This window comes from Girardinichthys multiradiatus, chromosome 12, assembly GCF_021462225.1.
Source record: "Girardinichthys multiradiatus isolate DD_20200921_A chromosome 12, DD_fGirMul_XY1, whole genome shotgun sequence".
In the NCBI taxonomy this organism is placed as follows: domain Eukaryota; kingdom Metazoa; phylum Chordata; class Actinopteri; order Cyprinodontiformes; family Goodeidae; genus Girardinichthys; species Girardinichthys multiradiatus.
This window is the reverse complement of record NC_061805.1, coordinates 5,619,735-5,898,287: the sequence shown is the minus strand read 5'-3', so window position 1 is coordinate 5,898,287 and position 278,553 is coordinate 5,619,735. Positions and strand designations below refer to the sequence as shown.

The 278,553-nt window shown below is 40.1% G+C and overlaps 3 protein-coding genes and 2 long non-coding RNA genes across 7 annotated transcripts in view; 4 read left to right on the top strand and 1 right to left on the bottom strand.

The window, feature by feature from the left end:
* The first annotated feature begins 73,543 nt into the window (after positions 1–73,543).
* Positions 73,544–74,251, top strand: LOC124878431. The gene is made up of 2 exons (XR_007040766.1): positions 73,544–74,086; positions 74,169–74,251. It is a non-coding gene; the product is annotated as an uncharacterized LOC124878431 (long non-coding RNA).
* A 6,431-nt stretch (positions 74,252–80,682) lies between these two features.
* LOC124878647 (leucine-rich repeat transmembrane neuronal protein 4) lies at positions 80,683–172,484 on the bottom strand. 2 transcript variants are annotated; one of them, XM_047382741.1, is made up of 3 exons: positions 171,873–172,484; positions 168,291–169,831; positions 80,683–82,023 (listed from the first exon to the last, which is right to left on the bottom strand). In XM_047382741.1, the coding sequence occupies exons 1-3, from the start codon at positions 171,901–171,903 to the stop codon at positions 81,805–81,807; spliced, it is 1,791 nt and encodes a 596-aa protein (XP_047238697.1). In that variant the 5' UTR covers positions 171,904–172,484; the 3' UTR covers positions 80,683–81,804. The 2 variants fall into 2 exon arrangements, with proteins under 2 accessions (XP_047238697.1, XP_047238698.1); XM_047382742.1 differs by having other exon boundaries at positions 81,804–82,023; positions 168,242–169,831.
* Positions 172,485–173,598: 1,114 nt separating this feature from the next.
* Positions 173,599–181,241, top strand: LOC124877360. Its single transcript, XR_007040498.1, has 4 exons — positions 173,599–173,734; positions 180,131–180,221; positions 180,653–180,810; positions 180,895–181,241. It is a non-coding gene; the product is annotated as an uncharacterized LOC124877360 (long non-coding RNA).
* A 45,236-nt stretch (positions 181,242–226,477) lies between these two features.
* On the top strand, positions 226,478–229,719 carry lrrtm4l2 (leucine rich repeat transmembrane neuronal 4 like 2). 2 transcript variants are annotated; one of them, XM_047381978.1, is made up of 2 exons: positions 226,478–226,742; positions 227,147–229,719. In XM_047381978.1, the coding sequence occupies exons 1-2, from the start codon at positions 226,739–226,741 to the stop codon at positions 228,766–228,768; spliced, it is 1,626 nt and encodes a 541-aa protein (XP_047237934.1). In that variant the 5' UTR covers positions 226,478–226,738; the 3' UTR covers positions 228,769–229,719. The 2 variants fall into 2 exon arrangements, with proteins under 2 accessions (XP_047237934.1, XP_047237935.1); XM_047381979.1 differs by having other exon boundaries at positions 227,098–229,719.
* Positions 229,720–274,811: 45,092 nt separating this feature from the next.
* vsig8b (V-set and immunoglobulin domain containing 8b) overlaps positions 274,812–278,553 on the top strand; it is a 5,402-nt gene continuing 1,660 nt past the window's right edge. The window contains exons 1-4 of the mRNA XM_047380572.1: positions 274,812–275,148; positions 275,422–275,501; positions 277,029–277,189; positions 277,294–277,492. Coding sequence (XP_047236528.1) covers positions 275,429–275,501; positions 277,029–277,189; positions 277,294–277,492 — 433 coding nt within the window. The 5' untranslated portion in view covers positions 274,812–275,148; positions 275,422–275,428. The remainder of the gene's footprint in view (positions 275,149–275,421; positions 275,502–277,028; positions 277,190–277,293; positions 277,493–278,553) is intronic.

Genomic DNA, 278,553 nt, shown 5'->3' with positions numbered 1-278,553 from the left:
AGCACAGTGATACCATGGTCAGTAAACCATTTACCAGTGGTTTTGGCACTGTGAGCAGGTGCCAGGTCGTGCTGAAAAATGAAATCTTCATCTCCATAAAGCTTTTCAGCAGATGGAAGCATGAAGTGCTCCAAAATCTCCTGATAGCTAGCTGCATTGACCCTGCCCTTGATAAAACACAGTGGACCAACACCAGCAGCTGACACGGCACCCCAGACCATCACTGACTGTGGGTACTTGACACTGGACTTGCATTTTGGCATTTCCTTCTCCCCAGTCTTCCTCCAGACTCTGACACCTTGATTTCTGAATGACATGCAGAATTTGCTTTCATCCAAAAAAAGTACTTTGACCACTGAGCAACAGTCCAGTGCTGCTTCTCTGTAGCCCAGGTCAGGCGCTTCTGCCGCTGTTTCTGGTTCAAAAGTGGCTTGACCTGGGGAATGTAGCCCATTTCCTGCACACGCCTGTGCACGGTAGCTATGGATGTTTCTACTTCAGACTCAGTCCACTGCTTCCGCAGGTCCCCCAAGGTCTGGAATCGGCCCTTCTCCACAATCTTCCTCAGGGTCCGGTCACCTCTTCTTGTTGTGCAGCGTTTTCTGCCACACTTTTTCCTTCCCACAGACTTCCCACTGAGGTGCCTTGATACAGCACTCTGGGAACAGCCTATTCGTTCAGAAATTTCTTTCTGTGTCTTACCCTCTTGCTTGAGGGTGTCAATAGTGGCCTTCTGGACAGCAGTCAGGTCGGCAGTCTTACCCATGATTGGGGTTTTGAGTGATGAACCAGGCTGGGAGTTTTAAAGGCCTCAGGAATCTTTTGCAGGTGTTTAGAGTTAACTCGTTGATTCAGATGATTAGGTTCATAGCTCGTTTAGAGACCCTTTTAATGATATGCTAATTTTGTGAGATAGGAATTTTGGGTTTTCATGAGCTGTGTGCCAAAATCATCTGTATTAAGACAATAAAAGACCTGAAATATTTCAGTTAGTGTGCAATGAATCTAAAATATATGAATGTTAAATTTTAATCATGACATTATGGAAAATAATGAACTTTATCACAATATGCTAATATTTTGAGAAGGACCTGTATAGTCAAGGGGAAAAAATATGGACATTTTACTGTCCTAATTTCTTTCACAGTCTACAAGGTCAGAAATGGAAATCTAAACACTCTTATTAAATAATAACAATAAACTTCTTCAATATGGATGAGCATATGAAGTTTGGCTTGGAACAAGGAATTTGTGTGTTTGAAGATGTTTTGTAGCCTTGGCATGAAAGCAGTTCATTTGACAGAGCAGAAGAACAATGCAGGTAGACACAGTTGGCCTATTTCAGTTTTTAAGTAAGTTAAGCTAAGGTATCAAGTAGGTTTTTTGCTCATTAAATGAGTGAAAATATATATTTTTTTTATTCATGTATGTCCAAAATTATAATTATAGTGGTTTTGTCACGATTTAGTTGATATCGGACCCCAGAACGCAGACGAGCAGGCAGCGTGATGGTAAGTGAAGAAAAGGTTTAATTACAAAAACTCACACTCAGCAGGAGGCAGGAACAAAACAATGGACAGGCAGGCGAGACAGGCATGGCATGATCCGAAAATAAGACTTGAGTATCAAAACTTGACATGAGCATGAGAGTGAAAGATGTTTCCGCGAAGACTAAACAGGACAGGTGTGAATATATGGCGTGAAAACCAGGTGGAGCAAGGAGACAGATTAACTTGAAGCAGATGAACTGAATAAACTTAACAGAACAAAACGTGACTGGAGCAAAACAGACTCTTGAACACAAACTAGAAAAACATGAAACAAAAGCATAACCAGATCCGAAAACCAAACTTGACAAAACATGAACAAGATGACAAAACAAAAAGCATGAGTCAAACCCTTAACTGTGAAAAACATAAGAAGAAACCCGAAACCAAACACCAAACAACCCTACATCATGACAGAACGCCCCTCTTAAGGGCGGATACCAGACGCCCACAACAGTCCAAACAAAAAGAAAACAACCCGACCAGGGTGGGCGGTGGGGGCCTTGGTAGGAGGGCCAAAAACAAAAAGAGTTCAGGCGGGCGACCAGGAGGTCGTCCCGAGCAGGCACAGAGTTCAGGCGGGCGACCAGGCCTGCACCAAAGACATGGAGGCCGACTGAGCAGAGTAGAGGACTTCCCAGACACTCTGTGGAACTCCAGAGGCGTGGAGCCTGGCGAACCCTCAGAAGCTGAAGCAGAGCCTGGCGAACCCTTAGAGGCTGAAGCAGAGCCTGGCGAACCCTCAGAGGCTGAAGCAGAGCCTGGCAAACCCTCAGAGGCTGAAGCAGAGCCTGGCAAACCCTCAGAGGCTGAAGCAGAGCCTGGCAAACCCTCAGAGGCTGAAGCAGAGCCTGGCAAACCCTCAGTGGCTGAAGCAGAGCCTGGCAAACCCTCAGAGGCTGAAGCAGAGCCTGGCAAACCCTCAGAGGCTGAAGCAGAGCCTGGCGAACCCTCAGAGGCTGAAGCAGAGCCTGGCGAACCCTCAGAGGCTGAAGCAGAGCCTGGCGAACCCTCAGAGGCTGAAGCAGAGCCTGGCAAACCCTCAGAGGCTGAAGTAGAGCCTGGCGAACCCTCAGAGGCTGAAGCAGAGCCTGGCGAACCCTCAGAGGCTGAAGCAGAGCCTGGCAAACCCTCAGAGGCTGAAGTAGAGCCTGGCGAACCCTCAGCTCTGGGTTCAAAAGCCAGAACGAGGACAAAACGTTCCTTAAACTCCTGCTGACTAGGAACAAGAGCTGAGACGTCGACGGGACCCTCCGTGACGTGAGCAGGAGCTGAGCCGTCGGCCGGACCCTCCGTGACGTGTGCAGGAGCTGAGGCGTCGGTCGGACCCTCCGTGACGTGAGCAGGAGCTGAGGCGTCGGACGGACCCTCCGTGACGTGAGCAAGAGCTGAGGCATCGGCCGGACCCTCCGTGACGTGAGCAGGAGCTGAGCCGTCGGCCGGACCCTCCGTGACGTGAGCAGGAGCTGAGCCGTCGGCCGGACCCTCCGTGACGTGAGCAGGAGCTGAGCCGTCGGCCGGACCCTCCGTGACGTGAGCAGGAGCTGAGCCATCGGCCGGACCCTCAGTGGCGTGAGCAGAGGCTGAGGCATCGCAGGGCCCCCGATGACTTGAGCCGGGGCGTCCCTCTTACGACGTCTTCTGCGCCGTGTGGAGGGGGTTGAGGCTGGCCTGGAGTCAGGCTGAGGCTGTGGTGTGTCTGGCCTGGAGTCAGGCTGAGGCTGCTGTGGTGTGTCTGGCCTGGAGTCAGGCTGAGGCTGCTGTGGTGTGTCTGGCCTGGAGTCAGGCTGAGGCTGCTGTGGTGTGTCTGGCCTGGAGTCAGGCTGAGGCTGCTGTGGTGTGTCTGGCCTGGAGTCAGGCTGAGGCTGTGGTGTGTCTGGCCTGGAGTCAGGCTGAGGCTGTGGTGTGTCTGGCCTGGAGTCAGGCTGAGGCTGTGGCGTGTCAGGCTGTGGACCTGATGTGGGCTGCTCTGCAGCAGCTTCCTCGAGACTTGACGTGGGCTGCTCTGCAGCAGCTTCCTGGAGGCTTGACGTGGATGATGGAGGATGGCAGTAAAACAGCCTTACTGCCGCTTCATACTCCATCTCGATCTGCTTTATCTTCTCCATCAGCTCAGTAGAGGAATACAGGAGACCTGTCGTCCTGAGGATCTTGATTTGGCTTGCAGTGAACCTCAAGCGCTGCTCCAGCTCGGCAGGTGTTGCCCCAGAACACCGGGCTGGAGCGAGCGCAGACGGCATGGGCGGAGGTGCAGCGAGCCTGGCAGACAGTGCTGTGGCAGACGAAGATGCGGGCTCACTTGCTGCAGCCCTCACGTCAGCTGGCAGGGAAACCACCTCCTCGCCAGGCGACCAGCTGGGAATCCCTGCATGACGGTGATTCTTGCGGCGGGAGGAAGATGACGGCTTTGTTGCCGGTACGGAAGCAGGTGAGGAACATCGGAGCTGAGGCGGAGGGACAGAACAGCCCTCCCGAACTCTCTGGCACTGGGCCGCCTCACGCTCCATCTGTTCCAGCAGCAGAGGAGAGGGCAGAACCTCCAAATCCGTCGGCAGAAGTCTCATCGCCTCCTTCATTTGCTGCTCAACCCAGCGATCCCTGGCGCTCTCCTGCCTACTGTCCGCGAGGTCCATGTTTGGCGGAAACATACTGTCACGGTTCTGTCTTGATATTGGACCCCACAATGCAGACGAGCAGGCAGCATGATGGTAAGTGAAAAAGATTTAATAACGAAAACTCACTCACTACAGGAGGCAGGAACAAAACAAACGAGCAGGCAAGACAGGCACGGCATGATCAAAAAATAAGACTTGAGCATCAAACTTGACATGAGCATGAGAGTGAAAGATGTTTCCGCGAAGACTAAACAGAACAGGTGTGAATATATGGCGTGAAAACCAGGTGGAGCAAGGAGACAGATTAACTTGAAGCAGGTGAACTGAATAAACTTAATTAACAGAACAAAACGTGACTGGAGCAAAACAGAGACTCTTGAACACAAACTAGAAAAACATGAAGCAAAAGCATAACCAGATCCGAAAACCAAACTTGTCAAAACATGAACAAGATGACAAAACAAGAAGCATGAGTCAAACCTTTAACTGTGAAAAACATAGGAAGAAACCCGAAACCAAACACCAAACAACCCTACATCATGACAGGTTTTAAAAAGTTTTTACCTTACAGATTCTTGCAGAAACCGTGTGTAGAACATTGAATTCTACACCCATCATCCCAACACACATGCACTATACAAAACATGGGTACCTCAAAAGCAATGCAAAAACTTCAAAGACCTTATAGGAATTGTTGATCCATAAAATGTGCATCATTTCTTTCATTCAATAGACCCTTCTATTACACCTTTTTTTTAAACACCATCATATATAGCATGATGAGAAGCAGTATGCCAGAAGCTCTAGTTTGACAAAAGCAAACTCAAAACATTCTCCTCATCAAAGGTTTATGGTTAATTACTATGTGTATGTGTGTGTGTTTCTTCCTATAATTCCTGCTTTTTCTACAGTTTGTATCAAATGGGTTCATGTGATGATGATGTTTGGGTGTTTTAATTGCTATAGTGTATGTCTGATGAACAAGGAGAGTACGCTTATTAAGACTGGTTAGGGACTTGCCTTGTAATTTATAGTTATATCATTCTTTATGTCAATTTATTTAAAAATTCATTTTTCAGTGTACAGAACATTAAGTTTATGTGTAATGATATGTGCAAACAAGCTGTCATTTTCTGTTGGTTAATTTGCACTTTTTACTTTAAAACAAATGCTTGCTGTTCCTGGACTAATGGGGCTGATAAGACTAATAATGATCATAGTGACAGTCACAGTGAGCAGAAAAACAAAACCAGCTAGCCAATTTATATGATTTAACCTCAATTTAGAAAACACTGGAAAAATATGTCTGGGTTTATTCCGTCCCATTGTTCTTACTAATCTGTCTTTGGTTTTAAAACATGGTATGGGCATCACTTTGAATGCAGAAAAGTTTCCACATATTTCCTACGTTCAACCGGTCAGGACTGCTAACACAATGCAATATTCACACCCTCCTCTTCCTCAGCCCTGCTTTTGTAATGTACTAAAGGTAGCTTTGCATTGTCTTTTTAAACCAGGCATGTACTGTACGTCTCTGAATAAAAAATAGCCTTGAAGGCAGTACATGTCGAGCCAGGAACTTGAGGTACCTCTAAGTATTAATGCTGCATTCGCAGAGGTGTAATGATATTTCACACCACAGCACAACTAAGCCTGGATTTAGGACTTGTTGCTGCTAACAGACAGACTGGCTGCTATTAAATGTGGTTTGCAGCACAACGTTTTTTAGTTTAGCTCAATTATTGAGCACTATCGAATACACAAAAAAAAGGCATTCATGGAAATCAGTAGGAAAAGTGCTTCTCAAACCACTTAATATTTTTTAAAACACTCACCGGCCACTTTATTAGGTACACATTGCTAGTACCGGGTTGGACCCCCTTTTGCCTTCAGAACTGCCTTAATCCTTCATGGGATAGATTCAACAAGGTACTAGAAACATTCCTCAGAGAGTTTGGTCCATATTGTCATGATAGCATCACACAGATGCTGCAGATTTGTCGGCTGCGTCCATGATGCAAATCTCCCATTCCACCACATCCCAAAGGTGCTCTATTGGATTGAGATCTGGTTACTGTGGAGACCATTTGAGTACAGTGAACTCATTGTCATGTTCAAGAAACCAGTCTGAGATGATTCGTGCTTTATGACATGGTGCGTTATCCTGCTGGATGTAACCATCAGAAGATGGGTACACTGTGGTCATAAAGGGATGTACATGGTCAGCAACAATACTCAGGTAGGCTGTGGCGTTGACACGATGCTCAACTGGTACCAAGGGGCCCGAAGTGTGCCAAGAAAATATCCAGATCCCCTACACCATTACACCACCACCACCAGCCTGAACCATTGATACAAGGTAGGATGGATCCATGCTTTCATGCTGTTGACGCCAAATTCTGATCCTACCATCCGAATGTCGCAGCAGAAATTGAGACTCATCAGACCAGGCAACGTTTTTCCAATCTTCTATTGTCCAATTTTGGTGAGCCTGTGTGAATTGTAGCCTCAGTTTCCTGTTCTTAGCTGACAGGAGTGGCATCCGGTGTGGTCTTCTGCTGCTGTAGCCCATCCGTCTCAAGATTCGACATGTTGTGCATTCAGAGATGCTCTTCTGCATGCCTTGGTTGTTACGAGTGGTTATTTGAGTTACTGTTGCATTTCTATCAGCTCGAACCAGTCTGGCCATTCTCCTCTGACCTCTGGCATCAACAAGGCATTTGTGCCCACAGAACTGCCGCTCACTGAATATTTTCTCTTTTTTGGACCATTTTCTGTAAACCCTAGAGATGGTAGTGCGTGAAAATCCCAGTAGATCAGCAGTTTCTGAAATACTCAGTCCAGCCAGTCTGGCACCAACAACCATGCCACATTCAAAGTAACTTAAATCATCTTTCTTCCCCATTCTGATGCTCGGTTTGAACTGCAGCAGATCATCTTGACCACATCTACAAGTCTAAATGCATTGAGTTGCTGCCATGTGATTGGCTGATTAGAAATTTGCTACAAAGAGCAGTTGGACAGGTGTACCTAATAAAGTGGCCGGTGAGTGTATATGATATATACTAAAATATTTTTTCTAAAGAAAATAACATTTAATTTTTTTGAAATTCATTGATACCTTGTTCAGTTTAAACCATATAGTATAAGCTGTTAACTCAACAATGACACCCTTAATCAGTGAATTAACATTTTAATTAACTAAGTGGAGAGATGTATCATCTGCAAACATAATTGGTGTTGCAATAGGTGTTGTTAACATAACATCACATTTATTTAGCTTGTAGTTAGCCTTAAAGTCAGGGTTGTCCAAAATGTGGCTCTTGAGATAATTTTGTGTGGTTCAACAATAATCTATTTGGCCCTCCAGCAAATGGAGCTGAAGCAGAAGGCCACTTTTTGTGACCAATGTTAGCGATTTTGGGCCGCGGTACAAAATGTTTGGACACCAATGGTGTAGGTGGTTGATACCAAAATTAAGAACATTACTCGAGCCAATACAAGTAGCCCCTGCATGACTTTGACCAGAGTTTAAGAACCTTGGCTTTAGATATTAATTTGGTTGTATAAGGCAGGCTTTAAAGAAGTAGTTTCCTTACCAGTGATTCAAATATGTCATATTACTGTGAGTTCCCATTTCAGATAAATTTGGAAATCTGATTCTTCATCTAAATAAAAATGTTTTAATCGAATGCACCAAATGCAGCAATTCAGCTGTGTAAACTTTCACAAGAAACCATGTATAAGTTTGTCACTATTTCCCCCTACAAATAACCTCTGTGTTCTTATGCTGATGTTACACGTCATCCGTTGCAATACGTCAGTCTATTGACAAGAGTGAATAAACACCACTGGTGTAGTCGGTTATTACCCACTAAGAGCAAAAAAATAACTATATTGTCAATAGATGTCTGTGCAAAAGCTTGTATATATTCTATCAAAAACCAAAACATTTTCAAATGTCTTAGCTGAGTTGTTTGATTATAAGTGTAAACGTAAATATGTTTTAGTGAAGATCAACTAGAATAAAACGATAAACAAGGACATGATAAGATCAAACTTATGACCTCTCGACATCGAGCACACTGTTGTAAGTAGTTGAGCTAAACAACAAAACACACATCAATAAATGATATCCAGGATGCATTAATTTCAGTCCTCATTTAACAGCCTGTAAAGCTCAAATATTCACAAATACTTTAACTAGATAATTAAAACTAAGACAAATACGGAGACCTTTTCCCCATATTGATATTAATATTGCTGCAATATTGCAACAAGATGAAATGAGTAACATTTTGATTTGTTCCTTCTGGCATTCCTGCAGGATAAAATTGTTTGTAGTCCTTATTTATTAATTTATAGTTGATTGTGTAGGGTATGTAAATGAATCAAATGGAACAGTTAACACTCAGTACTGTTTTTAGTTGAAAATACATCTAAACAATTTCTAAATGGTTTACAGACATCTAGGCTAAACTCAAACTTGGGGCATCTCAATTACCAACACACAGCCTTCACTAGATGAACTAAATATCAACACATTTAATAATATGCAAATAATATTTGAGTCCAGGATTCTCACTTTGTATTTTATTATTGTTGTTCTAATATTAATGTTTTTCATTATGCAAATAAGCTGTTATCCTCATCTGCCTCGGATGTATTAGATAAAAATTCATGCTTTTTACTTCCAGCACAGTTCAGGTAGGAAAATATTTTGTTATATTTACCTCTATTCTTGTATTTTAGCTATAAAATGAACCAAAACATTGGTTCATTGTCCACTTCAGGACATTGAATACATCACTACATTAATAATCAGTGCTGCGTATAGATGTAACATTGACTCATGTATAAATAAGGTCTGATAGGTTTATTGCTAACATTACAGATAAGGGAAATGTTCCTGATAACTTCACAGAAACACTCTTCAAAAAACCCAAACTATTCATTTAATGGGACACATTTGGTTATTTCATTTATTACTCATTACACTTCCAAAATCATCTTGACTAAGGGTGTTATTTAATGTTGTATGACTGGCTATTTCAATAGTAAATGTGTCCTATTTCAAAACTTGCCTTCTGATTTTTGTCAGTAAATTTTGCATAGTCATTTTGATCAGTTTGAACTGATCAAAATGTCTCCAGACCATGTTACATTCCTTGAGCAGAAGTAAAAGTTTAGGAGTGTCTGAAGGGATCTGGCATGTACCTTTATATTACAAATTAAGCACTGATGTCATCTTACACAGACAAGGCTCCATGGAGTGGTGCATAAGTGAGCTCACCGAGAACTGAAGGAGACAGGGATCTGCATTTTATTCCCCAGGCTACTTGTTCTGAAACAGAAGCTCGGATGCTCAAACAGGGTGAAACCTAAGGTGCGACAAGGGTAAGGATGTCTTGCAGGCGGAAGATATGACATGACAGATGCACCACAAACAGGAATGAGGTGAAAATAGAGGTAAAACGCTTGTAAGGTGTCATTCTAAGTGGATTGAGAAGCTTGTTTTCTATTTTTTGTTTTGTTGCCACACAAACAGGCACAACAGCAAAAAAGTGTGTTCTGTTTTATCCCAGCCAACACAAATCCTGGATGGCGTGATGAATCCCGCTGTCAGTGATTAGCACAAGTGATGCAGAGAAACGGCACATTGTCCCTTTGACTTTAGACCTGACCACCTCCACAAGAGCTCAGGAAAGGCTTGGCGTTTCTAAGTGCCTAATGAGAGCTCCCTAAGCACTACTTCATCTGGAAGGATGTCAAATATAATGTTGACAGTTAATGTGGTCATTTGGTGCATGGCTGAAAGTGATGGCTTTTCAATTAATACAACCCAAATGGCAAATACGCTCAATTAGCTTTAATGTATTCCACTTTCTGACAAATGCTGCGTCAGTGGATGAGGGCAAAATAATTTATAAACTGCATTGTGCATAATGACTTTACTTAAAGTTGCATGGTTCAGCAATGCGAAAAGACCAAGATTTGTCTTCTTTTTACCATTTTGTGTCAACCTAAGCATGATGTGCACTGTTGTCTGGGAGACTTAATGCTTCCCCTGTGGGCAGTGGAATGGACATCACTAAGCAAGACATAAAGACATGTTGGCAACAGCAGTTAGAAGAAAAGTGAATTTTGTGCTGCTGCATGATATCATCTAATAGCAGCACAAAGAAGTAATGGGGGCACTGTGCCGGTCCGTTGTGGTGAAGAGAGAGCTGAGCCGAAAAGCAAAGCTCTCAATTTACTGGTCGGTCTACGTTCCTACTTTCACCTATGGCCATGAACTTTGGGTCATGACCGAAAGAACGAGATCACGGATACAAGCGGCTGAAATGAGCTTCCTCCGTAGGGTGGCCGGGCCGGGAGGGGCTCAGAGTAGAGCCTCTGCTCCTCCACATCGAGAGGAGCCAGTTGAGGTGGCTCGGGCATCGGATGCCTCCTGGACGCCTTCCTCGGGAGGTGTTCCAGGCACGTCCCACCGGGAGGAGGCCCAGGGGACGGCCCAGGACACGCTGGAGGGACTATGTCTCTCGGCTGGCCTGGGAATGCCTTGGGCTCCCCCTGGAGGAGCTGGAGGAGGTGTCTGGAGAGAGGGACGTCTGGGCGTCTCTGCTGAGTCTGCTGCCCCCGCGACCCAGTCCCGGATAAGCGGAAGACGACGAGACGAGAGAGAAGAAGTGGAACAGATGTAAACATAGGGGTAAGTATGAAACACAGGCTACCTCCAGGAGCCCTGTTAGACTGCAGCCCCCAGAGTTTAACAATAGGATGGTACATGCTGGTAGTGCTGCACTGAGTTCATTGAGTGGCTGTTATTCTTCACCCTGTCATCAATGCTGCTTTTAGTGTGTGTGTGTTTGTGTGTGTGTGTGTGTGTGTGTGTGTGTGTGTGTGTGTGTGTGTGTGAAGACAATTGTTTGAGAATGCCTCTGACCTCAGCTGTTTTGCTTTCATGTGCAGACTGGCATGTTTTTCCTTCTCTCAGTGGGAAATTCTCAGTCAAACAGCAATGGGTGAGACTGGTGCCTATAAACTGGGTAATCCTCAGACTGCCTCTGAGACGAGTCTGTCAATCTGAGTCGGATTAGACAGTGCTAAAAGGATTGCCTTGGAAACATAATATTAATTTCAGCCCTTGCAAACAGGACAGCTACACCTCATGAGCCGCTGCACTGGGGGTTTGGGGAAGTGATGGTGGGGTGGGAGGCGGGGGGTTGTTTTGGGTGCTTCCGTTTCACTCTTTCTTAGGTATTCGCCCTGAAAAGAGTTCTTCTCAAAAAGGTGGCTAATTCAATAAAATCTGGAGAAAAAAAAAAACTCTCCTAGAGCATTAGTTCCAGATGTTTTGGCTCAGATGCTGGGATTTACATTGACAGTTTGTGTGTGTGTGTAAGAGAGTGTCTGCACACCCAGATTTGTGTGCTGGTCCGTGAGATTTATCTGCTACTGCAGTTGAGCGAAAGCACAGCAGGTGGGAGATTATAGTTTATTCTTATTTTAAGGTGAGTAGATGTGATGCCGTTTAAGCTTTTCCCGATACAAAGCTGCTTTTTTGGGTCCTTATTATCATCCTTTGATAGGACTTCATCATAAAACCAGCCAGCTGTTCTAAAGGCTTTTCGGATGGACCATAAATTGGAACCACTCAGAGGAATACTGGTATTTAAGGGTATTCTTTTAAAGTGTGTGAAAGTTGTTTAGAGAGGGTAATAACATCTGTATTTTTTTTAGCTCAAGGGCATTCACAGGGTGAAATTTTAGTACAAGTTTTAATTTGAAATGTTTGTATTTCCTTTGCTTTACTTCACTGTGTGTAATGCAACTCACAGATGAAATGCACATGAGGGGCTTGGGACAGCCAATAACGTGGCAGCAGATTTACAGAAAGACCAATTAGTGGATGGTGGGATTTATTAGTAAGCAAAGGAAGTGGAGCAAATGAGAAAACCCTCTGGGGGAGGGTACTGGGAAGACTGACAAGTGAACATTATGATTAATTTATGCCTCTGTTTTTGGCCTTGCAAGCATATCCAAGCATGTCCAAGTATATCCACAGAAGAATGTACCTACAGGCAGAATATTTATTGCAATATGTTAAGTTGCATGTATGAATTTTATTTTAAGTAGATCCTTTCTTTTGCTACCAATTGTTGAATCCATGTTTATGTAGCGACTCCTACTGTTTAAAATCAGAACTGCAGTGAATGTATAAAAGTGGTGTGTGAAGCGGCAGTGTAAAAAGCAACAACATTCATCCTGATGCCTGAAATGAGTTGTGAAAGGACCTACACAAAAGTATATCCAAACTTTAATTCCACTTTCATGGTATTGCATATCTGCCTTATGTTGAAATACCTCTCCAGCATTGCATTCTGCTGCATGAGCATAAAAACTCTGAGATGACATACGTATATACTGCTCACATGTATCACTGCTATGCAATCAATGCAAGTATTGCAACAGTGATCCAATAATATTACCTAATTTCACGCTCCACTATGCAGACACTCTTTCTACATGGGTGAAGAATTATTCATGTTGGTATGATGAATGGTTGGAGCAGCTTTCAGTTACATCAGCCTGACCTAATTTCTGATTATTTCAGGTGAAAGCTATTTCCCAAAAGGTCAATTGATCTTTCAAGACAGTGAAAAAAAAAACCTAAAACAAGATGTTTTACCTTAATAGCAAAACATTTGAGAATCTTTAGCAGGATTCACACTCACTAAACAAAATGGGCTTCAAAGCATCACACATACACCAAGCTAAAAATGCTTGTTATCAGGGATAAGAATCCTAGATAAGTACTTTCTAACCTACTAGGAGATACAGGAGCCACAGTCTGAAGCAGGAGAGCAAAAATGTGACTTTTGGGTTGAGGGCAGAGTCTAGCAATCTCCTACAAAGAAATCCTGTTGCAGGTAGATGTCTGAGACATCATGGGAAGTAAGAAGACCCTGAGGGCCTTGCTGATTGCCTCTGACCTGGTCTTGATTTTAGTTTTAACTTTCCAAAGGAAAGACTTGGTTTTTAATGACGTGTTTAAGATCTTATGGCTTTTAGCCTTGACTTTAGATCTTAACAAAGGTAGGTAGAGTAGTTAAAAACTGTACTCAAGTAAAAGCACCACATTTAACCACATTTTTAGTCAAGTAGAAGTAAAAAATAGCCATAAAAGAAATTACTCAAGTTAGATAAAAAAAACATATAAAGTTGTGTGCAAATTGGTATTAAAAAGACAACAATTTTAAATGAATACAGATTAATAGCATAATGACAAAATGACAAATTAAGAGATTTCCAAATATGTGTTTCTGAGTACATAAAACATCAGAAGCCAATACTTACAGTAGATCATTTATCGATATTAGAGCAGTGCAAAGTGCTTCATTTGACAATATATATTCTGTACTATATATTGACTTGACCTCAAAATGGCATAGCAGGCTCAGCAGATAGAAAGCAACATCAAAACAATGAAGAGTCTTACTTCAACATAAACTGTAGGTGTGTCTCTTTCTGGTGCATTTTTGGTAAACACCTATTTGTTCATCATTCAGTGAAGTAGCTAGAGGTGTGTAAAGTAGCCAGAAAAGTAAGAGTAGTGATACTTTAAAATAATATTACACAAGTAGAAGTAAAAAGTACACTACAGTAAAACTACTCCTAGAAGTAGATTTTATTAAAGTCACTCAAGTAAATGTAACTGTTATGAATTGAGTTGAAAGTAGGACCAAAGTGCAGAGAAGGGCGCCAGGAGCCAGACGAATAAAAGTAAGTCAAGTTTTAATTCCTCTCACTCATAGTACTCGGACAGGGAGACCAGGAGTATGACATGCTCCAACCAGACGAGAATACAGAACACCAGACATCAGTCTGGGATTCAGGTCATGGTACCAGACAGGACTGAACGTCAAGGAAGACAGGACTAACACAACAAGGAACCAGCCGGGAACAATGGAAACTAAAGAGCTTAAATACAAACAGGGAAAGCAGGGTGAACCAATGAATAGAGGGACCAGGTAATCAGGGAAACTAGCAACAGGTATGGGTCAGACTGCAGGGAGACAGAGGGAGTGAAACCAATTAACAAGTCAAAAACACAGAACTAGGGGTAAACTAAGGACCAGACCAGGAGAAATAAACAAAAACACAAACTTAAAACAGAGACACTGGCTGGATATAACAGTAACTAAATAAAAGTAACTAGTCACTACCCACCCCTGGTTTTTAATATTTGTTTTTACAGTAATACATTTTTAACCAATTTTATAACACTTATTTTCCCTTAGTCGCATAATGATTTGTTTACTTGCGCTGAAAAGAAAATGAAAATTTGACAATGATGCTGGTTTATCTAAGAAGCAGGTCAAATCTTTAACCCCCTCCATCACAAATCCTGTTTTTAACCATGTCCATAAAATTGTATTTGTGTAACAAGCAAAGACTTGTCACATCAAAGAATTTGTCACATCAAAACAATATGTGCCTTCATACAATGGCTAGTGATTTTCCTTAAGTCTGCAGACCTGCAGCTGCACCGTGCGGCACAAGTTACAGGTCGCAGCTAGTTGCTAGCTGGCTGTACATCCATGGGGTATTGTACAAGGCATACATGTTTAGCTCATTGAACATTCTAATGAGCCCCTAGCTGTGAGTGCATGTGTCCATGGTTATTTATGTTGTGTGCCTGTTGAACCTGTGATGAATTGGCGATCTGTCCAGGGAGTACCTCCCATTTCCTCATTGACTACTGGTAAAGGCTTCAGCTCACATTACCCTGAACAGAATTAAACGGGTAGGAAAAATGGATATTTTTACCCCCAGCTTCAGGGAGGCAAAGTCAGAAATACATTCCACCTAAACTGTTGATTGATCTTTACTTGAAGTCTGGAGCCAAACAGCTAATTTGCATGCCCTGTGGGGAACCAATGCAATGAGAGCTAGCAAGCCAGAGGAGATATTGATGCAGGCTAAGCAGAGTACAAAGTAGAAACATTGTTCTCTGCCATAAAGGGTCATAAACTACACTCACCAGCCACTTTATTAGGTACACCTTCCTAGTACTGGGTTGGACCCCCTTTTGCTTTCAGAACTGCCTTAATCCTTCGTGGCATAGATTCAACAAGGTACTGGAAACATTCCTCAGAGAGTTTGGTCCATATTGACATGATAGCATCACACAGACACTGCAGATTTGTCAGCTGCAAATCCATGATGCGAATCTCCCGTTCCACCACATCCCAAAGGTGCTCTATTGGATTGAGACCTGGTGACTGTGGAGGCCATTTGAGTACAGTGAACTCATTGTCATGTTCAAGAAACCAGTCTGAGATGATTCGTGCTTTATGACATGGCGTGTTATCCTGCTGGAAGTAACCATCAGAAGATGGATACACTGTGGTCATAAAGGGATGGACATGGTGTTGGACCACTTGTTTGCTGAGTATTGGACTATCTGCACGTTGTTGGACGTCACTGTGCCCCTCCAATGGCATCGGCCATTTTGTACCCAGGACAGCCCGCTCCTACATATCCCATTGAGCATTACGACTGATATGACTGGGCGTCCCAAGTCTGACATCACAGGACGCTATATAGGAAGGCGCTCATGTTTGAAAACTTGCCTTCTGCTAGAAACCAGACTAGCGACTGAAGTGCGCCAATTCAAGAGAAGAGCTCTTTGCAGAGTTTCATTCATTCTCTCTCGTTGGACAACGAACAATTCATAACTGAGGTTTTTGGACTAAGAAGGCCAGAGATTTCACTACCGTTACCGCTACCGTGTTTCATTTCCATGTCGACTTTGAGGGTCAGATCATATTTTTCCTTTTTGTCAAGAAGACCAAAGGACGAAGACTGACCGCTTTCCCTGAAGTTGATTGTGGACGCACAATTAACTTACCCCCTCTTTTCCTCGCTCGAATTCCCTCGCTCAGGAAGAAGACGACACCAAGTAAAACCCATTTGTTTTAATTTAATCTTTTATTTCTTTATTAGAAGGCTTGGGCAGGGTCAGAGGTTGTAGAAGCGATCAGAATCGCTGGTTAGGATCTCATGTGTTCTGAATAATATGTGCATGTAACCTTGCTTATTGAAACTTTGATGTGTTATGTTGATGTCGGGATCCGCCGCGTTCCCAGAGCTGTTTGTGTTTTACTATCTGAAAGTCAACGCGGGTGCGTTGCAAGACTGGACTGTTAAAACGACCTCATGGTAAAATTCTCAATTTTTCCCCCTTTGTCTTCAATCTCACTGTGCTAGCTTGCCGCCAAAAGTTAGAATCCTTTGTGCTCAGGAGTTAGGGGGACGTTTTATGATCAGAAGATCATAAAGGACAATCGGAGTTGCGCTCCAACCCCCACCACTCGCCACCACACGACCACTCAGATTCTCATTTTTCCTTCGTCTGTAGTGCCATAAACTGCTGGTTGTTTCAATACATACCCACTACCGTTTGTTGATTTTTGCTTATTTAGATGTGTTACCCCTGTGTTTGTAGAATTTTGCATGTTGAGTAGGTGAAAATTAATAAATATTTACGTAGATAAAGAGAGAGCGTTTTGTGTTTCACTGTGGGCAAAAAGTGATGTGTCAGTCAAAATAAGGTTCAAGTTCCACACGTTTCGGCAGAAACGGTCGATTAAACAGTGACATCTCCGGCAATAGTTATTAATTATTACGGAGTATTCAATGGTTGTAATTGTCAGAGGCGTTGAGCCACAATTACAACACCAGAAACATCTCTGGTCTCGATTCATAAATGAGGATTTTTGGTTAAGAAATTGATTTTGTCAGATTATTATTTGTAATTATAATTATTGATCAAGATTAATCAATCAATAATCATAAACCTAACAATGGTCAGCAACAATACTCAGGTAGGCTGGGCTGTTGACACGGTGCTCAACTGCTACTAAGGGGCCCAAAGTGTGCCAAGAAAATATCCAGATCCCCCACACCATTACACCACCACCACCAGCCTGAACCGTTGATACAAGCCAAGATGGATCTATGCGTTCATGTTGTTGACGCCAAATTCTGACCCTACCATCCGAATGTAGGGATGGTAGGGATGCTCTTCTGCATGCCTTGGTTGTTACGAGTGGTTATTTGAGTTACTGTTGCCCTTCTATCAGCTCGAACCAGTCTGGGAATTCCTCCCTGACCTCTGGCATCAACAAGGCATTTACGCCCACAGAACTGCCGCTTACTGGATATTTTCTCTTTTTTGGACCATTCCCTGTAAACAATAGAGATGGTAGTGCATGAAAATCCCAGCAGATCAGCAGTTTCTGAAATACTCAGAGCAGCCCGTCTGGCACCAACAACCATACCACGTTCAAAGTCACTTAAATCATCTTTCTTCCACATTCTGATGCCCAGTTTGAAATGCAGCAGATCGTCTTGATCATGCCTACATGCCATGTGATTGGCTGATTAGAAATTTGCGTTAAAGAGCAGTTGGACAGGTATACCTAATAAAGTGGCTGGTGAGTGTAGATACTCCTTGATGAGCAAGAGATAACCAAGCTAATTCTAAATGGAGTCAGAAACTAACAACCATGAGATCAGGTGAACTCTGGCAGACAAAACTCACCTGCCTCATTTTTGAAGATCAAGTGGTTTTAATTCTAATTTGCAAGTTTTAGATTTTGTCATATTTTAAAAGCAGCAGACAGGTGGCAGCTACTTGCGATTTGGACCGGATCAAGTATTTGAACTATCTACAGTATATAAACAAACATACTGATTAATATTCACAAAACTATTTTAAAATAATTATGAATTTATGTTAAGAAAAACTCAAGATGTAAAGTTGTCAAAATTTGTACTTTGGGGAGGAACTTTAGTATGTTATGATAAATCAATTTCAATAAGAATGAATCACAATGCTGTTTTCAGGCTTTATTTTTGTTAAACACGCAGAAATCAACCAGAAACAATGGAAATCAACACTATTTAGTACTTAATAGAGCTATTATTTACAGTGCAAATCTCACTTTTTTAAAGTGGAACTTTGAATCATTTTTACCTATAGGGGTAAAACTTTTTACTTCCTTTTATTTTAAACACTGGTCATTTATTTTCAGTCAAAAGCTGCAACAGAGTGCCTCACAGGCACTCTGTTGCAGATAGATATTATCTGCGCCTTCAAAGCACTGAGCAGCTTGCAGGGGTCTGGGCTCCATGTTCTGGTCATTAGTTCAAGATCATTGACTTGATAATCTCACCTGGGAAAGACAGGTAATAGTTCCTATCGGTGCAATTATGGTTACTCTCGCAAAAGGCAATCCGTACTTGTCAGCTACCTACCTGCTCAATTTCTCTGAACCAGGGAGCTAAGTGATGGGGCCTGGCACGAGGCACAGACTGGCGGCCAGAGTCAAAAACTTAGATTTGTTCAGATTACAAGCAAACTGACTTCTTCAAAATATTCATCCAATTTAATTAAATATAAATTAAAGCCTAATGGTGCTATAAGGCAACATTAATTATTTTGACTTCTTGTAACCTTTGTATTTTACTAAAGTGTAACTGTTTGAACACAAAATAAATAAAAGGTAAAGACATGTCAAATCAAATTAACTTTATTTATAATAAAAAACACCAAGGTGCTGTCCCTCCTCCGAAATAGACAAATGAACAAAAAACAAAAAAAAATTTAAATTAAATTAAATGTTTTAAGTTGTACTAAAAGCATCAATATTTAGAATAAACCCCATATATGTAATGCTCGCACAGCTTATTATTATCAGCTAGTTACTACTATTGTTATTAATATTATTATACTATTTGGTAGTGTGTAAAAATTTATTTGCTCTTTGAAAAGTTTGCTTTATTTGTTCTATGTAAAAACAAACTGAGAATTCTTTGTTGCAATGAAGACATTGGATTGATACCGGAGTGATTTGGTCTCTATTTGAGATTGGCTAACGTGGCACTGGTCTATTTGATTGGAGCAATTGTTAATGTCTTCATGTGCTTATTAGTGAGAACATTAATTTTTGAAATGCTTCTAAGTTGTAAAAAACAACTTGATCTGTTTATTCATCTTAAACGGCCATGAAAAATAATGGCTAAGATCCTGGATTGGTTCCAAACTTATTGGCTATGCTTTATTTAGCCTCTACAGTGCAGCTCAGAATAGATTTCACTGGTGCGAGGTTTTCATGATTAAAGGGGATGCATGTCATCTGCATAGCAGCAAATTTAAATGCTCTTATGAAAAGATTTAAAAATTAGGCCTTTAGCTAAATTTCACAGATAAATGTATATATATATATATATATATATATATATATATATATATATATATATATATATAGTAAATATATGTTGTAAATAAGCGCCGTTTAACTAAATAATCTGAACTGAAACTATCTGTGTAGTTATGCTGCTATAGGCTTAGGCTGCTGGAGGACATAACGACCACTTTCACCCTCTTCGCTACATTCTCACACTACTCTCCAATTTTGCATTATTTGCTGTTATTTCAGCTTTTAACCTTGTTCTCTCTTTGCTCTTCCTAGAAGCTACACCTGGACTGGCTCTGTGTCTGCCTGTGACACCTTTCTGGAGAGGGGAATCGTCCGAGCTTCTGCTGGCAACAACTTAATGCTCACCCTCTACCGATGATCCACATAGCCCTGTCTTTTAGTGTTTAACCCTTTCTCTCTCCTAGACATGGAAATTGACTGAGCTTTTACTGTAACTAATTATATGTGCTCTCTTTCAGAATCTAACCTTGAAAACTGGCTCAGAGTTTATCTATTCTTTCTTTCTAGGTGAAACGACTAAAGGAGCTACTTCCATTAACATTTACTTTTCCTTCCCATAGAAAGTACTTCTGGATCAGTGCTTCTGTGTTCTTTTTGTGTCTCTGCTCTGTTCTCTCAAACCCCCAGTCGGTCGTGGCAGATGGCCGCTCATACTGAGCCTGATTCTGCTGGAGGTTTCTTCCTGTTAAAAGGGAGTTTTTCCTCTCCGCTGTCGCTACATGCATGCTCAGTATGAGGGATTGCTGCAAAGTCAACGCCAGTGACTGTCCACTGTCTCTACATGCTCAGCTGGGAGGAGTGAATGCTGCAAGTCACTGACTGGATGCAATCTGCTGGGTTTCCTTAGATAGAAAAACATTTTATCCAATTTGAATAAAAAGCTAACTCCGACTGCACTGTTCAATTGTTAGGATTAATAGGAATGCATGTACCTGACTGTTGTGAAGTGCCTTGAGACAACATGTGTTGTGAATTGGCGCTATATAAATAAAACTGAATTTAATTGAATTGAATATATATATATGTCGAGATATATATATATATATACATATATATTTATCTCGACATTGTTGGGGTCATCCATTTTGGTCGAACAGACCGACTAGGTTGCACAGTTGCTCAACAGATGTCGCAGCTCTGACGTCACCCGGAATTATAAAACCCACGGAAAATAAACTTTCGTTGCCACTCAACAAAGGCATATATCTGGAGAGACAAAAGCTCACAGGCAAACGTTTCCTCCACACGGCCATTTCTGGAAGAGCTACAGAGGTTTTATTTCCACGGAGATGAGTTTTCCCTTGTGATTCAGTCGACTAAACAGTTCTTCATATTTTTTCCCCTTTTTGGAGGGATGAGGGATGTATTTCTTCAGATCTGACCCATCCTCAACCGGTGGAGAGAAGAAATCAACATCAAAGTAATTTTGTTGTTTTTCATATTAAATCGGCTAGGTGCATTTAGAGGTCTAGGCAGGGTGAGGCATAGTTAAGGGGATTTAAAATCACCAGTAGTTAATCCAAGGTATCAACTTGTTGCATGCAATACTGATTGAAGTGTTTTATGCTGAGCTATTTTGATTTGCTGTGCAAGTGTGGCGGAATCGCGCGTGCATGTTAGAGAATTTAAGTACACCCTTTCATCAAACTTTTTGACAGGTGGGTGGGACTTCCGGTGAGGGCGGGATTTCCGGTGGGGGCCATATGGGCGCCATGTGGTTGCCACGTGGGCAGGAGGTCACGTGGTCAAGCAGGTGGTGTGTCCAAGGGGGGCGTAACAGTGGATGCTGATTGGTTGTCGTCATTAGGGGCAATACCTTAAATGAGTCAATTAAAACACAGGGGTGTGTTTGTTATAAATAGAACAAGACAAATATGGTATTATCGGAAACTGTTTGGCATCAGCACCAATTAAAAATAGAGGGGGTGTGTTTGTAAGCATTGTTAAACCTTGAATAACCCAATGAAAACAATAGTGTTTACTTTAAATACAGAGATAAAACTCTACACTTTACATGCAGCATTCGTTGGAAAAAAAAAGAACACCCGTTCAACAATGGCTAGAGTTAAGAGAGTTTATCGTCAAGCGGAGGAGAAACGCAACGCGTGCCAAGATGATGATGATGAACAAGCAACTGCATCATATACTTCCTCAACGGAGATACCTATCGGAATTCCCGTCGTGACATACTCTACCGATGATGAGGATCCAAAATCAACTTCAACAACCATGGTTGAAAATCAGACCTCGGTTCGGCCAAGAGGTATGTCAGTTCTGTGCGAAACCCCAGTGACCGTCTACCAGTATTCATCCCGTGAATTGAATGCTCCTAAGAAATCAACATACTACATCTGCAGGGTACAAAGACCCCCGTTCAAGACTCTGCAGGAAGAATGGTCTTTGGAGCCATATGGCCTGGTTGGCAGCTGGGGTTATATTTTCATGTATGAAATAGGAGAGCTTTGCCTGTATCAATTGGATCAAGACGAGGTATTTAATGGATCACTGGCTCTGTGTACACTCACCCACAGCGACTGGGCTGTGTTAAAGCTTGCAATCCCGCACCTTAATGATAGCCCTGAAACAGTCTCAAGGCAGGAGAGGGAGGAAGAAGAAGAAGAAGAAAATGAACTGTCTCCTCGACCTGTAAAACGGGCGAGAATGTTTCATATACCATCCGATGTTGAAATAGCTGAGAGAGAACCTCTCTTTAGCGCAGTGTGGGGGTCAAAAACCACAGCAAATGGCCGCTGGTCTTTTCGGGCAAGCAGACGCAGGAACAACCGGACGAGTCCCTCAGATCTGTTTGTGTTGGAGGCTTTCAATCAGGACTGCGGCGTATTCAAGACAATGCTGGCTCTGCCGTTTGAAGCTTGGGCAGAGAAGATGAGTGAAATTGGACATCGTCTTTCCGACCTTTTCCAAAAGTCACGAAGTTGGATCGATGTCATGTCAGTGAAAAAAACGCTGACGTTTCCTGTTTTACGTTTAGAACGAACCCTCTTCTGAGGACACGCCCCTTCCTATGATATATATACGGGGGGATAACTGCAAGCTCACAGACACTGAGAATTGTATCATGAGAATGAGTGGACCGACACCATACAGGGATCTCTACAACCACCGAGCAGAGATCCACTTCTCTCCTGAGCACGATGAAAGCTTCAACATTGGACCATATCATCCGCCTTCCCCTGACCTCTTCTCACCATCCACCTCAACATCCTCATTCTCAGAGAACCACTACAGTCCTGCATCACCTACAGGATACAACATGAAATATCTACCGCCTTCTCCAGACCTCTGCTCACCATCACCGCTATTCATGGCTGAGTCTGTAGACGCGAATGTCCTGCCTGAAGACATGAAGGTGGTCGTGGAGGAGGAGGTAGCCACCGGCTACTCACCCTCTACCGAAGCCCCTACACAAACCCTGGAACCGATGGAGGACCCTCAGCCTTCAGCAGAGGATGAAAGTAACCAGGAGGACGAAATTGACGGTTGGTTCTCAACCACCCTCATCAATACGGTGAAAACAGCGATACTTCATTTATTCAACATAACCTCTTTGAACTATCTCAGAGAAACCTGCTATGGATGTATAACGAACCACCCAAGCCAGCGTCAACACCATTGCCTGGAGGTACTGGGGGAGGATTATTACCAAGTCAACTTTCAACGCATCGTACGACGACTCGTAACCCCCAAACTCATTCCTGCTATTCAGAATCTTCTGGTACTTCGAAGCATACAAGCGGATGACTTCAGAGTGAAGACGATTGCCAAGACGGTTTTATATGAACTGAAATCGGTACAAGGCATCCACAGTGCAATAGCGCACGTTTATGATCGCATGGTCGATGAGAAACATCTCAAACAACTTAACTCTGTTTCAGAGTGCTATGGACTGACAAACTGATCTCACATGTTTGATGACTTGTTGTTGTGTCATTTTTTTTTTTAGTATTCCAGTACTTTAGTTAATCTGCATTATATGATTTTTCTTCTTTTTTCTTTTTTACTATTAAATACAATTAAAGTAGGAACCTTTCCCAAAAAGTGTTGTTTAAAAAGCTAGTAGTATTTGAATTCATCTGCATTTTATCTGATTTTGTTTTCTGGTTGTTTTTTGTTTATATTAAATACAAAAAAAAAAATAAAAAAAATAAGGATAAATCTACCCTCCTGTGTGTTTTTTCTCATTATTTAACAAGTAATCGGCAGAGTGAGCATAAGGCAGAGATGGCAGGAAGACGGCTGATGAAGAAAGTATATTATAGCCCTTCAAATCCGGGAAGTTTTGGGGGTGTAGATAGGCTGAGGAGGGTTATGCAAGATGAAACGGGAAAGAAGGTTGCGGTTGAAAAAGTTAAAGATTTTTTATCAAGAGAAGATACCTATACTCTACATAAACCTGCAAGAATAAAGTTCCCGAGAAACAGAGTTTTTGTCACCAGACCATTGAGGCAGTTCCAGGCTGATCTCTGTGACATGCAAGCTCTGGCCATGGAAAATGATGGTTATAATTATTTATTAGCAGTCATTGACATCTTTTCAAAAAGGGCGTATGTACGAGTTTTGAAGAGGAAAACAGCCGCTGAGGTGGTAAAGGCATTTGAATCAGTTTTTACAGAAAGTCAGATCCCCAAAAAACTTCAGACTGATGCCGGTAAAGAATTTTTTAACAAGAAATTTAAAGTTTTAATGGAGAAACACGGTATTGAACATTTTGCCACAGCGAGTGAAGCAAAAGCTTCAGTGGTCGAGAGATTTAACCGCACATTAAAAACAAGGATGTGGAGATATTTTACAGCTAACAATACCCGGCGGTACGTCGATGTACTGCAAAACCTAGCTAGAAGCTACAACCATTCCTACCACTCCAGCATTAAAATGAGCCCTATGGAAGTGACCCCAGAAAATGCCTTTCAAGTGTTTCAGAATCTGTATGATGTCAAGTCCAACAGATATTGCAAGGACTCAGTGACAACGTTTAAACAAGGGGATCTTGTCAGAATATCCAAGGTCCGTGGAGTGTTTGACAAAAAATACGAACAGAGTTTTACGGATGAAGTGTTTACAGTCTATGACCGGATACCCCGTTCTCCTCCTGTATACAAACTCAAAGATTTGGATGGAGAACCTATCGAGGGTTCCTTTTACGCTGAGGAACTTCAAAAAGTAAAAATATTTAACGACAAGATGTATCAAGTGGAAAAAAATATTAAAACGACGTACGGTCAAGGGAGTCAAACAGGTTTTTGTAAGCTGGAAAAACTGGCCTGAGAAATTCAACAGTTGGATCAAGTTTGATGAACTTCGAAACGTATAAAAAAGGTTTGCACTAAACCTCACAGTTGACACAGCATCATGAACCGTCAGGTAGAGGATGATGGCTTTTACGTTACTCTTCCATCTAATGCTAGCATGGAAGTGTTTAAAAATAATACCAGTTCAAGTTTCCGTGTAAATTTAGCTCAACATATTGATTTAGAAGGCCAATGGATGGTTGCATTAGCCGAGATTTCATACCCTCATACATGGCATAATTTACCGGATTATGATGCCTACTTTGAATGGAGGAAGGTTGGTGATGTGGAGATCAATACGCAAAGGATCAGAAGTGGCTACTATAACAGCGTTGTTCAACTCGAGACAGAGATGGAAATGTTTTTCAAAAAATTGAAATCGGGTTTACGCATTAAATTCAGCAAAGTTCAAAAGAGATTTGCATTTCAAGCAAATAGTCCGTATGAAATACGCTTCTTCAGCACTCTAGCTTATATGATGGGTGTGAAACCAGGGGAATGGATTCATGTTTCTGAACCAAAACTGGCTCCTTTTCCGGCGGATATAAAGGCTGGTTTCTATCACCTATACTGTTACAGCGACGTGGTCAGCCCACAAATAGTAGGCGACACTTTTGCACCTTTACTGCGGACCGTCAAAGTACAAGGCACATTCAGTGATATGATTACTCAGACGTTTAACCCCGCCCACTACCTTCCAGTCTCCAGAAGACATATTGAAAATATCAATATAGAAATTAAATCGGACCAAAACATTCCTGTAAATTTCGTCTATGGAAAGACCGTCATAAGACTACACTTCAGACCCGTGATATCACAACGTAGCCTGAGATAAATTTTATTTGTATAAACTATTCCAGAGATATGTATATAACCTCTAAGATTGATTGGTTATCATTCATATTACGCTGGTCATTCAACACTGCATCAAGCAGGCAAGAGAGAACTTGGCACATCTAAGTCTGAGACGTGATCCAAATCGCTTTGTAAATTACTATGTAAGTCAATCAGGCGGTAATCTGCCAGGGTTTTATGGGGCCCCGGTCATGTACGGACGCGGAATTGGATCATTATTTTCAAAATTATTCCGCTTCGTATCCCCTCTGGTTAAAAAAGGATTTGCAATTGCAAAACCCCATCTTAAAACGGCTGCATCAAATATCGCTTCGGATGTCATCGGTAGAGCCGTGAGTAAAATGAGTGGTTCTACACACATCGACGGTCAAGAAGGTTCAGGAATTATGGTTTTATCCAAAAGACCCAGAACAAGACCCCCTGGTGATCGTTTAAGGACGGTTAAAAAACAACGACAAACGCGAAAAAGGAGATCAGTCGCAGCTGACAAACGAAGAGGAAGGAAGTCATCCGCAAGTTTTGATATATTTAAATAATGGCTCTTTTACATAACAAATCATCAGAGTGCACGCTGGCAGAGTTGGACTTATTTTCTGCCCCGATGACGCAGCTATCGATCGAAGATAAAATTTACACCGAGATCCAGCCTTTATCAGCAATCACCGATGGAGGCCCGATCGAGTTTTTCATTCCGGGAGACGGAGAAAAGTATCTGGATCTCAACGATACGCTGTTGCATCTCAGAGTGAAAATTACTAACGAGAATGGAACAAACCTGCCAGATGATGCACCTGTAGGGCTCATCAATTACCCGTTAAACACCATCTTCAGTCAGTGTGACGTCACTCTCGGAGATCGAATGATTTCACAATCCAGCGCTACACATCCATATAGAGCCATGATTGAGACATTGTTAAACTTTTCTGAGGATTCTTTAAAAACCCAGTTTAGCTCTGGTCTTTTTTATAAAGACACTGCAGGTGCTCTGAACTCTATTGTTACAACTAACGGCCCTAACCAAGGTCTTAACAGCAGAGCAGGCTTTACGGCAAATTCCAGGGAGGTACATCTCCTAGGCCCCCTGCATGCCGACATATTTTTCTGCGAGAGACTTCTTTTAAACTCTGTTGACCTTAAAATTAAACTTACAAGAGCCAACGATGCCTTTTGTCTCATGGCCGCAAGAGACTCCACTTACAAACTCAGGATATTAGGAGCATCTCTTTTTATCAAAAAAGTTACTGTCTCTCCAGCTGTACGACTGGGGCACGCTTCAGCTTTAATGAAAGCAAATGCTCTGTATCCACTTTCACGTGTGAATGTAAAAACATATTCCATCCCTGAAAATTCAAGGGTATGCAACCAAGAGAATCTTTTCTTAGGCATCTTTCCCAAGTATGTGGTGATTGCGTTACTGGATCATGACGCTTTTACAGGAACACGCAATCTCAATCCGTTTGACTTTAATCATTTTGATATGGAATATTTAGCTTTGTGTAAGGATGGCAGACAAATTCCTGCTAAAGCCTTCCAGCCAAATTTTAACCAAGGTCATTCAGTGAGAGAGTATCACAACTTGTTTACGGCTACAGGACGACATCTAAAAGATCTTCCACTGAGTATATCACGTCAGGAATTTAATCAAGGATACTCTCTATTCACATTTAATCTTAACCCGGGTGAGGACACAGATGCTCTATCTCCAGTTTCCAGTGGGAATTTAAGATTGGAAATGCGCTTCAGAAACCCGTTGCCATATACCACCACGCTGATCATCTACGCTTGTTATGATTCTATTTTAGAGATTGATTCAAAGAGGCGTGTGCTGGTGGATTATTATTAATCTAATCAGGCATGAATAATCATGAAATTGAGAGCCTGATGCGTCATCTGCTGGGAGATTTGTTTTGCGGTGTGTGGCCGTTCGACCAGCTGCCGCTGCTAGCTGACAAATTCCCAGGGCCGGCCTACTTTATCGTGAATACACATCCTTCACACATGCCGGGGGAACACTGGCTAGCTCTGACATTGAATGAGAATGGTCAATCCAGCTTTTTTGACTCTTATGGATTCTCTCCGGATTTCGAGTTCTACCCGTCAAGCATCGTAACATTTTTAGAAGACAGATCCTCAAAAATATTGTATCATAATAATCAGCTTCAAAACACTCTGTCCACTGTGTGCGGTCACCATTGCATTTTTTATCTATGTCATAGAGCGTGCGGATTATCAATGCAGCAAGTGTTGTCGAAATACACCGGAGATGTGATTAAGAATGATTTAATGGTATCTAACTTTGTGAAAAAATATCAGAAATGTGTCATTAATCAAAGTTGTACATTTTATACTCACGGAACATGCTCTTTGGAGATGTTTCTGGATTGTTATGGAATTTAAAATGTCTTTTTTTATTTTTTTTTTCATTGTTTTTTTTTTTTTTCTTCTTATGATTTAATATTTGTGTAATGATATCATATGTTAGTGTGTGAAGTAGAGAACGAAGTTAGACTTGAAAAATATAATCAATAAATATTTTATTGAATAAAAGAAATAGACTACATGTTTCATTTTTCTTATAACGGTTTATGGTGAAAATGTAATCCATCGGGGTGGTAGTGTCGTCTTACGAAGAGACCTTTTTGATCTCCCATCAGCATTTTTTGGATCTTCCAGCTCAGATCTCGACCAGTAGGGAGAATGAGTTATCTGCCTTCTTCTTCTTTTTCTTCTCTGCTTAACGCTGGGGGGTGTACCCCCATTTTCAATCGATGTACCCTCTGTTTTGAAACGTCTATATTCTTCACGAGCATAAGGGTTAATGACTGAAGATATAGGTATGTTTACTTCTGACATGGAGTGTAGAAAATCAGACCATCCTCGGGTTTGTGATGCTCCAGATTTTTTAAACGGAAGCATGAGATTTTTCAACAAATCAATCATGTGGGACCTCTTTATAATATTTCCGTTAAATACAAATTCACCTCGCGAAGTCCAACTCTCACTTCTTTCGGATAATTTCTTCAAAATGTACTCGGCATTTTTACGATTGTGTTTAGGAAGGCTTTTCAGTACTTCCGTAAGAACCTGATCCTTAGGGGCCTCGTCCTGCCCTGGGCCTTGTTTTTCTTGGGACCGCTCATGTTCAGGAACCTCTGTGTCACGCTGCAGCGTTAAACTGACCCGCTGTTTTTCTTCTTTGACACCTTGCTTAAGTAAAGTCAGATACCTCTGGAGAAGAGCATCGTATCTCTTGATTTTTTCATAAGAAGTCAAACCCGGCTCGTTTAATATCGCTCTCATTTCAGCATCCAAATTCTCCTCCGCCGTCTGTCTGATGGACGTGTCTGACTGGGTCAGACGCTTGAATTGATGAGGGGAAATGAGAAACATCTTCTGCGATGTTCTGAGAGACATTATCTCCTGATGATTCCACCCACTAGATCACCGATCAAGGGTGCAAGAGCCGTTAAGATGGGCAGAATAAAACCACCTCGTTGCTTTTTGAGAGCCAACTGTTTAGTTTTTATCCCGGTTCTTTTATCACCCAACAATCTGATGATATTTCTTTGTTTCTTCAATTGTCGGTGTTGAGAGGGTGATAGTTTAATGTTACCTTTTAGGATATTCAGTGCAATCTCGCACAGAGCCTGAATAAAGTCGGGAGAGCAGTGTGCGAGAATATCTTTACGTTTCTGTGGACAGGCCTGGTACAAAGCTCTGAATAATGGTAAATTCCTTTTTATACGCGCTGACATGATGACTTACTTTGTTCTGGGTACGTACACAGCAGGCCACTGCTGAGGAAGTATCCCCGTTCTCAGTCTGAAATGTTCTGGGCAGGTAGGCGTAAAATCGATGATTAAATATCCATGAGCTTCTCTCGTTGCGTCTTCAAAACTCTCCAAGAAGAGACCCTTTTGAGATGGAAACATTTAGCGGGCCAGTATATTCAGCTGGAGTTTATCTCTCGGGTTTTTAAACAACACCATATAATTACAGTTCAAACTAATAGTGCGACTGAACTTTCCCTGATGAAATACATTCTGAGTCAGCATAATAACGCTCATATTACGATGGTGACGAAACTGGGTAAAGACCTTCATCACGTTTTCATCATCTGAGGCTTGAGCAATAACATCGTCTAGAATAATCAGATGATTCTGATCAGGAGGAAACAGGTTTTCATCTTCAAAAGAATGAGGCAATCCTTCCACAAAGGTAATATTTTTATTCATCTTCTGCAATTCAGCATACATGGGTTGAAAAGATGTGTAAATCCATACAATATTTTCTGGAACAATATCCATGACATGATTACAGTTTTGTAAAATACTTTTTACAAAGAAAGTTTTCCCGCAGCCGCTGGGTCCAACTATCATACATGAGAAAGGGGCTCTAAATCTAGGATCAAAATCAATCTCCTGTAAATCCATGTGACTTTTTATTTTATTTCTTCTTCAACTCTAATAACCGAAAGGCAGAGTTGTCCCGTCAGAAAAAAGACGTCTCTTATCATACACCAGTCGAAACCTTTTAAGAAATGTCGCGTTTGTCAAACGGAATCTCTTTTTATCCCTCCTGATCGTGTGCTGAGGGATTTCAATGACACCCTCACTTGACCCCTGTAAGTAGCCCTCGACCAGCCCTTTGATGCTGTCAAAATTGACCCTCTCGCTGCATTCATGCGTCTGAGTGATGCCTTTAGCACGTATCACTACTTTTTTACGGTTTTTAGTTTGGTATGCATAACTCTTGGGTCCTGTCGATGCAAACTCCGAAATGCTGTCACCATCTAACTCGTCAGTAAGATCACCCAGATAATTCCCCAATTCCAGAGGAGTTTCACCACTTTTTGTCACATAAATCAAACTGTCCGTGTCAATATAAATCAATCTGTCCTGTAACTTCTCCATGCTGCTGAGAAGTTTTAAACGTGCATAAGCGGTGGTGAATGCTGCTATAAACACATTATTTGTCTTACTTGGTGGATATATGACACGTTTGCTGTAGTTCCACTGCACTACACACATTTCAGGGTTGAAAAAATGAAAATAGTTAACCCTGTATTTACTCGAGAACATGAAGCTGAAAAAGTCTTCAGGATTAGTGATGACTGTGGTCTGAGACAGATCACTTCTTTGCGCAAATTTCCTCCAAAAACTGTTTAAACACAATTTTGCAACCTGCCTTTTGGCAGGATTCATCTCGATTTTCTCAGGGTCTAATTGGATGCCCTGATGCAGTTTGTAGTCGCTTATATACTTTGACTTACTCTCCTGATCCACTGCTTCAGACGGATAGCCTGAAGCCTCCTGCTTACCCTTTAAAAAGCAATGAATGTAACCTTTAAAGATTGTATCACTTCTCTTTTCAAAATGCCACACCTCTGTGATTTTAGCAAGACGATAACTACACTCCAAAGCTTTACAGAATTCTGCACTCGTCCAGACTCCCATCAAAGCTCTTTCTTGATCATTATGCATGCAGGGACCTGACTGGTTATTTAATTCAGCGCATGAGCGGCAGAGAGTGAACACAAGTTTACCTTGGGATGTTCTGTAAGGTAAAACAGGGAACAACAGGTTACGTGGTGGGTAGACCACAGCTTTGATTATACCGAAGTAGCTGCTGGGGTCATCAAAATCTTTGTAAATGATGGTGGAGTGTCCGAGGGGAAAAACGCAGTTGGCGTTTACATAAGGGTACAGAGATGTGTAATCCACATAGTGTACAGTTTCATCCGGTTCCGCTGTGTACCTCAACTTCATAGGACAGGTGCGTCCACCATACAGCGCATCCCGGGGGGATAGCGGTTCGGGTGCATTAACTTTCTCAAGAAAGCTGATCACCCCTGGGTCTGATTTTTTCATTTCAATCCACTCATGCTCCCATATGACTTCGAGACGAAGGCCGTACACAGTTTGTAACACCTTGCTTCTCTCAACAGTGGCTGCGTAAAACTGTTCAAATGCGACCCCTCTCAACGGACACTTGTCATGAGGCATGTAACACTTTTTACAGCCGTGGAAAAAACAGCCATAAAATTCAAACGCAACTTTGACACCGTTAATCTCTGCATACCCATCCACTGAATATGGCCCGATTTTCTTTTCACCCCTATTTAATGCATGCTCGATAAATATGGCTCTGCTGTCTGCAATCCAGCCGAGCCATTGAATGGACGCGCTGGAGAACGTTTTACTGCTACGTCTGTAGTCCAGAGGTGATGGAATGGCTAAGGTTTGAGGAGGAAGGAAATTGGTTACAAAAACCTTCATGCAGGCTGATGCTATTGTGATACTTTTAAACGGATCCACACTTGTCTCCTTAAAGAACTCGTCTCTGAATTTTAAGCATCCTTGAAAAAGAATTTCAACGTCATTTTTACAATAACGAATTGCTTCTTTCTTAAAGTCAAAGACCTCTTTGCTCGCTTCTCTGTACCAGCTGCTAAACACCTGTTGTTCTTGAAGACTCATGCGTTCTACAGCGTAGCAGGATGGAGGAGGAAAAGCCCCTACATACTGGAGATGTTGTTCAGAGGAAAATAGGTGGGGAAAAAAACCCTTGCTTTGATCGGTAAAGCCTAACGCTTTCGGCATGGCACTAAGCTTCATGCACATGAAGGACAGGCTATCAATGTATTTTAACCTGTAATCAGGGTCGGTTAAACAGAGAACTTTACTCCCTACCATGACGATATGTGGTTTAATGCCTAACTGCAGCATTGATGTGAGAATCAGGTAACCATCGTACCCCCGCGCATTGTGCGCTATTAAGGTGTAACCTTTGTACATTGGCCTCCTGAAATGCAGGAGAAATTTTTGGGTGCAATTCAGTCCATAAGCGTACCATTCATCACCTTTCAACGTTTTAGCACAGACCAGAAAGGGGGTATGCACGCCGCTCTCATTGACGAGGCATTCGAAATCATAAAAAATCAGTTTATCATCAAGCTGATTAATTGCACTGCAAGGCAGAATGTAACACTTATGATCATCGCATGTAATGTCTAGGCTGGGGGGTACATTTTCACCGCAAATACTGCATTTTACATTACACACGTGTGGTTTATTCGGTTTACTGATTGGAATAACGTATATCCGTTTGCATACTTTACACAGTTTTACCAACTCACAGTCACTCATAGGCCTTTCAGCACTATTTCTGATGCGCGGTTCCCTGTGTCTGCTGAAACATGAAGAATTACGACAGATTCTTTGACAGCCTGCACAGCTTACAGGATTGCTAATCTCTTGCATACATTTATATGTTCGACACACTGGACAATAACCTTCACAATGGTGTGTATTGGCATTCTGATAGCTGGCGTAACAGTAATTACAAATATATCTGCACCCCATAAAACCTTTGAGATTTTTTATCCCATAGTAATGACCTTGAAATAACAGCAAAAACAGAGGGTTTGAACGATCGGGGAAACTGGTCTCAAATTTACACAGAGCAGTAGAGCCCGTGGTTCTGTGAAACACTACAATTTTTCTCTTCAGAATGGTTTCAAATTTACCAATATCACTAAAAGTAACTGCTGTTTGCTCGTCAAGGCCTGCCTGATGCTGCCATCTCCTCCCCAGTTCTACAGCACGGTGATCCGTGAGCTCAGGATCAGAGACGTGTGCGAGGCTGATTGCAAAACATAACTGATTACCGGTATTGTTTATAATATACAAATGACGCATTTTCTTATTAAACAGTTCACAGTCTAACGTTCCTGCAGCTTTACGCTTAGAACCTCCTGCTGGGTCATTAACAACCTGAAGAACAAATTCCATGTTATTATCTACAGGTATATTTGCATTCGATTGTACTAAATCGTCGAGGAAGTTTTCGAAAGCAGGCAGGATCATATTTCCATCATCTGTAACAGTAAATGTGATGTGACGATTGAGATTTTCACCCACTAATTCCAGCTGCACAACGTCGTTACGTCTGGTTAACGATCTCGCAGCGTCGGCTAATTCAATTATAATACGCATGATGTCTGTATAGAATGCTGCTAAATCTGGAACGTTACTTGGACAGGGCGGCGGTATGGTAAAAGGTCTCCTTATTTCATGGTTATTAAAATGTTCACGTTCAACCACAGCTGGAGGATCTCGCTCTATTTGATCAGAACTAACCGCTACTCCCGTATTGAAATTACCCCCGTGATGATCTGCGGAGTGTGACGTAGAAAGATTCTGATGAGTGTCAGGTGAATCATTTTCCTCAATGCTGCTGTGTGGAGACGGTTCGCTGTTCAAATCGGAAAGAGCCTGATTGATTACGTTTAAAACGTCACCGTGCCGATCTGCGGCGTGTGACGTAGAAAGATTCTGATGAGTGTCAGGTGAATCATTTTCCTCAATGCTGCTGTGTGGAGACGGTTCGCTGTTCAAATCGGAAAGAGCCTGATTGATTACGTTTAAAACGTCACCGTGCTGATGTTCATTTATTAAATTTTCACTGTTAGCAGGAGATGCATTAACGGGGATTTCGTTAAGTTCATTAACTAAATTTCTTATTTCATCCAGGGCAAGTCTGATTACTTGATCAGAACTAACCGCTACTCCCGTATTGAAATGACCCCCGTGATGATCTGCGGAGTGTGTCGTAGAAGGATTATGATAATTTTGCTCAATGCTGTGTGGAGACGGTGTGCTATTTTCTTCTGCATTAACGGGAATTTCGTTAAGTTCATTAACTAAATTTCTTATTTCATCCAGGGCAAGTCTGATTCGGTTATCCATTTTCTATGAACATAAGAAACAAAATAAAAATAAAACTAACCTACAGAAAAAACAAAAAACAAAAAACAAAAACACAGTGATCAGTTCAGTTTAAAATCACCTTGATGTCACCAAAATGCTTCTTTAACAGAATCTGACATGCTGCCAGAAGCGTTAACGATGAGGCCTTATTACGAAGATTCCGTGAGGCTGTAGACTGTCTTCCTGCGTTGTCCGTTTCTGTATCCAATCTGTCCTACCATCAACGTTACCTCTGTAAGGAGAATGAACAAAAAATAAATAAATAAAAATATGTAATAATGAAATAATCACATTAAAGCTGAAAAAAAAAAAAAAAAAAAAAAAAAAAAGGGGAATTAAAATTAATTCAGTATGTATGTATGAATTAAAACGTACCGTTCATTAAACCACTCACTAGCGTTGCTCTGGTTTGTAGCGCAAAGAGTCGCTGTCTTTTGGCCGGGGTTAAATATTCTGTAAAAACAGAAGACAATAAAAGTTATCTTACGCTGCGCAGCACAGCGTTCATAAATAAAACGAAAATAGTTTTTAAAATACACAAGTTTTTTTTTTAATCTTACTCCGATTCTTTGCGGTAAAACCTCCAGATTTCACTTCTTGTTGGACTGAAACTGTGCCGTTCTGCTGAAAGCTGTCTTGATCTTTGAAAAGCGACCTTCTGGTGGGCGGATTCAATGTGGCATCTTTGGATGTATCTGTAAACAGGTTTATATGACATTTTTATTGAACTATGCTTAAAATACATATATATATATATTGTTTTTATTTAATTTTTATTTCCTTACCTTGCTCCTGCTCGACAACTATGTCTTCCACAGAGCTCTCAGTCGAATCTGTAAACAGTTTTATCTGAGGTTTAAAACAAAAGTCTCTAATAACACATAAATAAAATACATTCACTCTCAAAGAAAAAATAGATAGTTCTTAGGACTTACTTACTTTCTGGTGGTGCCGGTAACTTATCCGGTGTGTCTTCAGGGGAAATGATGATAATTGACGGGGGGGTATTCAAAGAATCTGTCGTAATTTCTGTGTTAAAAGAAAGTTCAGTTGTTGCGAGTTTTTCTTGTTTGGAAATAATTCGCCTTCTTAATTTGGACTGTGGATTCCAGCCGCTGAACCCTCCAACTTGATCATTCGGGTTTACCTCTCTCATCAAATCTATAAATTGAAACATTGTCAAGGGTTAACTATAATATATATATATATATATATATATATTTTATTGCATTTAACATTTACTTACCATAATCTGATTGTGTCAAGATGAAATCATCAAGGTCATCAGCGGTGGGTTCTATGACAAAGAAACAAATATATATATATATATATATATATATAAACAATATATATAAACAAAATTTGAGAACATTCACATGCATTTAATGATACTTACTTACTTACTTACGTTTTAAGATGTCATTGTGCTTTTGTGAATTATCAGAAGTAGAAGCCACAATTTCCGGGTTTCCTGAAATATTCACCGACATTTTTTCTTGTCAGTACTGGTATTTTTCAATGTAACAAGTGTTATGGTTCAAAGACATTCAGCATTTGAAGACCCTGACACTGAGGTTAACCAATGAAACAGAGCCCCAACATTTACACACAGTATTTATACCAGAACATGACAGTGTTATCTCAACTGCAAAGACTATGTTTTTAAGACCAAAACCCTTCTTGAGTTCAAAGGTGATATGTTATCTAAGAAACAGACGTAACTGCCCCTTCCTGAAATCGCCCCTAACAGTTGGATATGGTATAACTGTAACCCTGTAACTCTAAGATGAAAAAGTAAAATGTTTTAGAAAAGCTACAGGTAACTAAAATTATCATTCCTTTTTCCTAAAATGGAGTCTCTCATGATTAAAAAATAAACACATCATTGCTAGTCAATTTGTAACTTGGAAACAGTATACTGATGTTCTTTTTTTTTTTCTGTTAATCTGATATTCGTCTTACCTATTTCAGCTGCTTTTCCAGTATGTTGACGCAGAAGCTGAAGGTTTTTCTCGTTCCATCGATGTAGTGAAGCACAATTTTTTTTAATTTACTTTTTTAGGTCTTTTCTATTTTGAACGGATTTAGACTGGCTCATATATTCAACAAATAGGTCCTGCTGTAAAGCAAAATTAACTTACAATTCTGTCAGGTTACACAGTTCCTTTATTAGGATTTCATGTGATAGGTCAACATTAAGTTGATTATACCTTTAAAAATATAAAAGGATGCATGTCTTTTTTGTTGTTTTTGTTTTTTAGATGTATTAACGCCTGAAAAAACATACAGATTATTAATAACACCCTTAAACACACCCCTGTGTGTTTTAATTGGCTCATTTAAGGCCTTCCCCGTAACACCCTTAAACACACCCCTGTGTTTTAATTGACTCATTTAAGGTATCGCCCCTAATGACGACAACCAATCAACATCCACTGTTACGCCCCTTGGACACACCCCCTGCCCACATGGCAACCACATGGCGCCCACATGGCCCCCACCGGAAGTCCCGCCCTCACCGGAAGTCCCGCCCACCTGTCAAAATGTTTGATGAAAGGGTGCACTTAAATTCTCTCTCATGTTCATGTTTTTGTCCGGCTGATCCCAAATCAGCCAGGAGTTAGAAGTTGGGCCTCGTGGCCTGACCATTCCTTGGTCCAAGGTTTATTACTGGAGTTTTTTTTCCCCAGAGTTCCCGCCTCAGAGTTTTATGACTCCTTGTTTGAGATTTGGGGCAATCAGCTGCTAGTGGCTAAGGGCGCAGCCCACCGTCTATCAGCTGATTGCTGCAATCGAGACATCAGCACACCAGGAGGGCTTCTCTTCCAAGTTAACCCAAATTGCACATTTTGTCCATAAAACTGCTGGTTTGATCTTCATAGACACTCAATGCGCATATATTTTCTTTTATTATTATTGTTAGGTAGTAATTTTTATCCCCTTTGTGTAGAATAGTGCTTGTTAGTTAGGTGAAGGTTTTTGGACCCGAATGGTGGTACATCAGGGCTATATGGCTTCAATAAATCTTCCCATATATATTTAAGAGAAGCGTTTGTGTTGATTTCGTGCCAGAGTGATTTATCTGTCAAAATAAGTTACCCCGCCTTCGGTGAAGCGGTTGAATAAACAGTGACATTTAGTGGTATTGGTTAACAATTTTTCAATTATTAATGATCAATAACAAATTGTTATTATTAAGAGCTTTGAGCCCAAAATCACAACACCAGAGGACAGCTCTGATTTCTATTTGTAAGCAATGATTATTTTACTGAATTATGACTTTTAATTGATTATGATTAATTATATATATATATATGTATATATATATATACAATGAAAGAACTATATATATATATATATATATATATATATATATATATAAATATATATATATAGTTCTTTCATTGCTGTCCATTGTTCAATATGCTTTGAGCCCTGTGGGTGGGGCTTCACGGATTACATTTGCTTCCTGCAGATGTGAGCAGGTTACACCAGATCAGATTGGTATCAGTATCAACAGGTTGGTATCAATGTTTAGGATGTAGCTTGTGCCAAACATCCTGTTCTCATTATGCCCCAATTTTGCGCAAACCAGGAGTATTGTCCTATTGGCAATAAGTGGGTTGTCAGGGTAGAATAAGATAATATGTTTTTAACAGGATTTTTTTTTTTTACTTAAATGCACCTTAATTAATTTTCTCTGACCGATAATGGCACTGCAATACAACCTTTATTCATTTTCAGGCTTTTCCACTGGGTGCCAATAAGCGTAGCTGGCAGTGAACTTCAGAAATATATTATCGGTAAACCCAAAAAAGAGAAATGGTAAAAAAGTGGAATGAGAATTTCACCCAAGTAGCTGTTTTTGAGCTTACCTTATGTTATTATCGTTGGCTGTCCTTTGTGTGTTTTTATCCTCCCCAAATGTAATTATAAAGACATCTGGGATGGTGCTGTGACTTTTTACAGGTAAGCATTGGTGTTTTTCCCAAACCACCAAAAGGTCACGTCAAGCGATGACGGAATGCAATGTAAGGTATTATTCTTTGTTAAAACAAAGGAAAAAAACAAACAAAAAAGGAGCAAAGCATTGTGGCTTTATACTAAAAGATGAAGAAAGCAAAAGCACATTCTCCAAAACATAACTTTATGTTGTACATTTGTTTATGAGTGACTGATGATCGGTCTAACCTGCAACTTTTTTAACCGGCTCTTCTACTCTGTGAGAAAAGGTGACAAATAGCCCGACATCTGAAACATAGTGAACCCTCGGACCTCTGAAATTTACTCTTGCTCACTTCACTGCCCTACATTTCTCGCCTTTCAGATGGAATGTTTCAGATTTGATTGATCTAAAACTTGATCCATCTCTGCACCTGTGCTCAACCACCTCCATCAACTTGGCAGAAATGCAACCAGAGCTATTGATTTCCTTGCCCCCGAAATCACTTGGAAGGAGGATATACACTTTGCTTTTAGTGTTCCAAAATAATTTTAGCTTTCAAAAATGGTTTCCTATATTCTCAATTTCAAAAACCCATTTAATTCAAGGGTACATTAATGTAAAAGGGAGATTGAACAAGGGTTGCCAGCATCAAAGTCAATGAAATCTTAAGATATAGAGCCCACATTTATAGTATGTGAAGCTCCAGTGCAGTCCATTGACATCAGTGACATTTCTAAACTATTGCTGGTATTATGGGTTTCAGTGTTCATTTAACAAAGCTCTACAGATAAAATAAATTGGGTTTTAAACATGGAAATCTAATAATCTGTGTGATGGGAGCTACTTGATACTGGTCACAAAGTTCCAGGTTACAATGAAGGTTTGAAAACAGTAGTTAATCCACTGAATCAATTACAAACTTTAAGGTTTGTGTTTATGAACAACAATATCCCAATGACAGTGTTGCAAGTTATTAGAAAGTCCTGTTGTTAAGCTGCATTTGGAAAAGAAAAAGACTCGCCCTGACATGACAGCGTGTCATCTAAAGCTCGGCTCTTCATGTCAAGGTCACCTTTTGTGTCACAGCTTCATGGAAAGCTGCCCAACGATGAGCTGCCAGGTGTTAGGCATTTTAAATCTCACTTAATCTCCCCTGAGTTTCATCCAGGCATTCACTTTCAAGGAATTGAAACTTTACTGTTTCTTTCCATTCTTCTCTATTTGTGTCTTTAATTATGTATGGGTCACTTTGTGACACAACAACATCTACATGGACAAAAGACACATTCTTGTTTATTGAATGTTGGATCTTTTGCAACACTTTTGTTAAAATGGGTTTGAGTAAATTAGAATGAGAATAATCCCATCTTTAAGTAATGCCAATAGATGTTCTTTTGTTAACTGCTCTGTGCACATCTATTTACATTGACTTGTAAAATTAGTCATACCCCTTGGACCTTTTCCACATTTATTCACACTAGAGTATTTTATTAAGCCTAACCCTAACCCTAACCCTGCCATAAATACAGTTCAGCCCCCCTGAGTCAGTACTTTGAGGAACCAACTGTCACTGTCATGTTGGGTTTCTGGGGTGGACCTAAGTGTGGACAGGCAGGAGGCAGCAAAAGATGGTGAGTAATAATGTTTTAATAAAAATAAAAACTTACAGGCAGGAAGGTGTTAGGAGACGCAGGTATAAACATAACATCAACAGGTACTTGGCTTCACTTGACTCGACTTGACAAAAACACATGATCGTAAACAGGCTTGACATGAGCGGAGGAAAACGGAGCAAGGCAAAACAGAACAGACCAAATAATCCAGCCCGGAGTAAACTGAATAGAGGAGTATATAAAGGGCAAGACACAAGTGAAAACGCAAACTGATTGTCATGAACAGGTGAAGCAGATTTAGCTTATTGCTTTGGCAGAGACAGGGAGGCTGTTGGAACTAAACAAGGACACAATCAAAACTAAGACACATATAACAGAACATAAACTAAATGCACTATGAACAGAACACAAGAATCATAAGAAACTAAGCCTGAAAAAAGAAAGAAAGCACCACCTTGAAAACATTGAGAAGCAAGATCCAAAACACAACTTGGAGAACAGAATCAGAATAGGAGAAAAACCAAAAACCAAAAACTCAAACACCCTCAAATTATGACAGTCTGGGGTGTTTCTCTAAATGCTGTGTAGATACTGATGTTTTTAACAATCCTTTGCAAAAAGACAGACTCGTTCAGACTGGATGGAGATTGTCTGTGGACAGCATATTTTATTCCCTGCTGGTACAGTTTTGAGGTAATTCTCTTGTTGTTTGCTTCTGTTTCTGGCTTTTTCTTCAGATTTTGTCTTTCTCACCTGGGTGTGTGGGCAAGGCTGCTCCTGCAGACACTTCTCAAATGCTTATATGATCCTGAAAATGTTAACTCACTGATTCATGGTCAATGTTGAGAGGTAATATTTCTTATCCTGCATTTTACCCCTATACTCTTCCAAATGATTTCCTGTGTTCCAGAGATACTCGCTTGGGTTTTCCATTCATGTTTCCTTGATAGAAAACTCCAAAAACACAAGTTGTTCTTCTTGTAAAACCAGTTCTGCTAGACTGTATCTACCTTGATTCTCCTCCATGTACCTTCCTGACTCATCTGACTGCCTCTTCACCACATCTCCAAGTCCAAAGAATAAATCCCTTGTCACTTGGACTAATCCCCCACATCCATTAAAGAACTGGAACCACTGGTCTTAGAACCTTAGCACCCATCCCAGTTTATCCTACTGTGCCTAGTAGGAAATCTATTGGAATACTTACTGTATCATATACTGGGAGATTTTTAACACCTGTTCTTTCCTTCCTAGAATACCTCTTAAATTGCTGCTCAGACCACAGGGATCAGCAAGAATTTTGTTCTTTATACCTGGTTCAAACGGCAAGATTTTTATGCCAATTTGTGCCCCGATATTCCCCTTCCGACATGCCCCGATCATCAGGATGGCTCTTAAGATAATCTTATGAGATATTCCTACCATGTGTGGTGTGTTAAGAGTGATCTAGTCCTAGTGTGGAGTGTTCCCTGAGGACAAACGAGCACTCAGCCTGTTGAATGGGACGTATAGCAAATGTTCTTGAGAGATCTGTTTGTGTGTAGTGTGTTGTGCTATGAAACCAAACCGTGTATATCTATGATTTTTTATCGTCACGTGTGGGTTCTCAGGTTTTGAAAATCAGCCGATAATTTGAAAATCCTGTCATGTGAACCAGGCATTACTGTACAATATACCAGCCTTTGAATTTTTTCTCAGAGTAATTCTGGATCTGAGTCAAAACAAAACTCCTAATACCACGACACTTGTCACATATAATCATTTGCATTTAGGCCTAAATGTAGGCCAGAAAAACTTTGTATCCAATTTGAATAAATAACTGAATCTGACTGCAATGGTTAGGATTAATTGGAATGTACAGGTCCTTCTCAAAATATTAGCATATTGTGATAAAGTTCATTATTTTCCATAATGTCATGATGAAAATTTAACATTCATATATTTTAGATTCATTGCACACTAACTGAAATATTTCAGGTCTTTTATTGTCTTAATACGGATGATTTTGGCATACAGCTCATGAAAACCCAAAATTCCTATCTCACAAAATTAGCATATTTCATCCGACCATTAAAAGAAAAGTGTTTTTAATACAAAAACTTCAACCTTCAAATAATCATGTACAGTTATGCACTCAATACTTGGTCGGGAATCCTTTTGCAGAAATGACTGCTTCAATGCGGCGTGGCATGGAGGCAATCAGCCTGTGGCACTGCTGAGGTCTTATGGAGGCCCAGGATGCTTCGATAGCGGCCTTTAGCTCATCCAGAGTGTTGGGTCTTGAGTCTCTCAACGTTCTCTGCACAATATCCCACAGATTCTCTATGGGGTTCAGGTCAGGAGAGTTGGCAGGCCAATTGAGCACAGTGATACCATGGTCAGTAAACCATTTACCAGTGGTTTTGGCACTGTGAGCAGGTGCCAGGTCGTGCTGAAAAATGAAATCTTCATCTCCATAAAGCTTTTCAGCAGATGGAAGCATGAAGTGCTCCAAAATCTCCTGATAGCTAGCTGCATTGACCCTGCCCTTGATAAAACACAGTGGACCAACACCAGCAGCTGACACGGCACCCCAGACCATCACTGACTGTGGGTACTTGACACTGGACTTCTGGCATTTTGGCATTTCCTTCTCCCCAGTCTTCCTCCAGACTCTGGCACCTTGATTTCCGAATGACATGCAGAATTTGCTTTCATCCGAAAAAAGTACTTTGGACCACTGAGCAGCAGTCCAGTGCTGCTTCTCTGTAGCCCAGGTCAGGCGCTTCTGCCGCTGTTTCTGGTTCAAAAGTGGCTTGAGCTGGGGAATGCGGCACTTGTAGCCCATTTCCTGCACACGCCTGTGCACGGTGGCTCTGGATGTTTCTACTCCAGACTCAGTCCACTGCTTCCGCAGGTCCCCCAAGGTCTGGAATCGGCCCTTCTCCACAATCTTCCTCAGGGTCCGGTCACCTCTTCTTGTTGTGAAGCGTTTTCTGCCACACTTTTTCCTTCCCACAGACTTCCCACTGAGGTGCCTTGATACAGCACTCTGGGAACAGCCTATTAGTTCAGAAATTTCTTTCTGTGTCTTACCCTCTTGCTTGAGGGTGTCAATAGTGGCCTTCTGGACAGCAGTCAGGTCGGCAGTCTTACCCATGATTGGGGTTTTGAGTGATGAACCAGGCTGGGAGTTTTAAAGGCCTCAGGAATCTTTTGCAGGTGTTTAGAGTTAACTCGTTGATTCAGATGATTAGGTTCATAGCTCGTTTAGAGACCCTTTTAATGATATGCTAATTTTGTGAGATAGGAATTTTGGATTTTCATGAGCTGTATGCCAAAATCATCCTTATTAAGACAATAAAAGACCTGAAATATTTCAGTTAGTGTGCAATGAATCTAAAATATATGAATGTTAAATTTTCATCATGACATTATGGAAAATAATGAACTTTATCACAATATGCTAATATTTTGAGAAGGACCTGTATGTAACTGACTTTTGTGAAGTGCCTTGAGACGACATGTGCTGTAAATTGGCGCTATATAAATAAACTGAATTGAATTGAATTGTCTACTCTGTTGAAAACCTACTTGCAACCACCTCCTGACTTATTTTTAGTAAACTTTTCTTTTGAGCTGCTTGGAGTGTTCTTTGGTCTTCAGATTATATTTGCAGCAGCAACACTGAGATTGCAAATTTCAAACCCAGGTGCAAGGAGATAGACCTCTGTTGAGTTAGGTCAATCAATTTAAAAGCAGAGGATACTTATGCAATCTTTGCTTTACCTTATTTATTTGTAAATAATTGACATTAGCTTGGCTGCTGTTGGTAGCACTGTTGCCTTGCAGCAATAAGCTCATGGGTTTGACTCCTGGCCAGGGGTCTTTCTGCATGTTCTCCGTGTGCATGCATGGGTTCTCTCCGGGTACTTTGGCTTCCTCCCACAGTCCAAAGACATGCCTGTTAGGTCATTCACTCACTCTGTTAGGTCATTCATCAGTGCATGGTTGTTTGTGTGTTGCCTTGCGATGCACTGGCAACCTGTCCAGGGTGTACCCCGTCTCCCGCCCATAGACTGCTGAAGATAGGCACCAGCTTCCCTGTGACCCACTATGGGAGAAGCGGTATAGAAGATGATTGACTATCTGACATTAGCTTGTTACAACTGCATTTTGTCTTTTGCATTAAAGAATATATTTTAAAATTCTTGTCAAAAATGTCAAATTATACTCAGCATAATTTAATTTAGAAAAGCACTAAAAGGATGAAACTCAAAGGGTGTGAAAACTTTTCGTAGGTTGGAAACAAAAAACAAAATAATACTCAACCAGCAGCACAAATTTGAGAGGCCCTTAAAACAATTGGAGAAGGTGAAGCTTCCGTGAAGCTTGTAAATCAAATCATTTGTTTATTTTCAATTCAAAAGATATTACAAGAGGATATAATTAGCTAACTGGATTTCAAACCAATGAAAAGGAGGCTCACAGTGAGAACCAGGGCTGCTTTTCTGCATGGCAATGCTGAATAACATTTGACATTTTCTTTATCTGTGGTTTCTATGTTTCTTCCCTCTAACCTGTGTTACATACTCCCTCTATGAGCCCACACAAAACCTGCGTGGCACCAGTAGAGATTCATGCATACAGCCCATAGGTCATCTTCATTCCAGATGTAATTGAGAGAGGGGGATTCGATGCTCGCAGGAAAGCACAGCTCACAGCTGCTGTGCATACAAGTTAAAATTGTCATCGAAAAGGTTTATCCCACACATGGCATGCTGGAGTGGCGGAGATGGATTTCGTAACACACAACAGCCTGAAGCTATTCAATACTTTAAAGTCCAGATATTTTTTTTCTTTTGTTGGATCAGGTGGATAAAGAAACCACAGGATGTGCTAGCTGATCTCTCCAGATTTATACAGAATTAACTGAAGAACACCGCGTTTACAAGGATAACCAAAACAGATTTTTAACTTCCCTGCTTTTGTTTGTAAATTGGCACAAGGTTCCTCTGCTCTGAACTTCTGAATGCAATTTAAATTCCTGCTGCACACAATTATGATGGATTTGCACAGGGCTGAGAGGCAGTGGAGGCGATGCGTCCTCATGTGTTTGAGGTGTAGTAGCTGTCCATGGAGGCCAACAGTCGATGAGCTGCTTCTCAAGGCAGACAGACAAACATTGAGATTGTGTGGGCGATCTCCAAAGCTGACAGGTATGCAAGGTTTCTGTTCACGGCCGCTCCTAACAGATGACACAATGCACCGGCTCTCAGGAAGGGCTGACAATTTAGATTTTCTACATTTGACATTGAGGGGAAATGACTTCTGACCAGACATGCATTTATTGACTTAAAATGTTATGTTTTATGAGGCATGCTATCCTGCTGTATGAGTCATATGAACATGGATTTGCTTTCTTGATTTAACATGTTGTGATATTTCATTTGACACAGAAACCAGTCCCAGGAACCATTAATTCATGAAGCATTAAGTAGATTTATTTAAAAACAAAATGTAATAAAATTTGTTATAATTGTAACATTTTTTGACTCTAAGGTTTCCAACAACAACTGAACAGAATTTTAGAAATATTGGTTTGTGCAGAGCTTATGGATATTGATTAATGTGGAAAAAATTGACAGTGCCTTTCAGAAGTACTCATCCCCTTTGAACAATAAACTTTAATGTAAATTTTTAGAGTTTATGAGATGTATGTGCATTATTGTGAAACAGAAAAAACAATTATTTATGGTTTTCATCATGTTTTATAAATAAACATTTGAAACGTGTGGAGCAAATTTGTATTCAGCCCACTTGACTCAATATTTTGAAGAACTGTCCTCTGCTGCAATTACAGCTGCAAGTGCCTTGGTGTTAGCGTTGATCGGCGGAGGCTTCATTTTAATGGAGAGGCATGATGATAAAATGAGGTTCGAGGCTGCTTGGGATACATCTTCCTGTTTTGCACATCTGGAAACCACACTTTTTTATCCATGCTTTCCAAAAATACTCAAGTTTAGTTATATTGGAGAGCATCTCTGAACATCAGTTATGGAATCATACCACTGATTCAGAATAGGATTTAAGGTGTGTACTTTGGCTGGGCCATTTTAAAGTATTAATATGCTTTGATCAGAGGCTGCATTCCATTGCTGTTATTTAAGGTTCTTGTTCTGTTAGAAGGAGAGCTAGAGGTTTTCTGTTGAGATGGCCCCATTTAGGTTGATCTATCTTGGCTATCTATATATCCAGCATTACAATCAAGAAGCCATGGTTGTCCTGAAGTTTTTGGTTGTAAATCATAGTCTTTCATAAATAATCATCAAGGCTTTATAAATGCTTAAAGGTCTGTAGCGTCAAAATACAGTGTAAAACACCTTCCAGGTAGTCAGCGCTGTATACATTAGTATTAAGGTTGTGTCCTCACTGACTCACTTACCAATGAGAATCAGATTCTCTACTCCATTTTTTCAAAAAATAAATGAAATACACATAATTTTTCAACATAATGTCATCAAAAATTATTTGTTTTTAAAGATATGACTGCACATATACAGCTACAGTTTTCAGTAAACGATGGCTGACGATGTTTTCCTGCCGAGGTGTTGGCTGATGTGCAAGGCTAACATGATATTTTGGCTTGAAAAATGTATTTCAATGTGGTTTCAGTTATTTCTGCCTAGATAAAACTTTGCACTACAAACATTTTTAAACTTTAAACTTTAGTAAACTTTAATGACTACTATTATGACTCTGTTCTACAAAGGTGCAGAGCAGGTCACATAACAGAGTGGAAGCAGCAAAAGCTAATACAGTCTGTATTTCACTGTGAATGTCATTGTAAAAGGGCCAAAAAGACCAAATGGGAAAGGCCAAAATCAGCGAACTATTGCACAAAGCCTATAATACAGTTTTCTAAGGCATTCTCATGAAAAATAAGCAAAGATTTTAAAAAATGGGCTGTGCAAAAGTCTGGAGACTTCCTGTGGTGTGGCAGACCAAAACTAGCAGACGATGCACCAAACCAACAAGTATTTGAAGTTCAGTTTAGTCAGAGGGTTCAATACCAACAGTGGAAAAAGTCCAGAATGGGACACATTAAAAATAGTTGAAAAATTACAAAAAACATTAACAACCTTCACAATGATAGTTTCAGACATAATTGGTTTGATGGTAACATTCTTTACTTCACCTCCAGTTAGACACATTTTTAAGCTTACTGACACTCAGGTATTGCATCACATAGCCTCCAAACCCAGCCAGATCCTGTATGGTTACACTTTGTGGAGCTTTGTAAGCTGTAACTGCCTGACATACTGTATTTGATTAACTATGATGTGATGACATATGCACCTGTCTGACAGATAGAGCAGGGTACCAGTTTATCCATCTAAAAGCAACTGAAAATACATGACCTCTGACGTCTTTTCCTAAGATGCCAAATGACACTTTTTTATTCAATTGGCTAAAGATAAAGCAAAGAGAATGAAAGAAGTGGCTTTTAACCTCAAAGACCTAGAAATTGTGGCAATATATAAGTGTTTCAAATTCAAGGAAACATGCAGTATCAGAAAGGAAAAAATGAAATTGGGAAAAAAAATCATTTATTAAAAATAGATTCAAGGGCAACTAAAGATTCGCTTCTTATTACTTTGAAAAGTATGAATAGAGCATGAAAATGTGAATTCAGACAATTTTAAACTGCAATCATTTCCTTATGAAGTCTTATTTTCTTTTTTTTTTGTTCTTCAGCCTAAAAATGTCAGCTGATAAATGCTTGCTCGTGTACAAATGCTGTATCCCTTGTAATGACTGGTGTGAAACACGTCTTTCAAAAATGTACGTTTTTTTTGTTTTGCTTCAGACTAATAAGTTGAAAGCCACAGTCAACAGGAGTAAAAGAAACAGCACTGCTTTAATTTAAATGTGAATTCAGTCCCGCAAACAGCAGCAGGTAAACTGAAAGTGAGTTTCAAGCAATTTATCATTTTTAGTCATTAGAAGCGAAGGAAAGACAAGAAAATAGTAGGAATATAATATAAGTAAATATTATAAAATATAATAAAATTCAATTTTTAAATATTTAAAATATTTTCTTTTACAGTATCTATCAAATCAAATTTAAGAGTATTCTCATTCTCAATACGCAAACATTTTAGATCTATGGTTGGGTTAAAATTCAAGCATATATGGGAGGCCCTTGATGGTTCAGGGACCTTTAGCAACAGTTTAGTTTTTATTTGTCTTGGGTCGGTTCTATTACTTATGAAGAAACATGAATATAACCCACAATCATAAAATAGGGGAAGTTCTGAGGGGAACTGAGAACTTACTTTCAATATATCATTAGCTGAAAAAAGATGTAACTTTTTTAAAAGCGTATTAATGGTTTTCTTCCTGGAAAGTAATCCTAAGATTTTCTGCACCTAATTTGAATTTTCTGTTAATTTGTGAAGAATTAAACAGAGCAAAGCCTTTAATGTCCCACAGGTTCTGGTGCATGAAAGAAATTGACAAGAAACCAAACATGCCTTGTGTCACCTCTCAGTGAAACGTACTGGGTACCTTGACCTGCAGTTCTGAATGTCCTGCTCCTCAGCTCAGTGGACTTAACCATGCTGATCCTCGGCTCACCAGTCCAACATTGCGTTTCTCTGTATGCTTTCTCCTTCACACTTTGAACAGACTCAGCACCCATCAGTCTACAGATGTCACCCATTTTGGTGTCCTCTAACATGAAACAGAGGAGTGGTTTGCCAAATGTTTTTTGGAAGCCAAAAGGTGATCATTCTTCTGTTTGGTTACCTTCTCAGAGAGACAGAATTTCATAACAAGCCTTCATAAGAATATCACCATCTGGAGCTGAAGAAGTCTATACAAGGTCTAAGCTTGAAGCAGAGGAAAACCATTAACTTAAGGCCATCATAACTGTTTCATAGTTTGTCAATATTTAACTTCTGTTTGGGATTACTACATGACTTTTGAATTGAAGTAGTATGTTCAAGGACAGTTTTGTGCATTTCCTAACGCTACAATATCAAAACAAAATTCTGTTCTGTGGTCACTGTAAAAGTAGAACTAGTTTAAATGGGGTATAATTAACTTCAAAAGGCAGAAAAAAAATTGTAATTTCATATAAGGTTGCATTTATATTAAATTAAATGTTGTAGCTAATATACAGGTTTCTTCAAAGAGCCGTTGTAGATGCTGATGACTGTGGGCAGGAAGGATCTCCTGTAGTGGTCTGTCTTACAGCAGATCTGAAGAAGCCTCTGACTGAAGACACTCTGTTGTTGTACAACAGTTTGATGAAGAGGACGCTCAGGGTTCTCCAGTTTATGAAAAATCCTACTTTGTACAGTTATCTCCAGAGGAGTCCCCAGAACAGAAACAGCCGTCTTTTTTGTTGTTGAGCTTTTTAGGTTCCTGGCTCTGATGCCGCTACCCCAGATGATGGCAGAAGACACTCTCCACAACAGACTCATAGAAAATATTCAGCATTTTACTGCAAACACCGAAAGACCTAAACTTCCTCAAGAGGCAAAGTCTGCTTCGTCCCTTCTTGTAGACTGCTTCACTGATGTGTCTCCACTGCAGTCTTTTTGCTTGAGAGTTCTGACCCACATGCAGATGAAAACACTCAGAAGACAAAACAGGTTTATGAAGATTTATTTTCTTAAAGAAAAATGGGAAATGTGCAGGAACTGTTAAATCAGCAACTGTACTTAGAAGCAGGTAAAGCGAAATGCTATATAGTCATCATGGGATAAATAAAGCAGAACACTACACTTAACGTGACACAGGAATATGAGGAGAAGCTTACCATGTTGGAGTAATCTAACCGCCGGGCGCGGGGGTGGGGGGGTTGAAGGATTCGGAGTCTGAGTGTTCGGCACAGAAGTTTCTCTGGTAAGGTTTGAGAGATCTGTGAGGGATGATGAGGAGTTCAGAATGGAGGTACTTGCGTTGGAGGGTGAACAGGTTACGTTTATGCCAAGGTTCAGATGATGGTGAAACAGGAAGCTGCCAGCTGGTTGTTGTCCAGACAAAGTAAACAGGAAACTTGGATCTTAATCCACAAAAATAGGAGACCTTTCTCCAGAAGTCGAAACAGCAAAACAATGCTGAGAGCGAAGTCAGGCATCAACAAGAGTTATCCGAAGGTTCAGGTAAAACAACCTGCAAAGGAGTACAAATGAAGGTTACTAAGAGCATAGCACAAAGCAAAGACTAGTTGTGGCTTGCGCTTGTACCATTGAAGGCAAACACTCTGGCGCTGAAGTGCTGGCAGCCTCCTGCTTAAGTTCAGCTACAAGCAATCAGCAGATTAGTCGCACCTGTCACCCAGCGCACCTGAGAACTCCAGCACCATCTGAGAAGTGAACAAGGTAATCAAAAGAACACACACACACAAAAACTCCAGATCTTGACACTTTTGTCCAGGTGAACACTGAGGTATTTATCTTCACCACCTCGACTTCTTCTCCCATGATGATCTACTCCTAATTCTTCTGAAATCTACAATAATTTCCTTTTTTTAAATTCACATTCAAGATGAGATGATTGTTTCCACACCATGCCACATAGCATTCCACCAGCTCCCTGTACTCAGCTTCTTCTCCATCTCTAATCCCCCCTATGACTGCAAAGTCATCCGAGTATTTCTGCAGATGACAGGAGTCTGTCTTGTACTGGAACTCTGAGGTGTACAGAGTGAAAAGGACTGGTGAGAGTACCGTCCCCTGTGGTGCTCCTGTGCTGCTGACTACCTGTTTAGACAAACAACCCTTCAGTCTCACAAACTGTGGTCTGTTTGTCAGGTAGTCTTTGATCCATGAGATTGTTGAGGCCTCCACCTGAGTCTTCTGGAGTTTCTGACAAAGCAAATCAGGTTAAATTGTGTTAAATAAACTGGAGAAATCAAAGAACATGATCCTCACAGTGCTGCTGGCCTTGTCCAGATGACAGTGGGTTTGTTGAAGCAGGTGTATGACGGACATCTCCACGATGATGAGCAAACTGCATGATGTATCCAGCATCATGTTACCGGGGTGTTTCTTATATAGTGGTTTTAGGATTTTTTATGACATACTAGCAATCATGTATCAGTTTGAATTCAATAGAATATGTCAAAGAAGAAGTCTGTGTTTTAACATTGAGCCCAAACACACCAGTAAGTGGGTGGCATCTTAGTTCCAGACCAACAAGATTAACAATATGGAGTAACCAGCTCATCTAAACCTTAATCTAACAGAAAATCTGTGGGGTGACATCAAACATGTTGTTTCTAAAGGGGAATCCAAGAAATGCAGACGACCTGTTGAATGTAGTCCAAACGTCCTGGACTGAAATATTTGTTCACAGGTGGTAAAAGTTGGTCGACTTCATGCAACACAGATGTAAAAACAGTTATCAAAAGCATTAGTTATACCACTAAATATTAGTTCATTTATTCAAGGGAAATCTAAATCTTTAACACTAGAAATCTTTATTTCTCACAGTGAATGTTTGAGTTTGTAATGAAAAGCGAACACTATTATTTTTTAGAACAGCCTAATATTCCTTTTTCTTTACGTTCTAGAGTGACAACAAATTTGACAACAGAAAAATTTTAGCCACCTGATAAAAACTGCAGGAATCGATACGCTTTATTTAATTATGTTTAAATATCAGAAATCCCTTTCAGTCTCAGGAAACAGTTATTTTCTCAGACTCAAAATTATTACAAGACAGTCTAAAGGATCATTTCTTTGTCAGAAAACCATCTAGCTGCACACTTTACTAAATTAAATGAGATTTGTACATTATAAAATATATTTGTTCTCAGAATCACATTGACACTACAAATGAAAATGTAATGATTTTATTGGTTCTTTTCACTTAAAGAACCATTAGTCTTTTAGCAGTCAAACTATTATACCATAAAGAAACAAAAACATAACAAACAAAAACACAAACTAATTAAAGAAAAATGTCATTTAGCTGATAAAAGGTTAGAATTTCTTAAAAGTGTTATCACGCGCTATCTTTTCTCACTTTGAAATTCAACGCATAGTTTTTTTCACATAATCTGGAGATGGAAATACCTGAATTGTTTAAAGGGAATGTTTGGAGTGAAACACAGAAAGAAGGAACCACTAGGTTAGTCACTTTCCCAACAGAATGCCTACAATGATAGAACAAGAAGACTTGCACCTTTACCTTCTCAGACCCAAGTTGGGTTTCTACTCCAGGTTCCATCAGCTCTGTCGCTCCAACAGCTGTTCTGTCTACCTGGGGAGGATGGAAGGCTGTTGGTTCTGTGGTATATTCTGCATGTCTTGGTGGTTCCCCTGTCCAGGTTCAGAACCAAGTTGGTAACAGAACAAATAGTTATCTTGCTGGTTAAGCTGGCTGTGGTCTCTAGGGGAAAAACAAAGCAAAAGAGTTAAGGCAGACAGAAACATCACAACTGCACCTGCAGGTTGTTCAGGCCCAAAGTGGAATCTGGCTGTGGCAAATTTTCTTTGATGGTTCTGTGTTTCTCTGTCTTGTCAGTCCATCATCCTTTGACTCATTTCTGAGACGGCTTTAGAGCTCACTATTAAACAGTTGTAAAAAAAAAAAAAAAAGGCTGTAACACAGTCATATTTAATAAATTTAAATATTATTGAAAAGTTCATTTATTTCAGTAATTCAATTTACTATGTGAAACAAATTATACAGATTAATTACACAAGGACAGATGTTTTCAAGCCTTTATTTCTGTTAGCTACAATGATGTTTCACTTACAGGTAATGAAAGCACGACATTTAAGATTAGAATATGACATCAGACCAATAATAAAAAAAAAAAACATGTTAATACAGAAATGTGGGCTAAATAAAAAGTATGCTGTTTAACACCTGCTTAAAGGTTGTTATTCAAAAGGTACTTTTAATCTGACAAATGAGCTTCATTGGAACGCATATTGTAACTTTTTGAATATGACCAAATTTTTCTCAAATCCTGTTTGGTTTACATCTGTGTGGAAGAAGTGTCCTGTTTTTGAGGGTCTGCTAAAGCAGCAAGATCCGTACAGGATATATGATCCTCACATCCAGTGAAGTCTCCTGGTTCCTCAGTGTTTGTGTTGCCTAGTCTGACACACATATTTTCAACAGGGTGATCAATTCAATTCGGTTTATTTAGGTTGTGCCAATTCACAACACATGCTGCCTCAAGGCACTTTACAAAGTCAATTTAATCAAATCAAACAGATTCCAAGTCAAGTACATACATTCCAATTGAATATATTTATCGAACAACAAAAGTCAGTTTATTATTTAAATAGTTTTCTATCTAAGGAAATCCAGCAGATTGCATCAGTCAGTGATTTGCAGCATTCACTCCTCCTAGATGAGCATGTAGCAATAGTAGTGGACAGTCACTTGCATTGTGTCAGTGATTTTGCAGCAATTCCTCATACATGTAGCAACACTGGAGAGGAAAACTACCTTTTAACAGGAAGAAACCAGCAGAATCAGGCTCAGTAAGAGCGGCCATCTGCCACGACGACTGGGGTTTTGAGCAGAAACAAAAAAAGAACAAAAGTGCTGATCTAGGAGTACTTTCTATGAAAGAAAATTAAAAGTTATAGGCAGCAGTAGCTGCTTTAGTGGTTTCATCTAGGAGAGAAAAACAGCTAAGCAGATAAACTCTGAGCCAGATTTCAAGTTTAGAGTATAAAAGAGAGCACATACAGTTAGTCACAGTAAAACAAACACAAAGATAAACACAGAGCCATGGCAGTTGTAGTTTATAGGATCAAAAAACAATCCAATTATTACATAATATTACCATTATGCCTTGCTTTGTTCATTAGCTATAGAACCAACTCCATATACTCTGACATTTAACATATTAACCTCCAAGCCAAAGCATTGAAAACACAATAAACACCAAATCACAGATGAAAAATTATTCCTTTGTCTGATTTGTTTCTCCATTACTGTCAATCAGTCTTGTTTGTAGGGGTTGGGGGTGGGGGAAGCAAACTAAATCTCTAAAACAAGCTGTTCCCAAATCTCCAGTCCAGAGAAGGCCTAAACTCTAAAACTAGTCTTTGTCTGACTAACACATGCATGAAAAACCTACACACACAAAAAGATCCAGCCTGCAGGAAGGTAGTGCTGAAGTCGTTCTATAAAGAGCTTGTGTTTGTAAGATTCTGTATGTGGTGGCTTTTGAAACTTTTCTTTTGGCCTATTACTCATGTGAGTGCTGTGAAGATTTTTGGTAACTTTCAGTCTGCTTTCAGAACTTTAAATAGTCTAGAAAAAGCCTTTGTGACAAGTGACTTTCCTTTTCTGCAACAAAAGTGAGAGATATTGTCTTGTTCTTTCAGACCTGCTGCTAAAGTCAGTCATTCTGTTCTTACAGCTTGTCGAGTTAAAATTGTTTGCTTCGAAAAATCTACTGTGTAGAATTTTCCAACATTTAATGGTGTGAAATTTATTCCAATGAATTATCAATCTACCTAACTCCAAAATGTAATGGGCATTAAAAAGAAAATCCAGTGAATTCTTATTTGCATAGTTCTATACACAGCTGGGAATTCCAGCAGGAAAATGACCCCAAACACACATCAAAACTGGTTTTGGAATGAATGGAGCTCATGGAAAGGCTCCAATCTCAGCACCGATAAAAATCTATGAACTGTACTAAAAAGCTGCTTAAGGGACTGAAAAACAACCACTGCTATTAAAAAGAGTGATAGAAGATCCAACCATGATTGTGATGGAAGCTTTTTGATGGTTACAAAGACAGTGTGGTCAAGTTGCAGCTTGATAGCTGACATTTAACCAAATGGATGCATGTGTACAGGCATATTCAATAATTTATAATGTCTTCAGTTGAGGCTCGTTTTTCAGATTAAAAGCATACTTTGAAAATAACAACCATTAAGCAGGTATTACACATATTGTTCATTAAGCCCATGTTTCTGTATTAAAATTTTATTTTTTATTGGTCTGACGTAATATTCTAATCTTAAATGTAGTGTTTTTATTAGTTGCAAGCAGAAAATCATCATAACTGACAGAAATAAAGCCTGAAAACATTAGTCTCTGTGTAATTAATCTATATAATGTGTTTCACTTACAGAATGAACTTCTCAATAATATTCTAATTTATTGAATATGACTGTATAAGTGACATATTGGGGTGACCTGTTGTTTCCCCACCAAAAATCTGTTAAGTTGCATGTTGTGTTATTATTCCATGATGTAAAATGCACCACTCTAATAAATCATTAAAATATTATAATAGCATTCTTGCCCATGATGGGTGCATGTGAACCTCTGACCACAACTATTACTACAGGTGTACAGAACAAAGCAGCTCTTGTGCCAGATGTGCAAGGCCTCTCTTACTTGTCTGCTCTTGAAACCATTTATCATTGTGTGGCACTGATGTACCATCAGCAGTCTCCTGCCCCCGTGTAATACGGGGGAATATTTGTGGCTGCTGTGAGGCAAACAATTTAATAAATCAGTTTATTGCAGCATACACGATGCCCCCAGGCTTTACAAGCCACAAACATGCTACAGCATCTAAAGGCTCTAAAAAGACAAATCAGAAAACAACGATGACAGTCTCGTTGTTTTCTGATCTGTCTTTTTTCTTACCGTCTCAAACGGTAAGTTAACCTTTCTTAAAGCGACTGTCGTAGTAGTTATTTCAACACAGAAACCACTGCATTCCAGGAAGACTGCTGAAGATCTTATAGGCAATAGATGTAATGCAGGCTAGAAATTAGAAATATAGAATCTTTTCCCCAACATCAGCTGGTTTACAGTACCCTTTCTGGGTAATTCTGAAAATATTTAACAAAATAGAAATAAAAGATTAGTTCTAGATTATTTAATAAAGGGAAGGGAAAATTGTATACGTGATTAACAAGCTATTTATTTATGGTAAAATCATTAATGGTATATGGTATAATCATTAATAGCAAGTCAAGGATATAAATAACTGTTTAAAATAAAATTTTACAGAACTATATCTTCAGTCTCACCAGCCACTTTAATAGATTCAACCGTTTAACTGCATGTTAATACAAATAGCTGCTCAGCCAATCACAGAGCAGATGTGTTACTGAGATTCAAACCATGCATCAGAATGGGGGATAAAGTGTTAATGTCAGAGGTCAGAGAGCGACTGGTTTGAGATGATAGAAAGGGAAAAGCATCTCAAATAAAAACCTGTTTCTGATAATGTACATCTTCTGGTTGTGGCAGGATGCACCATGTCATAAAGGTGAAATTATCTCTGTCTGGTTTCCTGAACATAACAAGGAGTTCACTGCACTCTAAGGCCTCCACAGTCACCAGATCTCAATCCAGCAGAACACCTTTAGTATTAAGTGGGATGGGAGATGTGCATCATAGATGTACAGTCAACAAATTAGCAGCAACTGTGTGATGCGGCCATGTCAGTATAGACCAAAATCTGTGACAAATGTTTCTGGCACCTGGTTAAATTTAGGCCACAAATAATTAAGGCATTTCTAAAGGGAAAAAGGGGTTCAAACTGGTACTAGCAAGGTGTACAGGGGTTGGACAATGAAACTGAAACACCTGTCAGTTTAGTGTGGGAGGTTTCATGGCTAAATTGGACCAGCCTGGTAGCCAGTCTTCATTGATTGCACATTGCACCAGTAAGAGCAGAGTGTGAAGGTTCTATTAGCAGGGTAAGAGCACAGTTTTGCTCAAAATATTGAAATGCACACATTATTATGGGTGACATACCAGAGTTCAAAAGAGGACAAATTGTTGGTGCACGTCTTGCTGGCGCATCTGTGACCAAGACAGCAAGTCTTTGTGATGTATCAAGAGCCACGGTATCCAGGGTAATGTCAGCATACCACCAAGAAGGACGAACCACATCCAACAGGATTAACTGTGGACGCAAGAGGAAGCTGTCTGAAAGGGATGTTCAAGTGCTAACCCGGATTGTATCCAAAAAAACATAAAACTACGGGTGCCCAAATCACGGCAGAATTAAATGTGCACCTCAACTCTCCTGTTTCCACCAGAACTGTCCGTCAGGAGCTCCACAGGGTCAATATACAGGACCGGGCTGCTATAGCCAAACCTTTGGTCACTCATGCCAATGCCAAACGTCGGTTTCAATGGTGCAAGGAGCGCAAATCTTGGGCTGTGGACAATGTGAAACATGTATTGTTCTCTGATGAGTCCACCTTTACTGTTTTCCCCACATCCGGGAGAGTTACGGTGTGGAGAAGCCCCAAAGAAGCGTACCACCCAGACTGTTGGATGCCCAGAGTGAAGCATGGGGGTGGATCAGTGATGGTTTGGGCTGCCATATCATGGCATTCCCTTGGCCCAATACTTGTGCTAGATGGGCGCGTCACTGCCAAGGACTACCGAACCATTCTTGAGGACCATGTGCATCCAGTGGTTCAAACATTGTATCCTGAAGGCGGTGCTGTGTATCAGGATGACAATGCACACAGCAAGACTGGTGAAAGATTGGTTTGATGAACATGAAAGTGAAGTTGAACATCTCCCATGGCCTGCACAGTCACCAGATCTAAATATTATTGAGCCACTTTGTGGTGTTTTGGAGGAGTGAGTCAGGAAACGTTTTCCTCCACCAGGATCACGTAGTGACCTGGCCACTATACTGCAAGAAGAATGGCTTAAAATCCCTCTGACCACTGTGCAGGACTTGTATATGTCATTCCCAAGACAAATTGACGCTGTATTGGCCGCAAAAGGAGGCCCTACACCATACTAATAAATTATTGTGGTCTAAAACCAGGTGTTTCAGTTTCAATGTCCAACCCCTGTACTTAATAAGTGGGTCAGTGGGTGTGTGTGGCAGCTTCAATACCATTCAGTATTTTGAAAGGTATAGTAAATATAATACATTTTCCATATTTGACACTTTATTCATTTGTAGTAGAGCTAGGAAATGTACCATTGCCTCTTTGTAAATACACAATGAGCTTTAAAATGGATGGGGTTTCAAAGGATTACACCGACAGGCATAAAACGATGCCGCCCTCAGGGACCCTCTACTGAATTCTTCTCCTGCGAGGTGTTTGAGTCCACTCCAAAGTGGATTACCAAGGCTTCTAAAGTGAAGACCCCTGACCCCAAATACACAACAGCAGGCATTATATTTCCTGTGAAAGGTTGAACTTCTAATAAAGTGAAACTGATACTGATACCTCACTAATTAGATATGATCAAAATACATCTTTGCATCTATTTGATGTTGTTGTTTGGATCTGTTATGATAGATGCCCGGTCATGTGGAAAAATAAGAGGAAAACACTGAATTCCACAAGCCATGAATTGCCTCCTGCTGGTGAGATGTAAATCAGCGAGGCGCTCTAAAATTGATGGAGCGTACTCTGGTTTTCTTCCTGGCTCCTGAGATCACTCAGAATGCCTTAGCCTGTATGTACAGACACTATAAGATGGATTACAAGCTAAACAAGGGAGGTGCAAAACAAAGAATTTCAACATCAAAGTTATCAATCACATCGGGTCAATACTGCTTTTCTTGGGAAGCAAAATGTAATTATAGAGTATGCTGAGTATGAGACTTGTATCCGTTTTCTCCCAAATGACAGTGCTTATGTTAAGTTAATTGAGCTCATATCCCAGGATACATGGCAAGGAGGCTGTAACATTAGCCAGTTCCTGCATGCAGCTTATTGGGATGCAAGGCTGGTGCTGGCAGAATAAACTGCACCTTGGCAGAGATGCTGAGTAGTGGTGGTTGGTGCTGCTGCAGGGACATGACAGCTACAGTCTTCCCAGCCATATATCCCTGCACACTCCACAGGGCGTACAGCCACACCTGAGTATTAAGATGAAAGACATCTAAACCCAAGCTGCCCCTTGGAGCCATGTCACCGGTTGAACTTATCGGGCTGTAAGACTTTTCACTAACAATCCATTATTTATTCTTGGTGGGGATTTTTCTTTTCAGATGCTTATGAGACAAGAGAGGGGGGCTGGGAGTCACTCCGTCTCCACAGAGTGTGAACCTATTTATGCCACCTCTTTTACTTGTCCCACTCAGAATCAGAGCAGTTTGCTCAAAGCCACATCCAAAGCTTTTTCTGACTCTGTCTCTCATGGACATGAGCATGTAATATCCCGAATAGGGCCTGATAACCGTTAAGTCTTTCCTTCTCGTTTCAAAACAAAATTATCACCCACAGACTAATTTATGAAGTGCACTTAATTGTTCTTATTGCCAATGACTTCAAGCGTCTGCCTGCGGCATGTTGGGACAGGAGGGGAAGATCATCGTTCAGGGGCTCGCTCCTTTCATTCTTCGCCCAGGCTCAGTGTGATATGACTTTGATTGTCTACTTGTAATTTACCCGGCAACAGCCAGCTCTGTCTTTGCCACATCTCATACAGACCTTTCCTTAGATCTCGGTGGATTGCCTAGCAACCTTTTTCCACCATACAAATACCAATCTGTGTCCTGAGCGGCTGATGTTGACCGGCATAATTACCACGTATTGGAGAGCAGCCAGAAATGGAATGGATTTAGGTACAATATAGGTCTGAAAGTCAGACTAATGAAGCACTAGCTAAACTTTATTACAATGTGTGAGTCAGATTAAACACAACAGTGCAGTTGGCAGTGTCATACAGAATGAAAGCACAAAGAGGCAGCTCCTGACAGGAGTAACAATCCAGCTCACAGACTGTGACAACTTTTTGTGTTTTTTGGCAGCTGCACCCAAAAAAAGGAATCAGTTAATCAATAAATAAATAAATAATTGTGCCAGGCTTTATACTGCGTCTGGTTTAAACAGACATTTCAGATGCTTCCCTTTTGTGCTTTTCCAAAGGTATAAAGTCAGTTTTTTGATGTTGCTCCACACTCTGCAGAGCTATAAGTTGGATCAAACTGTTTGAGGTTCCAGGCTCATTTAGATACAAATATTGCATGCACTCTACTCTTTACTATTTTGCTTTTGTACTTCTTTTGGTTTTTTGTGTTTGAAAGCAATTAGGAAGCAGTAACTAATGGGATCTGATCCCTACCTCCCAATAAATGCATTTACACACACATACAGTGGCACATATTCCAGCTATACATCCACCTTAATCGATAAACATACACACGCACACGCACGGACACACACGTCTGCTCACCTATACAGAGTATGGTAATTATTCTTTATAAATTAATAGTGGAGTAGAAGGAAATGCACGGTTATGAAATGTTTTACAACACTTAAAAAAATGTATACATCTGAAAGATGTGGCATGTTTTTGAATTAAGGCCGCTTAATTCTGATACCCATCAATGAACCAATAAGCAATTGCTTTCAGCCTTTAAAAGGTACCACAAAAAAGTAAGGGACACAGAAAACATGTGGAAGAAGGGAATCTGGTCAGATGGCACCAAATGGTCAAAAGACTCTGTTTAGTAGAATTGTAACACTCCAAATAGCCCAAACACCCCCTGTGAAATGTGGTAATGGCAGCATCATGCTGTGGGGACGCTTTTCTTCAGTCAGGAATTGGAAGCTTGTCAGAGGTGATGTGAATATAGATGGAACCAAATGCAGCATGAAAATCTTTTTGAGCATTGGTGTCCTAATGTCTGATTCACATGATAGGATTGTAATGGCAATCTTCCCCTTCTAACACATGAATGTATTCATTCATTCATTCATTCATTCATTCATTCATCTTCTATACCGCTTATTCCTTATTGGGTCACAGGGGAGCTGGTGCCTATCTCCAGCAGTCTATGGGCGAGAGGCAGGATATACCCTGGACAGGTCGCCAATCCATCGCAGGGGAACACAGAGACATACAGGACAAACAACCATGCAGACACTCATTCACACCTAAGAGCAATTTAGGTGTTTCAGTTTCATTGTCCAACCCCTGTATATATAGAATATATATTATTTCATTGTGTACAAGTAGCTTTGAGAAGATAAAAAGTTGGGACCCCTGATCTTGACTACTCTTGAATTCTTTTTCAAGGTTTTTGCTCAAGCTTGTATCAGGATTTTCCTGCCTCAAGAAGTTTCTGGATTTCCTGCTGTTACTCCATTTGCGCAATTTGCACTGATTTGATCTCACTGCTGGCTCTCTACTAGGTTCCACTGAATTCATACCTCTCTGCCTACCAAACTCACCTGCTTTCAATAATCAAACACAGACACAGTCTAACCCCCTTGGACTCTATAAAACTCCCTGGCTCTGACCTCCTTCCTGGATCCATAAGCCCTCCTTTAATCACTTCTCTCATCTCTGTTGAATGATTTCTCAAGCTCACCTATTTCCCTTTTCTCTCACATTGACTCCTGACCCCTCCTTAAGGAACATTCACTTTGGACCGTTCATTTACCATTTATAAATAAACTGTTAAACTTGTTCTTGTCTCCTGTTGGTTTCCCTGCATGTGGATCAAAACGCTTGCTGGAAATATGACATTAGCTCTGGAGACATGCTTGACCCTTCCAGCACATTTACCCTCAGTTTCTTTGCAAGGCAGGGGTCGTCTTAGAGGTGTGTTTGGACTCGTTTTCATGTTGGAATACTGCCCTGTGGTCTAGTTTTCAAAGGGAGGAGATCATGTTCTGCATCTGTATGTCACAGTGCAATGTTGCCATTCATGGTTCCCTCAGTAAACTGTAGCTCCCCACAGCTGCAGCACTCATGGAGCCCCAAACCATGACTCTCCCACCATCAAGCTTGACTGTAGGCAAGACACACTTTGTACTCCTTACCTGGTAGCTGTCACACATGCTTGACATCATCTAAACCAAATACATTTATCTTGGTCTCATCAGACCACAGGCCATGGTTCCAGTAATCCATGTCCTTGGTCTGCCTATCTTCATAAACTGTTTGCAGGCTTTCTTGGTCATCTTCATAAGAAGCTTCCTTCTGGGATGACAGCCATGCAGACCAATTTGATGCAGCATGCGCAGTACGGTCTGAGCATTGACAAGCTGACCCCCCACCCCTTCAACCTCTGCAGCAATGATGGCAGCACTCATATGTCTATTTTCAAAAGAGAATCTCTGGGTATGACGCTGAGCATGTGCACTTGGCCTCTTTGGTGGACCATGGAGAGTCCTGTTCTAAGTGGAACCTGTCCTGTTAAACTGCTGTATGGTCTTGGCCACCGTGCTGCAGCTAAATTTCAGGGTGTTGGCAATCTTCGCACAGACTAGGCCATCTTTATGCAGAGCAACAATTCTTCTTTTCAGATCCTCAAGGTTCGCTACCATGAGGTGCCATGTTGAACTTCCAGTGACCAGTATGAGAGAAGGTGAGAGCAGTAACACCAGATTTAACACACCTGCTTCCTATTTAAACCTGAGACCTTGAAACACTAACGAGTCACATGACACCAGGGAGGGAACATGGCTAATTGGGCACAATTGGACATTTTCACTTAGGAGTGAACTCACTTTTTGTTGCCAGTGATTTAGACATTATTGGATGTGTTATTAATGGCTGAGTTATCAAAGTGTCATATCTTAAAGAACTTTGGATGTGTTTTATATTTTAGATTCCTTAAAGTAGCCACCAATTTCCTGTGGTGACTGGAATATTAACCTCTGACCATCTCTCAATGAACCTCTGGGTTCTTTCAAGACTCTTTAGAAAACCATTTCAGGTGACCACCTCATGAAGCTCATGGAGAAAATGAGAGCAAAGTAATAATCAAAGCAAAGGGTGGCTATTTAAAGAATCTACAATATAAACATATAAACTTCTCAGATTTTTATTTGTAAAGAAAATTTTAAATCTGTGTCATTTTGACGGATGGTACTGTGACAAAATGTAGCAGGAAAATGGCAGTTTTTCATTTTGAATATGAGCTCTTCTTACTTCATTGCTTTGAAAAAATTACTCAATGACTCAAGACCTACTTTTTCTACCTCTGAGCCAGCATTAACGTCATCATTAAGGAATATATTCAGGAGAAATCTTGAAAAAAAATGTGACCCAGTTGCCTCTTAGCTAAATGTGAAAGTGGATTTCCTACATTTACAAGCATTTACTTGACACATTTAAAGTATAACCCTGAAGGAAGCATGTATCTTATAAAATGAGCTGCATTTACCTTTTAATACCAAGCATCCAGTACAGGATAAAGTATGTTTTTAGCACAGTAGATGCTTCTTTATATTTTATGTGCAGCACTGATCAAGAATGATCCTTTAAGTATATCAGTGAAATCAAGTGAGATTTAATTATACCAGCTTTCTGATGCTGAAACAGCTGTGGCTCCAGCTTGAGATTTTAAATCTAGCTTTAGTGTTCTACTGCATTTCATTCAAAGAGTTTAATCACTGCTGCCACCAAATGTGCATGCTTTCAAACCAGCACCAGCCTCCATCAGCCCTGTCTTTAGGATGCCAAAGAGTCTTTTCCCAGCTGGGTCTGCTAAAGCCCTGTTGAGCATAGTACAGGAAATCTGTAGATTCCAGGAGAAGTCTGTGCCTCAAATTGGATTTAGATATTAAACCTTCATCCTGTAAAGACAACATCCTCATGGGAATTGCTTATTATTATTATTATTATTATTTTGAGTGAAGAAAAGCATTTTTCCTGGGATTTTGTTTCTCATCTCTGCTTAACAGGGTCACTTGGATTGGAAAAGAATTTATGCTGTGCAGAAAAACCTTAGTTTAGTTAAAACCCTAGAATAGTTTAAAGGTGGGATTTTTCTTTTCTTTTCGCCTATGATAATGCTCACACGCTGTTGAGAGTTTGCTTAAGTTGAAAGACACTGTACTTTCTCCCTGCTTTTCCCCCCGATTTGTCCAGGTGGGATCCATTTTAAAAATACAATGTTATGAAAATGATATCCGTCTTGGAGATTTCTTCTGCTTTAGCTGTTCTATTGCACTTACATGTTTCAGATCAGTAATCCAATTTTAAAACCAAACAAACATCACCTGAGTGAATACAAAAAGCAGTTTTCAAAAAAATATCTTATTTATACAGGGGAAAAAACTATCCAAATCTACCTGGTCCTTTATGAACAAGTACTCGCCCACTACAGCTAAAAATGTGTTGGAAAACAATGGCCGGACATTCTCCTTCAGGATTTTATAAGGGAGCAGAATTTATTATTGTATTTTGTACAGCAAACCACTGAAGTGGCAAAGCAGCCCCAGACTATTGCACTACCATGTTGTATTGTTGGTATGATCTTTCTCTGAAATGCTGAGGGGAAGGAAGGGGGGCAAGAGGGTACCCATCTTACAGGGATCTTTCAGCCTGCTTCACCTTCAGATAGACAAGATCTCATTAAGCATTTCTTGGTTCTACTAGCAATCAGGGCTGATTAAGTATTCGTAAAAATGTGTTAACTCATGATTTAAAAATTTTCAAATCATAATTTGGAAATTGCATTTTGTGGTTCCTCTAGGTATACTTTTTTGATATAAAAATTTATTTGATTAACTGAAATGCTGCAGCATAACAAACGTGCAAAAGCAGAAGAAATCTTTGAGGGGTAAAGTACTTCCTCTCAGCACTGTATACTGAAGGATTTTTAAAAACTGCATTTCAAAAGCATGATGTTTTCCAGCTGTTACATTCTTTCACTCCAGCTTATAAACTGACTAAACAGCAAAAGATTTTGTGTTATTTCTAAAACTGCATGCCACAGTTACATAATCCTTTCAGAAAGGCACAGTCTGACTTGGAAGTCTCTGTTAGGAAGTGCCCCATCCAAATCTTTTTATTGTCTGAGCAGGTTTGGCTGCATTTCCTCCCAGCCTTCTGTCCTTTCCGCCAGAGATGTCTCTCAGATGACTCAGGCCGCCAGCTTCACAAAGGATAACATCATTTCACTTGTTTCCTCTTCCTCCTGTTAGTCAATTTCAACATCTGGATTAAATCGAACATGATATATGTAAAAAAAAAAAAAAAAAAAAAGCTCTTTAAGACTTTTCTTTAGGTCTTTGAGTGCCGGGTCAAAATAAATCTATGTATCAGCCAGGGACAATGAAAGTGTAAAGTAACAATACATGCTAACACATGCTCATAAACACAATGCATGGCAGACGTATTCATACATTTTGAACTTTGCAACATTTTTTCTCATTACATATACAACCTTCAAGGCCTGATCTTGAAAAGGTTTGCGTCTGCAAGGCTGATCGACAAACGAGGTAGTAATCGGATTGCATGTGTAAAATCAGCAGAACAGCAGGCACCAAGTTATTAGCGTGTTTTCCTTCATAAAAAATTTTAAACATATGATAATAACCCAAACGCTTACATTTATGGGAGGATGATATGCAAATGTAATCCTTTGCCACCCGCAATGCAATTTATCAAACCTGACATGGCTCATTAGAGAGACTAAATGTACATCCTTCAATCAAACGAGATGTGAAAATTTTGACAGGTGGGTGGGACTTCCGGTGGTGGGCCTTCCTGTGACGTAACCGGATATCATCATTAACCGGATATCATCATTAACCGGATGTCGTCATTAACCGGATGTTGTCATTAGCCAGATGTTGTCATTATAAGGAAGCAAATCTTTCTAATTGTATGTTTTTAGATGTTTTTTACATCTAAAAACAAAATATGTAGTTTATCCACTTTAAAAGGTCACTCAGGTTAATGCAGGCACATCACACGAAATTCTGATAAAAAGAGAGAACCTGACAGAATTGTAAATTCATTTTGTTTTACCACAGGGGTTATTTAGATGTTATTTAGAAAAGAAGGATGAATTGGCTTCTGTTGTAGGGATTAACTGAAAAAAAAAAAAAACATGTAGTTTATCCACTTTAAAAGGTCACTCAGGTTAATGCAGGCACATCACACAAAATTCTGATAAAAAGAGAGAACCTGACAGAATTGTAAATTCATTTTGTTTTAACACAGGGGTTATTTAGATGGATGTTTCTACATCTAAAAAAAAAGGAGACAAAAAGTAGATACAGAACCTTTCTTCCTCTGTTCAAATGTTGCAGCAATCTAATCTGCACCAGTAACTTGTAGAGATGATATTTTTAAACACTTCCTTGCTAGCGTTAGAGGGAAAGGTAATGTAAAAACCGTCATCCTCTGCCTTGCTGTCCATGATGCTGTATGAATCGTTAGGTTTTAGCACACACCTATTTTATACGTTTCATAGTTCATCAAACTTGATCCAACTGTTGAATTTCTCAGGCCAATTTTTCCAGCGTACAAAAACTTGTTTGACACCCTTGACAGTGTGTTGATTTAATATTTTCTCCACTTGATACATCTTGTCCTTAAATATTTTTACTTTTTGAAGTTCCTCAGCGTAAAAAGAACCCTCAATAGGTTCTCCATCCAAATCTTTGAGTTTGTATACAGGAGAACGGGGTATCCGCTCATACACTGTAAACACATCATCTGTAAAACTCTGTTTGTATTTTTTGTCAAACACTCCACGTACCTTGGATATTCTGACAAGATCCCCCTGTTTAAACATTGTCACTGAGGCCCTGCAATATCTGTTGGAGGTAACATCGTACAGATTCTGAAACACTTGGAAGGCATTTTCTGAGGTCACTTCCATTGGGCTCATCTTAATGCTGGTGTGGTAAGTATGGTTGTAGCTTCTAGTTAAATTTTGCAGGACGTCAATGTACCGCTGGGTGTTGTTAGCAGTAAAATATCTCCACATCCTTGTTTTTAACGTACGGTTAAACCTCTCAACCACAGAGGCTTTTGCTTCACTTGCTGTGGCAAAATGTTCAATACCGTGTTTCTCCATTAGAAGCTTAAATGTCTTGTTAAAAAATTCTTTCCCTGCATCAGTCTGGAGTTTTTTTGGGACCTGACTTTCTTTAAAAACTGATTCAAAAGCCTTTAGCACCTCGCAGCAGTTTTCCTCTTCAAAACACGTACATACGCCCTCTTTGAAAAGATGTCAATGACTGTTAATAAATAATTGTAACTGTCATTTTCCTTGGCCAGGGCTTGCATGTCACAGAGATCGGCTTGGAACTGTCTCAATGGTGTGGTGACAAAAACTCTGTTTCTCGGGAACTTTATTCTTGCAGGTTTATGTAGAGTATAGGTATCTTCTCCCGATAAAAAATCTTTAACTTTTTCAACCGCTACCTTCTTCCCCGTTTCATCTTGTATAACCCTCCTCAACCTTTCTAAACCCCTAAACTTCCCGGATTTGATGGGTTGTAATATACATTTTTCATGATCCTTCTTTCAGACATCCCAGTCTTATGCTCACTCTGACGACTACTTGTTAAATAATGAAAGAAACAAACACCTGAGGGTATATTTATACTTCTTTTTTTATTTTGTACCCATATTTAATAGAGAAACAGAAAAAAAAAACACATTCAGATAATAAAGATTAATTCAAACACTGCAATCTTTAAAAAACAAAACTGTTATATATGTATACCAGTAGAAACCCGAGAGAGAATACAGAAAAGACAAAACAAGTCATCAATCATCTGAGATCGGATCGTAGCACTCTGAAACAGAGTTAAGCTGCTTGAGACAGTCATTACCGCTCATCTTCTCATACATATCAGTGATTGCACTATGGAAGCCTTGTACCGATTTCAGTTCATATAAAACCGTCTCTGCAATCGTTTTCACTCTGAAGTCATCTGCTTGTATGCGTCAAAGTGTCAGAAGTTTCCGAATAGCAGGAAGGAGCTTGGGGTTTACGAGTCGTCGCACGATGCGTTGAAAGTTGATTTGGTAATACTCCTCCTCCAATATCTCCAGGCACTGATACTGTCGTTGGCTCGGGTGGTTCGTTATGCACCCGTAACAGGTTTCTTTGACATAGTTCAAACAGGTTATGTTGAATAAATGAAGTATTGCTGTTTTCACCATATTGATGAGAGCGCTTGAGATCCAGCCGTCAATTTCATCACCCTGATTACTCTCCTCCTCCTCTGGTGAAGGCTGAGGGGCAGGTATCGGGTCTGGAGTTTGTGGGGAGGGTGAGTAGCTGATGGTTGCCTCGTCATCCACAATCACCCTCTTGTCTTTAGGTTGGATATCTGTGTGTACAGACTCAGCCACGCATAGCGGTGAATAGAGGTCAGGAGAAGGCGGATGATGCAATCTGAGGTTGTATCCTGTCGGTGTCCCTGGACTGAATAGGGACTCAAAGAGCTGCGACGATGAGGTGACTGGTGAGTAGAGGTCTGGAGAACGTGGATGATACAGCCCGGTGTTGAAGCTTTCATCATCATGATCGGGAGAGAAGACGGTCTCTTCTTGCTGGTTGTAGAGGTCCCAGTATGGTGTTTTCCTGTACGTTCCATACATTCTCAAGGTCTGCTGCCCGCCGTTATGAAGAAGAAGAGTCTGTGAGCTCGCAGTTAGACCCTGATATATAGCACAGGAAGGTGGGAGGGTCCTCAAGAAGGGGAGTGGGTCCTCAAAAGAGGGTGGGCTTTAGATCCACAACAGGGAATGTCAGGATTCTTTTCACTGACATAACATCAATCCAGCAGCATGAGTTTTCGAAAAGGTTGGAAAGACGCTGTCCAATTTCATTCATCTTCTCAACCCAAGCATCATACGGTAGAGCCAGCACAGTCTTGAATACACCGCAGTTCTGATTGAATGCCTCCAACACATACAGATCTGAGGGGGTCGTCTGGTTATTCTTGCGTTTGCTTGCCTGAAAAGACCAGCGGCCATTTGCTGTGGTTTTTGACCCCCACACTGCACTAAAGAGAGGTTCTCTCGCAGCTATTTCAACATCGGAAGGACACATCCTCATCCTCTTTGCTGGTTGAGGAGAGCTTTCATCTTCATCCTCCCTTTCGTACACTGAGACTGATTCAGGGTTATCGTTAAGGTGTGGGATTGCCAGCCGTAACACAGCCCACTTGTTCTGGGTGAGAGTACACAGAGCCAATGATCCATTAAATACCTCGTCTTGATCCAATTGATACAGGCAGAGCTCTCCTATTTCGTACATGAAAATATACACCCAGCTACCGCTCAGTCCATATGGTTCCAAAGACCACTCTTCCTGCAGAGTGTCGAACGGAGGCCTTTGTACCTTGCATAGGTAATATGTTGATTTCTTCGGGGCATCCATTTCACGGCGCGTATGCCTGTAGACGGTTACTGGGGTTTCACACAGAAGAGACGTACGTCTTAGTTGACCTGAGGCCTGTTTTTCATCCATTGTTGTTGGTGAAGTTGAATCATCATCTGCAGAGTATGTTACGATAGGAATTCCGATAGGTATCTCAGACGAGGAAATAGATGATGTAGATGGTTGTTCATCATCTTGGCACATCTTGCTTTTCTCCCCGGTTTAATGAAAAACTCTCTTAACTCTAACCATTGTTCAACAAGCGTTCTTTTCCAGCGAATGCTGCAGGTAAATTGTTGCGTTTTCCGCTAGTATTTAAAACAAAAACTGAAGAACGCCCCTCTGTTTTTTTAATTCGTTGATTCTAGATTCGCCCCCTAATGATGAAATCCATAGTTACGCCCCTTGGCCACATGCCCCCGATACACCTCAGCAACAGCACAGACGTGTTAATTCAATAATCAGGGAATAGGAATTGTCAGAGACAATGCTCGAGACTTATAGCCAGGAAAAGAGCACATTCCTCTTAATTACTTTGACTACAGTTGGTGTGAAGACTGTGTCTGAGACAATACGCAAGAAACAGCTGCAGATGTCTGAGGTCTGGTCACCTATTCATTAAACAGTGGATGTGTATTGACTGAGACTGTCAGTGTGAAGACTGTGTCTGAGACAATACACAAGAAACAGCTGTGGATGCCTTAATTCAATAAACAGTGACTGAGGATTTTATAACCTTTATTTTTTATTTTTTCAGTTCATTTATTTCTCTGTTTTAGATCATCTCTACAAGTTACTGGTGCAGATTAGATTGCTCAAACATTTGAGCAGAGGAAGAAAGGTTCTGTATCTACTTTTTGTCTCCTTGTTTTTTAGATGGAAAAACATCCATCTAAATAACCCCTGTGTTAAAACAAAATGAATTTACAATTCTGTCAGGTTCTCTCTTTTTATCAGAATTTCGTGTGATGTGCCTGCATTAACCTGAGTGACCTTTTAAAGTGGATAAACTACATATTTTGTTTTTAGATGTAAAAAACATCTAAAAACATACAATTAGAAAGATTTGCTTCCTTGTAATGACAACATCTGGCTAATGACAACATCCGTTTAATGACAATATCCGGCTAATGACGATATCCGGTTAATGACGACATCCGGTTAATGATGATATCCGGTTAATGATGATATCCGGTTACGTCACAAGAAGGCCCACCACCGGAAGTCCCGCCCTAGGATGTCCCAGCCACTGGAAGTCCCGCCCACCTGTCAAAATGTTCACACCTCGTTTGATTGAAGGATGTACATATAGTCTCTCTCTCATTCCAGCACACCATCGCTGTTAGTAAGATCATCTGCTGCTGAAGCACAAACCTGATCATCCGCCATGGAACAGCCCACAGCCTGTAATTGCACATCATCCAAAGGACCCACAGTGCTGTGACATTGATAATTTTATCAATTGGAAAGAAATAAAATGATAAGGCAGATTAAATCTTTCATTTTCAAACTGGATGCTAAAATCACTTTTTAGCAGGTGAGAAATTGTCATTTTAAAGCCTCCTTGTGGTGAGAAAGACAGTATAGGCTTTAACCTTGTCAGTAAACAAAACACATTGCATTACTGACAGTAACATTGTGTCACTGCAGAGCAAGCAGAGCTGGATCAGGTTGATTACATTGTTTAAATGTGAACATATGCCAGGGGATGGTTTATACAGTAAAAAAATGACTTCATGTCACCAAAAAACTATTTAAACAATTAATCACGTTGTATATCGTTAAAACATTGGTAAAACAAGCAAAACAAATTAACTAAAATCAATGAAAAATCATTTCTTTTAAACGTTCAATTTACATTCTTTGCAGGACAATTATGTGACGCTATGTTTTAAAATTAACAAAACAGATAGCCAACTCTTACAACAAACTATTTTTATGTTGCTAATATTACGTTCAAGCTTAAATATTGTGTCTGTTTATGATAAACTCCGAACTCGTCAAACAAATACTTTCAGAACATGGTGATTCTCGGAAAAATATAAAAATTTCAAAGGAGGCAAAAAAAAAAAAAAAACGAAAATATATGACATATTTTTTATTTTTAATCGTTCATATTGATTGGCCCATTTCTGTCTGGACCACAAACATGTCCTGTTGTCCAATCTTCAGAGATTGTACAAGCAGTTTAGCGCCTCCTATTTGGAATCTTTGAAGACCAGGGCCTTAGTTCATTAAGATTAAGATTTTATGAGACAGGCCAATGCAAAGTAGCACATAAAGGCAATGTAAAACAAAAACAATACATGGTTTTCAAATTATTTTACAAATAAAACGTTAAAGTGTGGTCAGAAAAAAAAAGTGCCTTATTAAGGCAGGTTTGTTGGAGAACATTAGAGAATGAAAAGAGCAAGGAACACCACAGGTCAGGGAGAAGGTTTTGGGGAAGTTTAAAGCATGGTGGGTTGGAGCATTGCTCAACCCATCTTAACTGGCCAAAGTATGTTAGTATTGCAAACCTACCCAGAAACCACTGTCCACCTAAACTGCAAGAAGAGCGTTAATCAGAGAAACAGCCATGAGGCTCATTGTAACTCTGGAGGAGCTGCAGAGATATGCAACTCAGGTGCGAGGATCTGGTAACAAGACAAATATGCTTCACATACCTGGCCTTTTTGAAAAAGTGCCAAGAAGCAAGCCATTGCTAAAAGTCAGCCATGAGAGGTCCTGTTTGCAGGTTTGTGAAAAGCTATATAGAGGACACAGCAAGCATGTTAGAGAAGGTGTTCTAGTCATGTACGACCAACACGGATCTTTTCGCCCACATGCAAAACCCCTGTATACCATCAAAATACATCATCCTGAACACACCATCCACGCTGTGAAACATGGTGGTGATGGCCTCACACCACAATGATGCTTTTCTTCAGTAGGTACTGGGAAGCTGGTAGAACTGATGGAAAGATGGATGGAGCTAAATACAGGGCAACCCTGGAAGTGAACTATTAGAGGGTGCAAAATACTTGAGTCAGAATTTCACCTTCCAGCTGGATAACGACCCTAAACATAGAGTCAGAGCTACTATCAAATGGTTTAGATCGAAGAATATAAATATGTTCAAATGGCCCAGTCCAAGTCCAAATCCAAATGAGAAATAATGGCAAGACTTGAAAACTGATACTATATGTGGACAGAGGCATCATTGATGTAATTTAGCAGGGATTTTGTTAGAGACTGGTGCGGGATAGACTTTATGTGGGTTGGTGTCACATGTGTTACTGACTGGAACAACTCAGATCCTGTCAGTGTTTCTCATTACCACTGCATGGGAATGTCTAGCTGTTGGACAATAGCTTAGTTCTCACACTTTTTAGTTACTAACCAGAAAATAATGTGCTCTGTTTTATCAAAGACAACCCATGTAAACAGAAGGGATAATTGGTCAATTAAAAGTCAACAAAAGTTTAAAAAAGTGATGATACTTCTGACCCTGAAACTGCTCAGCACAGCAATCTGTTGCTCTGTGATTTGAGAGGCAGTCATATAATCAACAAGCAGCACCAGTGTCGTACTGGGCTTGTGAGATGGTAAGGGCAATCTCAAAGTGTGGCCATAGCTACTGTGGAAGTTCCTGGGGAAATCAAGAGCCTTAACAGCTGCCCTGCCTGCCAGCAACTAGCAACACAACTTTAAAATGACGGGCCGGCGAGTGCATGTACGAGGAGAAACAGAATCTTCAGTTTGACCTTAAAGTAAAATACTCCAAAAACACCACATACTCAGCAGTGAGACAAAGCACCAGTTTTCCAGATGAATACACAGAGTGTGAAGCTTCCATATTGCGAATTTGAGGTGAACCATGCATCTGTTTAAACTTCACAGTTTAGATTCCCTACAATTGTTTTGTTGAGCCACTTATGTTGCATCTGTTGGAGAAATGTGGGTTTATAGATGTGAAAAGCAAACAACATCTGGACCCAATAGATTTCAGATCATTTTCCTAAACCTAAATTATCAATCATTATCTGAAAGCAAGACAGGCATCTCTGTATCTCACCAGAGTAAGATCTCCACGTAAGATTAACACAACTGGATAAGGGATGAAAGGATTTTAAGCCAACGTACGATGAAGTGTTGCTTTGTCTAGCTTCCCCTGACAGCTCTGTGGAGAAGGAAAATGGCTTTACTCAGCTTCCCAAGAAAATGCCAGCACACTGCGAGACAGACCAATATGTTGTCCAAATAAATAAAATGTCAAGTGAATAAGAAACCAAGAAGCATCTGTTGGCATTACCTTGACACTTTTTATTTCTGCAGATTAAGCCTGTGACAGAACAGGATATGAATAACAGTCACTCAGTCTCTAGAAGAAGCGTGCGGCTCCTGTGCACTGCAGATATAAACTTTATTCTTATTAAATCATTGGCATGCATGAAATTCAGTTCAATGTTTAGTTTTTTTTTAAATCCCATTTAATTGCTTAAATAAATGGTTTGAGTGCAGGCTGTTTGCAGGCTGTGTTTTTGTGTGCTGTGTGCTTTCTGTGCAGGGTGTGACTGGCAGGTGGTGCTGCACAGCTGTTGCTCATCTGAGAGCAATCAGCTGGGCTACTCATGGAGTAGAAACCCAGAGGGAGGCATCGGCTTGTTTTCTCCCTTGGCGTGGTAACAGCCAGACCTCTGCTTCTCTGATCTCCTTGTTTTTCTCCCCCTGCCTTGCAGATCACGTTTGCCGTTTGCTGAAGGAAGTCGTGGAACCTTTCTGGTCTACGTTTTCACTCGTGTCATGTTCAGAGGAGTTTGGGAACTCCAGCCTCGACACCTCAGCCATGAGCCTCCTCTCTGCTTCCAACTCCAAGCCCAGCTTCTCAGGAGCCACTTGAGAACCACCCATCAACCTACCTGTCCACTCTCCGTTAAAACTCTCCAACCGTAATGGAGTTTCCTGGAAGAGAAGAAACTAAGCACTTCATCCTCCGAAAACTGTTCACAGCCTATCAGCCTCAAGCCACCGTGAAGAAGAACTTATTTCCCCCAGGTCTTGCCAAGAACCCCACCCCTGTAAGTCAGCATCTAAAGAACACATTCACATTTTCTCTGTTTCCACCCAGAGTGTTTACCAGCTTCTGTCTTTCTCCTTCAGAGAGACCCCGCGTTCGTCCGCCAGCTCCAGCCATGGTTCCAGTCCAACCTTTATCCGTGTTTCTAAATAAACTGTTAAAACGCTGTCTTTTTTTCCTTGTGGTTGTGTATCTCAGAGTCTACAAAAACCCCATTATGACAGAACAAGCTGACCAAATAGACTTTGATACACAATTACGAGGAACTATTTCCCATCAGGGAGTTCTGTTAGGTCGACACGATACTATGCTAAGATCATTAGCCCAACAGCAAAGTCAGATCCACCAGTTTCAAGAATTTATATCCTGCTTCCAGTCCAACCTTTAACCGTGTTTCTAAAACTGTTAAAACACTGTCTTTGTCCTCGTGGTTGTGTATCTCAGTCTAAGAAAACCCCATTGTGACAAGGGTGCGAGTAAAGTTGAAGGGAAAATGACACTTTCAGAAGAAGGCATTCATTTAAAAACCATGAATCATCAGCCTCTTCGAGTAAACACATGCAAAAACCTCAAGACCAATTGCCTTTCCGATACGATGTTGTTCTGATTCCTTGAATGCTACTCTGAGCACTCGAGGTGAGTGCACTGTACAATCAATGTTGTTAAACTGTTTTATGTGTGTGGCTACGGAGCAGTAAATCTGCAGCGTGAATCTGTCATGTGTCAGAACGTGTTGTCATTAGCAGATTTATCTTGTGTGCAGCCTATTTTTCTTTTTAAAGTGGAACACGTGGCAGAGGCTTTACAAAATATATACGAATGAATTTTCCAATTTTAGCAAGTCTGGAGAGTTATTGTAATGAAATAATGCTTCATATGAATGAAATTGATTTAACACTTTGATCCATTAGCTATTTAAATCTATGCATGACTGAAGATTGACATCAATAATGCACCCACCCATGCTTCACCCCACTCTGACCAGTATGATTGACCATTGATAGTTTTCCTCTGATTTGTGCACAACTAATAGTAGTCCTGTTGACATATTTCCCCCACTTGAGTGTTTTCTGCAGCTTCTCCAGAGTTATATTTGATCAGGGTATCAGAGTAAAGGGAACAAAATACACATGCCCTCCACAATTTAGATTTTTATTTGCATGTCGAAAAACTTTGTATTACTTTCACTTCACATCTTCACTTTTTTGATCATAGTCCAATATAATACACTGACTGGATGTTATGTAAAAAATTTGAAAAAGTTTGAGGATGAATACTTTGAATACTGAACACAAAGATTTTGTTTCATCATCAAACTTTGAAAGGTAATTTAGAAACAACCAACTGGCCATCTGCAGTTTCCAGACCACATTTTCTCTTTTTACTTCATGCATAAGAGAGTATAATACTTACTCACTACTTGTGGGTTTTGTATTGTTGGATTCAGACAAAAGCACATGAAAGAGGCTTATCCTTTTTGCAGGGCTTATCCCCTGAAAACAAGCTAATTAAGAGAAAGAAAACATGAGGCCTGATCCATGAACGAGTTGAGTCAGCTGAAAACACAAAGGAGAAACATCCCAAGGATGAATGTATTGGCTACAAGATGCTAAAAGACAGAAGCACCAAAATATATCTCCCAAACTAGTTTCAGTAGCTTCAGCAGCCGCTGCGATTCAGAGAAGAGAGAAATAAGGAGGAAGGTTTGTAGTGTTTGGTAAGATGTAATACAGCGCTGGCCACTGTTATTTGCACTCCAAGTAAAGAAGTGTAAAACGCTTTAACATAAATTAATCTGTTATTGCAGTAGCAAGTCTCACACAGAACATTTTCACAAAAAGGCAACCTTTGATTCAAGTACATTTATTCAGCAATGGTGGAAAACCACATAATTGTTTTAAATGTTAATTGGAGGCACTATTATTGGTAAAAACCATGTGTTGAGAGGAATGTTACTGAATAATGTATTTATTTCTTACTTAGATTTAAACCCAAAATGATTCATAGTCCACGCAGATTCAGGTTTAAACCAATCCTTTAATTCAACTACCATGTTTCTTTTGACTGGAAGTAATGTTTCCATTTTGGAGTCCTGACTTTAATTTGATGAAGAATGTGTGGAAGGAGGAAAAGATTAGGGTGATGGCAAAGAAACCGTCTAGCCTCAAAGACTAAGACCTGATTAAAAAGAGGAATCCTCACAATACCAGCGGAAACATGCCAAAAGCTGGACAGTAAATATAAGACAGGTATGATTACTGTAATGCCAATAAAGGCTTTCCCACTCATTATTGAGAAGGTTTCTGATCGTTTTCGATTTTTAAATAAAATGTTTCTAGAAAAAGTTATTTTAAAACTGACATTCATTTTACAGTGTTTCATTCTCTATTAAGAGAAGCCTGTCTCATTTTCTAATAGAAACAAACTTCTCGGTTTAATAAAAATCATTTAACATTTAGATCTGCCAGGGGTATCAATAATATTCGGCTTAACTGTATGCTTTACATTTTTAAGTTGACCAGAGGTAGGAGTTTCCTACATAATTAGTAATACATATCCTCTTTTTTTCAGTTTGAAACAACTGCAGGTGTGACAGACAAGTTTGAACGAGAGCCCTGATTCATCTTTCAACATGCACGTAGGATGGTAAGGGAGGTAAAATAAAAATGTTTCTTCCTCACTGTTAGAGAACAGCAGCATCGAGGAACCATAAGAGACCAAATCTCTATGGCAACCATTCATTAGTATCAAGGTGCATGTTGAATTTGCTCATTTCTGGGACCTTAACTGGAACTTTGTGCTGTGGTCAGATGAAGCAAAGGATAAAAATGTGGAAGAACACTTCTTGCTTACATTTATGTACTGTGTAGGAACAATGATGCTGTGGCCCTGTTTCACTTCCAAAGGCCATGGGAACCTTGTTAGAGAGCAAGGCATTATGAATATTTTGAAATGAGAGGATATTGCACATAAAAATATCTGAAAATATTTGGACTGAAAATGGGTTGTCCTTGGGTCTTGTAGCAAAATCCTCCTGCTTCCATGGCCATCTCAGTCCAAAGACCTAAATCCTATAGAAAACTTGTGGGCTGAGTGGAAGAGAAGAGGGCCTTGGAGAGGACCCAGGATTTCAGACAATCTAGAAAGATTATGCAAAACCGAGTGGTGAAAAACTTCCTCTCTCTGTGTGCGTCAATCTTCTGAAAACCAAAAGCTGCAATATTGGCAAAAAGGTGGGTGTAAAAGTATTAAAACACCAGGGTCACCAATTTCTGTTTTATCTATTATTTTATTGCAAATACATTTTTTTGACACGTTTTTCCTAACTGAATAGAAGTTCTCTCACCTTCAAAAAGCCTGTAAAACAATTGATCGATACTCCTTTTTTTTAAATTGTAAGATGCAAAAGCTCTGAGGAAGTACATTACAAATAAATTAGGAATGATTTAAAACTATTGCACTGTATAACATATCGCAGTATTTCATAGAGGTATTTTTTATAATTAGAATAGCCAATGTAAACTGCTAGCTGTCTCTGTAGGAGCAAAAAACATTTTTTTATGTCTAAAACAATAACTCAGTATTTGTTTCAATAAACACATTTACAAAAATGCTTCTATTCCATTTCAGCATACAGTATATTCTGCAGGCCTTGCAGGAGTTTATGCAAAAGGTTATCAGGAAATGAGAATTTAAAAGGGTTTACTTTAGATGCGCCACTGGGTTGCCTGTTCCCTGACATATTGAACGTGAAAGAACCAGAGTTTCTACATATTTAGTTTTTTGCTTGTTAAAAGGTAGAAGGAGAAAGGCAGTGACTTCTTAAGACTAAGGAGTAATCATTCTAATTTTGCCCACTCTCTCACAAACACAGGAGGACATTTGGGAGCATCACTTTGAATGTGGAGAAATGTGCACAATGACAAACCTTAACATAGGACTCAGGTTATCTGCAGTACAACCTTCAGCTGTATATTTGTATAAATGCATTTCAAAATGTAATTAGTGAACAGTGGCTCCAACTAAGATCTAACTAAAGGTATGGCAACCTGCTACTATACCCTTCACAGTGCTTTAAGCCTTTAAGCCTTTCCCTCATCAAATCAGTCTAAGCCCTCCAAGATGGCTTGGTGACGTCATGTATGCCATTTTCCTTTTATAAATTGTCTGAATAACACTGGATAAAAACTGTAACTATAATAACCAATTTTCTTTCATGGAGGAAGTGTTTTGTGATCAGGTGCCTTCTGGGAATGACTGAGAACAATGCAGTGCCCTCTAGAGGCATCTCTGGTAAACATGTAAAAAATCGTTAAAATAGTTTTTTATTGCTTTAGCAAAATCTAATTTAAAATAAAATAATTAATCAAACCTTTCATTTAGGTACTTTTATTTAGTAGGGGTAAAATCACACTTTAAGAAATAACAGTTTTTTATCATAATCAAAGTTGTCACAATTGTTGACATCCCTGCTGCTGATAATTTGTACAACTTGTACAGCTTTTCCAGTATAAAAGTGCATAGTGCAAGATAAATATGGGTCCTCATTAGGCCTTGTTTGTTATATTTCCAGTTATTTGAATTATTTCTTCTTTTATGGCATTTTCCCCTCTCTTTCCATTTTGAAGTGACGAGAGTGAGAAGAGAAATGGACTTGTTGCATTTCTTATTTTACTCCAGGAACACAGGAAGTAATTACTAAACAAACGTGCTCAGACACTTTGAACAAATGAAACAGCCAGAGGTTAGGTTTGTTTTAAGGGAATTGGTAGGAATCCCAATAATTGCAGCACTAGCAAATTTTGCTAAAAAATATATTATCTTAATGTGAGATTTTTTCCCCACTGAACAAATGTACTGAAATTAAAGGTTGGATTTTTCTAATTGTTTCAGTGTGAAAAGATGCTGCTGTAACAAAGGATTAAATTATTTTATGAAGTTTTAAACAGGCTTAGAAGGGGTCCTGATTATAGTCGAAGCTGCTGTATTCCCAGTTTACTTAAACATGACTGATCTTGGCATATTAAACTGGTTTTGTTTCCTCCCACACAGCAGGCACACTGTGTTTGCGTTCATTTTATTTGATTGTTATTTTACCAGGCATTACTCGCACTATTCCCTGTTTATACACCTGCAGATTTTACACAGCTGATGTAGTGTTGTTCACATGCCCTACATAGATTCATTTGAGATGGTTGGTTTGGTTACGTTATTCTCTTAAAATATTGTATTGGCTGTTGAAATCTTAGATGTCAGAGACAAAAACAGGGCCTTGTCTTTTGATTTTGTTTTTTGTCTATAAGGTCTTCTCAGTTAGTGCTTTTAGGTCCATCAAAACCATAACCTACCTGGAGATGTAGATCGCAATTTAATCCAACTCTCAAACATTTGTTCCTATGTGCAATGATTTATAAGAAGATTATATTTCAGATTTAACAGGAATGCTGTAGCTGTTTAAGATATTTGACATGTGATCATAGCTATACTAGTTGAGCTTCCAGTCAACTGTATGATTACAGGAATCCGAGCTATATAACATTTGAACCTCCATTATTTTCACTCTGTATAATGCTACGAAAGTGTGAAGAACTTGGAGCTGCTATAGTGCCTTGCAAGAATATTCACACCCCTCAAACTTTTCCACATTTTGTCAAGGTAAAATCACAAACCTGAATGTATTTTATTGGGATTTTAAGTGATACACCAACACAAAGAATTGCATTACTGTGAAGAGGATGGAAATCAATACATGGTTTCCACTTTTCCCCAAAAAATCTCATAATGATGTGTCCATTTGTACACAGCCCCCTTTATTCTTATACCCCCAAATAAAATCCAGGGCAAACAACTGCCTTTAGAAGTCAGGTAATAAGGAAATAGAGTACAGATGTATGTAATTTAATCTCAGTGAAAATGCAGCTGTTCAGTGTTGGCCTCAGTTTGTTAGAGGACAGGACAAAAAGTAGTCAGGTACTCCACAAATTTGACGTTTGAAGCATACTGGTAGGACTACAGAAGAGTTAAAAGAAAGCCATAAAATATCCAGTTTTATGTTTGCCCAAAGACATATAGCAGACAAAGCAAACATGGGAGAAGATGCTCTGCTTGCTCGTTGTCCTGCACACAAAACTTGTGTGTGGACGAACACTAACACTGCACATAACCCTGAACACACCATCCCAACTGTAAAACACGGTGATGGCAGTATCATACTGTGGGAATGCTATTCTTAAGCAAGGACTTGAGCACACCTGGTCAAAATTGATGGGAAGATGGATGGACCAAAAACAGGACAATAATGTAAAAAAACTTAAGTGTCAGTACAGGGTGGTTGTATACAAATCCATGCCACAGTTTTATTTGTACAAAATGTTGAAATCCATGTGTTGTTTTCCTTCTACTTCACAATAATGCAATACGTTCTGTTAGACTATCATAAAATCCTAACTAAGTACATAGAAGAAGGTGGTTAAACATGATAAAGTGCGAAAAAAGTACAAAGAGTATAAATACTACATCAAGGAACTGTGTCTGTTATTCTAAAACAATAACTGGGTGCTATGTTCTTTTCTGGAAGCAACATAAAAGTCTTGAAGCTCAGAGAGTCTAGTTTACTTTATTACACCAGAAAGTAGATACATAGTCACAGTAGGAGAAGAAATGCATGTAAGAGTTACCATTGGGGGTCAGTCACTAATGCAAAAACAAGACATATTGTTGTTAAACAGTCTTGCCTCCAGTGCAGCGCTCCTTTTGTTTCATCCACCTCCGCAGTTGTCTAAATACAGCAGACAGTTGTTTGGGTCGAAGCCACCGATCTTGATGAATGACACTGTTACCGATCATTTACCACAGTTTTATTTACCACATATTATATTGCAACATCTTGTAAAAAGCACACATGTAGCTTTATGAGCACACAGTCAGATAATTGGTTTAATAATGCATTATGAAATCAAAAACCATTAACCACAAGAGTGATTTAAATGAGGGATGAAAAGTAAATGTCTAAGTGTTGCAGTGTAGCTTTCTGGTGGATAGTTTTCTCCGCTGTGATAAACTAATTTGAATGGGATCAACATCACACATCATAAGACACCATAAAAAATAGACTTAGTGCCAACAAATCTCTGAAGGCTGTACATTTTATGTGGCATTTACTGTCTGCTATATTCAGATTGGGTTTGGTTGATTTCTTTGTTTTAACATAAAAAAGGCTGTCAGTCAGAGAAACAGAGGGGCTTTAGATCAGGAAAAGCAGCAGGAAAAAACTTTATGTTTGGCCACTCTTTCATTTATTCTGCTACCCGACTTATAGTATTAATCAGTTGATTACTTTCACAGCAGAGCTACCCTGAGAAGTCGAGGAAATGTGTTTAATAAGATTACCAAACCATTAAAATACTATTCTTATTACTCCTGGCAGGGACATAGAATGTGGGGAGCCATGTTACTCATCAGCCTCCTCTGCTAATTGAGGACATGTGGGGCCATGTAGGTCAGATTCTTATCGATCAATACTGCTGCACCCCTTTTTTCCTGGTGAAAAATAGTTTCATTTTCATTACTCTGAATCCTGGATGCTCTGTGGTAGATTAGCTGTCTCCTTTGCTTTGTTACCAGTCCCAGTTTCCTCCCACACAACCTTTTATTTCCTTTGAGCAGTTCACTGAGCAGTTGCACAAATACAGGAGTTCACAGCCTCTCGGTGTACACAGCTCACCGGTGGTGGGAGTGAGTCTGGGGGCAAGGCAGCACAGGCTCGGAGGGGAGGGCAGCCATTAGGCCCGGGTGGTACAAGGCTGGCCCCGAACCTCCCAGCGCCCGAGAGTGGGGCTCCATGCCCACATTGTGGTGCAGCAACAGGTGGGCATGGCACTGATCCAGCACTGACTGTTCACACCTGTACAGAGCCAGGGGATTCACCTGCCATGGTATCTGGACAGAACAGAAAGCAGGAAATAGAAAGGATAGAAAAAAACATAGCATCACATATAAGAAAAACAGCCAGAGAAACCTCCATGTCAACATTTATCGGCTCTCAGAATATTAAGAACTGGCTTAATTTACATCATGCTGTCAAGGCACAGCTCTGTCATTAATGGAGACTCGGCCGGTGATGCAGCATTGCACCCCAAGACCTGAAATCTGTGCCACTCAAGCACCCACTTTGAGCTGGAATGATTTATATGCAAGATGAAAGCCTTAAGCAAGAGTGCGCACATATTTTCTGCCCTCTTTTAAATGGAGTCGAGGCTCCATTTAAAAGAGACTGCTTATTACATTACAAGCACTTCGCTGATTCAAAGCCCCATGTTCATTTTATATGCTAGTGTGGTCCAAATTCTGTCAATTAAAGAGAACAAAGCTGCATCATGGCTTGTGTAATACAGGTATTAATAGATTAATGCATATTAATGCTTTCACACAAACTACGATTACACCCATATATTCCAGAATGAACAAAGCCGCAAGATGCAAAAATATTCAACGTCTCCGTTTTTCATTTTTGCTGAACCCAGCAAGAGCTGCAAACTACATATGCTATTTTTAGCAGGATTTCTGCGTGTGAGATCCAGAGTTTCTTTCCTGGATCCCAAAAAAGTTTCTGAGAACCCAAGTTGCTCTTGGGAGATCCCGCAATAAGTTTGCAAAATCTCAAATTTCTTTTGGGATATTCCACAAAAGCTTTGCAAAATCCAAGCTACTGTTTCCTGAGATTTCCTGAGATCCTGGGAAGGTTTAGCAGAATCCCGCAAAAGTTTACAACAAGAGACTGAGCTACAAACCATGTGGAGAATCTCCACCAGAAATGTGTGACCTTCTTAACAAACCAAAGACAAGTAATCATCATTAAGTTTTTCTGTAGTTTTTCTTCTTTTAAAACGTTTTGTGATAGCCAGTTTCTTCCGCTAGTTTCTCCAAAAGTTTACCGAGATACTGTTTGTGACATTTTGTCAATGTTTGTCAAGATTTCTTGTTATATTTCCCAGAACCCACTAATGATTCAATAATACTTTTTGCAAGATCTTGCAAAATTTTTGCAAGATCCTGAGTTACTTTTATGAGGTCTTTTAAAAGTTTTATGAGATTCAGCAGAGGTTTTTTCTAAGAGCCTTTAGATGCAGACCATGGGTAGAATCTCCACCACAGCTGACCTTCACCTTCACTTCCCAACAGATGTTTCAATAGTTTCTGGTTATGTCACCTGGGACCTCACCCAACTTTGCTGAATTTTGTCATTTTGTTTCCTTTAATGTCTCTTGTGGGACCTTTTGGCCTTACTTACAAATTAGATTTTTTTAATACACTTTAACAGAGTTTTTTTTTTTTTCATTCCAACAAATTTCAGCTTTTCGTCCTACTTAAAACAATCTTTAAACTACTGCATGTTGTAGTTGTTCATTCTATTGGATCACAAAGGGTTTGGAGAAAACTGATTGATCTGAAATGCGCTTTATGCCAAATCTTCATCTGGTTTGTGAAGAATTCGCAGTCCTGTCACTTTTCAGAGCTCTGAATTTAGGGTTACATTTAAGGTTACATTCCTGTCTTTCAGCAACGGTGTCCCTCAGTTTTTTCTCCTCTTTAATAAGAAGATTAGTGGAAAACACTATTGTCTAATTCTGCGGCTGAACTTTGCACACTACTTGAAGGGACTTCATAAAAATTCATGAGCAACAATCCTTAGAATGCACAATGAGCTGGCTGAAGGAGAGGCGGTCTGCATCTGGGAGTTCTTTGTACAGACTGTCAGGGGAAAGGGTACACCGAGGACTTGATTCTTCAATTAATGCTACAAAAAGAGTCAAACATGTGAGCAGAAGAGTCGATTTAAATTTAGGCATCTTTCTGTCTGTATGCAGCAGTAGCTGGCATTAGCAACCTTGGCCTCCTCAACAGTTTCCCGCTCTGTTTAAGGTCTCTGTGCTACAGAACAAGCCGAGTTACCCGAGTAATAAAGGGCTGTGTTTGCCCATTAACGCTAAGCTTTATAGACTAATACGGATCTTTAAAAGTAATAAGAAAAACATCCTTAGAGAGGTGAAGAGGTGTTAACATGTGGGTCATCTGAACTGAACAATATGAACTGTCCAGACAGCAAAAAAGATGCAGAAGAAAAAAAATGGAACCTCTGCATTTTCAAACGATGTGCATCATCAACGAGGCAATGTAAAAACGCTCAAGCTTGCCTGTTTAGCTCTACAGAGCTTATGTCTAAGTGAATTTCACCTCACCTTGGAACTGATTTAACCCTTTTAAAAAGACCTGACATAAACTGTTTCTCGTTCTTATCATTATATTCAGTCTATGGTAGCTGCAACGGTATTTAAGATTTGGTCTGCTATCTTTGTTTTTATGCAAAACAAATACATATACATGTTGCATTTATTTGATACACACTTCTAATTCAAAAATTCATAATAGTGTGACAATAAACAAGCTGTAAACATAGGTAACATATTTTTTAGTTGCAACATCTGCGAACCCCCTCCACCTCTTTCTCTCTCGTCAACCACATTTGTCAGTTTCTACTCTTCCCAGCTCCTGGCTTGAACTGTCACCTACTTCAGCTTCCATAAAGTGCACCCTCAGCCCTATCTCCCCAAATTGCCTTCATTCAGAGATGCTTACCATCAAAATACATTTCAATTTCTGTTTCATGGGGCCTTTAATTTTTAGCAAGGTGCTGCATAGTGTCTTTCCTATGACAGCTGTGTGTGTAGAGTTTCTCTCAAAACTGTTATTAAGCAGAACTAAAACATGTAAGCTCTTCTCAGTTGCTTCAGATCAGCTCTCTAAAGTCTCTTTCTATAATTCATTGTATGAGTTTGTTAAAGTGAATGATTCTGCAGAGGAAGACGAAGACAAAGTCATTTATTAATTTGAAAAAACAATTTTCAGTGTTTTAAGTGTTGGTGAGGGAGTAAGTGTGACACAATATGAGGTGAAAATTTCACACTTATGATAGTAAATGTTCGAATGGCCTTTTCTTGATTATTTGCACTCATTTGCTGCATGTTTAAGCACCACTGTCATGTAAAGACGCTAACAATGCAGTGGGGAGTATTGACACATATAGTGCCATGCATGATTGTTTTTACCCGTGGTAAATATCTCCAATAAGCCTTACATAAAATTCATGCTTTATTGTAGTGCCATAATCTCATCCTGAAACTACAAATCTGTGATCAATTATTAATACTCCACATTTTTAAATCAACCATAGTGTTAAGTAAACTTTTATTGGCAATCCATAAATTCCTTTTTCCCCGGTGTAGAAATTACATGATGCAGGAGCCCATAACTTTTTGCTTCTCTTCACTGGCACAAAAAATAAAGTAAAGTAGGTGATTTTTAACTCGCCCCTATCCACCATCAGAGCAATAAATGAGGAGTTTTAAACAACAGGAACTTGCCTATACATCAACTACTCCGGACAAGTGTTCCCTAGCATATTGGGCAGAAACCAAGTACTGTGGCAGGATATTTGATATTTGATTTGCAGAATTGATAGAGCTCCTTTGAATTGGTTGGTTTCCTGAAATGGACCTGTTTTTTCAGCATAGACCTAAAATTTTCACTAGGGTGGAGGTCATAGGAAATCAAGAAGCTTTATGTTTGACTGCTTTATCCAGAACAAAACATGGGTTTTAGGTGTGTCCTATTGGAATGCACAAAATGTGTCTATTATTTTGAGGTAAAGTTGAAGAATTTAGAAGCATCTCTCCTTTCTGACCATTCAAAGCCCTTTTTTGCATGTATCAATGGCAATAAAAACAGACTCTGAGCATGATGCTTCCACCATCAACTACGCATCATTGCAAAAGTGAAGCCTTATCTTTTTTTTAAGGATCTCAAGAAAGTTATTCATGGTTTTATTTCCTCTCATCATATTTCCTGTTGTAACTCTTTATACATCAGGCTGGATCAACCATCCCTGCAGGGTTTACAGATAGTTCAAAACTGCAATGATAATTGCAAAAAAAAATTTTACATTTTAAATGGTCTAGCTCCATCCTATCTACGTGATTCCCTCAACATCTACACACCTTTGAGAGCACTCCTCCAAACAGAACATTTCCCTATTGAAAATGTAAGGAACTCTAATGATTCAATCAAGAGAGGTTGTCAAATATTCAGCCAGAAATACGACAGAAGATTTTTCATGGTAACAAAAAGTATCAAATATTAGTGGGTATGTATAAAAATATTTTGTATTTGAACCTTTATGTAGGTTTGTCCCCGTGGAGGTGAAAAAACGCACAGTAACTTTCAGAACCTGAGCACCAACCTCTTGTTTTTAAAACTAATTGAAGCTGTAACATCTGTTATTAGTCCACACTGACAATTAAAAAAATGATACAAACGCATCAATAAAAGCTTAAAACAAATATGAGGAAAGATTCATTTTGCTGATGAGTGTATGTAAACAGTAAGTCCATATCAGCACAAACAGAATAAAATCAGTAAATCAGGAAGTCTGTTTTTGTAAAACATATAACCCCGAAGGGACGTCAGATACAAAAACACTGAGCGCTTGTTTATGTTTACATAATCAATCTTGACTGTTTGATTGGCCAATTTATTGTTTAGTCAGACGATGTACACTGCAGTTAGAAAACAGAAAGCTTCATTTGACATTTTTTATACCTTCAATTGTTTTAAACTAAAAGTATTACATAGGTAAACTTTTTTATACAATTTAAACTACATATTGGTTATACACAACTGTTTAAGTTCTAGGCATTCACCAAGCTGAGGTAAGGCAGCTTTCCCCCCACTGTATGTTCGACTGAAGGCCTCTGTTTTTTACAAACAGTGGTCAAAGTTCAACTAGATTAAGTTTAGATTGCTGCGGGGTTACTGAGCTGTCACTAAGCTTTGTTCGACACAGCAACAAATTGCCATGGCACACCACATGCCTGCAGAAATAATGGGTATGAGAACACAGTGGGCTGGTTGTTATGTCTTCCAGGACCAAGTGACTTCTGCTTGTTTCTATAATGGTTCCAGTACACACTGGAAGCCCAGAGCGTGGCAACAAAAGAGTCAATTATGTATGTAGAATACTTACTGGTTTACTTTGCACATCCTCCTTTGCTCATCGCACACCGCTGATATAACACATTTGCACCATCAGTTTTGTATATATGAATATTTCTGGTATGCCATCTGATTGTTCTGTCGGTTCCTTTGTTTTTGTTTTTTCTTGGTTGTTTTTTTTCTCTAAATATTTCCTTTGTATGTATTGTTACTTTTCCTGTTTATTTGGCATTTAAAGCTGCAGTAAGTAATTTTTGTAAACATGTATTTTTTATACAGTATATTTGTTAAAACTGTCACTATGTCCTGACAGTATAATATGAGACAGATGATCTGTGAAAAAAAAAATCAAGCTCCTGTGGCCCCTCCCAATGGTCCTATTTGCAGAAATACACCGCTCCAATCAAAACCAGGAGGAATGTCTTAGCAGTGCCAATCATGCTCGTGTATGCGCTGCTCACAACTCCTTCGTGACACCAAGTCGCTGATGTAAAATCGTATACTCAAAGAAAAGAAATCGTATTCACAAACTGTTATAGCATATTGTATTCATAAAGAATAAACCACAACTGTAAACTTGAACTGTGTGTTTGTAATTTCTTGAAGCTGTAACATTTTATTTTGTATTCTTATAGAGAAAATATACAATACCTCTTTTGGATTTTACTTATGCACAACTATTGACTAATATGCACAAATTTCTGTCTTTACATACACATTGTTTTTGACAGCATTCTTACCCCATATAAGTCCCCAGTTTCCCAAAACTCCCTACTGCACCTTTAAAGTGTTCAGTAAAGGAACAGTGTCATTCGCCTTGAAACCACTTGGACTATGTTACATTTTGTCACAATATTACCACAAAGGTATACTGAGTTATTGGGAAAAGCCAACAACAAAGTAGTGCATAATGGTGAAAAGATACAAGGTTTTTAAAATTTTTTACAAATAAAATCTGAAAGTGTTGGCTGCATTTGTATTCAGCCCGCCTGAATCAAAACTTTGTAAAACCATATTACAGTGCATATACAGTACAACTGTAAAGCTTTTGGGGTATGTCTTTAGAAACTTTGCATATATAGAGATCAAGATTTTTGCCCAGTATTTTTTTCAAAACAGCAGTGCCTGGTAAGATGGAGAACATCTGTTAACATCATGTTCTACCACAGTTTCTCAACTGGAGTTAGGTTTGTTCTTTGACTGGGCCAGTCTGACTCAGAGTTGTTGTCCCCCCTAAGTATTTTTCTGTCTCCAAAGAAGTTTTCTTCAGGGACTGCAGTCTATTTAGCCCCAATAATCTTCCACTGCTGAAGAAACGCAAGATGAATACCAACATAATAATGCACAGTGGTAGTTTTCTTCCATGTTTGGACCTATCTGACCACAGCAGATGACTTCTTTCATAAATGAGTTTCTTTTTGCCACTCTCCCATGAAGGCCAGATTTGTGGAGTACATGGCTAATAGCTGTCATGTCATCAGATTTCTCCACCTAAGCTGTGAATCACTGCAGCTCCTCCAGATTTAACATAGGCTTCTTGGCTGCTTTCCTGATTAGTTTGTTGACTAATGTTCTGTAACAAACCTCTGAAGTCATATTTATGTTGAAATTAAGCTACACTTTACTGATTTGGTGACTTCTGGAGGAAATTGGCTGCGCAAGATTTCATTGAGACATATCAGAGTAAAGGGGGCTAATTACCAATAAAGATTTGTATTAGAAAAAAAAACAAATTTAACCAATTTATATGATAGGCCACCTTACTGTTGGCCTATCACATAATATCTTTAAAAAATACATTAAGGTTTGTGATTGTAACATGACATAAACCAAGAAATGCAACTACTTTCGCAAGTTACTATACATCCTAACTATACCAGGCTATTTCACTGATAATAAAACGTACCTTACTAATACAAATTAGACTGGTAGAAAGGCTTAACCTGAGTGTCACACTGAATTTTGTTTAAAAAGGTGACAAAAAGTTCTGGCCTTTCTTACTAATCAGAGGGCATCAGCATCCACCAATGAATAAATTATGAAATGTCAAAGCAATTACTTTGTCATCTTTCCCCAAAAGTGTGATGAAGTCTCAATACAGATGAACTACTGCATTAAAACCTGCTGCATTTGAAATGCATCCTTCACATTGTCAAAACATTTTTTTATTCAAACAGAATATTTTCTAACTGTTAACATGTTCCCTTTGCCTCATGTCTGCAGTGCACAAGCAGTAAACCTTAACAGGATCAGTTTCATGTCTTCGTTTAGAAGAGAGAAATAAAAGCCTTTTTGGCATACGAAACAGAGAGCGTTCAAGTTTAATCATGGACATTGGGGAGAAGCTGGCTGTTATGCTTGGAGCTCTTAAAGAGGTGACTCACTGGCTAGCCTGGATTGGATATTTGCCAACAAATCTGCTCAGAACTGGATGCTTGATGAAGTTGGATTCTGCAGGTAGTACACCACATGTTCTTGGCTTTAATGGTCCTGGAAATCTTCACCAGTCTGGCTTTAAAACACAAGAATGGATAAATATAAAACCAGTTCAACTCTGTTGATCACTAAAGCTGTTTGAGAATAGTCTTGTTTTCTCCTGATAAGTGTCAGTTGATGTTCAGTGAGTCACTGGATGTCATCCAAAGTAAAAGAGTAGGCATCTGGCATCAGCCTGATCTCGTCTTCACTCTGTTAACTGCTAGCTTGACCTATTTACACTGAAGTGAATTTTAAGAGAGAAAAATACACAGCAAATCCTGAATAAAACCTGCTACTCATTGATGATGCTCCTGATGCTGAATTGAATTTTGACATTATACTTTTGCCTCTGATAATAATAACCACAAACTATTTTTGCATTCTCTTTCTTGTTTTACTCTCAGATAGAAGAACTCGTTGTTTATTGCTGTAGTTATCTACATTACTCTGTAAAGTGTAAACAAAACTATCCATTTAACAGGTTTAGGAACTGTTTGGAACTTCAACTAAACTATTCAAACTAAAAACAAATCTCATTTAAACTGGTTGTAGGATATAACTATTAAAGTACAAGGCCTTTTAGCACCCATCTTGCTTGCAGTTGTTATTTACCTCCGCCAAAGAGGTTATGTTTTTGTAGCGTTGGTTTGTTGGTTTGCAAAATATCTAAACAACTTCTAAACTGATTTAAAAGAAATGTTTCAGGCATGGTGCATATTGGGAGAAGAAACAGATTTTTAGATTTTGGTGGTAATGCAGAGCACCATCTGGATCCTGGATTTTTTTTACAGATTCTTATCATTGCCAGACCATGGTGAGACAACTTGAAATTCCCACATGGTTCATCAACATGTAAGCAGCTGACATACAGTGGCCAGACGTCATCCAAAGTACAGTTCATCAGTACAGAAAAAAGATTACATGTGTCAGTGACCGTGTTGCATTGGCAGAGGTCTGCACTTTATGAGTGCTTTTCTAATTAATTATTTGATTTTTAATAATTAGTCATTTATTTTGTCTTACAGAAATCAGTCTGGAGGAGGAGGGGCGTCAGTACAAACAAGTCAACTCATTTTAACTATTTACATTTTAATATTCCTTAAATTAGTAGTAGAGGAGGTGCATCTTTCTGTCGGTTTATTAACTTGTCCTAAGCAAATTATAGTTCTTTTGAATATCTAATATATACACCTTTTTTTTTTAGATTTTAATTGCAAAGCATAAGAAAGTCTTCTGTTGGAAGCTTGACATTATTCTTGAGGACATTACTCTGAATTTTTGATCAATTGTGATTTCCTATCTGATTTAGTGTTCAATTCTGATAGATGTTGAAATGAATGTAGTATTTTAATACTATGATAGACCATAATTGAATTGACCAAAAATGTTTATGGTCATACTCACTCCTGTCATCATACTCTTAATCTCTTGTACCGACATATACAAAAAATATGTGCACAAATTACAACACTTCCTCATAATTCTGTCTTGTCTAACTATTTTAATAACCTTTGAGCCTAATATAATTGATTTTTGAATAAAATGTACTGATTTGAACTGCATATGCACTGGAACTGTTTGTACAGTGCCTTGAAGTGACATTTGGAGCTATATTGATAAACTAAAATAAATACGAATTCAGCATTATTGCACCACTGATATTAGAGGTTATATTTAGCTTTTAAATGAAAATAAGCTTTGTGTAATCTTCTTGTCAGATTTTGTGTTTTATAAGAGAAACCACAAAAGCAGTGGAGAAGGACAATGGTGTACACTTCTGTGACATATCACACAGCAAATAATTTTAATCTTCTAGCTTTTAGCTGTCAATCGCTAATGAAAGCATTTGCATAGGTGGCCACCCATTGCAATGCTGTGAATGTTGGTCAAGCTGCTGCTAAATGATTCCCAATTAGGTGACAGGCCGCTGCATCAAGCCAGCATGTCTTAGACTTGCACAGAAGATGTGGGCTCTCATTGGCATATTAACAACATCCTCCGCCTGAGCTGTGCTGCTCTCTGTCAGCTGGATAATTCACTCAGTGGTCAATGTTGAGGCAAAGGAGCACAGACAAGCCTCTATTATCATGGCTGTCTGCTAGGCAACACACCCATGGATGCAAAATGGCATAGTAAGGGCTACAAAATCCCTGTTTCTAATTGCTTCCTGGCAAAGATACGGTGAAAAATGATTTCTGGGTGGGTGACACAGACATGAAACTGATAACAAGTGGACAGTAAGATTAAGTAGGGTAAGATATTCTGTAGAGAAAACGTGTGTGCTTTGTCACTTGATATTAAATTGGAACAGAGAGACAACTTTTCTCAGAATATCTGAAAGATCATTCATGACTACATGACTACTAAGGCTATCAACCATGTCTTCCATTGTTTACTAATAAAGTTAAATTAATTTAAATTTAAATGAAAGCACACTCTAAACTGCATGGAATACAATCTCAGATCAGACATTACTTCTGTAGTCCATAAAACAGGAACAATTCTTCTTCAATTCTTGTTGGCAATTTCTTAAACCTAATTTTCAAATACATCTATTTCATGTCTAAAGTGCCCATATGCAATCTACTCAGGACCCCACAGAAATCTCTTCAATGTTTAAAGTGCATATTATATTGAAAACACAATATTAGTGTTCCCACCAGGGACCTAACTTGAATCGGATAGGGAATCAGAGGATGATGGCAAAGAGGCCTTCCAGCCTCAAAGACTTACAGATCATCAAAAAAGATAAATCGTCAAGATATATGGAACATACCATTTGGTGGTCAACAGTTATAGGAAGGGTTTCTTTTTAGGAAGGCTGTGAATAATTTTTTAACTCTTATTTTTTATAAAAACATTTTTATAAAAAAAATATAAAAGACAACTTTTCTCAGAATATCTGAAAGTTAGATCATTCATGACTACAAAGCACACTCTAAACTGCACGGAATACAATCTCAGATCAGACATTATTTCTGTGGTCCATAAAACAGGAACAATTCTTCTTCAATTCTTGTTGGCAATTTCTTAAACCCAATTTTCAAATACATCTATTTTATGTCTCAAGTGACCATATGCAATCTACTCAGGACCCCACAGAAATCTCTTCAATGTTTAAAGTGCATATTATATTGAAAACACAAAATGCCTCCATGAAAGAAACGATGCCAGGTGCAAATGAACATTGATTAAACAATTTATGACAGACATCTATGAGTCACTGTTTCTCTTTCTGGGCTGCCACATACCTATATCTATATCTCTTAGCCTGTGGGAGGCAAAGACTAGAAATGTAGATCAGAAGATTAGTCCTGGCATCCATAACACACAACAAGAATACTTGGAGTAAACTTTTCACAATCTTGGGCTTGCTGTTTTTCTTTTCAGTGACCTCCTACTGTAACTTTAATGTGTTTTGTTCCCAAAGAAAACGTAGCCCAGTAATTTTGAAAATACACTGTCACCTAATTATTCTGGAAGCTAAAATTAAATCCATTCTTCTATAATTGTATAACTTTTTTTCACTGAGCAATTTTTTTGAAAAAGTATTTGTCTGTCTACTTTTACTTGTACAAGAACTTTGATGGCATTGTATTCTTGATCTACAAGGTAAGATTTATTGATGAACCCACCATTGCCAGCAATAGCAACTTTAACTATTCGGCTAACATCTTCCACAAGCTTTAGGAGTGTGTTCATAGTTAGATGAAAAAACCTCAATTGCAGCCTTTGCTCTAATTCACCTCAAATGTGATCAAGAAGGTTGAGGTCAGGACTCTGCGGGTCATTCAAGTTTCTTCACACCTCAGCAATAGAAGTGACTGGAACAACAAAATTAAATGATTTGGTGGTGTTACCCAATAGTCTATGTCTAGACTATATTTGATTTGAATGTGAGAGTTTGGCTTAGACTAAGTCTAAAACATTGATTAGGGCCTGTTTAAGCTGAGATTGACTAGCGCGCACGCACGCACGCACGTACGCACGCACGCACGCACACAAAAAAGCTTGTGACCCTTTGATTACTAACCCCCCTGCATTTCTAACTGAGCTATTGGACAATCCAGTCTATTACTCGTACTCATACTCGTCGTCTTCCGCGGGGGCAGCAGACTTAGCAGAGACACCCAGACGTCCCTCTCCCCAGACACCTCCTCCAGCTCCTCCAGGGGGAGCCCAAGGCGTTCCCAGGCCAGCCGAGAGACATAGTCCCTCCAGCATGTCATGGGCCGTCCCCTGGGCCTCCTCCCGGTGGGACCAGCCTGGAACACCTCCTGAGGAAGGCGTCCAGGAGACATCCAATATAGATGCCCGAGCCACCTCAACTGGCTCCTCTCGATGTGGAGGAGCAGCGGCTCTACTCCGAGCCCCTCCCGGATGGCCGAGCCCCTCACCCTATCTCTAAAACAGTGCCCGGCCACCCTACGGAGGAAGCTCATTTCAGCCGCTTGTATCCGGGATCTCGTTCTTTCGGTCATAACCCAAAGTTCATGGCCATAGATGAGGGTAGGAACGTAGACCGACCGGTAAATCGAGAGCTTCACTTTTCGGCTCAGCTCTTTCTTCACCACAACAGACCGGCACAGTGCCCCCATTACTGCAGCAGCCGCACCGAACCGTCTGTTGAACTCCCGCTCCATTCTTCTCTCACTCGTGAACAAGACCCCGTGATACTTGAACTCCTCCACTTGAGGCAGGAACTCCCCTCCAACCTGAAGAGGATAAGCCACCCTTTTCCCATCAAGTACCATGGCCTCTGACTTGGAGGAGCTGATCTTCATCCCAGCGACTTCACACTCGGCTGCGAACCGCCCCAGCGCATGCTGTAGGTCTTGGCTAGAGGGGGCCAGCAGGACCACGTCATCTGCAAAAAGAAAAGACAAAATCCACCGGTCCCCAAACCAGACCCCTCTCCGGCCCTTGGCTGCATCTAGAAATCCTGTCCATAAAAAACAGGAATGGTGACAAAGGGCAGCCCTGCCGGAGTCCAACATGCAACAGGAACAGGTCCGACTTAGTGCTGGCAATGCGGACCAAATTCCTGCTCCGCTTGTACAGGGACCGGATGGCCCCTAATAAAGGGCCCCCGATTCCATACTCCTGGAGCATCCCCCACAGGGCATCACGAGACACACAGTTGAATGCTTTCTCCAGGTCCACAAAACACATGTGAACCGGTTGGGCAAACTCCCATGAATCCTCAAGTACCCTGTAGAGGGTATAGAGCTGGTCCAGTGTTCCACGGCCAGGACGAAAACCACACTGCTCCTCCTGAAGCTGAGGTTCGACTGTCGGCTGAACTCTCCTCTCCAATACCCTGGCGTAGGCCTTACCAGGGAGGATGAGGAGTGTGATCCCCCTGTAGTTGGAACACACCCGCTGGTCACCCTTCTTATGAGGGGGGACCACCACCCCAGCCTGCCAGTCCAGAGGCACTGTCCCCGTCTGCCACGCAATGTTGCCCAGTAATGGGCTGTGTCAACCCTCACAGCCCCACAACATCCAGAGACTTGAGGTATTCAGGGCGGATCTCATCCACCCCCGAAGCCCTGCCACCGCGGAGCTTTTAACCACCTCAGTGACTTCAGCCTGGGTGATGAAAGAGTCCAACCCCGAGTCCCCAGGCTCTTTTTCCACCAGGGAATGCATGATGGCAGGACTGAGGAAATCCTCGAAGTACTCCTTCCACCACCCGATAATGTCCCCAGTCAAGGTCAGCAGCCTCCCACCCCCACTGTAAACAGTGTTGGCAAGCACTGTTTCCCCTCCTGAGGCGCTGGACGGTTTGCCAGAATCACTTCAAGGTCAACCGGTAGTCCTTCTCCATGGCCTCACTGAACTCCTACCATGCCTGAGTTTTTGCCTCTGCCACCGCCCGGTAGACTGGTATGGTACGGCACAGCCAGGGTCCCACTTTGGAGGCAGGCCTGGGGTCGGGACTTGCTGGAGAGCGCCTGGTGGCCGGGTAGGTCCTCGCGGGACCCCGCCGGGCCAAGCCCAAACGAGAGGCGCAAGGCCATCCCCCAGTGGGCCCACCACCTGCAGGGGGAATTGTGAGGGATCAGTGCAAAGAGGATTGGGCGGCGGACGAAGGTGGAGACCTCAGCGGCCCGATCCCCGGATGCTTAGGCTGGATCTAGGGACGTGGAATGTCACCTCGCTGCGGGGGAAGGAGCCTGAGCTTGTGTGGGAGGTCGAAAGATATAAACTATAAATAGTCGGGCTCACCTCCACGCACAGCGTGGGTTCTGAAACCCATCTCCCCGAGAGGGGCTGGACTCTCTTCTACTCTGGAGTGGCCCACGAGGAGAGGCGGCAGGCTGGGGTGGGTTTGCTTGTTGCCCCCCAGCTCAGCCATCTCATGCTGGGGTTTACCCCAGTGGATGAGAGGGTCGCATCCCTGTGCCTTCAGGTTGGGGATAGGTCTTTGACTGTCATTTCGGCCTACGGCCCGCGGCATGCTTGGCCTCACGGTACCCGTCAGCTGCCTCAGGAGTCCCACAAGCCAACCACAGCCGATAGGACTTCTTCTTCAGCTTGACAGCATCCCTTACTGCAGGTGTCCACCACCAAGTTCTGGGATTGCCGCCGCAACAGGCACCGCAGACCTTACGGCCGCAGCTACGGGCAGCAGCATCGACAATAGATGCGGAGAACATGGTCCACTCGGACTCTATGTCTCCAACATTTCCCGGTATCTGGTCAAAACTCTCCCCGAGGTGGGAGTTGAATACATCCCTGGCCGAGGGCTCCGACAGATGTTCCCAGCAGACCCTCACTATGCACTTGGGCCTGCCAAGTCTGTCCAGCTTTCTCCTCCCCCAGCGGATCCAACTCACCACCAGGTGGTGATCAGTGGACAGCTCAGCCCCTCTCTTCACCCGAGTGTCCAAAACATGCGGCCGAAGGTCTGATGATACGACAACAAAGTCGATCATTGACCTCCTGCCTAAGGTGTCCTGGTGCCAAGTGCACTGATGGACACCCTTATGTTTGAACATGGTGTTCATTATGGACAATCCGTGACTAGCACAGAAGTCCAATAAGAAAGCACCACTCGGATTCAGATCGGGGAGGCCATTCCTCCCGATCACGCCTCTCCAGGTGTCACTGTCGTTTCCCACGTGGACGTTGAAGTCCCCCAGAAGAATAATGGAGTCCCCAGGAGAGGCACTATCCAGCACCCCCCCACAGTGACACCCAGTACTCTGCACTACCGCTCGGGCCGTAGGCCGAAATGACAGTCAAAGACCTATCCCCAACCTGAAGGCACAGGGATGCGACCCTCTCATCCACTGGGGTAAACCCCAGCATGAGATGGCTGAGCTGGGGGGCAACAAGCAAACCCACCCCAGCCTGCCGCCTCTCCTCGTGGGCCACTCCAGAGTAGAAGAGAGTCCAGCCCCTCTCGGGGAGATGGGTTTCAGAACCCACGCTGTGCGTGGAGGTGAGCCCGACTATTTATAGTTTATATCTTTCGACCTCCCACACAAGCTCAGGCTCCTTCCCCCGCAGCGAGGTGACATTCCACGTCCCTAGATCCAGCCTAAGCATCCGGGGATCGGGCCGCTGAGGTCTCCACCTTCGTCCGCCGCCCAATCCTCTTTGCACTGATCCCTCACAATTCCCCCTGCAGGTGGTGGGCCCACTGGGGGATGGCCTTGCGCCTCTCGTTTGGGCTTGGCCCGGCGGGGTCCCGCGAGGACCTACCCGGCCACCAGGCGCTCTCCAGCAAGTCCCGACCCCAGGCCTGCCTCCAAAGTGGGACCCTGGCTGTGCCGTACCATACCAGTCTATTACTCACAAAGCTAATGTTTCTTATGTGGGTGTGAGCAGAGTATGTAATGTATGTGCAAAGTATCTACTTTTCTTCAGTTTGTGATTATTGTTTTCTGTGAAAGCGATTACGTAAATAACTTCACCTGCTTTATTACTTAAATGTGTTTTTCATATGCACATATTTTTTGTCTCCTGTAGCACATATTTTACATATTAATCTTAACCAAGTATTTTATTTCCTGAACTTAACCAACCTGCGCTGGTTGAAGCAGTGATAACAATTCCCAGGTAAGACAAAGAGAAGATAATTTCCCTGTTGGAGTTGAACTGGGTCTGTCAGCTAAATACAGGTCCTTCTCAAAATATTAGCATATTGTGATAAAGTTCATTATTTTCCATAATGTCATGATGAAAATGTAACATGCATATATTTTAGATTCATTGCACACTAACTGAAATATTTCAGGTCTTGTATTGTCTTAATACGGATGATTTTGGCATACAGCTCATGAAAACCCAAAATTCCTATCTCACAAAATTAGCATATCATTAAAAGGGTCTCTAAATGAGCTATGAACCTAATCATCTGAATCAACGAGTTAACTCTAAACACCTGCAAAAGATTCCTGGGGCCTTTAAAACTCCCAGCCTGGTTCATCACTCAAAACCCCAATCATGGGTAAGACTGCCGACCTGACTGCTGTCCAGAAGGCCATTATTGACACCCTCAAGCAAGAGGGTAAGACACAGAAAGAAATTTCTGTACGAATAGGCTGTTCCCAGAGTGCTGTATCAAGGCACCTCAGTGGGAAGTCTGTGGGAAGGAAAAAGTGTGGCAGAAAACACTGCACAACGAGAAGAGGTGACCGGAACCTGAGGAAGATTGTGGAGAAGGGCCGATTCCAGACCTTGGGGGACCTGCGGAAGCAGTGGACTGAGTGTGGAGTAGAAACATCCAGAGCCACCGTGCACAGGTGTGTGCAGGAAATGGGCTACAGGTGCCGCATTCCCCAGACCTGGGCTACAGAGAAGCAGCACTGGACTGTTGCTCAGTGGTCCAAAGTACTTTTTTCGGATGGAAGCAAATTCTGCATGTCATTCAGAAATCAAGGTGCCAGAGTCTGGAGGAAGACTGGGGAGAAGGAAATGCCAAAATGCCAGAAGTCCAGTGTCAAGTACCCACAGTCAGTGATGGTCCGGGGTGCCGTGTCAGCTGCTGGTGTTGGTCCACTGTGTTTTATCAAGGGCAGGGTCAATGCAGTTAGCTATCAGGAGATTTTGGAGCACTTCATGCTTCCATCTGCTGAAAAGCTTTATGGAGATGAAGATTTCATTTTTCAGCACGACCTGGCACCTGCTCACAGTGCCAAAACCAATGGTAAATGGTTTACTGACCATGGTATCACTGTGCTCAATTGGCCTGCCAACTCTCCTGACCTGAACCCCATAGAGAATCTGTGGGATATTGTGAAGAGAACGTTGAGACACTCAAGACCCAACACTCTGGATGAGCTAAAGGCCGCTATCGAAGCATCCTGGGCCTCCATAAGACCTCAGCAGTGCCACAGGCTGATTGCCTCCATGCCACGCCGCATTGAAGCAGTCATTTCTGCCAAAGGATTCCCGACCAAGTATTGAGTGCATAACTGTACATGATTATTTGAAGGTTGACGTTTTTTGTATTAAAAACACTTTTCTTTTGTTGGTCGGATGAAATATGCTAATTTTGTGAGATAGGAATTTTGGGTTTTCATGAGCTGTATGCCAAAATCATCCGTATTAAGACAATAAAAGACCTGAAATATTTCAGTTAGTGTGCAATGAATCTAAAATATATGAATGTTAAATTTTCATCATGACATTATGGAAAATAATGAACTTCATCACAATATGCTAATATTTTGAGAAGGACCTGTACATGTTTAATCCTTTAAACACCCCAACTAACCTCCTAACAAGGCTTCAACTGAAAGTTAATGGCACTGGCCTGTGATCCCACAGGTAATGTGCATTTGCATTTCACTGTGAAAAAGGTTTAAGGTTTTTGCTATTGCCATCTTTGGTATCAAATTGTGTCTATGTGGCAAGAAGCATGTAACAAGATGCCAGAAGATCCAATTTAAAATAAATTATTTCCTGTGGTCCTCAAATGTGGACACACAACTGGTTCATCTCCTGAATTTAGGAACTGTTTTAAGCCTACCTGATTTATTAATCAGAGTTATGCAAGTAAACCAACATGTTTCTTACTGTTCCCACCAGGGACCTAACTTGAATCGGATAGGGAATCAGAAGATGATGGCAAAGAGGCCTTCCAGCCTCAAAGACCTACAGATCATCAAAAAAGATAAATCGTCAAGATATGGAACATACCATTTGGTGGTCAACAGTTATAGGAAGGGTTTCTTTTTAGGAAGGCTGTGAATAATTTTTTAACTCTTATTTTTTATAAAAACATTTTTAAAAAGAAATATATAAAAGACAACTTTTCTCAGAATATCTGAAAGTTAGATCATTCATGATTACAAAGCACACTCTTAACTACATGGAATACAATCTCAGATCAGACATTACTTCTGTGGTCCATAAAACAGGAACAATTCTTCTTCAATTCTTGTTGGCAATTTCTTAAACCTAATTTTCAAATACATCTATTTCATGTCTAAAGTGCCCATATGCAATCTACTCAGGACCCCACAGAAATCTCTTCAATGTTTAAAGTGCATATTATATTGAAAACACAAAATGCCTCCGTGAAAGAAACGATGCCAGGTGCAAATGAACATTGATTAAACTATTTATGACAGACATCTATGAGTCACTGTTTCTCTTTCTGGGCTGCCACATTCCTATGTCTATATCTCTTAGCCTGTGGGAGGCAAAGACTAGAAATGTAGATCAGATGATTAGTCCTGGCATCCATAACACACAACAAGAATACTTGGAGTAAACTTTTCACAATCTTGGGCTTGCTGTTTTTCTTTTCAGTGACCTCTTAATGTGTTTTGTTCCCAAGGAAAAAGTAGCCCAGTCATTTTGAAAATACACTGTCACCTAATTATTCTGGAAGCTAAAATTAACTCCATTATTCTATAAGTGTATAACTTTTTTCCACTGAGCAGTTTTATTGAAAACACATCAAAACAATACTTGAATAGTGTATATCCACTACATTGCCAAAAGTATTTTTCTGTCTACGTTTACATGTACAAGAACTGTGTTGACATTCTGTTCTGGATCTATAAGGTACAATTTATTGATGGACCCACCATTGCCAGCAATAGCAACTTTAACTATTCTGCCAACATCTTCCACAAGGTTTAGGAGTGTGTTCATAGTTACATGAAAAAACATGAATTGACAGCAGGATGTTTCCATCTCTTTAGAGGTTTTGGGAGCAACAAGAAAAAAGAAAAAAACCGACATCCGCCTGAGATGCCACTGAAACTTGTATGAATTAAAACAGTGTGTGCTAAAATTTTAGAAAGATCATCTTTTGCTGACTTTAATATTCACCATGTAATTATATTTCTATGTGAAAAGCATTTCAGATTTGTCAAAATAACCATAATCCTTCAGATGCAGGGATTTATCTCCTCCTAATGCTGCTCATCCCATTTTCTGCTCATCATTGTTGGCAATGCAAGCTGGGATTTACTGTTATTTACTAGATGGACAGTATATGAGTCACTGCATGGTCTTTTCTGATCTGTGCAGATACAGGTAACCTGAATATGGAGGCCAGGAAATATAGATGTTATACTCAGCATAGACATTGTTTGGTTCATTCGCTGTCGTCCACTGTTTTTCTCTCCCTTTACACTCCCACACACTTTTTTCCTAAGAGCACACATCACTCCTCACATAGTATGTACTGCTGCCTGTGAAACACAGCTATTAAACATGTCAGTTCCAAGAAAATGAAAAAGAATGTGTTGCCCATAAGGTCAGGGGTGTTTACTTGGAAACTACATACTAGACAGAGTGGGAGAGCCTTTAAAATGTATGCACACATTCATTGTTAATTAATGCAAACAGGCAAACACAAACATGAAGCTGCTTTCATTCTGTAACATGCAATCTACTGGGGTTTAATTATTGCTCCTGTAGATGCCAAAAATAATAGATTTGTATTCTACAACTTTGAGATAACTGATTAGACACATGGATGCGTTCTCCCTCTCCTTTTCTCTTTTAATAACTTAGTTTGAATATTATTATTATGATTATTATTATTCTTATGGCCTTACCGTCTAATAGTTTTTAATGCTCCAGGGACATCTGAGATGCCCTCTGCATTGAGCCAGGAGGATGGTCCAAAGCCTTTTGGAATGACCCTTAAGGTTTTCTTCAATGCTGACAACATGTGGTTCAAGGAAGGGTCAGTGTTTAATCCTTTGGTTCCAAAGTAATTTTCTTTTTTATTATGAATATTTTTATGCAGATTGCAGTTGGTTGGTAATTCAGTTGGTTGGTATGCCAGCATTCTGTACTGATATGTCCAAAGCAGAAATAATATGCAATTGTAACGACACATTGTTTTTGGCCATTAAAAAAAAAAATGTTCTTACATTTTATCCAATTTTTTCATTTTGTCTTGTCTTTATATCTACTAGAGTAGTTTATGTAAATGGTTCTCAGAAAGCAATTTCGGTTTCAAACTAGAGGCGGAAAATGTCAACCTGTCAAACATGTTAAAACATTACACCCATCTATCTATGTTCAAAACATGTCCCCTACACAGCCAAATGAATTAGAGTGTTACTCTATGCAACTTTCATGTGAATGTTTCAATACTGTTTTAAACAATATAACCCTATCCTACTTCATATATGATGTCAGAGCTGAATTCATAGCTGGTCTCATTCAAGTAGGCAACAAATCAGGGAAATAGAGAGATGCCTGGAGGTGACTGAGGAGCATTAAGGAAACCTGTTTTGCAGACAGTTTACTACTCTCCAGAAATGCATTTTCAGGTTATGCACAGTGTTGTGCAAAAGAGCTAAGCCACCTTCACTTATTTTAATTTTTCTTTCAAGCAGTCTGGCTTTCTTGGTAATCTTTTTTTGCTGTCACTATTTACCCATCTCCATTTCAATGGCATTTACTGTGTGAACATATTACCAAGATATGCAATTACTATTGAAAAGAGTGTGATGGGTTGTTTTAGTCATTTTAGTGTAAACTCATATAAAGTTCATATGATCTTTTAATAATAACTATTAGAACTGAAATCACGGGCATTGGCAGAAGGTCTACGTTTTTCAGACAAAGTAACATTTCACGTTCTTAAACTGTTTATTCTTAATGTTTAACACCATTAATATTTAGGGAGAAATGGAAAATAACCACAACTCCCAATGATCATTAACAGATTTTAGGTTTAAAAGAGACTAGTCACCCTGCTGATGTTTGTGCAATGCTCTTTGGTAACAAATTCCCCTAGCTTTATTTATTAATTAACATCAGTTAATTTTACACATTTTGTTTGGTTTGTGGGATTTTTATTCTGTTTCTGAGTGCAACTGCTGTGAAAACATCAAGTTGTAGTCACAGCTTAAGATCTATCATGCGCTTTGCTTAAAAAGTAAGAAAACCATCCTTTCCATGGAGTTTTCCAGCTTCCAATAAATTATAGAATGATTGCTATGACAGACGTTTGGTTGTAGTTTATTACTAAAAATCATGTTTTTAATTTATGCAGCTATACCTCCTTTCGTCCCCCTACACACGTTCAGGAAATGTATCGGTACAATCAGTTTAAATTCCATTCTAGATACATATTTCTACAAGGTTTGAAACGACTTTACTAAGGTTTTTAAGGGGAATCGCTATTAATGATCTGAAAATAATACTGGAATGGCCTGATTTCACAGTGATGTAATTACATTCTGGACTTTTCTGTGGCTGTATGTGAAATAAATAAAGTTCTGGAGGGAAAGTTGTTTTTAATAGTCGCAAAACAAAACCTTTGTGAAAATATACATTCAAGTAGTCTTAAGAATAGCTTTCAAGGTTTTCTGAAAGTCTTTTAAAGATTCTATTTTGATATTTTTAGACTTTTGTCTAATCCTGTCCTGGCAATATTTTGTGTATAAGAAACTGTTTCCTTTGACCTTTATTTGAAAATCAAACAAACTTGACATGTGTGGACATCACACTGGTTCACCCATGGAGGCAGGTGCCTTATTTATGGGTGAATACCTTAAAGCCTAGATTTGCTGTAAGTAGTTTACCAGACCAACAAGTAATCCACAGTTATCAAGAAACTGGAAATAATTAAGAGGATTGAACTAAAAATAGGTGTGTTGAAGAGAAAAGCTTTAAATCTTCAGAAAGCGTCCAAAATTATATATATATATATATATATATATTTATATAGATATCAAGGGCTAGGGTAAGTTTTTTTCACAGCACTGTAGCATATCAGTTACACTAAAAAGAGATTTTAAAGGAATCAGTACACCATGTCCAAGCTATTTCATTGTTTAATGGATCCCTGCAGTTTGTCAGCCTTGTTTTGTCCAGATGAGATACCAACTTAATGTTCCAAATCAGAGATGAATTATTCAGTTCAAAAAAGAATATTCAAGTCAACACTGAAAGAGGTGTGTTTAATGGATGAGGCAAAAATATAATCACCTTTGTTAAGGGGAAATGCAGACGGCTGCTCCACGGGAAAAGGACAGAACAGCGTTTCATAGGAAGATTTTACAGATGCGCACAGTATCTGAATTTACTGGCATTTGTTTACTGGATACATCTAAACTTTGTGGGATATTTGCTCAAAATACAGCTGTTTCAGGAAGCAAAAGTTTCCAAATGCAGATATTCTGCTGGGAGTGCAAAGTTTAGCCATCCCTAAACATAACATAAATAGAATAAGACAAGAGCTTTGTCTTATCCTCTTTTTCTTATTCTTAAATTAACCTAGAGGTTATTTTGGAGATTACCAGTGATGACTGTAAAAACACAAAAGAGAGAAAGTTGGGGTTTTGATAAAAAAAAAAAAAAAAAACTTACACCAAGATTTGGAGGTTGCATCGGTCTGAGTCAAATGATACAGCTAACATTGTCAACTTTCTCAATTTATTGCCCTATAATCTTGTTTCTTTCCTCTCCTCTGCTTAGTCGCTCATGACATTGTTAGTCAGAAACAACTTGAAGAATCAGAGCAAATAAGCAAACTGCTTATCATAGAAAACCCTGACAAATACCAAACCTGTGCATCAGGCAAGTAATTATTCTTCCACAAACTGTTCCTGTTACTTTTATCCTCTGGTCCTATATTTAGAGAGGCAGTGCTGCATAGAAACTTCTGCATCAGAACATTCTGATATTCTGAGATTCATCTCCTAGAATGACATACTGTAGTTGACTAGTTAGTTGTAGTTAGTTAAGAACGGTTTGAAGCCTAGACATCTGTCAAACAGTAAGCTCGCTTCAAAACCTAAGTAACAAATATTAGTTGCCACCTTGGCATTGCAATAAAAAATAAAACAAAACAAACTGGATGTATGGGTTCCTTTCATTGGACTCCCAAGATTCCACTTTGATTTCTTCGCCAACCTGACCTGTCCATTGAATAAAATGGGTTACTTGGCTTGCATCACCACAATTTAATAATCTGAAAAGATGGCTTTCTTCTTTATAACCTTCCTTGCTCCTAGATTATGTAAAAAGAAATTGCAAGTTTTTTTGTGCAGTTTCAATTAATTTAACATGTATAATTCGCTTTTATAATTTTACTTCTGTGTGAATTCCCTTTTACCCTTGCTCCTCTTTTGCCACTGATGCTTAAAAATCCCTGCAAGGTTTATATGTTTTCATGGAAGTTTTATAGATTTTGAAGTGAAACCTGACTTTAACATTTTAAATTGACAACGGAGGAAGCAAATATGTGAAGGTGACTATTCCACATCCAAAAAAAGTGAGGTGAGGGTGGACGTTCCCTGCAAGGGATGTCTCTCACAATGCATTCAATTGTTTGTTTAATTGTATGCCAGATGCCTTCTTCTTAAACTCAGACTTGCCTATTCTCAGCAGGTATGCCCTGGCCAGAAGGGATGCACAGTTACTCCAGCAAGTTCTGAATCTATACCAGTGTCCTCTAAAATAATAATAGTCTATGACTTTGACCTGTTTTTTATGCATATACACCTACACAGAGAGTAAGAGAGCGCCGACAGTCATGTTCATTGTTAAAACAGTACGTCTTTTTCTAAGATTTATTTTTTTAACAGATGATGGAAGACAAATGTTAAATCTGGGAAAAACACCCAAATTAATTAATTAGAAGGTTTTATTAAGTAAAACATGATTAATGCACAAAATATTGTTGCTTATTTTTGTTATGTTCTTTATAGAGAAACACGGGGAGTCTAGCAGCTGATTAGGTGGTTAATTTGCAGCAATACTGGCTTGGTTAGCTAGCCTGCAGTCTGCTGCTTAACACACCTGCTGCTCTACCCTCTCGATGTGTTAACTGTGCTTTCAGAAAAGGCGTCCTTTGGTTTTCACAACATGATTTTCCAAAATGCTTTCTATTTTCCTTGTAAGCGAGAGAAATGTGTAGGAGTGACTGAGAATGCACCAAGTGCATGAGGGGCAGCACAGAGCAATTCTGCTCCATAAAGTCAGAGCAAGCTGTGCTTACTGTTGGGACCCACAGCCATGGAGCCATCATGTTTGGAAAAAAAAAAAAAAAAAAAAAAAAAAAAGGGGTGTAACAGCAGACTGTATAAAACCCCCACCTTTCCAAAGGTCCAATCTCTTCCATCCAGACTCGGCTGCGAGGCTGGTAGGAGAGACAGTGCGCTAATGTCTCTTTGCTGGCAAACAGACATAACTCGTCAATTTGATCCGAGAGTGTCATACGATCATTGATCATATGCAATAAGTTAAGTACGAATGAATCACTGTCTCACTATCTGTGTATCCGGTATTCATTCATGAACGGGATAATTAAGGTACAAGCGTGGCTTGACTTTTCTCTCTGAGATTTACAGAGATTAACTGTTTCCAGAGAGTTCCCAGCACGACGCCGAGTGGAGCAGTTTCCCAAAGCAATGACTACGGAACGCATCACCGTGGTTACGGCAGTTAACGTGCAGTGTGGTCAGCGGACACAGCGAGATGCCCAGCCACTGCTCCGGAGGTTTCCTGGAAGCTAACCCTTTGTTCACAGAGCTTTCTTCAAACTTCCTTGTCGCTCGGACAACTCCTCCTCAGCACGGTTCATGAGGTTAGGCTTGGGCAGAGTGATAGAAGTAATTTAGGATGAAATGATCTAAACATTTGTCATTTTATGAAGTTTGGTTTTGTTTTGTGTTAACCTCAGCCATCTTAGTGCTAGCAGGCTATCTGCAGCACACATACTCAGTTTTGTGTTCTGTGTTTGTGTGTTTTTAAAGTTAAGACAAACGTTATTGAAAGGGTGATTTTTTTTAACACAGAAGACTGATCATAACGCGCCATCTGCGCTAATGCATTTTAACCCTTTTATTAACCCTGGCATTTTAAAGGTATGTGTTTGATTCTGGTGCTAAGCTATCAGCTTCTTTTGGTAGTTTTAACTGCTAACAGTTAAGAACACGTGCCCATTTCTCCAGAAAGATTTGGTTCTTTTCCAAAATATTTCCCTAAATATTTTACTATTTCCTTAATAATATTTCTTTAAATATTATTTTAATAAATAAAGGCAGCTAATGAGACACCGTTGAGAATTAGTCATCCAGAAGGTTGGTTTTATTCAGCAGATCATTCTTTAAAACATTTTTTTAATAAAATGTGATTTTATCTGATCTTGCATTGTGAATGGTTGTCTAAAGGTATGCTGATTATTGCCTAAGTTGGTTCCAAGACTAACTTAACTTCACTTCCAGATTCTTCAGGATAATCCTTGGTTCTCAAACATCTGCTCTCGGTGGAGGAGGACGCTTTTTCTCTGTCTCCCACCGCCTCCCATATCTGCCCTGCTTCAGCTCTGTGTCTTGTCTTTGGAGCCTCTTCTTGCATATCTTCCAAATTCTTAGTTATGGATTTGGTCAGCTGGTCTCTCAATGCAATTGATCAAATTTTCTCGAGGAGAAGACAGGGTGAAGGGGAGCCCAACTTGTCCGGACTGGACGTTTTTCTCTGGATACACAATGGACTCCTGGCAGAAGTGGAGGATTGTGTGTTTGTCGATAATGTCAGTCGAGGATGTGGAAGATGTGTATATAATTGGATGTTTGATATCAGGATTTCTGCTTTTTGGAGTCAGCGGTTACCTGGCATATCGAGAAATTCGGAGAATGTCAGCAGCTGTTCTGGCAATTGTAAGGCTGCCTGGCATGTATGATGGGATCTTCTGAGCCATCAGCACTCAGACTGAGATGTTACGTGAGCTGAATCGCAGACTGGATGTGATCCTTACACAGGATCGCAGGCAGGTTGCGGTTCCTGGACTCAGGGTGAAATGGGATAAATCTTGGAGAAAGTTGCTCGCTCGGATCTGGCGAAAGACCAGGAATTTGGCTGTTTGGATTCGCCTTTGAGAAGCACCAGCGAGACTCTCAAGGCTGACGGAAAATTAAGAGTCAGCCTAACCCAAATAATTATTGTTTTTCTGAATCTGGCTCCCCTGCACGGCCTTGATGGCTGGCTATCTTCAACTTCTCCTGGAAGTTATGTAAACATGACGCTCTGCTCCCTCTGCCCCCTCCCTTCCCTGAGGACATCTGTGGACCTGCTCAGAACTTTGTGGCCGGTTGATGAACATTCCAATGTACCATCAAGGACAATGGCCTCTGGGACAGTGCTTCATGGACTTACTTGCACACACTCACTTGCACACACACACATGCTCAAGATAAACATATGCACCCCTCACACCACCTTCACCGTTCCCGGCATGATGTTGTTTTGTAAACTTGTTGCTTCTTTGTGCTGAGGTTTTTTGCAATCTCAAACTGTATCCTGCTAAGGATAAAGTGTGAAGTATGATTTTTTCCCTCTACTTTCCTAATGTGGCCTCTTTGCTCATCTAGCAAGGGCAGCACCTGTGAGTGGGCAGCAAAGCCTCGGTGACCCGTCCCCCCCTTGTCTTGTGTCATGTTGTCTGTTTGGATGGGTTGTACTGGAATTCTAATTTCCCCTCGGGGATCAATAAAGTATCTTTGAATAAAGTATCTTTGAATTGAATTGAATAAATAACATTGCATGGTAATGTTGCATCACTCTTTTGGTCATGGTTTTCAATCATCAACTTGTTTATATTGTACATAGCCCATTAGTCTTCCTTATTCTTTAATTCTGCTTGGTAGTTTAGTTGGATTGTTTTAGCATAGTAAAGAGTTTGTTGATTGAAATATGTTTGACTTTGAGTTGACTTATTTTTGTTAATAAATTCTTGTATTTTAAGAAATTGTGTGAATTCATTCCATGTGTGTGCCGAGTTTTGCTTTTCAATAATGTCAGAGCTTGGCTCACCCTTTTCGATTTTGTCCTAAATACCAACGCCTTACTGGGCTGGTATTCACAGGATAACCCTTAACAGGCCGAAATATTATTTGATAAAATATTAAAGTATTAATATTAAATAATATATTCAGATTCATAGTTACAACATTACTCCAAAACATTCTATAACACCCTGTTAAATTGACTTTAAACTGTAAGAACAGTGTGGCAGAAAATTTGAGTGATTTGAAGCCTTACTTTTTCATAACATGCTATATCTTGATAACACTAACCGGCACAAGCCTAGTGCGTGCTGGGGTGTGTGTGTGTGGAGCAAGGAAAAACTCCCCTGTGGGTGATGCAGAGCAGAAGAGAGTTGTAAATGTGTCACCATGTGGAAACAGAAATTATATTCAGTTCAATTCAGTTTATTTATATAGCGCCAATTCACAACACATGTCGTCTCAAGGCAATTCACAAAAGTCAGGTACATACATTCCAATTAATGCTAACCATTGAACAGTGCAGTCAGATTCAGTTATTTATTCAAATTGGATAAAAAGTTTTTCTATCTAAGAAAACCCAGCAGATTGCATTGAGTCAGAGATTTGTAGCAGTCACTCCTCCTGGATGAACATGTAGAGACAGTGGACAGTCACTGGCATTGACTTTGCAGCAATCCCTCATACTGAGCATGCATGTAGCGACAGTGGAGAGTAAAAACTCCCTTTTAACAGGAAGAAACCTCCAGCAGAACCAGGCTCAGTGTGAGCGGCCATCTGCCACGACCGACTGGGGGTTTGAGAGAACAGAGCCGAGACACAAAAAGAACACAGAAGCACTGAGCCAGGAGTACTTTCTATGGGAAGGGAAGGTAAATGTTAATGGATGTAGCTCCTTTAGTCATTTCATCTAGAAAGAAAGAACAGATACACTCTGAGCCAGTTTTCAAGGTCAGAGTCTGAAAGAAAGCACATAGAGTTAGTCACAGTAGAAGCTCAGTCAGTAGCTATGTCTAGGAGAGAGAAAGGGTTAAACACTAAAAGACAGGGCCATGTGGATCATCGGTAGAAGGTGAGCATTAAGTTGTTGCCAGCAGAAGCTCGGACGATGCCCCTCTCCAGAAAGGTGTCACGGGTAGACAGAGTCAGGCAAGGTGTAGCTTATTGGAAGAGAAAAGAGACAGAACATAAAGTTAAAAGCTGAAATAACAGCAAATAATGCAAAATTGGAGAGTAGTATGAGAATGTAGGGAAGAGGTTGAAAGTTGTCATTATGGCCTCTAGCAGCCTAAGCCTATAGCAGCATAACTACAGAGATAGCTCAGGATAACCTAAGCCACTCTAACTATAAGCTTTATCAAAAAGGAAAGTTTTAAGCCTAGCCTTAAAAGTAGACAGGGTGTCTGCCTCACGGACTAAAACTGGGAGCTGGTTCCACAGGAGGAGCCTGATAACTAAAGCATCTGCCTCCCATTCTACTTCTAGAGACTCTAGGAACCACCAGTAAACCTGCAGTCTGAGAACGAAGTGCTCTTTTAGGAACACATGGAACAATCAGATCTCTGATGTTTGACGGAGCTAGATCATTAAGGGTATATATGTGAGGAGGAGAATTTTAAATTCTATTCTGGATTTAACAGGGAGCCAATGAAGGGAAGCTAAAATAGGAGAAATATGATCTCTCTTTTTAATTTCCATCAGAACTCTTGCTGCAGCATTTTGAATCAGCTGAAGGCTTTTAACTGCATTTTGTGTGATAGTAAATAATTACAATAGTCCAGCCTTGAAGTAACAAATGCATGGACTAGTTTTTCAGCGTCACTCCTGGATAGGATATTTCTAATTTTGGCAATGTTCCGGAGGTGAAAGAAGGAAATCCTAGAAACCTGTTTAATATGGGATTTAAATGACATATCCTGGTCAAAACTAACACCAAGGTTTTTTACTTTATTACCGGAGGTCAATTTAATGCCATCCAGGTTAAGTATTAACTAAGCAGTTTCTTTTTTAAAGACTCCTGTCCAAAGACGACAACGTCTGTCTTGTCTGAATTTAGAAGCAGAGAATTTAAAGTCATTCAAGTTTTAATGTCTTCAAGACATGCTTGTAGTCTATCTAACTGGTTGGGCTCATCAGGACTTAAGGATAAGTAAAGCTGAGCATCATCAGTGTAACAGTGAAAATTTATCCTATGCTGCCTGATAATTTTACCTATTGTAAGCACATATATAGTAAAGAGTATTGGCCCAAGTACTAAACCCTGTGGTACTCTACAATTAACCCTGGAGTTTAAAGATGATTTATCATTTACTTGAACAAACTGGAATCTGTCAGACAAATAAGATTTAAACCAGCCTAGCGATGTTCCCCTGATCCCTACAGCATGTTCCAGCCTTTCTAAGAGAATATGTCATCCTGTAAATAAGATACAGTATTTTACATAGGGCTATTTAGTTTGAGGAACAAAAAGACATCCTATAAATATTGGTAATAAGGAATATCAGGGTATCTAAAAATTGCAGTGGTATTACAGATTCACATTTGATGTTGTTCATGCAATAAGTTTAAATGCATTCTTGGTTTTATTTGCAGTGACCACAGTTCTTCAACAAATTCAATATTTCACTACTGAAAACAAAAAATACTTTAAAGATAGTGACTTGAGTCTAAATTGAAACAAAGTGAGACATTTTCATCTCCCCAGGCTGGCACACAACATTGAAGAACAGTGCTGTGGACGCAGACACTTACAGGGGTTGGACAATGAAACTGAAACACTTGGTTTTGGACCACAATAATTCATTAGTATGGTGTAGGGCCTCCTTTTGCAGCCAATACAGCGTCAATTCATCTTGGGAATGACATATACAAGTCCTGCACAGTGGTCAGAGGGATTTTAAGCCATTCTTCTTGCAGGATAGTGGCCAGGTCACTACGTGATACTGGTGGAGGAAAACGTTTCCTGACTCGCTCCTCCTAAACACCCCAAAGTGGCTCAATAATATTTAGATCTGGTGACTGTGCAGGCCATGGGAGATGTTCAACTTCACTTTCATGTTCATCAAACCAATCTTTCACCAGTCTTGCTGTGTGTATTGGTGCATTGTCATCCTGACACACGGCACCACCTTCAGGATACAATGTTTGAACCATTGGATGCACATGGTCCTCAAGAATGGTTTGGTAGTCCTTAGCAGTGACGCGCCCATCTAGCACAAGTATTGGGCCAAGGGAATGCCATGATATGGCAGCCCAAACCATCACTGATCCACCTCCATGATTCACTCTGGGCATGCAACAGTTTGGGTGGTACGCTTCTTTGGGGCTTCTCCACACCGTAACTCTCTCGGATGTGGGGAAAACAGTAAAGGTGGACTCATCAGAGAACAATACATGTTTCACATTGTCCACATCCCAAGATTTGCACTCCTTGCACCATTGAAACCGACGTTTGGCATTGGCATGAATGACCAAAGGTTTGGCTATAGCAGCCCGGCCCTGTATATTGACCCTGTGGAGCTCCCGACGGACAGTTCTGGTGGAAACAGGAGAGTTGAGGTGCACATTTAATTCTGCCGTGATTTGGGCAGCTGTGGTTTTATGTTTTTTGGATACAGTCCGGGTTAGCACCCGAACATCCCTTTCAGACAGCTTCCTCTTGCGTCCACAGTTAATCCTATTGGATGTGGTTCGTCCGTCTTGGTGGTATGCTGACATTACCCTGGATACCGTGTCTCTTGATACATCACAAAGACTTGCTGTCTTGGTCACAGATACGCCAGCAAGACGTGCACCAACAATTTGTCCTCTTTTGAACTCTGGTATGTCACCCATAATGTTGTGTGCATTTCAATATTTTGAGCAAAACTGTGCTCTTATAATTGAACCTTCACACTCTGCTCTTACTGGTGCAATGTGCAATCAATGAAGACTGGCTACCAGGCTGGTCCAATTTAGCCATGAAACCTCCCACACTAAAATGACAGGTGTTTCAGTTTCATTGTCCAACCCCTGTAGTTCCTTGCTTCCCTGTAGGAGTTCACCAAAACAATCATGGCTGAGAATCAAACCAGTAAGATAGAAGTTTAGAATTGGCAAGTACGTTCTGAGAAGAATCTTTATGACCCGCGTTGCTTTCTGCTGTGTTCCTTGCTCGGACCTGATGAGGTCAATATATTGATAGATTAAATATCAGGTACAGCTGCTTATTTATTTGTTAATATTATTTATTATTTTAAATTATTTTTGATTTTGAATGTGGCCTGGATGTTTGGGTTGGCTGTGTTTTTCAGAAACTGCTGATCTGCTGGATTTTCACACATCATTTCTTCGGTTCACAGAGAATGTTCTGAAAAAGATAACATTTTCAGAGAATGAAAGCTGTGAAGAAGAAAATGCCTTGTGGATACAATGAGTCGGAGGAGAATGTGCAAACTGGTTGGAGATGATAGAAAGGCAAAAGAAGCTCAAATTACCACTAATTATGTAGAATACCATCTCTGAATACATGACTCCTTGAACCTTGAGGCAGATGAACCACAGCACGAGAAGACCATACATGGGTACCAGTCCCGTCATCTAAGAAATGGAAACTAAGGCTACAATTCACACAGGCTTTCTAAACTTAGACAATAATAGACTACAAAAATGTTTTCTGGTACCCAGAATCTTCATTTCAGCTGCTTATGGTGCATAGTCAGAACTTAGCGCAAACAAGAAAGCATGAATCAGCTGTTATAATAATAATAACCATCTTTATTTTTCATTACAATTGTAGATTCTAATTAAATTTGTCCTCTGCATTTAACCCATCCTTTAGGGAGCGGCGGGCGGCTGTTCAGCACCCAGGGAGCATTTCAGAGCTAAGGATCTTTGTGATTCTAACAAGGATACTTGCAGCCTTCCCAGAATGCAAGTCCTCTGCGCTAACAAATAGGCTACCACTCCCTTGTGCCTTGTAACAGCAGCTCCAGCTGCTGGTGGGTCTGAAATGGTGTGAGGAGCATTTTCTCTGTAAAATTTGGCCCCTAAGCACCAATTCACAATAGCTTAAGCATTAAGCTTAAGCTTAAGCACCACACCCTGATTATTGTTGCTGATTGCATCCATCCATTTATGACCATAGTATTTCCATCTTCTTCCAGCAGCATAACAGTGCTGCATATTAGAAAAAATATATAATAATCATTTTGGTTAGTATTGAAGTGGTTATTTAAAATAACAATTATTATAGTTTGAAAAAAAACTCTGTAAATAATGCACCTGGAGAACAGTGAATAACCTCGAAACATGTTCCTGTTGAATCTTTCCAATAGTAACTGACAAAATGTATTCAAATGTAGGCTATTACAAAATAAAGACAATCTGGAGGAAAAAAAACATACAGTGCCTTGCGAAAGTACTCGGCCCCCTTGAACTGGTCAACCTCTTGCCACATTTCAGGCTTCAAACATAGAGACATAAAATTCTAATTTTTTGTGAAGGATCAACAACAAGTGGGACACAATCGTGAAGTGGAATAACATTTATTGGATGTGTCAAACATTTTTAAACAAATAAAAAACTGAAAAGTGGGGCGTGCAATATTATTCGGCCCCTTTACTTTCAGTGCAGCAAACTCACTCCAGAAGTTCAGTGAGGATCTCTGAATGATCCAATGTTGTCCCAAATGACTGATGATGATAAATAGAATCCACCTGTGTGTAATCAAGTCTCCGTATAAATGCACCTGCTCTGTGATAGTCTCAGGGTTCTGTTCAAAGCGCAGAGAGCATCATGAAGACCAAGGAACACACCAGGCAGGTCCGAGATACTGTTGTGGAGAAGTTGAAAGCCGGATTTGGATACAAAAAGATTTCCCAAGCTTTAAACATCCCAAAGAGCACTGTGCAAGCAATCATATTGAAATGGAAGGAGTATCAGACCACTGCAAATCTACCAAGACCCGGCCGTCCCTCTAAACTTTCATCTCGAACAAGGAGAAGACTGATCAGAGATGCAGCCAAGAGGCCCATGATCACTCTGGATGAACTGCAGAGATCGACATCTGAGGTGGGAGAGTCTTTCCATAGGACAACAATCAGTCGTACACTGCACAAATCTGGCCTTTATGGAAGACTGACAAGAAGAAAGGCATTTCTCAAAGATATCCATAAAGTCTCGTTTAAAGTTTGCCACAAGCCACCTTGGAGACACACCAAACATGTGGAAGAAGGTGCTCTGGTCAGATGAAACCAAAACCGAACTGTTTGGCCACAATGCAAAACAATATGTTTGGCATAAAAGCAACACAGCTCATCACCCTGAACACACCATCCCCACTGTCAAACATGGTGGTGGCAGCATCATGGTTTGGGCCTGCTTTTATTCAGCAGGGACAGGGAAGATGGTCAAAATTGATGGGAAGATGGATCGGACCAAATACAGGACCATTCTGGAAGAAAACCTGTTGGAGTCTGCAAGAGACCTCAGACTAGGACGGAGATTTATCTTACAACAAGACAATGATCCAAAACATAAAGCCAAATCTACAATGGAATGGTTCACAAATAAACGTATCCAGGTGTTGGAATGGCCAAGTCAAAGTCCAGACCTAAATCCAATCGAGAATCTGTGGAAAGAGGAATGCTCACCATCCAACCTCACTGAGCTCGAGCTGTTTTGCAAGGAAGAATGGGCAAGAATTTCAGTCTCTCGATGTGCAAAACTGATAGAGACATACCCCAAGCAACTTGCAGCTGTAATTGCAGCAAAGGGTGGCGCTACAAAGTATTAACGCCCCACTTTTCAGTTTTTTATTTGTTAAAAAAGTTTGACCTATCCAATAAATTTAATTCCCCTTCACGATTGTGTCCCACTTGTTGTTGATTCTTCACAAAAAAGTAGAATTTTATATCTTTATTTTTTAAGCCTGAAATGTGGCAAGAGGTTGACCAGTTCAAGGGGGCCGAGTACTTTCGCAAGGCACTGTATACATAGTATATTAGTATATTTAAATAAAATACAGTTAAAACATAAAAACAACTGGAACTATTAATATATAAGACCAGCCAAACTAATATGTTCACATTTTAGTGCAGATACTGAAAGATCCTAAACACACTTTTAAATTTAGGCAAAGCATATTCTATAAATTCTAGTCACGTTCTGTATTAGCAACTTAAAGATCCCTCCATATTTAAATTTCAGGTGGCTGAACAGTTAGTTGTGTAGCTGAGTGGTGGAGACACCACCATGTAGGTAATCCTCCTAATCCTGTGTTTTTGATCAACTGTGTCTTAGAATCCAAAGAGTTGCCAAACAAATTATTACTATTATTTTTAATTTATCTGCTCTTTCTTTCTAGATGAAACGCCTAAAGGAGCTACATCCATTAACATTTACCGTTCTTTTCCATAGAAAGTACTCCTGGATCAGTGCTTCTGTGTTCTATTTGTGTCTCTGCTGTGTTCTCTCAAACCCCCAGTCGGTCGTGGCAGATGGTCGCTCACACTGAGCCTGGTTCTGGTTCTGCTGGAGGTTTCTTCCTGTTAAAAGGGAGTTTTTACTCTCCACTGTCGCTACATGCATGCTCAGTATGAGGGATTGCTGCTAAGTCAACGCCAGTGACTGTCCACTGTCTCTACATGCTCATCCAGGAGGTGTGAATGCTGCAAGTCACTGACTGGATGCAATCTGCTGGGTTTACTTAGATAGAAAAACTTTTTATCCAATTTGAATAAATAACTGAATCTGACTGCACTGTTCAGTGGTTAGGATTAATTGGAATGTATGTACCTGACTTTTGTGAAGTGCCTTGAGACAACATGTGTTGTGAATTGGCACTATATAAATAAACTGAATTGAATTGAATTGAATTTTTTTACTTTTGCCATCACTGTGCCTGGCTCAGCTATTTTTGTATCTTTGCCATATCATACCTTTGCAACCATGAGCTGATACCCACTTCGGACGCTGCTGCTACTCTCCACTCCTCTCTCCGCCATTGTACAATGACTTCAAAAAACAGGACTGCAACACAGCCCCAAAGAAAATGCCAAAATTATTATTTAAAAGAATTTTTTTTTAATTGTTACATTGGTTTTTTTATTGTTTAGAGCTAAATATATAAATGTGAGTAACTGCCCAGCCCTACAGGATACTGAACCATGTCATAAAGTTCAAATCATCTCAAGCTGATGTCTTGAACATGACATCAGTGTACTCCAGGGACTTCCAGAGTCACCAGATCTCAGTCCAACAAAATCCTGTTGGGATGTCAACAATGTAAAAATGCGGTTCAAAAGTGAATGTTGAAAAGACATTGAACATACATTGGATTCAAACAATGGATTCTTGCTAAGGCTAAATGTAGACAAGACAGATAGGCTACAAAAGTCCAAATTATTACATAGTCCTTCAGGCTTAATGACTACAAGGACTGGTTGATCTGAAACAGCAATAAAAAAGATGGCACTGGTGTCCAGTGTTTAACTTAAAGGCTTTGTAGTCTGTAGAGTATGGCTCAATAGTAAAGTTAGGTACTTAGATTAAGCAACATATTTTTGAGAGCTGTTTATTACAAGGTTACCAGTAATTTGAGCATTCCAGAGACTAAAAATGCTGATCATGAAACATTAAATAATTATGCAACCACCTGACTCAAGGCAACCTGGGAGCCAATTCAGAGCCAAAACATTTTCTCTGAAACCCCCTGTCAGATGTGCTTTTACTGCACTGCTGTCTATTCTCCTTCTCCTAACTCAAGTTGAACTGCACTTATAAAAGTGTTTCACATTAATAAAGACGGTAGACTGTTGCATCTTTTGCATTGCAGACAAGTTTAGACAGAGTTTATGCTGCGTGGTAACACATCTTACAGAAATGGCACGGTCTACTGTAGGATCTGAGATGTTGTGTTGCCTTGTTCCATCCACCATCGTACAGGCTTTTCACTCCTGTCCAGTTTCCATGGAGATAATTCTACACAATGGGCTGTACATTTAACTCTTAATACAGTGGAACACTGTGTGTGTGCCACAACATGCGTATGTGTCTGCGTAGAGCAGCCAGTAGTTTATGCACTGTGTCATTTCATGAACACCCACTGACATTAAATCTTTAAGTAGACTCACTCTAAAACAGGCACACACATGAAAACCTGACCAGAATTTACAGCCCAGTTCTGACTTCTCTACTTAATTCTTCAACACACACACACACACAAAAAAAAAAGATCAGTTTTAGTTCAGTTTTGTTTGTTCTTTTCCTCAAAGAGGCCTAGAGGACAGCCATCTGTCTAAGATACTGAGCAGACTTGTCCAGTATTGATGTCAGCGAAACCAGGAGGTGATAAGAGATTAACTAGAGCCAGCTGTTGGCCTCGTGTGATATTTCCATGGAGGGACAATCTTCATTGGGAGGATGGGGTTGATGTTCGGGGCCAAGGCGCAGCAAAGATTCATCTGCTGTGATGAGATGTGAGATTTGCAGAAGGATATTAATGCAACCCAAGTGAAATGGCGTGAAGCCGGTCTCTGACACAGAAGCTGCAGCAGGGGGACACATTATCTTGTCATTCTTCTCCCTGTCAAACAGAGGGACTGTGTTGCTCCACTTTCCCTAGTCTCAAACTGGCATCTTCAAGATCAATTGTTTTGGTTTCATTTCACAGTCACTGGTCCTGAGCATGTCGCTTCCCTCAAGGCCGAGACTACAAGAAGCAACTTTAATCATGCTGTCCTTACAGGAAGCTTCATCCCCATAACAGTGGATAATTGCACTGTCATTAAACTATCTTCACCTGCTCAGCGTGTGTGACTGTGCAATGAAGTACTGAAAAATATTTCAAAGGATATCACACAGGCTTGATGTTTATAGCAGCGGTGGCACACGATGTCTGTCCTATTCAGCTCATGTATTCCTGATCTTGTTTTTAGCTCAAGGAAGACTTCCACTGACACATTTTAAACATCAAAGTGTGTATCATGGTCTTTGGATGGACTAAGCCACATGTGAAAAGGAAAAAAAGAAGAAAGTTAGTGGCCCCGGAGGCATTTCACCAAAACAGAATAAATTTCAAGTGATGTTAATTGTATAACTGTCACTTTCTACTGTGAAATTTAAGTCTGGAAATTAAAGGAATATCAAGTGTATACATAAACATAGCCAAAGTAAATTTTGGACAATATTTTGACACTGACTTGAGTTTTAGGAGCAATAAATGTGACAGCTGACCCACATTACCACAATCCTACACAATCATACAAGGGGTTTATTGGTGCAAATATGTATACATCATATGCTATATTTTCAGCATATACATTTTGGTTCGGCATAAACAAATGCCGCATTGTTATAAACCTGCACTAGTTTTAATGCGCTGAATTTAAATGCAGGACCCCACATTCCTATACAAACTTTTTAAAGGCTGCACATGAAGAAACACAGAAACAAACAGCATGGAGAGCACAGGCAGAAGTATGATTAAAGTCTGCAGTTTGGGAACATTATGGCTTCTCATGCTCCATAAAAGAAACCTTTTCACAAATGGAGGTTGTACAGCACTATGTCTGCCGCTGGTTTTGTAGGATAAAAACTGTAATAAGTGTTAATAAATAGTTTATCCCTAAAATGTTTGCTGCAGCCATATTGAATATTGAACTGGGGTCTGCTGGAGACCCTCAGCTTTTCCAGTCGGAGTTTTGGCTTTAGGCAGCATTTTGTGGCACTTCCAACTGTTAACTCAGAAAATCTGACTTGTGAGTTTAAAAAGAATGCACAAAGTTACTAGTTTATCCCAGTCCAAACATTTTCATTCAAAAATGTCAAAATTGCCAAGTCGAAAGCACTCGCAAGCCACAATTTTGTTTTCAAATTAATACAGCTTATTATGTTTATTCATTCATTCATTTAAATAAAATTTGTACCTGTTCCAAAATAAAATAAACATGCAATTTTAATAAAACAAGAAAGTAGTCTGTTTTTTCTAAAAGGGGATCTGTAAACTTAAAACGGTTAAAGTTTACATGATTAAAAGAAAGTCAAATAGTTTCTAACTGAATGACTGGTTCAATATCAACTTAAAGTTTGTTATTTTTAAAAGATACTTGTAATCTGACAAATGAGCCTCACATATGAATATATATAAATATATATATATATATATATATATATATATATATATATATATATATATGTGTATTTATACATATGAAACTGAAACACCTGTCATTTTAGTGTGGGAGATTTCATGGCTAAATTGGAGAAGCCTGGTAACCAGTCTTCATTGATTGCAATGAAGACTATTTTGCTCAAAATATTGAAATGCACACATTATTATGGGTGACATACCAGAGTTCAATAGAGGACAAATTGTTGGTGCATGTCTTGCTGGCGCATCTGTGACCAAGACAGCAAGTCTTTGTGATGTATCAAGAGCCACAGTATCCAGCGTAATGTCAGCATACCACCAAGAAGGACGAACCACATCCAACAGGATTAACTGTGGACGCAAGAGGAAGCTGTCTGAAAGGGATGTTCGGGTGCTAACCCGGATTGTATCCAAAAAAAATAAAACCACGGCTGCCCAAATCACGGCAGAATTAAATGTGCACCTCAACTCTCCTGTTTCCACCAGAACTGTCTGTCGGGAGCTCCACAGGGTCAATATACACGGCCGGGCTGCTATGGCCAAACCTTTGGTCACTCATGCCAATGCCAAGCGTCGGTTTCAATGGTGCAAGGGGCGCAAATCTTGGGCTGTGGACAATGTGAAACATGTATTGTTCTCTGATGAGTCCACCTTTACTGTTTTCCCCACATCCGGGAGAGTTACGGTGTGGAGAAGGCCCTAAGAAGCGTACTACCTAGACTGTTGGATGCCCAGAGTGAAGCATGGAGGTGGATCAGTGATGGTTTGGGCTGCCATATCATGGCATTCCCTTGGCCCAATACTTGTGCTAGATGGGCGCGTCACTGCCAAGGACCACCAAACCATTCTTGAGGACCATGTGCATCCAATGGTTCAAACATTGTATCCTGAAGGCGGTGCCGTGTATCAGGATGACAATGCACCAATACACACAGCAAGACTGGTGAAAGATTGGTTTGATGAACATGAAAGTGAAGTTGAACATCTCCCATGGCCTGCACAGTCACCAGATCTAAATATTATTGAGCCACTTTGGGGTGTTTTGGAGGAGCAAATCAGGAAACGTTTTCCTCCACCAGTATCACGTAGTGACCTGGCCACTATCCTGCAAGAAGAATGGCTTAAAATCCCTCTGACCACTGTGCAGGACTGGTATATGTCATTCCCAAGATGAATTGACGCTGTATTGGCCGCAAAACGAGGCCCTACACCATACTAATAAATTATTGTGGTCTAAAACCAGGTGTTTCAGTTTCACTGTCCAACCCCTGTATACAGGCCCTTCTCAAAATATTAGCATATTGTGATAAAGTTCATTATTTTCCATAATGTCATGATGAAAATTTTACATTCATATATTTTAGATTCATTGCACACTAACTGAAATATTTCAGGTCTTTTATTGTCTTAATACGGATGATTTTGGCATACAGCTCATGAAAACCCAAAATTCCTATCTCACAAAATTAGCATATTTCATCTGACCAATAAAAGAAAAGTGTTTTTAATACAAAAAACGTCAACCTTTAAATAATGTACAGTTATGCACTCAATACTTGGTCGGGAATCCTTTTGCAGAAATGACTGCTTCAATGCGGCGTGGCATGGAGGCAATCAGCCTGTGGCACTGATGAGGTCTTATGGAGGCCCAGGATGCTTCGATAGCGGCCTTTAGCTCATCCAGAGTGTTGGGTCTTGATTCTCTCAACGTTCTCTTCACAATATCCCACAGATTCTCTATGGGGTTCAGGTCAGGAGAGTTGGCAGGCCAATTGAGCACAGTGATACCATGGTCAGTAAACCATTTACCAGTGGTTTTGGCACTGTGATCAGGTGCCAGGTCGTGCTGAAAAATGAAATCTTCATCTCCATAAAGCTTTTCAGCAGATGGAAGCATGAAGTGCTCCAAAATCTCCTGACAGCTAGCTGCATTGACCCTGCCCTTGATAAAACACAGTGGACCAACACCAGCAGCTGACACCCCAGACCATCACTGACTGTGGATACTTGACACTGGACTTCTGGCATTTTGGCATTTCCTTCTCCCCAGTCTTCCTCCAGACTCTGGCACCTTGATTTCAGAATGACATGCAGAATTTGCTTTCATCCGAAAAAAGTACTTTGGACCACTGAGCAACAGTGCTGCTTCTCTGTAGCCCAGGTCAGGCGCTTCTGCCGCTGTTTCTGGTTCAAAAGTGGCACTTGTAGCCCATTTCCTGCACACGCCTGTGCACGGTGGCTCTGGATGTTTCTACTCCAGACTCAGTCCACTGCTTCCGCAGGTCCCCCAAGGTCTGGAATCGGCCCTTCTCCACAATCTTCCTCAGGGTCCGGTCACCTCTTCTCGTTGTGCAGCGTTTTCTGCCACACTTTTTCCTTCCCACAGACTTCCCACTGAGGTGCCTTGATACAGCACTCTGGGAACAGCCTATTTATTCAGAAATTTCTTTCTGTTTCTTACCCTCTTGCTTGAGGGTGTCAATAGTGGCCTTCTGGACAGCAGTCAGGTCAGCAGTCTTACCCATGATTGGGGTTTTGAGTGATGAACCAGGCTGGGAGTTTTAAAGGCCTCAGGAATCTTTTGCAGGTGTTTAGAGTTAACTCGTTGATTCAGATGATTAGGTTCATAGCTCGTTTAGAGACCCTTTTAATGATATGCTAATTTTGTGAGATAGGAATTTTGGGTTTTCATGAGCTGTATGCCAAAATCATCCGTATTAAGACAATAAAAGACCTGAAATATTTCAGTTAGTGTGCAATGAATCTAAAATATATGAATGTTAAATTTTCATCATGACATTATGGAAAATAATGAACTTTATCACAATATGCTAATTTTTTTAAAAAGACCTGTACCCTGTTTGCTTCTGTCCTTCTGTCTGTCTTCCAGGATCTCTTTCTCTGCCTAACTAGCAGCTCTGCAGCCACATCACTTTGATGGTCGACTTTATTAAGATGAATGAATCTCATCCGTGTGATGCCCTCCTTGATTTTACTGCATTCATTCTCCATGTGCGTGCCGTGCCTCAGGTGCTCAGCTGTCACCTTGGGTAGCCTGACAGGTTCCTCTTGAAAGTCACCTTGGTGACGCGAGCCCACAGCCCTATTGCAAACGTTTAGTTTCTCTGACAAAACTGCTGCAGCATGACTCAGTTCTACTGTCTGTTCTTTGAACAGGCTGCAGAATGTACAGTAATAAATCACACAAGGAAAGCAAGTGCTGGAGCTGGGGAGTAGAGGTCAGTAACCTCAATATTTTCTGAGCAACATGCATTTAAATGTACTGATAAGAATAACGACTGGGGTTGTAGAGGATGTTGTTGCAGTTTGTCTGTTTTCCACTTTAATGCGGTACAAAACAATGTTGTACAAAAGCACAACCCTGCATCTGTTTTTGTCTCCCCGGAGGAATGGAGGCAATAAATGTAATTAATTACAAGATCAAGTAATTCAGTAAAGTCTCAGTTGTGCTCAAACTGGGAAGTAAACAACAAGTAAGATAAAGGATTGCCATTAATTTTCTAAGCTAAGTGAACACTTTAACACAGAAAAACCCTATAGTTTGAGCCCCTTAGATCTAGCCAAGCTAGTGACCAGACAGTAGGGAGGCCGAACTGTAGACAGATTTGTGGAAATAGCTTCAGGACCAATGAGCAAAATCATAACTGGAGCTTCGGCTGCATTGATATATTTTTTCATTTTAAAGCAACAGTGAATCAAAGGACAGTAAATAAAAGTGTAAATATATGTTAGAACAAACTACCTGAAAAAATTACTTTAAGGTATTGCTGAGATTTATTTAGGAGGTGTTCTGTGAGGAGATTATGAATAGCCAATATCTTACCTGCAGTAGATAAGTCTCTCAGTGCCTTCAGTTAAATTAATTATTAGTTTAGTTTAGGGCTATCAGCGAGTCATAGCCAAGACTAAAGTGCCATGCTAAAACAACTGCAGTCTAAGAGAAACTAATATCAAATTGAATTTAAATTAGTTTTAACATAAATGTAGTGAATTAGAATATTATTGAAAAGTTCATTTATTTCAGTATCTCAATTCACTAAGTGAAACACATCATATAGATTGATTACACATAGACTGATGTTTTCAAGCCTTTACGTTGGCTAATTACAATGATTTGTTGTTCACATCTAAAGAAAACGTGACATTGAAGCTTAGAATATTATATCAGACCAATAAAAAAAACATTTTCATACATAAATGTGTGTTTAATACCTGCCTAAAGGTTATATGACAAACAAGCCTCATCTGAACTTATATGCTAATTTATTGAATAGGACTCTGCATGAATATTTGAAGTAAAGACTATGGTAGTCTGACACTTCTGTGTAAAACATGTACAGCACAAAAATGAATGAGCATATCTGAGCAGATACATTTTTACAAAGGTAACATAGTCACAAAAATTGTGATTGTATTCTATTCCAAAAATACTACACTGGCTTATAGACTAGTTTAAAATAGAATATAATAGAATAAAGATTTTACAAATTAAAGCAATTTTTTTAAAGAATTACAATAGAAAAATTCAGTCCATGTTTGGCCTGTCTATGAATTGTAATTCATATTTGTCTCAATTAAGGATGTTTCAAATGCCAAAAAAAGAATGGGATATGCCCATGTTTAATATTTAAACAAATAGAACAAAAGATTTCAAAATCTCAAACTGTGTTTTGAAGAACCTCGGTGTAATAATTAAAATAATCAAGTTCAGCATGGATCAATCTAAGTTGGACAACTCCACATCTCAGCAGCAAGTGTCCTGCATGTTTTAGAGGTGTCCCTGTCCCAACAGGTTATTCAAATGGCTGAATTACCGCCTTAGCATAGCATCAGGTCCCTGCAGAAGCCTGCTAATGAACCATTCAATTATTTCCTTTGCGATGGATCAGAAAAACATTTAAAACATGTAGGGTGCCAGCTATCGAGGACTGAAGTTGGTGACCTTTAAGCTAAGTATTTCTAATTCTGATCTTGAGTTGATCAACAGAAGTCCAAATGACATACAGTACAGACCAAAGGTTTGGACACACCTTCTCATTCAAAGAGTTTTCTTTATTTTCATGAATATGAATATTGTAGCTTCACACTGAAGGCATCAAAACTATGAATTAACACATGTGGAATTATATACTGAACAACAAAGTGTGAAACAACTGAAAATATGTCTTATATTCTAGGTTCTTCAAAGTAGCCACCTTTTGCTTTGATTACTGCTCCACACACTCTTGGCATTCTGTTGATGAGCTTCAAGAGGTAGTCACCTGAAATGGTTTTCCAACAATCTTGAAGGAGTTCCCAGAGATGCTTAGCACTTGTTGGCCCTTTTGCCTTCAGTCTGCGGTCCAGCTCACCCCAAACCATCTCGATTGGGTTCAGGTCCGGTGACTGTTGTAATGGAAAATTATTTTAAAGTGCTCTGATATTCCCTTCACCTCTCTCCTCTGACCTCTGTGTTTTATTAGTGTTCTGTTATTTAGAGCAGATGGACTCTAAATTCAAATGCTGGAGAGTTTTATGGTTAACACTTCCTGAAGTGTATATTTCAAGGGAAGGTAGATGGGTGCCCTCATAAATAACTTTGTTAACTCTGACCCGGGGAGGGTCTAGGGGCCATATTTCTAAAACTCTTTGCAGTTGAGATAACACTGTCATGTTCTGGTATAAATACTGTGTGTAAATGTTGATCGGGGCTCTGTTTCACTGACTAACCTCAGTGTCAGGGTCTTCAAACGCTGAATGCCTTTGAATAAAACTTATAAGACAAAGTCCGGATTTTCTCTTGTTATGAGTCAACTTCTACCCACTTTGATAAGAAAATTCCACAACACTGTGGAGGCCAGGTCATCTGGCGCAGCACCCCATCACTCTCCTTCTTGGTCAAATAGCCCTTACACAGCCTGGAGGTGTGTTTGGGGTCATTGTCCTGTTGAAAAATAAATGATGGTCCAACTAAACGCAAACCGGATGGAATAGCATGCCGCTGCAAGATGCTGTGGTAGCCATGCTGGTTCAGTATGCCTTCAATTTTGAATAAATCCCCAACAGTGTCACCAGCAAAGCACCTCCACACCATCACACCTCCTCCTCCATGCTTCACGGTGGGAACCAGGCATGTAGAGTCCATCCGTTCAACTCTTCTGCGCCGCACAAAGACACGGTGGTTGGAACCAAAGATCTCAAACTTGGACTCATCAGACCAAAGCACAGATTTCCACTGGTCTAATGTCCATTCCTTGTGTTCTTTAGCACAAACAAGTCTCTTCTACTTGTTGCCTGTCCTCAGCAGTGGTTTCCTAGCAGCTATTTTACCATGAAGGCCTGATTCACACAGTCTCCTCTTAACAGTTGTTCTACAGATGTGTCTGCTGCTAGGACTCTGTGTGGCATTGACCTGTTCTCTAATCTGAGCTGCTGTTAACATGCGATTTCTGAGGCTGGTGACTTGGATGAACTTATCGTCCGCAGCAGAGGTGACTCTTGGTCTTCCTTTCCTGGGGCGGTCCTCATGTGAGCCAGTTTCTTTGTAGCGCTTGATGGTTTTTGCGACTGCATTTGGGGACATTTCAAAGTTTTCCCAATTGTTCGGACTGACTGACCTTCATTTCTTAAAGTAACGATTGCCACTCGTTTTTCTTTACTTAGCTGATTTTTGCTTGCCATAATACAATTTCTAACAGTCTATTTAGGACTATCAGCTGTGTACTGTATCCACCTCCTGCACAACACAATTGATGGTCCCAACCCCATTTATAAGGCTTGAAATCCCACTTATTAAACCTCACAGGGCACACCTGTGAAGTGAAAACCATTTCAGGTGACTACCTCTTGAAGCTCATCAACAGAATGCCAAGAGTGTGTGGAGCAGTAATCAAAGCAAAAGGTGGCTACTTTGAAGAACCTAGAATATAAGACATATTTTCAGTTGTTTCACACTTTTTTGTTCAGTATATAATTCCACATGTGTTAATTCATAGTTTTGATGCCTTCAGTGTGAAGCTACAATATTCATAGTCATGAAAATAAAGAAAACTCTGAATGAGAAGGTGTGTCCAAACTTTTGGTCTGTACTGTAGAAACACCACTTACACTATTCACAACACAGAGGGGTACCTACTCCTCACTGATTGGACATGCAAAAAAAAAAAAAAAGACACCTTGTTCAAGGTACAAATGACAGATATGTTTTTTTTTCTGAGTGCTCGCACCGCACTCTGATAAAATGGTGACGTGGGTTGTGAGCCACATCACTATATCAAAATCCACCACTGCTAGCCAGATCCGCTACACATTTGATTTTGCAGTACATGTCAAGAGAAACAAGTTCTGTAACAGATCATAGACTACCACAGTGTTCATTGTGAGTAATAAAGACTAATGCAAACATGACAGAGGCTTAAATGTTTTATATCTTACTGTCTGTATGAACCACAATGACATTTTTGAAATTGGAGTTGATTTATCATGTTAGACACCCACTTTGACCTTGACCCTGCTCTGACTGGCTGTTATGGCAAACACTAATCTATTTTATTAAAGTAACACTAAAACAGAAACACACTTTTAAAAAAATTACAACTAGCCCTTTAAAATATCGCTCCAAATACAGATTAGTTGAATCAGGTAAAGGCATTTGAGAAAGAGACATGTCATAGGTATCAAGGTTACCTAAACTTGAAAATTTCACTCTAACTTTTTGTCCCAAACCACTTGAACCCTGAGCCCTGTTAAACAGTCATACAGCTGATAATGTTTTAGGGCAACTACTGAACGTCATTAACATAAAATCATACTCAACTGTTCTCAAATAGGTCAGCAATAGCTGCAGAGGCATGTAATGGTGGGAGGTGTCTATTTGGAAATCAGTTGGCAAAATAAAGTGCAGTTAAGGCGTCATTTATTCACATCTCCTTGTCCTAACAAAGATGGAGAGGTCTGAGTGGAGACTATTAATCCTCTAGACTCATATGTCTCAGTGCATCTTCACACTTTTTATCATTAGCCTGGAGAGACGCATGGCCAAAGGAAAATCTAACCTCTCTTTTACTTTGAAATTCAGTCTAACCACAGGAAGATGAGCTTGACCAGTGATGCCTAGTTCAAATGACAGATTTAGAAATGTTGTGGCATTTCATGCAGCGTAAGTCTGGATGCACCATTGCGAGGAAAATGACAGCAGCAAAATGTTAGGCGCATCTGAGCCTCACAATACGGCCATCATGTTTTACACAATGATTTTCCGCCTAATGAAAACAAGCACATCAGCGCGCCATCATTAGCCAGCATCTAAACTTTCTGTGAATATACCATTAATCACAGAAACACAACTCCTGTCATTGTGTGCAAAAATCTGAACAGAATATATTATGACATGGATATTTGTCTGAATGAATGTAACTCAGCTTAGAGCTTGATGTGTGTTATAAAATAACGAGTAATTCATCTTAAGTAGCTATCCCAACATCACTTTGTTGTTTTATAGGAAACAAACGAGCAGATAGGCCAAATCCTCAGTCCAAGTGAAGGAGAAAGGGGAAAAAAAACTGTCATCTGTTTTTCTTTTGCACAACTCATGGCTTCGTCTGTCTTTGTCCACTGTCAGACACAGCTGACATTAGTATTCTGATACAGCCTCCTTCAAGCAGTGTTCGGTGGCAGCCACTTAATTTGTCATTTATTGCTCCATGACAACTGAGGTAATTGAACCTCTAGCCCATGGATGTGATCTGCCAGCCTTTTGACCATTTTCTCTCATTGTAGCAGGAGCTATAGGAACCTGGGTGCAAAATGTGACACGGATCTCATTTTATGGAGCAATGAGATGGTTGGGGAAAACTTTTTCCACATGGGCTTCTAAAATGTTTGCGATGTGCCTCAGAAATTAACTAGACTTGTTGAAAAAAAGAAAATATTAGAATAAAAAACCATTAGAGTAGCACTGATATATAGGTACAAATGGAAACCAATAACTGTTTTAATACAATTTATAAAAAATATTATATAATTAATTAAATGACATGTATGATAACGATTATTTATATTTAATCTGCTGTCACACTGTTTCCTGTCTTGTCAAGTATGCTTCTTCTATGCTTTTTAAAAACATGTGTTTCGTGGGTCTAAAGAGGAAAGAGCCCTTTAACTTCTTGGGAATAAGTGTCAATTTTGGTGTGCCCCAGTATGAATAGTGCATGTACACTGAGATCATTGGTGTGAACATTAGAGATGTCACAGACTTGGTTTTCATATTACTTTTTTATATTTAAACATCAACTGAACATCTGGGAATTACATTTTGATGCGTTATGAGTGCCCCAAGTGGTATAATTACTGTTTGGACGTAATTGATGGCACACGTATGAGGTGATATGAAACATTATGTGTGAAAGCTGACTGCTGATATATCAGATTGACTAATGCATTGATGAAAATGTGAGTGCTGCAATATGAAATGCAGTGAAAGGGGATATTTTTCTGTGCCATCATGTCTTCCTACACCGCTGAACCCCCATTAGACTATTATATGCAATGGTCTAATGGGGGTATGAGAATGAATCACACATTTGTTTAAAAATTACCCACAAGAAAATGCTTGCATGACAGTAAAATAAGAAAGGGTCACTTTCAAGGTGTAATGTACACATATGTTTACTGAAAATATCTGGTACAGCACAGGTACTGAACAAATACATTGTTGTTCTGTACTTGAATACATGCAGAATGTTTATGTGCAGAACTAAGTGCACAAAGCAACTTTAAAAAGTGACACATAAACAAAACAGAGTAGACTCCCAGCTATCAATAAACTCTGCTATTTGAGTACATTAAGGGTTCTCAAGCAGCTAATGAGGAGAAAAAAAAGTGGACCAAACCGAAACTTGATGTCAGCATATGTATGTTTCAACAACAATAAGGTAGCTCGCTCTGCACTTGACTGAATGACTCACCGGAAACAATGTCAAGCTGAATGTAAACATCACTGGAACTGGAGAAAAATCAAGTGACATCCAAATGACTACCTGTAGCATCCAATCAGCCAAAGGCCTTACATCTATAAAATCTGAGAAATCTCCGTTGATAAGAACAGCTGCAAATGCTGCATTCAGGCACAGCTGGGACACTAGGTTGTAGAAATATCAAAACAACTATAAAGTGATTCAAACATGTGGGGCATGTGTAAATGGAACATCCGGGCTCTTTTACTGTTTACTGTCTCCTTCTCTCTCTCTCCCGGGAGATGTCGTTCTGATATTCCAGATGTAAATCTTACACTTTAGGAAATATTCAGATGCGCATCCCATAAATTTACCATTTCAGTCTTAAAAGACTTCTGGCATTTTTTGGCCAACTCAGCAAATGTCTGAGTTGTTTTCATGTAAATTTGTGACTTTTCAGTGTCAGAGAATATCCTAGTTTTAATATTGTAAATTTTTGCCTTGAATCATAGAAAATAATAATTTAAAAAAATCCAAGTTTTATCTCATAAATGTAAAATTACTCTACAAATTTTGCACTTTTTTGCCAGAATGTTGTCTTTCATGGCCACACGCGCGCTTAACCCCTACACCACCAGCGCCGCGCCCCCGTCATACTTTTTAAAGAGAAACTGGAATAGACGAGACATCTATGGGCAAAGTGTCATTGTTTATTTATCACTATTTCATCATTAATTAAACAATTTAATAATGAATTTGAGAGTGGATTTAAAATAATGAAAGCTTATTTATCTGTCAAACTATTTGACATTTTAAACCTTTGGGCAACAATTCATATCAATAATGAACATAAAGTCTAGACCTATCTAAATAATCAGAAATGGTCAGAGCAGCTAACAAGCTATTTTGTAAGCCAAAGATACATTTTTAAATGACTGTCTTCACCAGAGGTGAAACATGGTGAAGAAAACATTGTAGTTTGGTTATTCCTCTGTAAGATTTGGGCATTTGGCGATTTAGCTGAATGAAACTCTGCAGATGATTAAACAGTTTTGGATGGCAAAATGTCAGTCAGAAAAATTAGCTTTTTACTACATTTGATTTGGGCAGACTGGATCTGTGAAAGAAGGACTGGAATTGGTTCCTTGATAAGCAATTCTCAGGACCAAAAGACTTCTGTCAAAAGTAATTCAATTCAATTCAATTCAGTTTTATTTATATAGCGCCAATTCACAACACATGTCTCAAGGCACTTCACAACAGTCAGGTACATACATTCCAATTAGTCCTAATCATTGAACAGTGCAGTCGGAGTTAGATTTTTATTCAAACTGGATAAAAAGGTTTTCTATCTAAGGAAACCCAGCAGATTGCATCCAGTCAGAGACTTGCAGCATTCCCTCCTCCCGGATGAGCATGTAGAGACAGTGGACAGTGACTGGCGTTGACTTTGCAGCAATCCCTCATACTGAGCATGCATGTAGCGACAGCGGAGAGGAAAAACTCCCTTTTAACAGGAAGAAAACTCCAGCAGAACTAGGCTCAGTGTGAGCGGCCATCTGCCATGACCGACTGGGGGTTAGAGAGAACAGAGCAGAGACACAAAAAGAACACAGAAGCACTGATCCAGGAGTCCTTTCTATGGGAAGGAAAAGTAAATGTTAATGGATGTAGCTGCTTTAGTCGTTTCATCTAGAAAGAAAGAACAGATAAACTCTGAGCTGGTTTTCAAGGTTAGAGTCTGAAAGAGAGCACATAGAGTTTGTTACAGTTAAGCTTAGTCAATCGCCATATCTAGGAGAGAGAAATGGTTAAACACTAAAAGACAGGGCTTTTTGGATCATCGGTAGAGGGTGAGCATTAAGTTGTTGCCAACAGAAGCTCGGACGATTCCCCTCTCCAGAAAGGTGTCACAGGCAGACACCGAGCCAGGCCATGTGTAGCTTCTAGGAAGAGAATAGAGAGAACAAGGTTAAAAGCTGAAATAACAGCAAATAATGCAAAATTGGAGAGTAGTGTGAGAATGTAGCGAAGAGGGTGAAAGTGGTCGTTATGTCCTCCAGCAGCCTAATCCTAAAGCAGCATAACTACACAGATAGTTTCATTTCAGATTATTTAGTTAAACGGCGCTTATTTACAACAATGTCGTCTCAAGGAACCCCACAAAGGGTCCCACTGATGGTCATAGTTATACTAAAAACCACAAGGATTGGGATACATCTCTCTGTCAGACTGATTATAACCATTGGAAAAGAGAAGGGGTCATACAGGTAGCAGAAATGGAGGGTGTGTTTGCACCTCAACCATAACTGAGCCGGTTTAGGCTAAACCTGACTCCCCCTTACTCCAACCAACAGGGAGGGAGGAAGGCTCCCTCCCTGATAAAGTACCAGTCAAAAGTAAGTTTTAGATGCAATTTCTCATTTAACGGGTCTCTTTATTTTCATGACTATTTACATTGTAGATTCCCACCAAAGGCAACAAAACTGTAAATGAATACACATGTAATTATGTAGTAAACAAAAAGTTTGAAATAACTCTTAACATTTGTATATTTTAGATTCTTTAATATTATTAATATTGATTACTGCTTTGCTCTCTTAGCATTTTCTCTATGAGCTTCATGAGGTGGTCACCTGAAATGGTTTTCCAAAGAGTCTTAAAATGACTTCCCAGAGGTTCACTGTGAGACAGCCCAAGGTTATATAAAACATATTTAAAGTTATTTTACAATTTTTTGTTTCCTACATAATTCCATATGTGTTCATTCACTGTTTTCATGCCTTCAGTGAGAATCTACGTACAATGAAAATAATCATAAAAATAAAGAAAACCATTAAATGAGAAAGTGTGTCTAAAACTTTTCATTTAATGGTTTTCTTCATGTTCTTTATGTTTTGTCTTTGTTCAGTTTTAAAGGAAGTTGCGAGTATGGCTAATAATAAAACAAGTCCCACAAAAGAAAACAATATCACAAAGAAAATATGATGCTAAATGAGCAGAAATATAGAAATTGGACAGGGCTGGGGCTGATTACATTTGCATGGACCAGAACCTTGTTTACACTGTTAAATAGCCTGTTTTTTAATAACTTTTTCAACTGAATCCAAGGTCCAGACATAAAAACACTCGTAGAAAGTGCTATCTTGTCAGCTGCAATGCTATACAGAAAAACAACTGTTCCGATTTTGTTTTGTTTTTACTTAATGGCTGCTAAATTGTCTTATACTTACTAGTTTTACCCACATAAAAACAATGGAAATATTGTTATGCTGCTGTCGATTATATTTTCCTGAGCTTCATTAGAAAGAACCTTTTGCCTTAAACAAATTCCTCAGTTTCAAAATTGTCAATTGAGTATTGGCATCAAGCTTCATAATTTCGAATCGTGACAACCTTACAACTCACATTAATAAAATGAATCATCTAAAAAGACAGGATATGTGAACACATATGAGATCACAACCAATCCTACAAAAATGTCCTCCCTCCCCACTCTGAACTCCTACCCACTATTTTGGCACAATCAATCATTATGTGTACATCTTCCAATCAACCATATCCAAACAGTCCTCAGGTGACATATTGGATTTATTTATTTTCAGCTCCTACATACTGCAATGGTGCAATGCAGGAGATGAGACTATTAAAAATTATGTTTGAAGTTATTAGACATCCTTGCTGTTTCTGAAAAAATGTAACAGTGAAGCATTAACCTCTGACATAGCAAATAACATGTTATTAAAAACTATGAAAAGAAAAGGGGCAAATTAAAAAGTCCCACTAGTATTCATTTTTCTGATTATTCTTTCATGCCATTAAATATAAAACAATTAACATTAGTGCTTCTGTTTGACCCAATGGGCACAAACTGTTTTTGAAAACACAAGGACCAACTTAGAGGCAAGACTGAGCAACTGTTTTTAGTAATATTTTTTATGTAATGATTTCAATCAACCAGATTTCAGATTCAAAATGCAGCATTAGGAATACAAGAACTTAGAACTTTGCCTCTTAAACATAAGATTTACAGGGAGGAGAAGCACCTCCTCAAAACAGCCTTTGGAGAATGCGCTTTCTGCTTCAGTGAATGCTGATAATAAACGTATGAATAATTTGACGCACTTCAGGTGTAAAAGATGCATAACAAAAGAAGCATGGCTACATTAATCACTGAGGGGTTTTTTTAAAGGCTAAAAAAGTGATTTAATTGCGACTTTGAGTTTCTCTGTTATGGTTGTCTTAAAATATGAAGAATGCACACTTGAGGAGGAGCATTTCCTTTGGGAAATTGATGGCTTGCATTTAGACGAAGACTGAGTCTGACAGCTAGCAACTATTTATATGAAGTACAAGGACTGTAGCAGTTCCACAATTAAAACATATGTTGAATTTGGGTATTCTGGATAAACCAGACTATTTAAAACAATATAGGTAAAAGTAATTTCACCCTAGCATTGAAAATTACATGACATGGTTTTGGTGATAAGCTTACAAACCAATGCATCACATCCTTAGCTTTACTTTAGAACTTTTATGGCAAAGATTACATTTCTTTTACTTATCCTAACCCTAATTACCCGATGTCCCAATATACCTGAATACACTACACCTAGTTTCTTAAGTTATTGTGTCAGCTGTCTGGCCTTCAACCAACTAATGTTTAATTCTACTAATTTAACTTTTCTCCAGTAGCGACATATCTATTGTTTAACTGCTAATTGCAGAAACAGGGCAGACTGGGGAATGGACAAAATACTAACAAATATCATGGATGAACCTGGTCTTTCCTCCAATTATCACATATTCTAATACTATATTATCATCTCTACGTAAATGCATTCTTGATGCCTAAAAGGTTCACAGCGCAAAGTATTTATGTTTATTCTCTTATTGCAGACGTTTACAGGAGGTTCTGTGTCAGTCCATCAGTTTTATTGACGCTTGTAACAAAATAGACACTTCTAAAACGGCCTAGGGAAAGTCCTGCTGAGAATAAACAGGTACTCGGGTACAGTGTTGGTAACATAAGGTACGAATTAAACAGACAAACCAGACCATTGTGAAGATCGCAAACATCTGGCTGAAAGTTACCTTACTTAGTATTACCAGGCTGCTAGTGGCAGATGACTGCTCATGTTCTTTTTATCTGAATGTAGTGAAAACAAAGCCATCTTAAAAAAGCCAATATCCAAAAACTAAAAATATGTAACAACCTGGTGCTCTTTGGTGGTTAAAATATCTGTTTAATGGTGATCATTAAAACCTGGTATTGCAGTGTTTAGACAAACAAATAAATTAGACTAATAAACGCATTTTACAAGGCATGATTTTAGCAATAATATTTTAGGAAAAATGAAGAAAAAGTGTCAGAAAACACAAAAGGGTTCAGTTTTGATTAGTCTATTCATTGCAGATGCTGCTTTCAAAGTAAAGTGGTCATTAATACCAACAATGAATTAATAACAATCGCTTTCTGTTTTTTAACAAAAAGAATAAAGGTTTTATACATTTCAAACTGTGTTTTAAGGATCTTTGCTGACATCAGAACAGGCTCATTAAAAACACTGCAACAATGAAGATATGAAGAAGAGGATAACTTTAGAAAGGTTTGAGGCTAATTAAAGTTGTTCATATCTTGACGGGCATTTCTTTCTTTCTTCTATTTTCTTTTTTACTTCACAGAAAAGTCTCAAACATAGCTACATGATGTCGAGCTTAAGGCAGACACGTTAATATCCCATGACTCAAATTATGTCACTTATTTCATTGAAAGGATGCAGAAGCTGACAGCAAATTGCACTTTGTATGATGAGTTTTGGTACGACGAGATGTTGTACCCAAAGGCCTGGGGCTGGTTACCGGTATCAAGGTAAAACAAGGTTTAAGACCTTTCTTTTTTTAAAGATTTGTTTTGCGGCACTATTGGCCTTTATTTAGTCTTTTTTTTTTTTAAGTAGGCAGACAGGAAATAAGGTGAAGACCGAGGGAAGACATGCAGCACAGGCCAGGACTCGAACCAGGGGACAGCTAGGTTGAGACTAACATGCTTTAATGGATCTCTCTTTTCCTCAGAAAATACCATGGATATTAAATCAACTTTGTTAAATTGACTGTTGTTTTAAAAATGGATGGTTTCTAAACTGCAAAAACAATCCTTCATACTATTCATATAGTTTAAATGCATTTTAATGTGCCAGAGGTGCCAGAGGTGACCAAAAACAGTGAAATATTATAGATAGAATGAATATAACTTTAGGTTATTGGATTATTTTATCAGCAGGAGGAATCATTGCTGGTTTCAGTTTTCTTTATTAGGTGTGTTGTGTTTATGTTTATACTGTGATATAATGGAATAAATATGCCAGATTATCATACATTTAGAAGTTCACATTAGCACTTCTAGTTACAAGTCCTGCAAGAGAGAGAGAAAAAAACATTTTCAGGATGCAGCAGCAGGGATTAGAATTATCCAACCATTTCCTTCCATAGACAGTTTTGTTTTCCAACTGGAGATGATTGTTAATATATCAGGAACTACAGGGTGCTCCTGAGAATTGATAAAGACAATGCAAACAACTCACATCAGAAATCTACCTCTTAACCCAAACTGTTGTTTTTTTCTAACCAATATGAATGTTTCAAGAAATTACTCAAATTAAAAGCACTTTCATCTTTGGAGGGCTTTGTCATAATAACGGCTCTGTGGAAAGAACTGTGGAAAGAGAGATTGTACATGTCCAAAGGAATATAAGCTGAAGTTAAAATACATGACTGAAACAAACCTTTGATGTTTTTTTCACAATCAAAGCAACAAACATGCTATGCATGCTTGCAGGTAACAATAGGGTGAAAAAAGAAGCCCCTGCTTTTATCTGCCAAACAGAGAAAAAAATAAATTTCTTAACAGAAATTTTCTATTTTTGCCTTTGCAAGATTGCAAAAACTGGTCTGAGATGTTATTCTGCTTTTTGAGGAACAATCCTTTTTCAGCTGTTGCTACTACCTCTTATCTGTCCCCCACTTTTGCACATTTATGCCAAAGGCTGAGAGGCTTCTTGATGTTTTTTGGATGAATGCAGAAGGCAACTTGTTGAAGCTATTTGGTAAAATAAGTGGAGATTGCACACCTTTAATGAAGTTTGTACAAAACTGACTAATCTATCATATATAAAAGTATCTGACTCAATACATGTTTCTTAGCATGTAGCTAACTAAAGCAGTCCATCATACCCCACTGAACAGTCTTAGTTGAATATGGAGTATATCTACACCTTACATTAACTGTTTATAGATATTCAGGGTAAAATCGTGCTAAATGTGGTCAAAAGCAGCTCAATCCCATGTGATATCTAGGAGACTACTTGTCACCACAGTGTTTTGTTTGAGACATGAAAACTTCTCACATCTTTGTAAGTTAACTTCAAAAGGTGATTGAGGATAAAGTCAATGCATGCTGTTCTGTTTGAAAATTATAATTAATTCTGCACTGTTGCTATATTTGTTATATTTCACTTTGCAAGTGAAATATAACAAATATAGACAAGTATAGACAGAGTTGGGAATTCAACATTGTCTATCATTATTTACATGAGGCTTCTTGTTGTCCATACACAGTCTTTGCAGCTCGACACTACCATTAGACAGAATCACACTTTTCTAGCTTCAGTACAATACAGATATGATTGTATGGCTGCAATTTCAAAACTCAAACATTGGTTCATCTGTTTATATAAAAGGAGGTGATGACAACTATCTATTGATATCCTGAGTTTCATTTTGGATGCTAATGTTCTCCCTTTTGTCATTCAGAATTCATTCAGGGTCAAGGATTTATTCTAAAGGTAAAATGTTCTTTAAGACTAGAAAATGGGACTTGGGGAAATCTGTCCACTTTGAAATACCTTTTATTTCAGTGTGCATAAAAAGCAAAGTGGCTACCTTGTGGCTGACAATTAAAAGTGACTGACAAAAATAAAGTTAATTAGATATCTCGCCTTGTTCCATTATAATAAGGTCATCCCCTCCAAGGACTCAGCTAAATCATGCATTTTTCTTCCTAAAAATTTGAATCTGTTCTGCAAAAAACAATACTGTGATGACTAACACATGAGTCATCCCCAGGCTTTACTCGTTTGGCAAGTGCCCACATTCTTGATATCAGTCCTTTCACAACCACAAATTATCGCTGTGGTCTTGGCTCTGCTCTCAACAGACTACAGTAAAACCAGCAAAGGTAAAAGGCACAAAGAATGCAAACTCATTTATCTTTTCTCAAGTCACAGTGCGGGAAATCAAGGTCTATGTCTTCACTGTCATTAGCTGTAAAGAAATCAAAGTAACTGGATTTGCTCCTACGTTTTATCAAATTAATTATCTGTGTGCATATGAGTGGGAGTTTGTAAGTAATTCCTGCACAAGTGGAGACAGCAGTACCCGGATTACTATCGACAATGTGATATGTCTTAGATGTACTTTTTTTAGTGTTTATGAGCAAGCAGGAAGTCAGGCTAAATTGTTTTACTCTTCTAACATACACACACCAACACATGGCAGTTAAGATTACCCAGGACGTAGTCACACACTTGATACTAGCAAATCCACTTCCTGTGCTCCTGTGCCGTGTGTGCGTGTGTGTGTGTGTGTTTGTGTGTGTGTGTGTGTTCTCTTTTTAGAGCCCTGTGCATGTGAGTCACTTTCATGACTGTGCTCTGTGTGGGCTCAACAGTAGGTGATGGACACAGCATGCTGCTGCCACCATCTAGACCAGATATTATTTAGACTTATCCAACATCTTCAACTCTATCACCAATATCAAAAAACAAATCCATGTACAAGAAAGGTTGTTCATACCTTTCCTGTGCATGTCTGTGTTTTATTTCTCAACATCTATCTGCACTTGGACACAAATAACCCTCTAAAGGGACTGCAATTATCTGTTTCCTTGTTCTGAAATGTAATTCTCATTTACAACCAAAGTCTGGACCCAGTCCTAGGCAGACTACTATAATGGGGAGACCTGCAGCCTACTGCAAACACACTTAAACACATTTTATCTTCATCCTCATTATACACCAAACACAAAAGCTAAAACTTAGTTTAAGTTAAAGTACAGTAGAATATGGTGAACTACATGTTCACGTTTTTGTTAGCGATGGTAGAAAAGGCTTTATTTGGCATAGCTCTTAAACAACCACATATGTAGAAAGGGTCTAATGGAGACTTGGTGACCCCACGATGTCACGCAATGCAGCAGTCACTATAGAGATGTTTTTATACCTTCCTTACCATCCTGCTCACTGTGCCTGGTGGCAAGATAAATAAGGGTCCTCATCCAGCCTAATGACCAGTGACTAAATGAAATGGACCTCTGTGTCACATCATGTGTATACCACAAAGAAGCAAAAGGTTATGGATTACTAATTAGAAGTTAAATGCCTCAGTTACATTTATTTTAAATGATTTTTATGGGTACCAGCAATTGTGCCACAAGTGATTTAGTTAAACTATTATTTGCTAACACTGGATTTTTTCTAGACTGAATAAATGTGCTCAAAGTAAAAGGTTTCTCCAAAACTATTTCCTGGGACATTTATTTTAAAGTTTTGCTTTCTACATAGCTGCCAACAAATTTACCCACGTCTGTTCATACACCCCCTCTTATATTTGGTTTAACTGCCCTTCACAAGCTGCACCTCGGCCACATACTTTTTTGTAGCCATCAACAAGTTTATGGCATAATCTGGGCTGGATTTTTGATCACTCATTTTGGCAGAATTGATACATTAAAAAAATTTGATTTGTTTATGAACTCAGCTTTTAAGCATAGTCTACAAATTTGCAATGTGGTGAAGGTCAGGGAGTTTGTGAGGCATGCTTTCTTAGGATGAGGGAAAGCTACACTTTTAAGACTTGATACAGTCTGCTTTTTTTCCTTAGCTAGACATTTCATAAGCATTTTATTAACTGAAACTGACAGTTTTGAAGGAGTGTAACAAGAAATATGTCCATTCCAAACATCACAATATGGGTGTCAAAGTCCGTCAATTTTGCATGAGGCATAAACAGGTGTATTTATTTATTAATACAGCATTACCTGCATACAACACTGCTCCTTACAATAACATCAACAAGATGATGTAGCATCCTGAATCAAAAATAATGTGCAAACTGGAATTCAGAGTTAGAAAATGATCATACATTATTTTTTAGACAGACATTTATCTCTTAGAATCTATTAACTATAACATTATAAAACAAATTCTCAAACAGATTGGGTATTCTCCAGTCAAAAGGGTTAAATATCTGAATACTACAGGTACAGAAATGGAATTGATGATCTTTGAATAGAAAATACTTTTCTTAATAGTGAAAATACAAAACAAATTCAACCTTAGATTATTGTAGTTGTACGTTGTATTTTCATTCCACCCTGAAACGTTCAAAATAACCGTTTAAACCTCAGAAATTTAACAGAAACCTTTAAACACAACTATGTTAGGATATAATGTGTGGATGTTCTTGACACTTTTTTCTTGCTCTTGGTGGAAGACACACATGTTTTCTCTCCCTCCCACCCACCCAACTGATCCCTGCTTCTGCTTTTGTCTGTGTTTTTCTCAAAGCCTCGCTCTGCATATCCTCCAAACTTGTAAATTATGGATTTGGTCAGCTGGACTCTCAATGTAATTGATCAAATTTTTTCGACGGGAAGACAGGATAAAGGAGAACTTCTTGTCCAGACGGGACGTTCTTCTCTGGATACACAATGGATTCTTGGCAGCAGTGGAAGATTGTGTGCCTGGTTAAGATGTCGGTCGAGGACATAGAAAATGTGTACATATTTGGACTTTTGATAACAGGATTTCTACTTTTTGGAGTTGGTGGTTACCTGGCTTCCAAGTGATTCGCAAAACGTGGGCGGCTGTTCAAAGCATTCCAAAGCTGCCTGCGATGTTAGATGGAGTCTGTAGAGCGATCAACAATCGCAAGCTGGACACGATTCTTGAACAGAATCGCAGCCTGGCAGCGGCTGGACTCAGAAGTTAAAGGATATAATCTTGGAGAAGTTGTACGCTCCAGATCTGCGGAAAGTACCAGAAATTTGGCTATTTGGATTTGCAATTGAGACATACCAGTAAAACTCTTAAGGTAGTTGGAAATTTACAACTGCCTGAATCACAACATTTATTGTTTTTCTAAATCTGGCGCCCCAATGTGGCCTTGGCAACTTCTGCTAACTGGCTATTGACAAAATATCTCCTGGATGTTATATAAACACGACGGTCTTCCCCAGCACTCCCCTACCAGCTGTGTGCTGATAGGACTATGTGGCCGATAGATAAAACTTCCACCTCTCTTCTCAAGGACAATGGTGCTTCTATCAGTGCTGATGATCTAATTCTTGCAAACACACTCAGACTTATATATATTCGCACCCTCAAGATTCCACCGTACCTTTGCTGAATCTTTACTTATGTGTGTGTTGCTTACCCCTGCTGAGGTTTTTTGTACTATTTCAGACTTTATTCTGCTAAGAACAGACTCTGAAATATGATATTTTTTCCTCCTATCTTACTTTACCTAAATGTGTGATTTCATTACTTTTCATCGATTTTCAGATTTCTCAGAAGGATTACCAGCAAAAGCCAAATATTATTAGTATTTGAAAATTTGACTACAGCTGTTTTTACACCAATGACCAGAGATTTTTAGATTTCTTAGAAGGATTCATAGGTTTTTAGTTTTATCCTTAGAATCCTTAGAAGGATTGCATTACAACAATTTCATACCAGTGAAAGCCAAACATTATTAGTATTTAATAAGTTTGGACCTACCAGTGACCCAGCTTCTCTACTTAGACTTCAGTGAATGCCCATGACTGTTACTATTTGAATGATGGGACCACAGCTCCCTCATACCAGCGACCTCAAGGATTAATATTATCAAGTTTCTTCTGGCACAAGATGAAGATTAGATTAGAACCAGCTCTTACCAGTAAACTTGCAAGGATTATTAATGTCATTTGATTTGTTTTTCTGTTTGATTTTCTGTATCCTTGTAATGTTTATCCTCATCTACAGCGCTTTGAGTGCCTTGTTGCTGAAAAGCGCTATATAAATAAACTTGACATCTATTTTTGTGATGAGATTAACACTTGTAGCAGTGTTACACAGACTGTTAAAGCCTAAAGAGAAAACTAAAAAATAAAGTAAATTACAAAGATGTGAATGTAAATTCTTTGATTTTACATATATTCTTAACACTCACATATAACACTGTGTATAGTCACCATATTGGAAAAACACTAAAGGAAGGCCTAAAATATCCAGTGTTCTTGTTGTGACAGTACAATGTGAACATTTAAACTCTAATTAAATCTTAGGATTTAAAACAGAATATTTGTTGCAGCGCTGTATGAGTCAGTCCTTTTTTTTAACCATTCTGTGGTGCTTGTTTCTAATTAAGCACATGGTTTTTACATATTGAGTAGATTAACAATGTTCTGTGTCTCGGTAGCAGGAAGGCTTCTTGGCATCATACTGCAACTTTCCTTTAGTGAGTCTCATTGTGTACTTTTTTGTGTGTAGTTTGAAAAAGGGTCAGAGTGACCTAAAAATCACACAAGGGTTAATAAGTTGAGCTGTGGCTCAGCTGGTGGAGTGAGCTGTCCACTAATCACTACTGAAACCCAAATTGCTCCTGATGGCAGGCCAGAGCTTCACAGCCACATGACCAGTGACTGTGTGTGTGTGTGTGTGTGTGTGTGTGTGTGTGTGTGTGTGTGTGCGTGCGTATGTGTGTTTTATGATGTAAACACATAATAAGACCGTTTGCAGAGCTAAAATTGTAAATCGCTTTAAAAAACAGCTTTACAAGGTAAAACAGATTTAAATAAGGCTATTTAAGCCTTTTGTTTAAACATTGCAAGTCATTTGAGATCTCATTATGGTCTCTAACAGGCTTACAGACTAATTAGGTAGTGACATAATTTTAAAATATTTTGAATTCTTGGTTGAGGTTTGTTATGAAATTTCACATTAACCGGATGTTCACTTGGTCCTATTTCTGCATCATTTTTCAATAAGCAACAGCAACAGTATAAGATATTATTAAACAATACAACAAGCAGAAGCAGGGAAGAGTCAATTCTCACCGAGTGGGCTCAGGTTTTGGAGCCTACTCAGGTTTGGAAAGGGGCCATGTGTATCTCTAACATCCCAGCACCCTCCCAAGGGTCTGAGTTGATACCCCAAAGCAGATTACTCATGAATGATTTTATCACTGGCAAGCCCAATCAAGCTGACCTCTGCCTGAGCCCTATCCTCTTGGTGCCCCAAATGTGTGCTAAGTAAAATTAATAATAATCTATGAGAAAACAAGAGCAGGATTTTTGTCAACAAGTTTTCATGGGAGGGGGAGGGGTTGTACTTTTTCATTTCTTTGCAGCTTTAAGGAACATTTAGTATTACAAAACGCACCAAAATTAAAGCTGAGTTAATTTACCAACAGTGAGCAAGACAATATTCGCCAAATTAGTTCACATTATTATTCAATTTTTATTCCAGTGTAAGAAAGGCGAATGTATGTAAATATGTACATAGTTCTCACTCACTGACTGCTGGAGATAGGCACCAGCCACCCCATGACCCTGCAGACATAGAAAATGGATGGATGCACATTACCATAATGGTGATTTAAATCAAAATGAAGTCCAAAAGCGTTGAGTCACAGCTGCAATACGAGCCACAAACAGAGCTCAGACAGAGTGTTTGCTCTTTACTCTGGCTCTCAGCTAGGACTTAAAGCTGGTCTTTACTGACACAAGCAGCCAAATGGAATTTCACTGCAGAGCAACTGGCTCACTTTGCATAATAGGCTGAGAAGTTCACTGATGTGAGCAGAGCTCAGTGTCCTGCTGCTGCTCTGTTAAGAGGACCAGTTGAGGTTATTTTATTTTATTTTATTTAAACTGATAAACTGCACTATTGATTCTTGTAAATAGAGTCCATGGTGGTTGGCTTCTGATAAATGGAGGTAATTTAGAGATGTCAAGAAGTTCAACTTTAGGATTTTCTTTCCTCTCAGTCATACTGGCAGAGTTTCCCATTTCCAAAAATCCACGATGCTGTAAGCTGAAAATGGCACAACAAAATTAATGAATGATAACCGGCAGGGAAATAAATTGTATTCACAGTTTTCAAAAAGCATAAAATGTACCCAGTGACTTCATTGCCCCCTGAAAGAAGCCTCTCCGTGAGTGCAGCTAGTTGATATAAATACACGTTTAATTAGGAGAGAACTAAAAAATGTAGTAAAATGTGATTGCACTGAATAACTGTACTTTAACTGTATACTGTACTTTAAGGAGTCTGTCACAATCATTTAGTATGTGCTGTTGTAACTGTCACTGATTTAGGCATGGACATAAAAACTTGAAACTAAATTATGTCACCTAGTCTGATTGTTAGTAGATACTTATTATTCAGAATATTATGTTTTTGCTATGAACAGTATACATTTTGGATTGGATTTATTCATTCAAAAAGCTTGAACTACTAAGAATAAAAATGTTTTAAAAGCCACATTTTTAAAGCCACTACCTACACTGAATTAAACTAAAATATGTCGAGTGTCTAGGATTTAATTCATGAAACACATAGTTTCCTCTCTCTATAGTTGGATGTTACTGCCACCAGGTCCACAGCTTACTGGTGAAATGATATCACCATGAATGATGTAGGTGTGTGTGTGCCTACGCTCCTGAGGGAAGTGAAGACATGCATGACTCCAGCGATATCTGTAATTTTGTAGCTCTATGCCTTGTAGGTTGTCAGGAAGCAGACTGGAGTGAAAGCTGCAGTTCATAACAATTCATACTGCCAATACTGGTTGCTGCTCACTCGAAGCATTTGAATGCACAGATCCCAATTTGAACAATTTAAAGTATGTTGTGGCACTGAAATGTCAAGTAGAAGACTCAGAGATGGGTTTTTTTAACTAATGCTCTTTTATTGTAACAGATTAGCTGTGGTCGGAAAAACATTACCACTACAACATATTGCGGGCAATAAAATGCTTTGCAGGATAACAGTTTCCATTGCTCCAGGGTATTTCCAGAGGACATTACAGTTTGAATAAAGCTGATTTAATATGGAGAACAGCATATTCCATTTAAAAGTGTCCCATTTTCTCTCATTAGAGAGAAATTAAAATTAGTTTGGGCTAAAAAAGCACAAACAAAAAAGAATAATAGCACCAAAACCAAATTATTTTGTTTCTGCAATTCAGTTACATTATTATGACAAACAAAAGTTCATGTCATGTGTGTAGGGGAAAAAATAAGAGAAGCATCTGGAATTTAAAAGCAGTAGTTCTCTCTCTGATGGTAAACTGAACTGTCTGTGCTTTTTAGAAACATTGATTGACTAAATGTTGCATAAAACAGTTTCGCCAGGCATGTATGGGCCCCAACATCTATGGACATTTGCGTTCTTAAAGTGATGAAAAGCCTTTCAGCATGGTGGGACGGAAAATCTCACTTACTGATTTATCTCAGGCAAGAAGGTTCTGCAGAACAGGCATCTACTTGTTCCAACGTCATTTCATTTACTGAGGTGTTTCAAATCCATTTATTACATTGGAATTAAATCAAATTAAGGAAAAAAACATAAATCCAGAAGACTCTCCTCGCAGGGATAACAGCCATATCAGTTGCTAAAATCCCATCAAATAGACTTGTGCTTACCTCTGTTATTTCATATAAACTACACAACAAGAAGGTCTTATTTTTAACTAGAGCAGTCACAGTGGTTATTTTAACACACATAAGGCTTCTCTCTCCCTCTCAGACTGGACATGAGCTGTGCCTACCAGCTTCGGTTTTTGAATGAGGACCTCAAAAAACACGTTACCATGAACAACCACCATTTCGGCTAAAAGATATAAATAATATGAGACTGCTCCAGCTCTGGCAATATCACGTGAAAAATTATAGTTGCATCCTGCAAACATCATGCTCATGTTGCTCTGTAAAAACATATTTATAACTGAGATACCATTTTAAAGACACAAGCGTACACAATAGAAACATAGCAGGGTAATGAAGTGTAGGTTTCCTTTCCGAATGCATTGTTTTTAAAATGTGCAAAGACAAAAAGTAATGCTACTTCTTCAGTTTGTGTATTTTCCTAATGACATCACAAGAGGTACAAGAACAGAGCTGATCAGATGACATTAGTAAACCAGTGGCAGAGGAGCAACTACTGACAGATTTTGACATAGATTCTGAAGCCTTTGAGTCACACTTGAGCTGGAAAGAGTTTAAATGTACGATGTTGTACATGTTTGACTCCAATGACCCCCAAGCCATGAGGGAGACAGTGATGATGAAAATGATCATTCTCTGAATTTTAATTGGTACAAATCTGTTTAAGAAGCTTTTAGTTTTTCAGTTTGATTTAATTGATGCAAATTCCCCAATGTGTAGTATTCTGCTTGTAAATGATCTACCAATACAGCGACACTGCATGTACCCTGATCATGTACTTCTTACTCACACAACTTCTCTTTTTCTGACTGCAGATTATTGGGAGTTGACTGGACAAATAATGATATGATAAGGTAATGCAGTAGCAACCGGCATGCTGGGGCTTACTGGTAGGACTGGACTTCAGTATATTTACTGAAGTAGTTGGTGATGCACCAGTAATGCAGATATATAACAGGAATTTCAAAAGATTTTTTCATAACAATTTAGCTTTGAATCCTCACTGAAGATCTTTGACAATGAAATCTGTCTAATCCAGTCTGCCAAAAAGTGCTGTGGTGTGTTTTATTTAGAGCTGCAGAACACTACAAGCAACTGCAATATTATTGTTGAATGTTGTGATAGTGATATTAGTTTTGAAAAATCCATATTTTCTTCTTTTTTTCCATCATCAAAATCTTTCCACAACTCTGGCAGCAGTTTTGAAAGCCCATCCCGCTGGCCAAATGTAGTGTCAAATTGGCATTCAAAGCATGAATGAAGGATTTGAAATAAAACAGCCAACAAAATATTGATTTTAAGCAATCCATTTGTGTTTTTGATGTTCTGATATTACATTGATTGCGATTGAGTATATTGTAAAGCTCAAGTTCAGTTATTGACAATTTGTCACATATGGCTCATGTTGAAAACACCTTTAAAGGCTGACTTTAAAAATAAGTTACCTTTTGTGACGTCAGAGGCATGTGTGCATGGAAGCTTATTTTTAAGAGGTTAGATTTTTACTACAGAGTGAAATAAATGGAAACCCCAACCAGGGTGTATTTTTACAGGTGACAAACTGTATTTGAAGTGACTTTGATAGATTTTACAGGAAAGTCTGCCTAATAGCTTTTACATAAATCCCATGCTTCTAAGATTGAAACCTATGTTCTTTGTAAGAATATGAGATGATGGTTGTTTACACTGAGAGGCAGAGCAAAGTACGAACCGCCAAGTGTTTCTGACATGCACATGAATACTTCACTATTACCAGCTCCATTCACAGTCTGGATCACATTTATGTTCGACTGACTCAGACTTGTGTACTCGGTGTCCAAACACAAAAGATTTAAGGAGTTTTAGGATTGCAGAGGATGTGTGAAAACATATTTTACAGTCAGAATTCAGAGAGGGCTCTTTGGAATGCTTTATAATGACACAAATGTAGCATTTGCATTCATTCCCAAATCCTGTGTCTTCTAATTTATAGTAACTAACCACAACAGAAGTCACTGGAAACTCACTAACTAATGTGCTTTCCACAATAAAATACGTCTAAGTGCCTTTAAGGTTTCTGCGCTCTAAGAGTCATGACATTTCAGCATTTAATAGACTATACCATTCAACATGCCTCATTTGACTAAAGTGAATTTACTCACCCTATTGCATCACTGTGTTTGCTGCCTCGTATAAAACATGATTTCAGCTAAAAGAAAACAAGCTTTGGATTTTCAGTGTTCCATATATATCCTTCTGAATTCACTAACATTAAAACCAAAATGGCATTTTAAGTCAAAAATGCAGCAAGTGAAAGATGATCATTGCAACACCGGCAATTCTGTTGCTCTCTTGCTCTGTTTTCATGCAAAATGGCTTAACTTTCAACTCTTTCTGACAAAAACAAGATCAAATTTACAAACAGCCCAATCAATATAAAATTCTGCTGGCAGTGCACCATTGCCAGTTTGTCTACCTGCAGTATGTTAGCCCAGTTTGTTTTCTCGCTGTCTGAGGACATACAGCTGGGGGAAGAAGCTGTTGAAAAGACACGGCGTTGAAAACATAGAGCTATGTACCTGGGGAAATGAAGAATGAATAGAAAGAAAGTCCAAAATCAGCTGAGGCCCGTTTAAATTCTGCTCAGGCAGAGAAAGGGATAATACTAAGAGGATGATGCACCCCACATACTGTTTTGTGTAGATAGTGTTGTTTTTCTTTTCTTTGAATGACCAAATTAGGTGTAATTTTTCCCAGTGCAGGCTGATTTTTTTTTCGGTGGATAATTGCTTCCTGTATAGTCACAGGAATCCAGAAAGCATTTTAAATGTGGTAGCTAAAAAACCCAGCTGATCACAGTGCATTATATGCCACTTAGATAGGGGAGGTTTAAAAAAAATCTGCCACAACAAAGCGCTGGCCCACTTGTTTGATTTGAAACAGCACTGAGAATGAAAACAGAGAGATGAATCCCTTCTTTCCTTCTATCTGTGCTTGATACACCCTGTAAATTAGACGACAGCAAATGTTTGAACATTTCACAGAGAACGGAGGATGTGGTGATGCTGGTCAAATTCCACCCCTTATGTCAATTTGTTCAGAGTGTGGAGCCATTTGAAGTATTAGTCAAAATCTGATGATAGAATTCAGATGAAATGTTTGATTGATAAAAGCTGTGAGGCATGTTTCTTCACCTCTGATCTCTGTCAGGACGACTCACCTACAAATCCCAACTCTGGGCCAGTAAAGAACATCTCAACAGTGACCATATAATAAAATATGTAGGAAAGTTGAAGGAGATATGATTATTTTCATAATTTCCTGAGGTCCCAGTCTACCCACTAGAGACAATGAGTGCTGCCTGTCCTCCATATGTTACTGAACACTGCTGCTCAGCTGGCTAAAAGATGGCTACGGCACTCCTTTCTTGCGTATAGCAAAGATAAATTTAAAAGGTAACTATTCTAAAACTACAGTTAGAATGGTATGAGTAACGTGGCTGCTAAGCAGCAGAGTGCACACTAGCTTCACAAGCAGACAGCCTTAAAAACTAACAAGCTAATATCAGCTTTTTCGAATCAGAGTTGTTCTATAAAAGCAGAAAGACAAAAAATTTTGATAACCTGTGCAATTAGCACTACTGCTAGCAGGGGTTTATTCAGGATTTTTTGTTTGGTTTTATGCAAAACCCAAATAACTTTAAATCATTGTTATAGACAACAATACTGTAACTATATTAACTGATATGTTATTTTGGGGATAGTTTACTCTTTTCTGTTTAGACCAAAGCTATTAGATTATGCTAAAATGTTTTCTTTGAATCCTTGCCTAAATAACACAAGACCGTAGTATTTTTACACAAGGTCTAATCTATAGTGAGAATCTCATGTCACAATTAAAATTGTTTTAAAGATCATACAAACAAACACAGAAATAGTGAACCAGAAGATTTTTGACTGTGAATAGCCAACCTTTATCACTGCAGTTTTAGGTAGTGGAGTGAGACAAAAATTTTACCTTTTCACTGAACTGCCGATTTTTGTTTAACTCCAAAGAAAGTGGTATAAATTGAAGACCCTAACTTTTCCTTAGTGCAGCATGTTCTTGACAGAGGCTGAAAGTTTAAAAGGATGAAACCCGTTAACTGTGCTATATTTGGTTCCGCCTTCCTGTTATCTTCAGAGAGTTTCACTCTCTTTTGCTTCCTCACGGCCAGCATGAACTGTGGTGGAAAATACTGTCTCCTTCCACTGTCTTTATTCTTAACCACCTCAGTGATATTGCAAATAATCAACTCGGTCTTCTTTAATCAGTAGCACCGGCACAGAATAAGAGTGCTGTTGGTCCATATGCAATGAAATCCAGTTAGAGTTCACAAAAGGTTTTATATCTTATGTCGTCCAAGAAAAGACATTTCAACACAGGTGGGTTTGCAGATACAGCTAACCTCTGTGAGAACCTTGCCTTGCTGGCACCAAGTCTCAAGGACTTAGCATTTTTTTGTGAGCGCAGGTATTACTCTTCTTAACATATGGCAGTCAGCTCAGACTTTGCTCCATCAGAATCCGTCCATCTCAATAGGTGTAGTGTTTTACTCTCCGTCCACAGAGGTGGCTTTAATGTACTGCTTTGTTAACTGTTTAATCAAAAGAGAACAGATTCTCAGCAGCTATTCAGTATTATATTTCTGTCCAAAAACATTCCTGTTCTTTTTCTCCCTACACTGGGGGTTTGACCTTGTGGTCTTTTTTTCTTTGTTGTGTATAGCACCCACCTTTTAAATTGAGCATCTGCTCTACTGTCAGTTTACTTCTTGACTGAAATACCACCATTGATGTGGAATGTGTCAGATATAAAATCTGTGATGTAAAAGTGAATCAAGATTTGTTATTTACCATTTATAATAATGACCACATGCCCAAATGAATGCTGTATTAACTGTCTTTGGAACAAAAAAAAACATAACCCAGCCCTGCAATGAAGATAACTCTGTCATCATAAGGATACTTCTGTTTAAAAATATTAAAAATAAAGGCACTTCCAATTTCTTTAATTTAGAAGTTGAACACTTATTTGATTGCTCTCCATACTTTGCCTCGTTCAATAATTTGTACCTTGCATTTCAATATCTTTATAATTTTTATTACTCTAGTTCAGAGTTAGGAAAGTATAACCCACCAAACCCTATATAGTGTATGAAAACAGGGACAAACAGGTGTTAACTTTGTTTGCACTTTGGTTAATTAATTAAAAAACCATTAGAAAATTGAGACTGGCCTTGGACTAGCGCCTCAAACAGATGAGACTTACTATGAACATTTCTGCTAATTGGTTTCTGGTCTTGCCAGTATAGTGTGCAATAGCTTTTTAAGTCCATTTTGCTAAAAACATTTAGTTTTACCATAATTGTAATTTTAAAATGACCATCTGCTTTTTTTGGACATAATAATGAGACAGAACTTGTAACTTTACAGGGCAGCCAACATAAACTATATTTGTGACATATTACCTGAAAATGTCATTCAAAGATTGTGGGCACGTGCAACACTCACAGAACATTAGCATGTTTCCCAGGAGCAACGTTCTGTTTTGACTCTCATATTTTACAAAAACCCACAGTGAGAATGGCAGAGAAGCTACATTATTCTTGTTTGTGCTGACCAAAGTGTTTAACTTAAATAATAAAGGGTTTCTTTTTTCTCCACTGGTGAAATACTATTCTTCAGGTAGACACATTCTGGCAGGAAAAGATAAAAGAAATAGCACTGTCTCACTGCACACACTAACACTCAGGGACACATAGAAATAGGTCTAGTCAATATTTTTTTCTCTTTCAAGCATCACTTTCAAGCTCTCATGCAAATTCAGCCAACATAGTCTAATTAAATGAATTATGATATAATGAAAGGCTAAATAGACAGTAACTGCTTCAAGCTTAGTGGGACTGCTGTTACCAGAAAACAGAATAAATTGCTGTGTCTAATATTTTTGTGCAGTATCATTCATTCTGACTGCAGTGCCTGGTTTTTCATAAAGTGCTAGATAACCTGTCAAATCCCATTAAAGCAGAAGTGTCGCTGACAGAGAGAACAGAACCTTAAACGGAAGAAATCCAGGGCATGTGATTACTGACTGATATGCTATAGTAATAGGACACTCAACATAGAATTCAGATTTTTGTCAAGTTATAACAAATTCATTAATATCTGCAATCCTTTTAAAGGAAGAAATTGTTCTGGACGCTGGAATAATTTAAATAGTTTCATTTTTTTTCTCCTGAACTTTAGCTCAGACTGAAGATTTAATGGAAAAATGCACCCAAAGATATACTTAAACCATGATTTATTATTAATCTGGGATGTTTGGTATATGCCAGGAGTGATTTAGCTGTGATTTGACATACCATTTTTTGCAGGGATATAACTTCCCTTAACTTGTCACATCTGCTTAGAGATCAATTGGGGATTTCCTGCTCTTCCCTAAATGCCTTTCAATAATCAGCCAGACAGCTTGGGTCTGCACCCTCTATTTTCATCTGGATGAGTTACCAATCCGAGTATACTGCAAAAGCAATGGTGAGTGTGAAAGTCAAAAAAGTCATATCCCTCACTCAAACCACCACATATCAAGAGGCTGCATTGGACTGTGCTCTATTGAGGCTGCTGCCAACAGAGAAATTGGTTTCTGCACCTCTTCTAAAATGCATTCCTCCTTTATGATTGATTGTGGAATGCCTGTGTGAAATTGTGGGCCAATTTGTCAGAGTGTCTGACAGCAAGGCTTGATGTTCCCCCTGGAGTTCCAGTGGAGAGGAAATGTTGCAGCACGTGACAAATTAGTTCTTAAAACTATAAAATCAATCTAAAAAATCAAAGCACATTATTCAATCGCCATCCAATAAAACAGCTCGAACAAGTCATCGATCGAAGACATTCTTTTTATGTTACAACTGAATTGAAAATTGATGAAAGCTTAAGGTTTTTTCCTGTCCTTCAGCAAAAATCTGAGCAACTAATATACTGCAGTTGTTATTGTAGTAAATATTTAGAAAAACTAAATAATTTGCTTTAGAAGTATAAAAACACCATATTTATTTAACTGTTTTCCAATGCATATGGGGGAAATGGATAGAGAAAATGGGTTCTTGTTTGCAGTGATGCGGATGCTGTGGTGAAGAAAGAGCTGCCCTGAAAAGCAAAGCTCTTGATTTATCGGTCCTTAAATGTTCCTACCCTCACCTATGGTCTTGAGATATGGATCATGACCGACTGAACGAGATACCAAACACAAGTCATTAAAATGAGCTTCTTTCATTGGTTGGCTCAATCTTCCAGATTTCACAGACAAGTCCCACTAGAGGGTAATTCAAAGAATCCCCCTGAAGGCGTTATATATATTCCTTCTATCCAGCGAATGCCATGGGACTCTCTTAAAGAGAGGAATGTCTGATAAATGATTCCCCTGGCCCTGTTACCCCGACAGCTGGATCTCAGATAAGCGGACGAACAGACGGATGGGTTTGGGTTCCACTTTTACATGAACAATATTTAGGTTTACATTTTAACCTATTCACTCTCACACAGAAATAAGTAAGCCAATAACAGATCTTTTATGTTTGGAGCCTGAAATGTTACTGATCAAATGAATTAACCTAACCACTGAAATGTTCACAATCCTTTATAGAGATCCACTAGTCCAAAATCCTTGGCATTCGATGATCAATTCGCTTTAGTACCCCTGGCTGTAGACAGCTGTATAGGGATATGCTGTTTTAGTAGACAGCATATCCCTATACAAATAAGAAATTAATGTTTGTCTTCTGTCACCATCAGAGTCAGATCTAGCCTTTCTATGCTTAAGCATGTTGTTAACCTCATCTGATGTGATTATCCATAGCTTTTCAGCTGTCTCTTTGCAATATTTGTTTTCCCTGCCTGAGGATGGCTATTTTCAGCTGAAATAAATGCACCGATGACAGAATAATAAAGGTTGTCTCACTGGTCCAGCAACAGCTGAATGATTTGGGTACTTTTATTTAATCACCTGAAAATAAGGATTTAGCATATTAAAGAGTTCTGATTCTTAGTCTTTGTGCTGATTGGATGTATGGGTGACTGCTTTTTAGGTGCATATACAGCAGTGGTCACAGGTTTAAAACTAGTGTTTTCTAAAAACAAGGATTTGGTGCCAAATTTTAAACTTATTTTGGATTTTTGATAAAAATTACCCAGATTTTAAGCATACTCAACCGATTTCCAACTTAGTTAAGGTTAAAAATGGGACTGGGAATGCTGTTCCACAAGCTTAATGTTTGTGTATCCAATTACAAAAGCAGTTTCAAAGTGTGTGTTGTCTTCATTGGCCATCCATCATCTATCTGTTAAGTTGATGTAAGTGAAAGGCTTTGAAAGTAGTCATTTTCCTTCTTTGTTCCACACACTTTATGCAATACAAAAGTACAACAAGCAGTTACTGGTCTTAGCCAGTTAAAAGACATTGTAGAACAACCAGCATCAAGTATTAAAATGTTTAATAAAATGAATAAATCGGTTTGGGCCTCGTACTCGTACTCGTCGTCCTCCGCTTTATCCCGGATCGGGATGCGTTGGCAGCAGACTCGGTAGAGACACCCAGACATCACCCTCCCCAGACACCTCCTCCAGCTCCACCGGGGGGAGCCCATGGCGTTCCCAGGCCAGCCGAGAGACATAGTCCATCCAGCGTGTCCTGGGCCGTCCCCTGGGCCTCTTCCTGGTGGGACGTGCCTGGAACACCTCCCGAGGAAGGCGTCCAGGAGGCATCCGGTATAGATGCCCGAGCCACCTCAACTGGCTCCTCTCAATGTGGAGGAGCAGTGGCTCTACTCCGAGTCCCTCCCGGATGGCCAAATCCTCACCCTATCTCTAAGGGAGTGCCCGGCCAACCTACGGCGGAAGCTCATTTCAGCCGCTTGTATCCGGGATCTCTTTCTTTCGGTCATGACCCAGAGTTCATGGCCATAGGTGAGGGTAGGAACGTAGACCGACTGATAAATCAAGAGCTTCGCTTTTTGGCTCAGCTCTCTCTTCACCACAACGGACGGGCACAGCATCCTCATTACTGCGGCAGCCGCACCGATCCGTCTGTCGATCTCCCGCTCCATTCTTCCCCCACTTGTGAACAAGGCCCTGAGATACTTGAACTCCTCCACTTGAGGCAGGAACTCCCCTCCAACCTAAGGCGGACTAGCCACCCTTTTCCAGTCAAGAACCATGGCCTCGGACTTGGAGGAGCTGATATTCATCCCAGCCACTTCACACTTGGCTGCAAACCATCCCAGTGCATGCTGTAGGTCTTGGCTAGAGGGGGCCAGCAGGATCACATCATCTGCAAAAAGATGAAGAAAAATAAAAATCCACTGGTCCCCAAACCAGACCCCCTCCGGCCCTTGGCTGCGCTTAGAAATCCTGTCCATAAAAGTTATGAACAGGACCGGTGACAAAGGGCAGCCCAGCCGAAATCCAACATGCACCGGGAACAGGTCCGTCAATGAGGACCAAACTCCTGCTCCGCTTGTACAGAGACTGGAGGGCCCCCGATTCCATACTCCTGGAACACCCCCCACAGTGTACCATGAGGGACACAGTCAATTGCCTTCTCCAGGTCCACAAGACACATGTGGACCGGCTGGGCAAACTCCCATGAACCCTCATGTACCCTGCAGAGGGTGTAGAGCTGGTCTAGTGTTCCACAGCCGGGACGAGAACTACACTGCTCCTCCTGAAGCCGGGGTTCGACTATCGGCCGAACTCTCCTCTCCAATACCCTGGTGTAGGCCTTAGCAGGGAGGCTGAGGAGTGTGATCCCCCTATAGTTGGAACACACCCTCCAGCCCTCTGTTTGGGCCTGTATGTGTAAATGTGATCCTGTGTGGATTGGAGAAAACCCTAAATAAATTCAAGCCGATGTTTGGAGCTCTGATGACTGAAATATTACCTTTGGGCCATCTCTCAATGAACCTCTGGGAAGTTCTTTCAAGACTCTTTGGAAAAACATTTCAGGTGACCACCTCATGAAACTCATGGAGAGAATGCCAAGAGAGCAAAGCAGTAATCAAAGTAAAGGGTGGCTATTTTGAAGAATCTGAAATATAAAAGATGTTTAGAGTTATATCACATGTTTTTGTGTACTACACACTTCCAAATGTGCTCAGTTACACTTTTTCAGTGAGAATCTTCCATGCCAATAGTCATGAAAAAAAAGAAAATTAATTAAAATAGGAAGTGTCTCTAAAACATTTGTCCGGTAGTATCTTGCTAACAAAAACCTGAATTGTTTCAATCAGTGAAAGGATTAGTAATTGTTTTAACTGGGGGGGAGCATGGGGGGAGTCATTTTTGGTATCAAGGTATACCAAGGTTTTAAAATGTGATGGTTCTAATTGTTTAAAGTCATTTTAATGAGATGCCACATAAAGTGCCAGTGTCACCATTGTGTTCCTCAACTGTATAGAGCATAGAGTAATGCTGTGCTACCACTTTCCAGCTGTGGCTGCACACTGCCAATCAGCTGGTTGAAAGAAAGCCACTATATTTCTAACATATTTAAAGAAAATACCAACTTAGCTGTTTTGAAATATTTTCAAACACAAAAATCACCAATGGTCAATGTGTGGAAATGAAAGGAGCGCCCGTGCTCCTCCATTGTTCTTTTCTTATGAAAAGCTGGTCAACCTACAGTTGGCAAGCAATGAGCTGTTTGGCAAGCTGTGTTTTTATTGTTTTTATTCTGTGGCACTACTGGCCTCTATATTGTAAGTTGATCGAGTACTGTAGCCTCCGTACATGTGCCCCCCTGGCAAGCTTGTTTGGAATAAAAACCTATTAGCTCATGTTAATATCCCAATAATATAAAACCTCCCTTTAGAATCTAATTCAGATTAATGCTTAGTTTTACCTAACCTAGAATGACCAGGTAAGAAAAAACTGCTGAAATACAGTAATTTTTTTTGGGAGCTAAGCTAAGCACAAATAAAAGACGGGACACTGATCCTTCCAAAACTTTTCCAATCTCACCAGAGCAGGGATGAGTTTAATTTCACAAGTAGAGCATGTAAAAAAAAATGAAAGGGAAGAAAATTACAAAATAGTAAGAACACAGTCATATGGAAACTTGATCTGGTTTTATTTTAACTTTACACAAACAGAAAACCTGCCTTTCTTTCATATCATTTACTTTTACATTAACATATCAGATTGTACTGTATGTGAATACTTCCTTCATGCTGTTCTATTGACACATACTTTAAATAAACTGCTTTCAGTCAATTCAAAGCTCAATTCATATAACAGCTGGGGACAAAAAAGAATGGGGAATTTTAAACATTAAATATTCCATCCATGTTTGTATGTAGGACCCTGGAGATTCTGTGGTAATGCTAAAGATCAGATAACCTAACTTGCCTTTCAGGTCTTTTTAATTTCTCCTCATATAACTGTGTTAGACAGGACAGGTAAGAAATAAAAATGCATTTTAGAATTTTCAGCTTTTTGTTACAGAGCAGTTTCCGACATTAGTGGACAACATCAAGTCCATATCAAAGATAATTATGCTGTAAATCAATGCTGACCTCAATTTAAAGCCGAGGTTTGGAGGTCAGTGAAGCCCTGCCTTTCTCTGATTTCCCCTCAGCAGCACAGTGCTCCTGCAGTGATTCTCCTTCTTGTCTGGCTCTTCAACAATCTGCAAACTAATGATCAGTGATCAGAGAGCCAAACAGCACTTCATCACATGTGCTCTGTAAATAAGCACTTGTAACCTCTAGTGAAATTCAATATTGTCTGTTATTGGAGGAACATCATATTTTCCGCCTGCACCAGATTAAACTATTAGCTAGCTGCGACATGTGCCATTAGCACATCATAATGAGAATAATGAAATCACAAAAACAGCAACTGGATGAGGAAGGGATGCCGAGAATACTCACTGCGAAAACAAAGGAATTGTCACATTTCTTTTAACAGGCCACGCTAGACTACATGCCATTATTAAAAAGATACCCTGTTGAGTCTTTTTGCTGTTAAGTTTTTTTTTATGATTCCCTCCTCCTCACCAGAACCAACATCACATCCCCAAGAGGAACATCTTTCAAAAAATCTGAATCATACACACTGCTGAATATGTTTTTGGAGGAGATCTCACCCCACGCACACAGCAGCCAAAGAGGTGCTTAACTAAAGATAGGTCTGCAGTCTGATTATGTGCATTTGTGCAAATGAAGCCCACTGGAGCCTTCTAAAACAGTGGGAAATCGCTGCATTTTCTGAAATGTATTGAAATATACTGTAAAGGCAGAGCAATGCATGTTTTGAAACTAATATTGTGTGGTCATAAAGTTTTAGGTTTGTAGTATACAGCGTATAACATATAGGTTGGTGTGAATTGCTCCACTTACTGCATCTTGTTCAAAAGTAAATGCAATTTGATGTGAAAGAAATAAAACAGGGTTTGAACCAATTATAAATGTATTTCCCCAAACTTGTCCATACAAATTAAAATGTAAAGGCTCTTCCAGATGTATTTCCACCCCTTCAACTTTTGCACATTTTGTCATGTCACAACCACAAACTTAAATCTATTTTGTTGGGATTGTAACAGGCAAATGAAGATTCTCTGAGACACCCAGGAGACTACTAACAGGCACCAGGCTTTGTTTGAGAAGCTGTTTGGGTTGAACAAACAAGCCACGTCCAACTATCTGTTCTAGTCTAAGGTTATGACCTGAAGGGTGATAATACAAAGGCTCGGAAAACCTGTTGATTTTCAAACTAACTCGGCACAACACAAAGTCATGTATAACTTTAAAGGTACAGGAAAATTATACATGGGCCACTGTTCAATCCTCCATTCACAGTGGCCTACATTCAAAATGTCATAGCTGTGTTCTGAGAACTGGTCTGGAGCCTCTAAAGCTGAATGTGCAATGAATGATGCTTCAAAAAATAAAGAACATACTGGATAACCCTGAGCATCTTGTTCACATTAGAGTAACACAGCAGTGTGTCTTTAGTCAGAGGCTTTTTCAAATCTGCTGTAATAAAGCTACAGGAAATCCTTCCAAGGTTATGATCAATAATGTTTGCATCTATAATGAGCAGAAAGCTAGATGGTAAGACTTATACCAACAATTAATTACTTTGGGATTCATAAATAACTTTTAAACTGAATTGAATTGTGTTTGAAGAAAAAGCTAACACTGCACACCAGCAAATTAAGCAAGGTTAAACCTAACCCTAACACTACAATATATTGCTCTTTACAGCCAAAGAACAACATAGTCAAATAGTTGAAATCCATCACCAGGTCACCATTAGAAACATGGCTGTTTACATAGTTCAACTCCCTTGTTCTGTAAAAATGTACTTTTATGATTAGGTGGAAATACTCTGCATTCAAAAAGATGTGGCAACATTTTTGGTTGTTTTAAAAATAGATATGTCATTTTATATTGGAAATATTTTTTTTCTGCCTTGCAGCAAGAAGGTCCTGGGTTCGACTCCTAGCCGGGGGTCTTTCTGCACACAGTTTGCATCTTCTCCCTGTGCATGCGTGGGTTCTCTCCGGGTACTCCGGTTTCCTCCCACAGTCCAAAAACATGACTAAATGGGCTGGCTGATCTATGTTATTTCATGGTTAACAGTAGTAACCGTGGAGAAAAGAGCAAAGAAAAGCAATTTCACAGGAGCAGAAATCAAGGTGGTGGTGTATGAGGTGGAGAGAATTCAGGCAGAGAATTAATTAATTGTTGATTATGTTAAACACATACCTGTCAGCTAATTTGCGCTGGTGAGAGCCAGTTGCCAGGAACACTAGAGTGGTTAACACGAGTAATTGAACGGGGGATGGCCTGGTTCCGCCGGGTCGGTCTCTCCAATACTGGACCCAGTTCAGCACATAGATCCAAGAGCAATGCTCTAGTGAATCTAAATTGGCATATTAGCCAGTCATCATGATGGGCCAGGAAACCTTGGTGATCTCTAAAAACGCATTCCCTCCTAATTCTCCCATTTGCAAGGTCTTCCAGCCGCTTCAATGCATCCATCGTGCAGCATTATGCCTGAGTGTTTCCAATGTTTTTTAAATGTTTACAGCAATCTGTGTTATTGCTTCACACCTTGTCACAATTTCTGTGTTAATCTGTGGTACACATCACCCTGGTGATCATCGGGGAGAGTAACGTAATGGTGAGCAAACTTTGATGAAATGTTGTGCAGACTGTTATTTAAGATTATAAATTGGCTTATAGCTGTTCTTCTTATTTATGTGAAAGGTCCTAATGTACAGTTGCGGCTCTCAGGCGCAAGCATAAATAACACTGCGGTTCTGAATGTGTATGAAGAAGTCGATCAAAGTTTGATATGGAGAGAAATTGAATGTCTGGGAGGAATCGTGATAAAGTATCGCTTCAGATCCTCACCTCTCCATGTAAGTTGACAGTTCTCCCTGACTCCAGAACGAGCGTACGTATGGGTCAGATTTTGCGTGAGGGTCCGCAGATTCCCCCGTCAAGTTTGTTTTTTATAGATCACAACCTTTGTGTGGAATGTAAGCCGGTCTCAGGCCATGTTTTGTACGTACGCCATGTTTATAAATGAGAGCCCAGTGATTTTTCTCCTTAGCCCTGGTAAGACGCTTGTAGCCAGTGTAGGATTTGTCTGTGCGTAGTTGCTCTTGAAGTTTTGCCTCTAGCCTCAGAACACTCCTGAAGCTTCCCCAAACTCTTGAATAGATTTTGCTTGACAATCCTCTCAAGGCTGTGCTTATTAACCTCCTGTAACTGTAGCATCTGAACTCCACTCTACCAGGTCCTGCTATGAATTTGCTAAATTCTTTACTGAAAAAACCCAAAAGGTCAGAGGGGCAGTCAGCACATCCACATCAACTCCAGTACCAAAGTTGTCTCCAACTAAAACAGATTTTGACCAAACTTCCCAATTTCACCAAATAAACAACAAAAACATAGAAGAAATTGTACAACAAGCTGTTCTTCCTGCTGTGTCAATATTTTACCCACAGCTTGTAATAACATCTGATTTAACACAAATAATAAACACGTCCCTTTTGTCTGGTGTTTTCCCCCAGGCACTGAAAACAGCAATTATCAAACCTCTATTGAAAAAGAGCAACTAGGTCAAGTTGCTTGTCGGGGTACTGGGTTCAGTGTGTGCGTTGTGCATTTTTGTGACTTTGTTTTCAGTTTCCAGATGGTGCTGGAGTTTCTCAGGTGTTGCGGGTGACAGGTGCAACTGATCTGCTGATTGCTTTGAAGAGTATTTAAGCAGGAAGCTGCCAGCCCTTCGATGCCAGAGTGTTTGCCTTCAGTGGTAACAAGCTCAGCCACTATTAAGCTATGCTTCGTTCTTTGTCTTTAAGCTGATGTTGTTTATGTTCCTTCGCAGGCAAAAACCTGAACCTTCTGATCATTCTTCGTTGACCTTTGACTTCGGTTCCAGAAGTTTCTGGACGATCAAGCTTACTTATGTTTGGTGGATTTTTGTTTGGATTTCGTTTCCAAGGACCAAGCTGGGAGCTTCCTGTTGTCCTCCGTCTCCTGAACCAAGGCAGAAGCGTACCCTGTCCACCCTCCAACGCAAGTACCTGAACATTGAACTAACTCCTGAACTCACTCTACAGCTCAAGTAGAACCATCTGGATTTTCTCCGCTTCACACACCTGGGTCCCGACTCCCTCTACCCCTGGCGACCTGACTGCACTCATTTAGTAAGCCGCTCTTCCGTTATTTTGCAATATTAAAAGTTTCCTGTTTCACCAGTTCTCTTCCCCCTCTTTTCATACAGTTGGCGATTCACCCGTTCATGTTCCAGACTCACTTATTGTAAATAAAACACCTTTCACTGATTCAGTTGTTCCTCAGAGTGTTCTTCTGTATGTGGGACAGATCTATTACAAAAATAATGACACTGCTACTGCAGAACTACAGGCCTATATCAAACCTCCCCTTCATCAGTAAGATTATTGAAAAAGCTGTGTTTCAACAGTTAAACAACCTCCATCCAGTCAGGCTTCCTGCTCACCACAGTACAGAGACTGCTCTTGTCAAGGTGTTCAATGACATCCGTATAAATGACGACTGTGGAAGAACCACAGTACCGGTATTATTGGACCTTAGTGCAGCATGCGACACTGTCGATAGTGTGCCGAATGCTGCACTGAGGCCTTTGACTGTCTCATCTAATCATTATTAGTTCACACCAACTTTCCTTTTATTTTTCAATCATTTTATCATAAATGTTTAATTTTTTATCTTTTTTATTATCATTTTAATTATTCATTTTATTCTCTTTGATTATTTGTGTTCGTTAATTATTTAACTACCTTTATGCCACTGTAATGTACTTTTCCCATTATATCTTTCTTTTTTTCATGTACAACGCTGTGACTTGTCTTGCTGCTGAAATGTGCTATATAAATAAACTTGCCTTGCCTATCATTGTTGCTGGTGTACCTTTTGCTACCAGATTTTTTCCTTCCACTCAATTTTCTATTAATCTGATTAGACACAGCACCCTGTAAGCAATGAGCTTCTTTAGCAATTACCTTTTGTGACCGACCCTCCTTGTGGAAGGTGTCAATAACTGTCTTCTGGACATCTGTCAAGTCAGCAGTCTTCACCATGATTGAGTGGCCTACTGGCCAAGACTGAGAGACCATTTAGAGGCTCAGGAGTTTCACTTTTTGAAATAAATGACAAAAAAACTTTGAACGTTTTCACAATATTTAATTTTTTTTTTAAATGTACCTGTACTTTTCGAAGGTTCTGTCCATACCTCTGTGGCATTGAAGCCTCACTGAACTGCCTGCAGCAAGGCTTCAGCCATAACACTATCCCTGAAATCTCATTGTAAATTGGGCTGCCACTCAGTGGTCTGATAGAGACTAAGGGTCATAAAAAGTCTTCATGTGCTTGTAAGGATTATGGCTCTAACCGTGGCAAAACAACTGAAGGTGACTTGGATGTACATGGCAACATTTTATCAGGTCAGATCCTCTCTGTTATGTACTGTGGTGAGTAGACAATGTTGGAACAAGTAAATGCAACGAAAAAGTCATTTACGACGTGACGGTTTAGGGGTTAAACACAGGGTTTGACTTTAAGCACAAGGTAAAAATCCTAGTCCTGGAAACCTTTTGTCCTGCATGTTTGAGGTGTGTTTCTGCTCCAGCACACCTGCTACAACTCAATGCATTACATCCTTAGCAGGTCATCAAGATGAGCAGAAGCCTGTTAATGACCATTCAATTAATAAGAATAGGAAACATTTAAAACATGCATGACTGTAGTTCAAGTGGAGCCGACCTGAGAAACATTGGTATAAATTATCAAATTTGTTTTTTGTATAAGGCTGAACATAAACTTAACTTATGAAACAAAGGAAACAATAAACATAAAAAACAAACTATAGACTACAGCTGAACAGAGTACAAAGGGCTGGAGATATTTGCACAGATATGAGGCCACAAGGGGCCTCATATCTTCTCTCTGGTTAAGAGTCAAGATCATGCTAAATTGTGTATATTGACCTAACTGGTGCCTTATATTTAAGGCACCAACCTCCAGTATTTTAAATGTCAGGTTTATACCCGTGTGTGCCTATTCATTTTTAGCAGTTCCTATTAGTTCACATGCAAAGCTTCAAACTTGGAAAATTCCTGGAATTGTACAACCCTATTCACAGATATATCTCACACACAATTTTCTGTCTCAGCCAAATGTTGTTTTGCACATTAAAAGTATTTTAACACGACATCCCTCTCTACTTAATAGAAACAGTTTTGCATTCCGAACTATCGACAGAATGATCATTGTGTATTGAACCTTCAGACAATTAACTATGGATTTTAAAGGAAATTAAGTTAACTTTCAGGATTTTTTATTTTGTCTAAAAGAGAGTGCAATGTCGCTGCAGGTGACTTTATGTAAATAGAAAGATACAACAGTATAAAATGTCAGAATGAGAGCTTAAAACTTTGACAAATGGTAAATGGCCTGCACTTGTATAGCTCTTTACATTACAATCAGTCTTCCACCTATTTATCCACACATTGACACAGGTAAGCTACATTGTTGCTACAGCTGGCCTTAGGCAGACTAACAGAAGTAGGGCTGCCATACAATCAGCGCCACTGGGCCCTCTGACTACCGTCAGAAGCCAAAGCAGGTGAAATGTTTTGGCCAAGGACACAACTACTGAGATGTACAAAGTGGGGGTTTGAACCGACAACCTACCACTGTCACCCAAAGATGCTCTGTTTTGGCCTAGGGTATATTTGGTCCACATAATAAAAAGTAAAAGTTCAAGGGTTGATTCCTGCTGCAGATATTAAAAGTAATTCACTTAATATGTAAGTTCTTTGTTGATTTTCATGTGTGCAGACAGTTGACCACAGCCCAATTTACACCGAACCATCATGTATCCATTCTCTTTTTGTGGAACCATGGATCACTGACAGCCAGTCTGGCAGTTAGAGCAGTTTTCAATTTCATGAACCAAGAAGACAAGCAATCAAAATAATAATTAATAGCAGAGGTTACAGCTTTTTCTGGTATAACCACAAAGATGCTTCATTTGTCAGTCTGGACACTTATTATGTTCATCACTCACTTTGCGTTATTGAATGGCAGATTTTAATAAATGTGTCAGCATTTCATCAATGAATGCTGTCCCATACAACATGTCCAAAGTGAAGTTCAGAAAAAATCCTGAAACGTCCCTTTCTTACAAGCTCTTAAGTGGCGAGCACTTATTTGGCAACAAATATTGCAACCTGTCAAAATTCTCCTCGCTCGATGGCAGCCTCCCTTCTGTGCATTTACACACAGCTGAAGTGCAAGCTGTCATTTTGGCAGTCAAAGACAGCATAACTTGATGATCTATCATCTTTCTTATTCCTGACACTTTAAAATAAGGGCTCATTTTCTATTGCTTCCAAATTAGACAAATGTTTGGTAAATAAAAAGTGCCCCTTCAGTGTGTTATGGGTGTGTCCAAGGCGAAGCAAAGAGGTCCTTTGAGATATTCCTGCTTAATAAGACTGGGAAGAGGCCAAATAGCAACATTTTCTGCACAAAATAAAAGGAGAGTGGAAACTTTATGAACATGCCTCATCCTGGTCTAAACCAATCTAAATGTGGAGAAACATACAAACACATATCACATATCCTGCTTGAAAATTGGTCGAGTTTGAATCTAATTATTTTAGGCAGGATTTGTGGAACTAGGTGAATGCAGCAGAGGCATGACTTTCTCCTCACATCATTTTCCTTCACACAGCTCGCTTTAATTATCTGTGAGCCAGAACCCCTCACCTTATTAATGCCTGCACATTTTGTCTGGGCACAAACCTTTCGCCTGCGGCTTCGATGGTGTGATTTTCACCCCTTACATTTTCTGAAATAACTTTAATGGAAGTGGTTTGTGGGTGGACAGAAACCACCGATGCTGCCTTGTGAGCACAGAAGTAGTTGGCACACAGGGGTGTTTATATATGTTTTTCCTTCAAATAATGAAGACCTTGGAAAAGAAGAGTTCAAAGTGTTCATCAAAATTCACACCCTGAGCGTTCAGCCTGCAGCGTCAAAACCGACCTGCTGAGCTGTGCTGGAGGAAATCTATAGAAACAAATTAACTCCACGTCTGTTGGTCTGGGCATGTGCACAAGATAACGGGCTTCAATTACAAAGCTCTTTCTCATAATTGAAAATGCAGCAAATAGCTTAAGTGCTTGCTATCTTGGAAAGCTAAAAATATGTGCATTTGGATTCCAGGGCTTACTGAATGCCCTCCTGAGTGTGGCTTTTGGCCCCGGAGCCACGTCTCTCCAACATAAATCTTTCTCTAGACTGTGTTTACCAGTCATTGTGATCAGAAAGGCTTTTGTACATGTAAAAAGAGACCACTAATACGGCGACTCCCAGAACGTCAAAGGAAAAAAGGTCATTAGGATTGCCTGGTGTAGAAATTAATTCAACACTTTTTGATGATCGTAACTTTGCAGTTGTATAATTCCTTCACTCTGGAAAAAGAACGTTTTCTGTATAATATTACTGCTCATGATGAATTTATGTAAATTTTCGATCACAGCACAAATTGTTCTAGCCTCACTTTAACATGCATAAAAAACTAAAGGAGTGAGTTCTCCTTTTGAAATGTGGAGATTGGCATGAAATGCAACACACACAAAAAAAACCATTACATTTTTAACAGCTCAAGCTGCTCCCCTGAGCTGCAGAGGGCACCGAATAACAAAGCCGAGGGACGACTCGGCTCCTTACTTCTGAAGGGCTATTAGTTATTCTAGCTAGCAAAAGCCCCATTAGGTCTGCCATTTAATGCTCCCACGCCACATTCTCACATGAAACCAGCTAGATTGATAAGGTGAGCATCTCACCTTAAGCTTCCCTTGTGCTTGAGAAACGTTCTGCCACAAATAATCTGACAAAGAGCTGATTTACCTGTCTGTGTTACGTGATGCTATGGAAAACAAGCTGACATGTTTGCGCTAATGGCGCTCTGGTGACTTTGGTAGAGAATGTAGAATTTTCAGGGGATTCTACTTTGGATCTTGCAGTTATTTATAGGTTGCATCCAGAATATGGGGAAAGAGCTGCATGTCACTGAGAGATTAAAGTTGGTCTTTCAGCTGCACTGACAGACAGTGTAAAGCAATGCCTTCTATACTCCCCAGTATGTTTGTTTTGTAAAACAGCAGGGTCCAGTGACATTACATCTTTCCCATTACAGAGGTCCCATTGATCAGACTGAACCAGAAAGCAGGAAGCAAAAAACCAGGAGACAAGTGTGAAACATTTTGGAGTGACAAGACCAATTAAAGAGGCCAATTAAGAATAAGCAATCTGGTGTTTTTACAAAGAATGAGAACTGAATGTTAAAACATGACCAGATGTTTCAGTTAAGTCAGTTATTTTTGCACATTGTATAAAAAAAAAAAAAAAACGTTTTCTCTCTGGTCTGACATTAAATCTGACTAAATTCTTTCTGTTTTATATCAGCTAGAACTACAAAAATTAAATATATTTGTGAAATACCAGAATAATGACAGAGAGAGAACTTTTGTGGTTATTATTACCTTCCTTCAAATTCATCAGTTCACATACATTTTCTTAATTTATTCAGTAGAATTGCCTTTTAAGCCACTTGACATAGGTCAAACATTGTGGGTGTCCTTCCACAAACATCTCAAAATAGTTTGCAGGAACTTTGGAACATTCCTCCTGATAGAACTGGTGTTTGTAGGCCTCCTTGCTCAAAAATACCTTTTTTGGATCAGCCCAGAAATGTTCATGGAACTGAAATCAGTACTTTATGATAGTCACTCCAAATCATTGACTTTGTTGTCCTTAAGCCACTTTTTAACTAATTTGGCAGTAGATGTAGGTTCATTGTCCATTTGGAAGATCTATTTGATCCAATGAGTTAAGTTCCTGGTTGATGTCTTGAGACACTGTTTTAATTTGTCCATATAATTTTCCTTCCTCGTGATGCCATCTAATTTTTAAAGTGCACCAGTGCCTTCAGCAGCAAAATCAAATCCATACAACATGATACTGACACCCCCGGACTTAACAATTAGGGTTTGTCACGCTTCAAAGTTTTATATTTTTTACTCCAAATGTACCCGTTATCATTCACCTCCACACATTTGAACTTATTACATCAGACCACAGGACATGTCTTACAAAAATGAAGGTCTTTGTCTCTAAAAGAATTTGCAAACTGTCATCTGGCTTTTTATGTAGCTGAAGAAGCCAGCATCTTCACAAGATCCGTTGCTTTGTTCTTGGGTTGATACACACGTTTTGTATTAAAACACGTTTATCTCTGGGCCACCAAACCTGTCTCCTTCCTGAAGAGATGGTTTGACAGTCCCATGTGTTTACATTTACAAATAATTGTTTGAACATATAAATGTATCTGGAAATTGTACTCCAGTATGAACCAGACGGTCAAAACTTTGAACTTTGTAAATGGAACCAATGAGGAAAATGCTAAACACACATTGCTAGAGGCAGAAAAAGGGGATGAGATATGTGATCATCAGCAGGTAGGATTGTAAAGATTTACATATTTTATACAATAGAAAACAAATATCAAAATTCACATAATTTGTGTTTTTGTTACCACAGCTACTGTAGCAAACACACAGGATAGGAGAGGAACAGATGCACAGTAACTTGATCTAAAACACTGTTCTTTTTCCAAAACGCTGGCTGTTAATGCAGATTAATCCAGGGGAGTCTTTCATATGAGTAATAAAAAAAGGAAACCTGCGTTGTGCACACCAACATAAGTATAAGTAGTAAATAAGTATTATATCTTAGCATTTATCATTACATGATGGGCTGAACAGAGGGATAGTCATATGGAACTGAAACAACCAACATATTGGAAAACAAGTCACCGTGCATTGACCTTTGTTTCCTCATCCCAAAACAGGCAGGAACAGAGGAGAAAACAGCTATTTTTTTTATTCCACAGAGTGTTAGAAAATTTACCTCGCATGCCTCGCACTGGAAATGGATTTTTGGAGGGCAACGGTCATACCTCACATTCCCTGGAGCCTGAGATGGTGTACGTGTAAGGTCCCGTCCCATTAACCAGCATATCCATAGTCTCTGAGTGGGAGGCCTTGTAGTCCACATAGTACTCTTGCAGAGGGGAATTAAACGAGCGCTCAGTCTGCCGTGCCTGTTTTTGGCGCTTCTTGACTGCTGAGCGCTGCTGGAGCTGTTTGAGACTGCTGGGATAGTGCTTCCATGACACATAGATTACCAGGAGAATTATAGCCACAGATAAGAAAAGTGCAACGCTGCCAGCTATGATCTTGTGGAAGGACACATAGTCAGTGTCGGGCATGGGTATGGTGGGGGAGGCCTGGGAAGGAGTCGAAGAGGCTGTCCTATTCCAGGTCAGCTTTTTTTCCACCACCAGCTGTGTGGAAAGAGGAAAGAACTCAGGCTGGAAAGGGGAAGTGGGAGGCAAAGTTGTTGGGGGGATTGGGGTCGGCGTTGCTGTACAGGTGTTATAAGTCTCCATCACATCTGTCACTTTCTCTCCTTGGGCCTCCTTAGGACTAGCACAAACCATAGTAGTCTCCTTGTTTCCCTTGAAGGCTTTGAGCCAGGACACCAGTGAGCATATGTTGGGGTTACAGTTCCACAAATTCCCGGCAAGACTAATGGTGGTTAGGGAGATCCAAGTCTCTGCTGTCTGCTGGGATACATTGGTAAGTTTGTTGGAGTCCAGATTTAGTGTCTGAAGGTTAGGCAGGCACTGAAACGTTCTGGCATCCAGCACTTCCAGCTCATTTCCTGTGAGGTCCAACTTTTGCAAGGAAGTCCACATCCATGGCAGGCCCTGGGTTAGCAGTCTAATGCGGTTCCACTGCAGGTAGAGGGCCCTCAGGTTAGTCAGGCGGGGGAAATGAGCAAAATTTATCTTTGAAAACTGATTGTGTTCCAAATGAAGCTCAATGAGTTTCAGGAGTCCTGCAAAAGCATTACGCGTCAGGCTCCTAAGCCTGTTGTAGCCCATATCAAGAAACTCCAAATTGCGACAGTCGAGGAAAACTCGCATGGGGATTGTTTTTAAGGAGTTTGATCTCAAATGCAAACTGAGCAGCTTTCGCAGGCCCAAGAACTGATTGGGTTTCAGAACCTGCAGCTTGTTGTAGGACAAGTCAAGGTTCCGTAAATTTGGGACATCGTGGAATGTGTTGTTTTTCAGCAGAGTAATCTTGTTCGAGCTGAGAATCAGCTCCTTGAGCCTGCGGATCCCGTGGAACGCCTGGCTATCCACAGAGCTGATGTAATTGTGGTCGAGGTAGAGCCAAACCAGCTGACTGAGGCCTGCGAACTGGCGGGCTCTGAGGTTTACCAGGCTGTTGTAACGGAGGGAGAGGCCCTGCGTGCTCACAGACACGTTGTTTGGCACATCACGAAAGGCATTGGATTCACAGTATATTATTTTCCCATCACATCTGCAGCTCGAGGGGCAGCGGCGCTCCCGGATGCCGCTTGGAGCTGCAAGCAGGCAGGTGGGTATCAACACTGCGAATATAAGCCATCTGAAAAGCACAGAAAGACCTAGAGACAGAGATAATGACAAATAAATCAGAATCAACAAAGTATTAACTAAATGCTCTGGAACAATGGTCCTGAAAGTTTTTATGACCAGTACAACCTCAGTAAACACAAAGGTTTTTCCCTCAGGCTGTATTTCTAGTACCACTATACTGAAAGATGTTTTAAAACAGTAATAACATAGGGCTTGGACTTTTCCTTTTTGTTGTTTTAATTTTATAAAGAACAATAAGATGTCAGTTTCCATAGGAACAGTACAGTTGAAAGAAAGATGCTGTTTCATTGTGCATTCTATTTTTACTCTGGAGTACAGTGTATTTATTAAAACACTAATGGAATATTTTTGTGGCTGTTTTTTTTAAATGCAAACTGTCACAGGTGATAATAGCTCATCGTTCCCAATTTCTCTGTGGCAGCCATATTGAATACAAAAATTAACCTGAGTTTTGGAAAAACAAAAACAAAAGAAGAAGGGAAATAAACCTACCAGTGTGGCGCAGAGACTGACAGTGATACTGTGCGTACTTGCTATATAAAACGGTACAATGTGAAGGCTATTTCCCGTCAAGCAGTGTATTGTGTGACACCCCGAGTACACACAGACATCCACAGAGTTATGTACGCCAGACTATGTGGGAGTCTTTACTAAGTCCAAATTCTGACTTCAGGAAGCGTTCCTGCTGTATTTCTGGCCAGGAACTTGAAAAACCCATTTTCCGAGTATAAATAGAATGCACCATCAGCATATCTGACTGGCTCTTCACCTTGCCACTGAAACATGGTAAAGTTGGATTTGTTATTCCCAGATCAATGATCTGAAAACAGAGTCAAATAGCATTTGTTCAGTCTTAGTTTTCTGTTCTCCGCTTCAGTTTAAATTGAACTTAAAATTAATAAAATACTGTGCCTTCTCCCTTCAGTAACTTCTGTTTGAATTAAAAATAAGGTTTTGCTTGAACATCTTATTCTTGTTTTTATCTGTTTTTAAGCCCTACATGACAGTTAATTAATGCTGTATTTATCTTGCAAATGGTTGATAGCAAAATCTATTGTGACACTGTTAAAGGCAATAAAAGTGCCACCAGTTGGACTTGTATCCAGTGGTGTTTTGTAATTAGCTCAGGGCACCATTGTGATTGAGAGCAGTGAATCAGCTCCATAAGAAAAAAATAGTTTTTTGTCAATTGTGCCCTGAACATTTTCTATTGCTTATTCACATGTCCAATCAAGCGGAGTGTGTGCATGCCTGTTATGTGCACAGCCTAAGCACTGTCAGAAAATATGGTTGTGGCCCACTAATAACAATAAAGTTTGTAGCTAATTCAAGATAGCTATTTGGCACTAAATTAAAAAGCTAGTTCACAGTTTTAATGACCCTGAACTGCATTTAATTCCCTCCAGTTTAAAATCCAAAACGCTTGGTTTAGAAACCTGAACAGCATTACTCTATCCTGAACAGAGGATCCTTAAACACAGTTTAGGCTTTATAAAACTATCAATGTATTTGTAAAAAAAAAAAAAAAACAGAGTGTTTTTGATGCTTTTTTTGCACAATGCATTGGATTCAGTCAAACATGAGCAAACCTATTTACAGACTTCTCAACCATTGCCAAATTTATTAAACATTGATTACAGGTTCTTTAAATCAAAGTTTGTAATCAATGAAATACAAAATAGGGAGTGGGGATGGGGGTATAGGAGGATCATTCCTATCAAGGAATGATCAAGGCACCATTAATGCAAGGACCACAACTGCTTGTACCACAGGTTGTGAACGATAATGGCTTTAAAAATGCATCACAGTGATCTTTACTGATTTCCACATTCGAAGACATGGTCTTGAGACATATGTAAGGTGAATGATAACATTCATCAGGTATAATTTGAGCACCAGTTTATTTATTTTTTTAAGAGAAAAGCCTCCATGAGATTCCCCAGCCTGCAGTTATCATTCAGATACCGCATGATTTTAGGACACCACCGCCAACATATTTAATTAAACTGTACTTACACACAGGAACAAGGCTTAGAAGAGTGAACATACCCATAGTTGCACGACGTCTGCTTTTCCTCATGTTCAGGGTAGTCTTTTGGATGCGTTCCGGGTCCACATCTTAGACACACTCAGCGTTTTGCCGAAAATAGTTGCACATTAAAGCAAAGGAAACGCACGCACTTTGCGCCGAAGTCAGAGACGCTGCGCTCACAGTCGCGCACCTGTCGGAGAGGACAGCGGCTCCCTCAAGATATACATCGACCTCAGTCCGTAGTTTACCGCACAACATCAGCTCGGTCCTGCATATCTCTGCCTGTCGCTTTACGAAGGATGGAGGGAAGCGCTCAAGCTTGCAGAGCCCTGATAATGACACTCTTCAGCGCATGTTGTGGGAGGCTGGAAGATGCTCTCCAATCAGAGTCACCAATTGTTGATTCTAAGTTGCGAAGAAGACAGTAGAAAGAAAGCGAGCAGCTCAATTTGAGAGGAACTGCGGTCGCAAGACGACAAGTTGTGGTATCCTGCCTCAGGCGTGGGAGGGAGAGGAAGGTGCAGGCGGCTGTGGATTAGACCCGTTGGCCATGACAGCGAGAATAAATCAGTAATATAGCAACAGGAATGATGCTTCTGCGTGTGGAATGAGAGGACGGAGGCTGCTGGTTGGTACTCAGTTTTCAGGACTTGAGATGCCCTCTCCTGGTCACTGAGTGACACTCCGCAGCCCTCACGGAACTGGTCCTCATTGTTCCCATGAGCACAGCCTGCATATTAATTAACGCCGCGTAATGGCACCACTGTTTGCTCTGCATTTAGATCATTGGGAAGCTTTCCCTCGGAACAGTCACATCCCATAGATCCTAAACCACAACGTCATTGTTGACTTTGATAAAATATTCCAGGGAACCTAAGGAATATTAAAGAACTTTAACATTTTCAAGGAAAGTCAACAAGACTGCTTAAATGCCACAATTATACACTGACAAAACAAACTCTTAATATTTAACCCCAAAAAGAAAACATATTCAACAATATGCAAACAATTAACTTATTTTGTTTGTCCTGATTTTTTGTTGTTCTAAATAGCAACAATTTAACTTTCACAGCTAGACAAATTAGTTAAATTTCAACCAATGTTTTAAAAAAAAATGTTTTTATTCAAATTAGTTCAATTCAAAATAAATGGTAACATAATTTTATTGAAAGTAATTATTTAAGTAAATTAGTTATACTCGAATTATTCTGTTTTTATACTGGTCCTGATCAATGTATATCAGTAGAGACCTTGTTGAAAAACAGGAGCCGTCACAGGAATTGTAAGAAAAAAATACATGATATATATAGTTATGTATTTATATATATATATATTTATATATATATATATATATATATATTTATTTATTTTTACCTATATTATTGTTTATATATTTACAAAAAATGAATACTGAGTTCATAAAAGTGGTCAAAAAACTAAATTTAACTCAGGCAAAAAATATGAACACACCAACGGACTGCACAAACAAAAAGTCGCTGACCTAACAAATGACACATAAAGGTTTATATAAAGGCTGATAACACCATTACCACACAATTGGGGCAAATAAACAATACATCCACTAACTGCAAGAAAACACAGTACAGTTAGGTTTGTTGATAAGGTAACCAAGGATAGAAATAAAAAATATAAAAATTTTAATACAAATCTTGTGTTAAAAACAACTTTAAATAATGCTACTTTAAATAAATAAAAATAATTCCCCCTCTCCAGGAACAGTGGGGTTGTCCAGCTATCCCCTCCATGTATTTAGGGGCTCTGAGCTCTCGCCACCCAATTTGTCTGGGCAAACTCCCAGGGATCATGGAAACCAGGAAACCAGTAAAAGGCAATAATTAGAAATACTCACAAACCACAGGTAAGATGAGTAGATAAAAATACTTAAGTGAATTAAATGTGCGCACTTACAAAAAGAACAAATGTTTTTACATCACTGAACAAACCTTTATTGTAAACTAAAGTGTGTCATTGTGTTTGGATTTATGAAACCATAAATGTACAAACAACAAATTAAGGTGCATGAGAGTTACTCATTTACTGGAGGGTGGCCATGGGTTTGGCCACAGTCCACACATGCATTTATTTAAAGTATGTTAATAAGATACAATTATAACTGATTGAGCTGACAAAAAATAGCAGAATTTGATTAGAATTAAAATGGTTTTGATTCTTGTGTACATGTTTACATACTGAAAACCCCAAATTCATGCTGATCTAACAGGGAGTCATGCTTAGTGACCCACAGAACCAAAATGAGGAGATATTGTGGGAAAATGTTTCTGTCTTTTTGAAAAATAAGTATCCACTCACAGTAATGTTGTACTCAACCCATAGACTTACATTTAAAATAAAATCCTAAAAAGTATTTTTGTTCAGTTTTAATCTGTACATCAGGAAACTAGCAGATGACAGGAATTTATTTTAAACAAATTCCCCCACAGATGAAATAAATCTCTAAGTAAAATCATTTTTTGTGTTTAACCAACCTTTGTGGTCTATGCAGCAGTTTCATTTTACCCTCCACCGTGTCACATTTCTGTTTACAAAAACATGCACGACTAATCAATTGCAAGCATCACCAGACCTTTTGATGGAACAGATTAGAGTGCTCCAGGATGTTGGATTCAGAGCTGAGTTAATGTCGCTGACATGCTCGCACTCACCTTGATGTGGATTTTTGTGTGTTTGTGAATAAGCGTGTGTGTTTGCGTAGCTTCCTGACCTGCCCTTCAGCCTCAGTTAGCTGATTGATCTAACAATGGAAATTAAATCAGAGATTGCAGCTGAAGTGATGGATGCATCCGCTTTTGCTCTGGTTTCCTGCTATTTTCTTGCTACAAGCTATCTGTGATTTGAGCTAAAATGTTCATTAATGTTCATTACTGGTAATTAATGCAACTCATTAAGATCGGGGGGAAAGGGACATATTAGAAATGATGATTTTGACCCTGTCCCAGAGTCCAATTAGAAAGCATTTAGAACAACTCTGTGTTTGTGTGATACACTTCAGTATCAAAATGCAACAAAAAGGAACCAAACATAAACATGAAAAGGCTCAAGGCTGATAATTCACCTAGAGCACGAGACAACAATAATTAAAGTGTCAAAAACATTGTATTTCATCTAAATCTTAATAATAATCAATGTAAACACAGCTTTTTGCTGAATTATGCCTTTTCAGAAGCTTAATGTTTACTTGCTTTACCCATTCCAAAATCAGTTTCATGTGTTTTTGGAGTCACTGTTCTGTTGGATCACTCAAACGTGATCATCTGATCCAAAAGATTAGATCAGGACTTCTAGAAATAACCCAGGAACCGCAAAGGGTAAAGTCTATCTTTAACTGGAGGATGCTGAGACACCCATGCAACTCTCCACAGTTAAGGGAGTTTTACATCCCCATCTAGTGAGAGGGCGCAGAAATATTCAGCTGCTCAAAAGGTGGCAACTTCGAGAAATTTGCAGCTTGGGAGCTATTTGACCACACTGACTGTGAAGTTTGTTTGGAGAAGTTAAGAAGAGGCTTTTCATGTCTAGAGAGGCTTCGGCCCTTGACGCAGCTGTCCCCTGGTTCAAGTACCGGACACAGTGACCTGTCTTCCCCCTCTCTTCACCTTATTTCCTGTCTACCTACTTTCAAAGAAAAATAAAGGCCACTGGTGCTGGAAAACAAATCTTTAAAAATAGCTTTTAAACCTAAAAACACCATACCAAGTGTTAAGCATGCAGAATGTTAATTTTGCTAGCAGTGGTAGTGGTGTTTATCAGAAAGTGGTTATAGTAATAAAAAGTAAGGATTAGTTCAATTTATTTTAGTTTTATTTATATAGCCCTAATTTTATGGGGGAAATTTACTGCCAAAAATTTAAGAGCACGTATTTTCAATTTGAGAGCAGGATTTCATTCTTCTTGTACTCAAACTTAGTAATGCTTGCACTCAAAACCTCTGCTGTCTTTCCTCTGGAAGGAAACACGCGCACCCCAACTAAGCCTGTGACCTAGCAGTTGCACACTGTCATTCTATTGGCTGATATGGTTGCTAGAAGATGATTCCACTTTAATCTGAGAGAAAAGAATTTGCAAGCAGGAATGAAACTTGAGAGAGTTTTGATCGTTTGTGCGCATGGAGGATGAAGCAAGCAGGAGGAGAAATTATCTATGCAAGAAGCATTAGATCAGAGGGCAGAAACAAAGATTTGAGAGAGAACTGAGTATATTTAAAAGAAAGCAGAAGTTTTAACAAGCATTACTAAGTTTGAGTACAAGCAGAATGAAATCCTGCTCTCAAATTGAAAATATGTGCTCTTAAATCTTATGCAGTAGATTTTCCCCATACAATTTTACAACACATGTCATCTCAAGGCACTTTACAAAGTCAGTTCAATCAAATCATACTGAATTCAAGTCGGGTACATTCCAAGTAGTCCTTACTATCAAACTGTTTATTATTCAAATTGGTTTAAGAGTTTTTCTATCTAAGGAAACCCAGCAGATTGCATCGACTCAGTGACTTGTAGCATTCACTCCTCCTGGATGAGCATGTAGAGACAGTAGGGAGTTGCTTTCATTGACTTTGCAGCAATCCCTCATACTGAGCATGCATGTAGCGACAGTGGAAAGGAAAACTCCCTTTTAACAGGAAGAAACCTCCAGCAGAACCAGGCTCAGTGTTTAGAGGATTACCTCCAGATTCTTCAACTTGATCTCAACTCAACAGCTAGATGGTTAAAACCTGAATAGAACTGGGTGTCCCAACAGAAAAATAATACCTAAACAATTATGAAAATGGGTAAAGATAAGATATAACATCTGGAATGGATCTGACCTCAACTCTGGTAAAATTTTATGGACTTTGCTTCAAACAGGGATCTTAAACTTTAGTCAACAGGGGTGTCCTGCAATGTTTAGATGTGTCCCTGGTCCAACACACCTGACTGAAATGTTTTAATTGCCTCCTCACCAAGCAGTCAGGTCTACAGAGTCCTCCTAATTACCCTATTATTTGATCCAGGTTTGTTGAAGCAGAGATATAAAAGTAAACTCTACCATTTCTGATAAGAAGAGTGGCCAGATATTCAGAGATATGCCAGAAGCTGGTTAATGGGTACAAAGGTGTGTGTCTTCTCTGGGACATTGTCAAAAAAATATTTATGTAAACATTATTAGTGCACTTTGTTATTAATGGCAGAAAACGTAATAAGGGCACATAAATCTATTTAAGTTTATTTTCTTGATAACCCAGTGCTTTTATGAACAATCTCTGAAGATTGTTTTATCTTAAATTTATAAATGTTGTACAAATCATAATATTTTGTACATAGATATAAGATGATAATTATTATTATTTTAAATAATGCTAAACACTGCAAGGAGTGTAACTAGCAACACTATAAACACACAATAAAAAGGAACTTTGGAGGGTATTAAATAGTAGTTGTTAATTATTTCAATTTGAATACAGCATTTGAGTTTGTAAATGTAATGTTCAGTAGTGGTTAAATTATTTTTTTTAATAACAAATCCAACTTAAACATTAGGATTTAAATGAAAGTGTTGGTCAAGTCAACCATTATTCTGATACGTCATGTCAAGCAGAGAACAGAAAGGCTGATATATCTGTCAGGGATGTATAAAAAAATTATATTTCAACTTAGTAAATGTTAACTATAATTAAGGCTTGTGGTTGGTAACGTTTCAGTTTAATACATGCTGGATTACACATGTACTAGACATGCTGACGTTCCACAGTCTGACTAATACATTTAATGAATGTGTGTATGAGATATATTTTATCTTTCTAATCGCCCATAAATGCCAAGTGAAAATGGACAGCATGAGGCAAAAAGTACCGTGCCGCACTGTTAGGGGGCAGTGCTGAGCCCCATAGACAGAGACTGCTAACAGCATGTTGCTACGTACTCTCCACTAAGCACCGACAACTCCTGTAACCATACACTAATACAAATTTGGTCCAACAAAACGGAAGATAACTTTTCAGTGCTGGAAAATGATTTTTTTAAACTGGATTTTCAGTGAAAACAGGAGGTTTTAGAGAGAGGAAGACCAACCTTGGAGCTGACAGATCTGCTTAAAACAAGTGGGAAAAAGGTAACCCGCTCTTTTCAAACAGACTGGTACACCAAAAAACATTGTGGAGTCCATGGATTTGACTTGGGATTGAATCGGCAGCAATGACTAAACATTAGCGTCCACAACACGAAGCTGAGGAAGTGCCGGGAGACTTTAAAAAACGTTATTTATGCAACCATGGACTTCATATATTGTTTTGTTTGAGCAGTATGGAATTGATAAAAGCATAATTTTTAAAATAATTAAATGTTTCAATGAAGGTCAAAATTGAAATATAAGCCTATATTTTGGGTTCATATATTTGTACATGATCCGACTCGAAAGGCGTCACCAGTCATGAACCTCACCGTACCCCACTGTTGAGGATGTTACTGATTAACTGTTAGGCTCTGTGCAATGGAGGAACCCAGAATGCAGACTGGCAGGCAGCATGACGGTAAGTGAAAAATGATTTAATTAACAAAAAACTCACTACAGAAGAGGCAGGAACAAAACTGTAAATGCGCAGGCAAGACAGGCATGGCATGATCCAAAAAACCAGACATGAGCATGATCCAGAAAATGTTTCCGCAAAGAATATGGTGTATATATGGAGCGTGAACCAGGTGAAGAAAGGAGCCAGATTAGCTTGGAGCAGGTGAACCGAATAAAGTTAATTAACAGACAGGAGAGAACAAAACGTGACTGGAACAAAACAGAGACTCTTGAATACAAACTAATAGAAACCAGAAAAACATGAAACTAAAGCATAACCAGATCCAAAAACCGAACTTCACAAAACATGAACAACACAGAAACTAAAACATGACCAGAAAAATAACAGAAACATGATTCAAAACTTCATCTGTGAAATAAGACCAACAAAACCCCAAAACACCCACAAATCATAACATTAACAGCATGTCTTAGTTGCTGTGGTCATTGAAACAGTTAAGATCAAAAATTTTTAAATAGATTTAAAAAATTTAATACTATTTCAGTGACATTTTATGGTGTAAATGGAGAACGCATGACATCAGAATGCAATATGGGAAAAACGCAAGCCAGCTGAGGCAGTGTAAATGTTTGGACAATGTTTTTCAGCAAATCTTTGGATCCTGCCATCCATGTAGATGTTTGATACGTACAACCTACCTAAGCATTGTTGTTGACCCCTTTAATGGAAACCATTGTGCTTGATGGCTGTGGGGCCCTGTAGCAGGGTTTGCTCCACTACAAAGCAAAAACTTATTTAGAAGAAGTAGAATGAGTTGTTGACTTGGCACCCAAATTTATCAGATCTCACTCCAATCCACCATCTGTTGGATTTGCTAGGCAAACCAGTCTGGTCCTTGGAGGCCCCACTGAACAATCTGCTGCAAACATCTTAGTGTCAGATACCATAGCTCACTTTCAGGCCTCTAGTGGAGTCCTTACCTCAACAGCTTAAGGCTGTTTTGGCAACAACAGGAGGATCACCAAGTTATCCAGGTCACCCTGATAACTATTCTAAGGATATATAAAATGGATACAAATGGATTCTCATATGGGAAAAAGGTTACCCATCCTTTTTCTATCGCTGCCACTCCTTGCACAGTCACAAGGCCTGTGCCAGTGAGTGAGAGATGAGGTGCTGTACACCTTGGGCAAATCGCCAGTCCATCAGGCAACACACAATAAACAACCATGTTCTCGCACACATTCATACATAAGGGCAATTTAGAGTCCCCACTTTGGATGGCAGGAGAAAGCTGGAATACTTAGAGAGAGCCCAAGCATACACAGGAATTGCATAAAAACTCAACAGAGATATTCCTGGCTAGGATTCAAACCTAAAACCTTATTGCTGCAATACCACAGTGCTCACAACTGCTCAAATATGCAGCTAAACTCTATTTTACCTAATAAATCAAACCAAGTCGCTATGGTATAATAATCACATAGTTTGTTTGGATTCTCTGAGCGTTGTAGATCACTTTCTATTTATGTTGTTGAACAAATCTGGTGTGACCCATTTTTCACGTTTCATTTAGTTTTTCTGGTTATCAGGCATTCGCAAGCTATGTAGGATTGAGTTTGGCACATTCTCTTCCCACCATGGTGTTTTTCAGCATTCCTAGCTTGAATTAACTTTGTTCACCCTAAACATCCCTGAAATCCCATTTCTTGTAACATTGTGTGTCAGGTTTTGGAAACAAGCTACTTCTCAAGGATCATCAGACGCCAGCCTACACCAGGAAGGAGCTCAGGAACACATGACTTTCATGACACAAAACGTATATCACCACCATACACACTCACCTTGCAAATAAATCAGCCACTAAATTGCTTATTGAGAAACTTTAATGGCTGTCTGTGACTGACTGAGCCCTGAATAATACAGTGAGGGAGGGATCTACTTTTCTGAAGACTAATGAATCCCCTGAAAATAGGTTTCAGAGATGAATACAGGTCCTTCTCAAAATATTAGCATATTGTGATAAAGTTAATTATTTTCCAAAATGTCATGATGAAAATTTAACATTCATATATTTTAGATTCATTGCACACTAACTGAAATATTTCAGGTCTTTTATTGTCTTAATACGGATGATTTGGGCATACAGCTCATGAAAACCCAAAATTCCTATCTCACAAAATTAGCATACAAACATCAACATCAGAGCCCCAGAGGTTTTTCTTAAAACACATTTTATAATGATTTCAGTGGATCTGCCACCCTCTATTTCATCAAAACCTGGCTCTGTGGGCACACCCTGGACTTTGGACTTCAGATGCCAGGCTTCCAGTTCTCTTGAGTGGAACACAGTGTGGAGCTCTTGGCGAAAAAAAAAGAAAGTGGAATCTGCTTTTACATGTATGAAGGTTGGTCTACTGATGTCACAGTTTTACAGAAGATATGTAGTCCTGAACTGGAGTCATTTTTTATAAACCCTTTTATTCATCCAGGGAGCTCTCCTTGTTTGTTCTGGCCGGTGTTTACATCCCACCACAAGCCTGCATATCAGAGGCGGAAAAACACCTCGCCCAGCCGATAACAGACGTGAAGAAAAAAATCCCTCTCCCATCGTTGTTCTTAAGGATTTTCACAGCACAAACCTCTCCAATGAACCTCCAAGATACATACAGCATATTAAGTGTCCCACCAAGGATAAAAACATTCTGGACCATTGTTTCACAGCTTTAAAAGATGGGTATCGGGTTGTCACTACTTTGTGACTTTCTGATCACTGTCTGCTTCCCCTAATTAACATTAACATTGTGCAGACCAATAACATTTGCAAATACAACAGCAATAAACCATGGTTTACTTCACATTAGAGGAAGCTTTGTCCGACCAAGAAATAGGCTTACAGAAATGGGGACTGGTTATACAAGAAACAAACTGACCACAGAGATCACGGCAGCGAAGAGAAGCTACAGCAAGAAGCTAAAAAGGAGCTTCTCAGCTAGTGACCCAGTTGCAGTTTGGAGTGGTTTGAGGCCATGTTCACACAGAGCCAAAAACGGTCTCCACAAAGCTTAATCGAAAGATGAAACCACCCAAAGCTGGAGGTGTCGTATTAGGCATTGTAATACTTATGCCACGCCAGTGAGTGGTGCAATAACCAGGGGTGAAAGTGAGCCGGTACGGTCCGGTACTGCGTACCACCAAAAGATTCTGCGCCGGTACACAGTACCGGGAAGAGGGAAGAACGGTTGTCTGCTATGAAGCCATCATCCAGAACCAGTTATGTCTGCAAAAATTCACGAGCACACAAAGAAGATCAGATCCGCTACCAATAGGCAGTCTAAACCATGTCTCAATCTGTTTATAAATATAGCTTTTTTCCCCTCATTCCACATTCTGAACTGTTCTTCTATGCTGGAGCCTCAATGCTTTTGCTTTGCTTCTCTCCCCTCAGAGCTTGAGGCTTTTGTGAACGGCCAGCCTTTAAAACGAGCAACGCTACGTTTAATGTATGTCTGCTTGCTGCTAAATATCCCAGTTAAAACCAAAGTGAGGGTAACAAGTTGGTTTCATGTTATTTTGCTGAATTACAACAACACAGTACAGCTCGAAAACACCGACCAGAGATTTCACATACAGGTCCTTCTCAAAATATTAGCATATTGTGATAAAGTTAATTATTTTCCATAATGTCATGATGAAAATTTAACATTCATATATTTTAGATTCATTGCACACTAACTGAAATATTTCAGGTCTTTTATTGTCTTAATACGGATGATTTTGGCATACAGCTCATGAAAACCCAAAATTCCTATCTCACAAAATTAGCATATCATTAAAAGGGTCTCTAAACGAGCTATGAACCTAATCATCTGAATCAACGAGTTAACTCTAAACACCTGCAAAAGATTCCTGAGGCCTTTAAAATTCCCAGCCTGGTTCATCACTCAAAACCCCAATCATGGGTAAGACTGCCACCCTGACTGCTGTCCAGAAGGCCACTATTGGCCGTGGAACACTGGACCAGCTCTATACCCTCTACAGGGTACTTGAGGATTCATGGGAGTTTGCCCAACCGGTTCACATGTGTTTTGTGGACCTGGAGAAGGCATTCGACTGTGTCCCTCGTGATGCCCTGTGGGGGGTGCTCCAGGAGTATGGAATTGGGGGCCCTTTACTAGGGGCCATCCGGTCCCTGTATGAGCGAAGCAGGAGTTTGGTCCGCATTGCCGGCACTAAGTCGGACCTGTTCCCAGTGCATGTTGGACTCCGGCAGGGCTGCCCTTTGTCACCGTTCCTGTTCATAACTTTTATGGACTGGATTTCTAGACGCAGCCAAGGGCCGGAGGGGGTTGGGTTTGGGGACCAGTGGATTTTGTCTCTTCTTTTTGCAGATGACGTGGTCCTGCTGGCCCCCTCTAGCCAAGACCTACAGCATGCGCTGTGGCGGTTCGCAGCCGAGTGTGAAGCAGCTGGGATGGGGATCAGCTCCTCCAAGTCCGAGGCCATGGTATTCGACCGGAAAAGGGTGGCTTGTCCTCTTCAGGTTGGAGGGGAGTTCCTGCCTCAAGTGGAGGAGTTTAAGTATCTCGGGGTCGTGTTCACAAGTGAGGGAAGAATGGAGCGGGAGATTGACAGACGGATCGGTGCGGCTGCCACAGTAATGGGGGCGCTGTGCCGGTCCGTTGTGGTGAAGAGAGAGCTGAGCCGAAAAGCAAAGCTCTCAATTCACTGGTCGGTCTACGTTCCTACCCTCACCTATGGCCATGAACTTTGGGTCATGACCGAAAGAACGAGATCCCAGATACAAGCGGCTGAAATGAGCTTCCTCCGTAGGGTGGCCGGGCACTCCCTTAGAGATAGGGTGAGGAGCTCGGCCATCCGGGAGGGGCTCGGAGTAGAGCCGCTGCTCCTCCACATCGAGAGGAGCCAGTTGAGGTGGCTCGGGCATCTATTCCGGATGCCTCCTGGACGCCTTCCTCGGGAGGTGTTCCAGGCACGTCCCAGGGGACGGCCCAGGACACGCTGGAGGGACTATGTCTCTCGGCTGGCCTGGGAACGCCTTGGGCTCCCCCTGGAGGAACTGGAGGAGGTGTCTGGAGAGAGGGACGTCCGGGCGTCTCTGTTGAGTCTGCTGCCCCCGCGACCCGGTCCCGGATAAGCAGATGACGACGAGTACGAGTTCGAGTACATTTCCTCGTCTCTCTTTTTCCTTTACCGTATGCATTTCTGCTTCATTATGCAAATGAGGAGGGCTGCCTTCTTCTCTCCAGCTCCTCTCCTATTGGTCAATATACAAGAAGGAGGAGGATCCATGTGCAGGCCGAGGGTGTGTCCCAATTCAGGGGCTGGATCCTTCCAAGAGCGTACTTGTGGGCTGATTACATCACAGCGCGGCGCGTAAGGTCTGTCAGATGCTGCCGACAAATGTGTCCTTCTTTTGCCCGATTTGAAGGATGACTTGTGAGTATCCTTCGCGGTCCATCTTTTCCCATGATTCATTGCGGGTCGAAGCGGTTTGGTCAAACAGGGGCAGCCATGGCGGACCACACTGGCAAAAGCTGTGAGTAAAATGTGAAAAATTACACTTTCTGTGACACAAATTAACTTTTTCAATGTTTTTAGTGCGGGAATATAACTGTGTAGACGTGAAAATTCTGCTTGATTTATCAAGACATCGCTTAATTTCAAACGTGCTCCGACGTTTTCGGAGTTTTCCACTCCCACCGTAGTAACTGCCGGTTTGCTTCGCCAGCTCTACCGGCGGTGGGGCGAGCTAGCCCATTAGAGATCTGAACGGACTATCGGCACTGACCTCCTGCTGCCAGTCATCACAGTGAACGTTGAACACAAGTGATTTCTAACAGTTTATGTTAGTATTATTTTAATGTATTGTGTCATTTGTTCATGTAAGTCGATTTGACATTACAGGCGATATTAAAGTTAACCTGAATAAATGGACGATTTTATGTAATCTTACCGTATCGCTGGAGAGTGTGATTGAGAATAAATAAGCTTTTAAATATTCATATTTGATGAAGAAATGTGCTATATGTGTTTTTAAAAGTATATTTATAATTCAGCCAGCATTATAATTCGTGATTCCAGGTACAGCTGAAGAGAAATACACTTTCAAATGCAAGCAAATCTCAGTAAAGAAGTGAAAAATTTGAAAGAGCTTGTTTTAGGCATTTGCATAGAAATATTTTAATATGTTCTGCAAATTAAGACAAATGGAAAATTAAAAAAGGCTTTTTTTACACTGATATTAAGCTAAATGTTTTTTTGTTTTTGTTTTTGGTGTTTAGGGACAAAGGAGCAGACGGGCCAGTTTATTAAGCTCAGGGGTGAGAACCACCACCTTTTTAATGGAGTTAAAAACTCAGCCACTGCTTGGAGGTACAATAACAACACTCTTTGCAGTCAGTTTCTGTCCAGTTTCAATAACTCCTATCTTTCTAACTTTCATAAATATCCATCCAGTGATTTTGGTTTTCCCTCTTTCCTTTTGCTTGTTTAGGACAATTCTGGAGAAGATGGGCCAACAGGGGAAGGTCAACCCCTTGCAGGCCAAAAAAAAGTGGGACAATATGAAAAGGAAATATAAAGTATGTTCAGAAGTTCTCATGTCACACACAAATAAAAGATATTTCTAAAAGTCTTGTTGGTTTCTCTGTTTAGTCAACTCTTCTTTTATTCCCTCTAACTTTAGGATTGCAAGTATCCAGGGTCAGGAGAGGGAGTCAGTGAAAAGCCCACTGCTGCTACTTGGCCCTGGTTTGTCCTTATGGATGAGATGGTGGGACAGAGGTCTTCCACAATGCCTCCTGTCCTAATTGCCTCCATCCCTGAGGACACTCCAGGGCCAAACGAAGCGGTGGGCAACCAGATGGAGAAGGAAGACAGTGAGCCAGCAGGAAGGGGTCAGAAAAGAAAGAGGGACAGAGATGATGGAGTTGATCAGGGAGGACATGAGGGCACAGAGAATGGACAGACTGTTTTCCATCTTAGAAAGAATGGTACTGAAATAAGGTGCTATATAAGAAATAATATTAAGTTTTGTTCAGATTGTTTCTTAAAGTTTTAAGCTGTTCTAATAAATGTCAATATTGTTTTTGTCACCAATGTATTTTATTTCCATTAGACTCAACAATACATCAACTTCATTTAAATTTCTAAACACAGTTTATTTTGAAAATTACAAATAGCATTTTAAACAGAATGTGGAAAAAAACAACATTCAAACAGATCAAGATTACAAGACAAAAGGCATAAAATAAAACTATGTACAAATATTTACAATGGCGACAGAAGGATCAACCTGAGTGACCGGTTCCTGGAAAAACCTCTTCAACAGAACAAAGAGGCAGATGTCTTTCTGAACAGAAAGTCTCTGGCGATGTGGCTAAATCTCTCGCAAGGTCAGAGACTTGGATGGGAAGCTGCAACTGAGACCTGTGGTTTGTCTTTCTGGATGGTGAGCGAAGCATCACACAGGTGGTCTGTAGATATTTGTGATGCCTCTTTCCGCTGTCCACGTCATCAAGTTTAAAGGGCTGGCTGGACCACATCACTAATCAGGAATGTAATCAGGAATATGCAGAATTAGAAGATGGTGCTCACAAAATATGACAGTTATACCCCTCAAACATTAATCACATCTATAATATTATACCTGCCTGCAAACAGTAGTCATGTTCTGGTGGTGTGTATGTGTATATATATATACATATGTTGGTGGTGCTTTCACACTAGTGGTAGCATGAGACGGACTCTACAACCCACACAAGTGGCTCAGGTAGTGCAGCTCATCCAGGAAGGCACATCAATGTGAGCTGTGGCAAGAAGGTTTGCTGTGTCTGTCAGCATAGTGTCCAGAGCCTGGAGGCGCTACCAGGAGACAGGCCAGTACACCAGGAGACGTGTAGGAGGCCGTAGGAGGGCAACAACCCAGCAGCAAGACCGCTAACTCCACCTTTGTGCAAGGAGGAACAGGAGGAGCACTGCCAGAGCCCTGCAAAATGACCTCCAGCAGGCCACAAATGTGCATGTGTCTGCACAAACGGTTAGAAACCGACTCCATGAGGATGGTATGAGGGCCCGACGTCCACAAATGGGGGTTGTGGTCACAGCCCAACACCGTGCAGGACGCTTGGCATTTGCCAGAGAACACCAGGATTGGCAAATTCGCCACTGGTACCCTGTGCTCTTCACAGGTGAAAGCAGGTTCACACTGAGCACAAGTGACAGATGTGACAGAGTCTGGAGACACCGTGGAGAACGATCTGCTGCCTGCATCATCCTTCAGCATGACCGGTTTGGCAGTGGGTCAGTAAAGGTGTGGGGTGGCATCTCTTTCCGTGTGCTCGCCAGAGGTAGCCTGACTGCCATTAGGTACCGAGATGAGATCCTCAGACCCCTTGTGAGACCATATGCCGTTGCGGTTGGCCCTGGGTTCCTCCTAATGCAGGACAATGCTAGACCTCATGTGGCTGGAGTGTGTCAGCAGTTCCTGCAAGATGGAGACATTGAAGCTATGGACCGGCCCGCCCGTTCCCCAGACCTGAATCCGATTGAGCACATCTGGGACATCATGTCTCGCTCCATCCACCAACGTCACGTTGCACCACAGACTGTCCAGGAGTTGGCGGATACTTTAGTCCAGGTCTGGGAGGAGATCCCTCAGGAGACCATCTGCGTCTCATCAGGAGCATGCCCAGGCGTTGTAGGTGGTCATACAGGCACGTGGAGGCCACACACAATACTGAGCCTCATTTTGACTTGTTTTAAGGACATTACATCAAAGTTGGATCAGCCTGTAGTGTGTTTTTCCACTTTCATTTTGTGTGTGACTCCAAATCCAGGCCTCCATTAGTTAATAAATTTGATTTCCATTGATGATTTTTGTGTGATTTTGTTGTCAGCACATTAAACTTTGTACAGAACAAAGTATTCAATGAAAATATTTCATTCATTCAGATCTAGGATGTGTTATTTGAGTGTTCCCTTTATTTTTTTGAGCAGTGTATAAATATATACATATATATATATATATATATATAGAGAGAGAGAGGAAAATAAGTATTTGAACACCCTGCAACTTTGCAAATTGTCCCACTTAGAAATCATGGAGGGGTCTGAAATTTTCATCTTAGGTGGACGCCCACTGTGAGAGAAATAATAAAAATAAGAAAATCCGGAAATCACAATAATTATTATTAATAATAATTTATTTGTGTGTTACTGCTGATAATAACTATTTGAACACCTCTGAAAATCATGGCACAGTAGCCTTTGTTTGCAATTACAGAGGTCAAACGTTTCCTGTAGTTTTTCACCAGGTTTGCACAAACGGCAGCAGGGATTTTGGCCCATTCCTCCACACAGATCTTCTCCAGATCAACCAGGTTTCTGGGCTGTCGCTGAGAGAAACTGAGTTTAAGCTCCCTCCAAAGATTTTCTAAAGGGTTTAGGTCTGGAGACTGGCTAGGCCACTCCAGAACCTTGATATGCTACTTACTTAATACAGTGCAGTCACCCTGTCCCATGTGCAGAAAAACACTCCCAAAGCATAATACTTCCACCCCATGCTTCACAGTAGGGATGGTGTTTTGGGATGGTACTCATCATTCTTCGTCCTCCAAACACGGCGAGTGTTTGAAGTTCTATTTTGGTCTCATCTGACCACAGAACCTTCTCCCATGACTCCTCTGGATCATCCAAATGGTCATCAGCAAACTTAAGACGGGCCTGGAGGTGTGCTGATTTAAGCAGGGGAACCTTCCATGCCATGCATGTCTTTAAACTATGACGTCTTAGTGTATTACCCACAGTAACCTTGGAAACAGTGGTGCCAGCTCTCTTCAGATCATTGACCAGCTCCTCCCATGTAGTTCTGGGTGGATTCCTCACCTTTCTTAGGATCATTGATACGCCACGAGGTGAGATCTTGCACGGAGCCCCAATCCGAGGGAGATTGACTGTCATGTTCAGCTTCTTCCATTTTCTAATAATTACTCCAACAGTTGATCTTTTTTCTCCAAGCTGCTTGGTAATTGCTCCGTAGCCTTTTCCAGCCTTGTGCAAGTCTACAATTTTGTCTCTGGTGTCTTTGGACAGCTCTTTGGTCTTAGCCATTTTAGTAGTTAGAGTATTACTGATTGTGTGGGGTGGACAGGTGTCTTTATGCAACTAACAACCTCAAACAGGTGCTTCTAATTTAGAATAATAAGTGGAGTGGAGGTGAACTTTTTAGAGGCGGACTAACAGGTCTTTGAGGGCCAGAATTTTTGCTGATTGGCAGGTGTTCAAATACTTATTTGCAGCAGTAACATACAAATAAATTATTTTAAAAATCATTGTTTTTTTTTAGATTATGTGTCTCACAGAGGACGTGTACCTAAGATGAAAATTTCAGACCCCTCCATGATTTCTAAGTGGGACAATTTGCAAAGTTGCAGGGTGTTCAAATACTTATTTTCCTCTCTCTCTCTCTCTATATATATATATATATGTATATATTTATACACTGCTCAAAAAAATAAAGGGAACACTCAAATAACACATCCTAGATCTGAATGAATGAAATATTCTCATTGAATACTTTGTTCTGTACAAAGTTTAATGTGCTGACAACAAAATCACACAAAAATTATCAATGGAAATCAAATTTATTAACCAATGGAGGCCTGGATTTGGAGTCACACACAAAATGAAAGTGGAAAAACACACTACAGGCTGATCCAACTTTGATGTAATGTCCTTAAAACAAGTCAAAATGAGGCTCAGTATTGTGTGTGGCCTCCACGTCCCTGTATGACCTCCCTACAACGCCTGAACATGCTCCTGATGGTCTCCTGAGGGATCTCCTCCCAGACCTGGACTAAAGCATCCGCCAACTCCTGGACAGTCTGTGGTGCAACGTGACATTGGTGGATGGAGCGAGACATGATGTCCCAGATGTGATCAATTGGATTCAGGTCTGGGAAACGGGCGGGCCGGTCCATAGCTTCAATGTCTCCATCTTGCAGGAACTGCTGACACTCCAGAGAGACTAAATGTACATCCTTCAATCAAACGAGGTGTGAAACGTTTGACAGGTGGGCGGGACTTCCGGTGGCTGGGACATCCTAGGGCGGGACTTCCGGTGGTGGGCCTTCCTGTGACATAACCGGATATCGTCATTAATCGGATGTTGTCATTAGCCGGATGTTGTCATTACAAGGAAGCGAATCTTTCTAATTGTATGTTTTAGATGTTCTTTACATCTAAAAACAAAACATGTAGTTTATCCACTTTAAATGGTCACTCAGGTTGATGCAGGCAGATCACACAAAATTCTGATAAAAAGAGAACCTGACAGAATTGTAAATTCATTTTGTTTTAACACAGGGGTTATTTAGATGCTATTTAGAAAAGAGGGATGAATTGGCTTCTGTTGTAGAGATGAACTGAAAAAAAAAAAACATGTAGTTTCTCCACTTTAAAGGAACAGTCAATTTAATGCAGGCACATCACACGAAATTCTGATAAAAAGTAAGAACCTGACAGAATTGTAAATTCATTTTGTTTTAACACAGGGGTTATTTAGATGGATGTTTTTACATCTAAAAAACAAGGAGACAAAAAGTAGATACAGAACCTTTCTTCCTCTGCTCAAATGTTTGAGCAATCTAATCTGCACCAGTAACTTGTAGAGATGATCTAAAAAACAGAGAAATAAATTAACTGAAAAAAAAAAAATAAAGGTTATAAAATCCTCAGTCACTGTTTATTGAATTAAGGCATCGCAGCTGTTTCATGTGTATTGTCTCAGTCAATATACATCCACTGTTTAATGAATAGGTGGCCAGACATCCGCAGCTGTTTCTTGCGCATTGTCTCAGTCAATACACATCCATTGTTTAATGAATAGGTGACCAGACCTCAGACATCCGCAGCTGTTTCTTGCGCATTGTCTCAGACAGTCTTCACACCAACTGTAGTCAAAAAGTAATTAAGAGGAAAGTGCTATTCTCCTGGCTATAAGTCTGGAGCATTGTCTGACAATTCCCATTCCCTGTTTATTGAATTAACACGTCTGTGCTGTTGCTGAGGTGTCTCGGGGGGGTGTGGCCAAGGGGCGTAACTATGCGCGCTGATAGGATTTCATCATTAGGGGGCAAATCTAGAATCAACGAATTAAAAAAAACAGAGGGGCATTCTTCATTGTTTGTTTTAAATACTAGCGGAAAACGCAACAATTTACCTGCAGCATTCGCTGGAAAAGAACGCTTGTTGAACAATGGTTAGAGTTAAGAGAGTTTTTCATCAAACCGGGGAGAAAAGCAAGGTGTGCCAAGATGGTGAACAACCATCTACATAATCTATTTCCTCGTCTGAGATACCTATCGGAATTCCTATCGTAACATACTCTGCAGATGATGATTCAACTTCACCAACAACAATGGATGAAAAACAGGCCTCAGCTCAGCTAAGACGTACGTCTCTTCTGTGTGAAACCCCAGTAACCGTCTACAGGTATACGCGCCGTGAAATGGATGCCCCGAAGAAATCAACATATTAACTATGCAAGGTGCATAGGCCTCCGTTCGACACTCCGCAGGAAGAGTGGTCTTTGGAACCATATGGACTGAGTGGTAGCTGGGGGTATATTTTCATGTACGAAATAGGAGAGCTCTGCCTGTATCAATTGGATCAAGACGAGGTATTTAAAAGATTATTGGCTCTGTGTACTCTCAACCACAACGACTGGGCTGTGTTACGGTTGGCAATCCCACACCTTAACGATAACCCTGAATCAGTCTCAGTGTACAAAAGGGAGGATGAAGATGAAAGCTCTCCTCAACCAGCAAAAAGGATGAGAATGTGTCCTTCCAATGTTTAAATAGCTGTGAGAGAACCTCTCTTTAGTGCAGTGTGGGGGTCAAAAACCACAGCAAATGGCCGCTGGTCTTTTCAGGCAAGCAAACGCAAAAATAACCAGACGACCCCCTCAGATCTGTTTGTGTTGGAGGCATTCAATCAGAACTGCGGTGTATTCAAGACTGTGCTTGCTCTACCGTATGATGCTTGGTTTGAGAAGATGAATGAAATTGGACAGCGTCTTTCCAACCTTTTCGAAAACTCACGCTGCTGGATTGATGTTAGGTCAATGAAAATAATCCTGACGTTCCCTGTTGTGGATCTAAAGCCCACCCTCTTTTGAGAACCCACTCCCCTTCTTGAGGACCCTCCCACCTTCCTGCGCTATATATCAGGGTCTAATTGCGAGCTCACAGACTCTTCTTCTTCATAACGGCGGGCGGCAGACCTTGAGAATGTATGGAGCGTACGGGAAAACACCATACTGGGACCTCTACAACCAGCAAGAAGAGACCGTCTTCTCTCCTGATCATGATGATGAAAGCTTCAACACCAGGCCGTATCATCCACCTTCTCCAGACCTCTACTCACCAGCCACCTCATCGTCGCAGCTCTTTGAGTCCCTATTCAGTCCAGGGACACCGACAGGATACAACCTCAGATCGTATCATCCGCCTTCACCCGACCTCTATTCACCGCTATTTGTGGCTGAGTCTGTACACACAGATATCCAACCTGAAGACAAAAGGGTGATCGTGGAGGAGGAGGCAACCATCAGCTACTCACCCTCCCCACAAACTCCAAACCCGATACCTGCCCCTCAGCCTTCACCAGAGGAGGAGGAGAGTAATCAGGGTGATGAAATTGACGGCTGGATCTCAAGCTCTCTCATCAATACGGTGAAAACAGCAATACTTCATTTATTCAACATAACCTGTTTGAACTATGTCAAAGAAACCTGTTACGGGTGCATAACGAACCACCCGAGCCAACGACAGCATCAGTGCCTGGAGATATTGGAGGAGGAGTATTACCAAGTCAACTTTCAACGCATCGTGCGACGACACGTAAACCCCAAGCTCCTTCCTGCTATTCGGAAACTTCTGACACTTCGACGCATACAAGCAGATGACTTCAGAGTGAAAACGATTGCAGAGACAGTTTTATATGGACTGAAATCGGTACAAGGCTTCCATAGTGCAATCACTGATATGTACGATAAGATGAGCGGTAATGATTCTCTCAAGCAGCTTAACTCTGTTTCAGAGTGCTACGATCTGATCTCAGATGATTGATGACTTGTTTTGTCTTTTCTGTATTCTCTCTCGGCTTTCTACTGGTATACATATATAACAGTTTTGTTTTTTTAAAGATTGCAATGTTTGAATTGATCTTTATTATCTGAATCTGTTTTTTTTTTCTGTTTCTCTATTAAATACGGGTACAAAATAAAAATAAAAAGTATAAATATACCCTCAGGTGTTTGTTTCTTTCATTATTTAACAAGTAGTCGTCAGAGTGAGCATAAAACTGGGATGTCTGAAAGAAGGATCATGAAAAATGTATATTACAACCAATCAAATCCGGGAAGTTTAGGGGGTTTAGAAAGGTTGAGGAGGGTTATACAAGATGAAACGGGGAAGAAGGTAGCGGTTGAAAAAGTTAAAGATTTTTTATCGGGAGAAGATACCTATACTCTACATAAACCTGCAAGAATAAAGTTCCCGAGAAACAGAGTTTTTGTCACCAGACCATTGAGACAGTTCCAAGCCGATCTCTGTGACATGCAAGCTCTGGCCAAGGAAAATGACTGTTACAATTATTTATTAACAGTCATTGACATATTTTTCAAAGAGGGCGTATGTACGTGTTTTGAAGAGGAAAACTGCTGCAGAGGTGCTAAAGGCTTTTGAATCCGTTTTTAAAGAAAGTCAGGTCCCAAAAAAACTCCAGACTGATGCAGGTAAAGAATTTTTTAACAAGAAATGTAAGCTTCTAATGGAGAAACACGGTATTGAACATTTTGCCACAGCAAGTGAAGCAAACGCCTCTGTGGTTGAGAGGTTTAACCGTACGTTAAAAACAAGGATGTGGAGATATTTTACTGCTAACAACACCCGGCGGTACATTGACGTCCTGCAAAATTTAACTAGAAGCTGCAACCACAGCTACCACACCAGCATTAAGATGAGCCCAATGGAAGTGACCTCAGAAAATGCCTTTCAAGTGTTTCAGAATCTGTACGATGTTACCTCCAACAGATATTGCAGGGCCTCAGTGACAATGTTTAAACAGGGGGATCTTGTCAGAATATCCAAGGTACGTGGAGTGTTTGACAAAAAATACAAACAGAGTTTTACAGATGAAGTGTTTACAGTGTATGAGCGGATACCCCGATCTCCTCCTGTATACAAACTCAAAGATTTGGATGGAGAACCTATTGAGGGATCTTTTTACGCTGAGGAACTTCAAAAAGTAAAAATATTTAAGGACAAGATGTATCAAGTGGAGAAAATATTAAATCAACGCACCGTCAAGGGTGTCAAACAGGTTTTTGTACCCTGGAAAAATTGGCCTGAGAAATTCAACAGTTGGATCAAGTTTGATGAACTACAAAACATATAAAATAGGTGTGTACTAAAACCTTACGATTCATACAGCATCATGGACAGCAAGGCAGAGGATGACAGTTTTTACATTACCCTTCCCTCTAACGCTAGCATGGAAGTGTTTAAAAATAATACCAGTTCGAGTTTCCGTATAAATTTAGCTCAACATATTGATTTAGAAGGCCAATGGATGGTTGCATTAGCAGAAATTTCATACCCTCATACATGGCATAATTTACCGGATTATGATGCCTACTTTGAATGGAGGAAGGTTGGCGATGTGGAGATCAATACGCAAAGGATCAGAAGTGGCTACTATAACAGCGTTATTCAACTCGAGACAGAGATGGAACTGTTTTTCAAAAAAATGAACTCGGGTATCCGCATTAAATTCAGCAAAGTTCAAAAGAGATTTGCATTTCAAGCAAGCGGTCCGTATGAAATACGCTTCTTCAACACTCTGGCTTATATGATGGGCGTGAAACCAGGGGAATGGATTCATGTACCTGAACCAAAACTGGCTCCTTTTCCGGCAGACATAAAGGCTGGTTTCTATCACCTATACTGTTACAGCGACGTGGTCAGCCCGCAAATAGTAGGCGACACTTTTGCGCCTTTGCTACGGACCGTCAAAGTACAAGGCGACTTCAGTGATATGGTTACTCTGACGTTTAACCCTGCCCACTACCTTCCAGTTTCCAGAAGACATATTGAAAATATCCATATAGAAATTAAATTGGACCAAAATGTTCCTGTAAATTTCGTCTATGGTAAGACCATCGTAAGACTACACTTCAAACCGGTGATATCACAACGTAGCCTGAGATAAATTTTATTTGTATAAACAGAGATATATATAACCTCTAAGACTGATTGATTATCATTCATATTACCCTGGTCCTTCAACACTGCATCAAGCAGGCAAGAGAGAACATGGGACATCTAAGTCTGAGACGTGATCCAAATCGCTTTGTAAATTACTATGTAAGTCAATCAGGCAGTAATCTGCCAGGGTTTTATGGGGCCCCGGTCATGTACGGACGCGGAATTGGATCATTATTTTCAAAATTATTCCGCTTCGTATCCCCTCTGGTTAAAAAAGGATTTGCTATTGCAAAACCCCATCTTAAAACGGCTGCATCAAATATCGCTTCGGATGTCATCGGTAGAGCCGTGAGTAAAATGAGTGGTTCTACACGCACCGAAGGTCAAGAAGGTTCAGGAATTATGGTTTTATCCAAATGACCCAGAACAAGACCCCCTGGTGATCGTTTAAGGACGGTTAAAAAACGACAAACACAAAAAAGGAGATCAGTTGGAGCTGACAAACGAAGAGGAAGGAAGTAATCCGCAAGTTTTGATATATTTAAATAATGGCTCTTTTACATACCAAATCATCAGAGTGCACGCTGGCAGAGTTAGACTTATTTTCTGCCCCGATGACGCAGCTATCGATTGAAGATAAAGTTTACACCAAGATCCACCCTTTATCAGCAATCACCGATGGAGGCCTGATCGAGTTTTTCATTCCGGGAGATGGAGAAAAGTATCTAGATCTCAACGATACGCTGTTGCATCTCAGAGTGAAAATTACTAACGAGGATGGAACAAACCTGCCGGATGATGCACCTGTAGGGCTCATCAACTACCCGTTAAACACCATCTTCAGTCAGTTTGACGTCACTCTCGGAGATCGATTGATTTCACAATCCAGCGCTACACATCCATATAGAGCCATGATTGAGACATTGTTAAACTTTTCTGAGGATTCTTTAAAAAGCCAGTTTAGCCCTGGTCTTTTTTATAAAGACACTGCAGGGGCTCTGAACTCTATTGTTACAACTAACGGCCCTAATCAAGGTCTTAACAGCAGAGCAGGCTTCACGGAAAATTCCAGGGAGGTACATCTCCTAGGCCCCCTGCATGCAGACATATTTTTCTGTGAGAGACTTCTTTTAAACTCTGTTGACCTCAAAATTAAACTTACAAGAGCCAACGATGCCTTTTGTCTCATGGCCGCAGGAGAATCTACTTTCAAACTCAGGATATTAGGAGCATCTCTTTTCATCAAAAAAGTTACCGTCTCTCCAGCTGTACGACTGGGTCACACTACAGCTTTAATGAAAGCAAATGCTCTCTATCCACTTTCACGTGTGAATGTAAAAACATATTCCATCCCTAAAAATTCAAGGGTATGCAACCAAGAAAATCTTTTATTAGGTATCTTTCCCAAGTATGTGGTGATTGCATTACTGGATCATGACGCTTTTACAGGAACACGCAATCTCAATTTGTTTGACTTTAATCATTTTGATATGGAATATTTAGCTTTGTGTAAGGATGGCAGACAAATTCCAGCTAAGGCCTTCCAGCCCAATTTTAACCAAGGTAGTTCAGTGAGAGAGTATTACAACTTGTTTACGGCTACAGGACGACATCTAATTTATAGGAATTTAATCAAGGATACTCTCCATTCGCATTTAATCTTAACCCGGGTGAGGACACAGATGCTCTATCTCCAGTTTCCAGTGGGAAATTAAGACTGGAAATGCGTTTCAGAAACCCGTTGCCTCATACCACCACGCTGATCATCTACGCTTGTTATGACTCTATTTTAGAGATTGATTCAAAGAGGCGTGTGCTGGTGGATTATTATTAATCTAATCAGACATGAATAATCATGAAATTGAGAACCTGCTGCATCATCTGCTGGGAGATTTGTTTTGTGGTGTGTGGCCGTGCGACCAGCTGCCGCTGCTAGCTGACAAATTCCCAGGGCCGGCCTATTTTATTGTGAACACACATCCTTCACACATGCCTGGAGAACACTGGTTAGCTCTGACTTTGGATGAGAATGGTCAATCCAGCTTTTTTGACTCTTATGGATTCTCTCCGGATTTCGAGTTCTACCCGTCAAGCATCGTAACATTTTTAGAAGACAGATCCTCAAAAATATTGTATCATAATAATCAGCTTCAAAACACTCTGTCCACTGTGCGCGGTCACCATTGCATTTTTGATCTATGTCATAGAGCCTGCGGATTATCACTGCAGCAAGTGTTGTCAAAATACACCGGAGATGTGATTAAGAATGATTTAATGGTATCTAACTTTGTGAAAAAATATCAGAAATGTGTCATTAATCAAAGTTGTACATTTTATACTCACGGAACATGCTCTTTGGAGATGTTTCTGGATTGTTATGGAATTTAAATTGTCTTTTTGTTTTTTTTGTTTTTCCATTGTTTTTTCTTATGATTTAATATTTGTGTAATGACATCATATGTTAGTGTGTGAAGTAGAGAACGAAGCTAGACTTGAAAATATAATCAATAAATATTTTATTGAATAAAAGAAATAGACTACATGTTTCATTTTCTTATAACGGTTTATGGTGAAAATGCAATCCATGGGGGTGGTAATGTCATCTTACGAAGAGACTTTTTTGACTTCCCATCAGCATTTTTTGGATCTTCCAGCTCGGATCTCGACCAATGGGGAGAATGAGTTATCTGCCTTCTTCTTCTTGTTCTTCTCTGCTTAACGCTGGGTGGTGTACCCCCATGTTCAATAGATGTACCCCCTGTTTTGAACCGTCTATATTCATCACGAGCATAAGGGTTAATGACTGAAGATATGGGGATGTTTACCTCTGACAAGGTATGTAGAATGTCTGACCATCCTTGGGGTAGCCATGCTCCAGATTTTTTAAATGGAAGGATGAGATTTTTCAACAAGTCAATCATGTGGGACCCCTTTACAACATTCCCTTTATATACAGGTCCTTCTCAAAATATTAGCATATTGTGATAAAGTTAATTATTTTCCATAATGTCATGATGAAAATTTAACATTCATATATTTTAGATTCACTGCACACTAACTGAAATATTTCAGGTCTTTTATTGTCTTAATACGGATGATTTTGGCATACAGCTCATGAAAACCCAAAATTCCTATCTCACAAAATTAGCATATTATTAAAAGGGTCTCTAAACGAGCTATGCACCTAATCATCTGAATCAACGAGTTAACTCTAAACACCTGCAAAAGATTCCTGAGGCCTTTAAAACTCCCAGCCTGGTTCATCACTCAAAACCTCAATCATGGGTAAGACTGCCGACCTGACTGCTGTCCAGAAGGCCACTATTGACACCCTAAAGCAAGAGGGTAAGACACAGAAAGAAATTTCTGAACGAATAGGCTGTTCTCAGAGTGCTGTATCAAGGCACCTCAGTGGGAAGTCTGTGGGAAGGAAAAAGTGTGGCAGAAAACGCTGCACAACGAGAAGAGGTGACCGGACCCTGAAGAAGATTGTGGAGAAGGGCCTTGGGGGACCTGCGGAAGCAGTGGACTGAGTCTGGAGTAGAAACATCCAGAGCCACCGTGCACAGGCATGTGCAGGAAATGGGCTACAGGTGCCGCATTCCCCAGGTCAAGCCACTTTTGAACCAGAAACAGCGGCAGAAGCGCCTGACCTGGGCTACAGAGAAGCAGCACTGGACTGTTGCTCAGTGGTCCAAAGTACTTTTTTCGGATGAAAGCAAATTCTGCATGTCATTCGGAAATCAAGGTGCCAGAGTCTGGAGGAAGACTGGGGAGAAGGAAATGCCAAAATGCCAGAAGTCCAGTGTCAAGTACCCACAGTCAGTGATGGTCTGGGTTGCCGTGTCAGCTGCTGGTGTTGGTCCACTGTGTTTTATCAAGGGCAGGGTCAATGCAGCTAGCTATCAGGAGATTTTGGAGCACTTCATGCTTCCATCTGCTGAAAAGCTTTATGGAGATGAAGATTTCATTTTTCAGCACGACCTGACACCTGCTCACAAAACCACTGGTAAATGGTTTACTGACCATGGTATCACTGTGCTCAATTGGCCTGCCAACTCTCCTGACCTGAACCCCATAGAGAATCTGTGGGATATTGTGAAGAGAACGTTGAGAGACTCAAGACCCAACACTCTGGATGAGCTAAAGGCCGCTATCGAAGCATCCTGGGCCTCCATAAGACCTCAGCAGTGCCACAGGCTGATTGCCTCCATGCCAGTCATTTCTGCAAAAGGATTCCCGACCAAGTATTGAGTGCATAACTGTACATGATTATTTGAAGGTTGACGTTTTTTGTATTAAAAACACTTTTCTTTTATTGGTCGGATGAAATATGCTAATTTGGTGAGATAGGAATTTTGGGTTTTCATGAGCTGTATGCCAAAATCATCCGTATTAAAACAATAAAAGACCTGAAATATTTCAGTTAGTGTGCAATGAATCTAAAATATATGAATGTTATATTTTCATCATGACATTATGGAAAATAATGAACTTTATCACAATATGCTAATATTTTGAGAAGGACCTGTACAAATTCACCTCGCGAAGTCCAACTCTCACTTCTTTCGGATAATTTCATCAAAATGTACTCAGCATTTTTACGGTTATGCTTCGGTAGGCTTTTCAGTACATCCGTAACAACCTGATCCTTAGAGGCCTCGTACTGCCCCGGGCCTTGTTTTTCTTGGGACTGCTCATGCTCAGGAACCTCTGTGTCACTCTGCAGCATCAAACTCACCAGCTGTTGTTCTTTCACACCTTGCTTGAGTAGAGTCAGATACCTCTGCAAAAGCGCATCGTATTTCTTGATTTTTTCATAAGAAGTCAAACCGGGCTTGTTTATTATCGCTCTAATTTCAGCATCCAAATTCTCCTCCGCCGTCTGTCTGATGGACGTGTCTGACTGGGTCAGACGCTTGAATTGATGAGGGGAAATGAGAAGCATCTTCTGCAATGTTCTGAGAGACATTATCTCCTGATTATACCACCCACTAGATCACCGATCAAGGGAGCAAGAGCCATTAAGATGGGGAGAATAAAACCACCTCGTTGCCTTTTGAGAGCCAGCTGTTTAGTTTTTATTCCGGTTTTTTTATCACCCAACAATCTGATGATTTTTCTTTGCTTCTTCAATTTCCGGTGTTGAGAGGGTGATAGTTTAATGTTTAATGTTACCTTTTAAAATATTCAGAGCAATCTCGCACAGAGCCTGAAGAAAGTCGGGAGAGCAGTGTGCGAGAATATCTTTGCGCTTCTGCGGAGTAGCCTGGTACAATGCTCTGAATAATGGGACATTCCTTTTTATACGTGCAGACATGATGACTTACTTTGTTCTGGGCACATACACAGCAGGCCACTGGTGAGGAAGTATGCCCGTTCTCAGTCTGAAATGTTCTGGGCAGGTAGGCGTAAAATCGATGATTAAATATCCATGAGCTTCTCTCGTCGCATCTTCAAAACTCTCCAAGAAGAGACCCTTTTGAGATGGAAATATTTGACGAGCCAGTATATTCAGCTGGAGTTTATCTCTCAGGTTTTTAAACAACACCATATAATTACAGTTCAAACTAATAGTGCGACTGAACTTTCCCTGATGAAAAACATTCTGAGTCAGCATCATGACGCTCATATTAAGATGGTGACGAAACTGGGTAAAGACCTTCATCACGTTTTCATCATCTGAGGTTTGAGCAATAACATCGTATAGAATGATCAGATGATTCTGATCAGGAGGAAACAGGTTTTCATCTTCAAAAGAATGAGGCAATCCTTCCACAAATTTAATATTTTTATTCATCTTCTGTAATTCAGCATACATCGGCTGAAAAGATGTGTAAATCCACACAATATTTTCTGGAACAACATCCATGACATGGTTACAGTTCTGCAAAACACTTTTTACAAAAAAGGTTTTTCCACAACCACTGGGTCCTATTATCAAATACATGAGAAAGGCGCTCTAAATCTAGGATCAAAATCAACCTCCTGTAAATTAGCAGAATGCAACATTTTTATTTTTTATTTTATCTTTCTTCTTCTTCTTCTTATGCTCTAATAACCAAAAGGCAGAGTTGTCCCGTCAGAAAAAAGGCATCTCTTGTCATACACCAACCGAAACCTTTTAACAAATGCAGCATTTCTTAAGAGGAATCTCTTTTTATCCCCCCTGATCGTGTGCTGAGGGATTTCAATGACACCCTCAGTTGACCCCTGTAAGTAGCCCTCGACCAGCCCTTTGATGCTGTCCAAATTGACCCTCTCGCTGCATTCATGCTGAGTGATACCTTTAGCACGTATCACTAGCTTTTTCTGGTTTTTGGTTTGATATGCATAACTCTTGGGTCCTGTTGATGCAAACTCCGAAATGCTGTCACCATCTAGCTCATCGGTAAGATCACCCAGATAATTCCCCAACTCCAGAGGAGTTTCACCACTTTTTGTCACATAAATCAAACTGTCCGTGTCAATATAAATCAATCTGTCCTGCAATTGCTCCATGCTGCTGAGAAGTTTTAAACGCGCATAAGCGGTGGTGAATGCTGCAATAAACACATTGTTTACCTTGCTTGGGGGAGAGATGACACGTTTGCTGTAGTTCCACTGCACTACACACATTTCAGGGTTGAAGAAATGGAAGTAGTTAACCCTGTATTTACTCGAGAACATGAAGCTGAAAAACTCATCAGGGTTAGTGATGACTGTGGTCTGAGACAGATCACTTCGCTGTGCAAACTTTCCCCAAAAGCTGTGTAAGCACAGTTTCGCTACCTGTCTTTTGGCAGGGTTCACCTCGATTTTGCCTGCGTCTAATTGGATACCCTGGTGGAGTTTGTAGTCTGCGACATACTTTGACCTGCTCTCCTCATCCACCGCATCAGAAGGGTAGCCTGAAGCCTCCTGCTTACCCTTTAAAAAGCAGTGAATGTAACCTTTAAAGATTGTGTCACTGGTCTTCTCAAAATGCCAAACTTCAGTGATTTTAGCAAGGCGATAACCACACTGCAGCGCTTTACAAAACTCTACACTCACCCACACACCTGTCAGAGCTCTGTCCTCATCATTATGCCTGCAGGGACCTGACTGGTTATTTATTTCAGCACATGTGTGGCAGAGAGTAAACACCAGTTTACCTTGGGATGTTCTGTAAGGCAAAACAGGGAAAAAGAGAGCTCGTGGGGGGTAGACCACAGCTCTGACGAGGCCAAAGTAGCTGCTGGGGTCATCAAAATTTTTGTAAATGATGGCGGGGTGCCCGAGGGGAAAGACGCAGCTAGCATTTACATAGGGGTACAGAGATGTGTAATCCACATAGTGTACAGTTTCACCTGGCCCTGCTATGTACCTCAACCTCATAGGGCAGGTGCGTCCACCATACAGAGCATCTCGGGGTGATAGCGGTTTGGGTGCATTAACTTTCTCAAGAAAACTGATCACTCCTGGGTCTGATTTTTTCATTTCAGTCCACTCATGCTCCCAGATGACCTCGAGTCGAAGGCCGTACACAGTTTGGAGTACCTTGCTTCTCTCAACAGTGGCTGCATAAAACTGTTCAAATGCTACCCCTCTCAACGGACATTTGTCATGAGGCATGTAACACTTTTTACAGCCGTGGAAAAAACAGCCGTAAAATTCAAACGCAACTTTGACACTGTTAATCTCTGCATACTCATCCACAGAATATGGACCAATTTTCTTTTCCCCCATGTTTAATGCATGTTCGATGTCAATTTTTCTGCTGTCTGAAATCCAGCCAAGCTATTGAATAGACGTGCTAGAAAACGTCTTACTACTACGCCTGTAGTCCAGAGGTGAGGGGATGGCCAAGGTTTTAGGAGGAAGGAAATTGGTTACAAAAACCTTCATGCAGGCTGAGGCTATCGTGACGCATTTAAGTGGATCCACACTTGTCTCCTTAAAGAACTCATCCCTGAATTTAACACAACCTTGAAATAGAATGTCCACATCATTTTTAGAATAACGAAGAGCTTCCTTCTCAAAGTCAAAGACCCCTTTGCTCGCTTCTCTGTACCAGCTGTTAAACACCTGTTGTTCTTGAAGGCTCATGCGTTCTACAGCATAGGAGGATGGAGGAGGAAAAGACCCCACATACTGGAGATGTTGCTCAGACGAGAATAGGTGGGGGAAAAAACCTTTGGTCTTATCACTAAAACCTAATGCTTTCGGCATCGCACTAAGCTTCATACACATGAAGGACAGGCTATCAATGTATTTTAACCTGTAATCAGGGTCGGATAAACAGAGAACTTTACTTCCCTGCATGATGAGATGAGGTTTAATGCCTAACTGCAGCATAGCTGTGAGAATCAGGTAGCTGTCATATCCACGCGCGTTATGAGCTATTAAGGTAAAGCCTCTGTACATCGGTCTCCTGAAATGGAGAAGTAATTTTTGGGTGCAATTCAATCCATAAGCATGCCATTCCTCACCTTTCAGCGTTTTAACACAGACCAGATAGGGGATGTGCACACCGTTCTCGTCAATGAAGCATTCAAAATCATAAAAAAACTGTTTATCTTCTAACTGATTACAGGCTTGGGCGGTTTGAATGTAACACAGATGACCATCGCACGTCACATCTAAATCTGGAGGTATATTCTCACCGCAAATACGGTATTTTACATTACACTCTTGTGGTTTATCCTGCTTGCTGATTGGAATAACGTATATCCTTTTGCACACCTTGCACAGTTTTACCAACTCACAGTCACTCATGGGCCTGTCAGCACTAGGTCTTTTGCGGGGTTCCCTGTGTCTACTGAAACAAGAAGAGTTACGACAGATTCTGTGACAACCTGCACAGGCGACAGGTTCGTTAATTTCACACATACACTGGTATGAGTGACACACTGGACAATAACCTTCACAATGGTGTGTGTCTGGCTTTTCATAGCTCCCGTAACAATATGCACAGATGTATCTCGATCCTATAAAACCCTTGAGATTTTTATCCCATAGTAGTGACCTTGAAATAACAGCAGAAAGAGAGGGTTTGATCGATCAGGGAAACTGGTCTCAAATTTACACAAAGCTGCAGAGCCTGTAACGGTTCTGTGAAACACTACAATTTTTCTCTTTAGAATGTTTTCAAATTTACCAATGTCGCTGAAAGTTACTGCTGTCTGATCATCTAAACCAGCCCTGTGTTGCCACTCCCTCCCCAGCTCTAAAGCCTGATTATCAGTAAGGTTAGAGTCAGAGACGTGTGCAAGACTTATGGCAAAGCATAACTGATTACCGGTATTATCTACAATATACAGGTGACGCTTTTTCTTATTAATCAGTTCACAGTCTAACGTTCCTTTAACCTTACGTTTTGACCCTCCTGCAGGGTCATTAACTACCTGTAGAACAAATTCCAGTTTATTATCTGCAGGCATTTCAGCATTGGACTGTACTAACTCATCCAGAAAATCCTCAAAAGCAGGCAGAATCATATTCCCATCATCGTTAATGGTAAACATGACGTTATGGTTTAGATTTTCCCCGACTAATTCTGGCTGCACAACATCGTTACGTCTGGCTAAAGATCTTGCAGTATCGGCTAATTCAGTGAGAATATGCATAATGTTTATATAGATTGCAGCGAGATCAGGGACATTCCCAGGGCAGGGAGGCGGGATGGTAAAAGGTCTCCTTATTTCAATGTTATTAAAACGTTCACGTTCAACAGTCGCAGGAGGATCTCCCTCAATCTGATCAGGGTTGACTGCAACCTCTGGATTGAAATTGCCGCCATGCTGCCCAGTATGATCAGCGGCGTGTGACGTTGAAGGAATTTATAAGTCAGCTGATTCATTTTGCAGAATGCTGGATGGAGATGGTGTTCTATTTAAATCTTCAACAGCCTGTTCTAATGAGCTACAAAAGTCACCGTACAGATTTTGATTGATTAAATTTTCACTGTTAGCAGGAGATGCATTTAACCCGATGTTATCTGCTACATTAGCATTAACAGGAATTTAATTAAGTTGAGCAACAACATTCCTTATCTCATTCAACGCATGTGTGATCTGGCTATCCATATTAACAAGAGTATCAGAAGAAGAAGACCCGGGGATCAGTTTAAATTACCTTGATATCAGCGCAATGTTTCAGTTACAATGTCTGACATGCAGCCAGAAGCGTTAAACATGATGCTTTATTACAACGGTCACGTAAGGATAGGGGAACTCTCTGTCTGCGCTGTTGCTGTCCAGGTCTCGATAAAATCTGCTCCACCATCAACGTTGCCTCTGGAAAGATAAAGAAAAAAATAAATTAATGAAATGTGCGAATTAATTCAGTAGGTAAATGAGTATAAGAAGAATTAAACTTACCATTCAATAAACCTCTAACAAGCCTCGCCCTGGTATAAAGAGCACAGAGTCGCCGTCTTTTCCTCAATTTAAGATATTCTGTGAAACAAAATAAAGTTACCTTACAATGCAGGTCTTTTGAAAAAAATAAAAATAAAAAAATCTTGTTTCTGTAAAGATTTGGATAGAACAGAATTTGAATATAACTATAACTTACTCCGTACACGGGGTATTTGAACGGTTCCGGGCGGTTCCAACTCTTCCTGCACTGAACTGGTACAGTTCTGCTGAATGTTATCCAGGCTTGGATTCTAGTTTAAATCTTTCGATATATCTGTAAAATATTTTATCAGGGGTTAAAACAAGTCTGCAATATCGCATAGGCCTGTGAAAACATATGCTTAGAAATATATATATATATATTTTTTTTTTTACTTACTCTCCTCTTCCGGAGCTTTTAATTTTTCCGGCACACGGTCAGGGGACTGTGGCGCATGAATGGCTTCGCCCTCTATTTCATGTTTAGCTGGGATCGGATTGTCTTTTTTAAAGACAAGTTTCTGTCTCAACTTTGATTTTTTTGGAGGCAGACGGTTACAAACGCTGACCTCTCCAACGTTCAGGAATACGTCTCTTGTTAAATCTGTAAGTAGAATTTATTTCATTTATTTTTTAAATCACAAAATAGCATTCACCAGTTGACTAAACCAGATGTTGTTGCAGTTAATAATTACCATAGTCAGACTGTGTAAAAACGATACCATCCTGCTCGTCACTCGTGGGTTCTAAAGAATATAAGTTAAACATTATTATTATCCAACGAGCATTCACAAGCACTTAAAGAATTCTTAAAGATTAATACTTACTACTGAAGATTGCGTTGTATCTTTCGATAGAAGCAGAATGTTCACCACCTTCTTCGTTTCCTGAAATATTTTCCGACATTTTTTTTTCAGCTTCTCCTTACAAGTGTTCTAAAAAATATTTCAGTGTAATTGGTTAAAAATAAACTTTTAGATTTGAAGCCGATCTCCCAGTAAAGATTGTGCTGTATCTCTCGATAGAACCAGGATGACTGACTACGCTACCTTCAGCGCGCATAGTTACGCCCTTTGGCCACACCCCCCCGGGACACCTCAGCAACAGCACAGACGTGTTAATTCAATAAACAGGGAATGGGAATTGTCAGACAATGCTCGACACTTTGGGCCAGGAAGGAGCACGGTCGTCTTAATTACTTTTGACTACAGTTGGTGTGAAGACTGTCTGAGACAATACGCAAGAAACAGCTGCGGATGTCTGGTCACCTATTCATTAAACAGTGGATGTATATTGACTGAGACAATATACAAGAAACAGCTGCGATGCCTTAATTCAATAAACAGTGACTGAGGATTTTATAACCTTTATTTTTTTATTTTTTCAGTTCATTTATTTCTCTGTTTTTTAGATCATCTCTACAAGTTACTGGTGCAGATTAGATTACTCAAACATTTGAGCAGAGGAAGAAAGGTTCTGTATCTACTTTTTGTCTCCTTGTTTTTTAGATGTAAAAACATCCATCTAAATAACCCGTGTTAAAACAAAATGAATTTACAATTCTGTCAGGTTCTCTCTTTTTATCAGAATTTCGTGTGATGTGCCTGCATCAACCTGAGTGACCTTTTAAAGTGGATAAACTACATGTTTTGTTTTTAGATGTAAAAAACATCTAAAAACATACAATTAGAAAGATTCGCTACCTTGTAAGGACAACATCCGGCTAATGACAACATCCGGTTAATGACAACATCCGGCTAATGACAACATCCGATTAATGACAAAATCCGATTAATGACGATATCCGGTTACGTCACAGGAAGGCCCACCACAGGAAGTCCCGCCCTAGGATGTCCCAGCCACCGGAAGTCCCACCCACCTGTCAAAATGTTCACACCTCGTTTGATTGAAGGATGTACATTTAGTCTCTCTCCAGCCACATTGTCCTGCATTAGGAGGAACCCAGGGCCAACCGCACCAGCATATGGTCTCACAAGTGGTCTGAGGATCTCATCTCGGTACCTAATGGCAGTCAGGCTACCTCTGGCGAGCACACGGAAAGAGATGCCACCCCACACCATTACTGACCCACTGCCAAACCGGTCATGCTGAAGGATGTTGCAGGCAGCAGATCATTCTCCACGGTGTCTCCAGACTCTGTCACATCTGTCACATGTGCTCAGTGTGAACCTGCTTTCACCTGTGAAGAGCACAGGGTACCAGTGGCGAATTTGCCAATCCTGGTGTTCTCTGGCAAATGCCAAGCGTCCTGCACGGTGTTGGGCTGTGACCATAACCCCCATTTGTGGACATCGGGCCCTCATACCATCCTCATGGAGTCGGTTTCTAACCGTTTGTGCAGACACACGCACATTTGTGGCCTGCTGGAGGTCATTTTGCAGGGCTCTGGCAGTGCTACTCCTGTTCCTCCTTGCACAAAGGTGGAGGTAGCAGTCCTGCTGCTGGGTTGTTGCCCTCCTACGGCCTCCTCCACGTCTCCTGGTGTACTGGCCTGTCTCATGGTCGCGCCTCCAGGCTCTGGACACTACGCTGACAGACACAGCAAACCTTCTTGCCACAGCTCATATTGATGTGCCATCCTGGATGAGCTGCACTACCTGAGCCACTTGTGTGGGTTGTAGAGTCCGTCTCATGCTACAACGAGTGTGAAAGCACCACCAACATTCAAAAGTGACCAAAACATCAGCCAGAAAGCATAGGTAGTGAGAAGTGGTCTGTGGTCCCCACCTGCAGAACCACTCCTTTAGTGTGGATGTCTTGCTAATCACCAAAGATTTCCCCCTGTTGTCTATTCCATTTGCACAACAGCTGTGAAATTGATTGTCAATCAGTGTTGCTTCCTAAGTGGACAGTTTGATTTCACAGAAGTTTGATTTACTTGGAGCTATATTGTGTTGTTTAAGTGTTCCCTTTATTTGTTTTCAGCAGTGTATGTATATATATATATATACACACATACACACCACCAGGACATGACTACTGTTTGCAGGCAGGTATAATATAGATGTGATTAATGTTTGAGTGGTATAACTGTCATATTTTGTGAGCACCATCTTTTAATTCTGCACATTCCTGATTACATTCCTGATTAGTGATGTGGTCCAGCCAGCCCTTTAAACATGATGACGTGGACAGCGGAAAGAGGCATCACAACTATCTTCAGACCACCTGTGTGATGCTTCGCTCACCATCCAGAAAGACAAACCACAGGTCTCAGTTGCAGCTTCCCATCCAAGTCTCTGACCTTGCGAGAGATTTAGCCACATCGCCAGAGACTTTCTGTTCAGAAAGACATCTGCCTCTTTGTTCTGTTGAAGAGGTTTTTCCAGGAACCAGTCACTCAGGTTGATCCTGCTGTCGCCATTGTAAATATTTGTACATAGTTTTATTTTATGCCTTTTGTCTTGTAATCTTGATCTGTTTGAATGTTGTTTTTTTCCACATTCTGTTTAAAATGCTATTTGTAATTTTCAAAATAAACTGTTTAGAAATTTAAATGAAGTTGATGTATTGTTGGGTCAAATGGAAATAAAATACATTGGTGACAAAAACAATATTGACATTTATTAGAACAGCTTAAAACTTTAAGAAACAATCTGAACAAAACTTAATATTATTTCTTATATAGCACCTTATTTCAGTACCATTCTTTCTAAGATGGAAAACAGTCTATCCATTCTCTGTGCCCTCATGTCCTCCCTGATCAACTCCATCATCTCTGTCCCTCTTTCTTTTCTGACCCCTTCCTGCTGGCTCACTGTCTTCCTTCTCCGTCTGGTTGCCCACCGCTCCGCTTGGCCCTGGAGTGTCCTCAGGGATGGAAGCAATTAGGACAGGAGGCGTTGTGGAAGACCTCTGTCCCACCATCTCATCCATAAGGACAAATCAGGGCCAAGTAGCAGCAGTGGGCTTTTCACTGACTCCCTCTCCTGACCCTGGATACTTGCAATCCTAAAGTTAGAGGGAATAAAAGAAGAGTTGACTAAACAGAGAAACCAACAAGACTTTTAGAAATATTTTTTATTTGTGTGTGACATGAGAACTTCTGAACATACTTTATATTTCCTTTTCATATTGTCCCACTTTTTTTTGGCCTGCAAGGGGTTGACCTTCCCCTGTTGGCCCATCTTCTCCAGAATTGTCCTAAACAAGCAAAAGGAAAGAGGGAAAACCAAAATCACTGGATGGATATTTATGAAAGTTAGAAAGATAGGAGTTACTGAAACTGGACAGAAACTGACTGCAAAGAATGTTGTTATTGTACCTCCAAGCGGTGGCTGAGTTTTTAGCTCCAGTAAAAAGGTGGTGGTTCTCACCCCTGAGCTTAATAAACTGGCCCGTCTGCTCCTTTGTCCCTAAACAACAAAAACAACCATCTAGCTTAATATCAGTGTAAAAAAAGCCTTTTTTAATTTTCCATTTGTCTTAATTTGCAGAACATATTAAAATATTTCTATGCAAATGCCTAAAACAAGCTCTTTCAAACTTTTCACTTCTTTACTGAGATTTGCTTGCATTTGAAAGTGTATTTCTCTTCAGCTGTACCTGGAATCACGAATTATAATGCTGGCTGAATTATAAATATACTTTTAAAAACGCATATAGCACATTTCTTCATCAAATATGAATATTTAAAAGCTTATTTATGCAGAAATGCTTACGGTAAAGGAAAAAGAGAGACGAGGAAATGTCAAAAGAAAAAAGGCATGTGTAAGGAAAAGGAAACAGAAAACTTTTACATATCTTGATGAAAAACGCATGTGTAAGGAAAAGAAAAAACAAAACATTTACATTTCTTGATGAAAAACGCATGTGTAAGGAAAAGGAAAAACAAAACATTTACATTTCTTGATGAAAACACATGTGTAAGGAAAAGGAAAAACAAAATATATATATTTCTGCTTTTATTTTTAATTTTGTCAGGATCGGTCCTCCATAGGGCGGAGGGGGGCCTCGGAAGGAGGGCCAGAAACAAAAAACAGAGTTCAGGCGGGCGACCAGGAGGTCGTCCCCTACAGGCACAGAGTTCAGGCGGGCGACCAGGAAGTCGTCCCCAGCAGGCACAGAGTTCAGGCGGGCGACCAGGAAGTCGTCCCCAGTAGGCACAGAGTTCAGGCGGGCGACCAGGAGGTCGTCACCAGCAGGCACAGAGTTCAGGCGGGCGACCAGGAGGTTGTCCCCAGCAGGCACAGAGTTCAGGCGGGTGACCAGGAGGTCGTCCCCAGCAGGCACACAGTTCAGGCGGGCGACCAGGAGGTCGTCCCCAGCAGGCACAGAGTTCTGAGCGGTCGGCGGTGAAGCCGTGGAGACCTGTGGCGATGTAGCCAGCGAAGAGGCCGACGATCCGGAGGTCTGCGGCGATGTAGCCAGCGAAGAGGCCGACGATCCGGAGGTCTGCGGCGATGTAGCCAGCGAAGAGGCCGACGATCCGGAGGTCTGCGGCGATGTAGCCAGCAAAGAGGCCGACGATCCGGACGTCTGCGGCGATGTAGCCAGCGAAGAGGCCGACGATCCGGACGTCTGTGGCGATGTAGCCAGCGAAGAAGCCGACGATCCGGAGGTCTGCGGCGATGTAGCCAGCAAAGAGGCCGACGATCCGGACGTCTGCGGCGATGTAGCCAGCGAAGAGGCCGACGATCCGGACTTCTGTGGCGATGTAGCCAGCGATGTAGCCAGCGAAGAAGCCGACGATCCGGAGGCCGGTGGCGACAGAGATGCAGGCATCTAGGAGGCCGGCGGCGACAGAGATGCAGGCGTCTATGGCCCACAAAGCGAGGAGTCAGGCGGTCTGCGACGTGGAAGCAGGTGCCTCGGAGGTCTGCGGCAAAGCCAGAACCGCAGCGAAGACTTGGGCCCAGGCAGGGCCCGCAGAGGCCTGGGCCTGGCGTCAGTCTGGCCAGGAGCACAGTAGGTCAGCTCGGGAGCACAGTCAATGGGTCCTGGAGCCAAGATCTGAGGCGGTCCGTCCTCAGACCCCTCAGGAAACTCAGGAACTAGGATGAGAGGCGGTCCGTCCTCTGACCCCTCAGGAAACTCAGGAACTAGAATGAGAGGCGGTCCGTCCTCGGACCCCTCAGGAAACTCAGGAACTAGGATGAGAGGCGGCTCTCCATTGAACCCCTCTCTGGACTCTGGGTCCTGTAGCTTGGCAGCAGGCTGTCAGTCCAGAGGCTTGGCAGCAGGCTGTGAGTCCAGAGGCTTGGCTGCATGCTGTGACCCATGAAGCTTGACGGCGGACGGCTGTGGCTCATAATCCTTGGAGCTCTGTGCTGCTCTAACGGCCACAACAAGAGGGTCGAAAGGACCTCCAGCAGAAAGAGGAGCTGGAGCGTCGAGCCATCCCTCCGCAATGAATTCGGCCTGTAGAACAGAGTGCACCAGATTCAGATCCTCTGGATGATCCATTAGATGAAGCACAGAATCACAGCAACGTCCCTTCATGAAATCCTCTTTCATTTTCTCCAGCCTGGCTTGAACCCATTTCAGGGCTGAAGGCTGCACCGGCGACTGGTGACCTGCAGAGGGCGCTGGGTGACCACCCACCAACTCCGGGGAAAGCAGCTGCGAGGAAGCAATGGCGGATGGACCCTCCGTAGAAGGGTTGGAGGCGCCCATCCGAACCTCCCCAGTGGCGACTGTTCCGCGGCGACGACGTAGTCCAGGGCGGGAGCCGAAACCAGCGGGGAATTCGGCCGCAGCAGGTGCCGCTGCAGACGAGGATGGCTCCGCAGGAGCCGCTGCTGACGTAGATGGCTCCGTAGGAGCCGCTGCTGACTAGAGGCTGACATTTTTTCGGGAGTCCCACGGGTCACGGCAGGATGGGAGACAGCATCAGTAAAGATCACGTGATTGGGATGGTACAGGATAAAAAATGAACGGGAGCAGACGGGAGCGGGAGCTAACCAATAGGAGGGAAAACAAACTAGGATCAATTGTCTTTGGAAATGTAAAACTGAGACTTTGTTATAAACTTTAAGAAAAAAAAAAACTTGGATCAACGCCGCCATTGTGTAGTTTTTTTCCAAGAAGCCTATACTATAATGCGAGTCAAACGAACCACACGACCCACAAGCCAACAGTGCTTCTGCTCGATGTTCTCCACCTGCGTTCAGAATGGAGGGAGCAAACGCAGGTGGAGAACTGGACGTGGTAAAATTGGATTTGTAACGTAAAGTCAGAAATAAGGACTTATCTATTAAACTCAGAGCTGACAGGAAAGTCGCAAATATTACCGAACTTCAGGAGAGTTGAATGTAGCGGTTTTAACACGCAGTCTGCTGCTTGTAAAACGTGTTTAGTCGTAATCAAGTACACCAGTGATTAAAGGACACTTGTAAGGCAGATTCTGGATTAAATCAGCCCTGCATCTCTTCATTCGTCAAACCAAAAGTACCATCATGTGTCAATTCTCATCTGAACAACAAAATTGCTGCATGTGCACTAAGGATTTACCGTGAGGGGACATGGGGAAATTTATTTATTTTGCGTCCTCACGCAGTATTTTTGCGTTCTGCATTTTGGAACAGCAGCACAGATGACAAACTGCTCATAAAACAAACAGCACTGATATGTCATTGATATGGTTTATTTGTCATATGCAGGTTAACACGCAGTAAACAATGCGATGAAATGCTTAGGATAAGAAGAACCGTTAAAATCTCGATAAAAACAAAAGCACTAATGGCGTGCCAAAAAAAAAAAGTACACATCATGCAGCAGTAATAAGGAAATAAAGTGTCACAGATGTGGTTTCGTGCAGTATTATTGTCCAAAGTTCAGTAGTTTGACAGCTTGTGGATAAAAACTGTCTTTTAGTCTGATTTGAAGATAATTTTATTTAAGGTTGATTTCAAAATAAAACTCAATAAATCTCAAAACGGGTGTAGTGTTTGTTTCATTTTTGCAGTTATCTGGTTTGGAAACTATCCCACAAAGTATTGCGAAATAACGCAAAGACTCTTGCGTGAGAACGCAAAAAGTATTGCGTGGGGACCCAAAAGAGAAACAAATTCCCCCATGTCCTCTCGAGGACCCCGTAGAATGGCTTCATTAAGGGAAGATATTAAATAAATATGTTGTGAAATAGAAAAAAAATTTAATGTACCATTAAATGTACAATTTGTTTAATACATCATTAAATATTAAGTGTACCACTAATTACGTCATGTCATCTTTAAAATTATACTTAATTATTAAGTGGCACATTTAATTGCATAATAGTCCATTTCATGATATAATGGTACATTTATTGTTTCTAATGATGTATTAAATAAATAAATGGTACCTTTAATGTAATGGCACATTTAATGTTGCATTTCTTTCATGTTACATTTACTTCACTTATGGGACATTCACAACACTGGACAAAATTTTATTGTATTAATTTTGTCCAGTTTGACCCTCCATTCTTGATGCCTGTATAGGAGGTCATGTCAGAATTTGAATCAGGTGTTCTGGAGCAGACACACATCTAAAACCTGCAGGGAAGATGTCCCTGAGGACCAGGGCTGTGAACCATTGAGGTACATTTTCTAAATTGTGAAGGTAATGCCTTTTTGCATTTTTGTTCACCAAGTACAGTTCTTTTGCTAGGTGGATTTTTCTTTCGTTTCAGCAATTTGAAACATAAAAGTGATGTCATTGTTCAAAGGAAACAATCACTTAATAAATAAGTAAAATACAACTATGTACATTTTGTTTATTCAACTAAGATAGGCATGGTCTGTTTCCTTGTTTGATATTTTATGATTTCTTCATTATTATTCTTTGTACTTTAACTGGCCTTTACTACAGCTAAAAACAGGGACCTAACTGGCCCTTCAAAGAAAGAAATTGCCAAAAGACGAAATGAAGAAAACAAAAATGGGAGTGGCACAGGAGTGGGAGTAGTTCTGAATGGGAGCGGGATGGGAGTGGGGGTAAATTTACCAGGAGTGGGACAGGACAGGATTTTTTTCGTTATGCTGGCCTGGGATTGGGATGGGACAAGACATTTTTCTGTGGGAGCGGGATGGGACAGGAGAGAAAATCCACTCCCGTGTCACCCTCTACTGCTGACGTGGATGGCTCCGGCGAAGTAGCTGTGAGCAGGTTGAGCTCGGCCAGAGCTGCTGCAGCTGGGGTGGAGCGCTTGCGGCGAGGGCGACATCACCTGGAGGAGGAACAAGCTGGAGAAGTATGATTCCGATCCGGTAATACATCCATGGGGACCCGGTCAGATACACCGAGACACTCCATCTCCTCCAGCAACAAAGGCGAAAGTAAAATCTCAATCCCATCTCCATACATAGCTTGTAGCGTCTCCTCTTGCTGCTTTATCCACATCTTAAGTTCTTTAGCTCTGTCTGCTTGGTCCTGTTTATGGCTGGTTCCTAATATCACGTTCTTGGTTTGGGATCGGACCAAAGTGCAGATAAGAGCTTGGCAGCCGCATGATGAGAGGAAGACTTTTCTTTAATTAAAGGTCTCCAAAACGTAACATAATCCAACAAGTACAAACATGAGTCGAGCCAAAAACTTACATGTGTACATAGTTCTGTAACATAGCAAAACTGAGCATAAACAAGGGTAGTGAACGAGGAATAGTGACAGAGGAACCAGCAGGGAACAAAGAACACAGACCAACTAATATACAGGGAGAAAACAAAGGCAGGTAATCACAGGAACTAAGAACAGGTGTGGCAAGGAGACATGGAGGCATAAGGGACAGGTGGAACTAATTAACAATAAAGGAAACCATAGACCTAAGAACGGTTAATACAAAAACACAAACCAAGTCCAAGGATGTCATACCATGATAGAGAGTGTGCTTTTCCCAGTCCTCTTCTGTCTGAACACAAATGACTACACTTCAGCAGACCCGTCTGTGAAACTCCAGAAGTTTGCAGATGACACCACTTTTATTGGTCTGATCCAGGACAGTGACAAGTCTGCATGCAGACAGGAAGTGGATGAACTGGTCCTATGGGATGGTGAGAACCATCTGGAACTTAACAGACTCAAAACAGTGAAGATCACCCCCAAACTGCCTACCCTCATCATCCTTAACAACACTGTGTTTGCTGTGGATCACTTCAAGGTCCTAGGAACCACCCTTTCTTGGAACCTTAGCTGGTTCTCACGTAGATACTGTTCAGAAGAAGGCCTATCAGAGACTCTACTTCTTCCAGAAACTCAAGAAGTACAGCCTACCACAGGAGCTGCTGGTCATCTTCTACACTGCCATTATTCAGTCCGTCCCGTGTTCTGCCATCGCTGTGTGATTGGGCTCATCCACAAAACCACTACAAAGAACAATTAGGTCTGCATACAGGTCCTTCTCAAAATATTAGCATATTGTGATAAAGTTCATTATTTTCCATAATGTCATGATGAAAATTTAACATTCATATATTTTAGATTCATTGCACACTAACTGAAATATTTCAGGTCTTTTATTGTCTTAATACGGATGATTGTGGCATACAGCTCATGAAAACCCAAAATTCCTATCTCACAAAATTAGCATATCATTAAAAGGGTTTCTAAACGAGCTATGAACCTAATCATCTGAATCAACGAGTTAACTCTAAACACCTGCAAAAGATTCCTGAGGCCTTTAAAACTCCCAGCCTGGTTCATCACTCAAAACCCCAATCATGGGTAAGACTGCTGACCTGACTGCTGTCCAGAAGGCCACTATTGACACCCTCAAGCAAGAGGGTAAGACACAGAAAGACATTTCTGAACGAATAGGCTGTTCCCAGAGTGCTGTATCAAGGCACCTCAGTGGGAAGTTTGTGGGAAGGAAAAAGTGTGGCAGAAAACGCTGCACAACGAGAAGAGGTGACCGGACCCTGAGGAAGATTGTGGAGAAGGGCCGATTCCAGACCTTGGGGGACCTGCGGAAGCAGTGGACTGAGTCTAGAGTAGAAACATCCAGAACCACCGTGCACAGGCGTGTGCAGGAAATGGGCTACAGGTGCCGCATTCCCCAGACCTGGGCTACAGAGAAGCAGCACTGGACTGTTGCTCAGTGGTCCAAAGTACTTTTTTCGGATGAAAGCAAATTCTGCATGTCATTCAGAAATCAAGGTGCCAGAGTCTGGAGGAAGACTGGGGAGAAGGAAATGCCAAAATGCCAGAAGTCCAGTGTCAAGTACCCACAGTCAGTGATGGTCTGGGGTGCCGTGTCAGCTGCTGGTGTTGGTCCACTGTGTTTTATCAAGGGCAGGGTCAATGCAGCTAGCTATCAGGAGATTTTGGAGCACTTCATGCTTCCATCTGCTGAAAAGCTTTATGGAGATGAAGATTTCATTTTTCAGCACGACCTGGCACCTGCTCACAGTGCCAAAACCACTGGTAAATGGTTTACTGACCATGGTATCACTGTGCTCAATTGGCCTGCCAACTCTCCTGACCTGAACCCCATAGAGAATCTGTGGGATATTGTGAAGAGAACGTTGAGAGACTCAAGACCCAACACTCTGGATGAGCTAAAGGCCGCTATCGAAGCATCCTGGGCCTCCATAAGACCTCAGCAGTGCCACAGGCTGATTGCCTCCATGCCACGCCGCATTGAAGCAGTAATTTCTGCCAAAGGATTCCCAACCAAGTATTGAGTGCATAACTGTACATGATTATTTGAAGGTTGACGTTTTTTGTATTAAAAACACTTTTCTTTTATTGGTCGGATGAAATATGCTAATTTTGTGAGATAGGAATTTTGGGTTTCCATGAGCTGTATGCCAAAATCATCCGTATTAAGACAATAAAAGACCTGAAATATTTCAGTTAGTGTGCAATGAATCTAAAATATATGAATGTTAAATTTTCATCATGACATTATGGAAAATAATGAACTTTATCACAATATGCTAATATTTTGAGAAGGACCTGTAGAGGATCATCAGGGCTGACCTTCCTTCCTCTTAGGACTTGTACAGGTCTAGGGTCAGAAAAAAGGCAGCTAACATCTTTGAAGACCACTATGCAAATTTTCACAAATTTAGCCATGCCTTTCTCTTTTTTTAAATTTAGTATATAAACATATTTACAAAACAATGATGTCCCTTTTTATATATGTATATTTCAAATGTTCTCATTGAGAGCAAAGCACAACCGAAGTCAAATTCCTTTATTTGGCAAATTCCTACCTTTTCACTTCTTGTTCGTGCATAGGCAAACATGTAGGAAAGGACGTGTTAAAAAAGCTGTGAGAATATGTAGGTAATACATTATAGTGATGATGGCAATAGGCTCCTGGGTTCCCATTGTGCATCAAATAGCTACAATATTTAATAGCTTTTTCAAGTTGTTTTTTCCATCCAATAGAAAGGTTTTTTTTTCTTTTGCAGCTACCTATTTTCTCTTTTATTCACTGATTTTTCCAGAAACATTTCTTGTTTTGACTTAATGATTGTCATAGATTGATGTAATCTATCCGGTTCAGTAGTGCCCAGAGTAAAAACAGCACATTAGTCTCTTTAGTCGGACATCATATGCAAACTATTCTGGAGCCAAACTGATAGAAACGTCCATTAACATACAACAGGAGAAGATCTGCACACTCCACTATGTCCAGAAAGCATAAACATGCTGACAAAGAGGGAGATGCTACAACCAAACTACTTACAACTGCTGGTCATTAAATTAGAATATTATGAAAAAAATTATTTATTTCAGTAATTCTTTTCAAAAATTCAAACTTATATATTATATTCATTCATTACACACAGACTGGTATATTTCAAATGTTTATTTCTTTTAATTTTGATGATTATAACTGACAACTAATAAAAAACCCAAATTCAGTATCTCAGAAAATTAGAATATTACTGAAGACCAATACAAAAAAAGGATTTTTAGAAATATTGGCCAACTGAAAAGTATGAACATGAAAAGTGTGAGCATGTACAGCACTCAATATTTAGTTGGGGCTCCTTTTGCCTGGATTACTGCAGCAATGCGGTGTGTCATGGAGTCGATCAGTCTGTGGCAGTGCTCAGGTGTTATGAGAGCCCAGACTGCTCTGATAGTGGCCTTTAGCTCTTCTGAGTTGTGGGGTCTGGCATATTGCATCCACAGATTTTCTATGGGGTTAAGGTCAGGCAAGTTTGCTGGCCAATTAAGAACAGGGATACCATGGTCCTTAAACCAGGTACTGGTAACTTTGGCACTGTGTGCAGATACCAAGTCCTGTTGGAAAATGAAATCTGCATCTCCATAAAGTTGGTCAGCAGCAGGAAGCATGAAGTGCCCTAAAACTTCCTGGTAGACATCTGCGTTGACCTTGGACCTCAGAAAACACAGTGGACCAACAGATGACATGTCACCCCAAACCATCACTCACTGTGGAAACTTTACACTGGACTTCAAGCATCGTGGATTCGGTGCATCTCCTCTCTTCCTCCAGACTCTGGGACCTTGATTTCCAAAGGAAATGCACAATTTACTTTCATCAGATAACATAACTTTGGACCACTCAGCAGCAGCCCAGTCCTTTTTGTCTTAGCCCAGGCAAGATGCTTCTGATGCTGTCTCTTGTTCAAGAGTGGCTTGACATAAGGAATGCGACAGCTGAATCCCATGTCTTACATATGTCTTTGCGTGGTGGCTCTTGAACCACTGACTCCAGCTGCAGTCCACTCTTTGTGAATCTCCCCCACATTTTTGAATGGGTCTTGTTTCACAATCCTCTCCAGGGTGCGGTTATCCCTATTGCTTGTGCACTTTTTTCTACCACATCTTTTCCTTCCCTTCGCCTCTCTATTAATGTGCTTGGACACAGAGCTCTGTGAGCAGCCAGCCTCTTTAGCAATGACCTTTTGTGTCTTGCCCTCCTTCTGCAAGGTGTCAGTGGTCGTCTTTTACACTGCTGTCAAGTCAGCAGTCTTCCCTATGATTGTGAAGCCTACAGAACTAGACTGAGAGACCATTTAAAGGCCTTTGCAGGTGTTTCAGAGTGTGGCACCAGATGTCTTCAATATTAAACCTTTTCACAATAATTAAATTTTCTGAGATACTGAGAATTTGGGGTTTTCATTAGTTGTCAGTTCTAATCATCAAAATTAAAAGAAATAAACATTTGAAATATATCAGTCTGTATGTAATGAATGAATTTAATGTACAAATTTCACTTTTTGAATGGAATTACTGAAATAAATCAATGTATTTCATGACATTCAAATTGTATGACCAGCACCTGTATACAACAGCTCTACTCTTTAGCAATAAAGTTATGGTCCTTTAATTGAATCTTTTTATTTGGCATATTTAAACAGAGGAAACAAACACAAGAAAGTGTTTAATAGATGATCTGAGTGTTTTGTGAAATGTTTTTGTTAAAATTACACGAGGCTGAAACTGGTGAAAGTTAAGTGCAATAGCAACATTTGCTGAAAGGCCCATCAGTAAGGAAGAAGCCGAACTCCAAATGCAACATAAAAAGCCACATTAAAGTTAGCAAAAAATTGACCCCCCTAAATAAATAAAAAACAGAGATTACCACAAATAATTAATGTTTGTTTGTTTCTGAAATTCTAGAAATGACACAATCCATGTTTGAAGAAACTGGTTCATTCATTCATTTATCAAAATGTTTGTTTTTAATACACTGTATACTTTTCTATATCATTCCTACCTGTAATCAAGTTCGTCTAAAGCTTCTCATGCCTTGTTTGTACTTTAGGTGCAAATAAAATTTTAATGAAGCTCCACAGTTTGACAGACAGGGAGCCGTGCGTTAGCATGAGCAATGAGATAGAGGTGAATTAATGAGAAATTGAATGCCTCTTGTTACATCCTTGTGAAAAGTTCTCAGTTACAAGGAGAAAGTCCATTATGTGCAAATGGCCAGATTTTACTGTATATGACTGAGATGAATTTACATTTGTTGTCCTGTTCTCTGTTTGGACTTTCACGTTCTGTTATTTTAAAAATAAAAGACAACAAATTCTCATAAAAATACGAAGTTCGCATTTAAGATTATAACTTTTTTTTACGAAATGAAGGCTGCTAAATATTATGAAGAGCTCATCTTATATCTTACTAATGTCATGACACTGTAAGCACGTAGAACAACCTCTGGATCTCATAAGCGGCAGTGATGCATACATGACCTGCTTTATTCTGATAATATAACTGACAAGCATTTTTCTAATATAATTTCATAATGAAAAGCCTGAAATGCAACTGAATAAACAACTCTTTGGATAAACACATCTGTTCGGTCGACTGCAAACCTCATGTCAGGAGTTGAAGGATTTTTCATCAAAAACTTACATCTCTCACTTGAGAAGTGCAAAATGAATTTCTTCACAAATGCAAGCCAATGCCCCTCTTTGCACTGTGTGAAACATTGTGTTTATGACTACCTAAATGTCAATAAATATCTTGAATCCTTAAAAAAGCCAGGAAAGCTAAAAAATTATTGTGGTTCATCAGCATTTACTCCTGTTAAAACACACTTTTATTTCACTGATGGGAAAGTCAGGACAATACGCTTTGGTAATATAATTCTTCTCTTCATGTTGTACCATATATTATCTATAAGAGACAGGTCAGAGGGCTCTTTCACAAAGCCCAGACAGCAGATTTAGGTGGCATTTCTCTTGCTGAATCTATCCTCCATTCAGTTTCCCAGAAGCTGTAGCTTAGTTTTTCTCAGCAAATGCCATGCTCCAGACCAAGCTAACAGCCAGGCTTGGTTCACCTTTGAGTCACTTTAATAAGAAACAATTAGTTTTCACAGCTGTCTTAGAACACCTACTCCATTTTATAATTCAGAATAATACACTTTGCTCTTTACTGATTACCTAGCAGTAAAAAAGCACCCCAGACTTACAAATTCTACTTTAATTTCGTAATATAACTGGGATCTTGATTATTTATTGAATCAAAGTTATTTTTAGAGACATGCTGCTAATAACGTAGTTACATTACAAAGACTCATGCTCAACGGGGAGATGTTGAGATTTCTTCTGTCATGTGAAAGAATTTGAAAGACCCAACAAACATCCTGTTTTTTGTTAAGAATTGTGTCTCGGCTGGGGTTGCGGGTGGTGTAGAGGTAGAGTGTGTGCACCATGTAGAGGCTATCAATCCTTAACGCATCCATCTGGATTCATTTCCCGACCCTGGGACCTTCGCTGCATTCTCCCCCCCCTCTCTCTCTCTGCCCATTTCCTTTCTGTATACTGATAAATAAAGGCCACTAGTGCCTACGCCTGATTGCAAGTGTTACTGCAAGGGTAGCAATTACTTTTTCACAAAGTGCCAGTTGGATTTGGATAGCTTTCTTTCTTAATAAACAATGCAAACTACATTTTTTTTAACCTGGGTTAGTTTGATGATATAAAACATTTGGATGTAAAAAAAATACTAAAAGAGAAGAAATCTGTAAGATGGCAAATACTTTTTGGCAGCACTGAAGTTCTTACCCTTTAACGGGTACCATGATGAGGAGATAATCAGTGTTATTCACTTCGTCTGTCGTTTCTCATAATGGTATGCCTGATAGGTGTATATTTTAGGCCCTAAGTGAAATTAAAATGAACAAATAATAGATGGTGGCCATTTTTTCCAAGGATAAGTTGAAAGGTTTGTCACCTGCATTTGATGATAAATGTTAGTGGTTGTCAGCTATGAAAAAGACCACTTTGTCCGTTTGACAGATACAGCTGGTGTACACAAAGAGTCGCTTTTCTAGTTTTCATATTCAACATGATATCCACCTGATAATGTGTTTGTGGAGCTGAAGCATGATTATAGACAAGTGCAGTGCACTCCTTCCCATCTCAAACAGGTTTCATTTTCAGAGCGGTAACCACCCCTCTACGCAGCATCAATTTCCAGTCTTGAGTACGAATAACTTGAATAACACGTGAGCTCCTAAAACACGTGTGACCCAGCTCTCTCTTTGAAGAGCGGATTTTATTTGACATTCAATTACAGACGGTGCGACTATACGACTGGGAGGCATTAAATGAACAAAACAGCTCATCCTGCATCACTCAGATCCTCTCCTGCTGAGATGCTCCTGCAGCAGGTGTAAACTCACCTTTTCTTAACGGGGTCCACAGGCGGTGGGCAAAGTGTTTGGCAGAGAATAACCCCACTCTCCGCATTACAAGCCGTTGTAAATCCACCATTATTATCTCCTTAGCCGCAACTGACCTGGATGTTTTCTGCCTTGACATTTCTGAGGTCACATTCCCGTAGCTCAGTGTCACCAGCTTTTTAAAACGAGTAATTTCACATTGTGAGCACAAGGGGTCGCTGTGACCACATGTTTTGACTAAGTGCTGTGTAGTCAGAACATTTTCCTCTTCCTCGGCATGCTGCTGAGTGTCTGTCTTGAGCAGGATGAGCTAAGTGTGAAGAATGAGTATGAAACGGGCACATAATGTGAACTGTCTCTGTCTGCTGGTAGACTGTGAGGATGGTAATGTCTCATTCCTTTAATGCGTGTGCAGCACTCTGTTAATTCAAGCCATTAGTTTAAATATTGTTTAGTACATGATCTCATGGCATTGCATCACAGAAAGAAAGAGGTGTGAACTGCTTTTATAAATGTGTCTCCATCACACTTAAGCTGTTTGCATAATTAAGCTTTGACACCACTGCAGTAGCTGCAACAAGTGTCAATTATCAGTTCTGAATGACTGGTAATGGATAAATGAGCCGTACATTTAGAATTTGCTACCACCTATTTTAGCTGTCATCATCATCATCATCATGTACACTCTAAAAATTGCTGGGGTTAAAAGTGACCCAAGCTGTGTTATTTAGCTAACCCTTGGTCAAATATGGACCTATCTGGGCCTGGGTTAATTTATCATAACAGGGTCCAGCACACATGGTTAGGTTTTAACCTAAAAGACTTAAATGACTAATATTATAATGTTAAAGGCTAATTGTGTCAATCTACTGTGTGACTTTTTTGCTATTTGTTGCCGCCAACTAGGGAATGCAAATGTTCTCTGCAGATATGCGGGCGCAGATTTTTGTGATTGCACTAACTGCCCGCACACACAGCGACAATAGTTGGGTGCAATAGGGTAGCAGTTTGGCAGCAAATACACAGCAGGTAAAGAAAAGGGTGGGTTGAAGACAAAAGTGGAAAAAAAACAATAAATGCGTGTTTGTTTTTTAGGAAATACGGTCAGAAAGGATACTCTGTTTTCCCCATTTAGGTCATTTATCCCTTGGGAACTACAAGTATTAAAAAATCAATTTATCCTTTTTTTGTGGGACTTTTCTGCTTCCACTCTTGAAGCTCATCAACAGAATGCCAAGAGTGTGCGGAGCAGTAATCAAAGCAAAAGGTGGCTACTTTGAAGAACCTAGAATATAAGACATATTTTCAGTTGTTTCACACTTTTTTGTTCAGTGTATAATTCCACATGTGTTAATTCATAGTTTTGATGCCTTCAGTGTGAAGCTACAATATTCATAGTCACGAAAATAAAGAAAACTCTTTGAATGAGAAGGTGTGTCCTAACTTTTGGTCTGTACTGTATATATATTAAAAAATATAAAAAATGGATTCATACATATTTGACTCAAACACTAGTTATTCAGTAATTCAAATGAAGTATTGCTCTTTAACTTCACTCTGTTGTCTTTAAGCCCTTGACATACCTGTCTGCATACATGTATGTGATCCACAGTGTTGTACTTAGACTCACACTTTTCACTGCAGCCTCAGATAATATAGTGATTCATACACTGTCTCCTTAGAAGAGTGGAAGCAGAAAAGTCCCACAAAAAAAGGATAAATTGATTTTTTAATACATTTTTGTGTGCTTGTAGTTCCCAAGGGATAAATGATCTAAATGGGGAAAACAGAGTATCCTTTCTGACCGTATTTCCTAAAAAACAAACACGCATTTATTGTTTTTTTTCCACTTTGTCTTCAACCCATCCTTTTCTTTACCTGCTGTGTATTTGCTGCCAAACTGCTACCCTATTGCACCCAACTATTGTCGCTGTGTGTGCGGACAGTTAGTGCAATCACAAAAATCTGTGCCCGCATATCTGCAGAGAACATTTGCATTCCCTAGTTGGCTGCAACAAATAGCAAAAAAGTCACACAGTAGATTGACACAAATAGCCTTTAACATATTTTCAGTTGTTTCACACTTTTTTGTTCAGTATATAATTCCACATGTGTTAATTCATAGTTTTGATGCCTTCAGTGTGAAGCTACAATATTCATAGTCATGAAAATAAAGAAAACTCTTTGAATGAGAAGGTGTGTCCAAACCTTTGGTCTGTACTGTATATATACAGATTTTTTCAAAATATGTATATGAGAGCTTAACGGTACAATAAAATAAGCTCTGTGGTATTATGTTATGTTACCACTGTATTTTTACCAGAATAAAAAAAAAATGTCTAAAATAATTTTATTATTATTAAGAAACACAGCAATTATCCTTTCTGCTGCTAAAATAGTATAGCATATTTATTATTACAATTATTATGGATTCTACAATCTTTTTATGATTATTTTAATACATGGATTAAAGCAAATACATGGAATTAGAGTTCTGCACCTTTTTTACACTAACAAGTATAACAAGCTGGTATTATTTATGTACTTAGTCAGGTTATCTGATCTAGTGGTGGCCTGCTTATCAGACACATGCTTGTGGCTTTTTAACTGTACTTTTGAAACAGTCTGAACTTAATAACAGGGCTGGCTGGTGCTCCTTTTCTTTTTGTCATTACAAATGTGTCCAAACAGCCAAATCTGTCTATTTTGTAATCAAGGGAAAAAAACAAGCGGAGAGTGCAGAATCAAGCACAACTCCATGATCCATAAACTCTCATCTCATTAAAATGACTTTAAACTGCAGAAACAAAGCGAAAGAAACTATCAGGGATTTTGAAACTATTATTTCTAAACCTTGATAGCGTTAACGTTTTCAAGCTTATACCAGCTCATCCTCACAGGGTCACAAAAAAGGTCAGGAGCACATTGACCATAGGAGATAGGCAACATGTCTGGCAATGGACAAGAGGCAGACAAGACAGACAAGCATGCACTCACACCCAAAGGATATTTTGAAATTACCCAATCTAATACATATGGTAGGATGCCAGAGTACCCAGACAGAACCCACATACACAGTAAAAACATCCAAAGAAGTGTAGCTTTTCAGGGTTTCAGTTTGCCCATAGCATTAGCGCTAAACTACCTAAAGCTGAATGCAAACTTAAATTGCTGCTCAAATTGGATACAAGTCTTAAGACAATGTTTTACTAACATATTAGTAAAGCTGACATATTTATTCACAACACAACCCGAATGAACATATCACCCTTACTCTTATAACAGTGGACATGTTCAGTTGAATTCAGATCAAAATGTAGAGGGGGAGAAGCTAATGTTGGTGCTAACTGACACCATTTTAGTGGCTAATATTTTATACCTTCCATAAATGTCGGCTCTTCCTTCTGTCAGCTGTTAGACTGTTCAACCAGCATTGCCCCCAACATACTAAATAAATATAAATATAAAACGTTTTTATTTATAACAGTTGTTTTTTGGACACATTTCTGTATTCTTGCACATAGCATATTTTGCACAATAAAAAACACTGTTCTAATATGTTTTTTTTCAATGTGGATGTACATGTTTTGATTTGAATTCCCTGTTTATTGCTTACTGTACAGTTTTTCCAGTTTGTATTCCTTTTTAATTGTGGAGATTTTAAACTGATTATCATCCTTGTTTTTTTCATATGTGCATCTGTGTGCTTCTATTTGGCTATCCATTTTGATGCTATACACTGGGAATTTCCACAATTAATGACATTTAAGGAACTTTTCTTTCTTTTATTCCTTTTTAGTGTACACAATAATATAAATGTGCATCATAGCTCTTTTTTTTGTTTGACCTATTGTTGCGTTGTTCTATCTTTAATTAGTATAGTTCAAAATGGCGGGTTGTGAAAGATCATGAGGCCCCTTTTAGTCTGGTCTCCAACCTAACAATCTGGGTCACATTTGTTGACCCCATGTTTTAAATGAATAACCCAGACGTTTTTAGAGTGCAGTAGAACCATTCAGAGCAGGTATCCCCCCACATTTTGGCAAGCATCTGAATAATGAAATACATCTATTATGATTCAGAAGAAATTCCCTGGAAATCGGTTCTATTTCACCCTTCAAACCAAAGGGCATGGTCCACATTTAAATTTGACATGGCAAAACACCAACAGTCATCAAATTCAACTGATAATACTCCTAACCTAAGTATTAATTAGTTAATGGCAGGATTTCCGTGGCAGAAACCTATCATTTGTAGCTTATGTTCCTGAGGACGCCTACGCCTCTGAGAAAGGAATGAGGTAAAGAGAGGCAGGAGGAAAGAGAGCACAGAGAAGAGGAGGAGGAGGAGGAGGGGGTGATATGCATCCGTCCACTGGTGCTCAAATGGGTAACTGCGAGCACAGCAGACTGAAGTGAAGCGCCAAGTAAGACTGGGTCCCCTTTCTGAACATCACCATGGGATGGCTCTGACCGCTGCAGAGAAACTTGCATCTGCTCCCCAAGTGCAAGTGCTCAGTATGCGGATAGACCTTGCAGCTGCGCGGACTGACTGAGAGCAGTTTAGAACGCTTTTTATCAATTTTTCTCTTTCCCCTGGAGGATTGCCCCTTCCTTCAGTGACAATGGGTAAGTTAATCGGTTCTTCAGATTTAATGACACACTTTCTGACTCTTCAGTGTCCTTGTAGCCAGGACAACAGCTATGATCAGCTAAAACTACCATATTTCTGCTATGATGATTTTGTTGCCCATAATCATGCAATAAAAAGGGTTTTTTATGTATCCATGTATTTAAACAAAACTGCATTTGTCTCCAACTTGTCTTCATTTGCATCTAGTCTCTATGTGCACATATCAAAAGTATGTCATCAGGAAGCAGGTCTCATAAATAGACCTCAAGCTGTTATCCAGATCATATCCACTGTTTAAGGAAATAACAGTCTTACCTTTATTCATTTAATCATTTGTGTATGCATTTTCAGAAACTGAGTCATCCCTTTGATTGCCTGTGCCCCACTCTACCCCCAACAGGTTCTGTGATGTTGGACTGGAGGTTATCTTGTCTTCTTCTGCAGGCAGCTGTTCTGCTGCTGCTCAGCAAGGGGGAGAGGATGTGCCCTGCGAGTTGTCGCTGTGAAGGAAAAATTGTTTATTGCGAGTCCGGCATCTTCCAAGACATTCCAATAAACATCACGACGGGGTGCCAGGGTTTGTCTCTGCGCTATAACAACCTGCTGGTTCTGTTGCCGTACCAGTTTGCTCATCTCAATCAGCTCATCTGGCTTTACTTGGACCACAACTCCCTCCACAGTATAGATGCTTTAGCCTTTCATGGCGTGCGCAGGCTGAAGGAGCTGATTCTAAGCTCCAACAAACTAAGCTTTTTGCACAACAACACATTCAGTGCCATACCAAACCTGAGAAATTTGGACCTATCTTATAATCAGCTGCAGTTCCTACAGCCAGGCTACTTCTATGGACTGCGCAAGCTGCAGAATCTCCACCTCAGATCAAACGGACTAAAACAGATTCTCATTCGCACGTTTCTGGAATGCCGCAGCTTGGAATTTTTGGACTTGGGTTATAACCGCTTGCGTAGCCTCACTCGCACCACGTTTATGGGGCTTTTTAAGCTAAGAGAGCTACATTTGGAACATAATCAATTCTCGCGGATTAATTTCTATATTTTCCCACGCCTTACCAACCTCCAGGCTCTCTATTTGGCATGGAACCGCATCCGGTCAATAGGCCAAGGGGTTCCTTGGACCTGGCCAAAACTGCAGAAACTGGACCTTTCTGGGAATGAAATCCAAACACTGGAGCCAGATGTTTTCCGCTGCATGCCAAACTTGCGAACACTTAACCTAGAAACAAACAAGCTGAGCAGCGTTCCTGTGGAAGTTGTGGAGGCGTGGACCTCCTTGACCACCATCAGCCTGGCAGGCAACACCTGGGACTGTAGTCCCAGCATCTGTCCTCTTATGAGGTGGCTCCGGACCTTCAGGGACCCCAAAGACATTAACATGATTTGTAGCGGTCCCAAGGATACGCAGGGCGAAAGGGTGGTGGATGTGGTGAGGAATCACTCTACATGTGTGGACGTGGCAAACATGTTCTCAACCACAACTGTGGTTGTTCTGAGCTCAACCCAAGCTGTGAGTGTCACAGTTTGGCCAGCTCCCCCTGGAGTTACGAACCTGACTTATCCATCACCACCGTCACAGAAATCAACGCTTTCCCCTGTGAGTCCTGCTGGGACACATATAAAGATGACCGAACCCACCACCCTGAGCTCTACATCTCCTTTTTCTGCTGAGACCTCCACCTCATTTATTCCAGAGCTGCAGTTTGAACATATGGCTTTCCATAAAATCATTGCGGGCAGCGTAGCCCTGTTCCTGTCAGTAGCATTGATCCTACTGGTTATTTACGTCTCATGGAGGCGCTACCCCAACACCATGAGGCAGCTGCAGGAGCACTCAGTCAACCATAAGCGCAGGAAAAAGGCCCGCAAGCAGGAGCAGGACCTGAACTCTCAGCTGCAGGAGTACTATCTGACTTATCACTCCAACTCGGAGGCGCTGGACTCCTTGGTAAATGAGAGCAGGCCGTGCACGTGCACTATTTCAGGATCCATAGAATGTGAGGTGTGAGTGCTCCGCCTTTAAGAGACATACAGTCTCATTTCCAAGCAGAGATAAATGGATTTTATTTATCTCTGTGGAAGATAAGGCGGCTTTATCTCTGATGCACACAGATAGTCTGTAGCAGTGAAGGAAATACTTGGGGGTTTGGTACAATAATTTGCACAGAAAGGATGAGTTGACTGGAAAGATATATTTGGAGCTAATTATCACCCTGACTGACATGGGAAGAGTGGTTGGATTAGCTGTGTATGATCCAAAATCATGACAGGACATCGCTTCAGTACAAATGGGCTCTGCAGAGAGACTGACCTTGTTCTTTGTCAGAGCATACTCTCATGGACCAGCATGGCTGCTGTCTTTTCTTACTCATCTTGTCCTTATCATGTAGTTTGTAACGCATTTAGGACATATGTGTTCTCTGTGAGTTTGTACGTGTGCGAGTGCGTCTTGTTGCCATCTGGTCAGACAAGTAACAGCTCTGCACCTTTTCTCACAGATAACATTAGTCCGGTTGAGTTATTCCACAGTTGGCAGACAGTCTCAGCTGTTGCAGTGCCACAAAATGTGTGTGTGTATGAGATGGAGGGGGGGCAATCACAAAGAGAGCATCATTTGCATGAAGCCACTCTCCTTATTAAAGATGCTTCTCTTTCATGGAAGAGGATCTGTCTCAATGGATAAAAGAAAATTAGTACATTTCAGTTTGTATCGTCATAATCGACCCAAATGAGGAATATTTAAAGCTCATGAGACTAACCTCAGGACTGAAATGTACAAATGTGTCAGGGCCAGTTAAGGCCTTGTGTGACTGTGTGTGTGAGTGTGAGAAAAGTAATTGCATTAATTTTCATATCAAGTTTTGTATTTGTTATTCCTGTCGTTATATTTATGCATTGTTTGTGTAAAGGTATATTGATATATGTGTTTTGGACTGTACAAATTAAAAAAAACACAGTTGATGGGAAAAAAACAAAACAAAAAGTCTTTAATTTCCCCATCCATGACCTGTTTAGTAGCAAAGGGTAAAACTTTAAATTTTTATGAGGTAAAACTTTTAATTTGACACATATGAGTTCAATTGAAAAGCTGACAAATCTGTTAAACAATAACCAAAAGGTAAAATAACCCGGTTGAATGAGTTTGCACACCATTACACTAAAACTTTATTCAAACACCTTTCGATTTCATATCAGCCTTCACTTTTCTTGGGTTATCACTACATTTCAAATAACATGAATCAGATGATGTTGAGATTAAACTGAGCTGTCCTGGTAGGATTCCCCTGACATTTGGTTATCCATTTGCCTCCATTAACTAAGGCCCTGACTTACAGAGAGGTCAAAAAGGATCAAAAGGATCTCATCGTATAAAGATATCCATCAGACGTAGAGCACAAACAAGATTCCACAGCATGTTTTCCAAATACCATACAGCCCTACAACAAATGACTAAATTGCAACCAAAAGAGTAAAAGTAAGTTAAAAAGTGCTGTCTAAATTAACATCGCTCCATTTGTGTGATATAAGTATGGCTAAAAGACAGCAGCCTTCTCTTCCAACAAATCAATTCGATTCAATTCAACAATACTTTATTAATCCCAAAGGGAAATTAAATGTTGTTGTAGCTCATATTATGCAGGTTTCTTCAAAGAGCCGTTGTAGATGCTGATGGCTGTGGGCAGGAAGGATCTCCTGTAGCGCTCCGTCTTACAGCAGATCTGAAGAAGCCTCTGACTGAAGACACTGTTGTTGTAGGACAGTCTCATGAAGAGGATGTTCAGGGTTCTCCATAATGTTCTTCATTTTATGAAGAATCCGTCTTTCCACAATGATCTCCAGAGGTTCCAGAGGAGTCCCCAGAACAGAGCCAGCCTTCTTTATCAGCTTGTTGAGCATTTTTAATTCCCTGGCTCTGATGCTGCTTCCCCAGCAGATGATGGGGAAGCAGACCTGGATCACCCAAACAGGATCTTCTGGTTGAAAGAATAATTAAGGAGTGAAACTGAACTGGAGTGAACTGAAGTTTTTGTCCAGCTGAATGAACAGCTCTGAAGGTATGGGTTCCATTTTAACGCAAAGTTTATAGGTGTGAGCGCTAAAGAAGAAGGTGGGTCCTCATGTTTCGACATGAAAATGAGTCCAAGCACAAATCCAAATCGACAAAGAAGGGCTTCACCAGACGAAGATTAATGTTTTTGAAAGGCCTACACCGAGTACCAAACTAAATATGACAGAACACCCGGGCAAATATCACCCAGAAAAGATGTAGAATGCTTATAGACTCCTACAAAAGAAGACGGTACACTGAAATCAAATAAAAAGGTGCTTCAGCAAAGCATTAGCATTAGTGTGTGCATACGTATGCAACCTTATCCCAACAGATTACTTTGTTCTTATGATAAATTGTACAAAACAAATGTCATATTAAAAGTGAGAAAAGTTCATACAACCCACACAAGTGCATTACACGCACCACCTTGGACTCAGGGCAGGAGAGCCCGTGTCAGCCGCTGGAAATGAGCAGGTTTAAACTTTTGGTTCCGCTTTTAGCTGAGCTTAAGTAGCAGATTTTATTCTCTGTTTGTGGGACAAAATAAAACTGATTGCATGCTGAAACGCACAAGAAAGGCTACGGTTTAACACTGTAAGCAGTGCTCTCATTCACAGTAAGCAGAATTGCTCTTATGCAGGAAAAAGAGGAAGCAGGCTGCTGAGATCAAGACAGGTTTCCTGCAATGTAGTTATCATCCACCTTATGGCAGCCTTTTCTCCCTGCCTCTATTACTTTTCCATTTAGAGTGGGGAACATTATGTGAATGTGTTAAGCACAAAAGGCTGGTTGTTTCATTACAGTTGCAGAACTTCACACTAAACGAAATTAGAAAAAATTAACTTTTAACTTAGGGGCATTTATTGATTGGAGAAAAAACATCCTATGATGTCAGTCTTTAGTTGTTGTAGGCAAACTACATATGGCACAATAGCTGGTACCTCTAGCAATACATTTAACATTAAGGTAAGCTAAACAGTTTTATAATGAATACTTACTTTTTAACGTGAATCATAGTTAGAATGAACTGCTAATAAGTAATAATTGACTTGTTTCCCCTGTCATATAAATATGACGTGACAAAGGTGTACATTTTTTTTAGCCACTGGCTAACAGGAAACATATTTATCTTGCCAGCACGCACAGTAAAGAGGATTGTTTGAGAGGTGAGAAAGAAATCTCCACAGCTTACTGTGAATAGCATGTTGGGGGGGGTTACCAAGTCTCCATGACAAACATTAGACACTCTTTGAATGCCAACAGGGTTTTCTAGGAGGCATTTAAGAATATAACCTTTTCTTAATATCACCATTTTAAACATGTGGAGTCTGCTAAACTCCATGAGAGTTTAAGGGAAACCATTTCCTTTAGTTGGATGAAATGGAAACTTTTCAGTTACAAACATTCTATAACCAAGAATGAGTATGTGAAAAGTACAGTAGAAGATCTATTATGCTGTGGGCTTTTTTCTCTTCCAATAGCCCTGGACATCTTGTCAGATTGCATGAACCTATTTCTTTGAGATTTAAAATGAAAATCTGGTGGACTTAAAAAAGAAAACTGAAAATGGGTTTTAATTGGGTCGTTGGATAATGGTCCAAAACATATGGCCAGATCATCAGAGAAACTTCTTTCATTGCCATTTCAGTCCCCAAATATTAATCCTACAGAATATCTGTAAACTAAGCAGAAGAGAAGAGAACATGAGAGAAAAGACCAGGACTCTGGATGATCTTTAGAGATTGCACAAATATCCCTCTTTCTAACCGTGTGAAATGTTGCAGGACAAGTAGTGACAGTAAGTGCCAATAATAACTGTTCCACTTGTGTTACTTTCTAACATATATTTCTCAGTGAGTTTATGCTGCTTTAATAAAACATTCATTTTATTTTAAGAATTTTTACACATCTTTACCAGGGGTGAAAACTATTTTTGTATGTGTCAGCTGGTGCTGTGGAGAATGAAGTGCTTTGTTGTGAGCCTCTGTATGGTTTTCAGCCATAAATAATTGTTTGATTCCTCCTGCTCGTTATCAGCTATATCAACTGCTCACAGGCCTCCTGTGCCGTAAGTCTAAAGTTTCGGAGCGGTCAAAGGTTGTTCCGACAAGGATTTATGATCTCCCGCAGTCCACATTTAAACATGACTCAGGCTTTCTTTATGCTCCGAGCAGGCAGAGAGGCATGCTGCCAACAGAATTTATGTCCATAAATTCAGTCTCCAGCTCTTGCATTAATGATGAATTTCTTTCAGGGTCCACTGGGAAAACCTTCAGGCCAGATGGGGAAAAAATGTAACAAGAGCAGCAAAAATGATTTGTTGATATAATTTTGTCAGATATTGTAATTAGTGTTTGATTTGTCATATTGTGACTGATGAAAAGCAATTCCTTGTGTTTTGAAACCTTTTGTTGTTGTGTAGCTGGGAGAGGAATGCTGATTAGAGAGCTGTAGTTCGTATGCTGCTGATCGTTACCAAGGATATTTGTTTGGGATGAAATATTGTGGGAGTGTGCGGTATTGACCGAGCAAAACAATGCATAAATAGAACTCTGCTCCGAGGGCAAAATATTACAAAAACTCACTCCAAGACATGAAAAAAATCATTATATTTGAGGTACATACAATGAAGTATTCTAATCAGATGGGAGGCCAAATGCAGAATCAATATGGCAGAAACTATGTGTTTCCTGGCAAGCTCTCCCTGTGACCAGAAAACCCTGTTATTCCTTAAAAAATACTGCTGTTGGAAATGTACTGGGTATCTTTCAAAAGTGTTCAAGTCTTTGCCAAAAGTTGATTTGATTATTTAGAGAGAGAATGAACTCATTGTAAAGCAAATGCCATTTCTTATCATCCAATGAACGGATTCTCTTCATCTGACTTCCTTATTTCCTATTTATAAGGTAACGACCCAAATAACTTCAACAGCTTTCAAAAATACAGAGCCATGTGCAAAACTATTCATACCCCTTGAACTTTTTTTTATATTTTGTCATGTTACAATCACATACAGTACAGACCAAAAGTTTGGACACACCTTCTCATTCAAAGAGTTTTCTTTATTTTCATGACTATGAATATTGTAGCTTCACACTGAAGGCATCAAAACCATGAATTAACACATGTGGAATTATATACTGAACAAAAAATGTGAAACAACTGAAAATATGTCTTATATTCTAGGTTCTTCAAAGTAGCCACCTTTTGCTCTGATAACTGCTCCGCACACATGTGGCATTCTGTTGATGAGCTTCAAGAGGTAGTCATCTGAAATGGTTTTCCAACAGTCTTGAAGGAGTTCCCAGAGATGCTTAGCACTTGTTGGCCCTTTTGCCTTCACTCTGCGGTCCAGCTCACCACAAACCATCTCGATTGGGTTCAGGTCCGGTGACTGTGGAGGCCAGGTCATCTGGCGCAGCACCCCATCACTCTCCTTCTTGGTCAAATAGCCCTTACACAGCCTGGAGGTGTGTTTGGGGTCATTGTCCTGTTGAAAAATAAATGATGGTCCAACTAAACACAAACCGGATGGAATAGCATGCCGCTGCAAGATGCTGTGGCAGCCATGCTGGTTCAGTATGCCTTCAATTTTGAATACATCCCCAACAGTGTCACCAGCAAAGCACCCCCACACTATCACACCTCCTCCTCCATGCTTCACTGTGGGAACCAGGCATGTAGAGTCCATCCCTTCACCTCTTCTGCGCCGCACAAAGACACGGTGGTTGGAACCAAAGATCTCAAACTTGGACTCACCACACCAAAGCACACATTTCCACTGGTCTAATGTCCATTCCTTGTGTTCTTTAGCCCAAACAAGTCTCTTCTGCTTGTTGCCTGTCCTCAGCAGTGGTTTCCTAGTAGTTATTTTACCATGAAGGCCTGATTCACATAGTCTCCTCTTAACAGTTGTGCTAGAGATGTGTCTGGTGCTAGAACTCTGTGTGGCATTGACGTGTTCTCTAATCTGAGCTGCTGTTAACCTGCGATTTCTGAGGCAGGTGACTCGAATGAACTTATTGTCCACAGCAGAGGAGACTCTTGGTCTTCCTTTCCTGGAGCGGTCCTCATGTGAGCCAGTTTCTTTGTAGCGCTTGATGGTTTTTGCGACTGCACTTGGGGACACTTTCAAAGTTTTCCCAATTATTCGGAGTGAATGACCTTCATTTCTTAAAGTAATGATGGCCACTCGTTTTTCTTTAGTTAGCAGCTTTTTTCTTGCCATTATGCAAATTCTAACAGTCTATTCAGGAGGACTATCAGCTGTGTACTGTATCCACCTCCTGCACAACACAACTGATGGTCCCAACCCCATTTATAAGGCTTGAGATCCCACTTATTAAACTTGACAGGGCACACCTGTGAAGTGAAAACCATTTCAGGTGACTACCTCTTGAATCAGTTTTCACACTTTTTTGTTCAGTATATAATACCACATGTGTTAATTCATAGTTTTGATGCCTTCAATGTGAAGATACAATATTCATAGACATGAAAATAAAGAAAACTCTTTGAATGAGAAGGTGTGTCCAAACCTTTGGTCTGTACTGTACCTTAACGGTACAACCACAATCTAAACTCCCTTATTGGGATTTTATTGGGATGGATCAAAACAAAACAGTGAATAACTGTCAAAAACATACAGGTCTTAATTTTTGTCACATTAAAAAGCAAAACGTATCGTGAACATTTGTATTTAGGCGAACTGAGTAAGAACCACCTTTCTCAGCAATTGTGTTTTGATGTATCTTTTCACCAGCTTTAACATCTAGAGATGTTCTTTGCAAAATAAGACACGCTCATTCAAAGTGGATGGATTTTTATTGTCTTATCACAGATTTTCAATTAGATTTAGGTCTGAACCTTGACTAGGCCATTCTAACACATGACTGTGCTGTGATCTAACCATTTTATTGCAGCTCTGGAATCTAGATTATTGTCATTGTCTCACTGGAATCTGAATCTCTGCTCCAGTTTTGAGTCAGCCTCTAACAGGTTTTCTTCCATGATTCCCTGTATTTAGCTCCAATTGTCTTCAGATCAACTCTGACCAGTTTCTTTGTATCTGGTAAAAAAAAAAAAAAAAGACTTCCCACAGCATGATGCTCCCAGCACCATGTTTCCCCAGTGGGATGGTGTGTCTGGGGATTGTGCAATGTTGGTTTGTAGCTATGAAGCCAGGAAAGGGTCAAATTAGTAGTAAATGGAAGGCTGTGGTTTTGATTCCAGCTTCTCTAAGAATAAGAAGAGGGAATTCCTTTATTCGTCTCACAAGAAGAAATTTTAGCATCACACCAGCACCAAATAAACAGGGCAAAAAACAAGAGACACAATCCTGCAGTGGAAGAACCAAATCAAACAACACAGTTGCAGAATCCCACACCATAGAAGTCCATAGTAAAATCCATGGGAGACTCAGTTACCCATTGGCAAAGGTCCACTGCCAATGCATTGGACAAGTGTTCACAGTTCTTGCCTATGTAGTCCCGACATGAGTCCATGCCCTGCCGCAAGTCCATGTGCCCTTGGGCAAGGTACTTAATCCCAAGTTTAACTGAGTAGTCTACTGATTGGTGTATGAATGTGTGTGTTTTGCATTTGGGTACATTTTTATTTTAGAGTAGTTTAATGCAGGGTTAGGCTATAAAACAATATGCCAAAGTGTAATCATCCCACAGAGCACTGTTCAACCATCAGCTGAGATGGAAAGAGTATGCTATGTATGGACATTTTTTCAGTTTCTTTCAGTTTCGGATTTTGTTATTTTCAGATTAAAATCTGTTTCTGTCATGTTTTAAAGTCTGAGAACTTTATTTCAAACTTTCAAGAAAATTGCACTGGCTTTCTTTAAGCATTTCAACAATCTTGCCTCTATTCCATAAGTACCAGATTTGTAGAGAGCACAACTGGAGAGCACAATTATTAGCTGTACTGTTGACGGATTCTCCAACCTTAGTGATTGATTGCTTCAGCTCCCCCAGCGTTACCATGGGCCTTCTGGCAGCTTGTCTGATTAATGTTGTCCTGACCCATCCTCTCGGTTTAGTCATGTCTTGATAGCTTTGCAGCTGTACTATACAATTTCCATTTCAGCTGATGGATTAAGCAGTGCTCTGTGGGATGTTCACACATTGGCACATTGTTTTATAGCCTAACCCTGCATTAAACTGCTCCAAAACGTTATTTCTGAGTGGTCTGCTTTGTTCCTTGGTCTCCGTGATATATACCACATTTCTAGTTATACCGACCCCTCAAAGTACTTAACTAAAATATACCTACACACATTCAAATACCAATCAATAGGCTTACTTAGGGTTAAATTTGGAATTAAGTGCCTGGCCCAAGGACACATCGACATGCGACAGTTGAGGAAGCTGGAATCAAACCTACTGCCTTCCAATTACAAGACGACAACTTCTCTCAGTGAACTGCAGCTGCCGCAAGCTAATGTTCTCTAACATTCTTTAAAGCCTTCATAGAACAGCTGGATTTATAATCAGTTGAAGTTATAAACAGAAAGAATATTTAATTATCAGATGACTTGTGAAGACAAGTGATTGCACTGGATTTTCTTTAGGGGTTTCAGAATAAATTGTGCTGAATAGAAATGTATGCCTTACTTTTTATAGTACTTTGTGCTAATCTGCCACATGGAATCTAAACAATATGTAGTAAAATGTGTGGTTTTAGTGGGATACAAAGTAGTAAATTTTTGCTTCAAAAGACTGTTACAAAAGACTTAAGAATATGGCTGTACTTATATAACTTACATGTAAGTTATTTACACATCAAGAAATTACATCTAGAGTGTTTAGTGGTTGGCAGGATGTTTTGTAGCGAGTTTGCATGCTCTCCCAGTGCATGTATTGGTTTCCTCCAGTTTCCTGTCACAGTACAAAAGCATACAAGTTCAGCTAATTTGGGGATTCTAAACTTATCTCATGGAGCTACTGTGTTGACCCTTGATGAAAGTGGATGGTGTCCTATCCAGCATCCACCTGTCCCATTGAACACAGGCTTCTGTGACCCTGAACAGAAATAAGCCATATTAAAAGACGAGTGAGTAAGCAAAACTGAAGCTGTAAAAGGAAATAATGAATCTCTTAGATATTCGCCTCATGGAGAATTTTTGTGTGGTGTATTCAAAGATGATGAAATTGATTATATGAGTTGATTGGGGGGGGCTTGGGCTGAACAAGGATTCTCAGGAACAATATGAATTTTACTCGCATTTGAATGAAATAACACACAGCTATTCAATAATCATGATGACTATGAAGTTATACAAATTCTCACAGCTCCTGTCTTTGAACATATTTTCCAATTCTATGGCCTATTGCTTCGGTGGAGGCCTGTCGTTGAATTTTTCCAAGGGTGATTGAGCTGTAGAGCCTTACATCAGACAAAATGAGCCCCTGGGACATGACTTTCTTCCTTTCTCTCTAGATGAATTTAAGAATCCAATGTGTATTTCCCTTAAGCTGGCACATTGAAGTAATGAGTTCCAGGCTGTTAAATCCAAACGATTAATGAAAATAGAATCAATGAAGAATAAAAGTACTCAAAGGCAAGTTGTCACATTTTAAGAAGAGAAGTTTTTCAGTCCTCTGTGCTGCACAACAAGATCTCTTTGTTACTCTCCCTTTTGTGCAGAGCATGTCACCTGTAAAATTCATTTGGATACTGAGGCGTTACAGCCTTTGTCGTATGTCCCAGGAGGCTTTCAAGGCAGGGACAAAAAAAATCCTCCTTACTTTTCTGCTCCTGTGAAAGTGAAGGCCGATAAAAGACCATGAAGAGTAGAGCATAAGGAAGCTTTTTTATGTACAAGAAACTGTTCCAACAAGAGCACCATGTAAAGAGAAAAGAAATGCACCATAATATGTTCCCTCTGTCATTTCAAGATTTTATTCACATAAAAGTTGAATAGAGAGTTGAAGCTTAGAGAAATATAAAATAAAAATTAAAGGGAGAACTCAAATATCCTTAAGCAGTATTATAGTAAGTCTTCCTTTACCAAGTATAGTGCTGTTCTCTACCTACCTACAGTGAACTTTAAATGCACTCATCATCAGGATGAATTTTGTATTTTGGGGCTTTTATTGATTTCTTAAGTAGTACAAAATTATCTTCATAATAGCAGAGGCTTTTAATTTAGTTTGTTTCCTGGTCCAACCTGACTTTTAAGTAGAGGACATAAATCTTGAATAGCAATGAAGTCATGGCCATTCAAGAGGCCTTTTATTAACCTGACCAATCTGTGTTTCAACTGTCTACCTGTTGATTTGAAGGAAAGTTGATTGTTATTATTCTATCCCCTTTGTACAGTGCACCAGCACCACTGATACCAAATTAGCCACGTGCATAATGTTGCCACTACCATGCCTCATAGCTGGTACAGTCTTTCTAGGATTGAAAATGTCACTCTGACTCCTTCAAATAAACTTGTCATTTTGACTAAATAGCTCAGTCTTTAGCATCTTTCACAAAACAATTCCAGCATAAACTTGCAAAGATAAGCCTCTCTCTGAGCTTCCTCTGGTCATTCATGAACCACAGTTCAATCTGCCAAGAATCAAGCCAGCATTGTGGAACAAATTAAGGCATGGAGTAAAGCTCTGCACTGCAGGGTCAGTTTTAGAGTGTAACATAGGAAATAGGTGTCAGACAGCCCCGAACAGGTTAATCGCATCTGTGGTACATGATGCCTTTTCGATTTTGTTCTGTTGTCAACAAATACACCATAAAAAAATCTGATAGACCAAAGTCCAGTAACCTCTTCTGTATTAGGCGCACTTCAGCCTGACCCATTAAATGTAAATGGTGAGAAATGATATGTGTCAAACACACACACAGAGGTGGTCCCTGTGTTTCCACCTTAAATCCACTGGGCAACTAGCCTCAGAGTTTGTCTTCTCTACATAACACACAATGATGTAACTTTTATAGATGGTCATTTACCCTTTTACAAGTCTAATATAGCTATGAGTCTGGCGTGTAACTTCAGTTCCCTGGGTCCTTTCACCAAATATACGGAGATGGCAGAAAGAACTATTATTGCCTTGGAGTGTTATTTTAAAGTGCTTTTTGTCCTCCAACCAGAGAACATTTGGCTTCTCCAAGTGGCTAGCTGCAAACTTTATTTAGTGTGAGATAGAGTGAGAGGGTACCATCATCAGAACACCTGTATCAATGTGAACAATAATACCAGCTTTCCAACATCAAGCATTTTATCATAGGATTGACCATTGCTGGTTCATTGTTTTTCTTCTCTGAGGGTGGCAGTTTGGGTCAGATGGTTGAAACCTGGAGATTGCTGGGCATTTCATCAAGATAATGATTTCAAGCCCACATCAAAGCTGGTTTTGGAATGGATATGGAAGGCTAGCATTAAGCTTATAGTGACCTTTTTCCTAATCATAGGAGGGGGAGTATGTATACATTTGTGCCTGTGTGTATACCTTTGACCCTGTGTAGATTAAAGGAAATCCTCAGTAAGTTCATACTTATGCATCAAATTCCTGTCATTAAAATGCATTTAATTTGTCATACTTTCATCATTCCCTCCTAGAAAATACACTATTCAAAGCCCAAAATATATATGACAATCATTCTGATGGTAAGTGAATGTGGATTACTGACTGCCATTGTACAGCTGCCATTCTTTTCAAGATAAAAGCACTTAAAGCAGTCAAATCTAGCTTTAGACGTTTATAGATAGAAAAGGTAAAAATATCATAGAGAATACATTACATTCTGTGAGTTCTTTTATCATTCGTAAAAAGTGATCCCAGAGCTACTTTCATTTACTTAACATCAGAAAAATAATTTCAAGCAGAAACTTAGTTGACAGGTTGACCTTTTTGGCTGCATTTCTACTTACCTTTGAGAAAATGTCTATAATATTGCCTGAAGTCATGTTCATACATTTATATATAACCCAATTAAAATGATCTTGTATCCAGCACACGCTGTACGTGGAGCCTGGGCAACATACCCGTTTTATGTTGCCTTCTTCTGAGATGTTACCATAGAGTTTCACCTGTTTTATTTCCCCTCATTCTCCAACCGCTCTGCTACCCACGCCTGGGAAATCACCCAAAGCTAACAACAATCAAATGTATAAGATTTATAAGCAGTGGTTTAGTTATACTCTTGCTTTAGTTATAAAGCATCAGCATACAGTGTCTTGCAAAGATATTGCTACCCCAATAACTATTTAACATTTTGCAAAGGTGCAACTAAAATCTTCAATGTATTTTATTAGAATTTTATGTGGTAGGATAACACAATGTAGAATTTAACTGTGGCAGGAAAATGACACCAAGTTTTAATGTTTTTTTACATGCAAAAATCTGAAATGGGTGCAATGCATATGCTTCAGTCACATTGCCTCTGATACCCCTAAATACAATCAAATGCAACCAACTGACTTCACATGTCACCTAATTAGTACATATTATTTACTTGTGTGAATTTTAATCTCAGTATTGTCACAGTTAAAGGACCAAAGCGGCAACAGGACATGGGCAGGCGCATGGTGGTAAATTAATATATTAATGAAGGGGATGACTTACAGAACATGATGGAAACACAGGAACCAGGGAGGCAGCAATGGAGAACCTAACAATGAAGGGACAGAAAACAGAACCTAAAATACAGTCAGTCAGTCAGTCATTTTCTACCGCTTATTCCATAGTGGGTCGCGGGGGAGCTGGTGCCTATCTCCAGCAGTCTATGGGCGAGAGGCGGGGTACACCCTGGACAGGTCGCCAGTCCATCGCAGGGCAACACACAAACAACCATGCACACACTCATTCATACACCTAAGGGCAATTTAGAGTGACCAATTAACCTAACAGGCATGTCTTTGGACTGTGGGAGGAAGCCAGAGTACCTGGTGAGAACCCACACATGCATGGGGAGAACATGCAAACTCCATGCAGAAAGATCCCTGGTCGGGAATCAAACCCAGGACCTTCTTGCTGCAAGGCAACAGTGCTACCAACTGCGCCACCGTGCAGCCCAAGTATAAATCCAATTGTTCTGTGAAGGCCTTGAAGGTTTGTTAAAGAACATTATTTAAAAGAACAGTCCCATGAGGACCAAGAACCACTGCAGATAGGTCTGCAAAGTACTGTAGTATAGTATAGTATAGTATAGTATAGTATAGTATAGTATAGTATAGTATAGTATAGTATAGTATAGTATAGTATAGTATAGTATAGTATAGTATTGTATAGTATAGTATAGTTGCTGGAGGAGCTGCAGAGATCCACAGCTCATCTGTGAGAATCTTTCGACAAGACCACTATTAGCTGTCCCTCACCCTATTTTATGGCTGAGTCCAGCCACCCTCAAGCTCATTTCAAGGACACCTATAATATGACTGGCCATAAAAAGAGGCAAACCTTGCCCAGCACCGACGTGCATTTCCACCAGTCATCAACAGCGGACGTTACACAACACAGGAGAAAAGCGTGGTTGCAAAACAGCGGAGCTTGCTGAGCTGCACTCAATGTACCTTTTATTGCGAAAAGAGACCATATACAACAGTTAATACAAAAATGGAGACGACGACTCCTTGGAAGAACAATGGTATGTACAATGTTTTTATTTGCATATGTCCAGCATCCGCAAGTTCGACCCACCCATGACGTTGCGATTCGCACAAAAAAAAAAACAGGTATTCTGCGGTGCCCAAGTCAAACCAGAGTTCGGACCCTGGAACCATTTTTCGTCAGTGAAAACCTTTGTCAGTGGTTCAAAATCACGTTTGGGAACCTGAACAGGCTTTGAATCCCGTTGGTGGAAAATGGGCATTAGTGGTGATTGGCCAAGGCACGCAATGTAAGCTGACTGACATTGTGCCATTTTGCCAAAAAGAAGAAAATACTGCAAAAGATTTTCAACTGTAACTGTGAAAAGTGGTCCTGCAAAATTTTGTAAACTATGTACAATTTTCCTTCTACTTTCCAACTATGCACTAATTCATGTTGGCCTACCAAATAAATCCCAATAAAACATTTTGAAGTTTATGATTGTAATCAGTGGTGGTTTTCAATATTTGCGACATGGATGGTTCCCTGGGGTGTCATTTGAGCCTTCAGCAAGTTTTCTATTGCTTTTGTGCATGTTCATTCAATGGGGAGATGGTGCCCTTGTGTTTTGGTTAGATGCCCCCTGTTTGTTCTTGAAAGTATGATGACTAGGTCCGGTGTTTTGCATGGAACAGCATTGCATTGTATCCTGACTCAATGCCATCTGATCTCCAACATTTTGATTGTTTTTGAAGGGTGACAGAAGTAGCGGCTTGGCCAGGGTGCCATTCACGCAAGAACCACAATTGGTTCTAATGTGGCAACACATAAAAAGTTCTTGAGGTACAAACAAAGGACTGTCATTCAGATCTACTAAATACATTTTTACACACACACAAAATAGACAAAATATACAAACAAATAAAACTGCAAAAAGCTACAATAAAGTATGTAGGAAGTTCTAATCCTGTCTAGGTCCCTTTTGGTTTCATAGTGATTGCTATTTTAAGTAGCAAGAATTACGGTAAATACAGTTTGACTTATTACAAAGAAGTAGTAAAAAGGATTTAATTCTAATTTATAGCGCAAGCAACATTAGATCCCCAGCACCACCAAATTTAAAGGATTACAACATTTTGCTCTTACATTGCTTCTGATGGAAGTCCTCTGATGGGAGTCCTCTTGACTAAAGTATCTGTGGCTCAATGCAATGGTTGTCTTTACCACTGAATTGATGAAAACAGCATCAGTGCTGCACATGTCACTCTCAAAGGTAAAAAGTATCAAGTTCATCTTTAATGAAGATAGAGAAGGCTAAATGGTGAAGGTTGTTAAAGGGCAGGGGGTGGGGGTGAGGCTTTAGAGGAATGAATGGACTGTTACATTAACGAGCTTTGACTGCCTTAAAGACTTGCTCCTTATGGCAGTTGAATTTTACCTCACAGGGTCCTATCTGATTTTATGGCAGCTGATTCTTTTTCACTTTTTTATGGAAGTTTATTCTAGAAATCTATAGCATTTATTGACCTTTTCTGTGAAATATTGTGCTGGCTATCAACATCAGCCTGGTATGTCTGACACAAGCCTAAATATTAAATCCCTATTACCAGAAGAGCACGTTTGTTGCTCGGAAAAACCATCCATCAGCAGACCTGTATGATAGACAGAAGAGTCATCGCATCTGCTTAATCGGTAATTTGCTTTGTCACATTTTGTTGGTTACAGAATCAGATAACTTGGTCAAAGCTCCAAATCTGTCTACAATATATTTCTGATTGTGGCCAGCCAGGCAGCAAACCTCTCACTTGTTGAGTAACAATTTCAGCGATCAAGTAGTGCAAGTTAGTTTATTTATGTGACTGAAAACCTTGAACTCCCAATTATAATTCACCACAACTGTTGTTGACACAAACCTACCTCTTCAGAGCTGATTAAATGGTTTGCACTTGATGTTTTTACACTGGGCTTTCCAAAACAGGTTGATTTTGGCATGAAAATGCACAAGCAAAACAAAATAGGTTTTCAAAAGAGTTTACCTTTACACCAAAGGTTTCTAAAAATTGTTCAGTTTTATTTCTTTAACTATACAGATATTATTTGCCCTCGTAAATTGCCCACTGTCTAAAAAGTTCCGATTTCAGAATCAGCTTTATCGCCAAGTTCATACATACAAACAAGGAATTTGACTCCGGTACACTTATCTCTCTGTGTTTTTTTTGTTTTTGTTTGGTTGGTTTTTTTTATGCGTCATCAAACCAATCTTTCACTAGTCTTGCTGTGTGTATTGGTGCATTGTCATCCTAATACACGGCAACGCCTTCAGGATACAATGTTTGAACCATTGGATGCACATGGTCCTCAAGAATGGTTCGGTAGTCCTTGGCAGTGACGTGCCCATCTAGCACAAGTATTGGGCCAAGGGAATGCCATGATATGGCAGCCCAAACCATCACTGATCCACCCCCATGCTTCACTCTGGGCATGCAACAGTCTGGGTGGTACACTTCTTTGGGGCTTCTCCACACCGTAACTTTCCCGGATGTGGGGAAAACAGTAAAGGACTCATCAGAGAACAATACATGTTTCACATTGTCCACAGCCCAAGATTTGCGCTCCTTGCACCATTGAAACCGACGTTTGGCATTGGCATGAGTGACCAAAGGTTTGGCTATAGCAGGCCGGCCGTGTATATTGACCATGTGGAGCTCCCAACAGACAGTTCTGGTGGAAACAGGAGAGTTGAGGTGCATATTTAATTCTGCCGTGATTTGGGCAGCCGTGGTTTTATGTTTTTTGGATACAATCCAGGTTAGCACCCGAACATCCCTTTCAGACAGCTTCCTCTTGCGTCCACAGTTAATCCAGTTGGATGTGGTTCGTCCTTCTTGGTGGTATGCTGACATTACCCTGGATACCGTGGCTCTTGATACATCACAAAGACTCGCTGTTTTGGTCACAGATGCACCAGCAAGACGTGCACCAACAATTTGTCCTCTTTTGAACTCTGGTATTTCACCCATAATGTTGTGTGCATTTCAATATTTTGAGCAAAACTGTGCTCTTACGCTGCTAATTGAACCTTCACACTCTGCTCTTACTGGTGCAATGTGCAATCAATGAAGACTGGCTACCAGGCTGGTCCAATTTAGCCATGAAACCTTCCACACCAAAATGACAGGTGTTTCAGTTTCATTGTCCAACCCCTGTATATTTATGCATATATCTTTATGTCCTTAAATATACTTATTTACAAAGGTGCATTTGCAACTTCAGTATACAGTTGTTTCATACTCTGTTAAATGTTCGTCAGAGAAACAGCCTGGGGGAAGAAACTGTCTCTGTGGCGGCTGGTTTTAGTGAACAGTGCCCTGTAGCAACGGCCTGAAGGTAAAACACTAAATAGTTTCTGTGCAGGGTGTGTGGGGTCTGCAGAGATTTTAGCAGCTCTTTTCCTGACCCTTAACCTGTATAAGTCCTGGATGGAGGGAAGGTCAGCCCTGATTATTCTCTCTGCATTCCTGATTATTTGTTGCAGTCTGGACCTGTCCTGTTTTGTGGATGAGCCAAACCACACTGAGTTGGATGAAGACAGGACAGACTGAATGATGGCAGTGTAGAAGATGACCAGCAGCTCCTGTGGAAGGTTGAACTTCTTGAGTTGCCTCAGGAAGTACAGTCTGCTGGGCCTTCTTCCGAACAGTGTCTATGTGTGAGGACCATCTCAGGTCCTCAGAGATGGTGGTTCCTAGGGACCTGAAGTGGTCCACAGCTGACACGGTGTTGTTGAGGATGGTGAGGGGGGTGTATGGGGGTGGTGTTCTCATAAAGTCCTCCACCATTTCCACAGTCTTGAGTGGGTTGAGTTCAAGGTAGTTCTGACAACACCAGTGTACCAGCCAATCCACCTCCTGTCTTTATGCAGACTCGTCAAGGTCCTGGATCAGACCAATAACAGTGGTGACATCTGCAAACTTAAGGAGTTTCACGGACAAGTCCGCTGAGGTGCAGTCATTTGTGTACAGAGAGAAGAGGAGTGGGGATAGAACACACCCCTGGGGGGCACCAGTACTTATTGATTTGATGTGGGAGAAGATGCTCCCCAGTCTCACCTGCTGCTGTCGGTCCGTCAGGAAGCTGTTGATCCACTGACAAGTGGAGGCTGGGACGTTGAGCTGGGTGAGCTTCTGGTGGAGGATGTCTGGTATGATGGTGTTAAAGGCCGAGCTGAAATCTACAAACAGGATCCTGGAGTACGTCCCTGGACGGTCGAGGTGTTGCAGGATGAAGTGTAGACCTAAGTTAACAGCATCATCTGCCAACCTGTTTGCTCGGTAAGCAAACTGCAGGGGGTCCAGCAGGGAGCCTGTGATGTCTTTCAGGTGCTTCAACACCAGCCGCTCAAAGGATTTCATGACCACAGATGTCAGGGCTACAGGCCTGTAGTCAATTAGTCCTAGGATGGTGGGTTTCTTGGGCACTGGGATGATGGCGGATCATTTGAAGCAGGAGGGGACCTCACGTCTCCAGTGACTTATTGAAGATCCGGGTGAAGATCGGAACGAGTTGATTTGCACAGGCTTTCAGACGTTATCAAGTCCTCCAGCTTCCTTTGTTTTCATGCGCTGAAAGAGCCTATTTACATCTTCCTCGGAGATCTTTAGTGCAGGCAGAGGGTCTGAAGGTACGGGGTTGGTTGCTTTATGGGAAGAATTTGTTCCTGAATGGGATGTAGTGGAGATGCAGTAGTAGTAGTAGTCTGCAGTAGAAGCCATTCAGACGGTTAGCCAGGCAAGGATTCTGTTCAGGATGGGTGGGGGGGCTCCTATAGGCAGTCAGGTTTCTCAGACCGGCCAATAAAGCCGACGCGTCACCAGTAGAAAGGCTGTTCTTTAGCTTCTCACTGTAACTTATCTTTGCTGCTTTGATCTCCTTTGTTAGTTTGTTCCTGGCCTGCCTGTACCGCGCCCAATCACCACTGCTGTGAGCTTCTTCCTTGTCCTTGCGCAGGTTCCTGAGATGTGGAGTAAACCATGGCTTGTTATTCCCAAAGGTGCAGAATGTCTTGGTCTGCACACACATGTCCTCACAGAAACTGATGCATGATGTCACCACATCAGTTAGTTGGTTTAAGTCAGTGGCTGAAGTTTCAAAAACAGTCCAGTCTGTGCATTCAAAGCAGGCCTGTAGCATCTGCTTTGATTCCTCAGTCCACTTCTTAACAGTGTGAACCGTTGGTTTGGAAGCTCTTAATTTCTTGGGATGAGGTGGATAAGACAATGGTCCGAAAAAACCCAGAGCAGCCCTGACAGCATCATATAAGTCCTTTAAGGTTGTGTTACAATGCTCCAGTGTGTTTTTGTCTCTGGTGGGACACTTAATATGCTGTCTGTATTTGGGGAGTTCATTGGAGAAGTTTGCACTGTTAAAATCTCCCAGTATTATGATGAAAGAGTCCGTGTGTTTTTTCTCCATGTCTGCAATCTGTGAGATGTTTTTCAGCGGCAGAAGTGCAGCCATGCTTTGGAAAATATGAACCAATTATTATAAAAGAGGAAAACTCTCTCTGTGAATAAAACGGTTTACAGTTTATGGAAAATGACTCCAGATCAGGACTACATGTTTTTCCCAGCACTTTTATGTCTCTGCACCAACCTTCATTTATATACAGGTCCTTCTCAAAATATTAGCATATTGTGATAAAGTTCATTATTTTCCATAATGTCATGATGAAAATTTAACATTCATATATTTTAGATTCATTGCACACTAACTGAAATATTTCAGGTCTTTCATTGTCTTAATACGGATGATTTTGGCATACAGCTCATGAAAACCCAAAATTCCTATCTCACAAAATTAGCATATTTCATCCGACCAATAAAATAAAAGTGTTTTTAATACAAAAAGCGTCAACCTTCAAATAATCATGTACAGTTATGCACTCAATACTTGGTCGGGAATCCTTTTGCAGAAATGACTGCTTCAATGCGGCGTGGCATGGAGGCAATCAACCTGTGGCACTGCTGAGGTCTTATGGAGGCCCAGGATGCTTCGATAGCGGCCTTTAGCTCATCCAGAGTGTTGGGTCTTGAGTCTCTCAATGTTCTCTTCATAATATCCCACAGATTCTCTATGGGGTTCAGGTCAGGAGAGTTGGCAGGCCAATTGAGCACAGTGATACCATGGTCAGTAAACCATTTACCAGTGGTTTTGGCACTGTGAGCAGGTGCCAAGTCGTGCTGAAAAACAAAATCTTCATCTCCATAAAGCTTTTCAGCAGATGGAAGCATGAAGTGCTCCAAAATCTCCTGATAGCTAGCTGCATTGACCCTGCCCTTGATAAAACACAGTGGACCAACACCAGCAGCTGACATGGCACCCCAGACCATCACTGACTGTGGGTAAACAGTCCAGTGCTGCTTCTCTGTAGCCCAGGTCTGGGGAATGCGGCACCTGTAGCCCATTTCCTGCACACGCCTGTGCACGGTGGCTCTGGATGTTTCTACTCCAGACTCAGTCCACTGCTTCCGCAGGTCACCCAAGGTCTGGAATCGGCCCTTCTCCACAATCTTCCTCAGGGTCCGGTCACCTCTTCTCGTTGTGCAGCGTTTTCTGCCACACTTTTTCCTTCCCACAGACTTCCCACTGAGGTGCCTTGATACAGCACTCTGGGAACAGCCTATTTGTTCAGAAATTTCTTTCTGTGTCTTACCCTCTTGCTTGAGGGTGTCAATAGTGGCCTTCTGGACAGCAGTCAGGTCGGCAGTCTTACCCATGATTGGGGTTTTGAGTGATGAACCAGGCTGGGAGTTTTAAAGGCCTCAGGAATCTTTTGCAGGTGTTTAGAGTTAACTCGTTGATTCAGATGATTAGGTTCATAGCTCGTTTAGAAACCCTTTTAATTATATGCTAATTTTGTGAGATAGGAATTTTGGGTTTTCATGAGCTGTATGCCAAAATCATCTGTATTAAGACAATAAAAGACCTGAAATATTTCAGTTAGTGTGCAATGAATCTAAAATATATGAATGTTAAATTTTCATCATGACATTATGGAAAATAATGAACTTTATCACAATATGCTAATGTTTTGAGAAGGACCTGTAGAAGCAGATTCCACCTCCTCGTTTCTTCCCCGATAGCTCCGCGCTGCGATCCGCTCTGAACAGCTGGAAGCCCGGCATCAGCGGGATGTTGTCGCTCGGCCATGTCTCGGTGAAGTAGAGAATCGCTGATCCGCGGAGGTCCGTGTTTTTACAGGTGAGAAGAAGCAGCTCGTCCATCTTTTTACTTGGAGAGCAGACATTTCCCAGATGGATTGAAGGCAGTGGTGTGCGAAGTCCTCTTTGGCGGAGGTTTACCCGCGCACCAGCACGCTTTCCCCTCCGACGCTTCCCATAGTATATGAAAATTTGTTTAATGATCTGAAAAATTTAAGTATGGGTAAAAAGCTAAATCAGAAAAAATGTATAAGGAAGCAAGTCTTCATTTAGAGTGCTGTATGCTTATTTTAAATTAACAGGGCCGTAGTATGCTTGCAACCATCACCTCTCCTGAAAATATTTTTTGATTGTTTATGAACTGCTGAAAAAGTTTGGCATTTTTATTCTTATTTTGTGTCCACCGATTACTAAATTTAGAAGAAGAAACTTCCAGCAGAATCAGGCTCACCATGAGGGGTCATCAGTTGTAACTGGCCGGGGAAAATATAATCTAATATAAAATAACATCTCATGAAATTTTCCTTTCTCCTTTCTGTTGGTTAGCATATTTCTATGAAACTTGGTTTGCAACCGAGGTCAGTTTTACCTCGTGCTTTTTTACAATGCACAAACTATTGAGCAGCTGGTCAACTAAAACTCTAACTTTGTCATCAAAACAATTTGACAAGCTGCATATTCGCTTACTTTAAGAGCTTAATTCCACTTTGAAGATGCATATTATGCTTTATTTGCTCTATAATACTGGAAGTTCTCCATGGATGACCCAAGGTAGAAGGTGTACTAGGGGTCTAATGATGCATTCAGTTCACTAGAAGAAACAGTGTTGTGTTAACGCAACACAACATTTGAGCCATATTCTTTTGCAAAAACACAAATACTGTTTACAGTGTTAAATGTTAGAAAAGTCTGTTTCAAAGAATCTTTAAAGAATCTGTAGAAAACTCCAGTCGAACTTTTTCTAGTCCTAAATTGTTTTTATATGCTTGTCTAATTCTTAGGTGGGTTTGTGTATTCATAAGTAAAATAAATGCATCTGTGTTCAGTCCAGAATAATCGAGCTCAGGTTTGGTCAGTCAAGGTTATGTAGATTTTGAACAAAGGATGATCAAACAACACCCCTGTGAACTAGCCCTTTACTTTAGTGACACCAGGAAGGTAAAAATTAGAGCCCATGGTTATAGTTTTCATTTGTGTTCATGTTTTTTCAGCATGTTCCTTGTTATGTTTTATATGTCTTGCCATATTTTGTTATTTTTGACACTTGGGTTTTGCAATACATTTAATATCCTTGTGCTCATTGTTCTTAGGTGTATTTCTAAAGTTTATTCTTTGTCTTTTTCTTGTGATCCTTTTACATTTAGGTTGTTTCCTGTTAGATCTATGTTTTGTAGGGTTTCTTGAGTTTCATTCATGTTTGTCTTTTCTCCCCTTCTCTGCTCTGCTCTTTTCTTCTGTCTCAGCTGCTCCACATTTCCTCTGGTTGCTCTGCATCTCTCTGCCTCAGCTGCAATTCATAGCCTCTGATTAGCTCCTCGGGTTTGCCTCTCAGTTCTTGTTGGAAAAGGGCTTTCTTGTTACTGAGATAAAACAATTAACACAGAACTCAGAGAAATCTCTCTTCCCAGCCTTCATGGGGGGAACTTTTATTTCTTAAAACACACAAAATATTTTCATCAAATTCCAGAAGTTCCCTGCTTTTCAGTCCTCACAGGGCGGTTTTATACAGATACAAAGCATTGATGTGTATTTGGTCCTCTTTGACCAATTGAAATCATTATACTCATTTACGTAAAACTTTGGCATCCACAACATTGATATTCGGTTGCAGTTCCGGGAATACACTCCAGCCAGACATCTGGACAAGATCAGATTGGCCTACATGACAGTTTACAATAACAATTTCATCACTTATCTGGATGCAAAACTCTAATGTCAGGGTGACCTGTCAGCAGTTAGGGGTATCACAACTTTCCCAGCTGAAACACAATAACAAGCCTCTTATCATTCCTCATTCCTGAGCTCAACTGGACCCTTTTTATTTCCTTTTTAGGCCGTGCAGGACTCGAGGTCCAGGAATACTCTGCCTGAGACACAAACACTTTTTAACCACACAAAATGCTTCCACATTCTTTGCCTCCATATATATACTTACAGATTATCTTTGTTTCTCACTGGTTCCTTCCGTTTTACTGTCTTCCGGTCGGATTCTCTGCTCCACGCCTAATTTATCTATGGTTCAAGTTATTCTTGCTAGTCTGCTTGATTTTTGTAAGTTCTTTTCATTTTCTTAATTAAACATTTTCATCTTCACTTTAAGGTTGCTCTGCATTTGAGTCTTTACAACCTCAACATGACGCTAACAGTTATCCCGATGCAGTAATCTCACAGTGGATACAAATCATTCATTACCCTGTCACCATTTAATTTTTTAACCTAGCACGAAAAATGCTGCCAAATTAACAATTTAAAAGCTGTGGCAGCTTCTACAATGATTTTTGTAATCAATAATTGTTGGCAAGCTGTCTCAATCAATCAGTACTTAACAAAATAGGGCAACTCTAGAACTACTTCCTTTGTACTTCAAAATAAGAGTTTCAAACATACAACTGGGTGTCAAGCTTAAGTCACTTACCTTCATGAGGGGTTAATAATCAAAGCTTACAGATAATTCACCACACTAATTCACCTGCTAACAGCATCTAGAAATGCTGTTGTGGTCTTGTCAAAAATCTAGTTGAACAAAGCTTGTGCTGCCACACACATGGACAATACTTTAAATATGCAGATGGAACTTAAGGGCCTGTCACTAAAGTGACTTTCCTGATCACCGATGGATGCAGAATAAGATAACAATTAATCAAAAAACAAAAGTTGTCTTTTGTGATGCTCCTTTTAACATTGCTTTATTATCTTTCATGTCTCATTTCGTATCAGAAACTAACTTCTTGGTTGAATGGAAATAATTTAAAATCTAAATCTGCCAGGGGTATGAATAATTGTGGGCCTAACTATACGTAGCCATCTTTTAAAATTGAAAAAAATGGCATCTGATTACATAGACAGCTGCTTTGTCAACTCCATTCACCTTGGCTACATGTTCAAGACACATTTGTTGAAGCTTCAAGTTAAGCTTCTCTGATTAATTCAGTTCAATTCAATTCAGTTTATTTATATAGCGCCAATTCACAACACATGTCGTCTCAAGGCACTTCACAAAAGTCAGGTACATACATTCCGATTAATCCTAATCATTGAACAGTGCAGTCAGATTCAGTTATTTATTCAAATTGTATAAAACGTTTTTCTGTCTAAGGAAACCCAGCAGATTGCATTGAGTCAGTGACTTGCAGCATTCCCTCTTCCCGGATGAGCATGTAAAGACAGTGGACAGTCACTGGCGTTGAATTTGCAGCAATCCCTCATACTAAGCATGCATGAAGCGACAGTGGAAAGGAAAAACTCCCTTTTAACAGGAAGAAACCTCCAGCAGAACCAGGCTCGGTGTGAGCGGCGATCTGCCACGACCGACTAGGGGTTTGAGAGAACAGAGCAGAGACACAAAGAGAACAAAGAAGCACTGATCCAGGAATCCATGGGAAGGAAAAGTAAATGTTAATGGATGTAGCTCCTTTAGTCGTTTCACCTAGAAAGAAAGAACAGATAAACTCTGAGCCAGTTTTCAAGGTTAGAGTCTGAAAGAAAGCACATAGTTAGTCACAGTAAAAGCTCAGTCAATTGCCATGTCTAGGAGAGAGAAAGGGTTAAACACTGAAAGACAGGGCCAAGTGTATCATCAGTAGAGGGTGAGCATTAAGTTGTTGCCAGCAGAAGCTTGGACGATGCCCCTCTCCAGAAAGGTGTCACAGGTAGACACAGAGTCAGGCCAGGTGTAGCTTCTAGGAAGAGAAAAGAGAGAGAACATAAAGTTAAAAGCTGAAATAACAGCAAATAATGCAAAATTGGAGAGTAGTGTGAGAATGTAGCGAAGAGGGTGAAAGTGGTCATTATGTCCTCCAGCAGCCTAAGCCTATAGCAGCATAACTACAGAGATAGCTCAGGATAACCTAAGCCACTCTAACTATAAGCTTTATTAAAAAGGAAAGTTTTAAGCCTAGCCTTAAAAGTAGACAGTTTGTCCATCTAGAGCCCACTGATGGCCATTGTTATACTAAAAACCATAACGATTGGGATGCCTCTCTCTGTCAGATTGACCATAACCATTGGAAAAGAGAGGGGGTCATACAGGTAGCAGAAATGGAGGGTGTGTTTGTACCTCAACCATAACTGAGCCGGTTTAGGCTAAACCGGACTTCGCCTTACTCCATCCAACAGGGAGGGAAGAAGACTGAGGTACAAAATAAGGAAGATAGCTCAGGATAACCTAAGCCACTCTAACTATAAGCTTTATCAAAAAGGAAAGTTATAAGCCTAGCCTTAAAAGTAGACAGGGTGTCTTCCTCACGGACTAAAACTGGGAGCTGGTTCCACAGGAGAGGAGCCTGATAACCAAAAGATCTGCCTCCCATTCTACTTCTAGAGATTCTAGGAACCACCAGTAAACCTGCAGTCTGAGAACAAAGTGCTCTGATAGGAATGTATGGAACAATCAGATCTCTGATGTATGATGGAGCTAAATCATTAAGGGCTTTATATGTGTGGAGGAGAATTTTAAATTCTATTCTGGATTTAACAGGGAGCCAATGAAGGGAAGCTAAAGTAGGGGAAATATGATCTCTCTTTTTAATTTTCATCAAAACTGTTGCTGCAGCATTTTGAATCAGCTGAAGGCTTTTAACTGCATTTTGTGGACATCCTGATAGTAACGAATTACAATAGTCCAGCCTTGAAGTAACAAATGCATGGACTAGTGTTTCAGCGTTACTCCTCGACAAGATATTTCTAATTTTGGCAATGTTCCGGAGATGAAAGAAGGAAACCTGTTTAATATGGGATTTAAATGACATGTCCTGGTCAAAAATAACACCAAGGTTTTTTACTTTATTATCGGAGGTCAATTTAATGCCATCCAAGTTAAGTGATTGACTAAGCAGTTTCTTTTTTAAAGACTCCAGTCCAAAGACGACAACTTCTGTCTTTGTTAAAGTCATTCAAGTTTTTATGTCTTCAAGACATGCTTGTAGTCTAACTGGTTAGGCGCATCAGGATTCATGGATACGTAAAGCTGAGTATCATCAGCGTAACAGTGAAAATGTATTTTATGCTGCCTGATAATTTTACCTATTGGAAGCATATATATAGTAAAGAGAATTGCCCCAAGTACTGAACCCTGTGGTACTCCCTAATTAACCCTGGAGTTTAAAGATGATTTATCATTTACATGAACAAACTGGAATCTGTCAGACAGATAAGATTTTAACCAGCCCTAGCGCTTTTCCCCTGATCCCTGCAGCATATTCCAGCCTTTCTAAGAGAATATTGTGATCGACTGTATCCAATGCAGCACTGAAATCTAACAGTACAAGTACAGACACAAGTCCATTATCTGAGGCCATAAGAATATCATTAGTGACTTTCAGCAGAGCTGTTTCAGTGCTATGATGAGCTCGGAAGCCTGACTGAAACTCTTCAAACAGGTCATTGCTGTGTAAATGCTCACACATTTGATTAGCAACTATTTTCTCAAAAATTTTAGATAAGAATGGAAGATTGGATATAGGTCTGTAATTTTTCAAGTAATCTCGATCAAGCAAAGGTTTCTTAAGCAAAGGTTTAATTACAGCTACCTTAAAAGCTTATGGTACATATCCATTTACTAAGGATAGGTAATCATACCTAAAATGGGGCTGGTAATCAGAGGGAACACTTCCTTAAATAATTTGGTTGGGATTGGGTTTAACATCTAAATTGAAGGTTTAGATGAAGCTAATATTTCTGATAACTCAGGAAGCTCCACAGGATCAAAGCAGTCCAAACACAGATCAGTTTCTACAGTTACTTCTAATGTTGTCTCACTTGCTGAGGATGAAGTAATCATCTTCAGGAGTATGTCAAAGATATTATTTTTAATAGAATCAATTTTATTTTGGAAGAATCCCATAAAGTCATGACTGCTGAGAGCTAAGGGAATGGATGGCTCAACAGAGCTATGACTCTGTGTAAGTTTAGCAACTGTACTAAAGAGAAACCTAGGATTATTCTTGTTCTCTTCTATTAATGATGAGAAATAAGCTGTTCTAGCTTGGTGAAGTGTCTTTTTTATACAACAGTTGGCTATTTTTCCAGATTAAGTAGGAATCCTCTAGGTGTATAGAGTGCCATTTTCTCTCCAATTTTCTAACATTGTGCTTTGAAATACGCAGCTCTGAATTAAACCAGGGAGCTAACCTCCTATGAATAATTACCTTCTTTTTCAAAGGGGCTGCATTGTCTAATGCACCACGCAATGATGAAGTAACACTATGAACAAGAGAATCAATTTGTGAAGGGGAAGAAACAAAATTATTGCCCTCCACTATGCTTTTCTGTGATAATGAGCAAATCAAAAGTGGAACAGATTCTTCAAAGGTTGTTACAGCACTGTCTGATAATGATCTACTATAAGGAAATTTTCTTTCAGGTGTGGAGTACTCGGTTAAATTAAACTCAAAGGTTATTAAAAAATGGTCAGACAGGACAGGGTTATGAGAAAATATTGTTATGTCTTTACACTCAATGCCATATGTCAGCACAAGGTCCAGAGAATGAAGACAAAGGTGGGTAGGTTTGCATTATAAGTGCAGTCAAACAACACAACAAGTAGTCATGTTTCAGCTTAGCAGCATCATGTCTGAAAGCATGTGATTATCAGACAAAAACGTTTAACTATAATGCAAAAATATTACTTCTACAGCTTCATGCTAGGCTCCACTATTTAACCGGACGTTCCGAACACAATTCCACAGCAACACTGCCAGGAGTAAAGTGGATTTGTAAAACGATTTATCTGAACAAAGTCAGACAGTAAGGATAAGGTTGAATCTCACTCCAGACAGGAGCTGGCAACCCTGCCATGGATAAATGATGTAGATGTTTTTTTCTGCTGGTGTTAGCTTTATTGTTAGCATAAGATAGTCTCAGATGACCTTAAGCTTGTTTTGGCTGGGCATTTGATAAGCACTAAATACTAAAGCCCTGACTCGATTTGTTTCTTGAAGTTTTGTGGAAAGGTTTGGAAATTGCAAGCTCCTCTTTTTGCTGCTTCTTCTTCCTCATAAATGTCACAGCTGTACAACATTGTAATGTTGCATTTACTGGCATGTTACTGTAAATACCACAGATGAACACCTAACAGGAAGATAAAGGCATCTACAACTTCCCTTTGTGACAGGTGTCTCATTGTATTCCTACCAAATGTACTGTAAAGGTTTCATTTCCAACGTAAGGGAGGAAGTGATGTTGTTTTTCCTTGTTCTAGAACGTGTATATTTATTTGTAGCAACAATGCATGGAGTGGTGTTGCTGGTAGAACTAGGTGTACTTTAAACTTCTGATCCAATTTAAATAAAACAAAAATGTCCTCAAAAAGGCCCATTCTATTTGCCCTTGAGGTTTATTCTGCTGGAATATTAGTTCGAAATTTGTGTCCAACATTTCATCGTATGCCTAAGTTTAACCAGCCCTTCAACAAAATGCAAATTGTACCACCCACTGAGCAACTGAATCTTGCTCCTATACTGAACTAGCTGATTTCTCTCACATAGCACCCAATTCCCTTTTTGTGTGGGTTTTCCATGCTTTTCCCTTAACTGGGGATTCCTAATTGTGCTTTGGAGCAAATGTGTATGTTAGACTGTTTGTCTCAGTGTTGGCCCTGTGATAGACTGAGAACCTATGCAGGGTGGACCCTGCTCATATCCATTGAATGCTCAAGTGGGGTTCTGTGGCTAAGAAAAGGATTAGCCAGAAACAGTGCCATAGAATATACCTACCTTGTTACTCTCAGAAACTTCAATGTAATGGTAGATGACCACCAATTAGTGCTTTATTGTGAAGTGAAAGAAAAGGGATACATGGTTTTTCAACGCTTTTCCAAATAAAATCTCAAAATGTGGTGCATTTGTATTCAGTCCTATTTTACACATTTACCTCTAAATAAAATTAAGTGCACCCAAGTACCTTCAAAAGTCTTCTAATTAGTAAACAAAGTCCACCTATGTGTAGTTTAATCTGTGTAAATAGAGCTGTTCTGTGAACGTAAGCATTAGTTAGCAAAAAGATTAATGAAGATCAAGGAATGGAACGCTGTTTAATCCATCAAGTGAAAATGTAACAAGTATGGCAAACCTGCCAAGACACGGACGTCGTCCTGACAGGCCAGGCAACGAGAGCAGTAATCAGAAATGCCGAATACATGTCACACCAAGCTCTACCTTTCAGATTTGTAACAAATTTTGAAAACCATGGTTTTCAAAGGGGGTATGAATATGGTTGCAAGGCAGTGTGTAAAAAATAAATGGATGGATTTTTTGGTCATTTTGTTTAATTATACAAATTTTATACCTTTTTTCATTGATCAAATTGGTAAAAACAAAAAACATGCTCAGTTCAGCTTTGTTTTTGGCACAAACCGAGCTAATATCTTACAATATTCTGTTATAAAAGGTTCAAATGAATTGGAATTTATTGTGTACTGTTTTGGTTTCTTATAAAGCATCCATCTGTTTTTTTAGGATATTTGAATGCTTTCTGTTAGAACATATTGAATCAAATTGCTTTTCCTTGGCTCCAAACAAGTGTTGTGAATGCCGTGATACAGCCTAGTCCCTTATCTTTGAATGTGGATTAACGAAAGATTTTGAGATGACGGAGGAGCTGGCAGCTATGCATCCACTGAGGTGCTGGGATTAAAATGCGATAAACTGGTAGGTGTTACAACCAATGGCTGTCCCAATCTGACAGGGAAAATTGTTGGACATTTGAACCGGATGCAAGATAAAGTTAGTGAAATTAATCCGGCATACTGTATTGTATCATTAATCAGGAGACAATGTGCAAGTCAATGTTAAAAATTTGCCATGTTGTTGATGTTGTAATTAAAATAATTAATTTCATCAGGGCAAGAGCACCGAATCACAGTTTGTTTCACTGTTTGAGGAGCATGACAGTGAACATTCTGATATTTGCTACCAGACCAGATGGCTCTGCCTGGGCAAGGTCCTTAAAAGAGTACGGAACCCAAGAGCAGAAATTCAAACTTTATGTGAAAAGAAAGACAAGGACATTCCAGACCTCTGAGATGCAGACTTGATGGCAGGTCTGCCCTTTCTTGTTAAGGTGACTGCACTAATGAATGAACTAAATACTAAGCTCCAACACAAGGGCCTCGTTGCCCCAGAAATGTATAGCTTGGCTGAAGTTTCTTTCAAGTCAGTTAGAGGGCAACACTGCAGAAAGTCACACTATCAGCTAAATCACCTTAACAATTCTCCATCCATGTTGAAGATCGGAAGACTTCAAAACAGTTGAGAGTAAAATGCACATGATTTCTTCTCCCTCTACTTATAATGTGGATAATGCACCCAGTGAAGTCCAGTTTGAAATCATTGATCTGCAGTCTGACAATCTACTGGCAGAGCATTTTGAGTCAGTATCACTGTCAGTTTTCTTCCTCACTAAAAGATGAAATTACCCCTGAGGAGGCATGCTCAGAGGATTTTTGCTCCCTGTGGATCTACCTACATCTGTAATGAAACTTTTTTTCAGTGATGAAGTTGATCAAATCTGGAATACAAACCATCTATTAGTGATGATCACTTGTGTGCTGTCCTTTGCATATCCACTTCAGATATTCAACCCGACTTCAGTGTAGTTGTTAAAGCCCAAAACAGGCTAGATTTCTCCTACTGAACACTGAGAACTGAGGTAAACCAAACAAAAGACACTGCTATTTCATAAATGCTGCAAAAAGTTCACATTTTCTAAATAGTTTTTCTTAATGTTAAACCGTGGAAGAATGTTTGAAACTTGCTTGATGTACTGTTTGACATGTCTGCCTTACTGTTGGTTGTCAATGTGAATTGATGCTACTATTTGTTGTTAAGTAATGATGATTAAACACCACAAAAACACCACAAAGCCATGTTTGTCTGATGAACTCAGGTTTGCTGCTGATGATCCAAAATTCAGTGTAATGTTTTCTTTTGTTTTTGCAACACATAAATCATTGGAAGTGACTGCTTTGTAACTCATTTCATGTCTACATGGTGGTAAAATGCATTCAGGTTTGCACTTCCTGTGAGATTTTCTAGTTCACCCTGTAGTTCAATTATTACTGGATTTAAAACCACTGAATTACTTCTTTAGCAGATGAATTACTTTTTTATTTAGCCTGAGTGTTGTATTCAGTCTTGAAATAATTTGATAGAACTTTGAAAAAAAAGTTAGATTATAATTATATTATAATTTCTTACATAATATATAAATGTTTTTAATTAGAATATAACACTGTTGTAAACTCTCGGTGAACCACATAGAGATTTTACCAATGCAAAAAAATTGTATTCATTCATTTATTGTAATCCATGTAAAAATGCTTGCATACATGCCAGAACAGCTAGTAAGCTGCTGCCATTCAAAGACAGTAGGCTTTTTATTTGCTCTCTGTTAATGTGAGTGTTTGACATGTCTGTGGCCCCAACCTTTAAAGGATTATGGAGTCAAGTAGCTGCCAGGAAATTTAAACATGTCCACATGACATGTAGAACATGTATTTGATTTGTAAAGCTTGTACCCCGGTCAAAAAATTTGACTTAACAAATCCTTCTAGAAGTAGAACATCAATGCTGAGCTTCACAGTAAGTATTTCCTCAGGCTCTTTTCCCCTAATGCCTTTCCTGAAACATTCAAGGCTTCAGTTAAATAAAAAAATAATGCACAGCTGAAGTTTTAGCATATACAGCGACTCTCACCTTGCAAAACACTACAAATTTATAAAACATTTCAGAAAACATAATAAGTATGGCATCTCAAAAATCCCAAACTTTTAAATTTCATTATGTGGAGCTTCTAATGTCAGCTTCCATTGTCCAGTTTCTTACAGTGCTCATGTGTATCCTACAAGAACATCTGCCAATTTGTACCATTTTTTAGTATTCGTGGCTTTATGATAAATAATCATAAAAGTGCCTAAATCTCACATACAGTTGAATTTAATGGAACACTATTTTCGGAAGAATATTTCCACTGTTACTATGATCCAAATTTGGGCCAGTTTATTACCAAAACTCTAAACAACCTCCTGTTGGTAGATATTTTGTATTGGAATCAAACCGTATGCTCTTACAGGAAGACAAAAGTAAATTACATAGATTATCCTCACTCAGGTGTGTTGGGACGTCCATCTCTATCTCTAGGTCACTGAAACAAAGGATTAATTATCAGTCACCTATTATATCAATACTCTACTTTCATTAATATACAAGCAGTGGAATTAATTGACCGTTGTAAACACCCAGGGGTAATATTGGACAATCAACTTACTTTTGTCCTGTAAACAAATGACATCCAGAAAAGGAGCTATTAAAGATTGTCAGCTGAACTGAAATGACTCTTTGTTGCCCCCCACCTCCAGTTGTTGCATGATCCAATCTCATATACTGATAGCAAACTCTCAGACAAATCACTACAGCCTCCAGGATAATAGGTCTCCCCACATCAAACTTAACAGACTTAAGCAACAGGACCATTACCTCACATTGCAACCTCAACAGAACAAGACATGGATCCATTAAACACCAACTTCAACTTCCTCAGGAGGCAGATGCAGAGCACTAAGTTGCAGGAGAGGTGGCTTTGGGAAAAGCCTGATCCCTGCTGCCGTAGAGGCCCAGAACAAATAAAACAGTTAACAGAAACAAAAGCCAGATTGCGGACCTTTGCTAAGTGTGAACAGTGTTCTGTTTATATGTTTTATATTCTTATCTTATGTTTTTGGTTCTGTTTTTTGTGGTGGTTGTCTGTGCAATGGAAATGGTGCTGTGGCCAGGGCTTTCCCCAAGGGGACAAATAGGGTAATTACTTTCTATCAAAAGTTGTCACAGTGGGTACAAAACATCCTCAGAGCTGGCATGAATTGATGCATGGTATGTATTAAAAGTCAGGTCTGATTAAAAAAACAGTATCAAAGAAAAAAAATTTTTTCTTAAACTGGGCTATGTGTAGATTTGAGAAATTAACTTTAAAATATCGTTGTCAAAGTGTGTACGAACTGTCCACAATGTTGTAATGAATTCACTCATGGATGGTACAAAACTGTACTGTACTGTCACCTCCTCTTAACACCCCAAAAAGTCATTTACAGAATGAACCACAAATTATAAAATTGTATTTAAATAACCCCATTTTCCTTATGCTAGACTACCCATAGATTATAGTAAAGTCTTTTAATTATTGGTTGTCAAAGTGATTACAAAAACAATCTATAAGGCAAACACAAATTGAATGGTATGAAAGCGTCCCATGGCCGGCGGTTCCTTTCCATTCCTGACAAAACTGGATTCATATTGCTGTGCTTTTTTTACAGTAGAGTCTTGGAAGCTTATAGAACATTTGGTTCATAACTTGTCACAGTGGGAATGAAACATCCCCAAGGCTTCTACAAATTTACATGCTAGATATCAGACATCCTGCAGCAGAACCCATTTTGTTGAAACTTACATCAAATTATCGATTGTCAAATTGGCTACAAAACGTCCCCTAGCATACAGCAACCTTCCATTCCTGAAATAGTTGGGTACAATAATACCAGAAAGGCCAAATGGAGAAGGGGAAAGTGACTAACACCCATACAGTGAAGGACAAAATAGGTTTAGAGAATGAATCGATGAATGTTTGGTTATTTTGTGCCCCTCAGAGCCAAGGTTAGTTGAACGCTCATGTGGCTCTGATGATGATGCCAGGTAAATATCAGTATCGTGGCGGAAAGGGAAAAAATTGTTTGTCTATTAACATCTGCACATTGTACATGATACAGCTTATCCTGTTGTTGCTAACAGAACTCTTACAGTCAAGGCAATAGAATGTCTAAATGGGCCAAACAACTACCTGATCTAATATTCAAAAATCCCTCACTACAGCCAGTGTTATAGCAGCCATTTATTTGATAAAAGAAAAGTTAATTAGAAGTTTTATTTGGATTAATGTTATTTGTCCATCATAATTTATCAGTTTTATTTTAGTGAGAGTCTTCTCCATATATCCACATCCTTATCAGATCTTCTCAGCTGATTTATGAAGCCAATCATTAAATTCTCATTAAAACATTTTAATGAAGACTGACCTGCGTGAATGCTCCACTATCAGTGGCTTGTCACACATCAACACATGAAAATTGAAATATGCTTCAACAAAACTGAAGATATGAAATTTTGAGACACGACGGCTTGGTCTGATTATTTTGTGTCAGGACCAAATCCATGATGGGGATGTTTTTAATTGTTTTATGGTCTGTTTTCTCTTAATTTAGATGAGAAACAAGGACCAATTAAGTTAAATAAAGGACCAATTAAATTAAATAAATCTAAAAGGGGAAATATGTGGTGTTTACTTTGTAAATGTGCATTTTATTTTATTTTTTGTTATAGGTATAGTGCAAAATGTAACAACAACCTCGGTCTTTGTGGATATTTTCTCTAAATGCCATATTTTGATGCTTAAAATAAATAGATCATAAATGCTTCAAATTAAACAGTGCAAGTATGTGCAGTTCATCTCTCTAAAACCTATTCTGTTGTTTCTGGTTCACGAGATTGGACACAGGAAAACTGCTCAGACTGGATTGTTCAGACCATGTAATCGCAGTTGAACCTGATGATATTTGCCATCTGTGTTTTCAGTTGAGCTACTCTGGTGTCAAAAGTCTTCCTTTTTTCCCTCTCCAGTGAGAATGAGCAGTTCAGTTTAGAGCTGGCTCATCCGCCCACATCGCTCATTCATCTGGATAACCTTGTGGGTGTATGTTTTTATACAAGCAGCAACAGCAGTTTATAAAAATTTAAAAAAACTCTAAAAACCTTACCAGAGATAGAACTCCACGTGCCGTGGTTAGTGCCAGTTCCACCCATTTTCTATGCCATCATGTCATCTGTGGAAAACGATTCTGATGACAAACTGTTTAGGTTGTGTCAATGCAGTATTGGTGGCTTAGATCCCATTTCAGGAACTTGTGTTGGGTTTTCTCTCTGTCCATGTTTCTTGTCTCTCTTAATGGAAGACCAATACTGCCATAATTAAGAATACATACAGAAATAAATAAATGACTTATATAAATATAAAATATAGAAATGCACCATTAAATGCAACACAATAATAAAAATGTACTTATTCAACAATTAATCAATTATTTAGATATAAACATATATTTCTAATTTAATCCACTAATTTTATTCACACCATTCATTTTCAAATCATTGAAATGTCCCACATGAAATATAAAGAAAGTTTGTGACGTCTATAGAAAATGAACTCCTAATCAGGACAGAAATCATATTTAAATGACAGTTTATTTTAAAAAAAGGTTATTAAAATGGTGAACAACAATGGCCATATTTATCAGGCTTTATTGAAAATGTATCTGAATGTTATTCAGGAAGTATCATTGTAAATGTTTAAAGACGTCATTGAGTCATGCTTTTCAATTCAATTCAAATTCAAAAATACTTTATTAATCCCACAGGGAAATTAAATGTTGTTGTAGCTCATTATGAGGGTTTCTTCAAAGAGCCGTTGTAGATGCTGATGGCTGTGGGCAGGAAGGATCTCCTGTAGTGCTCCGTCTTACAGCAGATCTGAAGAAGACTCTGACTGAAGACACTCTGTTGTTGTAGGACAGTCTCATGAAGAGGATGCTCAGGGTTCTCCATAATGTTCTTCATTTTATGAAGAATCCCTCTTTGCACAATGATGTCCAGAGGTTCTAGAGGAGTCCCCAGAACAGAGCCAGCCTTCTTTATCTTTATTTTATCTTAGCTGCTGCTAGAAGCTCCTTTCAGAAGCTCACCCAGCTCAATGTCCCAGCCTCCACTTGTCAGTGGATCAACAGCTTCCTGACGGACCGACAGCAGCAGGTGAGACTGGGGAGCATCTTCTCCCGAACCAGATCAATAAGTACTGGTGCCCCCCAGGGGTGTGTTCTATCCCCACTCCTCCCTGTACACAAATGACTGCACCTCAGTGGACTCATCTGTGAAACTCCTTAAGTTTGCAGATGACACCACTGTCATTGGTCTGATCCAGGACGGTGATGAGTCTGCATACAGACAGCAGGTGGATCGGCTGGTACATTGGTGTTGTCAGAACTACCTTGAACTCAACCCACTCAAGACCATGGAAATGGTGGAGGACTTTATGAGAACACCACCCCCATACACCCCCCTCACCATCCTCAACAACACCGTAGCAGCTGTGGACCACTTCAGGTTCCTAGGAACCACCATCTCTGAGGACCTGAGATGGTCCTCACACATAGACACTGTTCGGAAGAAGGCCCAGCAGAGACTGTACTTCCTGAGGCAACTCAAGAAGTTCAACCTTCCACAGGAGCTGCTGGTCATCTTCAACACTGCCATCATTCAATCTGTCCTGTCTTCATCCATCTCAGTGTGGTTTGGCTCATCCACAAAACAGGACAGGTCCAGACTGCAACGAATAATCAGGACTGCAGAGAGAATAATCAGGGCTGACCTTCCCTCCATCCAGGACTTATACAGGAAAAGAGCTGCTAAAATCTCTGCAGACCCCACACACCCTGCACATAAACTGTTCAGAGCTTTATCTTCAGGCCGTTGCTACAGAGCACTGTTCGCTAAAACCAGCCGCTACAGAGACAGTTTCTTCCCCCAGGCTCTTTCTCTGCTGAACATTCCATAGAGTACAAAACAACAGCATACAGATGTCGCAAATGCACCTTTTTATTTATATATGTGTACATTGTACATTGTAAATATGTATATTCTGTAATGCAAAAACAAAACCAAAGAGCAAAGTGTACCGGAGTCAAATTCCTTAAAACTCTGATTCACATTTACGACATATTTTCTGGGCTAAATAAAGACAATGTCTGGCCAACCTTAAATAGCCATGAAAAATATGTCCAGTATTTTGAGCTTTTGGTTCTACTTGTGTCTCTATTTGAGAAGGTGAAGGTGTTATCTGATTTCATATATGCTTCTTCGTAACACTGTGGTGTCAGACTGTAAGGTCTCTTTGCTCTTTTGCTGTCCTCATGTCAAGCTGTTTTTTGAGTAAATCAATGAAAATCTAAATGATCCAGATAATCAGGCTTTTACTGCTCGCAATCATGTGAGTACATAAATATGCATGAACCAGAGGAAAATTATAAATAAAATTTAGGCACTTTATATAGTGTTGAACAATGGCCTAGATTTATGGTCAAAGCTAGTTGCGGTTAGAATTTAACTTGCTCGCATTTTGAATAATGAGATTAGACAGCAGCAGTATGCAAATGACAAGAGCGTACAGAGTGTCTTTCCAAACTGTGCAACACAGATGCAAGGGCCTGCATTTTTAGCTTTTATTGTGGTCGATCAGAGAACAAAGTGATATTTGCTAATTTCCAGCTCTGACTGAGAACAAATAGCATCAATAGGACGAAAATTAATTTCGCATAAGTGTGTGGATGAAAACTGCCATTACTGTATAAATTCTTCTGTCAGTTTCAAGCAGGCATGTAGGCGAATTCATTCAGAGAACCTTCAGCTCTCCAGAAATAATTTCCCTTCCAAATGAATGCCTACCTCTTATTGACTGATGATACTGTGGACAGTGAAGCAGAACATCTTCCGTCCAATCTCATCCTCATCACCAGTTATTCTCCACAGCACAGTTGGTGGGCGAGTCCAGCGCTCCACTCTCTTAATTTGTGTTTTCTGAAGAAGAAAAAATAAATGAGCTTGAAATTACATCGTTAAATAATAATTCCCTGACATTTATGGGAAATAAGAGCTGTCATTATGGTAGAGATGAGGTGAGCTTTCACAATTTATTTTGTTTTTTTATTATCACCGAATACAGTTTCCATCCCACTCCTACAGGCGAGGCTTAGAGGACCAAACTCTCCACAGTCTCCTTCTGTGTGCCAGACTTCACTGGGTTTAGCACAAGAAGCACAACTTATTGGATTATGGAGTCCGCCGTCTATTCTCATATCGCTGGAGGCTGTGTGTCTGTGTATGTGTGGGATATGTGGCCAGCCTGAGAACATAGAAATTGCAGGGATGGTAAATCCCTCTTTAACCACTTGTTTTAGGTGCCTTTTCATGTCTAGAGGTTGGTAGTTTAATGCTTCAAGGCTCATAAAGGGCTTCTTGTTTCACATGGATTTAACTGCTGCACTCTAATTTAAGTCCTCAGGAAATGTTGTGTCTGCACAAACAGGATAAGTTTTTGGCACTCACTCACTGTTAGATGGACTCCCTTCTGATGATATAATGCGCATAATTGAGCGCAATAAGGCAGAAATTTGCAGTAGAAAAGATTTACTTGCATGTTCTCTATTTATGGTATCGGTCTCTTGTTTTAGGTAATAACTCCTTACCATTTCACTGCTTTGTCTCTAGCTGAAGTAAAGCAGTAATGTTGGAGTGCATGCAGGTCAGGACAGCTGAAAACATAAGAAAGTTTTTCCAAAAGTGTCCCAGTTGGTCATTCTATGATTGAATATGTCATGATATTTGGTAGTAACAACTGCCAGTAAAAAGGTTTAAATGGAACAAGGTGTTCACAAAACGTTAACAATGTATTTTTACTCTAACAATGGATCATACCCTAAAATAACGTTATTTTATTCTTTATTCTAACCTTTCAGTTGCCATAGAAAAATTATTTTGTTGATGTGGGACAAAGGCCAGCAACAAAATGCAATCAGTTTATGCCACAAGACTGATTTAAACAAAATTTATTTTAATAAAGATGCACATAGCTGAGATTTGTGGCCGATTTCCAATCTGTGGTTTTTGCAAAGCTATGACCTGCCAACTCCAATTCCAGCCGAATCTGTATTTAGCTCAAATGTTTCTTAATTCGCCTTCCTTCTGTGAGCAATTTACATTTTTTGTATTAGGATCAGAGACAACTTCCTACCTTGCTGTTTGGAAGAGCAATCTATGAAATGGGTTTTTTACTCATTTAGAACAAAGAAAAAAAGGTTTGGAGCTGACATTATAAATTGTGATTAGCATAATCAGCACAGTTAACATCACTAGCTGTAAGCATCAATTTCCCTGTGTGTATTTCCATAACTAAAAATTCCAGCATTCCTAAATCTATCAAGCTCCATGACAAAGACAGGTTAACATCTCATAAGAATAAAAGAGTAAATTTGCAGTAACACGTTCAGCCCTAAGTCAGACTAACTCAGCTCTGGGTCAATTTGATTTTCTTCACAAGGGTTTTTAGGGCAAACAAATGACATAGAGAACAGTAGTTGATCAGACATGTTCTTTGTTTCTGCTTAAAGTAATAACAAATCATTGCATTGTCAACTGCCTTCATCTACATTCTTCTAACTGCTGCTTCCAAATAAAATAGAAAGAAACACTTTTTGGGCTAGTGTCAAAGATTGTCCTTACAGCAACATTGCAAATGGCATGCAGAGCTAAGTTTGGCAGAGTGTAGGTAAAACGTTTCTTCCAAGTGTTGGTTTTATATTGTGCCATAATGCTTTGGTTTGGACAACCTGCTACATCTTGAAAATGGTGCATTCATTGGTCAGAAAAATATCTGAATTTTGATTCTCCGACCAGCCTATGACCAGTCAGGCCTGGCCATGATAAAGATCATTTTATCTAGTCATAGTAACCAGGCAATCTCTTGAAATATGTTAGATTAACAGATTATCTTTAATATTTACACAAACCAAACCTCTTAAAGACAGTTTAAAAGTGAAAATATTTTCACATTGTATTGTTTTATTGGATAAAAAGGTAACCCAGAATTCATAAAATAACAAAGAATTATTACATTTTGATTTTAATCTGAATTTTAATGATAAAAGAGCCACATGTGATGCCATCCTTCACTCCTCCTCTAAAGGATAGTCCAGATTTGTTTTTTAAGTGGAACTTGCCCAGCTCTGATTAACATTTCGCTGAACTCCTCTGTGTTAAAGGTTCTACCTGGTTCTCCAATCTTTATTCTGACAGCTGTTTACTCTAGGAGGTACCCCGACTGCTCTTAACAACTCCACAGAAACCACCTCAAAATATCCAAACTGTCCCTTTTGGGAGAATTTCTGCTTTTTGAGGGAAAACATGAGAATAATGTTTTGTTTAATCCCATACAGTCACTTAGTTCTGATATAAATACTCCCAGCTGCCTCTCTCTTTTGAGGTGGGTGTTGTACTAAAAGTGATACTAGATAAAAAGCTCCTTCTGGATGGTGAATTAATATAAATATAAAGATGATGATTCTCCTCTGTGTAAATTGTTGTATATTCTAGCAACATCCAAGCTTCAGAGCCTATGTGTAGGAGCAGAACAACTGAACTCTCATTGTTGTACATACATAAAAAAATTATTATAAGCAGTAAATGTTTAAATCAGGGGATCACAGATTTCTTGTCTGGCTGTACTCGACTTATGTCACTCTTTAATGGGGCTGACTGAATACCTTCCTTCTTGCCAGAAGCGACATCCTCATCCGAGTGACTTTCCACCTTTAAAAGACAAATATATCCATCTAACAGGCTCTGTGACGTTGACAAACGATGAATCATGATGCTGTGCTGTCTGAGTATGGCTGGTGGCAAGCCCACGTTTTCTCTAGCCTCTCACCACCCCCTTATTTTGGTCATTTGTTTCTACCCCTGCCATCCTGTTTACATGTAATTTGGAGATCTGTCAAGGTGGTGTGCTCGCTACCCTGTTGTCTGATTAGGCTGCCTTTGCCAAATCTGCGAAAATGTATGCACACAGAAGCAGGTCTTGGCTGTGAAGGCTGCCAAATCTGACTGCTTTTCATCTACCAGAATAATTACAAAAAGGTGACAAAAAGGGGTTGCTGGGATGCAACAAGTTCAGAGCATTTCAGGTCTGCTTGCACGACTCCCACCTGTGTTGTTTGTGCTCATCTTGTTCAGCTTTCTGTGATGTCGGTTTGATCTGGCTTTGTTTTGTCTTGGTCTGAGGAAACGGTCTGTGTCAGGATGTGGTTTTTGGATTGGACCCCAGAATGCAGACCGACAGCAATCAGCACGGTGAGTAGAAGGGTTTTAATAGGTAAAAAGTGAAAACTTACAGCCAGGTTTGAAGTGTTAGAAACAGGCATGACCGTAAGCAGTCATGGACAGGCATGGCATGGTAAAACAGTACACTCCAACAAGAGGTAAACAGAACACAAGGGTATATAAAGTGGATGGCACAGGTGAAAACAAGGAGACTGATTGGCACGGTGCAGGTGGACTGAATTAATCCAATAAAGGGATAAAGGCTGAAAGCAAAAACATGACTAAGACTACACAAAGATACTGAGAATCCTCTAACAAAGAATACAAACTAGAGTAACTCAGAGTACAAAGAACACATAATAAACTAGATAGCTAGCTAAATGCAAAGAAAAGTATGAAAAACACAACACAAAAATATAAGCACAGAAAAATGAAGTGATGTGGCAAAAACCCTTTACAACATGGGTGGGCAACTCCATCCTTCCAGGGCTGGTGTCCTGCAACTTTTAGATGTGTTCTTGGTGCAACACACCTGAATCAAATGTATGGCTGATTACCAGGCCTGTCGGTATGTGACTGCACACTAAGGAGGTAATTTAGCCATTTGATTCAGATGTGTTGGACCAAGGACACATCTAAAGTCGTAGCCTTCAAGGACTGGAGTTACCCACCCCTCCTTTAGAACATAACCCAAAATACTACAAATCATGACAGCCTGTTGTTGTTTTTTATGCACAATTAAACATGCACATTTGGTCAGTTTTACAAATCATCCTACTCAGTTACACATTTATTTAATCTGAGGATGCAATTTTTAATAACTGTAAAATGGTCCTTACTGTAGAGTCTCTTGTTCTTATTATCTATTTTTCTGTTTTTTTTCTTTATGTGAATCTGCATGCTTCCATTTGCCTTTCACTTTGCTGCTGGTACACCTGAATTTCTCCACTGATGGACATTAAAGTGTATTTTCATTCTATTTCTATTCTGTTCTTGTCACACTACTCGGCTCCACACTTACGCCCCAGGAACACCTTTTACACCAAGAGGAGGAAGAGGAGCAATTAATTATCTGCTAGTAAGGCAGCCATACCTGGCATTCTTACACAAATCCTGATATTTGTAAGTTGACTCAGGAACACCTTGCAACACTGGGGCGTGGTGCCAGTCAGCCACTCTGCATAGAGCAGCAGGTTCACAGCATGAAAACACTCAGCTTGCAGCAAGAGAGAGGGGGAACGGGGTCGGATTTTTAATTTGCTTTCTGATCATGTTTCATACTGAGCACTACTAATTTGTTCATCTCCTTAATGAACATTATTGGCAGCAGTGCATTAAACCAGCACTTAAGTTTCCTAATGGCCAACATCACACACTGTGCTCACATTATATACCTTAGGCCTTCCTGTATTCAATACTGAATAATTCCACCAAACCTTCTAACTTATGTTCATTGTTGGATCAACATAGGAAGATTTTGTGCTTAAAATCCTTCATATTTATTACAAAATTCAAGCCATCTGTGACACTTGAGATAATCTCAGTCATTTAAAAAGTAAAAACATGTTATACTTAGAGCACAGGCAGCTGTAGCAGCTGTCACACTGCAGTTTACAGCCCTGAATCTGCTGCCGTCAAATTCTCACGGCTCCCATTGTCTGCTGTCTGTCAGTCAGTGAGGAACACCAGCCGTGAATGTATTTTTATGGGTCTGTCAAAAAAATTAAAAAGAATGAGGGGAAACAACTTGTGGGGCCTGTCAGACTTAGTTACTTATGTTCTGCCACTTACAAAAAATCATAAAGTGAGACAGTCATTATTTTAGGAAAACTGGTGCACTTCAGCCAAACTGAATTGACACCGTTCAGATCCCTATCATAAAGAGGCGTCCCTGCACAGAGGACGTTGCATCGCTTCTGAGCAACAAATCATGGTAGATGATCAACACAAAAAGCTGGACAGCAGCATAGTTTTTGAGCCATTCAAAAGACACATGGGTGATTTCTAATCTCTGTCATCAGCTCCTTCACACAAACGTCTACATACAAAACAGTATCACTCAGAGAGACAAAGGCCAGTTTCCAGTATCAGGGTACACCAATGTTGGCATGCTTTGAAAACTGAAAAAATCTTAAGAAAACTGAAAACATTTTAAGTCTTTGAGTTTTCCTTTTCTGAGTTTTCTCTGGCTTTATGGAGCATAGAACACAGTGCTGCTCCTCCCCACCTGGTGCTGTGCGAAGCCAGTAAGCTTTATGAAAGAAGGCTGTGATACATCTCCCTCGCCTACAAAATAGACCAATTTGGCTTTTTATAAATATTTTCAGCAGCAAAAGCCATGGACAGTAAAGATGTGGAAACTAACTAGTTCTGTATTACAAATTAACAAGACAAATTATAAATCTTTAAAATCTCAGATCAATGTAGAATAATCACAATCAGCTTTATTGCCAAGTTTGTCCCTCAGGGACTTTGCACCAAGTGATATATTTTTTTTTTTCAATACGAATGGAATAAAAAATATAAAATATCTTTTATATGTACATATGTACACAAGTGACTTTACAAAGAATATAACGTTAGATCAGACCAAGTATGCATGGTGTTGTTCTGGAACTCTGACTGTCAGGAATTCATCAGGGAAACAGCCTGGGAGAAGAAACTGTCTCTGTGGCGGCTGGTTTTAGCAGACAGCGCTCTGTAGCGCCGACCTGAACCTAAAAGCCTAATAAGCTCAGACTTGATCAGGTCTTGATTAGTTTAAGCATTGAAAAGACATGCTTGGGTCCAGTCAGTCAGTCAGTCATTTTCTACCGCTTATTCCATAGTGGGTCACGGGGTAGCTGGTGCCTATCTCCAGCAGTCTATGGGCGAGAGGCGGGGTACACCCTGGACAGGTCGCCAGTCCATCGCAGGGCAACACACAAACAACCATGCACACACTCATTCATACACCTAAGGGCAATTTAGAGTGACCAATTAACCTAACAGGCATGTCTTTGGACTGTGGGAGGAAGCCGGAGTACCCGGTGAGAACCCACGCATGCACGGGGAGAACATGCAAACTCCATGCAGAAAGACCCCCGGTCGGGAATCTTGGGTCCAAATGATTTATTTATTTATTTATGAAAGTGCTCAAGCCATCCTCTAGGCTGAGGCACCCTGGGTGGAGAGCCATATCACCCATATCAGAACCCCCATTGAAGTGGCATGTCTGACCAAACGACCAACTGATATCAGCTTCATATTTTTGTATTCATCTGTAAAGACCAAAACAACAATATATATATATATATATATATATATATAAAGAAGAAATGTTATATACAGGTCCTTCTCAAAATATTAGCATATTGTGATAAAGTTCATTATTTTCCATAATGTAATGATGAAAATTTAACATTCATATATTTTAGATTTATTGCACACTAACTGAAATATTTCAGGTCTTTTATTGTCTTAATACGGATGATTGTGGCATACAGCTCATGAAAACCCAAAATTCCTATCTCACAAAATTAGCATATTTAATCCGACCAATAAAAGAAAAGTGTTTTTAATACAAAAAAACGTCAACCTTCAAATAATCATGTACAGTTATGCACTCAATACTGGGTCGGGAATCCTTTGGCAGAAATGACTGCTTCAATGCGGCGTGGCATGGAGGCAATCAGCCTGTGGCACTGCTGAGGTCTTATGGAGGCCCAGGATGCTTCGATAGCGGCCTTTAGCTCATCCAGAGTGCTGGGTCTTGAGTCTCTCAACATTCTCTTCACAATATCCCATAGATTCTCTATGGGGTTCAGGTCAGGAGGGTTGGCAGGCCAATTGAGCACAGTGATACCATGGTCAGTAAACCATTTACCAGTGGTTTTGGCACTGTGAGCAGGTGCCAGGTCGTGCTGAAAAATGAAATCTTCATCTCCATAAAGCTTTTCAGCAGATGGAAGCATGAAGTGCTCCAAAATCTCCTGATAGCTAGCTGCATTGACCCTGCCCTTGATAAAACACAGTGGACCAACACCAGCAGCTGACACGGCACCCCAGACCATCACTGACTGTGGGTACTTGACACTGGACTTCTGGCATTTTGGCATTTCCTTCTCCCCAGTCTTCCTCCAGACTCTGGCACCTTGATTTCCGAATGACATGCAGAATTTGCTTTCATCCGAAAAAAGTACTTTGGACCACTGAGCAACAGTCCAGTGCTGCTTCTCTGTAGCCCAGGTCAGGCGCTTCTGCCGCTGTTTCTGGTTCAAAAGTGGCTTGACCTGGGGAGTGCGGCACCTGTAGCCCATTTCCTGCACACGCTTGTGCACGGTGGCTCTGGATGTTTCTACTCCAGACTCAGTCCACTGCTTCCGCAGGTCCCCCAAGGTCTGGAATCGGCCCTTCTCCACAATCTTCCTCAGGGTCCGGTCACCTCTTCTCGTTGTGCAGCGTTTTCTGCCACACTTTTTCCTTCCCACAGACTTCCCACTGAGGTGCCTTGATACAGCACTCTGGGAACATCCTATTCGTTCAGAAATGTCTTTCTGTGTCTTACCCTCTTGTTGAGGGTGTCAATAGTGGCCTTCTGGACAGCAGTCAGGTCGGCAGTCTTACCCATGATTGGGGTTTTGAGAGGGTGTCAATAGTGGCCTTCTGGACAGCAGTCAGGTCGGCAGTCTTACCCATGATTGGGGTTTTGAGTGATGAACCAGGCTGGGAGTTTTAAAGGCCTCAGGAATCTTTTGCAGGTGTTTAGAGTTAACTCGTTGATTCAGATGATAAGGTTCATAGCTTGTTTAGAGACCCTTTTAATGATATGCTAATTTTGTGAGATAGGAATTTTGGGTTTTCACGAGCTGTATGCCAAAATCATCCGTATTAAGACAATAAAAGACCTGAAATATTTCAGTTAGTGTGCAATGAATCTAAAATATATGAATGTTAAATTTTCATCATGACATTATGGAAAATAATTAACTTTATCACAATATGCTAATATTTTGAGAAGGACCTGTATTCTATACAGCATTATCTGAGCTGTAAAAACCAATCTGTTAAATTATTTTAGCAGTAGTAGAAAATTAATATTGTTTTCCGGTTTTAGATCAAATGAGTTAGTATTTATTTCTCTCACTTCCTTCATTTGTACTATAAAATCAAAGCAATGAGTTTTAGCAAGGGGACCTTTAAACCCATGAAACCAGTATGAAGGAAGTTTGTCCTTGTTTTGCAGCACTGGGAGTGGCCAGCACCTGCACTATGATCAGTGAAGGTGTGGCCATAGCTACTGCTGCTGAGTTTCACCTGAGAACAAAATAAGCAAACCTAGTCAGCAGTGACACAACGTCAGGCTTCCAAGGACTCACATTTAAATTTGACTTTCTGCCTGCTTTGTTTAAGGTACATCGGAGCTCTTCTGTTTTTCTTTGTCTACCTTCATTGATCAACAGATCTTGATATTCTTCATGTGGACTGACAGATTGTGTTTGTCCAGCTTCTGCTAAATGATTATTTATTCTAGACCTCGCTTGAGTATTGAAAAGCTAAAAAAATGCACCATTTATTGTTCCTTTTTGAGATTCATGTTGAAGGACAAAGTGTTCAGAGATAAAAAGCTGTGACTGAAGTGACTTTCGGAATATTTTCTCTGCTTAATGTTAAGTTTGCTCTCAGGGTTGCAATGGATCCTAGGGGCTGGAGTGTGTGGCTGAAGGTGGATGTGCTGCTTCTAATAGCAATTCAGCTGAGGACAGGTGAGCCTCATTTTCAGATCTACAGAGAGTGCTTTGGCTTTTCAGATGAGTCCTACTGATCATATTTTAATGCTTCAGTCCAAATCTGACTGGTGAATTGCATTCCAGACACTCAGGAAACCAAATACATTAAATGCAGGTGTCTGATGAGCACCTTGAGTAACATTCATCTTTTTTTTTCCCCTGTTGCTAAGGATTAGAGTGTTGTGTGCATGTAAGGCATATAACTCTAGGAGACAGTTATTTTTTTTTTTTTTCCGTCCCTGAGAGAAAAATTAGTTCTGGGTCTCCTTCCCAGCTTTCTACTTCTATTTACAAACCTCATAATGACAGGAGTAAACACAATCAGATCCATAAAGCAGGTAACCAGTGATCGTTAGTGAAACAAAGACTCGTGAAAGTATCTAAATCTTCACATTTCAGCATCAGACCAGCAGATAATTGTGTATTGTATAGCTTGATTGATTAAGTTCTGATGCCCCCTGTATAATACTGAGAAAACACGTTTTCCACGTCAGCGGGAGAGGAGGAGGATTTGAATATTTTCAGCTCTTTGTATCAAGCTTAGTGACTGGCCTCACTGGCAAGCCTCATAAGACAGAGAAAAACCACATCTCCCTTACAACAGTGTTGTGCCCAGGGGGTTGTTTCACTGTGTAAACATCGGATTGACTAGTTTCAGCTGCTTTGCTGTCTCCTCTTATCACATCTGGCATTTACATGCTTTCATAAATACCTGCGACACACTTTGTTTGTTTGCTTCTGCAATCTGAACAGTTGTGTTTTTTATGGCAGGTTTAAGAAGGAGCAACGACAGAAGAGCGGGTGATTTTAAATAGCACTCGGCTTTATATGTTAAGGTTAAAGATCTCATTGTGAGAAAAGGTTTCATGTCAGTTTTTTTCTCACAGATGAATATTACTCAGATAAAAAAGCTATGCTCAATTACAATTTGTAAGGAATTTTAAGGATGTAATCATGAAAACCCATTGATGTAAACAGTGAGTCACTAGGGTGTGTGTCAGGTATGGAGTTAAATCTGGGCCATAAAGTTTGTTTGAAAAAAAAAAAATTGAAACCTTCTGTCTGTCAACTGTGTTTTTAACTTTTAGGTCTGTTTTTCACTTTTTTTTTTTTTTAGCCCATCCACTTAGTTTATCATCATCATTCACGTATATATTCCTTCCAGTTAAGGAGCCCCCAGAATTATATTAGGATGTAGCTCATTTCAGAAAATATATCCCTTCAACTATTTTTGTATTTCAGCTCTAAACCGTCAATCTTCAGTTGACTTAAGAGGCCAATTAGTCTCACATCAGTACTCGTTTCCCATGTCCGGAAGCACTGGCCCAGAGCTTGAATATCATTAAGCTGAAAACTAGTTAATTCATTTCTGAGTGGAATTAGTTTTATTCTTTTTTTTTTTTCCTTATGTGTATTGGGTTTAATGGAATTAAAATCGGAATAATGTAAAAAGTGGATTTCATAAGTCAATAAGATGTTTTTTGAACCTCCGCTCCATCACAGAGGCGATGGTGATAACATCATCAGGGCCACAGACTATTCAGAAAGCAGAAGGGGAAACAGTCAACCTTGGGTGCACCTACACTCCGGGTGCAGAGGACAAAGGAGACCTGGACATAGAATGGTCCAGCGTCAGTCCAGACATGACACAAAAAGACAAACTGGTGAGTTGTTGACATAAAAGTAAAACCTGCTTTTGTGCATTCAATGATTCTTCTTGGATCTGTTCTTTAAAATAATAGTTAAACACCTTAACTTTGCGTCTCAGATCTTGTCTTACACAGTTGACCAGATACACCACTACGACCCAGACCTTTCCAAAAGAATTAACCTTTTGACAGACCCAAAGCAGGGAGATGCGTCCATCTCAATTTCAGCTGTGAGGGCCTCAGACACCGGCACCTACCAGTGTAAGATCAAAAAGGCACCGGGCGTGGACATGAGAAAAGTGACTCTGGTTGTGCAGGGTAAGGAAGACCTTACTTTTAACAGGTTTTACCTGTTTATTGTCTCATAGTTACTTTTCATTCTTTACTTGTTGCCGTCATTAAGATGGAATGTCAGAACGCCTACTTCCCACATGCCTTATTTATCTTAGCAACCTCACACTTCTCAGAACCTCCTGGATGAATTCAGAAGATTACAGTTAATATATTCTCTAATCACAAAAACAAACGTTGTTTGGGGATATTTTTGTGATAGCCCACCACAAAGTAGGACTTATTTATGATGTGGAGGTGTAATTTCGATTGATTTAGTTTTTCAACATTCTCAAATGCTGTACAAATCTGAGAAATGTGATGCACATTTGTATTGCTTTTACCCTGACACACCTAAATAAAATCCTGTGCAACCAGTTGCACTCAGTGAGTACTTTGGTACACATGTTTGTGATTTAATCAGTATAAATAAAGCCATAGAAAGTCTGAGGTTCGAACAAAGTGAACAAACGGCATCCTTGTCGGGGAGAAAGTTTTACTTTTATAGCAGGGTTGGGGTAAAAAATAATATTCCAAGATTTGAACATCTCAGAGCTCTGTTCAGTCACCTGAAAATGGAAACAGCATGGCATAAACAGCACACCTAGGCCAGGCAAGGGGAGCATTAATCAGAGATGAAGCCAAGAGGGCCATGGGAACTCTGAAGGACCTGCAGAAATCATCAGTTCAGGTGGGGGAGTCTGTTGACAGTTGACAGGAGTTGGTTGGGTCATATAATACCAAAAACTGAACTCTTTGCCATACATGTAAGGTGCTTTGTGGGGCAGAAAGCCACTCTACATCACCCTGATCACCATCCCTATTATGAAACATATTGGTGGCATAGCAGGCTGTGGGGATATGCTTATTATGCAATGACAAGGAAGTTGATCATAGCTGATGGGAATATGGATGGAGATAATTACAGGCTTATTCTTTCATAAGGATTATGACCCCAAACAGGCTGAGCTACAGTGGAATGATTTTGATCAAATCATGTTCAGTCAGACATGAACCCAGTTAAAGATCTGTGACAAGACTTAAAAATG

Excerpts from the sequence above, each read along its gene's own strand:
- LOC124878647 (XM_047382741.1), bottom strand. The coding sequence starts at position 171,903 with ATGAGGAAAAGCAGACGTCGTGCAACTATGG. Across the intron at positions 169,832-171,872 it reads CAGACGTCGTGCAACTATGG|GTCTTTCTGTGCTTTTCAGA; the intron begins GTATGTTCACTC and ends CTCTGTCTCTAG. Across the intron at positions 82,024-168,290 it reads CAGGCTCCAGGGAATGTGAG|ATACCATGGCAGGTGAATCC; the intron begins GTATGACCGTTG and ends TGTTCTGTCCAG.